The 278,707-nt window shown below is 47.2% G+C and overlaps 14 protein-coding genes and 2 long non-coding RNA genes across 36 annotated transcripts; 4 read left to right on the top strand and 12 right to left on the bottom strand.

The window, feature by feature from the left end:
- Positions 1 to 2,423: 2,423 nt before the first annotated feature.
- Positions 2,424 to 8,589, bottom strand: LOC121063687 (sialidase-like). Its single transcript, XM_040544348.1, has 5 exons — positions 6,857 to 8,589; positions 4,569 to 6,269; positions 3,201 to 3,995; positions 2,880 to 3,027; positions 2,424 to 2,748 (listed from the first exon to the last, which is right to left on the bottom strand). The coding sequence occupies exons 1-5, from the start codon at positions 7,055 to 7,057 to the stop codon at positions 2,630 to 2,632; spliced, it is 2,964 nt and encodes a 987-aa protein (XP_040400282.1). The 5' UTR covers positions 7,058 to 8,589; the 3' UTR covers positions 2,424 to 2,629.
- Positions 8,590 to 12,190: 3,601 nt separating this feature from the next.
- LOC121063686 (sialidase-like) lies at positions 12,191 to 16,901 on the bottom strand. The gene is made up of 5 exons (XM_040544347.1): positions 16,624 to 16,901; positions 14,336 to 16,036; positions 12,968 to 13,762; positions 12,647 to 12,794; positions 12,191 to 12,515 (listed from the first exon to the last, which is right to left on the bottom strand). Exons 1-5 carry the CDS (start codon positions 16,822 to 16,824, stop codon positions 12,397 to 12,399), a joined length of 2,964 nt encoding a protein of 987 aa, XP_040400281.1. The 5' UTR covers positions 16,825 to 16,901; the 3' UTR covers positions 12,191 to 12,396.
- Positions 16,902 to 21,100: 4,199 nt separating this feature from the next.
- On the bottom strand, positions 21,101 to 25,811 carry LOC121063685 (sialidase-like). The gene is made up of 5 exons (XM_040544346.1): positions 25,534 to 25,811; positions 23,246 to 24,946; positions 21,878 to 22,672; positions 21,557 to 21,704; positions 21,101 to 21,425 (listed from the first exon to the last, which is right to left on the bottom strand). The coding sequence occupies exons 1-5, from the start codon at positions 25,732 to 25,734 to the stop codon at positions 21,307 to 21,309; spliced, it is 2,964 nt and encodes a 987-aa protein (XP_040400280.1). The 5' UTR covers positions 25,735 to 25,811; the 3' UTR covers positions 21,101 to 21,306.
- A 5,055-nt stretch (positions 25,812 to 30,866) lies between these two features.
- LOC121063684 lies at positions 30,867 to 33,183 on the bottom strand. Its single transcript, XM_040544345.1, has 4 exons — positions 33,012 to 33,183; positions 31,644 to 32,438; positions 31,323 to 31,470; positions 30,867 to 31,191 (listed from the first exon to the last, which is right to left on the bottom strand). The coding sequence occupies exons 2-4, from the start codon at positions 32,043 to 32,045 to the stop codon at positions 31,073 to 31,075; spliced, it is 669 nt and encodes a 222-aa protein (XP_040400279.1). The 5' UTR covers positions 32,046 to 32,438; positions 33,012 to 33,183; the 3' UTR covers positions 30,867 to 31,072.
- On the bottom strand, positions 33,151 to 35,599 carry LOC121076471. Its single transcript, XM_040570837.1, has 2 exons — positions 35,301 to 35,599; positions 33,151 to 34,713 (listed from the first exon to the last, which is right to left on the bottom strand). The coding sequence occupies exons 1-2, from the start codon at positions 35,499 to 35,501 to the stop codon at positions 33,151 to 33,153; spliced, it is 1,764 nt and encodes a 587-aa protein (XP_040426771.1). The 5' UTR covers positions 35,502 to 35,599.
- A 4,178-nt stretch (positions 35,600 to 39,777) lies between these two features.
- Positions 39,778 to 45,188, bottom strand: LOC121063683 (sialidase-like). The gene is made up of 5 exons (XM_040544344.1): positions 44,210 to 45,188; positions 41,923 to 43,623; positions 40,555 to 41,349; positions 40,234 to 40,381; positions 39,778 to 40,102 (listed from the first exon to the last, which is right to left on the bottom strand). The coding sequence occupies exons 1-5, from the start codon at positions 44,408 to 44,410 to the stop codon at positions 39,984 to 39,986; spliced, it is 2,964 nt and encodes a 987-aa protein (XP_040400278.1). The 5' UTR covers positions 44,411 to 45,188; the 3' UTR covers positions 39,778 to 39,983.
- Positions 45,189 to 49,544: 4,356 nt separating this feature from the next.
- Positions 49,545 to 54,160, bottom strand: LOC121063682 (sialidase-like). Of its 2 annotated transcripts, XM_040544343.1 has the most exons (5): positions 53,978 to 54,156; positions 51,690 to 53,390; positions 50,322 to 51,116; positions 50,001 to 50,148; positions 49,545 to 49,869 (listed from the first exon to the last, which is right to left on the bottom strand). In XM_040544343.1, exons 1-5 carry the CDS (start codon positions 54,044 to 54,046, stop codon positions 49,751 to 49,753), a joined length of 2,832 nt encoding a protein of 943 aa, XP_040400277.1. In that variant the 5' UTR covers positions 54,047 to 54,156; the 3' UTR covers positions 49,545 to 49,750. The 2 variants fall into 2 exon arrangements, with proteins under 2 accessions (XP_040400277.1, XP_040400276.1); XM_040544342.1 differs by having other exon boundaries at positions 50,322 to 53,390; positions 53,978 to 54,160.
- Positions 54,161 to 72,418: 18,258 nt separating this feature from the next.
- Positions 72,419 to 74,088, bottom strand: FAM181B (family with sequence similarity 181 member B). The gene has a single exon (XM_040544341.1). The coding sequence runs from the start codon at positions 73,986 to 73,988 to the stop codon at positions 72,951 to 72,953; it is 1,038 nt and encodes a 345-aa protein (XP_040400275.1). The 5' UTR covers positions 73,989 to 74,088; the 3' UTR covers positions 72,419 to 72,950.
- A 27,387-nt stretch (positions 74,089 to 101,475) lies between these two features.
- Positions 101,476 to 131,607, bottom strand: LOC121063678 (prolylcarboxypeptidase). 3 transcript variants are annotated; one of them, XM_040544334.1, is made up of 9 exons: positions 131,319 to 131,607; positions 115,626 to 115,766; positions 114,454 to 114,555; positions 113,982 to 114,163; positions 113,069 to 113,226; positions 111,920 to 112,092; positions 111,331 to 111,495; positions 109,747 to 109,934; positions 101,476 to 102,497 (listed from the first exon to the last, which is right to left on the bottom strand). In XM_040544334.1, exons 1-9 carry the CDS (start codon positions 131,463 to 131,465, stop codon positions 102,293 to 102,295), a joined length of 1,461 nt encoding a protein of 486 aa, XP_040400268.1. In that variant the 5' UTR covers positions 131,466 to 131,607; the 3' UTR covers positions 101,476 to 102,292. The 3 variants fall into 3 exon arrangements, with proteins under 3 accessions (XP_040400268.1, XP_040400269.1, XP_040400270.1); XM_040544335.1 differs by lacking the exon at positions 131,319 to 131,607 and adding an exon at positions 129,895 to 130,007; XM_040544336.1 differs by lacking the exon at positions 131,319 to 131,607 and adding an exon at positions 128,883 to 128,901.
- Positions 131,608 to 132,009: 402 nt separating this feature from the next.
- Positions 132,010 to 141,673, top strand: DDIAS (DNA damage induced apoptosis suppressor). Its single transcript, XM_040544333.1, has 5 exons — positions 132,010 to 132,162; positions 133,817 to 133,945; positions 134,930 to 135,091; positions 136,929 to 137,046; positions 138,914 to 141,673. The coding sequence occupies exons 2-5, from the start codon at positions 133,833 to 133,835 to the stop codon at positions 141,446 to 141,448; spliced, it is 2,928 nt and encodes a 975-aa protein (XP_040400267.1). The 5' UTR covers positions 132,010 to 132,162; positions 133,817 to 133,832; the 3' UTR covers positions 141,449 to 141,673.
- Positions 141,674 to 150,405: 8,732 nt separating this feature from the next.
- RAB30 (RAB30, member RAS oncogene family) lies at positions 150,406 to 193,433 on the bottom strand. 4 transcript variants are annotated; one of them, XM_040544338.1, is made up of 5 exons: positions 192,998 to 193,431; positions 160,369 to 160,469; positions 158,684 to 158,767; positions 154,435 to 154,618; positions 150,406 to 152,352 (listed from the first exon to the last, which is right to left on the bottom strand). In XM_040544338.1, exons 2-5 carry the CDS (start codon positions 160,459 to 160,461, stop codon positions 152,102 to 152,104), a joined length of 612 nt encoding a protein of 203 aa, XP_040400272.1. In that variant the 5' UTR covers positions 160,462 to 160,469; positions 192,998 to 193,431; the 3' UTR covers positions 150,406 to 152,101. The 4 variants fall into 4 exon arrangements, with proteins under 4 accessions (XP_040400272.1, XP_040400273.1, XP_040400274.1 ...); XM_040544339.1 differs by lacking the exon at positions 192,998 to 193,431 and adding an exon at positions 191,822 to 191,994; XM_040544340.1 differs by lacking the exon at positions 158,684 to 158,767 and having other exon boundaries at positions 192,998 to 193,433.
- A 189-nt stretch (positions 193,434 to 193,622) lies between these two features.
- LOC121063680 lies at positions 193,623 to 210,228 on the top strand. Of its 4 annotated transcripts, none has more exons than XR_005816142.1 (3): positions 193,625 to 193,808; positions 194,303 to 208,359; positions 209,638 to 210,228. It is a non-coding gene; the product is annotated as an uncharacterized LOC121063680 (long non-coding RNA). The 4 variants fall into 4 exon arrangements; XR_005816144.1 differs by having other exon boundaries at positions 193,629 to 193,808; positions 194,303 to 201,295; positions 209,638 to 210,225; XR_005816143.1 differs by lacking the exon at positions 209,638 to 210,228 and having other exon boundaries at positions 193,630 to 193,808; positions 194,303 to 200,169; positions 201,002 to 204,656.
- A 1,895-nt stretch (positions 210,229 to 212,123) lies between these two features.
- Positions 212,124 to 217,938, bottom strand: LOC121063676. Its single transcript, XR_005816140.1, has 2 exons — positions 216,601 to 217,938; positions 212,124 to 216,069 (listed from the first exon to the last, which is right to left on the bottom strand). It is a non-coding gene; the product is annotated as an uncharacterized LOC121063676 (long non-coding RNA).
- A 76-nt stretch (positions 217,939 to 218,014) lies between these two features.
- Positions 218,015 to 241,673, top strand: PCF11 (PCF11 cleavage and polyadenylation factor subunit). 2 transcript variants are annotated; one of them, XM_040544317.1, is made up of 16 exons: positions 218,015 to 221,102; positions 226,040 to 226,165; positions 228,447 to 228,635; positions 229,042 to 229,233; positions 230,077 to 231,185; positions 231,456 to 231,645; positions 231,741 to 232,383; positions 232,474 to 233,915; positions 235,205 to 235,292; positions 235,996 to 236,115; positions 236,677 to 236,779; positions 237,392 to 237,575; positions 238,031 to 238,186; positions 239,206 to 239,298; positions 239,930 to 239,965; positions 240,572 to 241,673. In XM_040544317.1, exons 1-16 carry the CDS (start codon positions 220,914 to 220,916, stop codon positions 240,779 to 240,781), a joined length of 5,070 nt encoding a protein of 1,689 aa, XP_040400251.1. In that variant the 5' UTR covers positions 218,015 to 220,913; the 3' UTR covers positions 240,782 to 241,673. The 2 variants fall into 2 exon arrangements, with proteins under 2 accessions (XP_040400251.1, XP_040400250.1); XM_040544316.1 differs by having other exon boundaries at positions 236,674 to 236,779.
- An 80-nt stretch (positions 241,674 to 241,753) lies between these two features.
- ANKRD42 (ankyrin repeat domain 42) lies at positions 241,754 to 262,643 on the top strand. Of its 8 annotated transcripts, none has more exons than XM_040544326.1 (13): positions 241,754 to 242,996; positions 244,592 to 244,750; positions 245,793 to 245,956; positions 247,534 to 247,641; positions 247,955 to 248,074; positions 248,695 to 248,830; positions 251,868 to 252,068; positions 253,101 to 253,226; positions 255,433 to 255,538; positions 256,161 to 256,336; positions 256,731 to 256,872; positions 259,160 to 259,304; positions 261,648 to 261,937. In XM_040544326.1, the coding sequence occupies exons 2-13, from the start codon at positions 244,732 to 244,734 to the stop codon at positions 261,741 to 261,743; spliced, it is 1,539 nt and encodes a 512-aa protein (XP_040400260.1). In that variant the 5' UTR covers positions 241,754 to 242,996; positions 244,592 to 244,731; the 3' UTR covers positions 261,744 to 261,937. The 8 variants fall into 8 exon arrangements, 7 of the variants coding, with proteins under 7 accessions (XP_040400260.1, XP_040400258.1, XP_040400262.1 ...); XM_040544322.1 differs by adding an exon at positions 261,973 to 262,643 and having other exon boundaries at positions 242,947 to 242,996; positions 244,592 to 245,956; positions 261,648 to 261,782; XM_040544324.1 differs by lacking the exon at positions 244,592 to 244,750.
- A 616-nt stretch (positions 262,644 to 263,259) lies between these two features.
- Positions 263,260 to 277,967, bottom strand: CCDC90B (coiled-coil domain containing 90B). 4 transcript variants are annotated; one of them, XM_040544331.1, is made up of 9 exons: positions 277,503 to 277,967; positions 272,692 to 272,811; positions 270,183 to 270,286; positions 267,493 to 267,594; positions 266,762 to 266,803; positions 266,611 to 266,682; positions 266,476 to 266,529; positions 265,578 to 265,692; positions 263,260 to 264,478 (listed from the first exon to the last, which is right to left on the bottom strand). In XM_040544331.1, the coding sequence occupies exons 1-9, from the start codon at positions 277,633 to 277,635 to the stop codon at positions 264,423 to 264,425; spliced, it is 798 nt and encodes a 265-aa protein (XP_040400265.1). In that variant the 5' UTR covers positions 277,636 to 277,967; the 3' UTR covers positions 263,260 to 264,422. The 4 variants fall into 4 exon arrangements, with proteins under 4 accessions (XP_040400265.1, XP_040400266.1, XP_040400264.1 ...); XM_040544332.1 differs by lacking the exon at positions 277,503 to 277,967 and adding an exon at positions 274,877 to 275,195; XM_040544330.1 differs by lacking the exon at positions 277,503 to 277,967 and adding an exon at positions 271,654 to 271,806.
- Between the last annotated feature and the right edge of the window lie 740 nt (positions 277,968 to 278,707).

Below are 278,707 nucleotides of genomic sequence, written 5' to 3'. Positions count from 1 at the left end.
GTGCCACAAGCTGGCTGAGGCCTTGGGCTGTCCCCAGCACGGCTGTGGGGGATGGCGGGCGGCATCTAGACACATGAGGCCTTTCTTTTTCTTTGTGCGGAAGGAAACCTGCTGTCTGGAGAGACAGTGCCTCTTTTCTCCAAGTACCGCAGGGTTCCATTGTAAGTGACATGGCCTCTCACTTTGTGGGCCCTGTTTTTCGTCATCATTTGTGAGGGGCTTCTGCATCCCCCCCGATCACTGGCTGTGGCCAGGGCTTCCCCCCAGGATGTCTGGGCAGGCCCATGCCGGTGGGCAGGCTCTGGGTGGGCCTTGTCCCCTGCAGGGGCGGGCGTCTGCCCCTGAGCCCACATCCCACGAGCAGCTCCTGCACTCGTGGCTGCCCCTGCCCGGGGCGCTGCCGCTGCTTCTGGAACCTTCCTGCAGCCTCTGGCAGCTGGCGCCTGCTTGGCGGCGGCGCATTAGGCTTGGCAGCCTGGGATCTGCGGGCCGTGCCAGCCTGCAGCATGGCATTGGCGGCCTTGTTGCCGTCCCCAGGGCACGGCTGAAGGGGGATTTGGGGGGTTTGCTTTCCAGGGACTGGGAAAGTTGGGGATGCAATATCCCACTACATGCACAGGCAGTTCGCACTGAACAAGGTGGGCTTTGCAGCCTCGTCCTCCCCTCATACTCTGCTCCTTCCAGGAGCTGCCACCCCACAGAACGCCTCCTCAAGCAGAAGTAACACCCCAGCGGTAGCCTGCAAACTGCAGATGTGCCAGGGGCCCGTTGCTGCTCTGGCAATATGCACAAAAAAGCCCAGCTCCAGCAGAAGGACGGGATCCGTACCGCCTGGCGCTTGTGCGTTGCCTATGGCCTGATTGGGCAAGCCAGCATGTAGTCGGAGCCGGTTCTCAAGGCTGTCCCTATTAGTTGGGAACCCCGTGGAGGGATTTTCCTGAGCTGAGGGTGTTGGCTCTGCTCTTACTAGCCCAGATCTTCGTTAGAGGGCAAAAAGAAGGGAGCTGGGAAACTCCCAGACACTGAGGCCATCTCCAGGGCTCTCCAGAGTGACGCCATCTGGCACCTTCCCATGAGCAGTGGCCAAAGCACAAGGGCCCATCTTCTTTATTGGAGAAGTCCCACACGGGATTTCCAGTCCCAGAAATGCTTCAATACTGTTCCTCCTTTCTTGCTTTTCAGCGTGTCTTAGTACCTGGGCTGGGTGCCTCCTTCCTTATTAAACTGGGGCTGTCCATGGGGGGCTTTGAGCTCCTCCATGGAAAGAAGCCCACCTTTCAGCTCTCGGAGAACTTTGCCTGTCTTCACGGAGTCCCACATAAGAAAGAAACTTTTCCCGTTTCTTTCTTACGTGAATTTGGCCACATCGGCAGCAAAAGTGTCCTGACACATGTCCTACTGACTGCCTTTTCCTTGCTGGGCAGCTGGTTGGTGAGCAACAGCTGTTGCAGCGCTTCCTCCTCTTGGGTGCTTGCAGGCTGCTGACAGCACGTCAGGTTTTTGCAGTGGAGAATTCCACTAACCTTGCATTTTCAAACGTGATTGTGCAGGCATGGCAGTAGCATAGCAGGTGAAGTACGTTAAACAGATAAGGGGAATGTCCCACAGTCGCCAAATGAGGAGGATAGCTAAGAAAAACAGGACAAGCAGTGCAAAATCAGTAAAAACAAAAATCACGGGCCCTTTAGTCATGAGAGATGAAAAACAAAAGGAACAGGAGAAATTAAAGGTTGGTCAAATAAAATTGTACATATACGGAATAGCAGTAAGCGTCACGTAGTTTGTGAACCTAATTCTCCCCCTGTACTCAGCTCTGGTGAGGCCGCACTGTGAATACCATGTTCAGTTTTGGGGCCGTCACGCCAAGAAGGACGGGGAGGTCCTGGAGCGTGTCCAAAGAAGGGCAAAGAAGCAGCTGAAGGGCCTAGGGAGCAAGTCGTGTGAGGAGTGTTGAGGGAGCTGGGGTTATGTAGCCTAGAGGAAAGGAGGCTGGGGGGAGACCTTATCACTCTGTCCAAGGACCTCAGAGAAGGTTGTAGTGCGACGGGGGTCAGTCCCTTCTCCCAAGCAACGGGCGATAGCAGAAGAGGAAAAAGTGGCGCCGGGGGAGGTTTAGGTGGATACTGGGCAAAATTTCTTCAGTGAAAGGGTTGTGAAGCATTCGAACAGGCTGCCCAGGGAAGTAGTTGAGTCACTATCCCTGGAGGTATTCGAAAGCCATGTGAATCTGGTGCCTAGGGACACGGTTCAGTGGTAGACTCGGCGGTGCTAGGATAACGGTTGGAGGTGATGATCTCTGAGGTGTTTTCCAACCTAAGCGATTCTATGATTCTATAATTCTATGACTGGGACAGGCCCAGGGTGCCAGGTTGGCATGGCCTGCACCACTCTTTCTCCTGAGATCGACGACACAGAGAGGAGCATTGGGGGCAAACGTCTGCCTGAGCTTTTATTCACAGCAGAAAGCAGCCGCAGCTGAGCTGAGGCTGGGGGCAGGATGTGGTGGGGCATCTGAATTCCTGGGGCGCTGTCCTGTGCCTCCCAGTGATGCTTCTGTGGGCGCTGCAAAGCTTCCTGAGGGCCAGCTGCCACCTCCGAGCGCCGTCCTGGTGCTGGCAGCCGGGCGCTGCTACTCTCGCTGTCCTGCGATGCAGCTGCAGCAGAAAGCCCTGCGCAGAGCCCGAAGTGCCCTCCTGACGCGGGAGGGCCGTGGCTGGCGCGCTGGGGCTTGTGCGAGGTCAAGGATGCCTGGGGGGGACAGAGAGGTGTAGGTTAGGGCCTGAGCGGGTGCTGGGCAAGCCTTTCCCCCCCTCCAAGGCCTTTCCCCGGGGAGGGGTGGTCCAGGACCAGCCAGCCCCCCGGCGCGTGGTGCTGCCAACCTAGTCCTTGGTGCTGCTCGTTGCGCTGAACAGGCCCGGCCAACAGACCCTGGGACGGTGCTTGTGTCTGGGACGTTGCTGGCTCATCCGCTGGCGTATCTCTGGTGCAGGAGGAGGACTGCGCTTGGCCTCCCTGCTCGGCGGCAACCTGCATGGGGAGAGCAAGAGCACAGGCAGGTGGTGAGAGGGATGTCAGCCCTTGTGCCTGGGGCGTCTGGAAATGGAGAGCAGCAGGCAGCTCCCCAGCACGCACACCCCACGCGCTACTTCTGCCTCTGGCTGCCCTCGGTGCCTGGTGCCCACCACGCGTGCTGTGCTTACCTGGTGCCCCGGAACCATAGCCAAGGGAGTAGCTGCTGCTCCTGCTTCATCAGCTGCTGCTGGACTGAGATCTGTGATGTCCTCCCTGAGAAGATCTGCAGTCATAGGAGAAGCCACTTCTTCTTGTGGCGCCGCTGCTGCAGTGAGAGGGGCTTCCGTGGCTTCCCCTACAGCACCTCCAGCCAAGGCAGAGGCCGAGGATGTACAGTCTACAGGCTCTGCTGTGGGAGGAGGCACCCTGGGTCCTGTGGCCGAGGGAGCAGTTGGTGCCTTGCTCGTGGCTCCCTGGCTCATGGCTACAGCATGGCGTAGGACTGCAGAGACGATGATCCGGGCTGTTTCATACAGATCTTCGTCACAGGCACTGGAGGCAAGTTGGGCACGTCCCTGGCTCTCAGCCATCACCGCAGTGCTGTGCTCACTGGGGGTGGGACAGGCTGATGGCTTTGATTCTGGAGCCCCACGTATCAGGGGAGGCGCTCTCTTCCCCTCATCTTCAAAAGCAGGCGCTGATGGAGGACTTGCTGGCCTGCTCTCCGCCGGTGCTGTTGCGGTGAGAGGCGTGCCGTGCCTCTCTTCCCCTGGACCTTCTGCCAGGGGAGCAGCTGATGGTGCAGTGTCCGTGGGCTCCAGTGAGCCAAGAGAGGCGCTTGTTGGGGGTTCTGCTGCTTCTGCTGCAGCCTCCGTGTCCACGCTGCTGGATGAGCTGCCCTCTTCCTGGGGAAAGGCCTGTGGTTCCTGGAGGAGGCTGGGGAACCTGGGGTTGATCCAGGAGTTGAAGATGACAATCTCTTCCTCTTCATCCGATGCCACAGGACCGCTTTCTTCCCTGCCCCGGCCCTGGCTTGTCCCCTCGTTGCCGCTCCCCTGCGTGGGTTTGATGTTTTGCTCTCTCTGTTGCCCTTGCTCCTCACCCGTGTCTGGGCTGGCTGGTGCAGGGTCTCTGCTGGCAGCCGTTGTTCCTGCACATACCCGGGGGTCAGGCCCTGGCAGAGCAGTGGTCCCCCTGCTCTCCGCGTCTGTCTGGACCCCGGCTGATCTTGTTGCTGTCACTGTGCACCCTGTGTGTGCCAGGTCCCCCAGTGCTCCAGCTAAGGCAGATGCTGAGGATGCAGAGTCTGCAGGCTCTGCTGTGGGAGGAGGCACCCTGGGTCCTGTGGCCGAGGGAGCAGTTGGTGCCTTGCTCGTGGCTCCCTGGCTCATGGCTACAGCTTGTCTTAGGACTGCGGAAACGAGGGTCCGGGCTGCTTCATGCAGATCTTCATCACAGGCACTGGGGGCATGTTGGGCACGTCCCTGCCTCTCAGCCATCACCGCAGTGCTGTGCTCACTGGGGGTGGGACAGGCTGATGGCTTTGACTCTTGAGCCCCACGTGTCTGGGGAGGCGCTCTGTAGCGCTCATCTTCAAAAGCAGGGGCTGACGGAGGACTTGCTGGCCTGCTCTCTGCCGGTGCTGTTGCGGTGAGAGGCGTGCCGTGCCTCTCTTCCAGGCAAGCAGGCGATGTTTCAGTGTCCGGTGAGCCAAGAGAGACTCTTGTTGGGGGTTCTGCTTCTTGTGCTGCAGCCTCCCTGTCCACGCTGCTGGGTGAGCTGCACACTTTCTGGGGAAAGGCCTGTGGCTCCTGGAAGAGGCTGGGGAAGCTGGGGTTTATCCAGGAGTTGAAGATGATAATTTCTTCCTCTTCATCCCATCTCTCAGGACCTCTTTCTTTCCTGCCCCGGCCCTGGCTTGTCCCATCCTTGCCGCTCCCCTGCCTGGGTTTGATGTGTATCTGTCTCTGCTGCCCTTGCTTCTCACCCCTGTCTGGGCTTGCTGGTGCAGGGTCCCTGCCGGCAGCCGGTTTTCCTGAACGTGCCTGGTGATGGCGCCCTGGCAGAGCAGTGGTCCACCTGCTGTCCGTGTCTGTCTGGACCTCGACTGCTCTTGTTGATGTCACTGTGCACCCCGTGTGTGCCAGGTCCACCAGTTCTGCAGGCCGTTGGCCGTGTTCCCAGCTTTCAGCCATTGTCTTTGCCAGGACTTCAGACACAAGGGACTGTGCTGTGTCCCGCAGTGCTGCGAAAGAGTCTGTGGGGCAGTGTGGGGCAGCCTGCCGACTCTTCTTCCAATCCTGGGGTACTGCTGTGAGGAGAGGTGGTGTTCTGTGGCCTTTGCTCCTGGGACCTCTGCACAAGGGAGGAAGCTCTGCCTCCCTCGTGGCTCCCTCGTTGCAGGCTATAGCACTGCTAATGACACTGGAGACGAAGGCCTTTACTGGGTCTTCCATGTCCTCGGCGGAGGCTGCAGGGCTGTTTTTGGCAGGGTGCTGACTCTTCTTCCAGTTCTGGGGCACTGCTGTGAGGAGTGGTGGTGTTATGCGGCCTTTGCTCCTGGGACGTCTGCCCAAGGGAGAAAGCCTTGCCTCCCTCATGGCTCCCTGGTTCCGGGCTATGGCACTGTTAATGGCAGCGGAGACAAAGGCCTTTACTGGGTCTTCAATTTCTTCGGCAGGGGCTGCAGGGCTGCTTTTGGACGAGTGCTGACTCTTCTTCTTCCCATTTTGGGGCACTGCTGTGGTGAGAGGTGGTGTTCTGTAGCCTTTGGTCCCGGGACCTCTGCCTGAGGGAGAAAGCCTTGCTTTGCTGTTGGCTTCCTCGTTGCAGGCTAGAGCGTTTCTTATGACTGTGGAGACGAAGGACCGTACTGTGTACTCCATGTCCTCGTCAGGGGCCACAGGGCTGTGTGGGCCACGTTCCCGGCTCCCTGCCCTCACTGCCTTGTCCCTCTCACCAGAGATGCACGGAAGAGGTGGCAGAAGCTCTTGGTGGCTGTGGGCCTCTGTGCCCAACGCCTTTGCCCTTCCTGCAGCTGAAGATGCAGAGGCTGTTGCTTGTAGACGGGGCAGCTTGCAAGTGACCCTTTCAGATGACGATGTCTGTGCTGCACGCGCTTGCTTGGGTGCTGCTGCCTGAGTCGCTGCCTGCCTTGGGAAAGGCGGCATGGCTGGCAGATGGATTCTCTCTTCCTGCCGCACCCCACTGTGTGGCAGCGTCTTCATGTCTTGCAGCTTCTCCATCTGCAAGAGAAACTGAGGAGAAAGGCCGGGTTACTTTGGTCATTTCTGCCATTCCCCTCCACGTCCCCCTAATGGTGCTCCTGTGAGCTGCCCTGCAGTGGCCCCATTCATGCCCTGGCAGCTGACCACGCACAGCGGGGCTCGGCTTGCCAGGGTAATGCCCTGCCTGTCTCCTCCTGCAAGTGCTGCCTGCTCATCGGAGGCTGCCAGGGCTGCCAAAGATGTTCTTCCGAACCCTCCTGGGGCTCCCGACTCCGTGTGGCAGCTGCCAGTGTGACGCACGCTCTCTGGGCACGACCGCACCGGCAGCCTGTCCGCATGGAGGGACGATGGAGGCAGCTCCTGGTTGCGGACGGCCAGGTTGAAGTAGGCCACGCTGCTCTTTGTGCCTCTGGGCACAGAAATGCCAGGGCCACGCGGGCTTTGGCTGTCCTGGGGGGTCGGCTCTTCATGGAGAAACCCCAGGTTTGGGAATAACTGTGTCCAGGCTGGAGGTGTTCAGGGCCAGCTGGCCAGCTTGCTCCAGCACCGTTCCCACCCTGGTGCTCTCCGTGCCATCCCGTCACGCTGCTGTCCCTGTCTTGCTCCCTGAGCCTCACCTGGCGCCGCTCCTGTACCCTCTGCTGCCCTTCAGCGGGCTGGGAGTGATCCTTATTCTGCTGCTCCATGGTGTGCTCCAGGTCCTCTGACCGAGAACTCCAACGGGCACCCAGGCGAGCTGCTGCCTCCTGAGAGAGCTGCTCTCCTGAGAGTGAATGGGCAGCCCGGGGCTCGGGCCTTATAAGGGACACCGTTGCCATGGGTACCCCTCCGTGTCACAATGGCCTTTGGGTACGCCACCGCCCACGCATCACACAGCCCCAGTGGTTGACGTCCAGACACCCCAGGGACACCGTCTCACACACCCACAGCAAGGTCTGGATTGGCAGGCACCTCTGGCTCCTTCCAGCCAGTGCCCCCGGCTCAGCCCCAGGTCGGTATTTCTCAGGGGAGTCAGCTTAGCTCCCTAACTGCTCCCATCAACTGCGCGTTACCTGCTCTGCCAGGAGGTGCTCTGCTCGGTCACCTGGGTAAGCTTCCTGGCTCTTTGGCTGACTCCCCACACATCAGCAGAGACCGCGCTCGAGCTTGGACGCCCATCAGGCAGCCCTGGCAGTGCAGCTGGAGCAGGAGCAGGAGCAGGGATTCCTCCCGTGTCCGGGCAGCCAGAGGCCTGTGGCTCTAGGCACTGTGAAGGACTCCCAGAGAAGCGGGCACCAGGTAGCGGAGCCAGTGGAGCTGGCGGAGAGGTTGCTTGAGGCGGGCTCTGGCGGGGCTGCGAGAGGAAAGCCCTGGGCAGCCGCAGGAAGATTCCCTGCTCGTTGCTTTAAGAACAAGCTGTGGAGAAGCTTTCAGCGGCAGAGCCACAGCTGTGCCACGCTGGTGTTTAGCCCGCAGCTTCTCTGGCTGCTGAAGCAGGTCCTGTGCTCCAGAGTTGCGGCTGAAACAGTGTTGGTAACACAACGGTGTCTTTGCTGGAACAGGTTGCCCAGAGAGGTTGTGGAGTCTCCATCCTTGGAGATCTTCAGAAGCAGAATCCTCGGAATTGTGCGTAAAGGCAGTCCTTTGGGGAGAAAGAAAAGGAATTGGAAAAACAACCCAAAAACTAGGGAAAAAGAAAAAAAAAAAAAAAAAAAAGCAATGGTTAGATATTGTCTAATTGTCTGCCCTGAAAAGCCATTAAAAGGAACTTCACCCTTTTGTCCACAATGCTGGTCTGATGAAAATTCTGGCTTTAAGTTTATATGTAAACAGTAAGACTCCTTTTTCGGAGGAGGAATCAAGCAATGCTCCCTCTAATCCTAATATTGCACCGGAGGCAGCAGTAGCTGCACCAGCAGCGAAGTATATGTGTATGTGTTTGAGCCAAAGTATTGTTGTGAAGTGAGTGACTCCTCGAGGAACTCGGCCAGAGACGATACAAAAAAGTCTGGTTATTGTTCTAAGTGATATATCCTTGCAGTATGAATGAGAAGTTTAAGGGGCCTCTCTGCGTGATTGCGTGATTGTGCTGTGGGAGTGAGACGCAGCATCGCTGCGAAGCGAGCGCGGAGTTCCGATCCGTGGTTCTGTATTCTCCGTGAGGGGAACGGCCGGAGTCGAACGAAGCGCATGACAGCTCGAAAAGGAAGTGCTGTTTTATCCAAGTGTCGATTGGCGGTGCCCAATACATGGGCCCGGTGGCGTATCTTGTAATCCTATTTTGTTCTTAAACCTTTTGAGTGTGACAAAGAGGAAGGCAGGAGCGTTATCTAAGGAACAGTTTAGAAGTTTTTGTACCGCAGATACAACATGAGAATGGCCTGTCCCGAATGGCAAGGGGTGGTACTGGCTATGCGGCAATAAATCCAGGAAGGTGTTGCCCCTTGGCTGGAAGGGAGCTTGCACCCTGGGGGCAATAATTCCAAATGTACCTATTATGGAAGACCCACAACGCCAAAGCCCCCTTGAGACCGCACGCAGAATTAAGAGGACTCCAGATAATCCTCTCGTAAACTGAAACAGGGAATTTCACTCATTGTAGAACTAGAAAATAACACTCTGCATGCAGTCCAGGCACTACAAGAGGAGGTAACAAGCTTGCCAAAACTAGTACTCCAGAACCAAATGGTATTTGATTTATTATTAGCCTCACAGGAGAGCGTGTACTGTAATTAATGCTAGCTGCTGTACGTATGTAGATCAAAAGGGGCGAATTTGACTGATCTCAAAAATATTTGGGAAAGAAACAAATCCTACACAGAGCGGCTCAAGATGACACTTCCTGGGGATTTAGAAACATTCGGGAGAAAGTGACCTTTGTGGCTACCTGAATGGAATTGGCTCAAACAGCTATTTGTTGGTATTATAAAGATAATGGCACTGCGAATCTGTCATCCCCCGTGACATCGGAAGAAAACTATTGGGCCGTAATGTTGGAAAAAGAGAAGAGCGGGGGATGTGAAGAAGTGCAGAAACAGCAAGAGGAGTAAGAAAAGAAGAGGGGGGCACTGTGAGAAACAAAGTTGTGTTTTTGCAGCGGCAGGTGTTTTTGCAGTGGAAATTTCACAGAATCACAGAATTGTTGGGGTTGGAAGGGACCTCGAGAGATCATCGGGTCCAACGCCCCCTGCCAAAGCAGGTTCCTTAGAGCAGGCTGCCCAGGTAGGTGTCCAGACGGGCCTTGAATATCTCCAGAGAAGGACACTGCACAACCTCCCTGGGCAGCCTGTTTCAGTGCTCCGTCACCCTCACCGTGAAGAAGTCCTTTTGCATGTTGGTGCGGAACTTCCTGGGCTCCATCTTGTGGCCATTACCCCTTGTCCTGTCCCCACAAACCACTGAAAAGAGGTTGGCCAAATCCCTCTGTCTGCCACACTTCAGGTATTTATAAACACTGATAAGATCCCAACTAATTCCACTAACCTTGGGCAGCTCCCGACCCATCCTCTGACAGCCCTGGCGGCCATTTTGCAGTTCTGGTTTCCCCCTGTGCCACAAGCTGGCTGAGGCCTTGGGCTGTCCCCAGCACGGCTGTGGGGGATGGCGGGCGGCATCTAGACACATGAGGCCTTTCTTTTTCTTTGTGCGGAAGGAAACCTGCTGTCTGGAGAGACAGTGCCTCTTTTCTCCAAGTACCGCAGGGTTCCATTGTAAGTGACATGGCCTCTCACTTGGTGGGCCCTGTTTTTCGTCATCATTTGTGAGGGGCTTCTGCATCCCCCCCGATCACTGGCTGTGGCCAGGGCTTCCCCCCAGGATGTCTGGGCAGGCCCATGCCGGTGGGCAGGCTCTGGGTGGGCCTTGTCCCCTGCAGGGGCGGGCGTCTGCCCCTGAGCCCACATCCCACGAGCGGCTCCTGCACTCGTGGCTGCCCCTGCGCGGGGCGCTGCCGCTGCTTCTGGAACCTTCCTGCAGCCTCTGGCAGCTGGCGCCTGCTTGGCGGCGGCGCATTAGGCTTGGCAGCCTGGGATCTGCGGGCCGTGCCAGCCTGCAGCATGGCATTGGCGGCCTTGTTGCCGTCCCCAGGGCACGGCTGAAGGGGGATTTGGGGGGTTTGCTTTCCAGGGACTGGGAAAGTTGGGGATGCAATATCCCACTACATGCACAGGCAGTTCGCACTGAACAAGGTGGGCTTTGCAGCCTCGTCCTCCCCTCATACTCTGCTCCTTCCAGGAGCTGCCACCCCACAGAACGCCTCCTCAAGCAGAAGTAACACCCCAGCGGTAGCCTGCAAACTGCAGATGTGCCAGGGGCCCGTTGCTGCTCTGGCAATATGCACAAAAAAGCCCAGCTCCAGCAGAAGGACGGGATCCGTACCGCCTGGCGCTTGTGCGTTGCCTATGGCCTGATTGGGCAAGCCAGCATGTAGTCGGAGCCGGTTCTCAAGGCTGTCCCTATTAGTTGGGAACCCCGTGGAGGGATTTTCCTGAGCTGAGGGTGTTGGCTCTGCTCTTACTAGCCCAGATCTTCGTTAGAGGGCAAAAAGAAGGGAGCTGGGAAACTCCCAGACACTGAGGCCATCTCCAGGGCTCTCCAGAGTGACGCCATCTGGCACCTTCCCATGAGCAGTGGCCAAAGCACAAGGGCCCATCTTCTTTATTGGAGAAGTCCCACACGGGATTTCCAGTCCCAGAAATGCTTCAATACTGTTCCTCCTTTCTTGCTTTTCAGCGTGTCTTAGTACCTGGGCTGGGTGCCTCCTTCCTTATTAAACTGGGGCTGTCCATGGGGGGCTTTGAGCTCCTCCATGGAAAGAAGCCCACCTTTCAGCTCTCGGAGAACTTTGCCTGTCTTCACGGAGTCCCACATAAGAAAGAAACTTTTCCCGTTTCTTTCTTACGTGAATTTGGCCACATCGGCAGCAAAAGTGTCCTGACACATGTCCTACTGACTGCCTTTTCCTTGCTGGGCAGCTGGTTGGTGAGCAACAGCTGTTGCAGCGCTTCCTCCTCTTGGGTGCTTGCAGGCTGCTGACAGCACGTCAGGTTTTTGCAGTGGAGAATTCCACTAACCTTGCATTTTCAAACGTGATTGTGCAGGCATGGCAGTAGCATAGCAGGTGAAGTACGTTAAACAGATAAGGGGAATGTCCCACAGTCGCCAAATGAGGAGGATAGCTAAGAAAAACAGCACAAGCAGTGCAAAATCAGTAAAAACAAAAATCACGGGCCCTTTAGTCATGAGAGATGAAAAACAAAAGGAACAGGAGAAATTAAAGGTTGGTCAAATAAAATTGTACATATACGGAATAGCAGTAAGCGTCACGTAGTTTGTGAACCTAATTCTCCCCCTGTACTCAGCTCTGGTGAGGCCGCACTGTGAATACCATGTTCAGTTTTGGGGCCGTCACGCCAAGAAGGACGGGGAGGTCCTGGAGCGTGTCCAAAGAAGGGCAAAGAAGCAGCTGAAGGGCCTAGGGAGCAAGTCGTGTGAGGAGTGTTGAGGGAGCTGGGGTTATGTAGCCTAGAGGAAAGGAGGCTGGGGGGAGACCTTATCACTCTGTCCAAGGACCTCAGAGAAGGTTGTAGTGCGACGGGGGTCAGTCCCTTCTCCCAAGCAACGGGCGATAGCAGAAGAGGAAAAAGTGGCGCCGGGGGAGGTTTAGGTGGATACTGGGCAAAATTTCTTCAGTGAAAGGGTTGTGAAGCATTCGAACAGGCTGCCCAGGGAAGTAGTTGAGTCACTATCCCTGGAGGTATTCGAAAGCCATGTGAATCTGGTGCCTAGGGACACGGTTCAGTGGTAGACTCGGCGGTGCTAGGATAACGGTTGGAGGTGATGATCTCTGAGGTGTTTTCCAACCTAAGCGATTCTATGATTCTATAATTCTATGACTGGGACAGGCCCAGGGTGCCAGGTTGGCATGGCCTGCACCACTCTTTCTCCTGAGATCGACGACACAGAGAGGAGCATTGGGGGCAAACGTCTGCCTGAGCTTTTATTCACAGCAGAAAGCAGCCGCAGCTGAGCTGAGGCTGGGGGCAGGATGTGGTGGGGCATCTGAATTCCTGGGGCGCTGTCCTGTGCCTCCCAGTGATGCTTCTGTGGGCGCTGCAAAGCTTCCTGAGGGCCAGCTGCCACCTCCGAGCGCCGTCCTGGTGCTGGCAGCCGGGCGCTGCTACTCTCGCTGTCCTGCGATGCAGCTGCAGCAGAAAGCCCTGCGCAGAGCCCGAAGTGCCCTCCTGACGCGGGAGGGCCGTGGCTGGCGCGCTGGGGCTTGTGCGAGGTCAAGGATGCCTGGGGGGGACAGAGAGGTGTAGGTTAGGGCCTGAGCGGGTGCTGGGCAAGCCTTTCCCCCCCTCCAAGGCCTTTCCCCGGGGAGGGGTGGTCCAGGACCAGCCAGCCCCCCGGCGCGTGGTGCTGCCAACCTAGTCCTTGGTGCTGCTCGTTGCGCTGAACAGGCCCGGCCAACAGACCCTGGGACGGTGCTTGTGTCTGGGACGTTGCTGGCTCATCCGCTGGCGTATCTCTGGTGCAGGAGGAGGACTGCGCTTGGCCTCCCTGCTCGGCGGCAACCTGCATGGGGAGAGCAAGAGCACAGGCAGGTGGTGAGAGGGATGTCAGCCCTTGTGCCTGGGGCGTCTGGAAATGGAGAGCAGCAGGCAGCTCCCCAGCACGCACACCCCACGCGCTACTTCTGCCTCTGGCTGCCCTCGGTGCCTGGTGCCCACCACGCGTGCTGTGCTTACCTGGTGCCCCGGAACCATAGCCAAGGGAGTAGCTGCTGCTCCTGCTTCATCAGCTGCTGCTGGACTGAGATCTGTGATGTCCTCCCTGAGAAGATCTGCAGTCATAGGAGAAGCCACTTCTTCTTGTGGCGCCGCTGCTGCAGTGAGAGGGGCTTCCGTGGCTTCCCCTACAGCACCTCCAGCCAAGGCAGAGGCCGAGGATGTACAGTCTACAGGCTCTGCTGTGGGAGGAGGCACCCTGGGTCCTGTGGCCGAGGGAGCAGTTGGTGCCTTGCTCGTGGCTCCCTGGCTCATGGCTACAGCATGGCGTAGGACTGCAGAGACGATGATCCGGGCTGTTTCATACAGATCTTCGTCACAGGCACTGGAGGCAAGTTGGGCACGTCCCTGGCTCTCAGCCATCACCGCAGTGCTGTGCTCACTGGGGGTGGGACAGGCTGATGGCTTTGATTCTGGAGCCCCACGTATCAGGGGAGGCGCTCTCTTCCCCTCATCTTCAAAAGCAGGCGCTGATGGAGGACTTGCTGGCCTGCTCTCCGCCGGTGCTGTTGCGGTGAGAGGCGTGCCGTGCCTCTCTTCCCCTGGACCTTCTGCCAGGGGAGCAGCTGATGGTGCAGTGTCCGTGGGCTCCAGTGAGCCAAGAGAGGCGCTTGTTGGGGGTTCTGCTGCTTCTGCTGCAGCCTCCGTGTCCACGCTGCTGGATGAGCTGCCCTCTTCCTGGGGAAAGGCCTGTGGTTCCTGGAGGAGGCTGGGGAACCTGGGGTTGATCCAGGAGTTGAAGATGACAATCTCTTCCTCTTCATCCGATGCCACAGGACCGCTTTCTTCCCTGCCCCGGCCCTGGCTTGTCCCCTCGTTGCCGCTCCCCTGCGTGGGTTTGATGTTTTGCTCTCTCTGTTGCCCTTGCTCCTCACCCGTGTCTGGGCTGGCTGGTGCAGGGTCTCTGCTGGCAGCCGTTGTTCCTGCACATACCCGGGGGTCAGGCCCTGGCAGAGCAGTGGTCCCCCTGCTCTCCGCGTCTGTCTGGACCCCGGCTGATCTTGTTGCTGTCACTGTGCACCCTGTGTGTGCCAGGTCCCCCAGTGCTCCAGCTAAGGCAGATGCTGAGGATGCAGAGTCTGCAGGCTCTGCTGTGGGAGGAGGCACCCTGGGTCCTGTGGCCGAGGGAGCAGTTGGTGCCTTGCTCGTGGCTCCCTGGCTCATGGCTACAGCTTGTCTTAGGACTGCGGAAACGAGGGTCCGGGCTGCTTCATGCAGATCTTCATCACAGGCACTGGGGGCATGTTGGGCACGTCCCTGCCTCTCAGCCATCACCGCAGTGCTGTGCTCACTGGGGGTGGGACAGGCTGATGGCTTTGACTCTTGAGCCCCACGTGTCTGGGGAGGCGCTCTGTAGCGCTCATCTTCAAAAGCAGGGGCTGACGGAGGACTTGCTGGCCTGCTCTCTGCCGGTGCTGTTGCGGTGAGAGGCGTGCCGTGCCTCTCTTCCAGGCAAGCAGGCGATGTTTCAGTGTCCGGTGAGCCAAGAGAGACTCTTGTTGGGGGTTCTGCTTCTTGTGCTGCAGCCTCCCTGTCCACGCTGCTGGGTGAGCTGCACACTTTCTGGGGAAAGGCCTGTGGCTCCTGGAAGAGGCTGGGGAAGCTGGGGTTTATCCAGGAGTTGAAGATGATAATTTCTTCCTCTTCATCCCATCTCTCAGGACCTCTTTCTTTCCTGCCCCGGCCCTGGCTTGTCCCATCCTTGCCGCTCCCCTGCCTGGGTTTGATGTGTATCTGTCTCTGCTGCCCTTGCTTCTCACCCCTGTCTGGGCTTGCTGGTGCAGGGTCCCTGCCGGCAGCCGGTTTTCCTGAACGTGCCTGGTGATGGCGCCCTGGCAGAGCAGTGGTCCACCTGCTGTCCGTGTCTGTCTGGACCTCGACTGCTCTTGTTGATGTCACTGTGCACCCCGTGTGTGCCAGGTCCACCAGTTCTGCAGGCCGTTGGCCGTGTTCCCAGCTTTCAGCCATTGTCTTTGCCAGGACTTCAGACACAAGGGACTGTGCTGTGTCCCGCAGTGCTGCGAAAGAGTCTGTGGGGCAGTGTGGGGCAGCCTGCCGACTCTTCTTCCAATCCTGGGGTACTGCTGTGAGGAGAGGTGGTGTTCTGTGGCCTTTGCTCCTGGGACCTCTGCACAAGGGAGGAAGCTCTGCCTCCCTCGTGGCTCCCTCGTTGCAGGCTATAGCACTGCTAATGACACTGGAGACGAAGGCCTTTACTGGGTCTTCCATGTCCTCGGCGGAGGCTGCAGGGCTGTTTTTGGCAGGGTGCTGACTCTTCTTCCAGTTCTGGGGCACTGCTGTGAGGAGTGGTGGTGTTATGCGGCCTTTGCTCCTGGGACGTCTGCCCAAGGGAGAAAGCCTTGCCTCCCTCATGGCTCCCTGGTTCCGGGCTATGGCACTGTTAATGGCAGCGGAGACAAAGGCCTTTACTGGGTCTTCAATTTCTTCGGCAGGGGCTGCAGGGCTGCTTTTGGACGAGTGCTGACTCTTCTTCTTCCCATTTTGGGGCACTGCTGTGGTGAGAGGTGGTGTTCTGTAGCCTTTGGTCCCGGGACCTCTGCCTGAGGGAGAAAGCCTTGCTTTGCTGTTGGCTTCCTCGTTGCAGGCTAGAGCGTTTCTTATGACTGTGGAGACGAAGGACCGTACTGTGTACTCCATGTCCTCGTCAGGGGCCACAGGGCTGTGTGGGCCACGTTCCCGGCTCCCTGCCCTCACTGCCTTGTCCCTCTCACCAGAGATGCACGGAAGAGGTGGCAGAAGCTCTTGGTGGCTGTGGGCCTCTGTGCCCAACGCCTTTGCCCTTCCTGCAGCTGAAGATGCAGAGGCTGTTGCTTGTAGACGGGGCAGCTTGCAAGTGACCCTTTCAGATGACGATGTCTGTGCTGCACGCGCTTGCTTGGGTGCTGCTGCCTGAGTCGCTGCCTGCCTTGGGAAAGGCGGCATGGCTGGCAGATGGATTCTCTCTTCCTGCCGCACCCCACTGTGTGGCAGCGTCTTCATGTCTTGCAGCTTCTCCATCTGCAAGAGAAACTGAGGAGAAAGGCCGGGTTACTTTGGTCATTTCTGCCATTCCCCTCCACGTCCCCCTAATGGTGCTCCTGTGAGCTGCCCTGCAGTGGCCCCATTCATGCCCTGGCAGCTGACCACGCACAGCGGGGCTCGGCTTGCCAGGGTAATGCCCTGCCTGTCTCCTCCTGCAAGTGCTGCCTGCTCATCGGAGGCTGCCAGGGCTGCCAAAGATGTTCTTCCGAACCCTCCTGGGGCTCCCGACTCCGTGTGGCAGCTGCCAGTGTGACGCACGCTCTCTGGGCACGACCGCACCGGCAGCCTGTCCGCATGGAGGGACGATGGAGGCAGCTCCTGGTTGCGGACGGCCAGGTTGAAGTAGGCCACGCTGCTCTTTGTGCCTCTGGGCACAGAAATGCCAGGGCCACGCGGGCTTTGGCTGTCCTGGGGGGTCGGCTCTTCATGGAGAAACCCCAGGTTTGGGAATAACTGTGTCCAGGCTGGAGGTGTTCAGGGCCAGCTGGCCAGCTTGCTCCAGCACCGTTCCCACCCTGGTGCTCTCCGTGCCATCCCGTCACGCTGCTGTCCCTGTCTTGCTCCCTGAGCCTCACCTGGCGCCGCTCCTGTACCCTCTGCTGCCCTTCAGCGGGCTGGGAGTGATCCTTATTCTGCTGCTCCATGGTGTGCTCCAGGTCCTCTGACCGAGAACTCCAACGGGCACCCAGGCGAGCTGCTGCCTCCTGAGAGAGCTGCTCTCCTGAGAGTGAATGGGCAGCCCGGGGCTCGGGCCTTATAAGGGACACCGTTGCCATGGGTACCCCTCCGTGTCACAATGGCCTTTGGGTACGCCACCGCCCACGCATCACACAGCCCCAGTGGTTGACGTCGGACACCCCAGGGACACCGTCTCACACACCCACAGCAAGGTCCGGATTGGCAGGCACCTCTGGCTCCTTCCAGCCAGTGCCCCCGGCTCAGCCCCAGGTCGGTATTTCTCAGGGGAGTCAGCTTAGCTCCCTAACTGCTCCCATCAACTGCGCGTTACCTGCTCTGCCAGGAGGTGCTCTGCTCGGTCACCTGGGTAAGCTTCCTGGCTCTTTGGCTGACTCCCCACACATCAGCAGAGACCGCGCTCGAGCTTGGACGCCCATCAGGCAGCCCTGGCAGTGCAGCTGGAGCAGGAGCAGGAGCAGGGATTCCTCCCGTGTCCGGGCAGCCAGAGGCCTGTGGCTCTAGGCACTGTGAAGGACTCCCAGAGAAGCGGGCACCAGGTAGCGGAGCCAGTGGAGCTGGCGGAGAGGTTGCTTGAGGCGGGCTCTGGCGGGGCTGCGAGAGGAAAGCCCTGGGCAGCCGCAGGAAGATTCCCTGCTCGTTGCTTTAAGAACAAGCTGTGGAGAAGCTTTCAGCGGCAGAGCCACAGCTGTGCCACGCTGGTGTTTAGCCCGCAGCTTCTCTGGCTGCTGAAGCAGGTCCTGTGCTCCAGAGTTGCGGCTGAAACAGTGTTGGTAACACAACGGTGTCTTTGCTGGAACAGGTTGCCCAGAGAGGTTGTGGAGTCTCCATCCTTGGAGATCTTCAGAAGCAGAATCCTCGGAATTGTGCGTAAAGGCAGTCCTTTGGGGAGAAAGAAAAGGAATTGGAAAAACAACCCAAAAACTAGGGAAAAAGAAAAAAAAAAAAAAAAAAAAGCAATGGTTAGATATTGTATAATTGTCTGCCCTGAAAAGCCATTAAAAGGAACTTCACCCTTTTGTCCACAATGCTGGTCTGATGAAAATTCTGGCTTTAAGTTTATATGTAAACAGTAAGACTCCTTTTTCGGAGGAGGAATCAAGCAATGCTCCCTCTAATCCTAATATTGCACCGGAGGCAGCAGTAGCTGCACCAGCAGCGAAGTATATGTGTATGTGTTTGAGCCAAAGTATTGTTGTGAAGTGAGTGACTCCTCGAGGAACTCGGCCAGAGACGATACAAAAAAGTCTGGTTATTGTTCTAAGTGATATATCCTTGCAGTATGAATGAGAAGTTTAAGGGGCCTCTCTGCGTGATTGCGTGATTGTGCTGTGGGAGTGAGACGCAGCATCGCTGCGAAGCGAGCGCGGAGTTCCGATCCGTGGTTCTGTATTCTCCGTGAGGGGAACGGCCGGAGTCGAACGAAGCGCATGACAGATCGAAAAGGAAGTGCTGTTTTATCTAAGTGTCGATTGGCGGTGCCCAATACATGGGCCTGGTGGCGTATCTTGTAATCCTATTTTGTTCTTAAACCTTTGGAAGGGACCTCGAGAGATCATCAGGTCCAACGCCCCCTGCCAAAGCAGGTTCCTTAGAGCAGGCTGCCCAGGTAGTTCAGACGGGCCTTGAATATCTCCAGAGAAGGACACTGCACAACCTCCCTGGGCAGCCTGTTTCAGTGCTCCGTCACCCTCACCGTGAAGAAGTCCTTTTGCATGTTGGTGCGGAACTTCCTGGGCTCCATCTTGTGGCCATTACCCCTTGTCCTGTCCCCACAAACCACTGAAAAGAGGTTGGCCAAATCCCTCTGTCTGCCACACTTCAGGTATTTATAAACACTGATAAGATCCCAACTAATTCCACTAACCTTGGGCAGCTCCCGACCCATCCTCTGACAGCCCTGGCGGCCATTTTGCAGTTCTGGTTTCCCCCTGTGCCACAAGCTGGCTGAGGCCTTGGGCTGTCCCCAGCACGGCTGTGGGGGATGGCGGGCGGCATCTAGACACATGAGGCCTTTCTTTTTCTTTGTGCGGAAGGAAACCTGCTGTCTGGAGAGACAGTGCCTCTTTTCTCCAAGTACCGCAGGGTTCCATTGTAAGTGACATGGCCTCTCACTTGGTGGGCCCTGTTTTTCGTCATCATTTGTGAGGGGCTTCTGCATCCCCCCCGATCACTGGCTGTGGCCAGGGCTTCCCCCCAGGATGTCTGGGCAGGCCCATGCCGGTGGGCAGGCTCTGGGTGGGCCTTGTCCCCTGCAGGGGCGGGCGTCTGCCCCTGAGCCCACATCCCACGAGCAGCTCCTGCACTCGTGGCTGCCCCTGCCCGGGGCGCTGCCGCTGCTTCTGGAACCTTCCTGCAGCCTCTGGCAGCTGGCGCCTGCTTGGCGGCGGCGCATTAGGCTTGGCAGCCTGGGATCTGCGGGCCGTGCCAGCCTGCAGCATGGCATTGGCGGCCTTGTTGCCGTCCCCAGGGCACGGCTGAAGGGGGATTTGGGGGGTTTGCTTTCCAGGGACTGGGAAAGTTGGGGATGCAATATCCCACTACATGCACAGGCAGTTCGCGCTGAACAAGGTGGGCTTTGCAGCCTCGTCCTCCCCTCATACTCTGCTCCTTCCAGGAGCTGCCACCCCACAGAACGCCTCCTCAAGCAGAAGTAACACCCCAGCGGTAGCCTGCAAACTGCAGATGTGTCAGGGGCCCGTTGCTGCTCTGGCAATATGCACAAAAAAGCCCAGCTCCAGCAGAAGGACGGGATCCGTACCGCCTGGCGCTTGTGCGTTGCCTATGGCCTGATTGGGCAAGCCAGCATGTAGTCGGAGCCGGTTCTCAAGGCTGTCCCTATTAGTTGGGAACCCCGTGGAGGGATTTTCCTGAGCTGAGGGTGTTGGCTCTGCTCTTACTAGCCCAGATCTTCGTTAGAGGGCAAAAAGAAGGGAGCTGGGAAACTCCCAGACACTGAGGCCATCTCCAGGGCTCTCCAGAGTGACGCCATCTGGCACCTTCCCATGAGCAGTGGCCAAAGCACAAGGGCCCATCTTCTTTATTGGAGAAGTCCCACACGGGATTTCCAGTCCCAGAAATGCTTCAATACTGTTCCTCCTTTCTTGCTTTTCAGCGTGTCTTAGTACCTGGGCTGGGTGCCTCCTTCCTTATTAAACTGGGGCTGTCCATGGGGGGCTTTGAGCTCCTCCATGGAAAGAAGCCCACCTTTCAGCTCTCGGAGAACTTTGCCTGTCTTCACGGAGTCCCACATAAGAAAGAAACTTTTCCCGTTTCTTTCTTACGTGAATTTGGCCACATCGGCAGCAAAAGTGTCCTGACACATGTCCTACTGACTGCCTTTTCCTTGCTGGGCAGCTGGTTGGTGAGCAACAGCTGTTGCAGCGCTTCCTCCTCTTGGGTGCTTGCAGGCTGCTGACAGCACGTCAGGTTTTTGCAGTGGAGAATTCCACTAACCTTGCATTTTCAAACGTGATTGTGCAGGCATGGCAGTAGCATAGCAGGTGAAGTACGTTAAACAGATAAGGGGAATGTCCCACAGTCGCCAAATGAGGAGGATAGCTAAGAAAAACAGGACAAGCAGTGCAAAATCAGTAAAAACAAAAATCACGGGCCCTTTAGTCATGAGAGATGAAAAACAAAAGGAACAGGAGAAATTAAAGGTTGGTCAAATAAAATTGTACATATACGGAATAGCAGTAAGCGTCACGTAGTTTGTGAACCTAATTCTCCCCCTGTACTCAGCTCTGGTGAGGCCGCACTGTGAATACCATGTTCAGTTTTGGGGCCGTCACGCCAAGAAGGACGGGGAGGTCCTGGAGCGTGTCCAAAGAAGGGCAAAGAAGCAGCTGAAGGGCCTAGGGAGCAAGTCGTGTGAGGAGTGTTGAGGGAGCTGGGGTTATGTAGCCTAGAGGAAAGGAGGCTGGGGGGAGACCTTATCACTCTGTCCAAGGACCTCAGAGAAGGTTGTAGTGCGACGGGGGTCAGTCCCTTCTCCCAAGCAACGGGCGATAGCAGAAGAGGAAAAAGTGGCGCCGGGGGAGGTTTAGGTGGATACTAGGCAAAATTTCTTCAGTGAAAGGGTTGTGAAGCATTCGAACAGGCTGCCCAGGGAAGTAGTTGAGTCACTATCCCTGGAGGTATTCGAAAGCCATGTGAATCTGGTGCCTAGGGACACGGTTCAGTGGTAGACTCGGCGGTGCTAGGATAACGGTTGGAGGTGATGATCTCTGAGGTGTTTTCCAACCTAAGCGATTCTATGATTCTATAATTCTATGACTGGGACAGGCCCAGGGTGCCAGGTTGGCATGGCCTGCACCACTCTTTCTCCTGAGATCGACGACACAGAGAGGAGCATTGGGGGCAAACGTCTGCCTGAGCTTTTATTCACAGCAGAAAGCAGCCGCAGCTGAGCTGAGGCTGGGGGCAGGATGTGGTGGGGCATCTGAATTCCTGGGGCGCTGTCCTGTGCCTCCCAGTGATGCTTCTGTGGGCGCTGCAAAGCTTCCTGAGGGCCAGCTGCCACCTCCGAGCGCCGTCCTGGTGCTGGCAGCCGGGCGCTGCTACTCTCGCTGTCCTGCGATGCAGCTGCAGCAGAAAGCCCTGCGCAGAGCCCGAAGTGCCCTCCTGACGCGGGAGGGCCGTGGCTGGCGCGCTGGGGCTTGTGCGAGGTCAAGGATGCCTGGGGGGGACAGAGAGGTGTAGGTTAGGGCCTGAGCGGGTGCTGGGCAAGCCTTTCCCCCCCTCCAAGGCCTTTCCCCGGGGAGGGGTGGTCCAGGACCAGCCAGCCCCCCGGCGCGTGGTGCTGCCAACCTAGTCCTTGGTGCTGCTCGTTGCGCTGAACAGGCCCGGCCAACAGACCCTGGGACGGTGCTTGTGTCTGGGACGTTGCTGGCTCATCCGCTGGCGTATCTCTGGTGCAGGAGGAGGACTGCGCTTGGCCTCCCTGCTCGGCGGCAACCTGCATGGGGAGAGCAAGAGCACAGGCAGGTGGTGAGAGGGATGTCAGCCCTTGTGCCTGGGGCGTCTGGAAATGGAGAGCAGCAGGCAGCTCCCCAGCACGCACACCCCACGCGCTACTTCTGCCTCTGGCTGCCCTCGGTGCCTGGTGCCCACCACGCGTGCTGTGCTTACCTGGTGCCCCGGAACCATAGCCAAGGGAGTAGCTGCTGCTCCTGCTTCATCAGCTGCTGCTGGACTGAGATCTGTGATGTCCTCCCTGAGAAGATCTGCAGTCATAGGAGAAGCCACTTCTTCTTGTGGCGCCGCTGCTGCAGTGAGAGGGGCTTCCGTGGCTTCCCCTACAGCACCTCCAGCCAAGGCAGAGGCCGAGGATGTACAGTCTACAGGCTCTGCTGTGGGAGGAGGCACCCTGGGTCCTGTGGCCGAGGGAGCAGTTGGTGCCTTGCTCGTGGCTCCCTGGCTCATGGCTACAGCATGGCGTAGGACTGCAGAGACGATGATCCGGGCTGTTTCATACAGATCTTCGTCACAGGCACTGGAGGCAAGTTGGGCACGTCCCTGGCTCTCAGCCATCACCGCAGTGCTGTGCTCACTGGGGGTGGGACAGGCTGATGGCTTTGATTCTGGAGCCCCACGTATCAGGGGAGGCGCTCTCTTCCCCTCATCTTCAAAAGCAGGCGCTGATGGAGGACTTGCTGGCCTGCTCTCCGCCGGTGCTGTTGCGGTGAGAGGCGTGCCGTGCCTCTCTTCCCCTGGACCTTCTGCCAGGGGAGCAGCTGATGGTGCAGTGTCCGTGGGCTCCAGTGAGCCAAGAGAGGCGCTTGTTGGGGGTTCTGCTGCTTCTGCTGCAGCCTCCGTGTCCACGCTGCTGGATGAGCTGCCCTCTTCCTGGGGAAAGGCCTGTGGTTCCTGGAGGAGGCTGGGGAACCTGGGGTTGATCCAGGAGTTGAAGATGACAATCTCTTCCTCTTCATCCGATGCCACAGGACCGCTTTCTTCCCTGCCCCGGCCCTGGCTTGTCCCCTCGTTGCCGCTCCCCTGCGTGGGTTTGATGTTTTGCTCTCTCTGTTGCCCTTGCTCCTCACCCGTGTCTGGGCTGGCTGGTGCAGGGTCTCTGCTGGCAGCCGTTGTTCCTGCACATACCCGGGGGTCAGGCCCTGGCAGAGCAGTGGTCCCCCTGCTCTCCGCGTCTGTCTGGACCCCGGCTGATCTTGTTGCTGTCACTGTGCACCCTGTGTGTGCCAGGTCCCCCAGTGCTCCAGCTAAGGCAGATGCTGAGGATGCAGAGTCTGCAGGCTCTGCTGTGGGAGGAGGCACCCTGGGTCCTGTGGCCGAGGGAGCAGTTGGTGCCTTGCTCGTGGCTCCCTGGCTCATGGCTACAGCTTGTCTTAGGACTGCGGAAACGAGGGTCCGGGCTGCTTCATGCAGATCTTCATCACAGGCACTGGGGGCATGTTGGGCACGTCCCTGCCTCTCAGCCATCACCGCAGTGCTGTGCTCACTGGGGGTGGGACAGGCTGATGGCTTTGACTCTTGAGCCCCACGTGTCTGGGGAGGCGCTCTGTAGCGCTCATCTTCAAAAGCAGGGGCTGACGGAGGACTTGCTGGCCTGCTCTCTGCCGGTGCTGTTGCGGTGAGAGGCGTGCCGTGCCTCTCTTCCAGGCAAGCAGGCGATGTTTCAGTGTCCGGTGAGCCAAGAGAGACTCTTGTTGGGGGTTCTGCTTCTTGTGCTGCAGCCTCCCTGTCCACGCTGCTGGGTGAGCTGCACACTTTCTGGGGAAAGGCCTGTGGCTCCTGGAAGAGGCTGGGGAAGCTGGGGTTTATCCAGGAGTTGAAGATGATAATTTCTTCCTCTTCATCCCATCTCTCAGGACCTCTTTCTTTCCTGCCCCGGCCCTGGCTTGTCCCATCCTTGCCGCTCCCCTGCCTGGGTTTGATGTGTATCTGTCTCTGCTGCCCTTGCTTCTCACCCCTGTCTGGGCTTGCTGGTGCAGGGTCCCTGCCGGCAGCCGGTTTTCCTGAACGTGCCTGGTGATGGCGCCCTGGCAGAGCAGTGGTCCACCTGCTGTCCGTGTCTGTCTGGACCTCGACTGCTCTTGTTGATGTCACTGTGCACCCCGTGTGTGCCAGGTCCACCAGTTCTGCAGGCCGTTGGCCGTGTTCCCAGCTTTCAGCCATTGTCTTTGCCAGGACTTCAGACACAAGGGACTGTGCTGTGTCCCGCAGTGCTGCGAAAGAGTCTGTGGGGCAGTGTGGGGCAGCCTGCCGACTCTTCTTCCAATCCTGGGGTACTGCTGTGAGGAGAGGTGGTGTTCTGTGGCCTTTGCTCCTGGGACCTCTGCACAAGGGAGGAAGCTCTGCCTCCCTCGTGGCTCCCTCGTTGCAGGCTATAGCACTGCTAATGACACTGGAGACGAAGGCCTTTACTGGGTCTTCCATGTCCTCGGCGGAGGCTGCAGGGCTGTTTTTGGCAGGGTGCTGACTCTTCTTCCAGTTCTGGGGCACTGCTGTGAGGAGTGGTGGTGTTATGCGGCCTTTGCTCCTGGGACGTCTGCCCAAGGGAGAAAGCCTTGCCTCCCTCATGGCTCCCTGGTTCCGGGCTATGGCACTGTTAATGGCAGCGGAGACAAAGGCCTTTACTGGGTCTTCAATTTCTTCGGCAGGGGCTGCAGGGCTGCTTTTGGACGAGTGCTGACTCTTCTTCTTCCCATTTTGGGGCACTGCTGTGGTGAGAGGTGGTGTTCTGTAGCCTTTGGTCCCGGGACCTCTGCCTGAGGGAGAAAGCCTTGCTTTGCTGTTGGCTTCCTCGTTGCAGGCTAGAGCGTTTCTTATGACTGTGGAGACGAAGGACCGTACTGTGTACTCCATGTCCTCGTCAGGGGCCACAGGGCTGTGTGGGCCACGTTCCCGGCTCCCTGCCCTCACTGCCTTGTCCCTCTCACCAGAGATGCACGGAAGAGGTGGCAGAAGCTCTTGGTGGCTGTGGGCCTCTGTGCCCAACGCCTTTGCCCTTCCTGCAGCTGAAGATGCAGAGGCTGTTGCTTGTAGACGGGGCAGCTTGCAAGTGACCCTTTCAGATGACGATGTCTGTGCTGCACGCGCTTGCTTGGGTGCTGCTGCCTGAGTCGCTGCCTGCCTTGGGAAAGGCGGCATGGCTGGCAGATGGATTCTCTCTTCCTGCCGCACCCCACTGTGTGGCAGCGTCTTCATGTCTTGCAGCTTCTCCATCTGCAAGAGAAACTGAGGAGAAAGGCCGGGTTACTTTGGTCATTTCTGCCATTCCCCTCCACGTCCCCCTAATGGTGCTCCTGTGAGCTGCCCTGCAGTGGCCCCATTCATGCCCTGGCAGCTGACCACGCACAGCGGGGCTCGGCTTGCCAGGGTAATGCCCTGCCTGTCTCCTCCTGCAAGTGCTGCCTGCTCATCGGAGGCTGCCAGGGCTGCCAAAGATGTTCTTCCGAACCCTCCTGGGGCTCCCGACTCCGTGTGGCAGCTGCCAGTGTGACGCACGCTCTCTGGGCACGACCGCACCGGCAGCCTGTCCGCATGGAGGGACGATGGAGGCAGCTCCTGGTTGCGGACGGCCAGGTTGAAGTAGGCCACGCTGCTCTTTGTGCCTCTGGGCACAGAAATGCCAGGGCCACGCGGGCTTTGGCTGTCCTGGGGGGTCGGCTCTTCATGGAGAAACCCCAGGTTTGGGAATAACTGTGTCCAGGCTGGAGGTGTTCAGGGCCAGCTGGCCAGCTTGCTCCAGCACCGTTCCCACCCTGGTGCTCTCCGTGCCATCCCGTCACGCTGCTGTCCCTGTCTTGCTCCCTGAGCCTCACCTGGCGCCGCTCCTGTACCCTCTGCTGCCCTTCAGCGGGCTGGGAGTGATCCTTATTCTGCTGCTCCATGGTGTGCTCCAGGTCCTCTGACCGAGAACTCCAACGGGCACCCAGGCGAGCTGCTGCCTCCTGAGAGAGCTGCTCTCCTGAGAGTGAATGGGCAGCCCGGGGCTCGGGCCTTATAAGGGACACCGTTGCCATGGGTACCCCTCCGTGTCACAATGGCCTTTGGGTACGCCACCGCCCACGCATCACACAGCCCCAGTGGTTGACGTCGGACACCCCAGGGACACCGTCTCACACACCCACAGCAAGGTCCGGATTGGCAGGCACCTCTGGCTCCTTCCAGCCAGTGCCCCCGGCTCAGCCCCAGGTCGGTATTTCTCAGGGGAGTCAGCTTAGCTCCCTAACTGCTCCCATCAACTGCGCGTTACCTGCTCTGCCAGGAGGTGCTCTGCTCGGTCACCTGGGTAAGCTTCCTGGCTCTTTGGCTGACTCCCCACACATCAGCAGAGACCGCGCTCGAGCTTGGACGCCCATCAGGCAGCCCTGGCAGTGCAGCTGGAGCAGGAGCAGGAGCAGGGATTCCTCCCGTGTCCGGGCAGCCAGAGGCCTGTGGCTCTAGGCACTGTGAAGGACTCCCAGAGAAGCGGGCACCAGGTAGCGGAGCCAGTGGAGCTGGCGGAGAGGTTGCTTGAGGCGGGCTCTGGCGGGGCTGCGAGAGGAAAGCCCTGGGCAGCCGCAGGAAGATTCCCTGCTCGTTGCTTTAAGAACAAGCTGTGGAGAAGCTTTCAGCGGCAGAGCCACAGCTGTGCCACGCTGGTGTTTAGCCCGCAGCTTCTCTGGCTGCTGAAGCAGGTCCTGTGCTCCAGAGTTGCGGCTGAAACAGTGTTGGTAACACAACGGTGTCTTTGCTGGAACAGGTTGCCCAGAGAGGTTGTGGAGTCTCCATCCTTGGAGATCTTCAGAAGCAGAATCCTCGGAATTGTGCGTAAAGGCAGTCCTTTGGGGAGAAAGAAAAGGAATTGGAAAAACAACCCAAAAACTAGGGAAAAAGAAAAAAAAAAAAAAAAAAAAGCAATGGTTAGATATTGTCTAATTGTCTGCCCTGAAAAGCCATTAAAAGGAACTTCACCCTTTTGTCCACAATGCTGGTCTGATGAAAATTCTGGCTTTAAGTTTATATGTAAACAGTAAGACTCCTTTTTCGGAGGAGGAATCAAGCAATGCTCCCTCTAATCCTAATATTGCACCGGAGGCAGCAGTAGCTGCACCAGCAGCGAAGTATATGTGTATGTGTTTGAGCCAAAGTATTGTTGTGAAGTGAGTGACTCCTCGAGGAACTCGGCCAGAGACGATACAAAAAAGTCTGGTTATTGTTCTAAGTGATATATCCTTGCAGTATGAATGAGAAGTTTAAGGGGCCTCTCTGCGTGATTGCGTGATTGTGCTGTGGGAGTGAGACGCAGCATCGCTGCGAAGCGAGCGCGGAGTTCCGATCCGTGGTTCTGTATTCTCCGTGAGGGGAACGGCCGGAGTCGAACGAAGCGCATGACAGATCGAAAAGGAAGTGCTGTTTTATCTAAGTGTCGATTGGCGGTGCCCAATACATGGGCCTGGTGGCGTATCTTGTAATCCTATTTTGTTCTTAAACCTTTTGAGTGTGACAAAGAGGAAGGCAGGAGCGTTATCTAAGGAACAGTTTAGAAGTTTTTGTACCGCAGATACAACATGAGAATGGCCTGTCCCGAATGGCAAGGGGTGGTACTGGCTATGCGGCAATAAATCCAGGAAGGTGTTGCCCCTTGGCTGGAAGGGAGCTTGCACCCTGGGGGCAATAATTCCAAATGTACCTATTATGGAAGACCCACAACGCCAAAGCCCCCTTGAGACCGCACGCAGAATTAAGAGGACTCCAGATAATCCTCTCGTAAACTGAAACAGGGAATTTCACTCATTGTAGAACTAGAAAATAACACTCTGCATGCAGTCCAGGCACTACAAGAGGAGGTAACAAGCTTGCCAAAACTAGTACTCCAGAACCAAATGGTATTTGATTTATTATTAGCCTCACAGGAGAGCGTGTACTGTAATTAATGCTAGCTGCTGTACGTATGTAGATCAAAAGGGGCGAATTTGACTGATCTCAAAAATATTTGGGAAAGAAACAAATCCTACACAGAGCGGCTCAAGATGACACTTCCTGGGGATTTAGAAACATTCGGGAGAAAGTGACCTTTGTGGCTACCTGAATGGAATTGGCTCAAACAGCTATTTGTTGGTATTATAAAGATAATGGCACTGCGAATCTGTCATCCCCCGTGACATCGGAAGAAAACTATTGGGCCGTAATGTTGGAAAAAGAGAAGAGCGGGGGATGTGAAGAAGTGCAGAAACAGCAAGAGGAGTAAGAAAAGAAGAGGGGGGCACTGTGAGAAACAAAGTTGTGTTTTTGCAGCGGCAGGTGTTTTTGCAGTGGAAATTTCACAGAATCACAGAATTGTTGGGGTTGGAAGGGACCTCGAGAGATCATCGGGTCCAACGCCCCCTGCCAAAGCAGGTTCCTTAGAGCAGGCTGCCCAGGTAGGTGTCCAGACGGGCCTTGAATATCTCCAGAGAAGGACACTGCACAACCTCCCTGGGCAGCCTGTTTCAGTGCTCCGTCACCCTCACCGTGAAGAAGTCCTTTTGCATGTTGGTGCGGAACTTCCTGGGCTCCATCTTGTGGCCATTACCCCTTGTCCTGTCCCCACAAACCACTGAAAAGAGGTTGGCCAAATCCCTCTGTCTGCCACACTTCAGGTATTTATAAACACTGATAAGATCCCAACTAATTCCACTAACCTTGGGCAGCTCCCGACCCATCCTCTGACAGCCCTGGCGGCCATTTTGCAGTTCTGGTTTCCCCCTGTGCCACAAGCTGGCTGAGGCCTTGGGCTGTCCCCAGCACGGCTGTGGGGGATGGCGGGCGGCATCTAGACACATGAGGCCTTTCTTTTTCTTCGTGCGGAAGGAAACCTGCTGTCTGGAGAGACAGTGCCTCTTTTCTCCAAGTACCGCAGGGTTCCATTGTAAGTGACATGGCCTCTCACTTGGTGGGCCCTGTTTTTCGTCATCATTTGTGAGGGGCTTCTGCATCCCCCCCGATCACTGGCTGTGGCCAGGGCTTCCCCCCAGGATGTCTGGGCAGGCCCATGCCGGTGGGCAGGCTCTGGGTGGGCCTTGTCCCCTGCAGGGGCGGGCGTCTGCCCCTGAGCCCACATCCCACGAGCAGCTCCTGCACTCGTGGCTGCCCCTGCCCGGGGCGCTGCCGCTGCTTCTGGAACCTTCCTGCAGCCTCTGGCAGCTGGCGCCTGCTTGGCGGCGGCGCATTAGGCTTGGCAGCCTGGGATCTGCGGGCCGTGCCAGCCTGCAGCATGGCATTGGCGGCCTTGTTGCCGTCCCCAGGGCACGGCTGAAGGGGGATTTGGGGGGTTTGCTTTCCAGGGACTGGGAAAGTTGGGGATGCAATATCCCACTACATGCACAGGCAGTTCGCACTGAACAAGGTGGGCTTTGCAGCCTCGTCCTCCCCTCATACTCTGCTCCTTCCAGGAGCTGCCACCCCACAGAACGCCTCCTCAAGCAGAAGTAACACCCCAGCGGTAGCCTGCAAACTGCAGATGTGCCAGGGGCCCGTTGCTGCTCTGGCAATATGCACAAAAAAGCCCAGCTCCAGCAGAAGGACGGGATCCGTACCGCCTGGCGCTTGTGCGTTGCCTATGGCCTGATTGGGCAAGCCAGCATGTAGTCGGAGCCGGTTCTCAAGGCTGTCCCTATTAGTTGGGAACCCCGTGGAGGGATTTTCCTGAGCTGAGGGTGTTGGCTCTGCTCTTACTAGCCCAGATCTTCGTTAGAGGGCAAAAAGAAGGGAGCTGGGAAACTCCCAGACACTGAGGCCATCTCCAGGGCTCTCCAGAGTGACGCCATCTGGCACCTTCCCATGAGCAGTGGCCAAAGCACAAGGGCCCATCTTCTTTATTGGAGAAGTCCCACACGGGATTTCCAGTCCCAGAAATGCTTCAATACTGTTCCTCCTTTCTTGCTTTTCAGCGTGTCTTAGTACCTGGGCTGGGTGCCTCCTTCCTTATTAAACTGGGGCTGTCCATGGGGGGCTTTGAGCTCCTCCATGGAAAGAAGCCCACCTTTCAGCTCTCGGAGAACTTTGCCTGTCTTCACGGAGTCCCACATAAGAAAGAAACTTTTCCCGTTTCTTTCTTACGTGAATTTGGCCACATCGGCAGCAAAAGTGTCCTGACACATGTCCTACTGACTGCCTTTTCCTTGCTGGGCAGCTGGTTGGTGAGCAACAGCTGTTGCAGCGCTTCCTCCTCTTGGGTGCTTGCAGGCTGCTGACAGCACGTCAGGTTTTTGCAGTGGAGAATTCCACTAACCTTGCATTTTCAAACGTGATTGTGCAGGCATGGCAGTAGCATAGCAGGTGAAGTACGTTAAACAGATAAGGGGAATGTCCCACAGTCGCCAAATGAGGAGGATAGCTAAGAAAAACAGCACAAGCAGTGCAAAATCAGTAAAAACAAAAATCACGGGCCCTTTAGTCATGAGAGATGAAAAACAAAAGGAACAGGAGAAATTAAAGGTTGGTCAAATAAAATTGTACATATACGGAATAGCAGTAAGCGTCACGTAGTTTGTGAACCTAATTCTCCCCCTGTACTCAGCTCTGGTGAGGCCGCACTGTGAATACCATGTTCAGTTTTGGGGCCGTCACGCCAAGAAGGACGGGGAGGTCCTGGAGCGTGTCCAAAGAAGGGCAAAGAAGCAGCTGAAGGGCCTAGGGAGCAAGTCGTGTGAGGAGTGTTGAGGGAGCTGGGGTTATGTAGCCTAGAGGAAAGGAGGCTGGGGGGAGACCTTATCACTCTGTCCAAGGACCTCAGAGAAGGTTGTAGTGCGACGGGGGTCAGTCCCTTCTCCCAAGCAACGGGCGATAGCAGAAGAGGAAAAAGTGGCGCCGGGGGAGGTTTAGGTGGATACTGGGCAAAATTTCTTCAGTGAAAGGGTTGTGAAGCATTCGAACAGGCTGCCCAGGGAAGTAGTTGAGTCACTATCCCTGGAGGTATTCGAAAGCCATGTGAATCTGGTGCCTAGGGACACGGTTCAGTGGTAGACTCGGCGGTGCTAGGATAACGGTTGGAGGTGATGATCTCTGAGGTGTTTTCCAACCTAAGCGATTCTATGATTCTATAATTCTATGACTGGGACAGGCCCAGGGTGCCAGGTTGGCATGGCCTGCACCACTCTTTCTCCTGAGATCGACGACACAGAGAGGAGCATTGGGGGCAAACGTCTGCCTGAGCTTTTATTCACAGCAGAAAGCAGCCGCAGCTGAGCTGAGGCTGGGGGCAGGATGTGGTGGGGCATCTGAATTCCTGGGGCGCTGTCCTGTGCCTCCCAGTGATGCTTCTGTGGGCGCTGCAAAGCTTCCTGAGGGCCAGCTGCCACCTCCGAGCGCCGTCCTGGTGCTGGCAGCCGGGCGCTGCTACTCTCGCTGTCCTGCGATGCAGCTGCAGCAGAAAGCCCTGCGCAGAGCCCGAAGTGCCCTCCTGACGCGGGAGGGCCGTGGCTGGCGCGCTGGGGCTTGTGCGAGGTCAAGGATGCCTGGGGGGGACAGAGAGGTGTAGGTTAGGGCCTGAGCGGGTGCTGGGCAAGCCTTTCCCCCCCTCCAAGGCCTTTCCCCGGGGAGGGGTGGTCCAGGACCAGCCAGCCCCCCGGCGCGTGGTGCTGCCAACCTAGTCCTTGGTGCTGCTCGTTGCGCTGAACAGGCCCGGCCAACAGACCCTGGGACGGTGCTTGTGTCTGGGACGTTGCTGGCTCATCCGCTGGCGTATCTCTGGTGCAGGAGGAGGACTGCGCTTGGCCTCCCTGCTCGGCGGCAACCTGCATGGGGAGAGCAAGAGCACAGGCAGGTGGTGAGAGGGATGTCAGCCCTTGTGCCTGGGGCGTCTGGAAATGGAGAGCAGCAGGCAGCTCCCCAGCACGCACACCCCACGCGCTACTTCTGCCTCTGGCTGCCCTCGGTGCCTGGTGCCCACCACGCGTGCTGTGCTTACCTGGTGCCCCGGAACCATAGCCAAGGGAGTAGCTGCTGCTCCTGCTTCATCAGCTGCTGCTGGACTGAGATCTGTGATGTCCTCCCTGAGAAGATCTGCAGTCATAGGAGAAGCCACTTCTTCTTGTGGCGCCGCTGCTGCAGTGAGAGGGGCTTCCGTGGCTTCCCCTACAGCACCTCCAGCCAAGGCAGAGGCCGAGGATGTACAGTCTACAGGCTCTGCTGTGGGAGGAGGCACCCTGGGTCCTGTGGCCGAGGGAGCAGTTGGTGCCTTGCTCGTGGCTCCCTGGCTCATGGCTACAGCATGGCGTAGGACTGCAGAGACGATGATCCGGGCTGTTTCATACAGATCTTCGTCACAGGCACTGGAGGCAAGTTGGGCACGTCCCTGGCTCTCAGCCATCACCGCAGTGCTGTGCTCACTGGGGGTGGGACAGGCTGATGGCTTTGATTCTGGAGCCCCACGTATCAGGGGAGGCGCTCTCTTCCCCTCATCTTCAAAAGCAGGCGCTGATGGAGGACTTGCTGGCCTGCTCTCCGCCGGTGCTGTTGCGGTGAGAGGCGTGCCGTGCCTCTCTTCCCCTGGACCTTCTGCCAGGGGAGCAGCTGATGGTGCAGTGTCCGTGGGCTCCAGTGAGCCAAGAGAGGCGCTTGTTGGGGGTTCTGCTGCTTCTGCTGCAGCCTCCGTGTCCACGCTGCTGGATGAGCTGCCCTCTTCCTGGGGAAAGGCCTGTGGTTCCTGGAGGAGGCTGGGGAACCTGGGGTTGATCCAGGAGTTGAAGATGACAATCTCTTCCTCTTCATCCGATGCCACAGGACCGCTTTCTTCCCTGCCCCGGCCCTGGCTTGTCCCCTCGTTGCCGCTCCCCTGCGTGGGTTTGATGTTTTGCTCTCTCTGTTGCCCTTGCTCCTCACCCGTGTCTGGGCTGGCTGGTGCAGGGTCTCTGCTGGCAGCCGTTGTTCCTGCACATACCCGGGGGTCAGGCCCTGGCAGAGCAGTGGTCCCCCTGCTCTCCGCGTCTGTCTGGACCCCGGCTGATCTTGTTGCTGTCACTGTGCACCCTGTGTGTGCCAGGTCCCCCAGTGCTCCAGCTAAGGCAGATGCTGAGGATGCAGAGTCTGCAGGCTCTGCTGTGGGAGGAGGCACCCTGGGTCCTGTGGCCGAGGGAGCAGTTGGTGCCTTGCTCGTGGCTCCCTGGCTCATGGCTACAGCTTGTCTTAGGACTGCGGAAACGAGGGTCCGGGCTGCTTCATGCAGATCTTCATCACAGGCACTGGGGGCATGTTGGGCACGTCCCTGCCTCTCAGCCATCACCGCAGTGCTGTGCTCACTGGGGGTGGGACAGGCTGATGGCTTTGACTCTTGAGCCCCACGTGTCTGGGGAGGCGCTCTGTAGCGCTCATCTTCAAAAGCAGGGGCTGACGGAGGACTTGCTGGCCTGCTCTCTGCCGGTGCTGTTGCGGTGAGAGGCGTGCCGTGCCTCTCTTCCAGGCAAGCAGGCGATGTTTCAGTGTCCGGTGAGCCAAGAGAGACTCTTGTTGGGGGGTTCTGCTTCTTGTGCTGCAGCCTCCCTGTCCACGCTGCTGGGTGAGCTGCACACTTTCTGGGGAAAGGCCTGTGGCTCCTGGAAGAGGCTGGGGAAGCTGGGGTTTATCCAGGAGTTGAAGATGATAATTTCTTCCTCTTCATCCCATCTCTCAGGACCTCTTTCTTTCCTGCCCCGGCCCTGGCTTGTCCCATCCTTGCCGCTCCCCTGCCTGGGTTTGATGTGTATCTGTCTCTGCTGCCCTTGCTTCTCACCCCTGTCTGGGCTTGCTGGTGCAGGGTCCCTGCCGGCAGCCGGTTTTCCTGAACGTGCCTGGTGATGGCGCCCTGGCAGAGCAGTGGTCCACCTGCTGTCCGTGTCTGTCTGGACCTCGACTGCTCTTGTTGATGTCACTGTGCACCCCGTGTGTGCCAGGTCCACCAGTTCTGCAGGCCGTTGGCCGTGTTCCCAGCTTTCAGCCATTGTCTTTGCCAGGACTTCAGACACAAGGGACTGTGCTGTGTCCCGCAGTGCTGCGAAAGAGTCTGTGGGGCAGTGTGGGGCAGCCTGCCGACTCTTCTTCCAATCCTGGGGTACTGCTGTGAGGAGAGGTGGTGTTCTGTGGCCTTTGCTCCTGGGACCTCTGCACAAGGGAGGAAGCTCTGCCTCCCTCGTGGCTCCCTCGTTGCAGGCTATAGCACTGCTAATGACACTGGAGACGAAGGCCTTTACTGGGTCTTCCATGTCCTCGGCGGAGGCTGCAGGGCTGTTTTTGGCAGGGTGCTGACTCTTCTTCCAGTTCTGGGGCACTGCTGTGAGGAGTGGTGGTGTTATGCGGCCTTTGCTCCTGGGACGTCTGCCCAAGGGAGAAAGCCTTGCCTCCCTCATGGCTCCCTGGTTCCGGGCTATGGCACTGTTAATGGCAGCGGAGACAAAGGCCTTTACTGGGTCTTCAATTTCTTCGGCAGGGGCTGCAGGGCTGCTTTTGGACGAGTGCTGACTCTTCTTCTTCCCATTTTGGGGCACTGCTGTGGTGAGAGGTGGTGTTCTGTAGCCTTTGGTCCCGGGACCTCTGCCTGAGGGAGAAAGCCTTGCTTTGCTGTTGGCTTCCTCGTTGCAGGCTAGAGCGTTTCTTATGACTGTGGAGACGAAGGACCGTACTGTGTACTCCATGTCCTCGTCAGGGGCCACAGGGCTGTGTGGGCCACGTTCCCGGCTCCCTGCCCTCACTGCCTTGTCCCTCTCACCAGAGATGCACGGAAGAGGTGGCAGAAGCTCTTGGTGGCTGTGGGCCTCTGTGCCCAACGCCTTTGCCCTTCCTGCAGCTGAAGATGCAGAGGCTGTTGCTTGTAGACGGGGCAGCTTGCAAGTGACCCTTTCAGATGACGATGTCTGTGCTGCACGCGCTTGCTTGGGTGCTGCTGCCTGAGTCGCTGCCTGCCTTGGGAAAGGCGGCATGGCTGGCAGATGGATTCTCTCTTCCTGCCGCACCCCACTGTGTGGCAGCGTCTTCATGTCTTGCAGCTTCTCCATCTGCAAGAGAAACTGAGGAGAAAGGCCGGGTTACTTTGGTCATTTCTGCCATTCCCCTCCACGTCCCCCTAATGGTGCTCCTGTGAGCTGCCCTGCAGTGGCCCCATTCATGCCCTGGCAGCTGACCACGCACAGCGGGGCTCGGCTTGCCAGGGTAATGCCCTGCCTGTCTCCTCCTGCAAGTGCTGCCTGCTCATCGGAGGCTGCCAGGGCTGCCAAAGATGTTCTTCCGAACCCTCCTGGGGCTCCCGACTCCGTGTGGCAGCTGCCAGTGTGACGCACGCTCTCTGGGCACGACCGCACCGGCAGCCTGTCCGCATGGAGGGACGATGGAGGCAGCTCCTGGTTGCGGACGGCCAGGTTGAAGTAGGCCACGCTGCTCTTTGTGCCTCTGGGCACAGAAATGCCAGGGCCACGCGGGCTTTGGCTGTCCTGGGGGGTCGGCTCTTCATGGAGAAACCCCAGGTTTGGGAATAACTGTGTCCAGGCTGGAGGTGTTCAGGGCCAGCTGGCCAGCTTGCTCCAGCACCGTTCCCACCCTGGTGCTCTCCGTGCCATCCCGTCACGCTGCTGTCCCTGTCTTGCTCCCTGAGCCTCACCTGGCGCCGCTCCTGTACCCTCTGCTGCCCTTCAGCGGGCTGGGAGTGATCCTTATTCTGCTGCTCCATGGTGTGCTCCAGGTCCTCTGACCGAGAACTCCAACGGGCACCCAGGCGAGCTGCTGCCTCCTGAGAGAGCTGCTCTCCTGAGAGTGAATGGGCAGCCCGGGGCTCGGGCCTTATAAGGGACACCGTTGCCATGGGTACCCCTCCGTGTCACAATGGCCTTTGGGTACGCCACCGCCCACGCATCACACAGCCCCAGTGGTTGACGTCCAGACACCCCAGGGACACCGTCTCACACACCCACAGCAAGGTCCGGATTGGCAGGCACCTCTGGCTCCTTCCAGCCAGTGCCCCCGGCTCAGCCCCAGGTCGGTATTTCTCAGGGGAGTCAGCTTAGCTCCCTAACTGCTCCCATCAACTGCGCGTTACCTGCTCTGCCAGGAGGTGCTCTGCTCGGTCACCTGGGTAAGCTTCCTGGCTCTTTGGCTGACTCCCCACACATCAGCAGAGACCGCGCTCGAGCTTGGACGCCCATCAGGCAGCCCTGGCAGTGCAGCTGGAGCAGGAGCAGGAGCAGGGATTCCTCCCGTGTCCGGGCAGCCAGAGGCCTGTGGCTCTAGGCACTGTGAAGGACTCCCAGAGAAGCGGGCACCAGGTAGCGGAGCCAGTGGAGCTGGCGGAGAGGTTGCTTGAGGCGGGCTCTGGCGGGGCTGCGAGAGGAAAGCCCTGGGCAGCCGCAGGAAGATTCCCTGCTCGTTGCTTTAAGAACAAGCTGTGGAGAAGCTTTCAGCGGCAGAGCCACAGCTGTGCCACGCTGGTGTTTAGCCCGCAGCTTCTCTGGCTGCTGAAGCAGGTCCTGTGCTCCAGAGTTGCGGCTGAAACAGTGTTGGTAACACAACGGTGTCTTTGCTGGAACAGGTTGCCCAGAGAGGTTGTGGAGTCTCCATCCTTGGAGATCTTCAGAAGCAGAATCCTCGGAATTGTGCGTAAAGGCAGTCCTTTGGGGAGAAAGAAAAGGAATTGGAAAAAACAACCCAAAAACTAGGGAAAAAGAAAAAAAAAAAAAAAAAAAGCAATGGTTAGATATTGTCTAATTGTCTGCCCTGAAAAGCCATTAAAAGGAACTTCACCCTTTTGTCCACAATGCTGGTCTGATGAAAATTCTGGCTTTAAGTTTATATGTAAACAGTAAGACTCCTTTTTCGGAGGAGGAATCAAGCAATGCTCCCTCTAATCCTAATATTGCACCGGAGGCAGCAGTAGCTGCACCAGCAGCGAAGTATATGTGTATGTGTTTGAGCCAAAGTATTGTTGTGAAGTGAGTGACTCCTCGAGGAACTCGGCCAGAGACGATACAAAAAGTCTGGTTATTGTTCTAAGTGATATATCCTTGCAGTATGAATGAGAAGTTTAAGGGGCCTCTCTGCGTGATTGCGTGATTGTGCTGTGGGAGTGAGACGCAGCATCGCTGCGAAGCGAGCGCGGAGTTCCGATCCGTGGTTCTGTATTCTCCGTGAGGGGAACGGCCGGAGTCGAACGAAGCGCATGACAGCTCGAAAAGGAAGTGCTGTTTTATCCAAGTGTCGATTGGCGGTGCCCAATACATGGGCCTGGTGGCGTATCTTGTAATCCTATTTTGTTCTTAAACCTTTGGAAGGGACCTCGAGAGATCATCAGGTCCAACGCCCCCTGCCAAAGCAGGTTCCTTAGAGCAGGCTGCCCAGGTAGTTCAGACGGGCCTTGAATATCTCCAGAGAAGGACACTGCACAACCTCCCTGGGCAGCCTGTTTCAGTGCTCCGTCACCCTCACCGTGAAGAAGTCCTTTTGCATGTTGGTGCGGAACTTCCTGGGCTCCATCTTGTGGCCATTACCCCTTGTCCTGTCCCCACAAACCACTGAAAAGAGGTTGGCCAAATCCCTCTGTCTGCCACACTTCAGGTATTTATAAACACTGATAAGATCCCAACTAATTCCACTAACCTTGGGCAGCTCCCGACCCATCCTCTGACAGCCCTGGCGGCCATTTTGCAGTTCTGGTTTCCCCCTGTGCCACAAGCTGGCTGAGGCCTTGGGCTGTCCCCAGCACGGCTGTGGGGGATGGCGGGCGGCATCTAGACACATGAGGCCTTTCTTTTTCTTTGTGCGGAAGGAAACCTGCTGTCTGGAGAGACAGTGCCTCTTTTCTCCAAGTACCGCAGGGTTCCATTGTAAGTGACATGGCCTCTCACTTTGTGGGCCCTGTTTTTTGTCATCATTTGTGAGGGGCTTCTGCATCCCCCCCGATCACTGGCTGTGGCCAGGGCTTCCCCCCAGGATGTCTGGGCAGGCCCATGCCGGTGGGCAGGCTCTGGGTGGGCCTTGTCCCCTGCAGGGGCGGGCGTCTGCCCCTGAGCCCACATCCCACGAGCGGCTCCTGCACTCGTGGCTGCCCCTGCCCGGGGCGCTGCCGCTGCTTCTGGAACCTTCCTGCAGCCTCTGGCAGCTGGCGCCTGCTTGGCGGCGGCGCATTAGGCTTGGCAGCCTGGGATCTGCGGGCCGTGCCAGCCTGCAGCATGGCATTGGCGGCCTTGTTGCCGTCCCCAGGGCACGGCTGAAGGGGGATTTGGGGGGTTTGCTTTCCAGGGACTGGGAAAGTTGGGGATGCAATATCCCACTACATGCACAGGCAGTTCGCGCTGAACAAGGTGGGCTTTGCAGCCTCGTCCTCCCCTCATACTCTGCTCCTTCCAGGAGCTGCCACCCCACAGAACGCCTCCTCAAGCAGAAGTAACACCCCAGCGGTAGCCTGCAAACTGCAGATGTGTCAGGGGCCCGTTGCTGCTCTGGCAATATGCACAAAAAAGCCCAGCTCCAGCAGAAGGACGGGATCCGTACCGCCTGGCGCTTGTGCGTTGCCTATGGCCTGATTGGGCAAGCCAGCATGTAGTCGGAGCCGGTTCTCAAGGCTGTCCCTATTAGTTGGGAACCCCGTGGAGGGATTTTCCTGAGCTGAGGGTGTTGGCTCTGCTCTTACTAGCCCAGATCTTCGTTAGAGGGCAAAAAGAAGGGAGCTGGGAAACTCCCAGACACTGAGGCCATCTCCAGGGCTCTCCAGAGTGATGCCATCTGGCACCTTCCCATGAGCAGTGGCCAAAGCACAAGGGCCCATCTTCTTTATTGGAGAAGTCCCACACGGGATTTCCAGTCCCAGAAATGCTTCAATACTGTTCCTCCTTTCTTGCTTTTCAGCGTGTCTTAGTACCTGGGCTGGGTGCCTCCTTCCTTATTAAACTGGGGCTGTCCATGGGGGGCTTTGAGCTCCTCCATGGAAAGAAGCCCACCTTTCAGCTCTCGGAGAACTTTGCCTGTCTTCACGGAGTCCCACATAAGAAAGAAACTTTTCCCGTTTCTTTCTTACGTGAATTTGGCCACATCGGCAGCAAAAGTGTCCTGACACATGTCCTACTGACTGCCTTTTCCTTGCTGGGCAGCTGGTTGGTGAGCAACAGCTGTTGCAGCGCTTCCTCCTCTTGGGTGCTTGCAGGCTGCTGACAGCACGTCAGGTTTTTGCAGTGGAGAATTCCACTAACCTTGCATTTTCAAACGTGATTGTGCAGGCATGGCAGTAGCATAGCAGGTGAAGTACGTTAAACAGATAAGGGGAATGTCCCACAGTCGCCAAATGAGGAGGATAGCTAAGAAAAACAGGACAAGCAGTGCAAAATCAGTAAAAACAAAAATCACGGGCCCTTTAGTCATGAGAGATGAAAAACAAAAGGAACAGGAGAAATTAAAGGTTGGTCAAATAAAATTGTACATATACGGAATAGCAGTAAGCGTCACGTAGTTTGTGAACCTAATTCTCCCCCTGTACTCAGCTCTGGTGAGGCCGCACTGTGAATACCATGTTCAGTTTTGGGGCCGTCACGCCAAGAAGGACGGGGAGGTCCTGGAGCGTGTCCAAAGAAGGGCAAAGAAGCAGCTGAAGGGCCTAGGGAGCAAGTCGTGTGAGGAGTGTTGAGGGAGCTGGGGTTATGTAGCCTAGAGGAAAGGAGGCTGGGGGGAGACCTTATCACTCTGTCCAAGGACCTCAGAGAAGGTTGTAGTGCGACGGGGGTCAGTCCCTTCTCCCAAGCAACGGGCGATAGCAGAAGAGGAAAAAGTGGCGCCGGGGGAGGTTTAGGTGGATACTAGGCAAAATTTCTTCAGTGAAAGGGTTGTGAAGCATTCGAACAGGCTGCCCAGGGAAGTAGTTGAGTCACTATCCCTGGAGGTATTCGAAAGCCATGTGAATCTGGTGCCTAGGGACACGGTTCAGTGGTAGACTCGGCGGTGCTAGGATAACGGTTGGAGGTGATGATCTCTGAGGTGTTTTCCAACCTAAGCGATTCTATGATTCTATAATTCTATGACTGGGACAGGCCCAGGGTGCCAGGTTGGCATGGCCTGCACCACTCTTTCTCCTGAGATCGACGACACAGAGAGGAGCATTGGGGGCAAACGTCTGCCTGAGCTTTTATTCACAGCAGAAAGCAGCCGCAGCTGAGCTGAGGCTGGGGGCAGGATGTGGTGGGGCATCTGAATTCCTGGGGCGCTGTCCTGTGCCTCCCAGTGATGCTTCTGTGGGCGCTGCAAAGCTTCCTGAGGGCCAGCTGCCACCTCCGAGCGCCGTCCTGGTGCTGGCAGCCGGGCGCTGCTACTCTCGCTGTCCTGCGATGCAGCTGCAGCAGAAAGCCCTGCGCAGAGCCCGAAGTGCCCTCCTGACGCGGGAGGGCCGTGGCTGGCGCGCTGGGGCTTGTGCGAGGTCAAGGATGCCTGGGGGGGACAGAGAGGTGTAGGTTAGGGCCTGAGCGGGTGCTGGGCAAGCCTTTCCCCCCCTCCAAGGCCTTTCCCCGGGGAGGGGTGGTCCAGGACCAGCCAGCCCCCCGGCGCGTGGTGCTGCCAACCTAGTCCTTGGTGCTGCTCGTTGCGCTGAACAGGCCCGGCCAACAGACCCTGGGACGGTGCTTGTGTCTGGGACGTTGCTGGCTCATCCGCTGGCGTATCTCTGGTGCAGGAGGAGGACTGCGCTTGGCCTCCCTGCTCGGCGGCAACCTGCATGGGGAGAGCAAGAGCACAGGCAGGTGGTGAGAGGGATGTCAGCCCTTGTGCCTGGGGCGTCTGGAAATGGAGAGCAGCAGGCAGCTCCCCAGCACGCACACCCCACGCGCTACTTCTGCCTCTGGCTGCCCTCGGTGCCTGGTGCCCACCACGCGTGCTGTGCTTACCTGGTGCCCCGGAACCATAGCCAAGGGAGTAGCTGCTGCTCCTGCTTCATCAGCTGCTGCTGGACTGAGATCTGTGATGTCCTCCCTGAGAAGATCTGCAGTCATAGGAGAAGCCACTTCTTCTTGTGGCGCCGCTGCTGCAGTGAGAGGGGCTTCCGTGGCTTCCCCTACAGCACCTCCAGCCAAGGCAGAGGCCGAGGATGTACAGTCTACAGGCTCTGCTGTGGGAGGAGGCACCCTGGGTCCTGTGGCCGAGGGAGCAGTTGGTGCCTTGCTCGTGGCTCCCTGGCTCATGGCTACAGCATGGCGTAGGACTGCAGAGACGATGATCCGGGCTGTTTCATACAGATCTTCGTCACAGGCACTGGAGGCAAGTTGGGCACGTCCCTGGCTCTCAGCCATCACCGCAGTGCTGTGCTCACTGGGGGTGGGACAGGCTGATGGCTTTGATTCTGGAGCCCCACGTATCAGGGGAGGCGCTCTCTTCCCCTCATCTTCAAAAGCAGGCGCTGATGGAGGACTTGCTGGCCTGCTCTCCGCCGGTGCTGTTGCGGTGAGAGGCGTGCCGTGCCTCTCTTCCCCTGGACCTTCTGCCAGGGGAGCAGCTGATGGTGCAGTGTCCGTGGGCTCCAGTGAGCCAAGAGAGGCGCTTGTTGGGGGTTCTGCTGCTTCTGCTGCAGCCTCCGTGTCCACGCTGCTGGATGAGCTGCCCTCTTCCTGGGGAAAGGCCTGTGGTTCCTGGAGGAGGCTGGGGAACCTGGGGTTGATCCAGGAGTTGAAGATGACAATCTCTTCCTCTTCATCCGATGCCACAGGACCGCTTTCTTCCCTGCCCCGGCCCTGGCTTGTCCCCTCGTTGCCGCTCCCCTGCGTGGGTTTGATGTTTTGCTCTCTCTGTTGCCCTTGCTCCTCACCCGTGTCTGGGCTGGCTGGTGCAGGGTCTCTGCTGGCAGCCGTTGTTCCTGCACATACCCGGGGGTCAGGCCCTGGCAGAGCAGTGGTCCCCCTGCTCTCCGCGTCTGTCTGGACCCCGGCTGATCTTGTTGCTGTCACTGTGCACCCTGTGTGTGCCAGGTCCCCCAGTGCTCCAGCTAAGGCAGATGCTGAGGATGCAGAGTCTGCAGGCTCTGCTGTGGGAGGAGGCACCCTGGGTCCTGTGGCCGAGGGAGCAGTTGGTGCCTTGCTCGTGGCTCCCTGGCTCATGGCTACAGCTTGTCTTAGGACTGCGGAAACGAGGGTCCGGGCTGCTTCATGCAGATCTTCATCACAGGCACTGGGGGCATGTTGGGCACGTCCCTGCCTCTCAGCCGTCACCGCAGTGCTGTGCTCACTGGGGGTGGGACAGGCTGATGGCTTTGACTCTTGAGCCCCACGTGTCTGGGGAGGCGCTCTGTAGCGCTCATCTTCAAAAGCAGGGGCTGACGGAGGACTTGCTGGCCTGCTCTCTGCCGGTGCTGTTGCGGTGAGAGGCGTGCCGTGCCTCTCTTCCAGGCAAGCAGGCGATGTTTCAGTGTCCGGTGAGCCAAGAGAGACTCTTGTTGGGGGTTCTGCTTCTTGTGCTGCAGCCTCCCTGTCCACGCTGCTGGGTGAGCTGCACACTTTCTGGGGAAAGGCCTGTGGCTCCTGGAAGAGGCTGGGGAAGCTGGGGTTTATCCAGGAGTTGAAGATGATAATTTCTTCCTCTTCATCCCATCTCTCAGGACCTCTTTCTTTCCTGCCCCGGCCCTGGCTTGTCCCATCCTTGCCGCTCCCCTGCCTGGGTTTGATGTGTATCTGTCTCTGCTGCCCTTGCTTCTCACCCCTGTCTGGGCTTGCTGGTGCAGGGTCCCTGCCGGCAGCCGGTTTTCCTGAACGTGCCTGGTGATGGCGCCCTGGCAGAGCAGTGGTCCACCTGCTGTCCGTGTCTGTCTGGACCTCGACTGCTCTTGTTGATGTCACTGTGCACCCCGTGTGTGCCAGGTCCACCAGTTCTGCAGGCCGTTGGCCGTGTTCCCAGCTTTCAGCCATTGTCTTTGCCAGGACTTCAGACACAAGGGACTGTGCTGTGTCCCGCAGTGCTGCGAAAGAGTCTGTGGGGCAGTGTGGGGCAGCCTGCCGACTCTTCTTCCAATCCTGGGGTACTGCTGTGAGGAGAGGTGGTGTTCTGTGGCCTTTGCTCCTGGGACCTCTGCACAAGGGAGGAAGCTCTGCCTCCCTCGTGGCTCCCTCGTTGCAGGCTATAGCACTGCTAATGACACTGGAGACGAAGGCCTTTACTGGGTCTTCCATGTCCTCGGCGGAGGCTGCAGGGCTGTTTTTGGCAGGGTGCTGACTCTTCTTCCAGTTCTGGGGCACTGCTGTGAGGAGTGGTGGTGTTATGCGGCCTTTGCTCCTGGGACGTCTGCCCAAGGGAGAAAGCCTTGCCTCCCTCATGGCTCCCTGGTTCCGGGCTATGGCACTGTTAATGGCAGCGGAGACAAAGGCCTTTACTGGGTCTTCAATTTCTTCGGCAGGGGCTGCAGGGCTGCTTTTGGACGAGTGCTGACTCTTCTTCTTCCCATTTTGGGGCACTGCTGTGGTGAGAGGTGGTGTTCTGTAGCCTTTGGTCCCGGGACCTCTGCCTGAGGGAGAAAGCCTTGCTTTGCTGTTGGCTTCCTCGTTGCAGGCTAGAGCGTTTCTTATGACTGTGGAGACGAAGGACCGTACTGTGTACTCCATGTCCTCGTCAGGGGCCACAGGGCTGTGTGGGCCACGTTCCCGGCTCCCTGCCCTCACTGCCTTGTCCCTCTCACCAGAGATGCACGGAAGAGGTGGCAGAAGCTCTTGGTGGCTGTGGGCCTCTGTGCCCAACGCCTTTGCCCTTCCTGCAGCTGAAGATGCAGAGGCTGTTGCTTGTAGACGGGGCAGCTTGCAAGTGACCCTTTCAGATGACGATGTCTGTGCTGCACGCGCTTGCTTGGGTGCTGCTGCCTGAGTCGCTGCCTGCCTTGGGAAAGGCGGCATGGCTGGCAGATGGATTCTCTCTTCCTGCCGCACCCCACTGTGTGGCAGCGTCTTCATGTCTTGCAGCTTCTCCATCTGCAAGAGAAACTGAGGAGAAAGGCCGGGTTACTTTGGTCATTTCTGCCATTCCCCTCCACGTCCCCCTAATGGTGCTCCTGTGAGCTGCCCTGCAGTGGCCCCATTCATGCCCTGGCAGCTGACCACGCACAGCGGGGCTCGGCTTGCCAGGGTAATGCCCTGCCTGTCTCCTCCTGCAAGTGCTGCCTGCTCATCGGAGGCTGCCAGGGCTGCCAAAGATGTTCTTCCGAACCCTCCTGGGGCTCCCGACTCCGTGTGGCAGCTGCCAGTGTGACGCACGCTCTCTGGGCACGACCGCACCGGCAGCCTGTCCGCATGGAGGGACGATGGAGGCAGCTCCTGGTTGCGGACGGCCAGGTTGAAGTAGGCCACGCTGCTCTTTGTGCCTCTGGGCACAGAAATGCCAGGGCCACGCGGGCTTTGGCTGTCCTGGGGGTCGGCTCTTCATGGAGAAACCCCAGGTTTGGGAATAACTGTGTCCAGGCTGGAGGTGTTCAGGGCCAGCTGGCCAGCTTGCTCCAGCACCGTTCCCACCCTGGTGCTCTCCGTGCCATCCCGTCACGCTGCTGTCCCTGTCTTGCTCCCTGAGCCTCACCTGGCGCCGCTCCTGTACCCTCTGCTGCCCTTCAGCGGGCTGGGAGTGATCCTTATTCTGCTGCTCCATGGTGTGCTCCAGGTCCTCTGACCGAGAACTCCAACGGGCACCCAGGCGAGCTGCTGCCTCCTGAGAGAGCTGCTCTCCTGAGAGTGAATGGGCAGCCCGGGGCTCGGGCCTTATAAGGGACACCGTTGCCATGGGTACCCCTCCGTGTCACAATGGCCTTTGGGTACGCCACCGCCCACGCATCACACAGCCCCAGTGGTTGACGTCGGACACCCCAGGGACACCGTCTCACACACCCACAGCAAGGTCTGGATTGGCAGGCACCTCTGGCTCCTTCCAGCCAGTGCCCCCGGCTCAGCCCCAGGTCGGTATTTCTCAGGGGAGTCAGCTTAGCTCCCTAACTGCTCCCATCAACTGCGCGTTACCTGCTCTGCCAGGAGGTGCTCTGCTCGGTCACCTGGGTAAGCTTCCTGGCTCTTTGGCTGACTCCCCACACATCAGCAGAGACCGCGCTCGAGCTTGGACGCCCATCAGGCAGCCCTGGCAGTGCAGCTGGAGCAGGAGCAGGAGCAGGGATTCCTCCCGTGTCCGGGCAGCCAGAGGCCTGTGGCTCTAGGCACTGTGAAGGACTCCCAGAGAAGCGGGCACCAGGTAGCGGAGCCAGTGGAGCTGGCGGAGAGGTTGCTTGAGGCGGGCTCTGGCGGGGCTGCGAGAGGAAAGCCCTGGGCAGCCGCAGGAAGATTCCCTGCTCGTTGCTTTAAGAACAAGCTGTGGAGAAGCTTTCAGCGGCAGAGCCACAGCTGTGCCACGCTGGTGTTTAGCCCGCAGCTTCTCTGGCTGCTGAAGCAGGTCCTGTGCTCCAGAGTTGCGGCTGAAACAGTGTTGGTAACACAACGGTGTCTTTGCTGGAACAGGTTGCCCAGAGAGGTTGTGGAGTCTCCATCCTTGGAGATCTTCAGAAGCAGAATCCTCGGAATTGGGCGTAAAGGCAGTCCTTTGGGGAGAAAGAAAAGGAATTGGAAAAACAACCCAAAAACTAGGGAAAAAGAAAAAAAAAAAAAAAAAAAAAGCAATGGTTAGATATTGTCTAATTGTCTGCCCTGAAAAGCCATTAAAAGGAACTTCACCCTTTTGTCCACAATGCTGGTCTGATGAAAATTCTGGCTTTAAGTTTATATGTAAACAGTAAGACTCCTTTTTCGGAGGAGGAATCAAGCAATGCTCCCTCTAATCCTAATATTGCACCGGAGGCAGCAGTAGCTGCACCAGCAGCGAAGTATATGTGTATGTGTTTGAGCCAAAGTATTGTTGTGAAGTGAGTGACTCCTCGAGGAACTCGGCCAGAGACGATACAAAAAAGTCTGGTTATTGTTCTAAGTGATATATCCTTGCAGTATGAATGAGAAGTTTAAGGGGCCTCTCTGCGTGATTGCGTGATTGTGCTGTGGGAGTGAGACGCAGCATCGCTGCGAAGCGAGCGCGGAGTTCCGATCCGTGGTTCTGTATTCTCCGTGAGGGGAACGGCCGGAGTCGAACGAAGCGCATGACAGATCGAAAAGGAAGTGCTGTTTTATCTAAGTGTCGATTGGCGGTGCCCAATACATGGGCCCGGTGGCGTATCTTGTAATCCTATTTTGTTCTTAAACCTTTTGAGTGTGACAAAGAGGAAGGCAGGAGCGTTATCTAAGGAACAGTTTAGAAGTTTTTGTACCGCAGATACAACATGAGAATGGCCTGTCCCGAATGGCAAGGGGTGGTACTGGCTATGCGGCAATAAATCCAGGAAGGTGTTGCCCCTTGGCTGGAAGGGAGCTTGCACCCTGGGGGCAATAATTCCAAATGTACCTATTGTGGAAGACCCACAACGCCAAAGCCCCCTTGAGACCGCACGCAGAATTAAGAGGACTCCAGATAATCCTCTCGTAAACTGAAACAGGGAATTTCACTCATTGTAGAACTAGAAAATAACACTCTGCATGCAGTCCAGGCACTACAAGAGGAGGTAACAAGCTTGCCAAAACTAGTACTCCAGAACCAAATGGTATTTGATTTATTATTAGCCTCACAGGAGAGCGTGTACTGTAATTAATGCTAGCTGCTGTACGTATGTAGATCAAAAGGGGCGAATTTGACTGATCTCAAAAATATTTGGGAAAGAAACAAATCCTACACAGAGCGGCTCAAGATGACACTTCCTGGGGATTTAGAAACATTCGGGAGAAAGTGACCTTTGTGGCTACCTGAATGGAATTGGCTCAAACAGCTATTTGTTGGTATTATAAAGATAATGGCACTGCGAATCTGTCATCCCCCGTGACATCGGAAGAAAACTATTGGGCCGTAATGTTGGAAAAAGAGAAGAGCGGGGGATGTGAAGAAGTGCAGAAACAGCAAGAGGAGTAAGAAAAGAAGAGGGGGGCACTGTGAGAAACAAAGTTGTGTTTTTGCAGCGGCAGGTGTTTTTGCAGTGGAAATTTCACAGAATCACAGAATTGTTGGGGTTGGAAGGGACCTCGAGAGATCATCGGGTCCAACGCCCCCTGCCAAAGCAGGTTCCTTAGAGCAGGCTGCCCAGGTAGGTGTCCAGACGGGCCTTGAATATCTCCAGAGAAGGACACTGCACAACCTCCCTGGGCAGCCTGTTTCAGTGCTCCGTCACCCTCACCGTGAAGAAGTCCTTTTGCATGTTGGTGCGGAACTTCCTGGGCTCCATCTTGTGGCCATTACCCCTTGTCCTGTCCCCACAAACCACTGAAAAGAGGTTGGCCAAATCCCTCTGTCTGCCACACTTCAGGTATTTATAAACACTGATAAGATCCCAACTAATTCCACTAACCTTGGGCAGCTCCCGACCCATCCTCTGACAGCCCTGGCGGCCATTTTGCAGTTCTGGTTTCCCCCTGTGCCACAAGCTGGCTGAGGCCTTGGGCTGTCCCCAGCACGGCTGTGGGGGATGGCGGGCGGCATCTAGACACATGAGGCCTTTCTTTTTCTTTGTGCGGAAGGAAACCTGCTGTCTGGAGAGACAGTGCCTCTTTTCTCCAAGTACCGCAGGGTTCCATTGTAAGTGACATGGCCTCTCACTTTGTGGGCCCTGTTTTTTCGTCATCATTTGTGAGGGGCTTCTGCATCCCCCCCGATCACTGGCTGTGGCCAGGGCTTCCCCCCAGGATGTCTGGGCAGGCCCATGCCGGTGGGCAGGCTCTGGGTGGGCCTTGTCCCCTGCAGGGGCGGGCGTCTGCCCCTGAGCCCACATCCCACGAGCGGCTCCTGCACTCGTGGCTGCCCCTGCGCGGGGCACTGCCGCTGCTTCTGGAACCTTCCTGCAGCCTCTGGCAGCTGGCGCCTGCTTGGCGGCGGCGCATTAGGCTTGGCAGCCTGGGATCTGCGGGCCGTGCCAGCCTGCAGCATGGCATTGGCGGCCTTGTTGCCGTCCCCAGGGCACGGCTGAAGGGGGATTTGGGGGGTTTGCTTTCCAGGGACTGGGAAAGTTGGGGATGCAATATCCCACTACATGCACAGGCAGTTCGCACTGAACAAGGTGGGCTTTGCAGCCTCGTCCTCCCCTCATACTCTGCTCCTTCCAGGAGCTGCCACCCCACAGAACGCCTCCTCAAGCAGAAGTAACACCCCAGCGGTAGCCTGCAAACTGCAGATGTGCCAGGGGCCCGTTGCTGCTCTGGCAATATGCACAAAAAAGCCCAGCTCCAGCAGAAGGACGGGATCCGTACCGCCTGGCGCTTGTGCGTTGCCTATGGCCTGATTGGGCAAGCCAGCATGTAGTCGGAGCCGGTTCTCAAGGCTGTCCCTATTAGTTGGGAACCCCGTGGAGGGATTTTCCTGAGCTGAGGGTGTTGGCTCTGCTCTTACTAGCCCAGATCTTCGTTAGAGGGCAAAAAGAAGGGAGCTGGGAAACTCCCAGACACTGAGGCCATCTCCAGGGCTCTCCAGAGTGATGCCATCTGGCACCTTCCCATGAGCAGTGGCCAAAGCACAAGGGCCCATCTTCTTTATTGGAGAAGTCCCACACGGGATTTCCAGTCCCAGAAATGCTTCAATACTGTTCCTCCTTTCTTGCTTTTCAGCGTGTCTTAGTACCTGGGCTGGGTGCCTCCTTCCTTATTAAACTGGGGCTGTCCATGGGGGGCTTTGAGCTCCTCCATGGAAAGAAGCCCACCTTTCAGCTCTCGGAGAACTTTGCCTGTCTTCACGGAGTCCCACATAAGAAAGAAACTTTTCCCGTTTCTTTCTTACGTGAATTTGGCCACATCGGCAGCAAAAGTGTCCTGACACATGTCCTACTGACTGCCTTTTCCTTGCTGGGCAGCTGGTTGGTGAGCAACAGCTGTTGCAGCGCTTCCTCCTCTTGGGTGCTTGCAGGCTGCTGACAGCACGTCAGGTTTTTGCAGTGGAGAATTCCACTAACCTTGCATTTTCAAACGTGATTGTGCAGGCATGGCAGTAGCATAGCAGGTGAAGTACGTTAAACAGATAAGGGGAATGTCCCACAGTCGCCAAATGAGGAGGATAGCTAAGAAAAACAGCACAAGCAGTGCAAAATCAGTAAAAACAAAAATCACGGGCCCTTTAGTCATGAGAGATGAAAAACAAAAGGAACAGGAGAAATTAAAGGTTGGTCAAATAAAATTGTACATATACGGAATAGCAGTAAGCGTCACGTAGTTTGTGAACCTAATTCTCCCCCTGTACTCAGCTCTGGTGAGGCCGCACTGTGAATACCATGTTCAGTTTTGGGGCCGTCACGCCAAGAAGGACGGGGAGGTCCTGGAGCGTGTCCAAAGAAGGGCAAAGAAGCAGCTGAAGGGCCTAGGGAGCAAGTCGTGTGAGGAGTGTTGAGGGAGCTGGGGTTATGTAGCCTAGAGGAAAGGAGGCTGGGGGGAGACCTTATCACTCTGTCCAAGGACCTCAGAGAAGGTTGTAGTGCGACGGGGGTCAGTCCCTTCTCCCAAGCAACGGGCGATAGCAGAAGAGGAAAAAGTGGCGCCGGGGGAGGTTTAGGTGGATACTGGGCAAAATTTCTTCAGTGAAAGGGTTGTGAAGCATTCGAACAGGCTGCCCAGGGAAGTAGTTGAGTCACTATCCCTGGAGGTATTCGAAAGCCATGTGAATCTGGTGCCTAGGGACACGGTTCAGTGGTAGACTCGGCGGTGCTAGGATAACGGTTGGAGGTGATGATCTCTGAGGTGTTTTCCAACCTAAGCGATTCTATGATTCTATAATTCTATGACTGGGACAGGCCCAGGGTGCCAGGTTGGCATGGCCTGCACCACTCTTTCTCCTGAGATCGACGACACAGAGAGGAGCATTGGGGGCAAACGTCTGCCTGAGCTTTTATTCACAGCAGAAAGCAGCCGCAGCTGAGCTGAGGCTGGGGGCAGGATGTGGTGGGGCATCTGAATTCCTGGGGCGCTGTCCTGTGCCTCCCAGTGATGCTTCTGTGGGCGCTGCAAAGCTTCCTGAGGGCCAGCTGCCACCTCCGAGCGCCGTCCTGGTGCTGGCAGCCGGGCGCTGCTACTCTCGCTGTCCTGCGATGCAGCTGCAGCAGAAAGCCCTGCGCAGAGCCCGAAGTGCCCTCCTGACGCGGGAGGGCCGTGGCTGGCGCGCTGGGGCTTGTGCGAGGTCAAGGATGCCTGGGGGGGACAGAGAGGTGTAGGTTAGGGCCTGAGCGGGTGCTGGGCAAGCCTTTCCCCCCCTCCAAGGCCTTTCCCCGGGGAGGGGTGGTCCAGGACCAGCCAGCCCCCCGGCGCGTGGTGCTGCCAACCTAGTCCTTGGTGCTGCTCGTTGCGCTGAACAGGCCCGGCCAACAGACCCTGGGACGGTGCTTGTGTCTGGGACGTTGCTGGCTCATCCGCTGGCGTATCTCTGGTGCAGGAGGAGGACTGCGCTTGGCCTCCCTGCTCGGCGGCAACCTGCATGGGGAGAGCAAGAGCACAGGCAGGTGGTGAGAGGGATGTCAGCCCTTGTGCCTGGGGCGTCTGGAAATGGAGAGCAGCAGGCAGCTCCCCAGCACGCACACCCCACGCGCTACTTCTGCCTCTGGCTGCCCTCGGTGCCTGGTGCCCACCACGCGTGCTGTGCTTACCTGGTGCCCCGGAACCATAGCCAAGGGAGTAGCTGCTGCTCCTGCTTCATCAGCTGCTGCTGGACTGAGATCTGTGATGTCCTCCCTGAGAAGATCTGCAGTCATAGGAGAAGCCACTTCTTCTTGTGGCGCCGCTGCTGCAGTGAGAGGGGCTTCCGTGGCTTCCCCTACAGCACCTCCAGCCAAGGCAGAGGCCGAGGATGTACAGTCTACAGGCTCTGCTGTGGGAGGAGGCACCCTGGGTCCTGTGGCCGAGGGAGCAGTTGGTGCCTTGCTCGTGGCTCCCTGGCTCATGGCTACAGCATGGCGTAGGACTGCAGAGACGATGATCCGGGCTGTTTCATACAGATCTTCGTCACAGGCACTGGAGGCAAGTTGGGCACGTCCCTGGCTCTCAGCCATCACCGCAGTGCTGTGCTCACTGGGGGTGGGACAGGCTGATGGCTTTGATTCTGGAGCCCCACGTATCAGGGGAGGCGCTCTCTTCCCCTCATCTTCAAAAGCAGGCGCTGATGGAGGACTTGCTGGCCTGCTCTCCGCCGGTGCTGTTGCGGTGAGAGGCGTGCCGTGCCTCTCTTCCCCTGGACCTTCTGCCAGGGGAGCAGCTGATGGTGCAGTGTCCGTGGGCTCCAGTGAGCCAAGAGAGGCGCTTGTTGGGGGTTCTGCTGCTTCTGCTGCAGCCTCCGTGTCCACGCTGCTGGATGAGCTGCCCTCTTCCTGGGGAAAGGCCTGTGGTTCCTGGAGGAGGCTGGGGAACCTGGGGTTGATCCAGGAGTTGAAGATGACAATCTCTTCCTCTTCATCCGATGCCACAGGACCGCTTTCTTTCCTGCCCCGGCCCTGGCTTGTCCCCTCGTTGCCGCTCCCCTGCGTGGGTTTGATGTTTTGCTCTCTCTGTTGCCCTTGCTCCTCACCCGTGTCTGGGCTGGCTGGTGCAGGGTCTCTGCTGGCAGCCGTTGTTCCTGCACATACCCGGGGATCAGGCCCTGGCAGAGCAGTGGTCCCCCTGCTCTCCGCGTCTGTCTGGACCCCGGCTGATCTTGTTGCTGTCACTGTGCACCCTGTGTGTGCCAGGTCCCCCAGTGCTCCAGCTAAGGCAGATGCTGAGGATGCAGAGTCTGCAGGCTCTGCTGTGGGAGGAGGCACCCTGGGTCCTGTGGCCGAGGGAGCAGTTGGTGCCTTGCTCGTGGCTCCCTGGCTCATGGCTACAGCTTGTCTTAGGACTGCGGAAACGAGGGTCCGGGCTGCTTCATGCAGATCTTCATCACAGGCACTGGGGGCATGTTGGGCACGTCCCTGCCTCTCAGCCATCACCGCAGTGCTGTGCTCACTGGGGGTGGGACAGGCTGATGGCTTTGACTCTTGAGCCCCACGTGTCTGGGGAGGCGCTCTGTAGCGCTCATCTTCAAAAGCAGGGGCTGACGGAGGACTTGCTGGCCTGCTCTCTGCCGGTGCTGTTGCGGTGAGAGGCGTGCCGTGCCTCTCTTCCAGGCAAGCAGGCGATGTTTCAGTGTCCGGTGAGCCAAGAGAGACTCTTGTTGGGGGTTCTGCTTCTTGTGCTGCAGCCTCCCTGTCCACGCTGCTGGGTGAGCTGCACACTTTCTGGGGAAAGGCCTGTGGCTCCTGGAAGAGGCTGGGGAAGCTGGGGTTTATCCAGGAGTTGAAGATGATAATTTCTTCCTCTTCATCCCATCTCTCAGGACCTCTTTCTTTCCTGCCCCGGCCCTGGCTTGTCCCATCCTTGCCGCTCCCCTGCCTGGGTTTGATGTGTATCTGTCTCTGCTGCCCTTGCTTCTCACCCCTGTCTGGGCTTGCTGGTGCAGGGTCCCTGCCGGCAGCCGGTTTTCCTGAACGTGCCTGGTGATGGCGCCCTGGCAGAGCAGTGGTCCACCTGCTGTCCGTGTCTGTCTGGACCTCGACTGCTCTTGTTGATGTCACTGTGCACCCCGTGTGTGCCAGGTCCACCAGTTCTGCAGGCCGTTGGCCGTGTTCCCAGCTTTCAGCCATTGTCTTTGCCAGGACTTCAGACACAAGGGACTGTGCTGTGTCCCGCAGTGCTGCGAAAGAGTCTGTGGGGCAGTGTGGGGCAGCCTGCCGACTCTTCTTCCAATCCTGGGGTACTGCTGTGAGGAGAGGTGGTGTTCTGTGGCCTTTGCTCCTGGGACCTCTGCACAAGGGAGGAAGCTCTGCCTCCCTCGTGGCTCCCTCGTTGCAGGCTATAGCACTGCTAATGACACTGGAGACGAAGGCCTTTACTGGGTCTTCCATGTCCTCGGCGGAGGCTGCAGGGCTGTTTTTGGCAGGGTGCTGACTCTTCTTCCAGTTCTGGGGCACTGCTGTGAGGAGTGGTGGTGTTATGCGGCCTTTGCTCCTGGGACGTCTGCCCAAGGGAGAAAGCCTTGCCTCCCTCATGGCTCCCTGGTTCCGGGCTATGGCACTGTTAATGGCAGCGGAGACAAAGGCCTTTAGTGGGTCTTCAATTTCTTCGGCAGGGGCTGCAGGGCTGCTTTTGGACGAGTGCTGACTCTTCTTCTTCCCATTTTGGGGCACTGCTGTGGTGAGAGGTGGTGTTCTGTAGCCTTTGGTCCCGGGACCTCTGCCTGAGGGAGAAAGCCTTGCTTTGCTGTTGGCTTCCTCGTTGCAGGCTAGAGCGTTTCTTATGACTGTGGAGACGAAGGACCGTACTGTGTACTCCATGTCCTCGTCAGGGGCCACAGGGCTGTGTGGGCCACGTTCCCGGCTCCCTGCCCTCACTGCCTTGTCCCTCTCACCAGAGATGCACGGAAGAGGTGGCAGAAGCTCTTGGTGGCTGTGGGCCTCTGTGCCCAACGCCTTTGCCCTTCCTGCAGCTGAAGATGCAGAGGCTGTTGCTTGTAGACGGGGCAGCTTGCAAGTGACCCTTTCAGATGACGATGTCTGTGCTGCACGCGCTTGCTTGGGTGCTGCTGCCTGAGTCGCTGCCTGCCTTGGGAAAGGCGGCATGGCTGGCAGATGGATTCTCTCTTCCTGCCGCACCCCACTGTGTGGCAGCGTCTTCATGTCTTGCAGCTTCTCCATCTGCAAGAGAAACTGAGGAGAAAGGCCGGGTTACTTTGGTCATTTCTGCCATTCCCCTCCACGTCCCCCTAATGGTGCTCCTGTGAGCTGCCCTGCAGTGGCCCCATTCATGCCCTGGCAGCTGACCACGCACAGCGGGGCTCGGCTTGCCAGGGTAATGCCCTGCCTGTCTCCTCCTGCAAGTGCTGCCTGCTCATCGGAGGCTGCCAGGGCTGCCAAAGATGTTCTTCCGAACCCTCCTGGGGCTCCCGACTCCGTGTGGCAGCTGCCAGTGTGACGCACGCTCTCTGGGCACGACCGCACCGGCAGCCTGTCCGCATGGAGGGACGATGGAGGCAGCTCCTGGTTGCGGACGGCCAGGTTGAAGTAGGCCACGCTGCTCTTTGTGCCTCTGGGCACAGAAATGCCAGGGCCACGCGGGCTTTGGCTGTCCTGGGGGGTCGGCTCTTCATGGAGAAACCCCAGGTTTGGGAATAACTGTGTCCAGGCTGGAGGTGTTCAGGGCCAGCTGGCCAGCTTGCTCCAGCACCGTTCCCACCCTGGTGCTCTCCGTGCCATCCCGTCACGCTGCTGTCCCTGTCTTGCTCCCTGAGCCTCACCTGGCGCCGCTCCTGTACCCTCTGCTGCCCTTCAGCGGGCTGGGAGTGATCCTTATTCTGCTGCTCCATGGTGTGCTCCAGGTCCTCTGACCGAGAACTCCAACGGGCACCCAGGCGAGCTGCTGCCTCCTGAGAGAGCTGCTCTCCTGAGAGTGAATGGGCAGCCCGGGGCTCGGGCCTTATAAGGGACACCGTTGGCATGGGTACCCCTCCGTGTCACAATGGCCTTTGGGTACGCCACCGCCCACGCATCACACAGCCCCAGTGGTTGACGTCCAGACACCCCAGGGACACCGTCTCACACACCCACAGCAAGGTCCGGATTGGCAGGCACCTCTGGCTCCTTCCAGCCAGTGCCCCCGGCTCAGCCCCAGGTCGGTATTTCTCAGGGGAGTCAGCTTAGCTCCCTAACTGCTCCCATCAACTGCGCGTTACCTGCTCTGCCAGGAGGTGCTCTGCTCGGTCACCTGGGTAAGCTTCCTGGCTCTTTGGCTGACTCCCCACACATCAGCAGAGACCGCGCTCGAGCTTGGACGCCCATCAGGCAGCCCTGGCAGTGCAGCTGGAGCAGGAGCAGGAGCAGGGATTCCTCCCGTGTCCGGGCAGCCAGAGGCCTGTGGCTCTAGGCACTGTGAAGGACTCCCAGAGAAGCGGGCACCAGGTAGCGGAGCCAGTGGAGCTGGCGGAGAGGTTGCTTGAGGCGGGCTCTGGCGGGGCTGCGAGAGGAAAGCCCTGGGCAGCCGCAGGAAGATTCCCTGCTCGTTGCTTTAAGAACAAGCTGTGGAGAAGCTTTCAGCGGCAGAGCCACAGCTGTGCCACGCTGGTGTTTAGCCCGCAGCTTCTCTGGCTGCTGAAGCAGGTCCTGTGCTCCAGAGTTGCGGCTGAAACAGTGTTGGTAACACAACGGTGTCTTTGCTGGAACAGGTTGCCCAGAGAGGTTGTGGAGTCTCCATCCTTGGAGATCTTCAGAAGCAGAATCCTCGGAATTGTGCGTAAAGGCAGTCCTTTGGGGAGAAAGAAAAGGAATTGGAAAAACAACCCAAAAACTAGGGAAAAAGAAAAAAAAAAAAAAAAAAAAAAGCAATGGTTAGATATTGTCTAATTGTCTGCCCTGAAAAGCCATTAAAAGGAACTTCACCCTTTTGTCCACAATGCTGGTCTGATGAAAATTCTGGCTTTAAGTTTATATGTAAACAGTAAGACTCCTTTTTCGGAGGAGGAATCAAGCAATGCTCCCTCTAATCCTAATATTGCACCGGAGGCAGCAGTAGCTGCACCAGCAGCGAAGTATATGTGTATGTGTTTGAGCCAAAGTATTGTTGTGAAGTGAGTGACTCCTCGAGGAACTCGGCCAGAGACGATACAAAAAAGTCTGGTTATTGTTCTAAGTGATATATCCTTGCAGTATGAATGAGAAGTTTAAGGGGCCTCTCTGCGTGATTGCGTGATTGTGCTGTGGGAGTGAGACGCAGCATCGCTGCGAAGCGAGCGCGGAGTTCCGATCCGTGGTTCTGTATTCTCCGTGAGGGGAACGGCCGGAGTCGAACGAAGCGCATGACAGCTCGAAAAGGAAGTGCTGTTTTATCCAAGTGTCGATTGGCGGTGCCCAATACATGGGCCCGGTGGCGTATCTTGTAATCCTATTTTGTTCTTAAACCTTTTGAGTGTGACAAAGAGGAAGGCAGGAGCGTTATCTAAGGAACAGTTTAGAAGTTTTTGTACCGCAGATACAACATGAATCCTGTAACCGGATGGCCTGTCCCGAATGGCAAGGGGTGGTACTGGCTATGCGGCAATAAATCCAGGAAGGTGTTGCCCCTTGGCTGGAAGGGAGCTTGCACCCTGGGGGCAATAATTCCAAATGTACCTATTATGGAAGACCCACAACGCCAAAGCCCCCTTGAGACCGCACGCAGAATTAAGAGGACTCCAGATAATCCTCTCGTAAACTGAAACAGGGAATTTCACTCATTGTAGAACTAGAAAATAACACTCTGCATGCAGTCCAGGCACTACAAGAGGAGGTAACAAGCTTGCCAAAACTAGTACTCCAGAACCAAATGGTATTTGATTTATTATTAGCCTCACAGGAGAGCGTGTACTGTAATTAATGCTAGCTGCTGTACGTATGTAGATCAAAAGGGGCGAATTTGACTGATCTCAAAAATATTTGGGAAAGAAACAAATCCTACACAGAGCGGCTCAAGATGACACTTCCTGGGGATTTAGAAACATTCGGGAGAAAGTGACCTTTGTGGCTACCTGAATGGAATTGGCTCAAACAGCTATTTGTTGGTATTATAAAGATAATGGCACTGCGAATCTGTCATCCCCCGTGACATCGGAAGAAAACTATTGGGCCGTAATGTTGGAAAAAGAGAAGAGCGGGGGATGTGAAGAAGTGCAGAAACAGCAAGAGGAGTAAGAAAAGAAGAGGGGGGCACTGTGAGAAACAAAGTTGTGTTTTTGCAGCGGCAGGTGTTTTTGCAGTGGAAATTTCACAGAATCACAGAATTGTTGGGGTTGGAAGGGACCTCGAGAGATCATCGGGTCCAACGCCCCCTGCCAAAGCAGGTTCCTTAGAGCAGGCTGCCCAGGTAGGTGTCCAGACGGGCCTTGAATATCTCCAGAGAAGGACACTGCACAACCTCCCTGGGCAGCCTGTTTCAGTGCTCCGTCACCCTCACCGTGAAGAAGTCCTTTTGCATGTTGGTGCGGAACTTCCTGGGCTCCATCTTGTGGCCATTACCCCTTGTCCTGTCCCCACAAACCACTGAAAAGAGGTTGGCCAAATCCCTCTGTCTGCCACACTTCAGGTATTTATAAACACTGATAAGATCCCAACTAATTCCACTAACCTTGGGCAGCTCCCGACCCATCCTCTGACAGCCCTGGCGGCCATTTTGCAGTTCTGGTTTCCCCCTGTGCCACAAGCTGGCTGAGGCCTTGGGCTGTCCCCAGCACGGCTGTGGGGGATGGCGGGCGGCATCTAGACACATGAGGCCTTTCTTTTTCTTCGTGCGGAAGGAAACCTGCTGTCTGGAGAGACAGTGCCTCTTTTCTCCAAGTACCGCAGGGTTCCATTGTAAGTGACATGGCCTCTCACTTTGTGGGCCCTGTTTTTTGTCATCATTTGTGAGGGGCTTCTGCATCCCCCCCGATCACTGGCTGTGGCCAGGGCTTCCCCCCAGGATGTCTGGGCAGGCCCATGCCGGTGGGCAGGCTCTGGGTGGGCCTTGTCCCCTGCAGGGGCGGGCGTCTGCCCCTGAGCCCACATCCCACGAGCGGCTCCTGCACTCGCGGCTGCCCCTGCGCGGGGCACTGCCGCTGCTTCTGGAACCTTCCTGCAGCCTCTGGCAGCTGGCGCCTGCTTGGCGGCGGCGCATTAGGCTTGGCAGCCTGGGATCTGCGGGCCGTGCCAGCCTGCAGCATGGCATTGGCGGCCTTGTTGCCGTCCCCAGGGCACGGCTGAAGGGGGATTTGGGGGGTTTGCTTTCCAGGGACTGGGAAAGTTGGGGATGCAATATCCCACTACATGCACAGGCAGTTCGCACTGAACAAGGTGGGCTTTGCAGCCTCGTCCTCCCCTCATACTCTGCTCCTTCCAGGAGCTGCCACCCCACAGAACGCCTCCTCAAGCAGAAGTAACACCCCAGCGGTAGCCTGCAAACTGCAGATGTGCCAGGGGCCCGTTGCTGCTCTGGCAATATGCACAAAAAAGCCCAGCTCCAGCAGAAGGACGGGATCCGTACCGCCTGGCGCTTGTGCGTTGCCTATGGCCTGATTGGGCAAGCCAGCATGTAGTCGGAGCCGGTTCTCAAGGCTGTCCCTATTAGTTGGGAACCCCGTGGAGGGATTTTCCTGAGCTGAGGGTGTTGGCTCTGCTCTTACTAGCCCAGATCTTCGTTAGAGGGCAAAAAGAAGGGAGCTGGGAAACTCCCAGACACTGAGGCCATCTCCAGGGCTCTCCAGAGTGACGCCATCTGGCACCTTCCCATGAGCAGTGGCCAAAGCACAAGGGCCCATCTTCTTTATTGGAGAACTCCCACACGGGATTTCCAGTCCCAGAAATGCTTCAATACTGTTCCTCCTTTCTTGCTTTTCAGCGTGTCTTAGTACCTGGGCTGGGTGCCTCCTTCCTTATTAAACTGGGGCTGTCCATGGGGGGCTTTGAGCTCCTCCATGGAAAGAAGCCCACCTTTCAGCTCTCGGAGAACTTTGCCTGTCTTCACGGAGTCCCACATAAGAAAGAAACTTTTCCTGTTTCTTTCTGATGTGAATTCTTGCCCTTAGATTCAAAGGCGAGGGCTGGAGCCTTTAATGCTGCCTTTGTAAGAGAAAGAAGGCTGCAGGGAAACTGCCCTGAGTGTGGGAAAACCCTGCTGGGAGGCCTGCCATGCTGCCAAGTGACTGCTCCCGCTTTTGCTCTTCTATCTAAATACGATCCTTGTTTGTGCTTCCCCCCGGAGCAGAAGACGGAGATGGAAAAGCAGAGGCCACAGACAGACAGTCCTTCCTCTCTGGGGCTTGTGGATCTAAAAAGTACAGGTCTGCAGGAAGCAGCAGTGGAGGTGAAGCAGCAGCATGTCCTCATCCCTCAGCCCGCAGAGAAGGCTGAGGCCGCTTCTCTGGACAAGACATGCCCCCTGCTGACACATGCCGGCTGCTCACACACCAGAGTCTCTCTCCGGCCATACTCCAGGCCGATGGTTGAGGCAGAGCTGTTCCAGACTGCCAGGGGAAAGGAGCCTTCTCCCAAGTGAGGCTGCGGTGGAGCTGGAGGAGGCAACCTGGGCTCGTCCTCATCCCTTGCCCTTCAGTGAAGAGGCTGAGGCAGCTCCTCCAGATAAGTCAAGCTGAAGGCACAGGTGGAAAAGCAGAGGCCGCATACAGACAGTGCTTCTTCCTCCATGGCACTTGTGAAACTGAATATGAAGTCTCTGCAGATGGTACCAGTGAATACGAAGCATGTCCTCATCCCTCACCTCCCAAAGAAGGCTGAGGCAGCTCCTCCGGACGAGTCAAGTGCCAAATAAGTGTGGGCCCGCTCCCACAAAGTCCTGAAAAAGATGAGCTGCAGCAGGCCAGCCGAGGGATCCAGCATGCGGGTTGCTCAGCCGTGGGCTTTGGCTCTCCATCCCCTGGCTGCTTTGGAGAGGGAATGACCGTGGAGAGGCCCTGCCTCCAGCCGTCTCCCTGCAGACCCAAAGTCCTAAAGCTCCCCTGCAGCTGACAGTCATGTATCCACAGTGGAAGGGGGCTGTGCTCCCTGCTCCTGGGGCTGGGGCAGGCAGAGGTGGGGACGTTCAGAGCCTACATGAGAGTCTTGCTCTTTGATGCTGCAGCTGCCCTTCAGTGTGGAGTGTGTGGGTGAGGAAAGTGCTGGAGAAGATAAAGGAGGCCCTGCAGGAAGACAGGAGCTAGAACAGAGGTGTGGACATCCCTAGTAAGATTGCATGGATACCCACTGTTGTCTGCATACCCGGATATTTACAGGTATAGTGATTCTTGAAAGGTACCTTCTTATCTATTTCACCATTAAATTATTTCATGTGCACCTACATTAGGAGAATCCACTGGTTGTCACATTTTATAGTACACTGTTCACATGTACTTTTTCATGTTTAACAAGGGAGCCCTGTACCTGAGAATTGTCAGAACTACAAATATGACCATTGAGGCTTTTATGTACTAGAAAAAAGTCAATTGTGTTCTCAGCATACGATGGTCAGGTTGTTAGTGGAAATGATTTTTCACTAGCACGTACCTAAAGCAAGTCACTTAATTCATCTGAATCACTCTGTTTCCCCAACAGAAACCAGAGCCCCAGTGCAGTTTTGACCGTTTGCAGTAAATCATTGGGGGTGCAGGATTCAAAGTAAGCCACTTGAGGGCAGTAGAGGACGTTTATCAATAACGTTTGACTTGCTGTCAGTGGTAGATCACATTTTGCCAGGGTTTTAAGCAGTGGCATTGCATATTTTTTTGACTAATCTAGTAAAAGAAAAACCTTCTGTTTAGTGACACTTCACTGAAACCTGAAATTGCTGTGTAACTGCCCTACAGGACATCTTAACTAGTAGAACAGATTAGATCAGTCTGGGAAAAACACAAGTAGAATATTGTAGGAATTCGAGCTTCTGGCTGTGTGTTCTGTGTTCTAATTTAAAATAAGGATATTAATAGTAGATCATCTTGGATTTCTTTGTTTACTCCCACTTTTTCAACAGATTAAGTCCTCTATTCCTAAGTTCTTCCTTTTTCCTTCCTTTGAAAAATTAATGAAGTGTCTTGAAACCAGTAGTAAAACCAGCATAAATACAGGAAAAAGATACCAATACATGTAATCATAGAATCATAGAATCATAGAATATCCTGAGTTGGAAGAGACCCATAAGGATCATCAAGTCTAAGTCCTGGCACCGCACAGGTCTACCCAAAAGTTTAGACCATGTGACTAAGTGCACAGTCCAATCGCTTCTTAAATTCAGACAGACTTGGTGCAGTGACTACTTCACTGGGGAGCCTGTTCCAGTGTGCAACCACCCTCTTGGTGAAGAACCTCTTCCTGATGTCCAGCCTAAACTTCCCCTAATAATATGGCAGTGTTGAAATCTATTTCAAGCCCAGAAATGATCATTATGGCATCCTAACACAATGCTAAACCTAGCAATTGATTGATGTCTGAACTACCTCTGCCAGGAAAAGCCCTTCACTTCCCTTTGTTCCTTCACTCATGTCTCTCCTCCTGTTTAACAAAATTGCATCTTATTGGTAAATCCTACTGGTCTGGATTAGTCAATTAGAGTAATCCAGCTTGTCCCATAAATTAACATACTCTTCTTTCCATGGCAGGGCCCATCTATTGGCAAAGCCAGCGCATTGCTTGAAGCAGGCTGCAGCTGGTCCTCAGCATCCAAGAGCCAGCCCGTGACTTAGACAGCCAAAAGGTCTCTGTAAAATACAGTAAAAATAAATTGTATGAAGGTCAGAACCATGTTTCTTTGGTGTTCCTTTTAATTCAGCCATTGTGCCTAGTGTTTCTGTCAGAATGAAATTCAGGCTATCTTGTCATCACATTAGTGCTTAGCATAACAGGCATGTTCTTAAGCAGACATCCCAAATTAAACCTCTACCCTTCAAGTTGTTTTCTGAGGCTTCTTCGTCACAAGCCTTGGCTTCATGTGCAAATCAGATAAATTTGTTTTGCTAGAATTTCAAGGGTGTGCTGACCTTTCAGTCCTGAAAGGAAAATCTTGATAAAATCACTAATTAATGACTGACTTTGAATAACTCATCCCAGATATGTGGATAAACAAAGAAGCTGAAGGTCTGGCTATTAAACAGGAAATAAAGGTTTTTCTTTGTAGAGCAAGCTTGGCTGTTAAAATACCTAAAATTGTGGTAATTGATTTATATTCAATTATTTGAGTGCACAGAAGCAATTATAGCTAATCCTTAAAACCTAGTTCTACTGTGAAGCTTAACTACACTAAAAAAGATTCTGTATTTGTTACCCGCTGATGAAAAATGATTGTAGGAGGATGGAATTTCACTTTTATTTATAATTCACTCAATTTTGTCTATCTGATCTTTGCTATTTATATATTGAGAACAATCACAGAATCACAGAATCGTCTAGGTTGGAAGAGACCTCCAAGATCACCCAGTCCAACCTCTGTCCTAACACTAACAAGTCCTCCACTAAACCATATCACTAAGCTCAACATCTAAACATCTTTTAAAGACCTCCAGGGATGGTGACTGAGCCACTTCCCTGGGCAGCCCATTCCAATGCCTAACAACCCTTTCGGTAAAGAAGTTCTTCCTAATAGCCAACCTAAACCTCCCCTGGTGCAACTTGAGCCCATTCCCCCTCGTCCTGTCACCAGGCACGTGGGAGAATAGACCAACCCCCACCTGGCTACAGCCTCCTTTAAGGTACCTATAGAGAGCGATAAGGTCGCCCCTGAGCCTCCTCTTCTCCAGGCTGAACAACCCCAGCTCCCTCAGCCGCTCCTCGTAAGACTTGTTCTCCAGACCCCTCACCAGCTTCGCTGCCCTTCTCTGGACTCTTTTGAGCACCTCCATGTCCTTCTTGTAGTGAGAGGCCTAAAACTGAACACAGTACTCGAGGTGCGGCCTCACCAGAGCTGAGTACAGGGGCGCAATCACTTCCCTAGACCTGCTGGCCACAGTGTTTGTTATACAAGCCAGGATGCTGTTGGCCTTCTTGGCCACCTGAGCACACTGCTGGCTCATATTCAGCCGACTATCAACCAGTACTCCCAGGTCCTTCTCTGCCAGGCAGCTTTCCAACCACTCATCTCCCAGCCTGTAGCGCTGCTCGGGGTTGTTTACTCCAGACCTAATGAATTTAGCTGACAAGCCAATGACAGGGACAAGTGCTAGAACTGGAAGAAGGAGGGGATTTGTTCACAGAATTGTAATATAGACTGGCAATAATCAAATGAAATTTGTCTGAGTCCAGCTTTACTCACAGTCACCCAGGCTGAATTTGTATAGCCGCAGTCATGACAATAAACTGTATTTTCATATGTAATTCCTTCAGATTATTTTGAAAAAGCTGAGATTTCCAGAGATCACTCTAACTCATCATTAATCACATTTTTAATTTTTTGAAGAAAAGAGCATCTATCAAGCACCAAAGAAGCATTCCAGATAGCTGAACACATTTCAGATAGTTGAACACATCAGAGACCTGGGAGAAGAAGGAAATATTATTATGGATGTCATACCAAGGGAGGTTCCAGAACAACTCTCAAGGCCATCTTGAAGCATTGTTTTGGCCACGCTGGAGACCTGAACACTCAGCACAGGCTCAAGCTCTTCACCATCAAGTCTGGATGACTGCTTGCAGAAAGGGCCATTTCTGCTAAATGACAGTAATGCAGGGATCATGGAGATCAGTTCATACAAACTCATTCTTTATGTTTTAGTAACAACCCATATCACCGGTTGCAATTTAGAAAATGAGGAAGACAACAATATCTGGGTCACTGCCTCTTCTGTGCTGCTATCCCTGGTCCAGACAACTTCGGACAGGATTCTTTACCTTTGAACAACAAATTAAAAATTATTCGTGGAGTTTTCACTACTGTGCAGGCACACAGAGGTTTAAGAAATGGGCCTGTACATTTTATAAAACTAAGCAAAATTATGCTCATCTGCTACTCAAGAAACAGCAGTATTCCCTATCTACAGTTTCTGGTAAAGTATTGTTATTGTTGCCCCATATCTTAGGTTTAACTCAATACCAGCCCACAAGCTGATTTGCTTAGCTGAGCTTTGGCCGAAACAGCTGAGCTGAACAACCCCCCAGTTCACTTCACACCCTCCATAAAGATGCACTCAGGCAAAGATCACAGGCTGGAATAACAGAGGCAGAGGTGCAGTTCCCTTCAGTGCAAACTGCCAAGGGATAGCACCTACAGTCGAGGTTGGCTGCCTCGGAGCTGGTGCAGCCGCAGCCGCAGCACCCGACCACAAGTTCAGGGGGATCTCGGGCCCTTGCTTCTCCAGGGGTGGCCTGGGACAGCAGCACGACCAGGCAGCACCCGCCAGCTCTCACGAAAGAGGCTGACAGGGAGTGGGCATTGCCAGGGCAGCAGTGACTGCACCCAGGCCCTCTGCCTAGAAAAAGCCTCCGGGAGGGCGGTGATGCATCGCTGCCCACCAGGCACCGGGAAGGGTGACCAGCAGACCAGCACATGAGAACCACCCTCAGTGTGCTGCAGTGGTGGGTGTGGGAGCTCGTGCGGCAGGGCACAGGGAGTCTGTTCCTCCTCCCTTTTGAGTCCGTCCTGTCTACTGGCAGTCTCTGTGACCACAGTTTTTGCAATGGTCTCCACCTGGCAGAGAGCTTGCCCCAAAAAGACTGTGGCGACACAAACAGAGGGCCTGTCCAGAACCGTGGCTGTACAGGTCTCTGGTTGCAGGGAGTGCCAGAGCCTGCTGCTGCCAGGGGAAGGCAGCAGGTATTCCACCAGTGTGAGGTGCGAACAGGTGGAAGATGTGGTCAGCGTGGTGGCAGAGCTGAAAGAGCAGGTTGAGAGACTGAGGGCCATCAGGGACTGTGAGCAGGAGATCGACTGGTGGAGTAGCTCCCTGGCATGCCAGAGGGAAAGGCGCCAGGAAGATACCCCACAACTGGTGGTGGACCCCCTACCCTGTCCCTGTCAGGCAGAGGAGGGGGACCTGAGGGATGGGGAGGGTTGGGAAAGGGTCCCTGCTCGACATCGTGGGCAATCCCCACTCTGCTACCCTTGCGTCCCCAGGTCCCTCTAAGCAATAGGTTTGTAGCATTGGACATTGAAAGGGCGGTAAGAGGGGAGGTGCAGAAAAGTTCCCCAAAGAGGTTACCAAGGTCGAGGCAGTCGACTCCATGCATTCAGACTGCTTCTGCCAGGAAAGAAAGAAGGGTGGTTGTGTTAGGCGACTCCCTTCTCAGAGGAACGGAGGACTCCATTTGCAGACCAGACCAGAGCCGTAGGGAAGTGTGCTGCCTACCTGGGGCCCGGATCAGGGACATAACTAGAAAACTCCCGGAGCTGGTTCACCCCACTGATTACCACCCATTACTCATAGTTCAGGTGGGCAGTGATGAAATCACTCAGAGAAGCCTGCGAACTATGAAAAGGAATTTCAGGGGTTTAGGGCGAATAGTTAAAGGAGCGGGAGCACAAGTGGTGTTTTGTTCTATACCTTGTGGGGAGGTGAAGGACACAGAGCGGGCTAGGAAAACACAGGTAATGAATAATTGGGTGAGAGGCTGGTGTCAAGACAGGAACTTTGGGTTCTTTGACCATGGGGCAGTTTACTTGACCCCTGGCCTATTGCCAATGGATGAAACTCACTTGTCTCAAAGGGGAAACGAATCCTAGCTCAGAAGCTAACAGGACTCATCGAGAGAGCTTTTAACTAGCTATGACAGGGGAAGGGCATAAAACAGGGCTCACCAGAGAAGTGCCTAGGGGAACTATGCTGAAGCTGGGGGTGAGACAGATGTCTCATCTGAAGTGCATCTACACCAAAGCACGCAGCATGGGCAACAAACAGGAGGAGCTGGAAGCGATTATGTGACAGGCTAACTACGACCTAGTTGCTATAACTGAAACATGGTAGGATCACTCCCATGACTAGAGTACTGTGATGGACGGATACAAGCTCTTCAGAAGGGATAGACAAGGAAGGAAGGGTGGTGGTGTGGCTCTATATATTAAAGAGTGTTTTGATGTTGAAGAGCTTGAGGTTGGGAATGATAAATTTGAGTGTCTATGGATAAGGATCAGGGGGAAGGCCTGTAGGGGTGACATCTTGGTGGGGGTCTGTTATAAACTGCCTAATCAGGATGAAGAGATGGATGAGGCATTCTATGAGCAGCTCACAAAAGTTACACGATCACCAACACTCGTTCTCATGGGAGACTTCAACTTCCCTGATATATGCTGGAAATATAATACTGTGCAGAAGAACCAGTCCAGGAGGTTTCTAGTGTGTGGAAGATAGCTTTCTGACACAGCTGGTTCAAGAGCCTACCAGGGGAGGTGCCCCACTAGACCTGCTCTTCACTAACAGAGAAGGACCGGTGGGAGATGTGAAAGCTGGGGACTATCTTGGGCAGAGTGATCGTGAAATTGTAGAGTTTTCTATTCTTGGTGATGTCAGAAGGGTAACTAGCAAAACTGCTATCTTGAACTTACACGGGGTGGACTTTGATCTGTTCAGGACACTTCTCGCAGGGGTCCCTTGGGAGTCACTCCTGAAGGACAAAGGGATCCAGGAAGCCTAGACACTCCTCAAGACAGAAATCTTACAGGCACAGGAGCAGGCTGTTCCTGTGTCCCATAAGGCGAGCTGGAGGGGAAGAAGACTGGCATGGATGAACCAGGAAATTTTGTTGAGACTCTGGGAGAAAAAGAGAGTCTATGTCCTCTGGAAGAAAGTCACTTGGGGTGACTACAAAGAAGTTGCTAAGATATGCAGGGAGGAAGTTAGAAAGGCAAAACCCCATCTCGAACTCAGATCGGCCACTGCAGTAAAAGAGAACAAGAAATCCTTTTACAAATATATTAACAGCAAGAGAAGAACCAATGAAAAATTCCATCCTTTACTTGATGCAGCAGGGAATGAGATCACCGAGGATAAGGAAAAGGCTGAGGTTCTCAACGCCTTCTTTACATCTGTCTTTAATAGTTGGATCAGTTATCCTCAGGGTACTTTACGCCCTGACCTGGAAGTCCCCTGTGATTCAAGTAGAGAATCACCCCCTGTGATCCAGGAAGAGACAGTTAGAGTCCTGCTCCTCCATCTGGAATGTCACAAGTCCATGGGACCAGACGGGCTCCACCCTAGGGTGCTGAGGGAGCTGGCAGAGGTGATTGCCAAGATGCTTTCCATCATCTACCAGCGTTCCTGGTTATCTGGAGAGGTCCCAGAGGATTGGAGGCTTGCCAGTGTGACTCCCATCTACAAGAAGGGCCGTAAGGAGGACCCAGGTAACTACAGGCCTGTCAGCCTGACCTTGGTTCCAGGGAAAATTAAGGAGCAAATCATCTTGGGTGCGTTGCGTCCAGGGGATTAGGCCCAGCCAGCATGGGTTCATGAAAGGCAGGTTGTGTTTGTCCAACCTCATCTCCTACTATGACCAAGTGACCAGACTGGTAGATGAGGGAAAGGCTGTTGATGTAGTCTATTTAGACTTCAGCAAAGCCTTTGACACAGTCTCCCACAGTGTTCTCCTGGGGAAACTGTCTGCCCATGTCCTTGACAGGTACACTCTTCTCTGGTAAAGAACTGGCTGTAGGGTCGTGCCCAGCATGTAGTGATTAATGGAGTTAATTCCAGCTGGCATCCCGTTACAAGTGGTGTCCCCCAGGGGTCAGTACTGGGGCCTATCTTGTTTAATATCTTTATTGATGACCTAGATGAGGGGATTGAGTGTACCCTCAGTAAGTTTGCAGATGACATGAAGTTGGGAGGTAGTGTCGATCTGCCTGAGGTTAGGGTTGGCCCTTCAGAGGAATCTGGATAGTCTGGACTGCTGGGCTGAGGTGAATGGGATGACGTTCAACGAGGCCAAGTGCCGGGTCCTGCACTTTGGCCACAATAACCCCATGCAACGCTATGGGCTTGGGGCAGATTGTCTAGAAGACTATGACGAGGAAAAGGACCTGAGGGTGTTGATCGATGCTCGGCTGAACATGAGCCAGCAATGTGCCCAGGTGGCCAAGAAGGCCAATGGCATCCTGGCCTGTATTAGAAATAGCGTAGCCAGCAGGAACAGGGAGGTGATCATCCCCCGGTACTCAGCTTTGATGAGGCCACACCTTGAGTACTGTGTTCATTTCTGGGCCCCTCACTTCAAGAGAGACATCGAGGCCCTGGAGCGTGTCCAGAGAAGGACAACAAAACTGGTGAGGGGTCTGGAGCACAAGTCTTACGAAGAGCAGCTGAGGGAGCTGGGATTGTTTAGTCTGGAGAAGAGGAGGTTCAGGGGAGACATCATTGTCCTGAAGGGAGGTTGTGATGGGGAGGGGGTCGGCCTCTTCTCCCAGATAACTAAAGATAGGACTCAAGGAAATGGCCACAAGTTGCACCTGGGGAGATTTAGATTAGATATCAGGAAAAACTTTTTCTCTCAAAGATTGGTCAGGCACTGGAACAGCCCAGGGAGGTGGTGGAATCACTGTCCCTCGTGGTGTTCAAGAACGCCTGGATGAGGTGCTATGAGATATGATTTAGTAACTTAGTGGGTATTATTGGTGATAGGAGGATGGTTGGACTAGATGATCTTGTAGGTCCTTTCCAACCTTGTGTTTCTATGATTCTATGGCAAAGAGGTGGTGTAGCAAATGCTCTCAGTCATCTGCCACAGCAGCATTTGTCAGAATTTGTTCAGAGCCCACAGACTGATCAACAATTAGCTGCAAAGGCTGAAATGGCCAACAGGAGACATCCTGACACACAAAACATGCACTAACAGGAACATCAGAGCACTTCAGAACAAAGATGGAATCCTGTCCTTCTTCCCTCTCTTATTACAGTTCAATCCACATTTTCTTGTGTCCCAGGGATAGCAGGACAGGAGGAGCGCACAGGGTAAAGTATTTAGTTGTAGCTGCCTTTGAAGAGAGCACAGGGTAAATTGTGTAGTTGTAGCTACCTTTGGGGGGGGATAACAGAGATTTCATAATCAGACATGATTTCCCCCATCTCAGAGAAGGACAAGCAAAAGGTCATTTAGGAGAAATGCTGCATATTCCTTAAGTCCTGCATTTGCCAATTCAAGCAATTAAAAATGCAATTTAAAAAGCAATTGAAAATGTTCTTAGTGATGAGTCCATGATATACAGACAGCCATAAGTCTGTGGGCTACAGCCAAAACAACCAAGAAAGATAAGGCTTTTACAATACATTTCCTTTTATATGGCGGAATCTAAAAAGCATAAAAGGCTAAAAGCCTACAGTCTAGTGGAATACTTCTCTGACAATGAGGGAGGGGAGTCACCAAGGATAATCAAAGTTACAGTGAGGTATTAAAAAACATAATAAAATTGGAAATAAAAGTTCTCCCCTGATCTTTTAGTAATCATCTGCCAGTGTTTACCCACAGATTTTGGAAGGGATCACTGCTTATAACACACATCTTTTTTTTTTCTTTTTTTTTCTCTTACATAAATGCATTACAAATAACATTGGATTTTAAATAACCATTTACCAATCTTTAAAAAAAAATAGAGATGAGTTATTTGTAGAGAAGGTAGGTCGCAGTCTCTTGAGTAACCCTGAAGACATTCCAAACTCCTGTTTCAGATAGTCAGGCTTGTAGGCTTGAACAACTCATGTTGCCACCTTTGTTGCTTGCATGTCTGCAGAATTACCTTCAGTTTTTGCACTGTTGACAAAAGCAGTTTATTCACAAAGTCATAACGCAAACAAACTTTACAATAAACTTCTGTATCTTTTTTACTAACATTGTTTGAACAACTGCATAAGCTCATCGAAGATGACTTCTTATCATCGGGGTCAGACTATTAGAGCAATCCCAAGCTCAGGTCCTTAGCAAGTTAGTAAGCCAGTTTTAAAAGTCCATCCAAGAAAATGAGAGAATCTTTCAGTTTTCTTGAAGGGGTCCAAACTGTTTAAGTCACAAAATAGTGAGATGCAGCAATAGCTATTCATTGTGAACCCTTTGCTATTTGTCAGTAAAACACCATTAAAGAAAGGTGAGATTCCCTCATTTTAAAAGAGAGCAAAGTGCTATTTTTATTCCACTTTTATCATCTTGGCTGCATAGGAAGTTATTAAGATGCGTACATTTTCCCACCAAAAAAAAAAAAAAAGTCCAGTAAAAGCAGGTAATATGTGTAAAATTCACTGGCAACAAAATTGTATTTAGAATATCTGAGAAACTCAGTGAAAACTTTGTAGAATTAAATATTTTAATAGTCTGAACTTGATCTGACAAACCAGAACCCACTTCCATTCAAAGAACACGCTTCTTTTAAGACAAAAATAAATATGACAAGATTTAGTTTTTAGGGACAGACTCCTTGGAAAAGTGCACCAGATAAACCAAATTATCCTGCTCAATTACAAAAGGTTTTATTCTTACAGGTGCTTAAAAGAGACAGAAAGCTATTTCCCAAGGGCATTTACAAGTGAGACTCCCATGTGACATTTTCTGTGCCCGCACTATTCAAACTGGGGAAAAACACAACAAAAAAAAAGCTCCCACATGCACAAAAAGCTGCAGTTCCGCTAGATGGCAACCCTGGGTCTGGTAAGAGTTCCCTCGCCTCCTCAGCAGCACGGAGAGGAGCTCCAGTACTTCTCAGGAGTTGCACAGAAGTTCTTTGTTTGGCCTGTGCTGTGGGAAAAGCTGTGGGAGCAACCCAGCCATTGTGAGCTCCTTCCCAGAGCTTCCCACACCAGGTACTCCTCAAATACATCCTCTATCAGAAATGCAGCAGTACTGCAAGGTATACCGATGCTATTTTTTTATTATTATTATTTATTTATTTTATATTTTTCCAGTGTAAACACCTATAAACTGAAAACCCCGTTTAATGAACTATTACAGGATACAGGCTAAGCTGAAGCAATATCTGCAGCTGCTGCTCAGTCAGGCTGGCTCCTGGAGCTGCCCCAACTTCTGGCAAGTCCATCAACAAGAACCGCTCTGATCTGGGCAGCGGATGGAGCAGGCTGCCATACTGGTTTTACACCAGCTCAGCTCCACTGACACCCACAGAGCTGCTTCTCCCTCTCGTCTGAGACAAAACCGAACCCAAGAAGACTGATGCTGTGCTTCTGAGCATCCCAGGACACTATCTACAAGGGAGCAGAGCACCCAACAAGTGAGAAACACTGGCAGGTCAGATTTGTGGCACTTTACAGCTACCTAAAATAAAAGGGTGGGACTTGTGGGGAAACACACTATTCAGGTTTGCAGTGTCTACATAGTACATCCCGGAGTCTATTCCTGAAGACCTATTTGAGACTTTTTTTCAAGCAAGGTCCCACTGAAGTCTGTGAAACAGCTGACAGACTTAGATGACTGTAAGGTCTTCAGGATTAGGTCCCTGATTGATACCTATTTGCACGCTGAGCTTGTGAAATGAATACATTGCTTGGTGAAACCCTAAATGAAAAAAGATATTCTTTTTCCTTTGACAGAACATTGCATTATAAACTTCCCCTTCATCTGCTTGGCCTGCTGCAAGCACAGATTTGAGGTGCACAGCTCAGGTGAGAAAGCTGGGTAGTAAGGTCTGTTAGCAAACACCATCAAGCTGCAATACTCCCAACAGCTGCTGCTAATATGTGCTACAAATTCTCACTCACAGCAGTGAAAAAAAAAAAAAAAAAAGAAAAAAACAACAACAAAAAAAAACCCTCTCCAACCAAAATACCCCCCCAGTAAGTCTTTCTAGACAATCCAAGATGTAGTTATACATAAGCTATGTTTGGACCTGGCAGCATGCTGATCACAAATGCAAACTCACACTCTCTTCCCTGGGAGATCTGCCAAGGATGGAAGACAGCGGGATGGAATCCATGGGGTAGGACATTGTCCAGTCAACCAAACCAGCAGCGGGGCAGGATTAACCTAATTTGTAGCTACCTTGGCTGGACTGGCTGCCCATTGTTCCTCATACATGCTCTCATGAAGCTTAGTTAAATAAACTAATGCAGAATTATACTTGAAAAGTGTGTTTCCTTAACAGCACACAGCTGGGCTCAGTCCAGCTAATGGATGCTGGAGTATTGTGGCTGTTCATCCATCATGGTTCCTTTCCATAAAGCTTGTACAGATCTTGGGCAACTTTTGGGGAGGAAAGAAGTGGTGTAAGTTATACGTACATTACAGTTCTTGCTATTTAAAAGTAAAATTAAGGCAATTTCAGATACAAATTATCTCAAGGTTTACTTCCAGATCTTGTTTCACTTCTCTGTATATCTCAACTTCTTGACCCTAAGTCTCTTAAAAGTTAAATCTGGCTTGATGAAAGAATAAAAAATAATTAAAAAATAATAATAATTTTAAAAAAAAAGCTTTACCTTTCACATCTTGTAAAGATAGAAGGCACATGGATTTATCACCACCAAGGGTAAAACTCAGGCTTATCCGTATGTGAATCCCGTTTCAAAAACAAACAGTCAGCTTGGGACTGGCAGGGAGCCAAGCTGCAGGATTGCCTTTTAAGACTCGCATCTCAATAGGAAACCTCCAAGTATTTTGATCTGTTTTCATAACTGTAACAATTTTCATCCCCTGGCTTTAGTAAGGTATTATCAGTCCCTTCTTTCTAGTAAACTAAAGAAACAGTCACTACAAATGAAGGCAAAACAAGCACGGGTCGCTGTGGATAAAATACAGCATTTCAAAAGATTTAGGAAAGACAATAACCACTGCCTGTCTTAACTGCTGCCAAGAAACACTTAGAGAGGATGGAGACGCGGTGAAAAAACACTGGAACACTGCATTTCAACAGCAGTAAGAACCACAGGTCTTAGATCTACTGCGTAGCTTTATTTTTATAGGACCTATCATAGACTCTTTTACATAACTTAAATGATTATCAAATAATCTCCTGTACACAATGAGACTGAGCCACATTGCTTTCCGAGCTTTGACACATTCCTGAAAGAAATCCAATGGTCTGTAGGAATCACATAGCTGGAGCAGCTACAGTACATTTTTGTCCAGAACTTACGCTGTCAGTTAACTTAAATTGCTGTTTGCAAGATCCTGCAAGACATTGTTAAATTTCAGGACACCTAAGATTTGGTAGCAGCATTTGTTTTCAAATTTTGCTTCACTGAATTGTTTTTACTCGCCTTTTGTGTCCTCAGCTGAAAATCCGCCAGCACTTGGGATGCACGCACGGCTGCGAAAGACGTTAAACACACCGCAAGAGTTGACTGAGTTTTACTTCCAAACTGAAATCATTTACAAGTGGTCACGGCTGCCTTCAAGGAGAGCAGCCCCCGTTGCAATGTCACACCGGACACGTAAATCAAGTCTGCCTACAATAACACAAAACCTGACCCCTAATGAACGCTAACGCACCGTAGTCACTGTGCACTATAAAAACACCTGAAGGAATCGAGTATTTCACGTTTTTATTGGCACACCGCAGCATCTCCCAGGCTGCAAGAGGAGGAGGCGACTTGCCGGGCACTGGGACATCCCAGATCCCAGTGCTCTTCCAACGGGAGCTGTAGCTGGCTTTCGGGGGGCTGGCAGGGCAAGCGCAGCCCCCAGCCCCTCCAAGGTGGCCGAACCCAGCTCTTCCCTCACCACCGTGAGCATCCACTGGGTCCCATCCTGAGCCCTCATCCAGGACTTGGCCACCCCACAGGAGGTGGGCTCGCCCGCTCCCTCCTTCCCCCCACGTTATGGTCCGTGTTCGAGGCCCAGGGGGCCAAGCCCACCAGCCTTGCCCTACAGGCCGGAGTAGGTGGCCCGGTGGTAGCCGGTGCTGTAGTCGTAGGGCACCTGTGGCGGGGCCAAGGGGCACTCAGGGAAGAAGGAGCCGAAGGCCTCGCTGCCGGATTCCGCTCCGCCAGAGTAGAGCGGGCGTAGCGCCTCGGGAGGTGACTTTTTTGGGGGGCTGCAGGGCCCGGCCGGGCTCCAGGGCGGCTCGGGGTACAGCAGCCCACCCAACAGCGGGTGGTGGGCGGCGGGCAGCGGAGGCAGCGGAGCCTCGTAGAGGCCGTGCTCGAGCCCCAGGTCGGCGGGCAGGCGGGCGGCGGGGAAGGCATCCTGCGGGGCAGCGTGCTCAGGCAGCAGCGCTCCGTAGTCGGAGCCCAGCAGCTCGAAAAACTCGGCTGCCTCCGCCCCACCGCCTTTCTCCGTCTCCTTGGAGGCCGGCGGAGGCCCGCGGGGCGGCAGAGCCGGCTCGGTGAAGAAGGAGGGCGGCAGGTTGCGGGCCCGCAGAGGCACCTTCCGAGGGCCACCCGCAGCCGCTGACCCTCCGCTGCTTCCTCCACCGCCTCCTCCCGCCGCCCCGCAGCCGCTCGCCGAGCCCCTTCCCGGCTGCAGGGAGCCGAAAAGGGCCGCCAGGCTCTTGCTCTGCAGGCTGCTGGCCGCCGTCGAGGCTTCCCGGCGAGGTGGCGGGGGCTGCTTGGCCGGGCAGGCGGCGGCGGCCGGGGAGGAGGAGGAGGGCGGCGGGGCGGCGGCGGCGATGATGCCGGTGCAACGCTTGATCTGCTTCTGCAGGTATTTCCTGTGGTTCACCTTCCTCTTCGACTTCACCGGCTTGTCCAGCGCCAGCTTGATGTTGCTGGAGGCCGAGTCGATGAAGCTCAGCAGGTCCCTGGTGGCTTCCTTAAAGTCCCCCGCCTCGCCTCCGCCGCCTCCTCCTCCTCCTCCGCCCTCGTAGCCCTTCTCCAGGTCGGCATAGCCCAGCAGGCCGCCGGCGGGGAAGCAGAAGGAGAGGAGGTGGTGGTGGGGGCTGAGCAAGGCGGCTGGCACGGCCATGGCCGGCGGCGGGGCGCCGCCGCGCCGAGCTCCGCAGGGCAGCGCCGGGCTGCAGGCGGCGGCGGCGGGGAAAAGGCGGCGGCCGGGGGAGGAGGAGGAGGAGGAGGAGGAGGAGGAGAAGGAGGAGGAGGAGGAGGAGGAGGAGGAGGAGGAGGAGGAGGAGGAGGGCTCAGGCGCGGGGCTGGCCCCGGACCCTCCCCGCCTCCCCACCGTGAGCACGGGGGCCGGACCGGGCTGCGCGCCCCCGGCCGGGGACAGCGGCGGCGGGGTTGGGGCACGGGCGTCAGTTCTTGGACAGGTGCATCGCTGACCCCCCCCCGGGTACACAAATCACAAACACCCACCCCGAGGTAGGTACAAAGCACCCCCAGATCACATACACCCCCCCAAGGCAAGTACACAGCACCCCCAGGTCACACAGCAGCCCCCAGGCCACCCCCTCCGGGCCAACTCTGTGGGATGCCCATCACTAGCATGTCACCACCCCAAGCACCGTCCCCACTCCTGCAGCCACGGCCCCGCTGGCGCAAAATGTGGGATCGAGCCTGGCACTGCCTGTCAGGGACTGGAGATGCACTCCTGCTGTGGCACCAGGCAGGACGAGGGCATGGCACCAGCCTAAATTAGTTTGCAGTGAGTTTTCTTCCAAGCGTAGTTATGTACATGGCTTGGGAAAGTCCGGCGCTGTGATTCAGGAGAGATTTTAACAACTACTTACTTATGTATGCTTCAAGAAGCGTTTGGGCAATGCTCTCAGACGTATGCTTTGATCCTTAGGTAGTCCTGTGTGGAGCCAGGAGGTGGAGTCGATGACCCTTGTGGGTCCCTGACAACTCAGGAAATTCTGTCATTCTATGTGCTTAGTGAGGCAGCCCTATAAATCTTTCATATTCCAGGTATGTGAAAAAAAAAAAAAAAAAAAAAAAACAGCTCCTAAAGGAACTATACTGCCTTTTCAGGGGGGGTACGAAGACACTTTTACCTTTAGAAAATTGTACGTGCATTTTTAATGATGCAGAATAGCACTTTTCTCAACCCTGTGAGGTACAGATTTATCTTTAGCGATTTTGTATGTCCAAATATGAACGAAGACACATATCTGATTTTGACTGAAATGAAGTGAGTTTTCTTGGGATGCACCAATTCATTAGAAACACAGCAGGAAGGACAAACCAGAAAGCAAAACTCTGTGGAAGAAAAGGGAAGCAGGCTGCTTCCTCAGAATGTACTTAGTGGTGAGAAGGAAAAATCAGCCAAATTCACCCCACTGTGATTTCAAACACTGATTGAACGCAAAACAAACAAGCATTGGATTGAGAAAAGAGGGGAAAGCACATATTTCATGTGAGAAAAAAGGCTCAATATCCTCTACAAAACAAAAATGCCGATTTTCTCAGTCTCTCACGCAGCGCCTCGCAGCAGCAGACCTTGCTCACAGCGAGTTTCAGAGCTGACTGAAAACACTCAGATTATTTCCAAGGGTCCGTTCCTAGCTTGGTGGTAATGTTTGGCTGCAACCGAAATCTTCTAATGGGAAGGATCCATCTCTGCTTCAGGGGAGGAGCAGCCCAGCATCAGCAGCAGCTCTTTCCCAAAGCATGGGCTCATACTTAGTTTCTGTCCATGCAAACACACCTGGGAGCTCTGTGTTGGGCATTGGCCAGGTCTCAGCAGCAGCACATCTGGGCCAGGTCTCACAAAGCCGGCTCCATGTTCTGTGGGAGCCTCCTCTTTTTGAGGGGAGTTGCCCTGAGTGCAACTGTGTAATTGAAGCAAAAAAAATATCAGATAGAGAGCTATGGGAAATCTATATATCTCGCCATATAAGAATGTCTATATAAGGGGTGGATTTAAACTGCCTAGCTGGAGTACAGCCGACACGGATTAGCTGCCCTCGGGTCCTGTCAAGCCCTGTCAAGCTTTGCAGCCTGCTCTGAGCTCCCTTATTGATGGGGAAATGTAAGGAACAACATATACATCCCCTGCGTTCTCCACTGCATAGTTTTACATCCACTTTGAGGCTGCTTCAAATTGCACAAGGGCATGGAAAACAGGCATCGCTATCTGCCCAGTTTGGGGCCATTTCTGGCCAACGTGAGCCAACACAATAACAGTGGCAGTGGGGTTGTCCTCAAGTTTTTAGCTGCTTCGGCATTACAGCAGTGATATTTCATAGCAGCTCTAAAGGGGTTTGCTAATGAGGCTGGGTGGTATTATATGCAGAGTGGCTAAATATCCGGTGGCTTAGAGAAAGAAGCTGAAAGCCCTGGCTTGTCTTCTGTAAGGCTGAATTCATTCAATTAAACAGCTTTGAGAGCTCAGATACGGTTTAGTGGGAGACTTTATTACCTCCTAAAAATTGGAGAGTATTAAAACAATTGTCAGGCATGCAAAGCAAACTGCATTCATCCGTGCTAAGCAGACAAATTTACATATTCTAGACCAGATCTGGAGATTTAGAAAGCTTTCATAATTGCATTAAACATGCTTATTCTCTGTGTTCTCTCAAGCAGAGCTGATTACCCCAAGTTGGGCAATGCCTGGAGGGAAATTTGCTAAGCCACATGATGTCAACAACTTGCAAAGAAGCCTCGTTTTTTCCAAGGAAATAGCGGTTTGGTTATTCCTGCAAAACGTCTCTCTTGCCCTTCAGCCGTATGAGCCAATGCTTGTCTTCTGCCTGCGCTTGCTCAGGATTGTGCTGCTCAGCCTGAGCATGGTGGCAAGCACTGAACCTTCCTCTGTGGGCTGGGATCAGACATGGAAATGCTTGGACCAGATGTCCAGGTCCCTCCACTCACTCCTGGGGGAGTGAACTGGCAGCAGTCCCCCAGCCCACACCTCCATCCTACTGGGAAGCATTCAGTGCTCAGTAAGGGGCTCCAGGGGCTCCACTGCTATTTTCTTGCCCCCTTTCACTTAGGAGATGTATCTGTCTTGCTCTGATTTCTTTCTCATCCTCACATAGGTAGCAGCAGCATCTTGAGAGGCTCTGAGAATTAAACCAAGGCTTTGCAGGCAGCAGACCTGGCTCCCATAGTGGCACATTCGCAGCCTGAACTGAAGGGAGTAGGGTCACACAATGCTCACTGGCTCAGGCTTTGCACAGCCCACAAATCCAACTCTTAGCCACAAAATCAAGCCCTTAGTGAGGAGAACAATTTGTTATCCCTACGGGCTGAGTGGGCCAGAAAAGAGAGGTTGTCTTAGGCAGCAGAGGCGTTAGCAAGCAAGCAAGCTTTGCCCAGCGTTACAGTGTCAGCTCCGCACTGGAGGCACTTGCAGAAGCAGAATCTGCCCTCCCGATGCTCATGACATCACCTCGGGGTCCAAACCCAGAGTAAATCCACCACAACACAGGGATGGGTGTGAGATCCAGCCTGAAGGAAACATCTCATGCCAAGAACATGGGCAAGGAACATCCCCTGCTTCACCCCGTCACCAGCCAAACCCTCCCTGGGGGAAGGCAAACCAAGCCCCTGATCGCCCGTGCTCCTTTTCCCTTCACTGCAACATTGGTAAGGCAGCACGAAAGCAGGAGCACCTCTGCGGCAGGGGAAGGAGGACTTTTTTTTCCTGCTTGTTTGTACAGGCCCGTATGGTTATGAAGTTATGGGAAAGTCTCACTTCCCAAACAGGTGTCACTGTCCGAAACCTACAGTCTCATTTCCTGATTGTGTCTTAATCTGCGAGTTGGTTGTGCAAGTTGATTTCTTGCACATTCTTATATCAGTGGGAATTTCTGCCCTTCCCTGACAAGTATTATAGGCAGCCTTTGACATACAGCCCTACAGGACCTAAATAGGCTGCTATTCTTTCCCTACACTGAAAGGGAGCTTTGTGCCAGGGATTCATTAAACTGCACTGCACAGCCCTTCATAAATGGGCTCAATAATGAACAGTCGATTTAACTGGAAAAGCTGCTGGAGCTGTTAAATTAAAGGGAAATAAAGTGCACTTCAGGCTCAGTCTGCCAGAAGAAAATGTTGACCTAAAAAAATCTTCATTTTACTGAATCTCTGCAAACAGGCTAAAATCCTCAGGAAGTTAATACTGACAACACTTAGAGAAATTTTAAAACATACCAGTTTGCTTCCCTGCTAATAAATAAAGAAAAACTAACAATAAAATATTCAGTAAAATCAGAAGTGGGAATGAAGGGGCACATTCCACATACACTAGGAAGAATGAATATATGTTCCTAAATTTAGTATATGTGCATAGATATTAAGTGGTGTGGCTCACCCAGTCCTTACATGCCTTAAATAACTACAGACTGTAGAAAGTCTCAGCTTCGTAAGATGCTATTTTATTCAAATTAGTTTATTAGCAGACACAGGAACACAGACTTGGCACCCTGCAAATGAAGCCCTTTTTACCTCTTGAGGCCTCTGGACGCCCCTCTCTCAGTTTCACCTTCTCTCTCTTCACTTCGTTGTGCATTTCATGCTCTCCTGGAATACATGCCTCCACAAAGAAAGGACAAGGAAGTTTCTGGTGGCTCTTCTGGCACTGGTGAGCAGGTACCATGAGTTTCTGTCACACTGGGAAGAGCTGTGCAAGGACAAAGGCCAAAACAGTGCTGTCCTTGTTGAGGGGATTGGCCCTCCATGGGCCCTCACCCATGGAGGCCCTCCATGGGCTCTCACCCAGGCCATGCTAACTTCTGAGATGCCACTGGAGACTTCAGGATCTCAGCAAAGTGCTTGCTGAGATAGATAAGGGTGTCTGAGTTGGGATGAGAGTATTTATATGCTTATCTTAAGCAAACAGAGGAGAAAAAAAAAGAAAAAGGAAAAAAAAGAACACCTACATGTAAGGATGAGAGCTGGTAAAGAAATAGTTGATCACTTAGGCCCTCACCGAATTGACTTTGTATATCCAAGGTTTCCACTGGAACCAAGTGTATAAATTCATCAGTGAGAGATTTATTTCCTGTTTGCCAATATTTTCTGAAATCTTTGGGATTTCTGAAATGTTTGGGTCCAGTCCCGCAGCAACCAGTTCTGGGATCAAGTTGTGTGCCAAACAGATTGGTAGTTTGCCCACGTGAGGAGTGAAGGACTCAGCTGAAACATGGGCCATGCACTGGGGGACTGCATTTAATCTCCTAGATGATTAGAAAAGCCCATCACTCAGCTCAACCTGACTCACCTCCTGGTTTTATGAATGGAAGTCTTTATTTCAGTGAGATAACTCTCGCGTAAAACTGGGGTGGCTTAGTGGTCCATCAGCTCTTCCATGGGAGCCATCTTGTCCTTCTTCACCTGAACAGTCCTAAATATGTTTCCGCAGCTGTGTTACACACTTTATATACAATTTCACTTGAAGGAAATGTGTCTATGAGAACATAGTCTGGAAGCTTAAGGACAAGAAGATGAGACGAAGCACACGATGGGGAAGAGAGCATGTCCAAATCCACTTTTTGGGGCACCTCCTCTGAAAACAAAAACAAAAACAAAAACAAAAACAAAAAAAACTCAGCACCAGATTCAAAAGTTTTGTCAGTTTTGTCTTGCTTTGACTGGTTCAGGTTATAGCTGTTTTTCCATTCTTTAAGGTTTCCTTTTAGAGAAAAGTTATGGTTATATTCTTCATAGTGTGGTGACTTTTCTCCAAATCTGCATAATTTTAGAGGTGATGGCAGCAGGCTTTCAGTTCACCTCTGCAGTTGCCTTTAGTGGGTTGAATATTTTTCTTCATATTTTCTGAAAACATGAGCATTCAGGAAGAGTATTTGCTGTCATGTCTTCCACCTACATTTTGCATAATTATTCATGGGTTGATTACAAATGCCCTGGTATAGGTTAAAATCCCATAAAAGTTGTAAAGCCATGAACTTTATTATCTGCTGCAAAATATTACATTTGGTAACTTTTGTGGGCTTATTTCTTGAATGCAGAACTTGAATGCATTGCCAGCAGCTTTATGCCACCTCTACAAGAGCTACACAAAAAAACTTTGCCTTTTTAGAAAAACATTTTAAGGGTTAAAATTGTAATTTCATTTCATTATCTCCTACTCACAGTTCTGCTTTTAGCTACAGGTAGAAATATGCATTAAGAAAACACAGGTATTAAAAAAAATAAGGAAATAACTTTCATATTATTGAGAAATATTTTTTTTCATATTATTTTTCTTCGCTGGCTCCTATGTTGCAGTGTTTTATCTCCACTCAGAAACATTTCTGCAAGTAAATGTGTGGGTTTTGTGACCAAATTCATTCCTTCATTTTTTATTGTTCATGCATGTTGCTGCTTGGAAATCCTTTGTTGTGTGGAAATAAGGTGTCAAATGCAAACAAACAACAACTAAGGTCCAGCACCATCTTATTTGCTGCACACTGTCCTTCCACTAAGCTCTGTTTGCTTGAGAGTAACCAGCTGAGGTGACTTCATGGCTCCCCGACAGTTTTATCTAGGAGATGCTACATGGTTTTGGGGAGGAGAGGAGCTCCTTGAATCTTACTAATGCAAACAGTGTGTATTTAGGAAATATTGCAAAAATAGTCTTTGTTTGGGTGCTGCTTGGTTGCCTGTACACAGCCTAGCACCAGTGTCTTCTCATTCATTATTTACACCCTGAAATAAGGGCCTGGTCCAACTCCCAGTGAAGCCATTCCCATTGAATTTCGCTGAGTGAGTCACTGAGAGTCCCAGTCTCTCTGCCTGCCATTTGGGAATAACCACTTTTCTTGAGCCTGGAAACCCCACGCCAAAATCTTCGTATGATGTATGGCATCTTCCCCATGTGTAGCTACGAGCTAAGCACAGCTTCTTCTCCCAGCTCTCCTATGGCCTGTGCTCAGCCCTTTCTGCAGGTCCAGCTGTCTTTCAGATGATGCTTCAACCATGCCAGAGAGCCCCTGACTTGGAGGTGACTTCAGGTACCTGAGGCCACGGTAATGCTACTGTAAGCCTTCTTTGTGTCTCTGATGCACACCAGGTGCAGTATCAGCTCATCCAATGCACCTGCCAAAATATGACCTCTGCCTCTGGAGCTGCTCTGTCACTGCCATGTATACTGGGGCTCAGGGCTCAGGTACTGAAATGGTGGGAGCCATATGACCCAATGGCATAAAAAACAGAGCCCAATTATTCACTATATCTTAGTATTCACTAAAGAAAACCTTTATTTTCTGGTGTGTTATACTTGTTATGAGATATTTGCATTGCAGGATCATCTTTAGATGTTGGTCAGCACTGTGTCCCAGTGTTTAAATGGTTAAATTCTGTTTCTTTCCAAGATTGTTTTTTATTTTTTATTTTTTAAGAAAAAGACATTGTGGAATTTTTGATTGCCTTATTTTTAATTGAACACACTATCAAAACTGTTTCCAGTTATGCCTATTGAAAACTGCCCCTTAGAAAGGTCATTTCCCTTAGCAAATGCCTTCATTTAAGACTTTTTTTACTTGCTTAACTAAATAGACTAATATGATTTCCTATTCACAGTCTCACCTGCCATCCACTGCAGGACTGGTCTACTCCAAAGAGGCCTGGAGCTGGCCCAGGATGATATGAAGATCTGTCAGCAGATGTGTCCCTTGGGAACAGGACAGACAACACAAGACTGCTGCGGATAAATCCAGGTCTCATTAATCCCCTCCTGCACCCTCTCCCCCAGTATCTTCTCTGAGAGACAAACCCAGGTCTTATCTCAAATGAATTGCCTGATTTCCTGATACGAACACCGATTTTGTTAACTCCCTTTATTTTTTTCACCATTTATTTTCTACCCCGCTGAGGTATGTCTGCAGTTAGTTTAATCATTTCAGGAGCAGGAACTGGGCCCAAGATTCCCTTTTTTTCAGCAAAAATAACCTTCCCATTGACACAGCGCAGTCTGCAGACATGGGGCACATTGCATCTCCAGCAAGTACGAGCTGAGATGGGTACCAGTCTGCAGCACTTACGGACAACAGCAGTCTCTGCTCCCAAACAGGGTTTATTTGACTGACCCTGCACCCAAATATGATCTTGCTCAGAAAGTCCTACACCCTAAATCAGCAGAATGCAAGCCAGCATATAACGTCATCCACCCAGCTTAACCTCAATGGGATTACTCACAGGGCGAGATTTGGGCACATCTTTCTTGCTGGACGGAAGTCTTCGTACACAGCAGGAAGGGTTCAAAGTCATTTGGTGGCACAGAGAAGCCTTTTAAATGTTCATTAGGAGTTTAAGACAGAAATTCTAATAACTCACCTTGAATTTATCTAGATAAATGCATAATAAATCATTATATACACAATAAATCATTATATACACATATATACCCAGCGTGGGAGCATTCTGCTATGTTTACATATAGCAAATACACACAGGCTGAAAATACTGTAAAAAAAGAATTTGTTTGGAAAGCCATAGCTGGTAATGTTCCATTTTGGTTACCAGAAATACTTTCTTAACCAGATGTTTTCAGTCTTTTCTTAGCAGAGCCACTCACAGATTGCCCCCTGAATTATTTCATGTTTAGAAATGGTGCCTTGTTAAAAGGGAGAGGGGGACGGAGAGAGAGTAGCACAAACTGCCATTATCATGCAAATAGCCCCAAAGGAAAAAGGACAGTGAAAATGATAGCACTGATCTAATTATCTGCAGGCCAATATAGCTAAGTCACTGAAAGAGGCCCACAGAAAAGGCTGCCACAGAAACACAAAAAACAGCCAGAAAACAATAAGGAACTTAGCAACAGTATAAAAACGGACTTCTTTCTGTGCACAAAGAGTAGTTTTATGAGCATTTTTCTTGCTTTCAGTTTGCAGAAAAGGTTAGAGCACATTTTAAATTCTGCGCCAGGGTTTTTTTCCCCCCCAGCCCCTGCAGACCCTCTGGCATGCTGTCACATCCCCAAGCACCCGGCAGTGGGAACGCGGCCGCTCCTGCTTAGCATGTCCAAACTGCCACACATGTCGGGGCTGCCGGCACTGCCAGCCTCATGGGGTGCCCACAAGGCACCGGGTAGATTTTGGCAGTGCCCTTCCTGGGGCTTGGGTTTCCATAAAGATTTACAAAGCTTTTCCCTTTTTGCTCTTCTTCTTGGTGCTCCCGAGGCGGTCCCGGCTGGAGGACGGGCTCCTCATCTTGTTGCTGGAGAGGAACTGGCAGTTCCAGTCCGTCTTTTCTGTCCCAATTTAGTGATCTGCTTTAGAGCTGAATCCTGCCTTGTGATTGCTTGTTTTCCCACTGATCAAAAGGAGAATCCCCATGGTCAACCTAATTCAACTAAACCCACCCAGATACATAAAGTCAGGGCATCTGCCAACCCTGCTCACCTTCCTTTGGAGCTACAGACATCAAAATAGTGCAAGACAGTTGCCCAAAATGTCCTGAAAATGTTTCTTTGCTACTTGGAGATCACCACTCTCCTTTCTGAGCGGGCAAACTCCCAGCTGGTAACTGTCTCTGTTCATTGCATGTTTAGGCTGGGCTGGGACCAAAACTTGAAAGAGAAAATGCAGGGCATCACACTATAGATTCTCCATCTTGTCTAATCTCTCCCACTCCCATTTTTAAGCTTAACAAGCTTAAATAAGCTTAATAAGATCTCAAAATACCCATGATTAGCCTCATGCCAAGAACATGCAGGCACTACAGCAACTATTTGCCTTGGAAAGCTGCAGATCTGGTAAGCCCCCTGTGTATGGCTGGACGCTCTAGAAAAATTAAGGGCAATATATTATTCTCTTGGGAAGAAATTTAGTTATTTCCTCTGGGCCCGTGAAAGGGAATTTTCATAGGGATTTGAATGGGAACACTGAGAACTCATTCAGCTTGGGTGAGAAGGTTCATCGATATGGGCGAAATTCGGTCTTGAGGTGGCAGCACATGGGGGAAAAAGAGAAACAACTGAGAAATCCTGAGGGATGAAGAGACACGGGCTACAAAAGTGCCCTCAGATAGGAGCAGGATGGTCACTTTTGCCAATGACTTGAACCAGTTCTGAGCCTGGCACCCTTTACAAACAAAGTATGGAAATACCAGCGTTGTGCACTCAGGTTTGCCCTGAGGCAGTTTATTTAGTCCTGCTTGGAGGGCGGTGGTTATTCCCACAAGGGACCATCTTTAAGCCAACACTCCGCAGTTCTGGGCCTTCAGCTCTGCTCTTCACATGAGAACCACTAGATCTGGACCACTGCAGAGTGAACACAGAGCTCAGACTCACTATTTTCCTTAGAAGAGGATTTCCATAGTGGATTTTCCTTAGAAGCGTGGTGTGAGGTCATGGGATGGTACGGGCTTCATGTAGGAAACATCAGAAGGAGAACGAGGGCAGAAGGATCCAAAGAAAAACAAAAAAAACAGGCTTTTGGAAGGAATGGACATATCCACCAGATTAATTCAGTTCTTGAGAAAGACATGCTAACTCTTGAGTGCTTAAATAAATCACTGGATTAAAGGTTCCCGTATCGAGCCAGTGAGTGCTCCTTGCCCTCCTGCCCCGTCTATCCCACAAGAGCATGACTTGAATGGACTTCTGTGGAAGCACAGGTCAGTAAATGGTATTGATCTGGGCAGCATAGTCCTTTTAGATTAGATATTTGGTAATGAAGGGTCTAGGAGCCCAGGGCAAACCCATGTGCAACTGTCCCAGTCTTTCTTCCTTCCCTGGTCTCAGTCCCAGATCTCATCACCTTGCCTGGGGCCAGGATCATGTGTGGCCCCATGGCGAACAGCCCCAGGAGGTGCTCAAAGATAAAACTCTCCTTTTTTGATCTTGCCAGGTTCATTTGAATGCAGATCAGTTCCCTGGTACCTTCACCGTATTGCCAAACAAACTCTTGCACCATCTTTTCCTAGCTTACAGACTTCTCAAATCATGTTAGAAAACAGCAGAGAAAGAAAGAGCAGGAGTCAAATCAGCACGAAGAGCATGGCAGGATACTCTTACTCCAGCTTGGCCATCCAATTGCACAAACTCTTCTGTATGTGAAGACATAACACACAATGGCAAAAAGAGACAAATCGGATAAAGGAAACCACCGCAAATAATACGATGGAGAAATAAAAGGTACTCAGCCCCTCCATCCAGCTCTCTGGAGCACTCTCCGCATTTTAGTTTGAATTTATAAAGTGTCCCCCAAACCCATCTTTTTCCTAGGAAGGTTTGAGGACTTTGTTAGCATTATATCGTGTGTTGGGAGGGGCACTGTCATTTCTGTGAATAGTCAGTTAAGGTCAGAAAACAGATTTTGGTAGCAAAATTGGCTGTGTCAGATAACTGTTAGTCATGGTGATTATCTGCCAGGGAATGCAAACAGGCAAAGCAATAAGAGGAGCTGCTGGCACCAAGGGATCCCATTCAAATTTTTTTTTGGTGTACACGGAATTTAATTTATGCAGGCTTTGCAAACAACATCTGATCGCTGTGTCAGATGGTCCAGCACCAGATCAGTAGCTGCCAAACTTGAACCCAGACAGACTGACCTCCTCCTTTGCTGCACTGGGGAGAGACAGAAGGGATCTGAGCCTTCTTCCTCACAACTGTGCATTTTTTAGGTCTTCCACGTAGAAAGTTTCTTCCCATCTGATCTCTTTTGTGACATTATCTACCCTATGCACAACATTCTTCCCTTCCTGTCTTTTATATTTGCTGCTTCCCAGGCTACTCTGTTGAGGTAAATGATGTCATCAGAGAAATATCTGGCATTTTAACTGATCTAAATACAAAATACACTGAGTATTGAATAACATGGCACAGAGCACAAAGACAACTGACAGACACAGGCCATAGTGGATACCTTGGGGAGGAACTAGACTGAGCACTACTTTGGTTAGCAATGACCATGAAAATAAAATTTAACTGTAGATATCTAAAACACACCCTTATTTCAATATGTAATATATGTTTAATTCCTTTCTGCACTTCCCAGCTGTAGAAGATGTGCTAACGAACTGCTGTGATGGAGGCATGGATACGAGCCTTGCATTCTGCTGTCCACAGTCCATGATTTGCACCATGACATGAAGGGCCATGTCCAAAGGGTCAGCAATAACCCTGAGGGTAACGCTTCCTGAGGCCACTACATGATGGGGAGGAGGGAGCTGAGACAAGAGGTGAATTTGTGAGGACACCCTGGGCCAGGCACCATCAGCATGTCAGGGCTGTCTGTTGAAGCACCCAACTCTTTCCATCACACAATTAAAATATGACTTTTTTAAAGTGCATGGGCTGCACAGATACTGAGGATGTGGAGGCTACTATGCAAATCAGGATGCCACCAAAAAATAATATAACAGCAGAATCTGTGGTCACTGTCAAAATTGTTTTGACAAATATTGTCTTAGATCATTCTTGTGTTACAGTCCTACCATTCATACAGGACCAGTAGACACTATCGGGGACATGGAGCCCAGACAGCTTCACAGTCAGAGGTCCCCAAGGCATGGATTGGAGGAGGATGTGGACATTTTGGGGGCGAATGTTGCCCTGTGCTTGTCCCATTCTTCTAGTGTGTCCTCTGGCCTCTGCCAAGGAGAGAACATGAAGCTGCTATAGCAGAGATGTAGTTCAGAAGGGTCTCTAGAGCACCAGTTTCAACATGCCATTATGCACCATAGGCAATAAACTCCAGCAACAGACTGAATCAACAACAGCCACATGCCTCAGAAAGAGAGGAGGGGAGACCTGCAGTGCCAGTGTCTGGGCTTCTGCAATAGCAGGGAATTCATGAAGTAAAATCTCAGCTGATGCTATGAAGTGCCCCACCTCCACTGTCCAGCAGAAGGTAAATAAAATACTAATTTAAGAACGTGGTGCAGAAGAAGTTGACTTGCATCCCCACACTGATGTCTGATAATTCAGGATCCACTGGGACAGTGGTGTTCCTGCAGCCTCATGCCAAAGGCACCCATGTGGGAATGGTTCAGGTATCTGCTCCTGCACTGGTTTGGTATTTTACACAAAGGGCCACACTGCTGCCACCTCTCCCTTCTGTCCTCCCCTTGTCCTCCTCCATCAACAATGACTGATGGATGTCCCTGATGTCCTCTTCAGCTCTGGCTGACACAGTGACAGCAGCATTCTACCTTGAGGATGAGCCCCAAAGAGAAGGATATTTTATCCATTTGTTGTTTCATGCTGGGCCAAACCTTGAGGCTCACCCCCATGAAGGTGCTGATTAGCCTACCAGTTTCTGATGTAACTAAGGGAATATTGCCTAAATTCAGGTGCGAGCCATGATGGTAATGGTATTCAGGGCTGTGATACTCAAAGGAGAACATGGCACACTTATTCGGGTACAATCCCTTCCAACTAAAGCAAATCAAAATGAAAAAATATAAATATATATATATACATTTAATGACACATCAAAATCCCCAAATACTTAAGGAACTTTTTACAATTTTATCCACATTTTCCAGTTTTCCATCCACCACACACATTACTATACTTTTGCTTTTAAAAAAGACAGAGAGAGTAAGTGAGAGTAAGTAAAACGAACAAGTGGGAAATGGTGAAACAATTTCCTATCTTGTCAAGAAAATATCCCCCAGTTCCATTCTGAAATCTCCTTCACCCCCACCACACAGCTCCACAAAACATCTCTGCGAGCTTAACAGGGGCAGCTCACTTGTCCCACTGCCACCTCCCTGCCCTGGCTTCCCCTGTGGCCATCCAGTGTCACCCCTGGCTGTGCACGAATCCACGTGCCGACAGGGCAGCTGCATCTTGGCTTTCTCATCAGCGTGGTGGACCTCGACACCTGCAGCCTTCACTGTCCTCCGTTCTTCAATGCAATAACTTGCCCAACAGCCATGGTGTAAAGGTGTAATTAGCTTTAAAAAGGTAATTACTTGTCACTGGAATAACCTGTGAGGAGAAAGGCTAGAGGGTTGGGTAAGGTGGCATCCTTATTCCCGTTGAGGACATTACAATTCTGCCTATTTCATTGGCCCAAAACTGCTGGCACATTTTTGGGAGCTCATGGCTACATGCTACATGCACCATGCTACATGCACCATGCACAATGCATGTAGCAGCAGCCCCCCCAGGACACTGCCAATGTTCCCCCGCCAAGCTCGCGGGGCTGCTCCTCCAGCCACCACTTATTGTTATCTTTATTATCGCCTCGACCCAAAACAACAACATCAGGCAGCATCCCTCTTCCCAGCTCGGTCCCCCCAGAGCAGGGAAAAGCACCGAATAATCCCTCTGCATTTGGTGTGTGGTCTGGTTTTCCGTGTCCTCCTGCAGACAGTACAGAGACGGGGGTCGCGCAGGTCATCAGAATGCTAATAAGAAATCTGATTGATGAGCCGGTGCCTTGGGGATGAATGGGATACTTAATTAATGACTTCTGCTCTGCTTAAGGAAAAAAAAGTTTCCCTCAACTCCCATCCCTCTTTTTCTTAAAAAAAAAAAAAAAAAGAAAAAAAAAAAGAAACCTCTATAATCCTAAGTTTTCCAAACAGCATAAAGGGAACTTCAAAGACAGACATGGCCAGTTTTTATGTGTCGGGTTGGTTCACTGATTCTTTCCTCTTTCCTTTCTTTGTTTACAAGGGCAGCCAGGCTTGATTCCAAGGCTGAAAAATAAAAGGCCACATTGTTCAACCAGATTCTGGATTTTTACAAGAAATTTCCTCTTCCCCAGTAGGGCAATTAACTGCTTCATCTCTGGGTCCATGAACACCAAACCTCGCCACTGGCCCTGTGAAAAGCTGCAGTGGTCGGTTCCTGCCAAAACGCAGCTCTGCTTCGGAAACGAGACGTACTGTGGAGATGCTATTGTCTCACTAAAAGCTAACCGGGAGCCAGGATTGTGTTTTGCAGGGAAATAAAAGCCTGCGAGGGAAAATACCTGGTAGGCACTTAGCTTAGGAACATCAGGCTGTGCATTCAGAGTGATTCCAATGGGACTTCAGACCAGCAATTAGCAATGGGAAAACAGCAACAGTTTCAAACGATCTCTTCCGGATTGATTTGGAGGGTTATTTCATGCTAACTGAATAGCAGCAGGAAAGAAGATGAAAAGAAAAGGGAAAAGAAAAAAAAGAAAAAAGGAAACCCACACAAATGAATTTTTTAACTCTGAGGTCTTTTTTTAGGACACGGCTCAGCTGCGGCATTCAGCGCAGAGCAGGCTGCTCGGCATCAGCATCGGGCTACTGGAGAAGGGGACGAAGGGTGACACATCAGGTCCGGGTGGCTCCTAAGGTCCATCCTTCACCACGGCCAGCTCGGGCCACCCCCAAGCCCCAAGCACAGAATGTCCCCAACAAGCTTGGCAGAGCCGAGCAGGGAAGGAAGCAGCTTCCCCGTGCAGTGGGATGAGGCAGGCACTTCCCAGCCCTTCGCCAGGGTTTCACCCCACAATTGGCCTGATCCCGTTTGGGGAACATTTTGGTAAACAGGAGCTGGCCACGTGCTTGCAGTTATGTGCCTTTATAAGAGCTCTGTTGGTGTGAAAGCTGTGGGAGGACGCGATGACACCGAGCTGGTGGCCGCGCATGATGGTGATGCTCGGCACGGGCAGGCAGGATCTGCTGGGCTGCTGGAGTGGAGTTTGGATGCTGCAGCATCCAGTCTTGCGGTTGGTATCACCTGTAGGTCCCCTCAGCTACAGCTTTAGATACAATTCAAAATCATCTATTAATAAAAAAAAAAAAAAAAGAGAAGCCAAGCAGCATTAAGAATCTGTCCGAAATTTGGGCAGGTAAGAAAATTTGCCAACTCCAGAAGAAATGGCAGGCAGGGTTTTAACCCGGCAGCCTAATTTACACACTGCTTGCACTTTTCAAGGAATAGTGCACAAATTTTCAAGGTGACCAGACATCAGATTTGGCTGCAGGGCTTGGAGCACCCGCTACTCTCTCTGGTCAGTGTTTAAAACCCCACTCAGGGGGCATTTAGGAGTCCCTCCTTTAGCTATTTTATTACCTGAGTAGCACTGCCCTACTTAAAGCCACAGACAAATTCAGAGCCACCTTCCTCCATCCAGACTTGGCTTGCAGCCCGCTGTCATCACCTCCTATTTGATTTTGTCCAGGAGACGAACACTGCAGGGCAGAGAGGCAGCAAAGCAACAACATAAATGCCCAAATATTCTCAGCTGGGATTGGTGTGGCCCACTTGACCATTATTTTAGGAAATTCGAGTGAGTGCTGGTTTACTTTTAGCCCGTCAGCACTCTCTGCTGAAGGAGAAAACCTTGTAAAGGGTTAATAAGCAAAGGGGCTTTAACCAAACTGCAGCAGCGGGAGGAGGAGGAGGCAGAGGTGTGGGAATGGAGCAGGTCTCTGACCCTCCTGCAGACACGAGGGTGAAGGGACCGGGAGGAAAACAAGTGAGCAAAGCCCCACCAGCCGATGGGCAGCAAGGAAAAAAACAAACCAACATTTACACCCGGAGCTGATTTGCATTTGTATTGGGCACTTGGGGAATAAGGATAAAACATGCTTTATTTTTCAGTGGGATCCAGGGAATATCAGCAGCAACATCTGTGCATAAGCACAGAAGGCAAAATCAAGGTATTTTGGTGATCTTGTTCTTAGGCTGTGATGGTGCAATCAGCAGGAAAACACGTGGCTTGCCCCTTCTTCCTGGGTGCCACCAGCAAGAAAAGCAGCCCAGGCACAGAACCACAGCAACTTCTGGAGGTGGTGCGTGCCTGGGATGTGAGGATACACGGGGGATGGATGTCACCAGCAATGTATTGCTAAACTGTGAATAAGACGAAGGGCCTGGAGTGTGAGAGGAACATCGGAGTCCTCTGAACTGCCTCACTGCCTACTAGGCACTGGCAGGGTAAAAGCAAAGCCAAAAACCATCCTTGAAATAGAGCCCTGGCCAAATGTTGAAAAAGGCCACGAAAAGATGAGCCATTTGTGTCCACTGAAACATTTTGTATGGCCAAGCCTCTTCTCAGGCTGTGGCTGCTCTCCGTGGGTGTAAGACACTGTCTGATCCTTGATAACCCCAACTCCCAGACGGAGATCCCACCCACATGTGTTTTGGGACAGCCTATCCCTGTATGCCCAAATTACGTCCAGTGCCTTCCTTCTGGACTTCTGGGGCTCTCTGGTCTAGTGCCTTTGTGGCTTCTCCCCCTGGAGGATGAGTGGGCCCACCGGTGTGCCAGTCTGGGGCACTGCCTACTGGGCAGCTCCACATGGGCGGCTTCTTTCTGTTATGCTGCTATGTTGAGATTTCACAGAATGACAGAAAGAATGAGGTGGGAAGGCACCTCTGGGTCCATCGGGTCCAGCCCCTGCTCAAGCAGGGCCACCCAGAGCAGGCTGCCCAGGACCATGCAGCTGGCTCTATCACTGTGCCATGGAACAGTGTTGAGGCAAAATCTACAATTTTAGATGGCCCATCTAATTAGCCCATCTACAAGAAGGGCTGGAGGGTAGACCCAGGGAACTATAGGCCTGTTAGTTTGACCTCAGTGCCAGGGAAGCTCATGGAGCAGATTATCTTGAGTGTCATCACGCGGCACCTACAGGGCAACCAGGCGATCAGGCCCAGTCAGCATGGGTTTATGAAAGGCAGGTCCTGCTTGACGAACCTGATCTCCTTCTATGACAAAGTGACACGCTTAGTGGATGAGGGAAAGGCTGTGGATGTGGTCTACCTTGACTTCAGTAAGGCTTTTGATACCGTTTCCCACAACATTCTCCTCAAGAAACTGGCTGCTCATGACTTGGACTGGCGTACGCTTCGTTGGGTTAAAAACTGGCTGGATGGCCGGGCCCAAAGAGTTGTGGTGAATGGAGTCAAATCCAGTTGGAGGCCGGTTACTAGTGGCATCCCCCAGGGCTCAGTACTGGGGCCAGCCCTCTTAAATATCTTTATCGATGATCTGGATGAGAGGATCGAGTGCACCCTCAGTAAGTTTGCAGATGACACCAAGTTAGGTGCGTGTGTCGATCTGCTCGAGGGCAGGAAGGCTCTGCAGGAGGATCTGGATAGGCTGGACCGATGGGCTGAGGCCAACTGTTTGAAGTTCAACAAGGCCAAGTGCCCGGTCCTGCACCTGGGGCGCAACAACCCCAAGCAGAGCTACAGGCTGGGAGATGAGTGGCTGGAAAGCTGCCTGGCAGAGAAGGACCTGGGAGTATTGGTTGATAGTCGGCTGAGTATGAGCCAGCAGTGTGCTCAGGTGGCCAAGAAGGCCAACAGCATCCTGGCTTGTGAAAGAAGCAGTGTGGCCAGCAGGTCTAGGGAAGTGATTGTCCCCCTGTACTCAGCTCTGGTGAGGCCGCACCTCGAGTACTGTGTTCAGTTTTAGGCCTCTCACTACAAGAAGGACATGGAGGTGCTCAAAAGAGTCCAGAGAAGGGCAATGAAGCTGGTGAGGGGTCTGGAGAACAAGTCTTACGAGGAGCGGCTGAGGGAGCTGGGATTGTTCAGCCTGGAGAAGAGGAGGCTCAGGGGCGACCTTATTGCTCTCTATAGGTACCTTAAAGGAGGCTGTAGCGAGGTGGGGGTTGGTCTATTCTCCCACGTGCCTGGTGACAGGACGAGGGGCAATGGGCTAAAGTTGCTCCAGGGGAGGTTTAGGTTGGCTATTAGGAAGAACTTCTTTATCGAAAGGGTTGTTAGGCATTGGAATGGGCTGCCCAGGGAAGTGGCTCAGTCACCATCCCTGGAGGTCTTTAAAAGATGTTTAGATGTTGAGCTTAGTGATATGGTTTAGTGGAGGACTTGTTAGTGTTAGGACAGAGGTTGGACTGGGTGATCTTGGAGGTCTCTTCCAACCTAGACGATCCTGTGATTCTGTGAAAATCTCCTCTGTCCCTGAGATAACAGCCAGGAGACTTTTGCTGATCTCCGATCCTTCAGATGCCCTCAGGAAACCTCATTATTTGCCCCCATGTTTAAACAAACTACGTGCTCCTCCGCATGAAGAAGAGTCGCCCAGGACTCTTGCTTCCATTCACAAAGACAAGTTCCCAAAGGGAATTTCTTGCTGTTTTGAGATGTTTTGAAGAACAGGGCAGGACGAGAAGGGAGGGATGGAGATACAGCGGTTGAGCCCCTGACTTACTGCGCCAATCAGGTCTCAGGTTGGGGCAGTACCTTCCTTTTCGGCTGACCCAGTTTGAGCGTTGTGATCACTTATTCCCACGCCACGTCAAAGAGAAGGTTGACATTGTTCACTAGATATTAATTTAAATTATTCTGGGGCGCTTGGAAACCACCTGCCCCCTCTGTCAGTCTCCATGGGGACTATCGCAGAGGCTGGGAGGTAGAAATGGAGGCGACTGACACACTGATCTTCCTCCCTTCTGCTGCAAACTGCTGGGAGCAATTTTCACTGTCAGAAGGGGAAACGCTTGGATTTAGTTGAACGACTTGCTAGGACAAGACAGATAGATAGACGGATAGATTTTTCACTCGTTAGGGAGCGGTACAATATCCTATTGATACCAGTTTCCATTTGTTCCTTCGGTTCACGCGCTTGTGTTGTGTTTCTTTTCTTTGCACCAACATCCTGCTGCTTGTTGATGGTATTAATAATACAGCCAGCGGGAGGCTGTGCCCCCTGGGCTCCAGGCTGCCTGAATAATTAGTGAATGACACTCGAGTTGTTCTGTAAATTACTTTGTGACCTAGGAATTCAGCAGGTTACTGCTATAACTCAGGCTCTTGCACTTGATTGCACTCACCTCCCGCTGCCCCGACATTTATTAGTCTAGTTTGCGTAGCAAGTACTGACTTCATCTGCTGGGAGGAAAGGTGGGAACCTCTGCTATCCTCCCGCCTGACCCAGGAGGGCCTGGCTTCTGTTAGTGGCCCTGTTCATGGTAAATGAGAACAGGGCACTGGTCTTTGCAAGGAAATAGCATCCTTCACTTCCTTCCCCCCTCCCTCCCCTCCTCCCCCCCCCCCCAGGGCACACGGTGAAACGCTGAGGGGCAGCCAAAGAGCCCGGTCTGCAAGGCTGGACACATCAGCAGGCTGCTAGGAAAAAGGAGATACCTCCTCTCTTTTTGTAGGAGGTATCCTATTTTCTCGCATGCATGCTTGCACATACATACACATTCCACGGAGCTGGGGACCACCATTCTCCAGCTCTTCTTCCCCATCCCATTTTTTTCTGGGATGGTGCTTCACTGTCAAAGGGTCCACAGACCCTTGCAGAAATGACTGAGTTTGTTTTCATCACAGCACTGAGACTGTGCTGACTGAATGACGCTTCTAAAATCCATCACCATGACCTCTGAAAGCCCTGCTGCACTCAGGGCTCTGAGAGCAGAGTGGTGCGGGGCTTCCCCTTGTCCTGCCAGCTGGTCAGAGCTCTGCTGCGGAGCCTACAGCAGGACTGATGTAGGGATGCAGGCAGCAAGAAGCTGGTCAGAAAAGACGTCACTCTGCATCCTTTCAATGTTGCAAATACTGCAGAGAACAAGAGCTTTTAGGAATTGTCCAAGCATACCCTCTATAACAGAGAGAGAAGGAAGAAAAAAAAAATTGTTTTCGGGTTTAAAGTTCTTCAGCATTTCTTAGTCTTGCAGATGACACCAAGTTGGAGGGAACAGTCAAAACGCTCAAAGAAGGGCTGCCACTCAGACAGTCTGAAGGAAGGAGACAAGAAGAAGCTCATGATGTTCAAGCAGAATAAGCACAAAGTCCTGCCCCTGGGAAGGAAGAGCTCCTTGCAGAGGTGCAGGTGGGCTAAGGCGCAGCTCTGCAGAAGAGGCCTTAGGCCTTCTGGTGGAGAACCAGCTGTGCATGGGCCAACTGTGTGTCCTGGCAGGAAATACAGCTCCTGGGCTGAACAAACAGGAGCAGAGCCAGGAGATCAAGGGAGGTATTACCCCCCTCTAGTAGGCTCTTGGTGACCACAAATCAAGTACTGCATCTGCTTTGGGATCTCCCACTAGAAGAAAGGTGTTGATGAATTGGAGTGAGTTCAGGTGAGGCCACCAGGATGGTCAGGGCTGGAGCACTTGTCCTGTGAGAGGATGGGGGAGCTGGGCTTGCTCAGCCTGCAGAAGAGACAGCTCTGGGGGCACATAACAGCAGCCCCCAGTGCCTACAGGGGTCATCAAGGAGACAGAGCCAGGCTCTGGTGCATGGCAGGGGGATAGAACACAAGACACATAAACTGAAACAAGAAATTCAGACTAGATGAAAAACTTTTCCACCACGTGGGCAGTGCAGGAGGTTGCCCGTAGGGGCTGCACAAGCTCCTTCCTTGGAGGCTTCCAGAAGCCAGCTGGAGACATCCCTGAGCAGCCTGGTCTGACCCCACAGCTGACCCTGCTGCGAGCAGGACATTGGGCCAGAGACCTCCCAAGGTCCCTCCAACCTGAACCTTCCTGCAACTGCTGACCGCGCAGCAGCCTGCTGGGGAGATGCCAAGGCCTCTGCTCTTCCCTCCTTGAGAAAATTCCCAGTATGATACAAGCTGGGACTGGTTTGTAGAGCCTGCACTGAGCTCTTGCATGCCGTCTCTCTCCACAGCAGAGAACCCAGCACCACTCCACAGCCCAGAGTAGCCAGACAAGCATGTAGGGTTAGCTTGGTGCCCATCTCCACAAAGAGGCTACACTAATTTTGAGGTGCCTCTTCTCTCTGTATTTCACTTAATCATAGAATCACAAAGTGGTTTGGGTTGGAAGGGACCTTAAAGCCAACCCAGTTCCAGCCCCCTGCCATGGGCAGGGACACCTCCCACCAGCCCAGGTTGCCCAAAGCCCCATCCAGCCTGGCCTTGAACACCTCCAGGGATGGGGCATCCACAGCTTCTCTGGGCAGCCTGTGCCAGGGCCTCACCACTCTCTGTGTGAAGAATTTCTTCCAAATATCTAACCTAAACCTACCCTCTTGTAGTTTAAAGAACTGTTTCTGCAGTGGGTGGCCAAAGGAGGCAGCTTGTTTCACTCCAGCAGAAAAGGGCAGCAGCTCAACATGCTTTTCCTCCTTATGTGCTGTTTTGAGGGTGTTTGGGTAACTAGTTACAAAACACAACCTGTTTGCCCCTGTTGTATGGCCAAATCCATGTACTGTAGAGCCCCAGAACCACCACTTGCTTTGGTAAATACTTCAGCAAGGTGAGGGGGTTCTGTGTATCTTGCTAACCATTGCAGACAATTGGATTTCCTAACGTTTCACAGATCTGGGCACACAGATGGATGCAGGGAGATCACAGATCCACCCGCACAGCCCTACGGACGGCAGGGCAGCTGAGTGATGCCAGGCTGGTGCCAGCTGAGAGCCTCCTGCATCCCGCAGCATCTCTCCTTGTGCGGGTACTAACTTTCCAAAGGGTTGATGTAGAGAATGTGCCCCTTGGAGAATTCCCCAAAAGCCAACTGGTCTGCATGGGAAGTGCTGCGTCGCTGGCACACAGAGCCAGGCAGATTGCTGCAGTCTTAGCAGCCGCCCTCAGCTTCCCCAAGTGCTCTGTACAGAAAAGGGACGGTGCTTCTGCGTGTCGCATTGCAGGGATGTGGTTTTGCAGGACAGAAAAAGGAGACCCCCCCCCCCCCCCCCATTCACATCGCAGTCAAAGGGAGTGGAGGGTGCTCAGCAGCCTGCAGGATGGGCCCAGGGCCGGTTACACCCCCAGCTATTTGAGGAAAATCTTGGCCTCTCAAAGCTCCCTGCCCCTCTCCTGTGCCTTTGTGTTCTCTAGAAGGTGAAGCGTAAGGGTATAAAAAGCTGCAAACAGTTCCTACCTCTGGAGACCAGGCATTTACTCAAGAAAGAAAGACCAATTGCTTCCCAGAGCATTGTCCACCCACATTAGAGAAAGGATTAAGCAGATACATTCAGCTATTCTAACAGATTTTCTTTAAACCTTGAATACGCCTCTCACACTCGGTAAGATAATCACATTAGTTTTGTCATTAAAAGATCCCTTTTATAGAAAGTACCTAAACCGCTTAAACCACCCAGAGAGGTCGCATACATTAGAAAACAACAAGACAAACGGAAGGGATTTGCTATCCCCCCTCTTAGTGTTTTGCTGCCCCTGCTTTCTAAACCGAAGGATTGAGCTAAAAGATTGTGCAGATCGTCAGCGGAGGGCCAGCCCCGTGCTCCCCGAGGAGCACTTGCTCCCCGCCGAGGGAACACCCCAGTACCACACGGAGAGCCACGGCAAGCACGTTTCCCACTGCGGGGATGCCCACACCTCATGACCTGAGCACCCCAACAGCCTGCTGATTTTCCTGGGCGCCCAAAAAAAGATGTGACTGCCTTGGGGAGCACAAATAAGGACCAGGTTCCTGCTGTTCACTGTTGCGGGCATTTGTAGTCCCTGCATCACGCCCTGGGACAAGTGGGGGTACCCAGCACACGGCTGCAGAGGGGACAGAGGAGGTCCCCACTTGGCCAGGCAAATTTGGGGAATTTGGGCTCCCTCAGACGAGCCCTACAGTCAGCTGATGGCAACAGAACTCATGTTAAAACCAGCATATTCTTCACTAAGCTCATCCTACTGAAAGGAACGGCTCTGAAGCACAATGAGCAAACGATTTCAGATTTGACATTGAAAATGAATTGGGCTGGGGAAAAAGGAAAGGCTGACTCGGGGCGTCTAGGCTCCTGTCTCAGCACCTAGAAGCAGTGAAATCAAGGAACCAGAATGACGCAGGAGCACAGGTCACTCGTTTCGGTGGAAGCTGCAAGCAGATCCTCAGCATCTTTAAAATGATAAAATAGTTGTCATTTTTTAAACAATAGAATGGAAATTTTGAAAAACACTTAAGTACTATAAATTTATCCCAGATATCATCCTCAGTTCTGTCCTTTTGCTGTTGTGTCACTGCTCAGGTAACACAAGGTAACACAATTTCTGTGAACCTGCATTGCCAAAACAGGTTATTTTATTTCTTTAACATTGACAATCTCAAAGAAGCTGGATTTGTGAGCAGTTATTTTTGTAAAACCAAGGTTGTGATTTAAAAACACACAAGGAAAGAGGCTAGATTTTAAGAAATGTTAACACAAATAGTAACACACTAAACAGATGACAGTTGCAGCAAATGACAGAGATGGAAGTGCAATGGGATTCAAACAAATTCCTCCAATGACCATTTATAAATTGTTCGTAGGCAGTAAAAATCACATACACAGTTTCAGCTCCAGAAAGATTTATATTTTAAGGAGCAGCCGTTCAGCAGTGCATTTTAAGGAATATGATAAATGCATTGCTCGCTCAGCTCTGCAAGCACCTATTTTATTGTTCCAGCAGCAAAGATCTGCCCCCACTGCGGTCTTTTAGTACGGTTAATTCCTTCGGCTGGTCAAGACTGAGTGCAAATACCATCAGTCTGAGCAGTTTCAGACGGTATTTTTTTAAAATATTTTTTACGTATTTTTCATGGTAGTTGGAGTTTTCTCCTACATGCATGGTGTCACAAACATGTGCCACCTGTTACAGTGGCTGAGGACAGCACTGCAGTGATGCTCTCCTGGCTTAACAGGGAAGAGAAAAAACTGGCACCCATTGCCTATCAAGAACAGCTAAGGCACCTTAGTGGGTCCTTCCTTGAGGTAGGCTCGGAGTACGTGGTTCCTCATGCTCTCTCCCAACCCCATGTTCATGGGATTGATGCCACCCTCCTCACTGTCAGACAGACAAGGATCCCACCACTAGTCCTGGAAGGTGCTAACGTATCTGTCAGCATGCAAGTCTGTGATGTACAGAAAGCTCTCTAGGTCATCGACAATTCCTTTTGATTCATTTAGACGTTAGGTTCAAACCACCGAATAGTCTTTTTAAAAGCAGAAGTAGAAAAAAATCCATTTAAGTAAAGCACATGGACATTCGTCTGTAACGTAGCTGATGCACAGCTAGCCTGGGAAGCAAAACTTGCCCTGCATTCCCACTTTGCGTACACTTCTCCTCCGATATAGAAATCGCGATCCAGATTCCTGAAGGGGCTTTCCTTTCTATAGCTTCCTTTGACGACACAATATTTGTCTTCAAAGCTGAAATTACCTACAAACACAACATGTAGTGGCCAAAAGGCACTTAGCTCCTCCCAAGACACTGCAGCCTCAGCCTCCCCGATGAACTCCGTGGACTGTGCAGCCCCGTCCAGCCCGACAAGTGCTTCAGCCCCGCTGCCGGTCTGCACGACACTCATCATTGCTGGCACGTGGGAAGCACTTGCTTGGTTGGGGCTGAAATAAGCTTCCAAAACCGAAACGGTTTCTTCTCTTTCACAACCAACATCATGACTACTGTGTGTGTAGCTTGGTGATTTCCTTAACTACTGCTTTCCTCCTGCCCCATCCCAGTCGAGCACAAACACGAACATGTAATTGCAGAGCTCCAAATCTGCCACAGGACAGAAGTTTATGTCCTTGCAAAATAAAAGCCAGTTCCAGAAACTCACATTTATTTTAATGTATTTTTATTGATACAAACTACAGCTTTACCAGCAAGATTCACGCTTTGGATAAATCATTCATTCTTTTGCCTTTTTTATTTTCCTTAATCAGTAGGAAACATAAATTTTAAATTCAAAATGTTCAAAGCCAAGGGCCTGAAATGAAGTATACCAATAAGCCTGAGATGAAGTATGGCCCATCACCACATGCCTTGAAAAAGAAATCAGCAATTTCCCAAGGCCCATTTTGTTCTCACCTGCATTGCACAAGCAGGAAAGCTAACATTTAGATGAGGTAGTTAAACATATACAGTCCCTCGCTAGCATACATAGAGGTATGCGTCGTTCTTCAGATGAGGTCTGAATGCTTGTGATAAATAACACCTTTAAGGTTTCAACTACTCAAGGAAAAAAAAAAAAAGTAAAAATGAAGAATGATTAATAAAAGCAGAAAGCCAGTCACCTAACTCATAAGCTGGTCCAAGCAGTAAAAACCTGATCCAAAGTGCACTGGAATCAGACAGTCTCAGACCACAGCTGAGTGGATAGTAAGATCTAGGGGACAAAAAATGGACAAAACTAAACAATTTTTGGTTTCAAATGTAACTTCTCACAATTCAAAATGGCAGTGCTTTTTTTGATTTTTTTTTGAGAGAAGTTTCCCCGAAGGCACATTTTTCTGCTTATGAAAGGAGGAATGAAAGCTTAAATTACTTATTCTGATTGAAACTACGAAGTGTTTTCCAAACAACAAACAATAAATTGTTTCCTGAGACAATAAGTTGCTAGCAGGGCAAAGAGAGGAGGAGGAGACACAAGCTGATTAAGACAGACAGGGGCTGTTAATTTGGCTGTTCACAGCCCACTGCATGAATATCCCCACGTCCTCCTCCACTCAACATAGAAGAGTTTATCCCAGAACTGGCACTCGGAGCAGTCAGTGGGAGCAGTTGGACCAGGCTCTTGCTTGCCCAGTTCCAAACCATTTGTAATTCCCAAATTTATGTCTCCTCTTGTAAATTCCATTCCTTGCCTTTCAGTTAACTATTACTATGCATTAATTAACACATACAGGTACAATTGTGTTTCTAAAAACTCAACTGTAACTCAGTTTATGAAAAAACATTTGTCAAAATTAAATTGACAAAAAATTCAAGGCCACCATGTCATTACAAAGTACACAAGAGACTGGCATACATTTACATCACAGTACCAAAAAAATGGACTTATTAGAACAGAGATTACCAAATGCTTTCAAGCCAACGGGTTGCAGGCAAGTTCTTACATAGCTCTTCCTCTTCCCCCTGTTGTCCTTCTCTCATCTTGCTCTCTACATTCTCTAAAGTAATTACCTTGCTCAAGACAGTGTGAAAAGTTCAGATTCAGCAAATCTGAACATAAACACTGCTTTTAACACATTAGAGCAAGATGAGGGAATGCCAGGAACTCTGTTGGGAAGAGAAGATGGACAGGAGCGTATGCAAATATAAAATTTTGGTGTTGGGTTTGGTTTGTTCCCAGAGGTTGGGAGGAGACTGGAAACAGAAAAGGCCACCTGGTGTCTTCGGAAAATACTCAACCATCAGGCGTATCATCAAAGCTGAGAAAACTTTTCAACAGAGTTGGAATTTTAAGAGCCTGGGGACAACAAGCCTTGCCTGAGTCTTTCTGAAATGGAGTTGTCCTTTAAACTGCAAAGAAGCCTTTCTGAAGAAGGGCTCCAGTGTGAATGAAGCCAAAGCTGGAAAACGAGGGGACTGCCCCAGCCATTTATTAATGTCAAATATGCTGTCTCATGAATCAGGGCAGTTTGTCTGTTTTGGAAGCCTTACAGAAAGCCCAGTGCACCTGGCTTGTTGAGCTCAGCATCATGCTTTAGGCTGCTCCAAGAGGATAGCTGCATTCTGTGTTTTGAATAGTTTGTCCCGCAAACTTTTTTTTTTTTTTTTTTTAAACAAGGCTTTTATTGAAGAGCCATCAGCAAACAGATCATGCAGAATTTGAACAATACATAGAATGGGGGGGAGGGGGGAACCCACACAAGGCACAGCCCCAATTATTTGTCACTTCATAAGATCTGGCCAGCACAAGTGTCACATTTGCTCTTCAAGAGAATAGCTTCAAAAGCTTCCTGATTTGAAAAAAGCTAAATGTTTGTGGGGGACACACACATACACACACACACACAAAATACACAGAGTTTATTCTTTGGCAACCGTCGTCGCAGTGGCAGATATTCCAGGATTAGGACGAACAGCAAAGGAAGAAATAAAACCCTGATACAGACTGTGCAGGCTCAGCCAGTTAGCAGCAGAGGGGGGAGTCCGGGCCCAGCCCTGACCATTAAGCACAGCACAGAATGGAAAAACCACCAAAGGCAGCTTTGATTAGTAAGCTGCCAGAAAATTAAAATATTTCTTTTCCAACACTGATTCCAAAGGGTAGGGGCTGTTCAGTTTCCTTACAAACTGCACAGCCAGTTTTCGCCCATGCCTTCCCTACCTCTCCAGCAAACATCACAGCAAGATGTGACTTCTGTTCCCCCGTTTTCTCTGTGCCCCTGCCATGACAATTTACACCAGCAGAGGATGTCCAAAATTCAATACCACTGAATGCAGCGGGAGTTTGATCATCAACGTAAACAGCACTGCCATTTAATCCATTCTATATACCAGCAGTCAGGACAGTAACCTAGCGAGCAAGGAAGGCATCAAGCCTAAAAGAGGCACTCACCCTAAGGTACAGCATTTGGGAAAAGCGGAAGAGGAAAGCAAGGCACAGCAGGCAGCTCAATCCATGCGCTTTATCCACTAAAGGTTGTTCTCTGATAACACCCTCCCATCCGTCTACTGCCTGCTTCTCCCATGGGCACAAGCAATGGCCAGCGCTGCAGCACGGATGAGGAAGCGGGAGTGAAATGTTCAGAGCGTCTGCGATAAGGCCTGGCCCTGCTCCCAGCAAAGCCAGCAGAGGTATAAAGGCCACAGTTGTCACAGTACCACTTCAGTGCTCGCGCCTGGCCTTTTCAATCCACTGCTTCATGTAGTGGACTTCCAAGACCCGAGCTTGCTGCACAGATTTGGGGTCACGAGGGTTGCGGCTGCGCAGGTCCAGGTGATGAGCTCCATCTGGGATCATGATGGCCACGAGGGAATCGCTGATGTTCTGGGTCACCCCACCTGCAGACCACGGATCCAGGCCACCATTGCTGTAAGGAAACAATGCTTCATTAGGCTGACTTTCAGCCATACATACTAACAGAAACAGACCTCAGCCTTGCCTCCAAGCCCCGTGCCCACCTCTCTTCAGAGGGGCCCTCTTGCCAGTTACGCAGCTATGAGTAGCTTGAACAAGGCTATGCTGCCATCACCAGTCAGCTGCTGATTCCAGTAATAACCTCTAATAGCGTCACAGCCTCTGGAGATAGATCTACAGCCACCCATCTTTGTCATAAAAAGGTCGAGGTCCCCTGTAGCAAGACATGCTCAGTTCCCAAATCAAAGCTTTTTGCTTTCCTTCTTCACAATCTGCTGTAAGCTAATAACCAAGCCTTCAGAGCAGAATTTTCAGGAAGTTCTACCTTTTGTTCTCAGCTAGGTACCAAACTCTTTTTGTAGAGAAATGCTTGGACCTTCCGTTACTTTATTGCTAATAACCAAATTACTATAAAACATTTATCCCACAAAATTCTGTCTCCAACAACTTTCTCTGTGACAGGAAGAATCTGATGCAATTTACTCCTCATCCCCAGGTCGATGAAAGCATTTCTTGCAGTGAAGATCTGGTTCCAGATAGTGCCTGGTCCATGGAGCAAGCCAATGGCTGAACTGGGAATAGATTTGCATCTTTTTTTCCTACCTTTGGACTTAGGAGGTGGTAGGGATTACTGGGTTATTTTCCTTTATTTAATTTTCTTCCTCATGTGCAGTCCATCTTTCTGCACAAAGAAAGCAACTTCTGTATACTTACTACAGAAAAACTACACAAACCTAGATCAGTTCTTCGCATAACACACTGACCTGCTCACAAAAGGAAACATTAAATATATGCCAGTTTCTAGAAGGATCTAAGAAACCAAAACACCCTGGGACACAGAGATACACAGCTAGAAAAACACTACAACGGTAGCACTGCAAATCACAGACAAAACAAGTGAAAAAGTGCTTGTAGAAATACTAAGTAAAAATCTGATTGAGTCTAATAGTTCATTTGTTTCTCCACTGAAGAAAACAAGGAGCTTGAATCTTCAGAGTTCTTATTTTTCAATTGTTTTAAATATGGCTGCAAGTAAGAGAAACATTTTGTAACTGCAAAACAAAAAGCATACACAGCTGCCCAATAACTATAAAGCATTTGATTTAAAAGGTCATCTGAATCAGCAGAGCACCTTGGCAACAGGGGGATGAGTTGCTGAGAGACCCAAGATGTGCATGGACTTGGATCTTTTGGTCCCAGTCATGTGGAAACTAAGCATGCTGCAAGAAAACAATCTCTGGCTTTTTTAGGAGCTGCTGGCTGCATCCTCTGTGGCTCCTGCCAAACGATGGCAACAGAGGCACTGACGCACTTTGAGAAGTAATACTTGCTGAGGGGAAGGGGAACACAGGGCTCACCCCAAAATCATCCTGAGGCTTAAAGTCTTACAGGACAAGGTAATTCAGTACCAACTGAAATGGATTATTTATATGTTAAAGCTAAGCATGCAAACGAGTAATCAGTTGCCCATCTCGCAGGACAGAAGCTTCCTGATGTATTCAGAAATAGAAAAAGAATGCGGCATTTCCTTTCTAGCAGTGGTCAGGCAAGAATGGCTTCAGAACGATACATTTCAATGCAAAATATCAGCACACTGGTCCTGTTTTCCATTCATCATACTTTCCAGAGAGCATAAACAGGGTCCCACCTATCCCCCATCAAGAAGTTTCCTTTCTGATCATCTCTTTAGAGCCTTCCTCAGCCCTCCAGCTCTACCCACCACAAGAGAGGTTTTGCACAATCTTACCAGCATTGTTTGTGCATTTTTTTTTTAATATTTACATCCTCCACGGTTCTGTTTTCTGAACTTTTCTCACCTTTGTCTTCAGCCAAACATTGTTTTACCTTTTCTTTCTTCTGATTCTTTTCCCCTCAAAAAGGTGCTTCTTGTGCAAATAGCTCTAGCATCTCTCAAAACAGAGACCCCACTTTCTGCCTCTCCCTCTCCAGTACAGAACTGGATAGGTGGGTACCTCAATTTCAAAGCCTACAAGCCTAAGTACGATCCTCACAGATTGAAAAAATGAATTTTTGGACTGTAGACAACACAGTTTGTGCTGTCTGATAAAAGCTGGGGTGTTTCTGAATGCAAGGTACAAGAAACGCAAGCCCCGTTCATCTAAATACACTCAACCTGTCACCCTCCAAGGCTACAGCAAGGAAAACTTTCCTAAACCTCCCTAAATGAAAGTCTGTTTCTACTAGAGTTTGTAATCTCCAATCAAATTCCCGTTCACACCTGGGCCAATTTTGACTACCGCTGGATATTGACGAGACGCTACCAACTGCTCCAAGCTCTCTGCCACTACAAGCATAGAGGGCCTTAAAGCGTCACTTCCCCAGCTCTGCAGCATTTCCACACCAAGCACCAAGCACGTGCCCGTAAGAGCATCAGGAGTGGAAGCTGCTGGAGGAGAAACGGCAGTTCTGAAAACCCCCATCTCCTCAAAGCAGTGTTTTAATAAAAATGCTCTGCCCATGATAGGCAAGCAGTATCTGTCTACAGCTTAAGTAAGCACTCACATGCTAAGAAAAGCTCAATCAGGTGTCTCCAAGAAGGTACTGAAGAGGTGCGATGCGTACACCTCAGCGTGGGTCTGCAGAGAGATGCACTGCTCCTGGAGGGAGGAACAGCAACAAGGGCTGGAGTATCCTAGGCAAATCCCAGATAAACCCACCCTAGAGTGGTTCTGTTGAGATGCAGTATTCTTCCCTTCCCGTGTTAAACCACCGTGCAAGTTCCTCAACATTAATGCAGTGCTTTTTACCCCACAGGGAGGCGCGTCCTCTGGTAGACATAGGGGTAGTTTTTGTAAAGCACTCTGTGGTGTTTTGGGATAAAAGACTCTTACGTAAAATGTACAGTGTTGACAATGTGTTTGTCTGAAGAGAAACAACCCAGCTTGAGGGCCAAAGCTGTGTGTGTACAGCACTACTTTTTCATTCAGTTGGTTGCTTTCAAGCTTCTCTCATTTCAACCGCCTTTGGCTAGCATAAATTCTTAACCACTAGAGTTGTTTGCTTGTCTATCGCTTACAAAGCCAATTTCTGCTGCTCAGATTTGTGAAGCCTTGGAAATAAACACTGCAATAATTTAGTTTTTTTTATTTATTTATTTTTAACTAAAGAGAAATTCTACCCTTTTTGGATTTTTTTTTCCCCCTCACTCTAGAGCATATATCCTGCTGGTACAGAAACAGCAAGAGACAAATGAGAGGAAAGCAACAGGCTTTTGGAGCCAAACAGACCAATGTTAACAGATCCAGAGAATAATGCCTAATTCCACTGAGGACTTTTACTTAAAAATACACAGCTGTGTACCAAGCCCAACAGACTAATTCTGATTTTTATGTGTTTTTCTCTGAAAAGGCCTTGCACAATGTGAGGCAGAGCACAGATGAATATATCCAGGAGCTGCCTGCCATGGGCAATCAGTACAGAGTCAGAACTCCTGAGGGCACAGGCTTTCACCGCATTTATTAAAAGTCTCTCTACCACATAACAGTGTCACAAACAGCCAGTATTAAGCTGTTCAAAATAAGCATCACCTCACAGCAGAAGTATATCTGTATAAACCTTCCTTTATAGAAAGCTGAGCAGAGTTTAACTTTAAAAATAAGAAAAGTAACGGTTTTGAGTAGACAGCAAACAGCATCCACTAGTTTTTGTATTAGACAAACATTTATTTTACATTTTGTCCATATAAAAACATTTTCAGACTTTCAGACAAACTTGAAATCAAAGGGAAAGGGGAACATCACGCCAGCCTTCCACAAGGCTATCACCCACAGCAACAATTTCAGTGACCAATATCCTGTGTTATAGCTAGAGCTTGTTTAGACTTTCCTTTTATGTGGAAGAGACAGTGCTTGGCTTCTTAAAAGCTAGACAGATTTACCAGCATGGGAAACCTGGACTTTGGCCACAAGATAAGAAGAAATCCACAGGGGAAGAAAATTACATTTGGCAGAATCCCAGCCCAGACTCTTCTTTTAGAGTTCCCCAGGCAGTGACAGAACAGTTGGCTTCTTTGGCCACTGTAGATTGACCATTTTACTCTCAAGAGCAACACAAAGCACTCCCATCATTTATTCAGCTGGGAGGCTGGAGACAGATCCTTTTGCTACTCAGTAAGTGGGGGGAGGAATGGGTTAAAAGTACCCAAACTTGGCAAATGCCAGAATAGCAGAAATGAAGCTTTGGCAGGTCCCCCAGAATTGCCACCACTGTACCCTCCTAAGGTGAGGGGGACTGACACCCCTACATTCCTTTAACTATAAAGCAGCAGTCTGGAGGGATTTTGTGTGCATTAGCCCTGGTGGATAGTGGAGCTGAAGTTCCTGTAGTACACAGTAATATGAGTTGTAAAGAAACCACGTCACAGATCTGTGGATTGGAAGAAATCCCACCCCCATCATCACAGCTAAGGTTAGTTTAACAAGAGGAAATACCACCCTATTTGCCACAACAGTGTTAACAGATATATTTGGGGTATTCATGTGTTGGCAGGACAAACAGTTGAAACACTAAATGGTCATTTCTGCTTTGGGACATTGCAAGTGGGATTTATTATTTCATCTATAATGGCTTTGCAGGGATTCCCAAAATGGGATCTTGTTGTGCTGCCCGTGCCTGCCAAGGTGGTGACTGTAAAACAGTATCACGTTGGGGGTGGGGGGGGGGAAGGAAATTACTCAAACTATTCAGGCACAACAAGTGGGAATTGTTAAAGAAACCATGATTGCTTCTAATAATCCTATTTGGCCTGTTCAAAGATCAGCACTTGGGGGATGACTGTAGACTACAGAGAACTGAATAAAGTCACCCCCACCACTTGCAGTTACAGTCCCTAGACATGGTTACTGTCATAGACAAAATTAGTGAAAATTTACAGCCCTGGAAGGTGGTGATAGACCTTGCTAATGCTTACTTTTCAATAGCCATTGCTTCACAAAGTCAAGACCAGTTTACCCTTACCTGGTAACAAAAGCAATGTACTTTTCAAATATTGCCTCAGGGATATAAACACAGTCCCTCTACTTGCCACCAAATGACAGCAGCTGAAGTAGAGCTATGGTAAGGTACCATTTTACTTACCATTTTGTTCACCATCTATTGACTATTGCAGTGTAACTACAAGGAATTGAAGTCCTGCTGGCCACACTTTCTGGTACAAACCAGGATGCTGTTGCACCTGAGCACACTGCTGGCTCCTGTTCAGCCAGCCATCAGGCACTACCCCCAGGCCCTTTCCTGACAGGCAGCTTTCCAGCCACTCTTCCCCCAGCCTGTGGTGCTGCATGGGGTTGTTGTGCCCCAGGTGCAGGACCCGGCACTTGGCCTTCTTGAACCTCATACAGTTGGCCTCAGCCCATCGATCCAGCCTATCCAGATCCCTCTGCAGAGCCCTCCTACCCTCAAGTAGATCAACACTTGCACTTCTTCTGCTCCCTGTCAGTATCTATCAGCTCAGAGGGCTGAGTACCCAGAGAACAACTGGTCTTGCTGCTAAAGACTGAGGCAAAGAAGGCATTAAGTACCTCAGCTTTTTCCTCATCTCTTGTCACTATATTTTCCCCTCACATCCAATAAAGGATGCAGATTCTCCGTAGTCAGACATCTGGTAAGTTGACGTCCTCCATGAGAATAAGGGCTAGCTATTGTGAGACTTCTCCCAGCTGCTTGTAGAATGTTTTGTCTGCCTCTTCGGCCTGGTTAGGTGGTCTATAACAGACACCCACCAGGATATCTGCCTGCCTCACTGGCCTTCCCCCGATTCTCACCCATAAACATTCAACATTCATATTACTCTCAAGACAATCCAAACACTCCCTAACATCCAGTGCTACTGCACCAGGTAGAACAACGGCGTACAGTTCCTTCTGTTTGTTGCCCATGCTGCATGCATTGGTGTAGATGCACTTCAGCTGGTCTTACAACCCCCATCACCTCTTGGATGGGGGGTGTGTGGAAGCCCGAATTCCTATAGAATCGTTCTCAGGCACTTCAGTGATTTCTAACCCATCAATATTCCTTGTCTTTGCTGTGACATAGCTCTCCATCTCCTACTTCCACTGGGAAAGGGGACCAAAGGACTTTGCTAGCACACTGTCCCACAAACACTGGTGTGTCACCCGCAGGTTTGTTTCTAGCAAGTCTGGTTTTATCCCATTTTCCCCTTTCAAATCTTGTTTAAAACTCTTCCAATGAGCTCTGCTAACTTTTGTGCAAAAATCCTTTTCCCCTTTTTGAGACAGGTCTATCCCGTCTGCTGTCAGCAGGCCTGGTGTCGTGTAGAATGACCCATGATCAAAAAACCCAAGTCCTGACCAGGCCTGGAACCAGGTATTGGTCTGCTGGCTCTTCCTGTTTCTCCTCATCACTCCCTACAACTGGAGGAATGGAGGAGAACACTACTTGTGCTCCTGTTCCCTTAAACAAGTTGTCTGAGGGCAAGAGGGCCTTGGGACTTCCTGTTGGAACTTCATTGCTGCCTACCTGAAAGTCAATAACAGGTGGGGCTGCACCAGGGTAGGAAGCTCTCTCTTCACACCTCTAACCCCAGGGAGGCAGCATAATTCCCTATGAAGTGGGTTCAACCTGCATATTGGGCCTTCTGTTCCCTTCAGAAGGGACTCTCCTATGACAACGACCTGTCCTTTTTAATTTGCTGAAGCTGTTTAACCTCAATGAGGCCTCCAAGCCCCGATGAACCGTCATCATCAATATTGTTTAGCTCCACTTGCAGAGTCTCATACCTATTGCACAAAGGCACCTGGGAAGGCAGGATAAGTCACTGAGGAGACGTGCATGCTGCCCTGGGCAGGAACTTGTCACCATTGCCCCTTACCCTTTAGGTCACTGTGGTCAGCCATCTATTTTCTTCAAGGTTTCCTTTTTTTTTTCCCAGCTTTGGGACTACACTGTCTGTCTTCTGGGCCTGCCTCAGGGAGTGAAGGAAGTGATTCTAGTAGTCTCTCCCTCTCATGCTCCCTGATACTCCTCATCTTACCTCCTCCCAGAGCTGTCACTAAGCAGAGGAGTTTCTCAGTGCACCTTCCACGTTCGGAAAGGTAACAAAAATAAATTTACTCCTCACTTTTTTTTTTCCCTGTGGATGTTCCTGCTGCCTGCCTGTGCCAACCCACACAGTAGTACTGACAGCCCAAACTGGCGGAAGACAACTCTGAAACAAGGCTCACCTGAAAATGATGTTGCTGTGTGAGCTGATGTTCTTCCCTCCGTACATAGAAAGAACCCAAGAGGGGCGAGGTCTCACTCCCCATAACCTGAAGCATTCTTCTGAAAGTGCATCAAAGTCCCATTTCTGAGGTTCAAACATATCATTGACACCATCTGTACACATGGGCATCACCATCTCAGTGCAAACCTGGAAGAGAGCAAGGCAACAAGATGCGTTCATGAGACTGTCCCATAACTATGTGTGTAGCACTTAAAAAGCACAAACAAAACACGATTGGTAATTACCATCAAACTATCGCAACATGGGTATCAAGCAAAAGCTTTATCTTCCATGCGTTCTTGCGTTCATTTCCTGACCTTAGTGATACTAGAGAGGAAGAACAAAAAGTTATAGCCTGGAAGCCACATAGATTAATTGCCATGCTGGGGGCTAACTCAGTCTATTCCTACTTGTGTCCTTTCCCCCAAGCCTTCAGAAGCAGGCAATCTGCAACAAGCTGCAGATGGGACGCATTTTTATGAGTCCAGCTGCCATATTCTTTGTTACCCACATGGTGTCCCCCCTGCCTGTCTCAGAGAGTAACTTAAAAGCCTGCACATCTCCTGGTGCTGTCAGGAGCACAGCAGAAATAGGAGAGAATGGCCAAGAGCAGATGGTGACAGTCTGAACACTGATTTTTATACCTTGCTTCTGGCATCACTGGCTCTTCTCTTCAGCGGAGAGGCTGAACACTAAGTGCTGCGTGTGCTCGCTTAGTAAATGAGACAGAAAGAGCAGAATGCCCTGGACACCTTTACAAAATTACAGATCCCTGTGGTATGTGAAGGGGAAGGTCGCGTCTCAGTGAGCTACAGGATGAATAGCCTTAGTTGAAAGAAATCAGTATCAACATATCCTGACATATTTGTACAGACTGTGGGCTTGAGGGGTGCAGTTCGAGGGGAACAGAAGACCAAGATGCTGCTTCTGTACCTCCCTTTATAGTCAACATGAAGAGCTGAAACTCAGCAATCAAAGACAACCTAAACCTCCTGGGAAAGTAGCTTCTCTTTCATGCCTTGCCCTCCTCACTACAATCATACTTGTCTCAAGCTCTCTGTCATCAGGAAATAAGTTGCTTTACTATAGGAGTACTTATTTCCCTCCTCCCGCCCCCATGTTTTCTACAGAGCAAACATTAGTAGCAATATTTCAACCGGTTATCCTATTTTCCCCAGTGATTGCTGGTTTATAAGACTAATGATAAAAGTCATGCATAAGAAAGAGTTCAAGTTCTAAGACAGACAGAAAAAGAAATACAGCTTGTGATTTTGTTTAGAGAACATCTGAAAACATGACTTGTCCTTGATACTGTCTATGAAGTGTTATTGTAATCCCATTAATTTTCAGTTCTAAATCCAACTTTTTTTATTTTCGAAGACCTGAGTTCTGTTTAAAGCAGTGTATAAACAGGCAGAGTCCTTACTGATGCTTGTGCAGCCCCATCAATTTGTATCTGGTCCAACGTATTGACATGGCAATTCCCATCACCTCTAGTCCAAAAATACTCACTGAGTTACAAATGAAAGGATAGAGTGCATACCTGATAGTACCAACCCAACTGACCAAGATTCTTTGTTGCAGTCTCAGACATGTCAAAGCATGAGGCTTCTCCTGAATAATTGTAGTAGACGTTCACTGCCTGGTAAACATTCTGCAGCAACAGTTTGTCAGAAAGACTGGGATCCTTCAAGAACTTGCAAACTTCCTACAATGAAGAGGAGAGATGGGGTCTCAGTCTGCAAGAAATACAGGTAAATACACAACACCTGACAGGACATCCATTTCATCTTCAAAGTATATCCAAACCACCACCAGAAAGCATCTATGTGATGACATACCCTGAACATTATCTTTAAGCCATACTCCATTTGTGCAGTACATGTAATGCAAGCAACCAGAGATTTTACATTTCCTGATTAAAATTCTTGGCTCTTGATACAACCTGTAGCAGTCAACAAACCAGCTGATGCACAAGAAGGGACTTGGCCCTGTTCCCCTTTTTTCAGCCATGTTGGCTATACAGATCCAAAAACACAGGAAACGATACAGGCAAGGAGAGAATTAAACTAAGTGGAAGAGACTTCAGCAGCCCAAGCTTTAATCAATCCTCCAAGACAGTCCTCAATTACCTGTACAGGCCAAGCTGGCAGAGGCTGTAAGAAGTCAGCTTTATAGGGATAGTCCACCATAGCCAAGTCTACCCATGTTTCACTCAGCCAACTTTTCAACATAGCAGCATCCTGAAGATTTTTTAATGGGCTGCACAAATGAAATGTGCTGGAAAGCCATTGTAAACCTGCATCTTTAATATAAAAATATAAAAAAAATTTACAGTTAATGTATTAACATAGGTCAGTTGTGCTACTATTAAGTATTTTCACTCAGCATAACTGATCTGGTGAAGTTACCCCACATGCATACAAGCAGAACAGATCAAAATTTAATCAGCATCTTTAAGCAAAGGGAAACACCTGAATGGATATGTTAGGATAACGTTATCTAAAAGAAGGGATGTACAAGTCATTTGGCATCTTTTTGACAGGAAACATCAAGGCTCTCTTCTTCCAAGAAAAGAAAAGCTTCAAACAAGCTAGCTCAAAAAAAAATGCAATCTCAGATCTCTCAGGACTCTCCTTGCCTTTGCTTTCGTTATATTATCTGGTCTAGAACTCCTCCAATTCAGCTTCTCTGCCTTGAATTGGTTAACTCATCATACCAGAATCTCTTTAGGATGCTTAAGTGGCAAGATTTTTATTTAGTTTTTTTTTTTTTAAACTTTTTAATTCACAAGCCATGCAGAGACCTCATCTGATATATTCACCTTAGCACTAAAGCTAGTGCTATAAAGACTGTAGCAATTTCCTATACTTGATTGCCTCAGTTGGTAGTTAAGGTGTTTTTTGGTTTGTTTGTTCTTGTTTGTTTTGGTTTTTTTGTTTGTTTGTTTTTAGAAACAAAACATCTGTCCTACTTTGTCATAAGGGAATACAAACATTGAGGTTCTAGTCTGGGAGTCAGCTCGTCTGATTTCAGGAATGTTTGGCCCTAGATTCCAAATCCTGCCACGTGTGAATACATGATCCAGCAAAACAGACATTCATTAAATAACACTGAACACAACTGACGAGTTTTTTAAACCGTATTCTCAGTAGTAAAACCTATCACCACCACAAATACATCCACACACTAAAGTTATGATGCAAGTTTACTGATTTTATGAAGTCGTAACATAATCCTGAACATTCTGACCCTTTAAATGCATATTGGTGAGGTCTTACCTGTTGAGGAAAGGTGGTTAATGGCACTCCAGGAATTCCGGATACTTTCTGAGCAGCCAGTCCCACTCTTTTTGAAATCATTAGTTACTATAGTGAAGTAAGCACCACAGGGAACCAAATCACCAAACTGCCAGATTGGGGCAGAGGCTGCCAGAGCTCTACAAATGGATATAAAACATTTTTTTTTTTTTTTTTTGAGAAACACATGCATCCTGAACCCCTGCAAAGTGAATTTCTATCCTCTGGGCAACACTTGCCACTATTTAAGTAGCATTTATAATTCCATAAGGTGCTCACCCCCTTCCTGAACTAATCACAATGTTGCAAAATTCTTCTGTAGGCCTGTATGCAAAGCCTGCTGAAGGTTACAAGTTTTGGACAGTAGCACAAAGAGGTCAGTAAATACATGAAGTATAAGTTCAGACAGACATAATTGCTACATGAGAAGGACAAATAATAAAGTAAGCTTTCTCACTAGGCGCTGTACTAACTCAACTGAAAACAGAGCCCTTGCCCACAAGAAACTGCTCTCTAGCAGGCAAAGGTGAGAAAATTACTATTTGTGTTTGCTAGAGAATAACTAAGGCACTCAAGAGATTACACACCTGCCTCAAGTCACCAGGAATTCTGGTGACCCTAGAGAAATTAGGGGAAGAGTTAGTGTTCAGAATTATCACTCTAAAATCTTAATACACATCTCTGAAAGTACACACCATCCAGTACCTGCTGGCCTACAGCTGTCTTTTTTTGGTAGACAATACCTCTTCCCAAATTCAGAATGACTTACCTTGTCCTCCGAATAGTGAAAAATTCAAGCTGGCTTGAATTACAGTACTTATCCCACTACCGTAACATTTATAGCACTGAAGTAACAAATGCCTGCTCTGTGTTTGAGCAGAACAAGTACACTCACCCAACCACCACGTGGGGGTATTTCATCCGAAACCAGGCTGCGAGCATCCCTCCATAAGATCCTCCAATAGCTATGACAGGACTGTAACGGGCTCCTGCAATGGTCTCCTTTAAGTATTCAATTAGTACTGCAAAGTCTGCCAGAGCTTGTTCTGATGTCAGGTAGTTCAGATGCTTGGAATCCTGAGACAAAGAACACAGGTTATATACAGCATTGGAGTGATACTCAGCAGCAGTCTTTCTCCCCCTGAGTAGATGTTGAGTTGTAAAGCTGCCTGATAAACTAAACATTTGTTACAGGTGTCCTTTGAAGTGCTAGAAAATTCTAGCTTGTTGTTTGTTAATTTAGAATTAGTAGTTATAAAAATAGGATAGTTGTATGCTTCTAGCACATCTTACTCAGGCAAGCAGTATTTGCACTGACAAGTATAACAGTTATTTTTGTATAGAACACATGTAAAGAAGACACTTACACTGAAAGATTCATTTCCAAATGGCAATGATTCTCCATAATATCTATGTTCAGCAAATACTAACATGGCATTAAGTTCTTCAGCCACATCCCACATAAAACCCTGGTGGGGGAAAAACACACATTTAAACACATTGAGTTAATCACTTGCAAAGTCTTTACTTTCAATCTATTGTACCTCAAATCTTATTCTTTGGTTAGCAAAATATCACTATCAAAATACAACCAGAAAGGCAGACTGCAATTTGGTTTTAAAGCATCTTTGCCGAAAGAAAATATAGAAGGCAGACCCAGAGATAAGGCAAGTGTACCAAAAAATGCTGCAAAGTATTAAGCAACATTGTTTTGTGAGTATACTTGGGCAATCCTGCCAGAGCTCCTACTGCAGGACTAACAAGCTTAATCCACAGGACATCAAAAAACACAACAGGAAAAAAGCATGCATTTGAGTTAGGACTGTATTACAGAAAGAAGTGTTTGACAATAAACAATCTAGAGCACTGAAACGCTTATTTTCAACTAATAAATAATTAGGACAACTTGTTATAACTTGTTGACAGCAGCATGTTACCACCCACCAGCTATCACCTGCTGACAGAGCAGTGTGTAAGCAGCCCTCACTTTCTTCAGGCCCAGGACACCACCTTTGTTGTGGCAGTGGACTTTGCATCGAAGTGGCTAAAAAATGCATCATGCATTTGTCAGGAAAGCAAAAAATTTCTATGGGTCTTGTGAGGGAACAGGCATCATCTATTCTTGATGTCTGGCCAGCTGAATCTCACTTCACATTTTTCTCAGATAAAAACAAAACAATCATCAAAACCTCTCATTTCACTCAGAAGCATTCTCAAGTAATGGGTTTGATGCGATGGGTCCAAACTTTCATATTCTTAGCTTGAGGCACCACAGAGCGTTTCCCCTAGAAGTTTTCTTCACAGCTCAAGGAAGTGCTCCCCTTTGATTTCTGTGGACTTCAAATAGGACCCCCAAATCCCCTAAAACTTCTCCTATACTTTTTTCAGCTTACTCTCTCCTGTAGCTGTCATAAAGCCATTGCAAACTTCTCTTTAAATAACGTTCTGATATTGTCTTCCTCCTCCTTCCTTATTTTTCCACTAGGCCACTGCTGGAAAGGACTATAATTGAAAAATCAAGGATCTGTTTCATACGTACTGTGTTGTTGCAGAACCATGTGATGTCTCCTTCATTGCCTGTATAGAACAGTATTGGTCCATTGTCTTTCTTCCAGTGCTGATCTGCTATCAGATACCGCTGCTGGAATGTAAGGTTTTCATCAAAGCCAAAGTGATCGATCTGTCAAAAACAAGGAATAACATCACACTCAGAAAGCTAAAACAGATAAGAACATTTTTATAGTATCATTCTTAACATGACATCTAAATACATTCAGGAGAACAAACAAATCATAACAGATCAAAGTCTGATTTAATAAAAGTTAACAAGCAAAAACAGTCATTGTCCTGCAGTGTTGAATGTCTTAGGAAAATTCGTTACTAACCTTACCATTTATTTAAAAAAACTCCCCCTTTCGGCATAAGATTGAATTTAAAAAATATTCCTGTTAGAATGTCCTTTTTATTCTTAGAATAACTAATCCTCTGCAGATCTTGTGTAATTGACAGATTTTTCAGATAGTTTTATCAAGTTCTTCTCCTCCTCTCCTTGCAATTTTTAGTAAATCACGGCTTCCACAACTCTCCTTCTTTCTACTGCCCTAGAAATATTGTAAGAATATACATATACACAACTTGAGACAATAAAACTAACACTGTTTTGACTGAGAAATTTATTCTCAACTCATAAAGTCAGTTTTTCAGTTTTATTCGCATTGCTTCGTATGCACTGTCCCCCTTGACCCATCCCCAGACGTTCATCTGTACTGGAAAGGTTATCGAAATTGCTTCTACAAGTTAGCTCCCTGCACTAGCAGGATCTTATTCTGCAACCAAAATATCCACACAAGCTTTTAATAAACAGACTAGCCCCCAAGAGCTATGTTGCCTAATTTCCATGTATTCACAAGTCACCGCTATTTTTACCCGTCAGCTAAAGATGACCTGTACTTCCCCAACTTTGACTTCCATCAGCACAAAGCAGCATCTTTTCCTTTCGTGCTGCTTCCTGCAGATGGCAACAGCCTGCCATCTGCTGGCTTGAGCATCTCTGCTCACCCAACTGCTTTTACACCGACAACTCTGCCAAACCTTTCAGACGATCGATGAACCAGCCTGTCACATTCTGTTTTGAAAATACCTTCAAGTTAACATTAAGAAGCAGACTAGGAGCAAATCCAAGCACTTGCTGCTAACACAGTGAACTAACTGCTGGGCAGATTTCTCCTGGCAACTCAGGAAAGGCAGCCCAACTCCTGACCTGCAGGATCGAGATACTCCATACCACGTATGTATGCGTCCTTTGCAACAGAGAGTGCAGAAACTTAGGATACACACTGCTGCAAAGTCTTACCAAGCTCTCTCAAAGCTCACTCATTCTTGGGCCTAAGGATCAGACTTGATGCTGAAGTGAGAGGGCAGTTGTGCTGTAGCTCACTGAACAGCTGGAGGTCTGTGCATTGTAATCCTGACATGAGATGGGGTCTTCATGCTGAATAAGCACACTCCAGTGTCTGGTGCCAGACCTAAATAAAGCTAACTTAGGTTCTACAGTTTTGCTTTGTGGGACAGCTCACTACTTAAGCACGTGGTGGTAGCACCATCCACGTATTTAGTGGTTATTTCCCTGAATTCAAGTAATGACAACATACGCCAGGCTTATTTCACACAAATAACTCACCTGCTGCTTCTACGTTTGCACATGACTGTTTATTTTAAGTTCACTTTCTATATCAAGAGTGATTTGTAGCAAGGCAGAACAAATGAAAGTCCTTGATCATAAGACCTTGGTACAATTAAAGAGAGATTAGATAAGGCTGAGCTAAAAAAATTACTGCAGTTATTAAACTCCAATACTATTAGAAAGTACAATTCAAGCATCTTTTGTTCCAGGTCTGTCTGCAAGAGGGGAAAGCATCTTTTCTTATTTAAAATTTCTGGTTAGTCTGCTGGTCAGAAATATTTAAGAAAAACAACAACAGACAGGCTTACGTGCCCCATCTGTCTTTTATGGAAAAAAATAAACATCTAACCTTAAAATTTGATTCCATTCCTGCATGAAACCAGAGTGCCAACTACAAGACTGCACAAAGCATTCAATTTTCCTGACCTACGAAGTTACGTACCAAAATCTTCTCAGTGCGGACAGCTTAGTGCACCACAGACAGAAAAACAGTGGGGGGAAAAAAATCACAATAGGTGAAACGCATCGGTAACCTTTGGTGAGGCAGGTTGAGACTATCCAGTGGGATATTGTGCAGAACTAATTCAAAAGCCCTTCTCATCACTCCCATTCCACAGAAACTGGAAGATCTGGATAGTAATACTCAGATATGAATGTTTTCCTGAATGATGGATAATATTCTCTGTACATACAGGATTTACAACAGTTTACTTCTGATGCGATCCGTTGGTCTGCTCCCACAAAACTGAAAAAAAAAATCCCAGTGCTCTAGTAAGTCTACCTCAGTAATGAGAGAGAAGTACAGGAACTAAAGCTTCCCTTTGCCAGTTTTAGTGACCCCGGTGACAGCAGTACCACGATTCTCCACCATGATTCTGAACTATGCTGCAGACTAACTCATTGCCAGTCACTTTTTCTCCTTCTTCCCTCCACCTGTCAAATTCGGATAGCCTCAGCAGCTAAACTGTCTTACGTTCATGAGAAATCAAACCACAGAAATATGCCAAACCCCAGACAGCACAGACAAGTCCAGACTTCTTCGCAAAAATCACAAGTACCTATTACTCAACTGAACAGCAAACTCCTACTGCTAGATGATGGGGCTTCTTACCTTGTAAGAACTTGTCTTTGCAAGAGTAAGACACAACATGAATAGCAAAGAAAACCTCATGTTTGTGAAGCAAACGGAAGTCACAGCTACCAGTTATTGCCAAGAAATTTAAAGAACTCAGAAGAATCCAGAACTGCAAATGCAACTCCAGAACATCCCAAGCAGCGCCTCCTCCCAAGAGTAAGGGCTGTCTGAAGATGTATGAAGTTGGAGAGAAGAAGCACAAGAACCACTATGAAATTGTGAAATGGGAAGTTCAGGCACAAAGGGAAAGTTGCAGCCCAGAAACAGCAGATGGAGCTGTTGTGTAGCCAAAGCGTGCTGCAGGATCGCACATGGGAGCTGCCTGGTCTCATTCAGCAGGTGGCTTCTTCCCCCTGCCTTATTTAAAGGCAAGCATATAAAAAAAGAAAACTCCGTGTAAAGTGCACCTCAACACACAGTAACTCTGATTGCCCTTTCAGATTTTATTAAAATGTTGAACCAGAAAAATTCTTTTCTACTCCTGAGCCCAAAAGGAACGGGTACGACAAAAGCAATTTGACTTTCACAATCACACTCAATTCGATACAACAGACCATACCAACAAAAGAAGAGTTTAATACATGAGTACAATACCTTAATTGCTGGTTAACAGTAACACTAGTTAGGGTACATTATCATATATGAGTTTCTTTATAATTAGTTTTCATCATTACGATTGCTGCCAGCAGGTCAGCAGTAACTACAAGGCCCAGAGCAGCCAAATTGGCCCTGATTTGAGCAGGAGGCAGGGCCGGGCCAGGCCGCGTTCAGAGCTCCCTTCCAAACTACTCCAGGATTTATCCAAAGCAGTTACACAGCCTAAAATTTTAAGCTTCTGTAAATGCTACCTGGCAGATTTGGTTAGAATTAAGAAAATGGCCTTCAGCAACAACACAACAGCTGCCTCTTACAAATGAAGCTACGATGTACATGCAACACCATCTCTGGCACAGAATCAGATGTTGTGTTAAAAGACTAAAATAGAAAAAGGAGGAGGAGTGGAAGCAAGAAGTTATAAGTTTAAGGCAAGGTTTTGTCACCTGAGCTAGGCAGGATGCAAAAACTTTGGAGAGCTACATCTCAGAGGCAAAGAAAGCAACAGCAACATTTCAGTTCCACATACAAAAACCCTTGTCAACCTTGTTTGAGTAAGGAGTGGAATCTCCCTGTATTTCCCCCCCGCTTTGTCCTAGAGGCTGGTGAGAGCTTTAGACTGAAGCCTTGAGCCAGCAGCTTTCAACCTTCAGCACACAGACTTTCTACAGCGCAGCTCAGGATGAAGAGCTCTCTCCGCACTGGTGTCTGCCTCTCTGCCTTCCGCTCCAAATACGTGGCACAGTTTTGACCTTACCTTGTACACGCACGTGTCACGTGCTTATGTTGACCTCCCAAAGATGACTTATCTCCTTTATGTGATTTTTTTTTGTCGTTTTATTTTAAATGTACTTCCCAAAACAAGCTGCCCTGCTATACGCATCTCCCTCAGGGAGGAGACAAAAAAGGCACAGCAGATGTTTGTCAGTTATTGTACAGCTGTTTGTCTGCTTAATGCTCTCCTGGAAATATTCTGAACCCATGGTACCAAGTGAAGTACAAAGACAAAAACAAAACAGGACACGTGGAATAAAACCCACTTCCTTCTCAGCAGCACCTTAAGGTCATTAAGAACTACAGGGACAGGACAGCAACACAAAGCCTTTTCCGAAAGGGACTAATTCATAGGGTAGCATCTAACAAAACGCATTTAATGTCATCTAGGGTGGTAAATCTCACTGATGGCTTTATGTTTTTGAGATTCTGGAAAGACTGAAAGCATCAAAGCCTTCATAGAGTCACAGAATGTTTTGGGTTGGAAGGGACCTTAAAGCCCATCTAGTTCCAACCCCCTGCCATGTGCAGGGACACCTCCCACCACACCAGGTTGCCCAAAGCCCCATCCAGCCTGGCCTTGAGCACCTCCAGGGATGGGGCATCCACAGCTTCCCTGGGCAGCCTCTGACAGTGCCTCAGCACCCTCTGAGGGAAGAATTTCTTCCTTGTATCTAATCTAAACCTACCCTCTTGTAATTTAAAGCCACTCCCCCTTGTCCTATCACCACACCCCCTGACAAAGAGTCCCTCCCCAGCCTTCCTGTAGCCCCCTTTAGGTACTGGCAGGCCGCTGTAGGGTCTCCCTGGGGCCTTCTCTCCAGGCTGAACAACCCCAACTCCCTCAGCCTGTCTTCACAGGAGAGGTGCTCCAGCCCTCTGATCATCTTTGTGGCCCTCCTCTGGACCCACTCTAATAGCCCCACATCCTTCTTGTGCTGGGGGTCCCAGACCTGGACACAGCACTCCAAGTGGGGCCTCACAAGGGCAGAGCAGAAGGGGACAATCACCTCCCTCCACCGGCTGGCCACCCCTCTGTTGATGCAGCCGGCCTTCTGGGCTGCAGGCACGCACTGCTGGCTCGTGTCGAGCTTTTTGTCCACCAGAACCCCCAAGTCCTCTGCAGGGCTGCTCTCAATGAGTTCTTCTCCCAGTCTGTGCTTGTGTCTGGGACTGCCGAACCCAGGTGCAGCACCCTGCGCTTAGACTTGTTGAACCTCATTAGATTCACATGGGCCCTGTCCAGGTCTCTCTGGATGGCATCCCTTCCTTCTGGGGAAACAACTGCACCGCTCAACTTGGTGTCACACCTCATTTTAACATTGTGTCATAGCTTTCTTTTCCCAAGCTTGGTTATCCCATTTGAGATTGAGTCAGTTGTTTTACTGGTGAAAAGCCAGAGGATTAAGAGGCACGCTCCACCCTCCAAGAGTTCATGGAGTTGTTTTGAGTGCTCATCCTGTCTGAATTGTTTCCTGAGGACAGGAAGATGCAGGATGGTCTGAGGATATCCTCCTGCGTGAACGGCAGTATGGGCACCAGGCTCCCTGGGATTTCACTGGTGTGTTTCTATTCACGGCTTTACTCCTGGCAGGCTGTGGGGCTCCTCTCCAGTTCGCTGGCCCTATTAGCTTTGTTTCCTCTTCTAATCCTTGCTTCCTCCATCTAAGTTGGATGTTCACAAGGGCAGACTGCCTTGCCATCTTTGTAGAGCATCAGATTGAAAGAGGCCCCAAATTTTCTTACAAGTGCTGTTACATATACATAGTCAAGCTCAAAAACCATGGCAGCACGTGAGTACCACCAGAAATACGTACTCACACACTACTTACCTCTCCGTAGCAGCGGTGACACGGGAGCAGAACTAGAATCTAAATAAAACATGAGTTAAGAAGTACGTCTCCCCAACATTATTCCTATTGCTTTGCTTCCTCCTGTTGCGTATTTTCTGTATTACGGCCTTTGAGGCTTCATCTCATTCACTGCTGGGGAGATTCTCTTCTTAACTCCCAACATGCTTATTGACTTAAACACTACGAGCTTTATTTTCTTATCTTTTTCACCTTAAATGCATGGAATGAGGTGTTCTGCAAAGTATTCAACAACTGAGTTTTTGCATTCCTTGCTCAGCAGACTGATACTTGTGCAATGGACAGCTGAGACCAAAGACTAACACCAGTCCATCAAAATACTTAGTTGTTTGATGCTTGGTGGAAGAGCACGCAGATGTGAACTGCATCTTCTTGCATCAGGCTACACTGACCCTCTAACTTGAAAGTCCTACAAATAAACTAACAAAATTGGAATTCAGAGACAGAATCTTGATGCCGTTGTAATCCTTCATATTCCCCATAATTCAGAAGTTTCATAGCAATTCAGAGGTTTTGGTCAATGGCTTTAATTTTATTTCAATCATTTGTCACATTTAACATGACAGACATAACAATATGCAAGCTTCCTGCCTACTAGTTCCTACTTCCATTTTACTAGTGAAGGTCTAGAAAACCACTTTGTCATTTTTCCATTGCTAGAGTTAGCTCTCAGTCCAAGAAACTCCTCAAAAGCAAATCCAGACTTAAGATCCTTGTAATGGAAGGGTCTCCATTGTGATTATGTCCTTGTGAACAAATTACCCTTTGACTGTAATCATGATTTGTGTATTTTGCTGAAGCTTCTTTTACACTGCAGGAACTGTGTCATCTGCTCTAGGGAGGCTGCAACTGTTTAAGGAAGTCTGCTTTTGGCACTCATTTATCACTTCGGTGATTAAAAAAGAAGTGACAAGCAGAGTCTCAGACAGGAACTGTACCCCCTGCCCTGTGTCACACAGCTTGGACGAAGTGCTTAGATGAAACAGACCAAAGAACATTTAAACAGCTACAGGATATGCTGTAGGGAAGCACCAGGCTACTCAGGTCAGCCCTCGTTAGAAATAACCAGTTCCCAAACGCTACATGATGAAGGGTTATTTTTATGTTAGAAACCAGAGCAACCGAAGAGAACACAAACAAATTGGTTTTGACTTCCACAAACCATTCGTAGCATCATACCACAACCCAAACTCCAGATCCCCCTTAACCACGTAAAGAAGAACTCCACAGTCATGCTTAGGCTTGGACTGCTCGGGTGAGAAATCCTCCAGCAGTCAGTCAGGACATACTTTGTTCCCTTTTCTGAGAGGTCCCAGGCCCCCCACAATTTTCTGCCCCAGACTCCAGGGTGGCAAAGCTCCAGCAGAAAGGAGAGGATGTGATGAGAACAGCTTGGATCAGCTTTCCTGCTGAAGTCTTAACCGTGCTCTCAATAGCACCCACACCCCATTCTTCTCAAAGCAGTGGGGACTTGTGCTGCTGAGAATCAGTCAGCTACGTGAATTTAAACTAACTGGCAGTGACACACTGATGCTTCCAGTTAAGGCACCAATATCCTGGAGAAGTTCTTCCACGGGACAAGGGATGGGGCAAGAAGTAGGGAGCAACCAGGTCAGGGCTGTATTACCCAAAGCACGTGATTTCATACAGCACTAAGATGCACAACACCAGCACAAATGAAGTTACTCCGGTGAAAGGTCTCTCAGACCCGTAACAGGCAAAGGTCTGTCTTTTTTCCATCTGCCCGCCAGACGATTACAAATCCATCACAGCCGGAGGACTGACTTCAGAGGGAAATAAAAAGTTGCACGCAACCTCTCAATATGGCCCTGATTAAGCAGTACAAGACACTGGATATCCAGTTTTGCTGAGAGCACCCGACAGCTTTGAATACTGCTAATCATTTAAACAAAACCTTCCAAAAATAAATTCAAGACTATTTTGATGTGGTCAAACTAAAACACCTCTACACCTCCCCCAAGAGGGCTAGTATTTTCTAAATTGCCGAATATTTTTTTAAAGTTCAACTCAAGTTGCAACTGTTTTACCTCCCAGACTTCCAGGGCAGCAAAGTGCCGCTCAGTCACCGCTGTCTGTATCTTGAACAGGGGAGGAAGAAGCATTTTGGAAAACAAAGCACGAAAGCCACAGTTAGTCATACAGCCCTTGTGCAATAGCAAAAATGCCACAAGCAATTGCTCCTCCGGCAAGCTTGCAACACATCTGGACAGAAGAACTGTCTACCTGCTGGGCTCCGACACACTGGTAGAGGGGCCAATGGGGAGATCAGCTGCAGTCAGGGAATTCACACCCTTGGCTCTCTGCAGGTCAACAGGTTTCCTCCAAATTGCTCTACTTCCAAGCACAAACACGTGGGTCTCTTGTTCCAGCTGTTACAGAAGTGCTCCAGTGGCTGAGCAGCTCTACCAAACAGATGGACACTCACCAAGTCTCCACACCAGTACAATTAACTCCCACAACTGACCTGGGCTGATAATGCTTTTCTCGTGGCAAGGCCATGTTTTTCCCTTCTAAACAGAGGCCCTCAGATTTTAGCTGAAAAATATTTTTCTATTTCAATTTTTATTTCTCAAAAAGAGGCAAGAACATCTTTTTATGAACTACCCCATTCAGAACAGGCCCTGAAACAGAGACACTTGCAAAAAGCAATTTGCCGTCAGCTTGTAGGACGGAAGCCTCTGCTTATGAGTTGAAGAAACTCTGCATTTTACCCCAGTAACTGTGACTTGAGGGATTCAAAACCATACACTTGTAGGGGAAAGGGATAAAGTTGCGCCAGGGGAGGTTTAGGTTGGCTATCAGGAAGAACTTCTTTACTGAAAGGGTTGTTAGGCATTGGAATGGGCTGCCCAGGGAAGTGGCTCAGTCACCATCCCTGGAGGTCTTTAAAAGATGTTTAGATGTTGAGCTTAGTGATATGGTTTAGTGGAGGACTTGTTAGTGTTAGGACAGAGGTTGGACTGGGTGATCTTGGAGGTCTCTTCCAACCTAGACGATTCTGTGATTCCAGGTGGTCAGCCACTTATCACCGTGCAGGGAAGAGTGGAGAAAAGCCAGCATCTCCAGAGCAGCACGTGGTTTTGAACAGCTTTTGTGGAAGACTCCACTTTCAGGGAGTCAGGCAGTAAGGAAAAGCAAGCTGCTGGTTTGAGGCATAAATCAAACGTTTTGTTAATGCTAGTTTTGCTTTCACCCACTTCCTTTAATTCGGCCTGGCCTCAGTCCAAGTCCAGCTGAAGTCAAAGAGTTCAATACCCACCACTTTCTGTTCCTGTTGTCTTGACGGGAAGTTCCTGCATGGAAACTACCATCTCAGCCTACCTCCTACATTCTCAGTTCCTTTGTCCATGCTTTTAGAAAGTTTTTGTTGTTTGTGTTTTTTTGCTTCAAAATGCAAGACAAATTTACTCCCTTTAGAAGGGGAATAAATTAACCAGAAATGAAAGGAGATGCACCAAGCGAGTCCAGATCAGCAGCCAGAGGTAGAAGCCATGGCAGGGTATCACAGCTCCCTGCGAACTTGCATCCCACGCAGGCTGGCCCTTCGCTGGCCACCCTCCTCTCCTCTGAAGGGATCTCCTGGATCTTGCTCCACCATCATCTTCTCTAGATGAGGTGATCTTCACCTAACCATCGTCAGCAAGGCTGACGCAAGGGCGAGCTTGTATGTAAGGTTTACACTGTGACCAAGTAACTGAATAAAGGAAACATCTGTTAAGTCACTCTGACAATACAAACAACAGCCCGAAAGTGTGCAAGGTTTTTTGCTCACAGTATGCAGTTAGAGAGCTACCACCACAGTGCAGCACCACTTACAGTACCAATGCCACGTGGCAGTAGCACTGTAACAGCACCGAGTACCAGCTTTGCCACGTCCTTTAGGGCTGAACCAAGCCTAGGGGTCAGTGCTGAAAAATTTAAATTAGCGAAAGAAAATTAAGTCCTTACTCCACAGGCAAGGAAGATTGTCTACAAACTGTTCTGAAAAGAAATACCATTCCCATTCTTCCATCCATGCTTAATTCTGACTTCAAGGGCCTACAAAACAAAAAAAAATAATCATTTTGCAAGTGTATTGGAAGATCACTGACTGCAGCCTGGTTTTCCCATTAATTTTTCACCAACTTTCACTGCCTTAGCTATAAAACCCTATGTATTCCGGAACATATGAAGTAAAGAAAATTAAGGTATTTCTTCAGTTTTTGAAGACTTAAAGAAATAATCTAATCTAGCGCAGCCTCCAGTCTCTCACCAGTTTGGCATGTTACAAATTATCTGTACTGTCTCTGACTACGCCTTTGGCTGTTTGATGGTCCTGATCTCTTCAAAGCACCCATGCAGAACACATGAGCAGTAAATTTTGCTTTGAACTTCATTTCCATCTCCCTCTCTCCCAAAAGCAAGAAACACAGCTGGCAGCTCAGGCAATGGGTGCAAGTTAAATAACTTCAACAGGATTTCTCTCAGCTGCTTACTACTTCAGCCACGTGCAGTTTTGTTTAGTCTTTAGTTCTTTAGATTTTCTTTAATAAAAAGCTTTACAGAAGCATTTCAGCCTTTCTTATTGCAGCTTTTTAATGGTTAAAGCTAGAGATAAAAGTGCTTATTTTCAGAGAGAGCAGTGATTATTGATGCTTTTTGTAGCCTTCAGTATTAACTGCTCACTCAAAGGAAGAGACTGCAAGTTGTGAGGAAATTAAGTGTTTCCTGCTTAATTTGAGAAGCTGATGCCTGCATTGTGACCCACAGATAAGTAGTGCATAAAAATAAAAATGCACTGACGAGCTTTAACAAGTACTTCCCTGCTTTCCTGTCCACTGAATAAGAGCTATTGTTTTGCTTATAGAGCTGGTTTATAGCTTACAGCTCCTCTTTTAAATCACACTATGATATCACAGAGTAAGAGCTGCCAAGTGCCCTTGTACTCCTTGATGAGTAAAACATATACGCCAAGTAATTCACCTCAAAGACAAACATCAGCATCACTTCTCTGACCACTGACACAGCTTCTAATGGGTACCAAGGGGCTATGTAAAAAGCACTTTGTTTTTTCCTTCACCAGAAGTTGAAGACGCTCTTGCATTGTGTTGCCAGACTGGAAAAAACAAACCCTTCTTAACCATTCCTGCCATGTGTTACTATTCTGAGACACCACCCTGAGTCACCATAAGCTGCCGAAAAATTTACTAACCACAATTAAAGCTGCTGATTTCAATCCGCTTTAATAGCTTTATAAGGAAATTTGAGGCCTAGAGTTAAGAATTACTCCATCAGCATTACATACACCGGTGCTGTACAAGTTGTTGTGTGTATGCATGCACTTTGTGCCACTCATTTGCACACAACAGTGGAAAAAACTTTAAAGACTGCATTAAACCGGATTAAAAGATACCTTGTTCCTTAACTGTAAGCTTCCTTCCTGCGGGTACAGCAGATGCAACATTCAATGCAAAACTGTACCTTTGGTTTGGATTAAGTCAAGGTGGCACTGTCAGAGAGGTGATCCAATCTCTTGACTTCACTTCCCTTACACTGCTCATTCATACAGTTACCTGAAGTCTTTTTTTTTTGTTTGCTGTAGCATTGATATTCAGTTAGAGCAGGAAAATTCTAGGATTCACAGGTTTCCTCTAAATTGGCCCTTCCCATATAACAGAAAGAACCGCGTCTGGTCTTCTTCCTTCTCTGACAGGTGTTCTTTAGTCTGTTGCAGTCCTTCTCAGCTTTTATTTTCTTGCTTGAAATTTGCATTCAAGTTTTCACACACTTTCTAAATTTGCTTTCTGATTTTTTGCACCTTCAACCAGAGCTTTCATTTTCTATGCCTCAAAACTTCAGTCTGTAACACAAAATAGGGCATTAAAGAAACATGATAGAGACAGAAGAGCTCAAATTGCATTACTTCGGAAGCTTTAGGAGCTTCCTTTTACATACACACAACGTGAAGCATAGATAAGTTTTAGAGCACAGAGACTTGCATACGAGTTTGCTAAGCTATGAAATAGTGACATGTGTATGACATCTAGAAAGCGATTAAAAGCAACCAGAACCCACCTGGAAATGGCCACATCACTGACATGTGTTAGATCTAAAGATGACCGAAGGACCAGTCTCAGGAACTCGCTCAACAGAAGTTTATTTGTACGTGGTACGCTGGTTCTTAGACCAATTCACAACTGCTTACAGAGTGAGTGATGTGCGCACAAAGTGGGATTGTGCAGAAGAGCCCCCCGCCACGTTAAGTCTTGCACAACCACCAATTATCACATGGAGTGAAGAGACATCACTCTGTTTTCTGAGAAGGCAGGCTACCACCAAGAAGCCTTTAAATATCAGGACATTTAGAGCACCATCCCCTGCAGTTCTGCATTTAGAGCAACACAAACTCTCAGTTTTGTTGTTGCCGTTTTGTTTTTTCCCCCAACACTAGTGACTGAAGACAGGAATGACGCAGATGCAAGACAAGGCTCCCTGAAGGTCAGAAAAAGCTGCCTGACTCCAGACACTCCCCACTGTGGGATTATTTCTACTTGGGTAAAGAGGAGACAGCCCTCAGGTGCCTCAAAGCCCTTTCTGTCAATTTTTCATTGTGGTCACTGACACAGCTGCTTGCAAAGAGGCCATTCAGAGCAGTCTCGTGCTTGCAGCTCCGTACATCCTACACATCTCCCTGTAAAGGTCAGTTTTACGTGGGTTGACTTGGCACACAAGCCCCAAGTCTGAGCCAGACACGAAAGCAGAAGCAAGCACAGTCTTGCCTACAGAAGTCCCACCAGTCTATCACGAGAGCTAAAAAGGAGACTAACTCCCCCGCGACAGGTATGGTTTGCTGGTGTAAAGATGTGGGTGATGGCAGTTTCTCCTATAAGGGCCGTGTACCATCCCATGGCAGCATCAGGTACCTTCAGATCAGGGTAACGTCAGTCATGCATTGGAGACAGAGAGCTTAAAGGCAGTATTTACTTACTGAGGGAAAAAAAGTCACACCCCCAAGCCAAAACAATACAGAACGCTGAGGACAAACAGTTCAGTGCATCTGACGTGCAAGCTGAGGTCCCGGTCGCACTGACACAGGCATCGTGTGACTTATTTCTCCAGTTCTAGACTTTAGCCCTGCTGGCAGGGGTGTCAGACACTTAAAATGGTAAACAGGAGGAAGTTCAACGTAACTACTCTCAACCCTGTTTCTCCCCCGTTTTTCTGGAAGCAGACACGTACCTGGCTCACCACAGACTCAGATGTCAGTAAATGCTGACGCTGAACCCTCGAGCAACGTTCTAGGTCTCCAGGCCTCCATGCCAAGCAGCTCTGCTTAGAGATTGTAACTCCACAAGGGAATTTTCAGCTTCTGCAATTCTGTTCTTTAGCGTCCAACGTTAATGCACTGCTCACAGTGCTCAAGAGGTAACTTCCTAGGCAACGGGATTCATGCAAGCTATTTAGATTTCTCAAAGTTGTCTTTCATGGAAGTATTGAATATTTGAAGACTATTTAAATAGTTTTGCTTTTTTAACAGAAGTGTAAACGTTTCCTTTGTGACAGCATAATAGTTCGCCATATTGTAAAAACATTTTTATATTGCGATTTTATATAAACCGATAACAGAAAAACTACAGTCAAAACAGCAACTTTAGCTATGGAAGAAGAGCAGCTGACGATTCAAGCCCTAAGCAACTTTTACGTAAACAAACACCATCAACCCTCAGAGGTGGCAAAGTATCACCACCCCTATTTAATATGGTAATCACAGTATTTAAGTTCCACTACAGAATCATAATGTAATTACAAATTCCCAGACAGCTGCGCTCAGCGCACATTTCATACAGGCTGGAGAGCTGCCTGTTAGCTCTGCATGCCATGCTACTGATAAAAAAAAAGTTTTACGCCTCCATGTGATTAGACCTTTCATGCTAGCCCTACATCTTTCAGGTGACAGGCAACAGCATCCAAATCTGATGACAGGAATACACCCAAAAACCCAAAACGTGAATAGGCACACATCTCCCACCATGTGCTGTGATATTTGTAAGCCTTTGGGCAGCAAAGGTGAGGATTTCTGAGCCTGTCAGCAGGATCCAGTTGCCACAGCAGGTACTCACAGCCAACATGAATTTACTTGAGGCAAGGGAGGAAGAAAAGAAGGGTGAGGTCGAAGGGAGGGAGATCTGGCATCACCTTTCACAACAGTGTCACTAGGATTTTTCCTTCCCTCCTCTCAAGATCTACCTACCTCCCAAAATCCACAGATCTCAGGCACATGGCAGCTCCAAAAGGAGACAACTCCAAAAGGGGATGAGGACGGAGGTGTGAACGTGATGACAGAGGGCGGTTCAGACCACGGGATGACTACCACTGATACGATGGCAGCAATGTGTAACAGCCGGCGTGCTACAACTGGGTGTCACACAGCGAGATACCCCACAGGGCTGATATCCTGGCCAACACCGGCCACGCACTGCCGAAGGCATCTGCAGTATGAGCTTAAGGGCTAACGAAGAGCTAATGGAGGGACCCAAGCCTCCAATCGCTTCCTGAGTGACTTGAAAGCATTCATTGGGTGGAGATGCTCTCAACACTCCGGAATTCCACAGGTTTTGCAGGCAAACCCCTAGAAGACGACCACTCACAAGCAGAAACAGACCACAGCAGTATAATCTCGGTGCATGGATTTCCCTTAACGGCTCTGCACCGGCCCCTCAACTCTAACAAAGAGGACTTTGACTCTAAAATTATCTTGTAGCTAATTTAGGATAATCTTACACAGCTTGCCTGTTTTTTTCACCTCTGTTCTCTCTGAAAGCATACCCCTCCCTTTTTTTATCTTCCCATCCTGAGTTCACCTTCTTCAACACTGAGGTGTTCAATCCACACGCCACCACCCAAGATGCCTGTACATTAAACAGCTCCCTCCCACAGCTCTTCTGCTTAGAGCGGGGCATGAGGTTCAGAGCCAGGCTACACGCTGCCTCCAACCAGAGCCAGACAGTGCCAGAAGTGTCCTCTCCTCTCACTACACCTCCAAGCAAGAGGAACCGTTACCTCCCCTCCAAAGTCAGGGATATCAAAGGTCGAGATGCAAACCTTCCCTGACACATCAGGAGAAAGCGGTGACTGCTTTCGGAAAACTTAGAAGAAAAAAAAAAAGGCAGGATTTTGAGGCTTCTGCAAGGGGACTGCACCAGCGCTTGTAGTCAAAATCATCGTCTGCGCACATGCTATGGATTTCACCAACACATTGAGAACTGTTAGAACCACCAGCAAAATAAAGCTGGGGTTAGTAACAAGAATCTGATTCCCATTTAAGAGAAATTGGAATCATCCAGGGGGTGCACGCAGATATCGTTGGGGGTGCAGCTGACCAAGCCATAGCAGAGCAGGCGCCTTGTGGCTGCAGCCAGCTGCTTCACCTACAGCAGGAACACGCAACAAAAACTTTACCTGAAGAATTCAGCACCGCAGCACCCAGAAAGCTACAAAAACACGCTAATTAGCTAAGTTAGGCACCGAAAAGCAGCAAACACCCCTCAATCCCCACAGAAGCGACCCGCCTGAGGACCCAGCTCTCCACTGAGCCCTGCCAAGCTTCCCCTCAGCCAGCCCAGCATCCAGACACGGAGGGAAGGGATGTTTTATTGCAAAACCCACAGCTCCTACCTGCTGCGAGAGGTAACGTGTCAGGTAAGGGGCGGGAGGTGGCGGCGGCGGGGCTCCCCGGCGGCGGCGGGGCGCCAGTAAGGCACCGACCTCGCCGAGAAGGAGAAGCAGCAGCAGGAGGAGGAGGAGAAGGAGGAGCCGCGGCATGGCAAGGCCTTAGGGCGCTGCCCGCCGCCCGGCCGCTTTATGGCGGCCCCACCGCCCCCTCCCCGGCCGGTGCCGGCAGGAGCCGGCGAAGGGGCGTGGCCGCACCTACGCCCCCCGCGGGGCGCTCTGAGGGACGGTACCGGAAGGGGAGGGGTTTTCGCTTGGGTGGGCGGGCGCTGAGGGTTTAGAGGGTTGCGATTGGTTGCGCCGAGAGGGGACGACGCGCGCGCCCTCTCGCGGTTGGCCGGCCGAGGTGGCGGGCGTGAAGTGGGAGGGGCTCGCGGGCAAAGGGGGCAGGCACCCTCGCATCTCATTGGGTGGAGCTGGGGGAGGCCCTACCGCCGCGCTGCGTCGCCATTGGCTGAGCGCCTCCTCGTCCCCGCCCTTAGCAACGGCCCCTGGCAACCACCCGTACTTCCGCCTTCTCCTCGGGGGCCGCGCCGTCATGGCGCCGCGCCAGGCGCTGAGGAGGCCGGGACGGGGACGGGGACGGGGACGGGGACGGGGACGGGGACGGGGACGGGGACGGGGACGGGGACGGGGACGGGGCCCCCGCGGCGGGGCGTGGGGAGCCCCGCGGCTCCCTCTGGCCCTCGGCGTCCTCGGGGAGCGGGAGGCGGCGGCCGCGCTGGGGTAAAAGCCGCGGCGCGAGCCCTGGGAGCCGCCAGAGGGCGGCGGGCGCCCGTGGAAAGCGTCGGTGAGGAGCGGCAGGGGAAGGGGCTGGGGGTCCGGGCGGTGCCTCGGGGCTCAGCGCCTTCGTTGGGGTCGCTGGGTTCGGTTTCGTGAGAAACTAAGTTGTGTTTTTGCGGTAGAGAACTCACCTTCCGTATTCCAAGGTAGCTGTGTAGTCGTAATAAGGAGAAATGCTAAGTAGATAAGTGGACAGTAGAAGGCCTCGCTGTTCCAAAATAAGGTAGAAGCTTGACGAAAACAGGATGGGCAGTGTGAGAACGGTAAAACAAAGATCACAAGTTCTCAAAACACAGGGAAAAAAAAAAAAGGAAAAAGGAGAAATTAAAGGGTTGATCAAAAAATTGTGCATATATGGTATAGCGGAGCGTCGAGTAGCTTGTGAACCCGTAGTAGTCAGCCAATGAGGAAATAGGGGAGGTGATCAGGTGTTGGGTAATAGGGAATAAAAGGCTACGATTTGTTTACTAAAATGCACTCCTAATTGACAGGACGCCCGCCATTGCAATCGTGAATAAAATAGCTTCACAGAAGGTCCTGTCTGGAGAAAATTATTGAGATTTTTCTCACAGTTTGAAAGCCAGCAGATCTTCTGCGTTTGGGCTGTGTTTGCTTCTGACCAGCTGGCAGATGTTATTTCTGCCATAGAAGGCGTTACTGGGATTGAGCCCCTTGCTCTAAAAGGGTCTCTTAACATAACCTGTGGAAAAATGCAAATTCTTCTATGCTTTAACTCCCAGTTTTCAATAGAATACTTAAAAATATTTGCCATGTTTTCAGGGATGTCTTCATTAAAAAGTTCAGATAGGTGACAGTATGCTTTGTTTAGATAGTTGTGAGTTGAAAAGCAAGTGGAACGTGGAGCACCTGCTGATTGCTCTAAGCCCATCTTTGGGGGCACTTTTATGAGTTCTTTTTTATACATTGCTGTGTTTTATTCATACTGCGTGGTGGTGTCTTGTACTGCAAGTAAAACAAAAGAGTTCTAGTTTAGCACAAATTGAAGGTGGGCACCACTTAATGTCAAATGAATCCCTGCTCATGTATGTTCTGAAGAGAAATTTTTCATTTTGGTTGGCCGTCCAGTAAAGCTTTTGCCTTTTATTGTCTCTCTCTCTTTTTTTTTTTTTTTTCCAGGCCTTTTTGCCGTAGGGAATATTTGTTTATCTGATTTTGGTTTTCCTCTGAACTACTCAGAGTAGTGACTTCAGTCACTCACGTTTTTCTAGTACGCGTGTTACAGTTCTCGTTTTTACCAGAATGCTGATAACAGTGCCCCTAAGGGCCAAGGGTTTGGCCGAGACTCGAACTGTTTTGTAGCAAAGTATGAACAAAATGTCAGCGTTGATTATAAAACAGCTTTTAACATATAAAAGCCATATCCAAGTCTCCTTTATCTCCTTAGCCGTCTACTTCCCTGAGGGAGTTATGGGGTGAAGAAGTGGAATTCACTTCCTATTCTGGGTTTGTTCTGCAGTATACGTTGAAAGGAGATTTATAATTAACTATTACTGTAATAAATGTGCTTTTTCAAAGAAGGATTTATAAAGCCTTGTTTACATCAGCTGTAGAGAACGTTTTGGTAGCTAACGTTGGAACTCTCTCTGATTAACATTTCATAAAACCAAAATTCATTAAACATTTTGACTTTCCTGTTTCAGGTGATTCTGTGAGTACATGAACAAAACGAGAGGACTCTTGGCTGCCTCTGTAGTTTCTGTCCAGAACTCCTGCTTCATTTATCCTGCTTGTCAGAGCTGCTTTTCTAGGCTGGTGCTGAACCCCAAGAGGTACGTGCTGTAAGCTGTTCCATCCCGCTGGCTGTTCACTGTCAGAGGCCTTGCAGGTATCTGAGAGCTGAGCACGAAGTTACCGCTGACTAATCGGAGAAAGAAATGATAACTTACATAAATATCTGAAATTAGGGCCATTTGGATTTCTTTAAAGTTCTGTAGCAGTTTGAAGATCACTAAGAATCAAGAGTTATATTGTGCCACGTGAAGTCAAAGGATAGTTCAGGAGAATGCAGATGTGTGTTAATATCTTCCAACTGCATCCCTTGCACTTCAATTCTTTGGTGCTGTTCTGAAGTTAGAAAGCGTTAGTTAAAAGCCCCTGCAAATCAAACCATTTATTTTCTTTATTTCTTCTTATTCTGTGTGTTCAATGCACGATGTAATCCATTATGATTCTTCCACTTGCTGTGTGTCCAGGTAGAGATGAGCTTTCCTTTTTTTCTTCCCACTGTTAACGTCCAACTTGTGACACATAAAAGAACAACAAATCAATGAGTATCAGCACAAAATGGAAGGAGCTGGCTTTGCAAAGGAAGGATATCTGTTGTTTCGCATGCTGAAGTCAAAGATGTAACAGCGCTATTTCCTGATGGTTTTTTTAAATCTAGGTTTTATACTAAAGTTCCAGAAAGAAATATCCCAGTAGACAGCAAAACACAAACAGACAGAGGTGCCAAGGAATTCAGAATCCCCCAAAGGTCATTCAAAGCCCACTGTATCTCTGCAGCTTGACAACAGACTAGCATTTAATCGATCTACCAAAGAAGCCAGAGGGATTCAGTAGTGATACAGGCCCCTTGCTGAGCTTACGTTAATATTAATGCCTCTAGGGCTAAAGACTAAGAAACAATCTTATAATTTGCAATGGAATATTTGATGCATTATTCTAGTGGCATTTAAACTGCAGATCAGATCTTAGCTCGGCAGTGAAGTTCATGTGTTCAACTTGTTTTTTATTCTTTTACTGTCCCTTCTCAGATTTAACTGTCTGAAGTGTGGCTGCACAGGTGAAGCCAAAGACGTAGGGTACAGATACAGATTGTCCCTGAAGATTGCTGACACAAATGATTTGTTTGACATTAGTGTGTTTGGAAGTTGCTTAGATCCATTCTTCGGTGTCACTGCAGGAAATCTGCAAAGGTAAGGAACGGATTGCGTCTGCCTGTATAACTGCTGCTTTTTCTTCAACCTCAAAAGAAAGAAAAAATGAGATGGGCTTGGATGGTGGGGAGACAAATGGGAAAAAAGCTGTTAAAATGTTCCCTTCCAGCATTTCCCTAGTACCCGTCACCTTGAGAAAATGGTCAAGTTTGTTTTCTTCCTGAAATCTTGAAATTTTGATATGTATTACTCTTATGTAAGAGATCCTCCGCTTTTCCGTTGAAGATGTATTAGAGCGAGTCCAGAGGAAGCCACAAGGATGATCAGAGGGCTGGAGCACCTCTCCTGTGAAGACAGGCTGAGGGAGTTGGGGTTGTTCAGCCTGGAGAGGAGAAGGCCCCAGGGAGACCTCACAGCAGCCTGCCAGTACCTAAAGGGGGCTACAGGAAGGCTGGGGAGGGACTCTTTGTCAGGGGGTGTGGTGATAGGACAAGGGGGAGTGGCTTTAAATTACAAGAGGGTAGGTTTAGATTAGATACAAGGAGGAAATTCTTCCCTCAGAGGGTGGTGAGGCACTGTCAGAGGCTGCCCAGAGAAGCTGTGGATGCCCCATCCCTGGAGGTGCTCAGGGCCAGGCTGGATGGGGCTTTGGGCAACCTGGTGTGGTGGGAGGTGTCCCTGCCCATGGCAGGGGGCTGGGACTGGATGATCTTCAAGGTCCCTTCCAGCCCAAGCCATTCTGTGATTTCTGTGATTTCCGTTCTAAGACGAGTACCAGCTGCTAAGTGAGTTTCACTGTTTAGTTGGGCCCTTGGGTGGATCCTTCCACCTAAATTTGAGATGATGTGATTTTCTTCATCTAATGGCAAATTATGAAGTAAGTTGACTTTTCCAAAGATGTAAACATAATTTTCCCTCAAGATTTGAGAATAAGTCTTAAGGTAAAAAGAGCCTGTCAGGTTTGTGGTGTTTTTTTTGGTTGGTTGGTTGGTTTTGGTGTTTGGGTTGGGTTTTTTTGGTTGGTTGGGTTGGGTTTTTTTGTCATATTTTTAATTTGGCTGGGTTGTTTGGTTTGGGGGGCGGGGGGATTTTTAGTTGTTTTTCTGTTGTTGTCGTTTGGTTGTTCTTACAGTTAGGATTAAGAAAAAAGCGTGCGTCTTACAGCTTTTTTTTAATGGGACCAGGTTTTCCTTTAGCATTGAGGGATTTCTAAGAAAGGCTGTTAGTCCTTAGAGCCTGACCACCCACATAAAAAGCTTCAGACTTTCTGATATGTCAAACTGCTATGATAAGATATTCAGATATGTTCCCTTTTTCTTTCTCTCTGTTTTTATTTTCCACTGATTCGTGTTATCATCGGGTCAAAGACAACTCTTTTTAAATCCCATATTAACAGCATTAAAAATGCTCTTATGGGAGTCATTCTACACTAGAGCACTGTACTACTGTGAACTGTGAAAAGCAAAACTATTTGCATGGCTTAATATGGATGCTGCCGTCGCTGTAAAGATGCAGGCAGAAAGGATGTGTAACTAACAGCAGCGTATATGGCAGCATTATAACATGTAAATCATTGTGCTGATCCAAAAATTGGAGCCGCGCAAGGAACACCCAAATGTTGGGTGTATATTAAACCTATACAAAGTATTGTTTGCTCTTATTTCACTGTAACAAATTGAGTGAACGAAACAATTCAGTTTATAGGTTCACAGTTTCCTGTGTTCATTCTGTTTAGTTTAAGCTACCACAGTATCTTCTCTTAATTCTTCATTCTGTTTAATTTAAGCTGCCACAGTATCATCTACCTACACTACAGCTGAACTGCTATGTAAATCTTCCTGCGTCGATGCATTATTTCTGTATGTTTTTACTCAAGGTGTATTGAAGACTTTAATCAGCTGTCAGGAGAAACAAACAGAGATGCATCTCCGGGAGTGTTAGTTGAAGCAGTTGAAACCTGTTTCATTGGAAAAAGATTTATATTTGGAGTGAAGGTAATTTTTAATCCATATTACACTCTTATAATGAGTTTTTTCATTAGCTTGTAGCCAGCTGGGGGCATAGACTTATCAAGACATTTTTTCAGAATGTCAGTATCCTGAGGATAAAATTTAGGGCTAGAATATGGGAATGATTCTGCTCCTCTTCCTCAGACTTCTGTGTTATTTTAAATGAGTCACATTCAAAAGCCATCTTGAATGGCACTAGTCAGCTTGACAGCTTGTCAGGGCTGCTTTTCAGAGAGGCTGAGCAATGCCAGCTCCTGTGGATGTCAGTAACAGCTTGGAATCTGTATTAAAAAAAAAAAAAAAGCCTATACAGTTCAAGCATGAAACAGACTGCCTTTGCAAGCCTTGCCTTACCTTTCCCATGCTGCATAGTCTTCTGGTTTCTGAAATGTAGGGAGATGCACACATCCCCTTGCAGCATTTTGACATTTCTGGATTTAAGAGTGTTTAAAAATGGTGATAAAGTACAGCTGTTCAACATATGCATCTGTGGTTTGCCTGTGTGCTTAACAGGCTCTGAAATATTAGCTGTTTGTAATATTTCCACGGGAACTGTCTTTTAAGTTCTCTTAAAATGGTGCTTTTGAGGGTCTTTCATATTTTAAAGTCTGTGGACTAAATCTTACCTGGCTCAGGTGTTTTTCCTCACCCACAGGTACCACAGAACTTGTATCTGAGCTGAGATTTTCCTTGTGTTGTGTCGTAAGCAATGGAAATTGGAGAACCTTGTGGATTGACTTTATTTAGCTAGAACCATTCACCAGCTCTCTAGGTTTAATACCTTTACAAATATGAGTAATCCTTCTGTATATCAACAGCCTTGTTGCTGCTTATGCACACACAATGCCTGAACACGTATGCAAAGACCGTTTGCTCAGCCTGTGGCTCCAGACGTTTCTATATCATTTTGTTCAGCTATGCATACAGTTGCACTCTCCCAGATAAAATTTAGAATCAACACAACGTACTTTTTTAAAAAAAATACAGAGAGAGATGTATAAACATACATATATATTTTAAAATTTACCTAGAAAGGCATTGTCCTTGGCTAACAGTCTTCAATTTCAATCTTTGCACCCTGCATGGACTCAGGGAATAGAAGGGTGGATGAATTTGAAGACAGCTATATATGCTTTTGTCTTCTCTGGCGCTGTCAGACCTTCAGGGGGAGATAAAAGAAGGTTTATCCGCTTCTCAAAACATTAGATCCTCCCTCTGCTTTTAATATCACTTTATACCTGCTGTTTCTTTGGAGAGTGGAGCAGGTGTTACAAGGAATTGCAGCTGAAACTCCTTTGAAATACTACTCTCTAAATATATCTGAGAAGATAAAGGTTGTAAATTATTTCCATTTCATGGAGGTATCGCATAGAAAATAACATGCTGGCTTTGGTAGCTCAGCTGCCAACTCAGGTATCTGGTACCAGAGTGCTTCGCTTCAAGTACTGCCCAGTGCCTCCTAGACAAAAGAAAAGCACTGCCATTAGGCAGCTCGCCAGTTGCACGGAACTGTACTGGAGGAAGCCGTGGAGCACCCAGTGCCCTAATGGGAGGAAGAAAATTTCTGTGAAGTTCTTTCTTAGAATTCTTGGTTGTTTTTCCAGCTCCAAAACTCTGCATAATTGCAGCAAGCCAAGTGCCTCTCGCTGTGATGCCCTTTATAGCCCTTGCCAGTTCTTATTTCCCAGGGAGTGCTGCTTTGTGTGACAGCCTGCTTTGTCCTCTCTTTGCTGCAGGTTCTGACCTAAAAGAGATACCTAAATTTAAGCCTGACTTAAAAGGCGTGCCTTAATTGTTTTTTTTTTCTGTCTTAAACCAAAGCATTATACTAATTTTTCCTTTCCCCCCTCAGGGTTGTGCAAGTGAGGATGGAGGGTGTTCTTTTGCCAGCAGCATCTTGCAAAACTGTTCCAGAATTAACAGAGGTACAAAAACCCTTACAGCTTGCCAGATCTTCCTGCCAAATGCTGCTGTTACTGGCTTTACTGTTATCAGCTACTTTCACCGGCTCCTGCAGTCCAGGAAATTCGGGAACCATAATAACAGCTCCCACTTACCTGATTCATTGTCACCTCCAATAGGTGAACCTGTCAGCGAGCTCAGCAGCTTGTCTAGCTGGAACAGAAGCTCCTGTTTTGTTCAGTCTAGTGGCAGAGAAAGTTTTTTAGGGTGCTGGCAGCAGTCCTTCAGCCTGACTTCATCTGTTGCTTGGGTAACAGCGGAAGACTTTCCCACTCTGGAAGTGGGAAAGCTGGTGAGTGAACAGCATGAAGAAGAGGGGAGGCCTGTCTCTGCGGAATCGTGCAGTGTAAGCCTTAACAATCAAACTCTTTGGGAGTCACAGTTTTGCAGCTCTTCAGTGAGGGAAGAGAATAAAGAGGAGGAGGATGAATTAAATTCACAGCCTAGTCAGACTGACAGAATCTCTGCGACTGATAAATTAGAGAGAATTTGCTCTTCAGAGACGAAGTGTTCACTTCCAGACAGTTCCAGGTTGTTAAAAAATCCCTCAGAGTTTGGGGTAAAAAGCGTTCACCCAAAGACTAATATTGGAAACGATTCTTACAAAGAAAAATCCCCAAGCTCCCTTTTTTACGACAGACGTACCTCAACTTCTAATCATGTAACTGGAGTGTCTCAGACAGACTCCATGCTTTGGGAGGAGCTCCCGTTCTCAGAAAGCCTAAAGGAATTTTTAGCCAGAATAGAAAGCGAGAGTTTTGTAACGTCACCCCGTCTTGATGCAGGCCAACATACCGCCCTTGAAAGCAGCAAGTTGAGTGTAGATCTTAACAAATCGTATCCCAGGCAAGCCCCAGGAGGTGGTGGTTTACCTGAAGAGAGCATATCGGGGAGGTTCTTGCAACCAGCAGGGAAAGATAGTTGGGAGAGCATATCATTTGCTTGGCATCAATCAAATTCAAATCCTGTGAGTGATGAGGTGTCACAACATGAGTCCTTCTGTAGCATTTTATCTTCAGCTGACAAGGAACGTGGAGCATCTTGCGTTATACCGAACCCTCATCTACTTACTCCATCACAGTCCTTACCAGTTACATCAGAGTATTCTGCTTCCAAAAGAAACAGACAGCCCAAAGAAGCAAATACTGAAGTTTCAAAGTCAGCTTGTCCTTTTATCAATCCGCAGCGTGCTGCTGAACGTGAAACCTTCTGTTTACAAAGGAGCAAGAGAGCTACCTGTGTGCAGTCTGCGCGTGATAGCTGTTTAGCTGGTAGTGGAAATAAAGAAAATTCTTATGTAGCAAACCAAAAAAAAGATTTTATATTCACAGGGACGTGGGGCTCTGATCCAGCAATTCCCAACAACACAGGGAGGATGTATGAAAGAGAATTAAAAACATTGACAGAACTGCAAGAAAATACTTTCAAAAGCATAAATAAGAGAGAGATGATATGGAACAGTAGCTGCTCTGAAGGCAGCTACAATGCTTCTGCTGATCTCTTTGATACAAGTGAGGTAGCAAAAACTGTAGAGTTCTTAAATAAGTCATGTAACTCTCTGATACAGGAAGATACTTTGACAGGAAAGGTCACAACTCCTGAACTGGGGCTTTTTCCTGTGGATGTTCCCTGTAACAGTTTAAAACAGACCCCTTCCTTACATAGGTCCCCTCTTGCTTTTCGTAAACACAGTACACCAGTAGCTTACCCCTTTTATGATTCAGAATGCAATTCAGTTAGTGCTCAAGGCTTTGTTCCTTATTCAGAGTCAACTCCTGTGGCAAAACCTATCCAAAAACTGTGGCCTTTGGGGGAACAAAGCTCTTTTGTCACTATATTCACCCCTAAAAATCCTGCTAAAATCTGTTCCAAATGCAAGCGATCTAGGGCTTCCTTTCAAAACACTCAGTTACAGCAGCTTACTGGCAGGTTAGTGAAACGTGAAAAGCTGAGTAACAGGGAAGAGAAAGAAAGTAATAGCTCAGTTTCACAGCTGTTCCAGAACAACCAGTTGCCTGCTGACTTTGAGGAGTGGATCCCTCCATCCGCAATCAAAAGACAGAAACTTACTGCATCTTTAGGCTTAAAAATGGCTAGCTGGGCTACTGACTCGCAAGTGACCTCTGAGCACGTGGACAGGAACACGATTTCTGGAAGCAAAGAGAACAGTGAAAAAGATGCATGCTTCAGAAGTGAGGGGTTAAACTCTGGGAACACAGCTGGGATTCTAGCAACTCCTGTGTCTGCAGGTATCACCAAGGCCTTGTTTTTAAATGATTCAGTCCTGGAAACTTGTTCCTCTTCAGAAGGAAAGAATCACCTCTCACATGCAAATTATTCAGGGGTTATATTGGAAGGGGCAACAGGCTGGTCTCCTGAGTTGTTCTTCCAAGCACAGAGCCCCTTTTTCCATAAGCCAGAATAGTAAAAAATGATTATTTTATGCTGTGTTATTTTAAATTATTTTTAAGACTTTTTTTTAGAATGACTCGTGAAGAAAAGAGCTGTTTAAAAACAATTTTTATATACTTTTTGGCGTATGTCTTCCTAAGATTATCTGCTTGTTTGCAGAGCTTTGTACAATAGAGATGGGGAAGAGAGAATTCTGCTGTTACTTTATCTTACTGTAAATTAAAACATGCAATAAACACGTAAGTGTGTGAGCGTTTAATAATCTCACTTTTTCAAGTACAAATAGGTGAAGTATTTTATGGTTCACTATTGTCTCTTCCTCACAAGAAGAGCCCCTGGAGTCTGTGTCCCTTCCAGGTTCTTACTGGATGACTCTGGGGATCGATCTGAGATCGAACACGCTGCTTCTGCAGTCGAGCAGGATATCGGTGAGCTGTGCCCCAAGAGCACAGGTGTGCTGAGACTGCAGCATTTCTGCAGGCTGTGAGAAGAGAACAGTTTCTCATGACTACGCAGCGAGTCTATAGGTAAATAGACTACAAAAAAGTTCTTCCATAGCTGGTGGTGGTGGTTTTCTTTCTGTTGTTGTTGTCCCTGTCCCTCCGTGTCCTTTCCCGCCTCCTTACAGTTCAGGAAATTGAGGCACAGGTTCAGATTCGTCCAATAGTAAGAGAGCCTGAAGCCTAGTTCTGGATATAACTGAAAGACCCTAGGCAGCAAACCATTTTTTCTCCTTGCTGTCCAAGATATTCGAGCACAGCCCAGAATTTCTTCCTGCTGTTTGAGGCTGCTGCAACAGTAGGTGGCAGTGCAAGAGGCTGGGCTGGGTAGGGTCTTAAATGCCGAAGCCCAGATCTCTGTAGTCCCTGGGTCCTAAACGTAAATGGAAGAAAATAAACATCCAGTTATTGATGGGGAAAAAAAAAAAAGGGGGCAGAATTAAAGGTAATTAGATGAGATGACTGAAGGCATGACGAACATCGTACCTGTGAGTGGGGTCGCTTGTTAAGTGCTGTGCCAGTGACGCCAGCCTAAACCACGAGGACAGAGTGCAGCAGTGATGTGCTCTGACACACAGACCCCTGCGCAGGACTGCGTGACACAGCTGAAGGGGCACGCCAGTACCAGAAGAGGCTGTGTAGCTGTTATGTGCTGTTCGTGAGTTGCCCGGCTGAGCTGCAGGCCTGCAGCAAGTCAGAGCCTGTACACCCTCCGGCTGTAGGGTGAGCCTATGCGAGCCAGTCTGCATTTGTGTGTGTGCCTGCATTTACTGATGTTACACCTGTTCAAATAAAATCCTACTCGATGAGTCTGTTAAGGGGAAGCGGAAAGGGAGTAAGAAATGTAGCCTATCTGGAAATGGTGAATCTGAATTTATATCTTATGTAGAAGAAATAAAGGGAAAGACAGCGTTACCCACATCGACATCACTGAGCACAGGGAAGGAGCTGTTGAAAGGTTGTTAAGGGATTGGTGCCCTATCCAATAAAGCACATGCTCAAAACCAGTCTCCCACATAAGATGAGACTGGTGCCACTGGCTCTTAAAGCACTCCCTTGTGATGAGCTGGACAAACACCCAGCCGGACAAAAACCCTGTCATGGGGGTTTGATCTGATCTGAGTGATAGGCCAGACCTGATGCATCTAGCACTAAAACACTGCCAGAACTTCTACATTGTATACCTGACCGTGCCTTGACATGAAACGTTTCATCCAAAGTAAGTGCTTTTATTCAGTGGCAAATTTATCCCTGTACTACACTTAGAAGTAGTTTCGTACAAGCTGATATGATGCAATTGGGGGGGGGGGGGGGGGATAAAAAAAAAAAACTAAAACACAGCATGTTTAACACTGAAGGTAATTAATAGAACACCTGAAAAAACACCAAGTTTGTGGTTGATTCCTTAACCTTAGAAAGACATAAATTGAGATTAGATTTTAAATTAGATGGGACCGTCTGTACGATAGCATTGACGTTCATGCAGGGCAGCCAGAGCCCTCTGTTTTATGCAAGAGGACTGCACCAATAATACCGAAAAGTACTGTTGTGTGACAGATGCCAGTCAGTGAACTGGCATCTGGGCAGAGTGCCCCAGGTGCTCTAGAGGAAGGATTTGTATACGAGAGAGGATGGAGGCAGGCAGCTGTGGTGTTCTCACTCTTGCAGCCTGTGGGGCTTGCATTTCTCCCCCTGTGCAGGTTGTTCCCTTTTTGTTGGAAGCCTTTGTGCTCCTACAGTGTTTCCAGCCCCATCTACACGTAGCAAAGCCTGGCACAAGCGTCCTTCTGTAAAATGACCTTGCTTCTGCACCTTTCAATCTAATCTTTTCTATTCTTTTCTCTTCTGTTCTACTGAACAAGAAGAAGGTTGCACATCCCAGAGGTTACGTGGTTCTTGCAAGGAAGAGCAGCCCCTCCAGCCCAGGGAGCAGCGCCTACGTCCCTGCAGTGCCGGGCTGGGCCAGCTGCACATCCTGCACAGGCAGCCTTGCTCCACACCCCAGCTCGTCTCTTACTCTCCCCAGGCGGAAGCTGGCTGGGCTTCTCCAGCCATCACCCCCACAGGGAGCACACTCCAGCCCTCACCTCGTTCAGCAAACGCTCAGTTCCCAAACTGAGCTTCAAGGATGTTTTCTTCCCCTCCCTTTGCCCAGTTCCTGCTTAGAAGCACGCAGGGACCTTTCCCTCCGCAAATACCTTTTCCTGTTTTAGTGCTGACTCAGACTGCCAGCTTCCTGGGGAAACGCAGAACAGATGGTCCAGCCCTCATGGCAGACATTTACCGAGGAAAGACTTTCAAGGTCGGTGGAAGAGGCAATAAAAGACACATGGTGTCTTCAAGCTTCACAGCTCATTTCTCACTGTAAGTGTTAGCAGAAGGGAGGAAATCTGATCTCCAGGATGTCAGAGCGCAAACTTTATATATGGACCAAAAGGCTTAAATCAGGAGAAAAAAATCTCCTTTTTGGATCTCAACCCCACAGAAAGGCAGATCACTGGGGAAGTCCAGCAGAAGAAGCTGTCTTCTGTGGGCATGAAGAGCATGTTGAAGGCTGAAGAGAACTAGAATTAAAAAAAAAAAAAAAGGCAGTGGGACAAAGAATATGAACCAACTCAAGCATCCAAACATCACCTTCATCCACACAACTCAAGCATCCAAACATCACCTTCATCCACACAACTCAAGCATCCAAACATCACCTTCATCCACACAACCCCAGCATCCTGCTAGGACAAGAGTTTAACCAGCTACAGGTTTCAATACCCTGGAGTGAGGATGCTCCCTCTGTCAAATACCACCCTCTGGTGACTGCAGTTCGCATTTCTTTGGCATTTCCAACATGGCTATGAAGTCTCTGGTTGCCAATATTATTTTTTTTTCTTTTGCTCTAGTGCAAAGGGACAGTGCTCCCATGGACAACAGCTCTGCCTCTGCTCTTGCTACGCTGAACCCAAGCAGAAAGTCCTCAGCAGCCATTCAGCTGTAGGTCCGAATTAAATCACATCCTCCTAAAGGAATCAGTTTGTCTCATGTTAAAGGCAACTTTGCTTTGCAGATCAAATGGAAACAAAACTCAAACATCACAATCAAGCAAATCAGACACTTTAAACGCCAGCTGGAAAGGATTAAACATTTATTTACATACAGATACATATGTAAGCAATTTCTAAGTATAAAAAGGACATTTAAATAAACATGAAGCATCATACATTCATCATCCTGGTCATCCAAAACACATTCCTTTCTCAACCCCACTGTACTACACTTGAAAACAGGAACTTAGGGAAAAAAAAAAAAAAAAACACAAACAGACAGGTCCAATGGTTCTGACAGTCTATGGTTCACAGTTTGGCGATTTGCTAACACCTAAACCCTTTCCAAAGACAGCCCTATCCCAGCAACTCGAGATAAATGGTCTGACCAAATGCAGGGCATTTTCTCCACTGAAACGGTTGTGCTTGATCATCATGAAACGTGTCCACTCCTCATCCTTTTGGCCATGTGTTTAGGACATTTAAGCAACCGGGGTTCTTGCTAGAATTCTGTACATTGTGCTAAATTCACAGTTGTTGGGGAAAATACAGCAGGTCTTTGCAAAACAGCTGAATGTGTGGGAAAAGCTCCAGTCCAGGAAATTCCTTTAATGCTGTGACTTCACTGGCATGGAAGTTGCAAACAAAATGCTGCTTTTAGTGCCTAAGCAGGCTTCTAAACTACAATTAAAGCTACAGATCATGGTATGAAATGTACTTTGTTCGTGGTGTAAAAAGAATTACGTGCTTCAGTATCGATTTGTTAGTAATCAAAGCTGAGAGTAATTCAGTTTCTCTTCTGTGGAGATGAAAACACCTTTATAACTTCTCTAAAAATTGTCATAGCTTTTCAGGAAAGAGGAAACATTTTAGATGAAAAAAACCTAAACGTAAGGCAGAGTACGGAGAACTTGTCAGTTAGATAACATTACAAAGGGAAACAAGCCAGTAAACATAAAATTAAAATGCCTACTCAATGTATTAATGAATTCAAATGGGATCTGGGTGAGTCTTTCTGTATAGATCAAAGGCAGTTGGGCAAAAAGACCTCATAATCTGAAAATTCACAGAAGAGCCAAATATGTGCAGCAGAACAGAGTGAAGTGGAAATAAAAGAGGAGTAGAAAGAGGCTTGTCCCATATTGACAGCTGAGTGACTGCAGCTGCTCCAGTCCCAGGGGGTTTATTTATTTATTTTTCTTTTGTAAACAGCTGTGGGGAGTGAAATGGCTGTGACATATCTGCAGTGCATCTTGTCTTGCTAAAAAACATGGCACGTTTTAAACTATTCCTCTAAAATCCAGTGAGAGACTTGTCGCTCAAAGCCAGCATAGCACCAAGCAGTGGGTTTCCCCGCTCCCCTCATTAGATGGCCTTTTCTCCCCCAAAACATTGGCTTAAGAAGTTGTTGTTGTTTTTTTTTTTTTCCTTCAGCGCTATGTGGAGGCCCATGCTAAGGCTTTCTTCCAAACAGCTTGCAAGAGCAGAGGCAACAGCAGTGCCTGAAATCACCGCCGCCCTCCCCGTCATAAACCAAACATTTCATCCTCACTCCATTAAAACATCAAAATAATGTTCCCCGCTCCTTCACTCCCCTCTCCATAAAGGCTCGGCTGCTGGGGATGCTGTGGCCGCTGCATTTACTACAGCTCATGCCCGCAGTGTAACCCAGCGCCTGAGTGATAGCAGAGTGCTCCCCAAGCGGAGCATCCCAATCCCAGAGCACCTCCCCAGGCGGAGAGCAGCGTCCGCATGTGTGTTCGCGATGTACTCGCCTGCACCATCCGCCACTGTTTCTTCGCTCCTGTTGGTCCCACAAAAAGGGAAACTCCTAACAGGCTGCCCTGGCTGAGAATAGGCTTGTTGAATTAGTTAGGTTTATGCTTTGCCAGTAAGAAAGTCAGGGTGGCCCAGAAGACAAGCCATGGATGCTGACGTGAACTGCATCTTCTTAGAATCATGGGATCACAGAATATCCCAAGCTGGAAGGGACCCTCAAGGATCATCGAGTCCGACCCCTGGCTCCACACAGCGCCACCGAAAAATCAGACCCTATGTCTGAGAGCATCGTCCAAATGCTTCTTGAACTCGGGCAGGCTTGGTGCCGTGACTGGGGAGCCTGTCCCAGTGCCCAACCACCCTAACCCTACTTCTAACAACCCATCTTCCCTGGAGAACCATTTAGCACAGCTAAAAGTGTGACTCACACAGGCCATGTCATGTCCCTAGGCACCAAGGCTGGGCTCCAGAAGATGCTCAGCAGGGACAACTCCGTGGTGCCCTCACAAGCATGCATGTCCTTGGGAGCGGTGTCCCAAGATAAGCAGTGGAAAAAGCATTGGCAAAGGTGGCATCTGCTGCTTCAGCTTGAGACTCGGTTATTTAATTATAGCACTAACCAGAGCTAAAATTATCTTCTGAACTTGCTGGAAAAGGAGAACGGCTTCAAAGAATGTGATCACATCCAGGAAGTGCTAATAGCTAGATATTAATGTGAAAATAGCATCAGAGAACAGCACGGCCAGCTCCTGTTTATCCACAGCCGGGAGAACTGAGCTCTTAACCCTGGCTATACTCTTAAAACCAGAACAGCCTTTCCCTAACAGCATTTACTCATTGTTGTCTCGGTTTCAGCTATATGTGTGTTTTCTTTCCCCAGTTACCCAGTTGACTGTGCTCGGAGGAGCATGTAACGGAGATGACATTCCCTCTGGATCTGTGGCTCCCAACTCGTAGGGGGAAAAAAGAAAAAAAAAAAAACACAACTGCACCCTTAACTCCCATAGCATAGTTTTCACTTCTGCCTTAAGATACAGCTCATTCACATGAGGGGAAAGGGTGCGATTGCATCCACGGGCGATGACAGCCGGCCACCCATCTGGGCTAGATATAGCGCAAAGGCGGCTTTGGGTCAGTTGAGCTCGGCGGTGAGCGAGGTGAGTCAGAGCAAGGCAGCAGGCTGATGTGGGAGTCTGGCATCTCAGTCAGCGCGATTACCCTGTCGGCTGTTTTGCTAGCCAAGATAAATCCTAAACAGAGGCAGATGGGAGATCTGTAACCTTTATGGGACATTTAGGTACAATTCAAGGGGGTGATCGCATTTCAAAGACACAACGGGTTCCAGTTTGGGCTGCTTTCCTTAGGATGCACTCGCCACTTGTGGGAAATCAAGTAAGTGGCTCCTCACCACTCACTGTCACCAGAAAACAGGACTGTCCTTCAAAATGATGATCCTTTGTGAACAGTAACTAGAGCAATCACTACCCACAGCAGCAAGAGGACAGACTCAGTTGATACGAGCAAAGAGAAGGTGGCTTCAAGAGCCACGTTCATTCAAACAAATAAAGCTGATAAAAGATCTGAGGAAGAAAACATTTTGATATAACAGCTTTCATTGGGCTGTCACTACTAGAAGTGACCAGAGCATTTCCTTTAGCTCCAATGGGTTTTCTTGTGAGCCCTAACGTACATCAGTATTTGGGAGAGTTCCCATGCTTGCTCACCGGGAATACAAAGTGTCCTCTAGAAACACATTTTCTAACTGAATAAACTCAAAAAGGTCTTCTTGGTTGATGCTGGTAGGAGCAGCACGTGTAAGGGAATGGGGTACTTTGATACTGCCAGTGACAATACAGGAGAGTCTCAGGTAAGACCCAAATTCACAATTATTAAAATCCAGAGCAATCAAAAGCTAAGTCATAGATGCATTTTGTAAGAGGATAGGATTGAGGAAATCCCGAGAGAACATAACCATCTCTTTATGTTGCATCTTCAGCTCCACACAGCCATCTTTCCCCTGGCGCAAAGGGCTGCACACGGTACACACTGCTGGGAGAGGCTTTCTGGGACTGCGTCTCCAGTCCCATCTGACCACGATGGCACCACAGGCCCGCAAAGGGCAGCACATCCCATAGGTTTGCTTGGCATATTTTAATTGGTGGAGAATTTCACCTGTTTTCCAAGTGAATTCAGTCTCTGATTACAGAAATTATGTAAGCTCGACATCTCAGCATGATTTACGGACAGTTCTTCACGCTGGAAAGGGAGGACAAGCAGAAAAGCAGCTGATACAAAACCCCGTGGGTTTGACCATAAGTAATTGCATCTCTTGTCAGCAAAAGCTCGGGCAAGCCTGTTGTCCCACGTGTGTGCACTCACAATGCTTCTGCATCACGAATTCCAACTTTCCCTCTTTTCAAATCACTGTCTGCTGCGTCAATCTCAGTCTGCTGCTATTATCACTGATGCTGAAGGAATTCAATAGCCATTAACCGCTAAATGTAGACTAGCAGGAGCCCACTGTTACCGATACAGCTATTTCCAAAAAGACAAACAGCACCAGCAGGCTCACAGATTGTAACGGCTGTTTCACACGTTCTACAGCAAAGAACAAAGTGTCTTGTCTGACAATTCATGACATGTGGTTTTCATTAAATAATGATCACAAAGCCACTTAGCATTCAGCTCAAACACGTATCCAACTGCATACTCCAACGACTTACCTGTCGATCGAATTGAGATTTCAGTATTAGAGGTAGGAAGAGGCATCCAGTGTCCCCTTCTTCTACAGAGTTCATAATTTCACATTTTCCATCATAACTCTCTCTCTTGAAGAAAAGTTTGGACTTTTTTTTTTTTTTTTCCCAGCGCTTGCTCTCTGATGGGGAACTCAAATAAGAACAGAAGGGAGTCACAGCTTGTGCCAGCAGACTTGCGTTGCAAACATCTAACACAAAATACTCGTGAAAGTACCTCACAAATAGTGAGCAGAAGCACAGAACATTTAGTGTTTTACCCAAGATCATCTCAATCTGGAGAGTAGGAGCTTTGACAAATTAAATATGAGTAATATTGATTTTTAACTCAAGTGTTACCCTATGTGCAACGCCCCAAATCTTGCTCTAAACAACCTCAAAGCTGTGCAGAACCAGCTGTGTCAGGGTCTCGTGGTCTTCACAAGCTCACATCAGGCTGCATTTGGCAATTTGGGGAATGCTCAAGGAAGACAACAACGCTCTCCAGCACAGGCTGTACCACACAATCCAGAACAGCAGAAGCCACCAAATCCCACACCTTTCTAAACCCTCTAGGTTACATCATGAGCAGAGACCAAAAAGGACCAGGACAGGCCAGTGCATCAGATGACATTTCCCCAACATCTAACGCTTACAGCAGCACTTTGCAAAGTGTTACCTAAATGATAAGCAAGATTTGTACCACAATTTCTACATCTTCATTTTTAGCACTAGTCACAAAAGAAGTGACCTAAAAATAGCAAGAAAATATTAAAAAATGACATATGATACACCAGTCCCTCCTCTCTCAAAGACATGTAGAGTCAGCTCACCATTACAGATCAAAGGCACACCATGATACAGCCCAAGGAAGTCTTTTCAGGAAAATGTGAAAAAGCATTTTAAAATGCTACTTTTTTATTATTATTATTGTTTTCAGGATGAACTTACTGGCAACTTTTATGTCAATACAAAAGTTCTATTATAATCTTCAGTAAATACCAAATGATATTAAGGTGATTAACTTTAAATTACATCATACCACAGCCACGTAACTGCCAGGAGAGATTTATCCAGATCAGCTAAACTGAACTCAAACTTCTAAAAATCATTTTCCATGAATGCATTCACTATCTTTCAATTTTGCTTTAATGTCAGTGTGTAAATTTACAATGCATTGTTCGCATATGGCACTAGAGGTGTAATAATAAATTCCATAATGCTTCCACTTCAGGGGTTTTGTAGAAAGACATTGCCTATCAGTTACACATACACTGGAGTCTGAGATTAAGAGTACAAAGCATCAAGTAAATTAAATGACTCTACAGCCCTGAATGTGAAAGCTACTCGAGCAGAGAGGAGAGAGGCCAAGAAGATACCTTCAAGAGCTCCTCAGAGAACAGTTCCATAAGGTGATCGCTGGATGGGTCATACACAAAATGATGCCACCTGCAACCTGCTGCTATTTCCACTTCACGTTAGAAAAAAGAAAAAAAAAAAAGAAAAACCTCTACAAAATTGTATGCCTGCCTTTCAACAGGAACTGTATCTACAAGCTTTATTTTTATCCCAGACATATTGCAGGCTCCCACTTAAAACTGTGCTCTCTTTGAACCCTTATGCACAATCAGTGCACACAAAAGATTTTGGTCGTGCCTGGTGCATTTTTTCAATTCCACCAATAACATTTCCCAAGGCTAATTTTTCACTTTAGGACAATACTAATTAGAGGAGGGACAGTTCATTTTCTTATTTATTTATTTATTTTATTTCTGGGAAGTCCTTTCATCCTGTGCTGGATATCGAAGAAGCACAGTCCTTTCTCACTATGTTCAAGCCTAGAAAAAGAGGTAATGGGATTTTAATGAACAGTGCTCATTAGCGTTCTTTTCCTAATCAGTCTAAGTTACACATTCAGAGGACAGCAATGTAGTAAGACTACGCTTGGTCTATGGAATATTTGCTGAACTGCTAGCACCAAAGGAAGCAACGGAGCTGTAGCCATGTCTTCTCAAATCCTTGTCTGAAAATGTTGAGATATAACTTCTCTTTTTTTTTTTTTTTTAATTTCATGTTCATGAAAGTGCCTATAGATGAGAGACGTAACATTATTTTAAACACCAGTCCTCCATGAAGACACGTGGGCAGACACTATGTACACATCCTAAGAATTCACTTGGCTGGCAGTCTAGATGATTGCCAGTGTAGTCCAAGTTCAGTACTTTTGTGCTGTGTTGGTTTTTTTCTTTTACAAAGGACCAAACACATTGTTCTGTAAGAGAGATCTTGAACTCTTCAGTGTCTTCTCCAAGAGAGGTGGATCTCATCACCTGCAGAAGGAAACGCTCATGTTCTGCATTACACGAACCACTTGTCCAACTCTCCTTTTTCCTTTCCCGCTCCAGAAACTGCAAGAAAAAATTAAATTTAAACCATGTTATATTCTGCTACGTTGCCATGCAGCTGGAGCTGTCAGCCTGCCATGCTTCTTCTAGGTCTGCAACCTGACTCAGGGGAAGTCAGATGGGTCAAAGTGGCAGGAATTCCCTCCGAGGAGATAAATCCCGGCAAAAAATCCTGTGGGCCCATGGCGGATGGAGAATCACATGCCAGCTCTTTAATTAAAATTACAGCAAGTCAAATAGCTGATACTTTTCCCCTCTCCTGGTAAGGGGGATGAGACATTGTTCACAAGGGTGTTCTGCCGTGCTTCACTGATCAGCCGGCAGGCTAAGTCCAGGAAGAGTTTTTCCACATTATCCGATTCTTTCGCTGAGGTTTCCAGATAGTACATGTCCTGTGCTTCGGAGAACTCTGCGGCTCTTTGCTGGGAGACTTCCCTCTTATCGGCTAAATCAATCTTATTACCTGCATTGAGGGAAGATTGTAGAGAGGGAATTAATTTGACTTTCAAAACAAAAGAAACAGAAGTTGATATGGGATGAAGAAGAGTTTGGTGCTGTACGTATGCATAGATAGGGCTTTCGACATGAAACTCAGTGCTTGCTCTCCCCTCCAAATAATGGATTCCCTGATACACAGGCCGGGTTCATTTAATATCAGCTCACTTAATGGAACACGCCCTGTGAACATCCAAGTCCATCAGCTTTAATTTAGTACTAGTGCATCTGTTTGCTGCTATCAACTGACATTAAAGAATTTCCATTTTAATATCTATTGAAAATTCTCCTGCTCTGGCTCTGAGGAGCACTTAAAATGTCAATTATAGCACGTGAGACACTAAGTGTGATATTTCTCATGTCGTTACAAGCTTTAAAGGCAGTCTGGTGCAGAAGGCTGCTTTCCTATCTTAATTAAATATCCCTGCGACTGATTTGGCTGCTGAGGCTGGAGCACAGACAGGCTCGGGAGCACTCACAGAGCGAGGTGGGGCAAGGAACCGGCCCCCTCCTTCAGAGAGCTCATTTTAGCAGGGAGTTGATTAATGCCTCCAGCAACCATCTGATACGATTACAGCCTATTACAGACCACTTCACTTCAAACATGATGTCTTTGCCATAAATTAATCTTACAAAGAAGGTAACAGAGCAGGGCCTGTGATAACAAGGGGCTGTGTCCAGGGACTCGCCAGGTTCGGGAGGAAACCTCCCCTGGCCTTGTGTCTGGAGCTGGTGTGAGAACCAGCAGGAGAAGACTGCGCTAGCAAGCCATCTCCCATTGCCCTTCTTTCATCCAATATTCCCCTTCTTTCTTGATGAAGCAATTTCTTGGACAGACTGTATACACTGCAGTTACTCTTTCTAAACAAATTCTCGCTCAACGTAAGCACTTTATGGGTGTTACCATGTTTAAAGTGTGTGCTGTGGAAGTTATTTACATTTTATGCTGTAGATGCTGATAATTAACTTAATGTTCCCTAAAAAATCATATGTACATTTGTTAGTCATTTATTATTTCTGAGCCATTTGTACATGTGCCATACTCTTCTTCTGGAGTGTAGTGAGTTTCTTGTATGGCAGCTCCTTAAATCCCAAGACTCACTTGCAATACCATTGGGGCATGTAAAGCTCAAAAGACCTTTAAAGACACCTTAAACATATTTTATCATCCTCTAGATTTTTCTTTTAAACAGCAAACTATTAAAGGAAATGATGACACTGCAATATGAAACTTTCCAGCTTTCCCCAAGTTATTCTTCTGTTATTCTTTGTATATTCTTGGGCCTTTAAAAGCCAAGTCCTGACTATCAGATACTGAAAGCAGAGTACACAGAAGCATGGGTAAGCGAAATAACCTTCACCTTCCAAATAGCAGACAGATGGCCTGGGGTCTGTTTTAGCTTGAGTTGAAGCTGCTAGATTAACGTGGCATTCAGTATTTATTTTTAGGTTTCCTAAAATCCAGGCAAAAATAACCAGTTTTCCAGCTCTGTCTTACCCATGAATGCTAAGATCCACAGAGCCATTGCATCCTGGTCTGGTTCCCACATCTCGTCCCACTTAAGCCAAGACTCCATCTGTCCTCAGCTATGGGGTGCATCAACACACAAGCATCACCAGCTTGAGCAGATCCTCATATATTTGTGGAGATCTGAGCTGGGAGTCACAAGGGATAAGCCTGCATTCTTAGCTCTGCCACAATCAGTGCTTCAGACCCCTATGGGACCAACCCGAGGGAAGTATCCACCTCCACACGCAACAGCCTTAAGGCTTGAGACGGGACCAGACTTTGAGAAGCAGCTAGGGTGTCCTGAACATCTCCACCAGCATGTTGGGGAAGTCTGCAGGAGGAATGGTCCAAGTAGGTGGGTTTAAGGCACCAGCTGCACCCTGCACCCACACACGGTTACAGCTGTTTTATTTGCACCAATTTGAGCCTCCTGCACCTCCACGTCACGCAGATAGCGCTTCTTCCTCCCTCCAACACCTCCATCTGCCACCAAGTGCCCACCATTGCAGCACCACCCCGCTAGGGAGGCCCCTGACTTACCCACTAACACGGTGATGACCTTATTGCTGGCGTACTGCTCAATTTCTCGCAGCCACTCGGGGAGGCATCGGAAGGACTCTTCGCAGGTGATGTCGTAGGTGAGTATCAAGGCGTTGGCACTGCGGTAGTAACTCTGCGTTATGGACCGGAACCGCTCCTGTCCTGCCGTGTCCCAGATCTGCAGCTTTTGGCACAACAAGGGGAGCAGGGAGAGGAGAAAAAAATAATCATTTTTAGTTTTTTTTACTTGGTAGAAGCACTGTTTTGACCTAAATGCCTCCAGGGTACAACCACTGCTGTGAAAGCACTTAGCTCTTCTCCCCTTTGGCTTTCCATCCCCCAAGCTTTTTTGCTTGTTTGTTTCCATTTCTGCCTTTGCAGATTGAAATGCAAGGCACAAAGTCAGCTGGCATTGCTGCTGACTTCCCCGGCAAGCTGCAGGTCCGTCAGTGTTCATGGGCCTTGCAGCATCTCCCTCGGCCGGAGCTGCTGGCCTGGAATTACAGCGCAGGCACCGGAGGCAGAAGGTCTCTCTCCTCCTTGCCCTGCAGTCCAACCCACAGCAAGGTCTGTCCCAGAAGGCTCCAAAAAAAGCCTTTGTAGCTCCCAAAGTTAGTTATTTATCCCGAGATGGTGCACTGAAGGGTGGAAACCACGGGAGTGGACAAAGCTTGGGTTTGCAGCTGAAGGCTCATCCAAGGACTCCGACACGTTTCCTCTACAAAACTTCAGACATCCCGCCCAGCTGCTCGCCGCCTTCCTTCCTGATGTGTAGAAGTGACTGGCATGTCCCTAACTATAGTTAAGAGGTCATGAGCTTAACCGCTGTTTGGCAAACTCCCTGGGTCCAGAAAAAACAACATTCATTTCCCAATATGAAAAAAACCCGTACCGTTTTTGTAACAACCATCTGACAGCTTTTGGTGGCTCATCAAAACCACAACTTTTCAAAAAGCAGGCAAAGAAAAGCATCCAAAATGAAAACATTTCAGCATAAAAGAGCATTTCTCTGCTTCAGATTTTATTTTTTAAGCACCCCTCCCTGGAACTTAGTATGCGAAAGGCTGATTTCTAGCCAGAATCCTGTGTACTTTGGGAAGAAAAAGTTAAAAGTATTTGAGATTTTTTCCGTACATACAGCAGCCCATAATAGAGCAAGCCTTGTACTTGCCCAGTTCCAATGTCAAACTATGTCAGCTACTCATCGTAAATATGTGAGCTTGAAACAGGAGCCCCCCGTTAGCAGCCTTCGGATGTGGGATATGATTCTGAAAAGGTACATTTTTGCAGAGAAGGGAATTTGCTGCTGGCTCACAGCTCCTGGCACCTTTGAGTTTAATCTCTCAGCATAGCTGTGTTTAAATAGCTGAATACGGCACCTGCAGTTAGGGGCCACACAAAACCAGGGGTGACATTACTGGCACTCAAAATTCAGATAACAAACGAGTTCTGTTTAAAACAAACCAGCCTACAAGCTCCAGCAGACAGAAAAAACACAGATAATTTTGTTGCTGTTGTTGTGCAGCTATTTCCCAGGAAAAATATCTACCGGTTGGTCTGGTGGTTAACTCTAGTTAATAAATGCATTGCATTTATTGAAAAGATCTCTGACAGATTAAGACTTGATGTGACCATGCTTTTCCACCGCTTTAATGTAATGGACTTTAAAATCAAAAGGGGGAGAGGGTTTGTAGCTGGCCAGGCCTGTGACTCTCCCTGCAAAAAACAGTCACCTGGATGTTAATTTTCTGGGAGCCATGCTTTCCTCTCCCCCGACACCTGCATGCACGTTTAGCTCTGAGCACATGGACACTTCCACCGAGTGCAGTAAGATCACAGGTGCATGCAGCAGAGCCTTGTGTTTGTAGCACTGAAGATGCTTATCTTTGACTGGCACTATAATTACTATCAAATTTGTGTAGCCTCTCAGTACACACATTGCACATATTTTTGGTTTTGCTAGAAATGATCAGACATATTTAAAAAAATGCAAAAGGCTGTCTCAGTTTATCTGTCAGCGAGCCTTAGTAGCCACTCACATCTGAAATGGCTTGCACACAACTCTCATGCTAGCAAGGCTCTCTCCTCTGACTTTCAAATGCAATTCTAAAGCTGGAAAGTATTTTTCCCAGAAATTCACACACACACACACGCACATATATATATATATATATATTTTTAAGTCTTAAAACCTTCTTGGTGAATGGCTCTGCTCTGACCCTGGATCCCAATGCCATGCAGGAGATGCTGCCCGGCACTGGAGCAGTCACAGCTTGGCTCTGCTCCATGAGCTGGTGCCTCGTTTGACTGAGATGTCATTTTTTCCCCTCTCAGCTCTGAGTCATCCCTGCTTTTCCCGCTTATTAAATGTTTACTCTCACTGGCGCTGCTTGCTCAGAAAGTTTCAGCTACAAGCTCAGTCCCCGCCTGCACTGATGCAAGAGGCAGAAAGGAATCATTTTGCCTTTCAGACTCTGTACGACGTGTCCAAACACCAAAATGTGTCCTACTAAGCTTCTTCCCACACTGCTGTCATTGTGGCTGAGCTCTGGTGACTCCAACTTACTCCTCTGGTGGGTGGTGGGAGTGGGCTTTGAACACCCCAAATGGTGCTCACAACCTTCTCTTAAGGAGTCTGCATCCTCAGTCCAAGCTGGTGATAAACAGGATCGAGTCATGGGAGCAAGGAAAGGACAGGTGTCTGAAGAGGATGGGAAAACCTTCCTCCAAGATCGCCTTTTTCCCTCTAAGAGAGTCTCAATACAGTGGGATTACACCAGGTATGTAACAGAAAAATGATCTCCACCTTCAGTGGAGTTCCACCAAACTATGCACTGACAGCACGGGAGCTATGTGTGATGCTCAGCACTTTCCTGCCTGCTGCTCTGTCCCACAGCAGCATGTCAAAGGTTAACTCAGTCTGTATCTGATGAAGGTATCTACATCTCCTGTCCTCCACCTGCTCAGGCTGCAAGGCCTTTTGGTCAAGGACCATCACTTGCCATAGCAAATGTACAGCTCCTCGTGCAGCAGGGTGACAGCCTCTTGATACGCTTTTAAAGTCTGATTTCCATCCAATTTTCTACTCAAAAAGCCTCTGCACTGAAACATGGGTGGAAAAAAATACAGGGCTGAAAATCTGCACAAGTCCACTGTTTCCATCCCGTCACTTGCACGTGCTTAAAAATGAGTCTCAATCCACCCAGCCATCGTCACACTGCTGCCACTCTCCCACCTGCTCATCACTAGATAAGATAAAGGCATCAAGGAAAAAAATGTTGTTTTTCACTTCAACACCCACGGGCTTAATGCAGGAAAAGTAATTCCAGGCATCCCGGACCCTGGACACCTTGACGTCGGAGGTTCATTCTCTTCTCCCAACTTTCAAATGCCACAATAGCTCTGGTGAAAGCTCTGCTAATGACTTAAGTGGTGCCAGCCAACGTCTCTGAGCACTGGAACTGAACCATGGATCCCATTAAGGCATTAACCTGGGCCCTGGTGTGTTTTGGCCCAGACAAACTAGCTCCCTGCCAAGCAATACCCAAGCCAGGTTCAGGAGGTAGCAAGGGACAAGGAGTTTCCCGGTGATGATTTGGTTGCAATCACCCTATCTTGGAAGCTGGAAGAGTCAATAGTGAGACACTGCCCTTCTTAGTTCAACCTTTTGACCAAAGCACTAGTATCGTAAACATCTCCACTTCTCTCAGGTCTGTAACTCAACAGAAGTGGGAAACAAGCCTTCGTTCTTCAGAACCGCACCAGCCCAGGAGCCAGCCATCTCAGGAGCTCACAGGAGAAAACCTTTATCAGGCACATCCGAGGGGGAACTCAACAGATTTCATCTTACCAGCAGAGCAGTAAATGGAAGCTGCATTGAAATGCTTCTTTGTGCCTCCTCAGCCCCTGCCAGGCACCATCTCAGTGCCCTCTAAGGAAGAACAGAGCTTTGCAAGATCTCAGAATCATAGAATGGTTTGGGTTGGAAGGGACTTTAAAGATCACCTAATTCCAACGCCCTGCCATGGGCAGGGACACCTCCCACCACAGCAGGTTGCCCAAAGCCACATCCAACCCGGCCTTGAACACCTCCAGGCATGGGGCATCTCCCCTTTCCATGCTGCTGATGGTGCATTTTCGAAGACATGACAGGCAGCTCTGGATCTTCCAGCAGCAGGCACGCTGCAGCAAGAAACCCAAACTACGGTGCCACCATACGAGTTTATATTGAAAACCATCAGGTTCCTACCTTTACTTTTTCACCGTTTATCTCCACGGTTTTAATCATAAAGTCAACTCCAATCGTGGCACCTTGGCCTGGTGGGAAAAGCCCCTGAAAGAAAACACAGTTTTGTTGAACAAGTTGTGTAGCGAGGCAAACTTCCTTCTGAGTGCCCATCCTTACTCTTTCCCATCCCTACTCCGCCCTTGCTCAATTCTCTGGACACTTAGATAGAAGAACACTGAAAGGAATTACACTGAAAGATGTGCCTGCTTCCTCCACCACTCAAAGCAGGGGGGACAGAGTCCAGGGCAGGCTCTGCACACTGACCCATCTCCACAGCATCCATCAGAAGAAGGCACAAAATCCACTGCCACCTCCTTGTTATGGGGAGCTAACCAAAAGACCGCATTTCTCCAGTGCAAAGGTAACTGTAATTCAACCGCTAATGCCGTTGCAAGCAGCTGACTTGAAAGGTGGGAAAACAAACAGGAGGAGAAAAGGAGGATGTATAAAGGGAAAAAGGAGAGGGGAAAAACTCTCCTGCTTCTGTGCACTCAGAAAAGGCAGGGGAAGGGCAGGCTGGGTCCCTCTGACCCAATTCTCCATCGCCTTTAAAGAGATGAGGAAAGGTCCTGCCACAGTGAGGAAAGGGATTCCCAGGGCACCCCCGGCAGCACCTGAGTGGCCAGATCCTGCTCCCAGAGCACAGCCCGTGACTGGCAGTGCTCGATTTCGAGAAAGGAGCAACAGCCAACTGAACGAAAACAAGCAGAGCTTTCTGATTTCTGGTGTCCCAGCCTGCAAAGCCGTGTTGTTTTTGGGGCACATCCATCCCCTATAGCAGCAGCAGCGCTGCCAAAGTGCAGGCAGCAGTGGCGGCTGCAGACATCGTGGTTAACCCTTTGGGACTAACCAGCTTCATTGCCAGCAGCTGGTACAGGCAGAGAGCATGTTTAACATCGCTACAGTTTTAAAACTTGAACTGATGATTCCCAGTAGGGACTGCAACAACAGCAACAAAAGAAACATAACTTGCATTTCAGAGTACACCATGCAAACTCTTCTCTGAGCCCAAATCACAGATGCCTAGTCTTCTTCCTGCTGTTCTGTTACACAGAAGAAGGGAAAACAGTCCTTAAACCTTTGCATTTGATTCATTTTCCCTAATCAGGCAGACAGGGGCTCAGCTGGCCCCCACTGTTACTGCAAGCTTTTCAGGAGCCGGTGTACGTAAAGCCACAAATGCAGGGAGCACTGATTTTTCCCAGGCAATGCAACATCTCATTTTGCTGCCAGAATCACACTCCAGTGCTTCAAACCATTATTAAACGCCCCTGGTAACTCTTCAGGTGCAATCCCTGGTCTGATGTTTAACAGAAGACCCTGGGCTGACAGCCCAGGACCCAGATTATTTAATCATCTACTAATGGACAACATGAGAGAGAGCTTAGTACGGCAGCAGGCTGGTCCACCCTGGAGGGATGGGATGAGACGGTCCATAGGAAATGCAACAGGAGGTCCTTATAAACCAGAACCCCAGCAAAGGCACACACAGCACTAGTTACTGATGCAGTGCTCACGCTGGTACATCACCACGGGTGATATGGACGCTGCAAGCATGGATAATAAAAGCCTGTGGAGTCGGGGTGCTGGTGGAGAGCTCCATGCTCCCACGCGATGCCCCACATCTGGCAGGTGCCCGACCTTACCTGCGTGAAGCGTCGGACCAAGCAGGTCTTCCCCACACCGGCGTTGCCGATTAAAACAATTTTGAAGAGGAAATCATAATCTTCCATACTCATTTACGCAGCTGCAAGAGAGAGAGGACGTGAGACAGTGTGAACCAAGGCGGTGGCCAAAGCTGCGTCCCCCACGCTGAACGTCCAACTCTGCCGCAGGTCGGCTCTGATTTTTGACTCCCTCCCGCTAGGGAAATGCCCTTTCATTCCCATTGAACTTTATTCCTCCAACTATCAGCACAAAGGTCTCCCTAGCATGCGTGTGGCTCCCCAGATAAGGGACAAGAGCCCTTCCCACCCCGCCCCAGTGGCAACACGCAGGCAGAGTCCACCTGGGCCAGCAACGTCAGCCGCTGCACGGCCGCGGCCAGTTTTTGGCTTTCGTGCCGTCCCGCGAGTCATCGATGCTGCTTTTCAGCAGAGCAGGGACTGGGGAGGGCACAGGGGCAGAACAAACAGGGCAATTGGTTAAAAATAAAAGCAGCGGTGTTGGCTGTAAAGAAAAGTTCATTTGCTACAATATTAGTAGGGAGCGGGGGGTAACAGTTTGGCTGAAGTATATTAACACAGGACTTAAAAAAGAAGAAGAAATAATACATACTACTAATAATATTGCAATTATGATGATAATTTTTTTTTTATATTTTGTGAGGACAGCTTGGTGCAAAAATATCAAACGGGAAGAGAAAACAGAGGAGGCTCAGGGGAACCCAGCACACACACATCCCTGTGCAACCCCCTTGCCAGGATGCACAGACTGGCTTTTTGGCAATGTGTCAGGACACAGGCAGCATTGCCTATATGGAGGAAGACCCACCAGGCTTCCTTCAGTCCATAAAGCACGGGAAGGACCAAGCAGACCCATGCAACTTGCTGCAGCTGGGCAAGGAGCGAGGGATGCACCTCCGTCTCCAGAGCACCCAAGGGTGCTGCAGGCACTGTGGCCAGAGGAGGGGTTGTAACCATCGAGACAGGCGGAAGAGATTCAGTCAGAGATTTGGGGCAGCCAGAAAAGCCCATGGTACTAAGGGATGTATGCGGTTTTGTGATGGGACTCGGTAGGTCAGGTGGACGGCTGGACTTGATGATCTTGAAGGTCGTTTGCAACTGAGATGATTCCATGATTCTGATTCTATGACAGGGGAGCAGAAGGGCAGTGTCCCAGCTGTGTCAAAATAAATACAGATATTATAGCTGGTGTCAAAGACCTGTCCTCAGGACTGGTCTGGAGTAATGGCATAGGAGAGTAAAGAGACAGATCCACAAGCCATCAGTTGGGATACCTGAGTACGGTACCTAACCTACCTGCACATACAGATTATGGATGAGGAGACAGAGCCAAAGCTGGGAAGCACAGAAGATGGAGGGTGGTAAGGAAAAAGCAAAAACAGGGGGAAAAAAAGTATTAGGGAACTGCCATCCTCAGCCAAGCCCCAGATTGCTCACAGTGTTGGGTCAACCCAACAGAGCACACCGAAACAGCTCTCCAAGCACCGCCTGATGGACCTGAAGGCAACAGAGGCGTAACACTGATGCAGCTGCTTGGTGTCTATGTGACCCCTGACCTCTCCAGGAGCCTTAAAAAAGGCTAACCTCACCAATCAGTGACTAATGACCTGCACCACGTTAGCAGGAGGTCAGGAGGGACGCAGCTGAGTCACTACAGGGATGCCTCACCGCTGAGCTGGAGCTACGGTCACCTGCACGCTGCCACCACACAGCAGCAGCTGGAGCAGCCCTGAGGATGCTCCAACCTCGCAGGACCTTAAAAGAGCAGGCTTTAAAAATGCTCTGGTCTGTTTTCTGGGACTGTTATGCTGTGTAATAGCTTTGGACTTCCGTGCCTGGCTTTCCCTGGATGATAAAGACAGTCTTAAGAACATGCTGATGATACTCATAATCAAGGATAAATGTTAATGCACGGCTTCAAGCTTTCAGACAAGCTAACATGAAGAAAAATGTGATCATCTACTAAAAGCTATTTCAAGACTAACGAGACTTGCTCAGCACTAGATAATTATCCCTGGGATTCTTCAAATCCCGGAGGGCATTGCTTCCCTGGAGCAATTTCATTTATATTACTTGTACCCTAAACAATCCAACATTCAAATTTATCTTCTCGGGAAGCTTAAAAATAAACTTCCTCTGCAGATCTTTGAGCTCAGAAACACTAAATGGCTCAGACATACCCTAGAGTTATGTCTGATCCCCTTCATTAGGCTCCAAGACTAATCATATGTGATAATGACCCCAAACTGGCACTGAAAGAGAAGCCAGGGACATAAAGCAAACGGTGCAATGATGAGATTAAATGCCAGAGCTAAAGCGACATAAAAAGGGTACAGTGGAAGTGGGGGCACGGGAGGGGATGGGGGAAAGTAAAGGAGGGGTAATTTGGAGGGGGAGCGGGCAGCTGAAGCTGACCATCGCTGCCCTATCACCCCCATCCACAAAAACTCCTGTTCCTCCCTCGTGTGTGCCCACACCCGCAGCCACCAGGCAGGCAGCGCCGAACAGAAAGGCATTGCATCAGTTACCGTTACGAAATCGCCTCCTTCGCAACTCAGCCTTTCGGCCAAGTGACCTTTCCTGCTGACTCAGCCTCCCGCAGCCCTCCCGCTCCCCGGGGAAGATGTGTCTCAACCTCTGCCCGCTCTCCGCTCTCCTGCCGGGAACGCGGGTCTCGGCAATACATCATACATCACTTCTTTTTTTTTAAAGGATATTCTTTTCTTCCTTTTCTTTTATTTTTTCTCCCTTTTTTCTTCTCCGTTTTTTTGTGCTTCTAGGCACAGGGCTCTGCCTTGCATCAGGACATTACTTTAGGGCGCTGGGGCCGCAGCTGCCTGTCCCACCCTTTGGCACAGACAAAACCCTGCAGCAAGGGCAGGGAACAGGATGCCCACCCATGCCTCAGCAACCCTTCACCACCAAAACATTTGTTTAAACCACCACTCTCATCAGAAACTGGGCCAGCTATGGCACAGAGACATGCCCTAGCTTGCAGCAGGACAGAAAACCAAGTTTCACGGCTGTTTTTCCCGGGGGCAGTTTGTACATTTCGCACCCCAGCCAAGCCCCAGCTGCTCGTGCCTGCCATGTGCTGCTCCCACCACTCGCAGGTCAGGCACAGATCTCAAAACGAAGGAGTTTTGCAGGGTTTTGTTTAACCGGGGTCACTGCTCTGCTCCGTTTCAGCACTCGGCCCCTCACGTGGATTTTGTGGGGCAGGAACAAGTGGCCAAGATGGGTGACTCGAAGCCGGGTGACCACCAGGCGAGGTGGTCCGCCCACGGCTCTGCAGCCTAGGAACGGCAGGACACTTTCCAGGCTCAGCTGATTGTACTGGGCAAGACGATGCTCCTGGTAAATATTTTTCAATATTTAATCCTAATTCAACCAGAAGGCTGTTGAGATCTATCCGTAACGAAAGCACACAGAAGGGATGGGTGCTTTCACCCCTTCTTCCCCCTCTGCAAGCTCCCACAAGCAAGCTCACAGGGAGACACACAGAAAAGGACGTGCAGAAGCCATGGGCTGCCTACCCTGTGCAGTGAGCACCGGTGCGATCCAGCAGTCCTTCCCCCTTCACCCAGAGCCTCAGTTATAGAAACTCTCCTGTAAGTGTGGTCAGCAGGACCTGGCCCTCTGCTTTACCTTGCTATGGGCTCTTCACTGCCTCTAAATGTGAAAGCACAGCTGATGGAGGAGGGAGATACACCCCCGTCTGCTTCTGATCACCACGTGCCACAAGGCAAGGAGCTTATCTGCAGTGAAGACATGCTTTACAGAATACGATTTTCAGGCATGGTTTAGTTTATTCCCCAACATGATGTCCTCTCCCTGCATCTGTTCTATTCACCTATTAGTTCTCCCTGATCCACTTCAGTTTACTTCACAGTGTTCACCATTGCCCTCTCTACCATCTGAACTATTTATCTTCTTTTCGCAATGATTTTTCACCCATTACCTTGGACGGGCACAGGGGGTTCCTCATCTCTGACTGACTTTGACCGTGCCATGCTCAATCTCTCTGAGGAACAAATAAGCAGCAAAAATATGAGGCAGAGGTTTAAAAACCATCTGGGAGATGCTAATGGCTTTAGAGTGATCGAGTTCTCCTTCAAATGCACGAAAATCCTACCCTGCCTGTCCCTCACCAGCTTTTTACTGGCGAGTCTTTGTAGTCCCTGCACAAAACACAAGTATGAACGAGGTTTTCAGTTAGTGAAGAAATCCCTGGCACTTTTCTCTCAACTCCTTTGCTTGAGGAAGAATTTCCACCTCCAGGCTTGACAAAAGCAGGCTCTAGGACGATGGTTTTGCCTCAGCTGTTTTGGCTCGTGGAGCCAAAAGTGAAGTGGGAGACTTCAAAAGAGCAAGCCTGTCTTGGTCAGCCACAAGGTGTGCCAACCCCTGCCTGCAACCTCTCCCTGAAGATCACCAGATAATGCGCCCTCAGGAAACACGAACAGCCTTCATCTGAAGTCAAAAATCTTTTATGTCTTAGAGAATGTTTCAACACCTTTGTTTTAGAAAAGCAAAACAGAAATAACTTCTTGTTTCTTTATCCCCACAACATTTCAGTCCCTTCTGAGTTGCACAGGCTGGTGAGTCCGCAGAGCCGCGGTTCCAGCTCTGTGGGGCCAGGTGACAACCAGAGCAGGGAGCACATTGCAGAGCATGGCATCGTCATCTCTCCCTACCAGTTCCACTCATGGATTTTCAGTTCCTGCAGCCTCAAGGAGTGTCAGAGACATGGGTATGTTCAGCAGTGGTCAGGGGACCCCTGTCTCCAAATCCGAGCAGGCTTAGTGCAGCCAGCTGATGCAGATCCACGCACGGTGTTTGGTCATGCACGGCTATCCACAGCCTAGGGTTCAATCCACACTGCAAGGGCTTCTCCCCGTTTAGGGATAAAGAGTGAAACTGAGGCACTAAATTAAGCCAGGCACTGCACTAATATGCACCCCAGCCTTATCCCACCTCACATCCTCACAACACACATTTACCAGCTACTTCGATTAGACGCAGAGGAGAATCTGCAGCCTCTTCCACCTGCTGTATCTATCTGGTAGGTCAGGGTGGGTTTTGATGTATTTACACAACTCAAAGAAGAAAGATTTTCTGCTCTTCATTATCCAACAGCTATAAACAAAAATAAATTTACCTAAACAACTGAAGTTCAAACAGTAGCTGTTTTGTATACAGATATTACGTTGAAGGCACATGCCGTATGACCCAGAAAATTCATCACTAAGGCTAAGATTTCAAGCAGAAAATTATTCCTTGCAGGCCAGAAAATTGCAGGGGACTCAGCTCTGGACATGCTACTGCATTACGTAAGGCAGGATAAAGTATTTTCATTTCCAGAGCACCTGCCAACCCAAGCAGCATGTGCCTGCCAAGCATGAGCCCAGCTCATGCCCCTCTGAGAAGCAGCAGCCTGGATTTCCTCCCACCCCCCCTGCCCAACTTCCTCACTCCTTCTTTCCACAAGGTTTAATTTTTTTCCACCCAAACAGGAAGAATTAAGAGAGACTTCATCCCCATTAAAACCTGGACCAGCACAGCCCTACTCTGTGCTCTCTCTGTAGAGGCAAAGCCACTTGCAGGTGGGATCCATGCTCTCATTTAGGTAGGATATTAAAACTCCAGGGCTGTTTTTCCAAATCCTACAGAAAAAGATTTATCGCTTACACATAGGGCTGCACGGTCTGGCATTTCTAATCTCCTCCCATCACACTTTCTGTTCCAGGGGAGCAGGGGAGCAGCATGCAGCTGCCTGCACGCTGGCAACCCTAAAGGTGTCTCCTCATCGAGGCTAGTCCCTCGCAGGAAGGGAGGAGGTTTCAAATGCAGAAATGCTGTACTTTTAAGTGCGATTTCCCATGCAGAAACACAGATGAATTTAGTCCATGAGCCACCTACTACACCCAACACCTCCAGGGTGCGTGGGGCTTACAGTGCGCTCACACCACCACTGACAAATTCAGGGTCAGTAAGTCCATCTCGCCCTTACAGGAGGCACTGAGCTACCATAAAAGCAGCGCAGGGACATGGGGGGGCTGCCCCACATGCTGCACCCTCATCAGCATTGGCTGACATCTGCTAGTCATCCAGAAGTCTAGACAAATATTGGGAAAAAAAAAATCGGCAAATTGCATCCAAGGTTTCCAGCTGGAAAAAGCAGTGCATTGTGAAAACCTCAGCCCTACCCAAAAAAATTATTTGGAGAGATTCCTGCCCTTAAGCCTTTGCTCAGGATATTTCTTTTGCAGAAACAAAGTGAGATAAGTGGCTAGTTCTTGTATCTCACAGAGATGTTTCTATACATAATAGAAAAGCTAAAGCTGAGGGGCTTGCATCAATGACTGCACAGAGCACACAGGCTTTCCCCTTACCTCTTTTGCCACCAGGTAAAACTCGCAGCTCACTGAACTACTTCAATCAGGTCATGGCTTATATGTTCCTTTTCCATAAGCTTCTCCATTTACCAGCAGGTAAATCCAGCACCAATATCATTCATTCCCACAAACCCATTTCTAACGCTCTTCAGCACTGGGAATGGCCATGGAGGTGCAAGATACCACACACTAAGTTACATTCCATCAAATATATTTGAGGACTGAACTGTTAATCAATGATGATGTTACTCACATAGATAGATGAACTACCTAATTTCTGCATTACTTAGGAAAAATCTCACAAGCACATTACCTGAAAAATAACAAACAGAAAATCCATTTCTTTAGGACTGAAAAAAAAGATGCTGACGTGCACATCCACCATTCCAAATACCGAGCTGTACACTGCACAGCAACACATTTTTGCATGGAAGAGGTTAAAGAATCAACCAGCACAGCAGACAGGCTGACTTCCAAGTGTGGAAAACTGCACTGCCAGAAATACAGCCAAAAATGCTGCTTTATCCACTCAAAAACAACAGCCTTTTCCCAAAGGAAAAAAAAATACAAAATGATTTTTTTTTTTAAACTACAGCCAAGCATTAACTGGAATGTGCCTTGCATGGAAAAGCCAGAAAAGTTTTGTATGTCCAGCTCGCTGCAACTGGGAGCTGTATTTTAAGCAGATGCCCCTCACCACAGGTGAACCAAAGGGAGAAGCAGCAACACCAGCTACATGTGGCAATGCCAAAGGAGGAATGATTCATCTTTGATGCAGAAGAAAAGTTTGTGTGTGTCAACTGGGTAAAATGCAAAGAAGTCTCATGATGTGTTAGTTTGTGGGGTTGGCATGGTTTCAGTGGTGTCGCGGTTGTACGTGGAGATATCTTGGCGCTGGGTGACAGGGTTCTGATAAACATTTGCTAGATTAGACTGCTTGACACCACCATTTTTGATAAGATAAGGGAAAAGCTATCATAAATATAGGATTTGGATATTTACCAGAACATCACGACTCAAATGAGGTTACAAATGCGGAAGTAGCATAACCGTATGTCATTAACCAATGACATAAGTCTCATAAATGTACCGTGAAATATGAATGTGTACAATAGATGTTTTGTGTTATAAAGGCTTGTCCAAGAAAACTTTCTTGAGTTTTAGCTATAATGATGTATCTTACTGCTGTTGATCACTGGGTTTTGTTTGTGTCAGAGACCATGGTATGATTTTTATTTTTCCAAAAAAATGCTAATAAGGTTTTGTTTTGTAAGAATGTTTTTTAGTTAAAAAAAGGGGAGTTATTTCCACCTCTTGCTTTCTGCTCAAGTCAACTTGTGATTTACTGGCATTTACATCACTTCATCAAACCTAGCAGAAGTAACAAGGAATTAAGCCTCATCTAATCTTGCTTTCATGTGGCTGAGATCAGTGTCCGCATGGCTGCGCACCCTGTGGCACCCAGGCACCCTGTGGCCTGGGCTGTGGAGTCCACGTGGCACTGAGCTCCTGTGCAGTGCTGTTCCATGCTGTGCTATGTCATGCCATGTTACTGGTGAGGACACGCTGGGCCAGCACAATGGCATCCCACAGTTTCAGGTCTTCCATAGACCTACTGCCTAATGCAGCCCATTTCCCCAGCCTGTCAAGGTCCCTCTGGGAGGTAGCACGACCCTCTGTCAGCCACTCATCCCAGTTTTGTGTCATTTGCAAACTTTTTGAGGGCACACTTTGCCCCATCATCCAGATCATTAATGAGGATGTTGAACAGAACTAGATCCAGTACCGACCCCTTAGATACTCCACTTGTCACAGGCCTCAAACTAGACTTTGCCCCACTGATGCTACCCTCTAGGCTTGGCCATCCAGCCAGTTTTCAATCCCCCAAGCTGTCTGCCCATCCAGCCCGTACATCAACAGCTTGTCTATGAGGATCTTATGGGGCACAATTTCAAAGACCCTACTGAAGTCTATGCAGACAATATCCACTGCTCCCCCATCACCTACCAGGCCAGTTATTTCATCACAGAAACTTATCAAGTTGATCAAGCATGACTTCCATCTGGTGAATCCATGTTGACTACTACTGATAATTTTCTTGTCCTACATGTGCCACATGTGCTTGGAAATGGTTTCTAGCATTAGTGCTCCATCACTTTCCCAAGGATCAAGGTGAGGCTGACCAGCCTGTAGTTTCTTGGCTCCTCATTTTTGCCTTTCCTGAAGGTAGAAATGATGTTTGTATTTCTCCTGTCCTCAGGCACTTCTCCAAGTCACCACAATCAACCAAAGATTATTGAGTAGCCTTGCAATGACATCTGCCAGCTCCCTGAGCACTCTTGGGTGCATCCCATCAGGATCCATGGACTTCTGTATGTCCACTTTGCTTACTATATTCCCTGCCTTGATCCTCTTCCACTAAGGGTACATAGTCCTTACTCCAGACTTTCTCCTGGTCTGCCTGAAGGTGGTCCTGCTAGTAAAAACTGAGGCAAAAACAGAAAAAAGGCATTCAGAAGCTCAACTCACATTTGGTTTTGTCATTAGTAGAAAAAAAAAAAAAAAAGGCTTTGTATACAGAGGAGGTGAAACTACTTTGGAAATAAGTACTGAACATAGAATCACAGAATCATAGAATATCCTGAGTTGGAAGGGACCCACAAGGATCATCGAGTCCAACCCCTGGCTCCACTGGATCACTCAAAAATAAAGCCATATGTCTCAGAGCCATGACCACTGCCTTGGGGAGCCTGTCCCAGTGCCCGACCACCCTCTCGGTGCAGAACCTTTCCCTAACGCCCAGCCTGACCCTCCCCTGTTCCAGCTCCATGTCGTTCCCTCGGGTCCTGTCGCTGTCTCCAGAGAGCAAAGCTCAGCGCCTGTCCCTCTGCTCCCCTCGTGAGGGAGCTGCAGGCCGCCATGAGGCCTCCCCTCAGTCTGCTCTGCTCTGGGCTGAGCAAACCAAGGGACCTCAGCCGCTCCTCATAAGTCTTCCCCTCTAGACCCTTCCCCATCTTTGTAGCCCTCCTTTGGACACTCTCTAACAGTTTTATGTCCTTTTTATACTGTGGCACTGAAAACTGCACACAGTACTCAAGGTGAAGACACAGCAGCACAGCCTCAAGGACAATCCCTCCCTTGACCACCTAGCAATGCTGTGCCTGAGGCACCCCACGGTACAGCTGGCCCTTTTGGCTGTCAGGGCACACTGCTGGCTCAGGTTCAACTTGCTGGCAACCAGAACCCACAGCTCCCTTTCTATGGGGCTGCTCTCCAGCCTCTCATACACTACTCTGTACGTACAGTCAGTATTGCCCCTTCCCAGGTGCAGAATCCAGCACTTGCTCTTGTTAAACTTCATGCAGCTAGTGATTGCCCAGCCCTCTAGACTGTCAAGATCTGTCTGCAAGGACTCTCCACCCATGTTTGAGGGCTTCACAACTTGAGCCCAAGTAACGGCACAGACAGCAAATCACGTACTTATGGCAAACAAGGGTCTTCCAACAGTACAAGCACCTATGGTGAGAAACGGAGATGACAGGGTGGTCAGACATAGGGGCTGCAGGCCCAGGATGATGTTGTGAGAACACTCCTCACCTGCTTCAGCACCAAGTCACTGCTCACACAAAATAATCGCTGAGCAATGAGGAACACAAGGTGCTGCAAAACTTTCAGGCATGTCACCACAACCAAAAATGGGTAGAAATAAAGTATTTACACTGCTTACACAGTGACTAGGCCCAAGGCGATGTGTCTGTGGACCAGACTGACAACTACGTGCCACAGAGATGTCCACCTCAGGGTGGCAACAGGACCTTTATCTCTACTCAGAGTGAGCTCCACCAAACCTCTGCTAATGGGAATGAAGCAACAGTTCAGCAACACTCACAGCAAGATCATAGAATCACAGAATGGTTTGGGTTGGAAGGGACCTTAAAGCCCATCCAGTTCTAACCTCCTGCTATGGGCAGGGACACCTCCCACTAGACCAGGCTGCTCAAAGCCCCATCCAGCCTGGCCTTGAACACCTCCAGGGATGGAGCATCCACAGCTTCTCTGGGTGCCTCACCACCCATTTTGGTGATGTGGCATCACTAAAAGGCTTTGGTAACAAAAAGAGAAATTCAGACTTATGATGAGGCAATAATTAATGTGGGTGAATGGTAAAGGATCTTTGCCTATTTGAAGCAACCAAAAAGCTAACTGATATATTAAGATGAAAGTTTGCTGCTTGTTCAAAATGGACAACAGTATCCACAAATATATATATATATAGGCTTCTGGATTGGTGGCTTGGGGTAGATATATCAGACTTACAAGCAACATTTCCAAAATATAACAATAAATCAGCAATACCAGCAGTAAAGGGAAGAATTGATAAGCAAGATGAAAATCATTCTTGACATCATACTTCCTCCATTAAGTTGATCTTATTAATATTCAATCAGATACACCTCCTGAGGAACAGACACAGTACCTGTTAACCATCTCTGCCAGGTTCAGTCTGCCTCCTGTTTCACCAAATTTCCAAAGAGAAGATGCATGCCCTTCCACTACAGTTTACATGCACTTGTGCTAGTTCTCTTAAAACAGTAAGAATCAAAGCCAAGACTGCAAAAAACAAGACACTGCAGATGTAAGGTGCATGTACTGTAGAAACTGATGGATGGATGGATGGATGGATGGATGGAAGGAAGGAAGGAAGGAAGGAATCACATCCTTCTTAAGGAAGGAATCACATCCTTCTTATTTGGACAGATAACGTTTCAATGAGGATCTCAACCCCTAAATAGCACCTCTCATATGTTTTAAATCACAGTCTGAAACACAGTAACAAAGTCTTCCCAAGACAATTGAAGAAGTTTTTTTCCAGGAAGAAACACAAAATTATTAGGGCAATTATTAGCAGCGTGCAGGTAAGTTGCTTTAAGTGGGTCATCTGCATATGGATGTTATGAGGCAGCATCTCCTTGAGAACAAAGGGAGAGGCCAGCATCCCCAGGGCTATGTGCTGCTCTGCTGCTGCCTTGGCACATGGCCTCAGGCAGGCCATTTATCTGCCCAGCACTTCCATGTACCCAGAGGTAGGAGAGAACAAGGCAATTACAAAAGGGATTTCAGAAAGCAGTAGCATTTGCCACTTTGCAGTGCTTTACCTTGAAGATGCAAGAGTCTCAGATGAGGTGTAAGAGCAGACGAGTCAAAAGGCACTTAAAAATAAACCGGCTGTGTTCGTTTCTGTCTCATTTGTCCCAGCCCTCAGCATCTGTACAGTGCTAAGAGAAACCTCCTGAGTGCCATTGCCCAGCAAAGAGCAATTCGAGAGTACAGCCTATTACTGCATAGCAGGGTTGTTAAAGAAGTTTTATTTTGTTTTGTGTTTAACAAACACTTGCATGAGGATACGAAGCAGTGATGTTGTTTCAAGCAGAGGCTTCTTTCTCAGCCACACACTCGTCACAAGCCAGCCACTCTGTGCATTACACATCTGTGTAACCATAATGGGAAAGGTGGCAACTTGCAGCAGTGAGTTTGTCTTTAAGGAATTCTGCCTCTGTTATGCATTTTAAAGGAAGAATTCTCTTCCAGAAATTAATACTTTTTGAAAATGAAGTGATGAAGGAGTACCATAAAACAGAGTTAAGAGCTACAGACCCCTGTGAAGATGGCAGAGGAAATGCCATAGCATCAGCTAACAGAGACAATTCATCAAATCCTATTATTTCCATACAGAAAGTACCTTTTACCTGTAGCATCATATATGCTTATGCGTTGGAAGACGCAGAAGGGCACACACATACATTTCTGCCTCATAACAAAACCACGCCACCAGTACAAGTGTTTTCCCCTCTAAAAAATGTTGTCATTTGACAGCAAACCTTCAGTTGAGCTGACAGGGAATATGCAGGCAGCTGCACTTCTGCAAGGAAAGGCTCCAGAACATTTTTAACTGCAGGAATCTGCCAGAGCAGCAGATGTTTCATGAAAACAAATTGTTCAGAGGGGGAAGAAAGGGGAAATAACAGAGAGACTTGGGTGTAGCTTCATGACTGGTTTAAGTTGATCTAAGCCCTGCTGCCTCCAAGGGAAGGTCCCCAGCTACTCCCAGCCCTGCCAGCTGGGACCCACTCCAGATGGGAAAGAATTTGGGGATGGGAGAGCAGAATTAGATTTTAGTTGGCTCAGACCTCGGATGTAGATGACTGCAGGGCCCCAGATGCAGGGGAGGCAGCAGGAGCCTGGGACAAAGGACAGGCAGCAGTTCCTGCTAGCCCACATAGCCTGAAGCAAAGTGCAAAACTGCACCTTTTGTGAAAACCCAAAAAGCTCGGCTAGAAGAAGTGCAATCCTGCATGTGTATGCATGGCAATGCAGGTAAAACATGCTTCCCACATGGGAAGTCATAGAATCAGAGTCATTTAGGTTGGAAAAAACCTTCAGGATCATCAAGTCCAACCATCAACCTGCCATACTGAGTCCCATCACTAAACTATGTCCCTTAGCACCATGTCCACACGTCTTCTTAAATACCTCCAGAGATGGGGACTCCACCACTTCTCTGGGCAGCCTGTTCCGATGCCTGAAGTAATGGCAGGTTATGAACTATTGCATCTATTCATCATTTCATGGTTTGTTGCAGATTAACAACAAAGCCTGCCCCAAATTTACTTGCAGGAATACAGTTTTGTTTTTAGTGGAGCAGCTCCCTGCTGAAACAGGGGGAACAAAACAGGACTGATGCCACAAAACCATCCCAACTCTGCACGTGCTGACCATACAGGCACCTCCCAGAATTTCATTTCTATAGAAAAGTATTTTTATCATCACTAATATGTCTGTAATGGCAATTTCTCACCATGATGGCTCCTGGGTAAGGCCTTTATTAGGATACCATAGGTCTCTCCACAGAGTAAGGCATGGACTTTATCATGTTGAAGGTCTTTTCCAGCCTAGACTACAATTCTGTACTCATGTTCTGGCAAAATTTTAGCTCACATGCTAACACGTGGCCAACTTTCAATTCCCCTTATAGTTGGTTAAAGTACTTTTCACATGTCCTAAACCACTGCCAAAGTACAGTTTTCCATCTAGGGTGGTTGGCTACAATTCAGGAGTCTGTGTGGGTTAAAATTGACACTAAAAGAAATCCCCAAAAGCAAAAAAACAGCTCTTGGTGGAAGCTTTCTGCTCAAGGTCTCCTACCTCTGCAGAGACGTTACTCAAATAGCTTACCTAAAGGCCTGAAATCTGTGGGCGGATGACAGGGGGGAGTGTTCCAGAGGCACAGTCCTTTAGATTTATTATTTAGAGCTGGTGCAGCAAGTGGTACCTTGAGGCCCACAAAAAAAAAGCTTCGCATATGCACGATGTGCATGCACACATTAAACTACAGCGCTGGTCACAGCGGTCTCTAGCCCGCATAAATCACATCTTCACCTCTGCTCACCTCTGCTCCCAGCCCAGCTTCTCCATGTCTCCAGCCACCCAGGTTAATAAATTACTGCACAGATTTGCTGATAGAGATTTGCATTTGTAGAGAACAAGAAGGAGCAACTGCAGCTTCTGCAGCACCGATATTCACCCTTCTGATGCTGTCCACATACAACAGCCCTATGACACAGCCCAAGATCTTCCAAAGGATGGCACACGCACACCCTTTGCTCAGAAATATATTCCTATCACACACATAATCTCTCAGGGCTTTTCCAATATAGACATTGCTGGGCTACACATAAAAATTCAGAACTTGTCCTTTACTAATCCTGATCTGGCAGCGGCTGACTTTTGACCTCTTCAGGGCTACTATTAGGAAGCAGGAAATTATTTCCTTTTGTTTACCTAGAGCAAACAGTAGCCAGCCCTCCTTAGACACCGATGCCCACACAACGCGTGCAGCCTGGGAAGTGCTTGCTGTCACCCAGCTACAGAAGTCGCACGCACACAGGTTCATGGTCGTGGAGAAGCTGGATGGCATGTCAGCTCTGTATTTGTGACCACTTATTTTTATTCCTTAGCAACAGAGCTGCTCTCAGTTTTCTTTTCTCTTTTTTTTTTTTTAGTGTTGAATCTATATTTGGCACCCTGGGGAAAGTTCTGAGCAGAAGATAGCAATTTTTAAAAGAGAGGATAAATGCTGGCACTCGAGCCTGCTGGCAGTAACAGCAGCCCTAGGCTTTAGGTTCACGTGAAGTGCTCAGAACTGGAGCCAGTGGATCCCAGGTCCAAACCTTGCATGGATTTCAGTGGCAGCAGGACTAGGCACCGAATGCTGTGCGTGTCCATTCACTTTTTATATTTTCAAAAACCTTTCCCTGGCATAAGAATGGGAAGAGATTTATTGGGTCATGAATTCTCTCTCCGATCTGTTTGTAACACACATAAACCAGCATCCCCGAGGCTTAGGTCTCTGAACCTCACCATTGTTCACCAGCATTCTTAGGTCCCATGGTGGTTTTTGTCCTGCAGCAGCCAGGACACTGTTAAGAATACCAGAGTGTCAGGAAAGAGCAAAAAAAATGATGCTTCAGTACAAAATGGTAGTTCTGAACTAAGACACTGTTCTTAACATGAATCATGGAAATATCAATATCCCCTGGCTCACTCAGGCTCCCAAGCAAACGTGCAAATTAAATCCTGCCTAATCTACATGAGAAAAACAAATAACACCTGATGTTTCCCAACCCTGCTGGCAACATGGCCCTTAAAAAAAAAAAAAAAAAGATTTAATCATAGGAAGGATAGAGAAATCACATGGCTCTGCAGTTTCATTGGTTGTCATGGCAAAAGAAAATCCCCGACTCTCCAACTTGTGTGTTTTGGGGGAGAGGAGACAACAGAAATGCCTTTTTTCATGGCTTGAAGGGAATGTTTTCCTAATAATTGCTCGCGAACTCGAGACATTCAGCGAACCCTCCACCACCAGCAATGCACACATTTCATCAGAGCAGATTTGCTGAATAGAGGCAGGAGCTAATTTGGCTGTAACTTCAGGAGCAGGCCCCCAGAGAGCCGGCTCCTACCAGCCGTGCTCGCTGCCTTTTGTTCTTGGGCTGCACGCTACAAGCCTGGGAAGCGCAGGATGCCCACACAGGAGCTTTACGTCACCGATTTCACCACCACGGCTTCTTCTGCTGGTTTTATTTGCAGCCCTTCCCCTCCTGCAAGCCTTCCTCTGCACTCCCAGGCTCTGGCTCTTTTGTCTGGAAGGAATAACAGGACCCTAAGGAATCATGTTTGTTATAAGCTGCTGGAAGCGATGCTCCTCTGTGGGTTAGGCTTTTTTCTGCCACATTTCCCACCCCCATCCGCCAGGATTGCAAAAGTTGCAAAACTGCGCACTGGAAAGCAGTTCCTTCTCTAATGAAAACCTCAATCGCCTGCGCTTAAACTCTCCGAAAAGCAGCTGGGGTACAAAACTGCAGCATCGCACTCAAACTCACTGCGTACATACACTGAAGGCCACATCCAAGCAAAGCGATGGGCATCGGGGGGTTGTTTGCCCTGCGGATCTTTCGCCGCTACAACAAACCACACCAGGTTGTGCTTCAGCTCAAAGCTGAGCTGTGATCAGGGGTGCCCTAGCAAATTAGCTCAAGGCAATGGGGTCTAGAAGGGTAACTAGTTTGGATCCTTCATCTTTTATATATGTGGCAAAAGGAAGGAGTTTCCTCATTTTCCTTCTCCCTGACCAAAGACAGGCTGTGCTTGCAGGGCTGCAGATCAAACCCTGCAGCATGAACGTACAAAAAAAAAAGCTCACTTTGCATCCAGGATGGGAGAAACAGATTTCCACAATAACTTTTCAGCTCAGAAACACTGAATTGTGTCACAAAAGACTCACACATTAACCCTTACCCACACCACAGTGCTGCAATTTTGAGGTTGCTGGAGTTATTGGAATTACAGCCACAACACACAACAAGGAGACTCAGCTCTTTCAGCCAGAAAATAAGCCAAAAGCACAGACAACAGGGCTTTCCAGGCCAGGGAGCTGCAGCCCATGGAGAGGAGCCCACGCAGGGGCAGGGGGTCTGGGGGGAGCTGCCGCCCGTGGGGGACCCGTGCTGGAGCAGTTCGCTCCTGGGGGATGGACCCCGTGGTACGGAGCCATGTGGGAGCAGTTCTTGAAGAGCTGCAGCCTGTGGACAGCCCCCGCAGGCTCAGTTCGGGAAGGACGGCATCCCGTGGGAGGGACCCCACGTGGAGCAGGGGCAGAGGGTGACCGTGAAGGAGCGGTGGAGATGAAGCGTCAGGGACTGACCGCAGCCCCCATTCCCTGTTCCCCTGCACCACTCAGGGGGAGGAGGTGGAAGAGGGTGGATGGGAGGAAGGTGTTCGTAGTTTGCTTTTAGTTCTCACTGCCCTAGTCTGTTAGTAATAGGCACTAAATTTTATTAATCTACCTTATGCTGAGTTTGTTTTGCCTGTGACAGTAACTGGTGAGCAATCTCCCTGTCCTCATCTCAGCCATGGAGCCCTTTTCTATTGTATTTTCTCCCCCTCTTCCTTTGGGGATGTGGAGTGGGAGAGCGGTGTGCTGGTGCTCAGCTGCCCTGTGGTGTGAAACCACCACAGAGGGCTGCTGCCCTCCGGCCATTTGGGGTGCAGAGCTTTCCTGAACTGCTGTGTGAGGGGGTGGATGCTGGGAGGGACTGGCAAAGAACAAAACACAGGCCAAAGGGGAATTAAAGGTAGGCTGAGAAGAAAAAAGGAAAACAAAGAAAACCAAAAGCAAGTGAAAAGAGTTGTCTGTAAGTTGCTGCGTTGGCGGGAGCTGACACTGGGACATCACACAATTTTAGTCCTTTAACGATGTTGCAGAGCAAATGTTTTTAATCCTGGCTAGGAGACTTTGTCCTGAGGCTGATGCCAACTAGTTACACTCAGGAGCTCAAGGTCTTGACATGCAATCCTGAAAGAAAAGCGTGTTTAAGTAAGTCACAGAAAAAAGGCTGCCATTATCAGCTACTTAAATACATATATACTTTGACGTTTTTCTTTAGGATATGGCTTGTCAGAGGAAATGGCATGAGACAGACAGACTGTGCTTGTGCCTTTGTATGGGTATGTAACATCTCACATTGATTCCTTCTTTGCAGTTCCCTAACTTGATACGGAATTATTTGGACTGCCACCATTTGTTCCTTAACAGAACGGGCTGTCTACTCAATAACAATATTTGTAACTCAAAGCTGAACATAAGGCATTTTCATTTAACAAAACAGTTTTCCCTCTTAACGTTTCAATTTGCCATTTAATTCCGCGAAACAGAAGGGCAGCCTTGCTGTCCCCAGCCCGCTCCCACGCAGTGTCAGGCCATGCACACGTGCCAGCTCGTGCTGCAGAACAAGCTGCCATGGGCTGTGGACAGCTTTCACGTCTGATATAGCACCCCTGAAGCAAGAGAAAGAACTGCTCTGGAAGCATTGCCCTGAAGTGGCACTGTAAGACCAAATTCACCTGCTCCACAAAGCTCTGTTTAAGGGACTTTTCCAGAAGTATCACCTTAAAACTTAACTTTGAAAGCAGATTTACAAAGTCAGTGTTATTTTCCCCAACTTCTCTCTCTCGGTTATCAGACAGTTTGCAAAGATTGCACAAATTTATTGTGGTGAGACAATTCTAGAAAAACAAGCAAATTCCAGCTTTGAAACACCTTTTCAAACTCCTCTGCTTTTCCTTTTTCTAGCTTCTCTCCAAGGGATGACCCTAAATGCCAACTATTTTAATGACTGACGTCTTTACCACTAATGTGCACTGTAGCTCCCTTTTCGCACAAACACTTCAGAGTCTCTGCAACAGTCACCTGCAGAACAACTGAAATGTAGTCAGCTTGAAGAACCGGATACAGGCATGATAAAAAGCAAAAGTAAGCAGTAACAGAGCTTGAAAATTGTGTTCATCAAGTCTGGGGTATTTGCTTAGCTGGCAGTACCCAGAATTGCTAGAGATTATGGTTAAAAGAAACATGTTTTAACTCTAAGTTTACAAGGGGAAAAAAAAAAGTGGTGGAAAGAAACTGTAAGGCAGTTTTGGTTAGAGTTATAAAAAAAAAAAAGTTTCAGGGTGTAAAGACAGGATCTTGGATAAAGATGCCTCACAGAGGCTGTTGGAGCACCGCAAGCTTGGCTGGCACCTCTATGGAGAGGTGCATCAGCACCTGGTGCAGCATGGCCAAAGCAGGAGAAATGCAGCCAGGAGGGGACAGTGGCAAGGATAAAGTAGCAAAACGTGTCCCTAATCCCCAACAGACACAACCAGATACCTGCAGAGACAAGGTCAAGAGCCTTAGGGTCACCTCTGCCAAAAGTCAGAAAACACTCCATTTTTAAAATTACAAAGGCCATGTGTATTCTGGTGAAACTGTGCATCAGATCCAGGAATCTGAATTCAACTGAGCATAAAACGGGTTAGAGTAGAAATCTCGATGCCAATCCGAACAGGAGTCGCCACTTCCCACAGCTGAGCCGTGCATCTGTAATAAACCACGCTCTTGTAAATTCCAAATAGGCTTTCGGTTTGCTGTCAAAAGCACAAAACAGCCCAAGGCAATCGTGGAAATTTAGGCATTAAGTGTCAAGTATCCCGTTTGTGGCGCAACACAAGCAGACAGGTTTAAGCACCATTTTGTCATCAAGATGTAGGCTGGCTTGTGGCAAAAACAAATGCTCCACATCAAAGAGAAAAAAAAGAAAAAAAAAGTCTTTTTGTAGCCTTTGGAGTGAAGAACTTCATCTCCAGTGAAGAAATCTGGGTTTTCACTGCGTGCTCACTAATCCACTGCCTTGGTTGCTGGCTCTGTTTCTGCTGCTCTGCAGTGGTCTCACACCCTGCATGGGGTGAAGGCTGGCAGCTCCAGGTTCTCACTTAAATTGGTTCAAGTTTCTTCTCTTGGCAACTAACAGCTTCTCTTCCCCCTCCATGAAATTGGGTAAGCACAGAGGGAGGCTTCCCAGGTAGGACTGCAGGAGTTGCAGATAATGAAGATCACAGAAAGCACTGTTTGTATATTTATTAAACAGTCAGTGAAGACAGCTCATGCTCTTTGGAGTAGGTCTGTGTCGTCTTGTGTTTGCCCCAAAGGCAGCAAAATAAAGCCCAAGCACAGCTATGAACATCTTCTTCACTCTTACCATAAATGCATTTTTAGGACAATCCAGATCTGCCCTAAATGAGTGTTGTATGCTGTAATGAATGTGTATGAAGCCACGATTAAAAATATAATATTGCACTGAGGTTAAATTATTCATTCATCGTGTATTTCAACAACCAGCAAGTCAAACATGAAAGTCACTCAAACATCAGCTTCGCTGTTTAAGAAAACGAGAGCAGTGCTACAGATCCCACATGTGTGGCTTCCCTACCTCACGCACTCAGCTTCTCCTTCTTGCTCCTGGTGTTTGCTGCTTGGCTCTATTTTGGTGTGCATGATACGAGCTTTATATATACCAGGCTCTACAGAAGGTTGTACAGATTCCAACAACATAAAAATGAGTTCTGCTTTGAAATAATATATTATAATTTGGTGGGGGCTACCATGTTGAAAGAGGGAAGTCTGGAAAGTCTGAGTTACGACTCAAAAAATTCACTCAACATTTAACTCCTGTGAGGAGCGTACAAGCACGCTTTCCACCACGCATATGTGCCCACGCGTACATCCTTTAGACTTCAAAGAAAGAACAAGTTGTGCACAAACAGTATGTGCATTTTTCCCATTTCTTCATCCTTAAGAGTAACTTCTAAACTGTGTGGGGATAACACTCAAGCCAGGCTGATGACCTCACTGTACTCCATACTAGACAAAAATCCCTCGGTAAGCATTATTTTCCACCTCAGGGCTATCCCTACACACAGGCAAGATGAGAAAAAAGTAACAGATGAAGTGACGTCAGGAGAGCAGGGAGTTAGGAGGGATTTGAAGAAGCATCATAACATGCATTTTTGATATTTACAGGGATTTCTGTAACTGTTCGGAGCGAGTCCTTCCCACGTGAAAGCAGGAGAGTGGTGGGTAGTACCGTGGCTTTGCCAGCTATGGTCAAAACGACCATTAGGAGTTTGTCCCTTTTAAAAAGAAAAATGACCCCAGCCACACACTGAGGTATGCAACACTGGGAACCATTTCAAGCTTAGGATAAAATACAAGATGTTCCTTTTTAAAATCATAAGTTTGAGGGTAAAACGTCTTAGACAAAGCCCTCAAAGCCAAACTAACTTCACAAGATAGCCTGTACATTGGCACTTCACTGCTGTTACTGAGAATAACCAACATTTCCAGCAACATGCATATCTTACACATGAGAAATCCAGCTAGTGTATAACATTTGTATAGTGTATAACATTTTCCAATACGTCCCTCTGTGGCACATCACATATTAAGACCCAATTAATACATCCTCACTTTTCAAAGGGCATGCAAATTACAAGCTCTTCCTTCCTAGGAGGAGATAGATGCTGATTATGGGAAGGTGTTCTCCGTAATAATTCTCTTCCTAAATCATGCCAATTGCCTTGTCTATTATGAAGGTGCATTTGAAATATCAAAAGAAAAAGGCCCTAATTATTAGCAATATCTGAACTACTAGCCATCAAAGTTGATTCCATACTGGACACGTTATCTTTTTCTGCACAGCACTGCTTGAATCCCCATAACACCTTTCCAGACAAAGTGCCATTAACATGCAAATGAAAAGTTCATGCTCCTCCTTCATTCCTAGCACAAACAGCAGGTCCTACTCAAGATGATACACGATTAAACTCATAAGCAGAGGTAATGAAAGGATCAAAATAAGACAGGTTGGTTATACATGTCACAGTAATGCTTGCAAATCAGCCTCTCCTCTAATTACCACAGTATTTCTAGGAGGGATCAATTGCAGCAATATGGATGAATGAGATCCTAAAGCTGAAAAATGTACTGGATTAAACATTAATGCAGTCATTGACTGCCATCACTACATATATTCAATGGGGTGTGGGGTTTAGCAAAATATAGAATTTATCGGGTTTTAAATATCTAGAAAGACCAGAATCCATGACTCAGAGGCTTTCAGAGTCCCAGCAACACAATATACCAAAAATATAAACTCAGCCAACAGGCTATAATTATTGTGTTTTGTTTTTATTGTAAAGATCAGTGTAAGCATATAACTGGCAGGCACAGGCAGGAAGCCAAGCCTCAAGCTCTGCTCTATCGACTAATGTGGTCTCCATTAGCCCAGGGGTAATGGTACTCCAAACAGAAATACTGTTTTGCCCGGACCAAGCCTAAAGATACAATGCAAGCTCTTCTCCATAACAAGGTGAGTTTTGGATGAACATTGCCAAACAAGCACCTGAATTCAACAAGTTCCCCTTTCCTTAGAAGTGTTATGCACATTTAACTCCATGTTGTAAGGAAAGCAGGCTTTAGCAATCACTTAGCCTGGCTGGCCAGCAGGCTCAGAATTCTCTGAAGGAAAGACTGTTTCAGCAAAAATTATAAAAAGAATCCAATTTCCTTACGTTTTTTGACCAACAGGCAGCTAGGATGAGGCCAAACTAGCGTCTGCACTGTAGCAAAGGTGCACAGTCCCTTACCCTTGCCATTTCTGTTTGGCTGCAGCTGCCTGGTTGCTCAGGACACTCATCCCTGTCCAACAAGAGCACACACAGCAGCCACACATTTCTTCCCCACGTATTCCCGTCGTAGCTTCTTCCAGACATCACTACTGATTTGCATCAGCTACTTTCTGAACCTCTCTGACTTGGTTTTCAGTGGTTCTGAGCCCTTGAAGCTTCAGCACTTTGTGAAGTGCTCAAAACCTCTCTGAAAAGTGTTCTCACACAGCATCCACAAAAGCTGATGAATCTCTTGTTAATAAATCATTTGACAGCTTGAACCTTGTGTCAAGTCTTTAAAAGCAGTAACATGTGATACCAGCCTGGAAGATTACACTGTGGCACTGTTTCTTCTTACCTACCTTTGAGGAGCTTACTGAAATATCCACATTAGTCTTACAAAAGGTCTGGACTCCTTATCTAATCTGTGAATAAGACAAGCATCTCAGAGCACTTCCAAATATCTTTCCAGTGACAGTGTTTGGCACCTACAACAACAACATTTAACTTCAGACAACCCATCCTAGGTGTCTCCAACTCAGGGGAGAAGGCAAAGCTCCGTCGTTCAGGGAACAGACCCAACTGAACTTAACATGCCCTTAGCCAACATCTTTGCAAAGGGACTCACACTTTGTAAAAGGATTTAGGGTTAATGGGAACTTCAGTTGGAGTGTAAATTGCTTGGGTTTGGCTTTCAACTCGTTTAGATGAACAAACAGCAACAGCGACTATGCCTTCTGCCTCCATAAGAGGACATGATATGTGCAGTCATCCAGGCTGAGGAATCCCTGAAATCACACTGTTGTACCGCAGTATTTGAATGAAGATCTCCAGAAAAGCACGTGCTCTGCAAGAAGGAGCCCCCTGAGAGCAAACAGTGCTCCTTCTGCTTGAATGGGATTGAACCCAAATCACAGCACAGTGGGACTGCAACAAAAATGCCTCGTTTTGCATGACAGTCACTTGAACTCTAGGAATCACGGATCACTTCAAAGCTACAATTCACAATTCGGGTAGTACTAGTTTGTCTCCTTATTTGCCTGCCTGTGCCACCCCCCCTGCATGCAGCATTATTCCTCTTTTGCTCTCCTCTCACACATGGCTTCCAACTGCATTACAATACCCATCACGCAGCACCTCGCCGAGAGCTGGTGGCTGCAAAGGCAATAGTTACACCATGGCTTGCATGACAGCTTATAAAATTCTTTGGAGTTCTTCCAAAGGAAAAGCCTTGCATAAATCGGAGTTATTATTGTCATCTACAGACTGAGTCCAGTTAAGAATTTGCTAGTGCTCAGTGTGGAGACTGCAGATGTCTGAAATACTGATCAATGCGCAGCAGAGAGGCTGAGCTATAAACTTCATTAACGTTGCCTGTAACACTTTTCATCGGCAGCAAACAATAAATCACTGATGAATATTCAAGGCATCCCTCTGAGGTTATCTCCATTTTACAGATGGAGGCAACCAAGAGACAAAGTTTGGGAGTGCCTTGCCTCTAACCGTAAAGCAGTTAGATGCAGAATGCAACCATCTTGCCTTCAAACTCCCTCTAGAGAAACATGCAAATTATATACAGTTCTCCTCGCAGTGAAACTAAAGAGACTGCGTTCCCTAAATCACTAATGCTATTCCCCATGCACACCCAGGTGCAGCACTGGTTACCTTTACTACTGTAGCACCCACAAGACGCAGGTAATTCCATGTTCTCACAGTATGAAATGGGGACTAACAGGAAAAAAAAAAAAGCCCTATTTCAAAGACTTTACCACTGGTAATAAAATCTGAGCAATAAATAAAACACAGGAACCGCCAAAAAGAAATGAATGACTCAAACCCTGCATCAGAGGCAGAACCAGGCATGGACAATCCCTCCAGACTACCAGACACAGACATAAGTACACTCATTAACGAAGCATCACCCAGCATTGCACAGGAGGTATTTACAGCATTCTGGCATCTCCCAGAACTGATGTCATCAAGCAAAAATAAGGAATATTGTGAAAGATGTGTTAACGCGATGGAAAGAATTTTGTATGCAGTTTTTCACACATTTTTCTGCAAGGCGTTTGACATTGAAGCGGGATGCCCTGGTTACTGACGGCTACTCTACGAACTGATGCAGCACGCTCACCGCCGCGATGACTGACAGCTGAAGTAAACAAACAATAATTCACGCCAGGTTTTTCCTCCCCGTAGCGACAGCTTTTGTAAAGCTGCACAACTTAATGAGACACGTTATTTAATATTTATTTCACAATCAGCCTCCTTTACCCTAACAGAATTAGCCTCAGCCCACAGTGAATGTATTCCTTGGTTGTTTACTTGAACAAGTCAATACTCAATTAATTTTGAATTTCTTCAGTTCTGAGTTTCTAACTAGAGGGGATTTGTTTTAAATTTTTTTTTTTTAATTTTCTTTTTTCTTTTCTTTTTGAAATTAAATACCAGCTAAGCATCTGTATGGCTGCAAAGTGAATCAGTTTGGGGGCACTGTCCCAAGAAAATTAACCTGGAAAAAGAAAATCACAGAATCATAGGGGTTGGAAGGGATCTCGAGAGATCATCGAGTCCAATCCCAAATCATAATATTAACATTAAGATTAGCTTTAAGCAGGTAGTTTCTTGATCTAGAGGCACAACAGGTTAGAGACAACGCTGATATAAATGGCATGGCCACTGACAAAAGACTGTAGGTTTATGATGCATATGGCAAAACGATTAATGGTGGAAGCACAAATGTCTCTGGCAGCGCAGCAACTCAGTGAGGAGCTTTAAAAACTCCCCAGGCTTTATTCATGGCTGCAGCAGAAAGTTCAGGCATGGCTACGATGCAATAGGGCAGGGGGAAGAACATCCCAGCAGACACTTGTCAGAGGCTGTGCATTCAAAGACACTTTTGTCACTGCTTTCTGGCGCCACGTGGGGACTGACTACCTGTGCAGCCAAGTGCCAATGCACCAAGACACCGTTTTTCTGCAGGACTGTGATAACAGAATTGCTACTTAAAATATATATATATGTATATACATATACACACATAAAGAGAAGAAATAAGAAACATAAAATGAGAAGAAAAAGATTTCCTAATATAGGACAACTCTATACATTAACAAAATTAGTCTTTGAGGTTTACAAACCTAATGGAAACATCAAGAATTACCTAAAGATCACCGTATTGATATACCTGCATTTGTTTTCCAGTTTTGGGGGGAAATAGAAGAGACCAGACGTGGGGTTACTGACTGTAAAAAGGCACAGCTTGATCCTGCACCAGATACATGCTATATCCATACAAGGGATGGTCAGCACATGGCAGCACCCAAGAGCACAAGAAGAAACCTCATTCCTACAGATACCACGGAGCAGTTTCCAACCAAGCCACGCACTCACGGTTCTCCCTTGTAAGTAGGTCGAGCACAAATCCGTTAGCCTGAATATTAAGACCTCAATTCCAGAGTTCCCATTCGGCTGCTGAAATTAAAGAGTTAACAGAAATCTGGCTTTATTTGGGGGTTTCAACGTGTGCGCACACACATGTCCATCTCTCTGAGTAAAATGCTACTACCGTATTTTTGAAACGCGAGTACTGTTGGCTGGAAGAAAATGGGCACAGTTCCCTTTTTAGAAGGAACAAATTGTTCAGAACAAGGACAAATGCAATAGAGAAATCAGGCATCAGCTTCACTTCTGATGTTTCAGGCTTCTGGTACATGCAACACGGATACAGCCTCTGCAGGATTTATCCCATATATACCCAATGTTGTGCAAGAATTGCCCCATAACTACATAATGTTCTCAAGAGCGAGTATTTCCAGTGGGGTTTGTGTATTATCAGATGCATATGTAAGAAATTAGAGGATGCCATGATCTTGTTGGCTACAGTACGGGGAGAATCTGGAGGCTGCTGCTGCTGCCGCAGGGCTGGTGGAACTGAGGATGGTACAGACATTGGCTTCACTCGAGCAGATTTTAGATAGAGGACATGGAATTAGCTACAAGCTGTGTTAAAATGACCCCTTTCTAGTGAAATCTCTTTTCTGTAGTCACGCCACAGAACCAGAGGGATTTCAGGGAAGAGGAATGGAGCCCAAAGCCATCATCACACAGGTTGAACTTTCAGCCTACAAAACTCAGCAGTACCATGGGCTGACCAGTCCTACGTGAAACCAAACGCTGGGAACAGCCTTCCCCCAGCGTCCTTGGGAGCCCAGAGATGTTTGTAAATCCCAGGCCTGCCCCTGCTCCCTTGCGAAAGCTACAGATCACTTCAGTCTTTGCTGGGGTTTTAATTAAACTCATTACCTCAGGTTTATCGAAGCTAATACCTTTTCTCCGCAGGACATGATGCACCACGGACGTCAGGGAAGATGCAAGAATAAAATGCCTGTTGTTTCTCTTAATCTCCTTCTCGATGCACAAAAATTACCCAATATCCCCACAGCAATTTCAGGATGAAGGACAGAGGCTACCTGCTTCTCACATCCAAATATTTTATTCATCTCCGAATGGAATAATCTGATTTCTCTCGAGATTCTAAATAAGCCAGGAAAGCTTTTTCAACCCTCCATTTATTTTTCAGGTATTTGAATTAATAGCTACAGAGCAAGAACAAACAAAAGGATTATTTTCTTCAAGTGGTAGTCTCTTCTTCTCTCTGTCAATCAGGTTTAGCAGCCATTGTAATAAATCCTGAAGCTCCTGAGTTGGAGAAGGTAAAGACTCCCTTTGTCATCAGAAAGCAACAGGAAAATAAGCAAAGAGCTCTGCAGCGTGGAGACCCCTTACTGGATATCTTGAGGCTACTAACAGGAAATCAGGTTGTCCAAGAAATAAGTTTATATACAAGTTTGTCTTACTGTGTTTTTAAGAAAGGATGTTATTTGAAATAAATATCCTCAGTGCTGCATCCACAAGTGTCACGAGTACACCACGCATTAGACCCTGGAAGCACAGAAGATGGCCCCACAGAGAACTTCTCACTAATTAGAAATGAAGCTGGCTCCCTTTATAAACTTGTTAGATAAAAAGCTTTGACTGATCTATTTTCCATTACTCTGAGTTCAGGCAATGAAATTTAAATCACAGAGAAGTGCTAATGATTATTTTTCATGTCAGCTTTTTATTACTGAAAGCATTCTCTGCAACACAGCAAAACCAAGATCTGGGTGTCTAGAACCACGACTTCTTTTCTGATCTCAGCAAACCCTTTCACTTGCTCTTTGACTGTAAATCTGAACGCCAGCATTCACCTCCAAAATGAAGGCATTGGCCTAAATCCTTAACACGGATGGATCTCAGCTTCTACCGCAGTTCCCATCACTTTTGTATATACGGGTGAATAGTTATTTGGAGCAGAAGAGCGATTGCTAGAAAGACAGGAGGGCTCGAAAAGTTCCTGTGCCTTGCAATTCACCCACCACAGGGCAGAGCGTAGGGGGACCGGTTTGCTAATCAGACACACATCCTTCTTTCCACCCAACATCTTTAGCAACCCGTTCCCTATTGGCGTCACGTCTTCTGCAGCTGAGAGTTTCTGTTTCTGCCCATTCACAGCATTCCCCAGGTTCATTTGTAGTCGGGGAGTATCCAAGCTCCTCAGGGCTATTGCTGAGCATCACTACGTAGAAATGCAGCAGGAGGGTGGCTGCACTGGAGCGGGTGGCAAGGGGAGGCTCAGGCAGAGGAAAATCCTCCACTGCAAAGCAGATGGGCACAAGCATGTCAACAGTCCCCTTTGAGCCAGTGCTATCTCAGTAGGGCCTGCCCATTGGAGGCAGCGCTTACAACCAGCTGGCTGCTCCGGGAAGGGGCTGTGTCCTTCCACAGCCAGACAGGGGGGCAATCCCACCTACTCCTTCCATGGGTGCACGGGGATCAGCCAAAAATACCCAAAAGCACACGGACCGATCACGTACAGGCTCTCACATCCCAACAAACGAGTGCCAAAGCTCAGCACCATCCCGCAGGACCGGGGTCAATGATGATTCTCTTGTGAGAATAACAGGATGGATTTGTATCAGGAAATATTCCCACTTTAAATGCACACACGCTGCCCTTCGAGTAACTGACTTTTCGCTGAATGCACAATCAAAAAGCACAATTTCGGTTTCTGTGACTTCGTTGCAGATGAGGAGCAGCCCAGGGCAGTCGTGGGTCAGGCTGCTGGGGCCCTGCATCGTGTTCCTCTCTTCGTGGAAAGCATCTCTAGCAGGCCTGAGTTACCCAGGCACTGTTTGGCTTCTGTACACTTTGGCATCTCTAACATCTTTTTTTTTCCTTCCTTTTCTAAACTCACCCTGCAGGATACAGTCTTTTGGGAAACCATGTGCAAGCTCATCTTTTTTCATGCCAGCACAGCTTTCTCTCTCCTTCCTCTTCTCTCTTTTCAAGGTCTAAAAGTAAACACCATTCAGATACTTAAAGGTTACAGTTAACTTTTACTTCAGCAGTGCCTTAAAAAGGAAGTATTTCTTCTAAAGGGAAAGAAAGTAAGTAGGATATTCACAGATCTTGAATTGGACAGTAGCAAATTTCAGTGAAATTCCATACAGCTTGAGCAATATAAAAATCTTACTGAAGGTTTCTTCCTCTGTTTGTACACCTATTCCCTAATTATCTCTGGAAAGTAATAGCTAGGTTAGTTTAAACAGGTGGTTTAAATTTTGCCTGAAGTACATCAGGGAACGGTGCACCTCTGCACAGAGAGAAGTGGGAGAGCAGTAACTCCGGGCGAGGCAGGATGACAAACAGCAATTAACTCTCAAGCTGTTTGCAGCCTCTGTATCTATCTAGAGCTCAATGCAACAAAGCTCTCCAATGATTTTTGTCTATGCAGGGTGAAGTCAGATAACACTACAACACACATCTCACTAATACCTTGCTTTTGCCCTATATTCAGGACCAACATTAAATAGCACAGATGAGTTATGAAACTACTATAACAGTGACATACTTTCACGGGGTCTTCGTTCTGTTTAAATATTGACAAGGGACATGTTCATCCCTGTTCTGCCCTAATTAATTCAACATATTAGCACCTGAGAAATGTTTGACCCAACTCCCTCAATTGAAATTCGTGATTTAAGCAGAAGCTGACCAAAAGGTATCAGGATTGCATCGCAAACAGGACAGGACAGTTGTCTCACGCTGTAAGAGAGCCATTAAAAATAAAATGAGGATTTAGTCAGTTATTGACAGAATCAATGGGGGGGCAGGAAGCTAAATGACTTGCTGCAAAATGAAATCACAGGAACTGAAGAGTAAATCAAAGCACTGCCTGAGGTCACGTAATCCGTCCTCCAGCCAGAGCTGGGCTGGTGCTGAGCATCTCTGCCCCAAGCTCTGTCCAAACGGGCGGATGTTTTCAGCATTGGAAACCCACCTGTAATACAAAAGATGATTTTATTGCCTACTAAGTCTCCTGCCCTGAAGTTCTGCAAGCATCCATGCAAGCCTTCTGGTTTAAACAGCCTCGTCACTGCTAGGTACGCCCACCCGGTGTGCTTCTGCCATGCTGGTCCCACTATTATGATGAAATCTCAAACTTTCCTATTGCCTGGGCGGTTGTTTGGCAAAATGCACGAACTAGCCCCTACCACACATTTTCTCACTCCTGTCTTTGTACTTGCTGACAGCAAGGCTTGCACTCACACTGTTGGTCCTGCCCTAAAAAAAAAAAAAAGACTTTTTTTTTTTTAATTAGAAAATGAATTTATCTAATTCCCAGCTATAACAATTTCTTGCTCGGCTATATTTTGTGTAGAAATAAGAAAAGGAGGAAAAAAAAAGTTGCTGGTGAAGCAACTGCTCAGCCCCTGCACAGGGCCCTCCTCACCCATCCGCTGCTTCTCCAGGAACTCCAACTTCCTCACCAGGCCCTGACTCCGGGCTAGAAAATCCACAGCCTCCCATTGTTCTGTAGCAAAGACTTAAAAAAAGACTTAAAAGACAGCAAATCTGCTGCAGCTCTGGGTCTTCCCAAGTTCCTCGCTTCTCCCCAGCCTTTGACTCCTCCATACATAAGGCTGGGAGACACCACAGCTTCCAGGGAGGCTTGCACCTCTTTCTGTAGCAGCTCTGGGCTGTGGATGATGTTAATGATAAAGCCAATTCTGCCTTTTACCAACACACCAGCCAATGACACCAAATGCAGTTTGATCCAGAAATGAACTAAAACCGAACAAATAAAAGCTGCATAGTGTATGGCCAAGAGAACATCTAACCCTGAACCCCTTTTCAGATGCTGGACACAAATAAGAAATTAAGGGGGGAAAAAGAAAACAGAGGAAATTTTTAGCGCTGCCTTGCTGGGAGAGTCCCTCTGCTTCCAGCAATTGGCATCTTGGGGGCTTCTTTAATCACAGTGAATGCAAACATTGCATTTAGCTCCTTGCAGGATCAGGACACAAATTACTCAGGAGGAAGGGCCACTTCGCTCGTCTTTGTGCTGTCACTGGAATCACTCATCTCCTGAGCGATTTGCAGCTTTGGTCCATTTTTTTTTCCCCTCAATTTCTGTTGCTGCAAAGCAAATTTTCATCTTATTAATAGTGTAGATTTCTGGAGTACATCTTTAATCCACTTATTGCTGTAGTATCATATAGCTTGAAAATGCTAGCACACAAAACAACGCTGCTAGAAGTCGTTCTAAATTCAAGAGACCTAATAACTGGAGTAGTGATGAGACAAGCATAGATAGCAATACACACATGTAATAACACACAGGTATACAAAGATGAAAGCAGAATGAAATGGCGACATCACAAAAATGTCATTGCTTTTAAACTACAAAAACCCCTGGCCACAGACATCCTGTTCCTTCTCCACACCGTCTGCATCACTATTTCCCAGCACAATTCCCAGGCAAATTATCACTTCATTTCCAGTGCCTTCACTTCACAGCTACCAAAAATCGCTGCTATAAAACTTCTCCTTTTACAGCCAGGAAGGGAAACCCTGGATTAGATTGCCGGTTCCCTCCCTTACAAAATAAAGGGGAAAATGCTATTCCAGGAAATAAATAATTTTTTTTTTTTAAAAAAAATGGCTAAACAAAGGCACCGCCTGCATGCACTGGTGTTCTTCCCCTTTGAGTCGGTACCAGAGAGGAAGGAAAATAAAGCGATGAAAGGGATGCCAGGAGGAGGTGGGGATGCTGCGTGCGTCCCTCGGGAGCTCACTGCAAGAAGGGAGGCTACGAAGCGGTGCACATGGGCACCCCAAGCCCAGAGTGTTTACAAGCGGGTGCTGGACCCAAACAGGGAGGCTCATTGTCCCCGCTGCACTCTTGTCACCGGTCCCCAGCGCTGCGATTCGGGGACAGTCTGCCAGAGGACGCCCAGTGCCAGCTACACGAGGGAAGGGCAGAAGCAAATACGCAGGAGAAAGAAGGAAAAAAATAAAATATTAAATACCCGCTCAGCTGTACGCTCTCTTCCTGCCCTCGGGACAGGCTTCAAGGAGGGCTTTGGGGAGGATTAAAAGGGCGTGCAAAGATGCTGAGGGATCTGCGAGGAGCAGCACCCTTCTGCCCTCGCCCCTTTTCCAGCCACCAGCACGAAGGCAGAGGTCTGTGCTCCGCAAGGGGCTGCAGAAATACGAGAGGGGAAAGCACCCTGATGTCATGCTAGGGAAAATGCCTCGGATCTTGCACCAATATCACAGCAGCGGTCACGCAAAGATCCCGCAGAGAGCAAGGAGCGAGTAAAGTCGCACCACGACAGAGATCTGCTGGGGCACAAAGTTTTTCAGAAGTTTAAAACGTCTGCCCTTATCGCGTTTCTAAACGGAGGGGGGGAAAAAAATCCCTCATTCGACAGTTTGGGAGTTGAAATAAAACATCAGGCTGTCCAGCTGACAGCTTTGAAAATCCGCACTCCCGACACGGCTCGGAGAAAAAAAAACCAAAAAGCTGCTCGCAGACGGGTGCACGGCTCGACCAGAGCCCCCCTCACGGGCAAGGACTTGGGAATGAGGGGGGCAAACAGGAGAAACCCCAAGGCACCGCACACCAGCGGCCACAAACCCCATCCTTAATAATAATAATAATTAATAATAAACCTTATGCGACTTTTTGAAGGGCTTTTATTTTTTCCCCGTCTCAGCAGCACGGAAGGACAGCGAAGAAAAGCCCACCCTATCTATTTTTCGCCGCTGCACCGCACGGGATGCAAACAGGGCAGGGTCCCCCCAGCACCCCGGTACCGGGCACGCACCATCCCGCATCGCCCCCAAAGGGCCGGGGAGAGGCCCGCTAATCAGTGCTCTAATTAGGCTTATTTCCCCCCCCCCCCCCCCCAAAAAAAAATCGGATTTTTTCTAATAGCAGTAACCCGGGAGAGCCCGCACAGCACAGCCCCACGTTGGGAAACGCGCCGTGCGGGTAAATGTATTGGGGTGGGAATAAAAAAGGGCAAATGAAATAAAATAGAAGAGAATAATTGAAATGGAGTCATTAAAATGGAAGAGAATAATTAAAATAAAATAGAAGAGAATAAAACAGAATAGAAGAGAATAAAATAGAAGAGAAGAGAAGGGAATAAAACAGAATAGAAGAGAATAAAACAGAATAAAACAAGCGCAGAACTCACCTGGTTCGGGATTTTTCCTCCCCCTCCACGACCACAAAACCAGGCGGGAGCCGGGCGCTGCTCCCCGGCGGTGGGTTTTGGGGAGGGGGGGGACGAGGTGCAGCCCCCCGGGGGTCGGTGCCGGGCACCCCCCGGCGCTGTGCTCCCCCCCCGGGGCTGGGGGCCGGGCTGCGAGCACCCCACAGGGCGCTGAGCCCCCCCGGGACCCCCCCTCCGGTGCCCCGCGGCTCCCTGGGCTGGGCACGCAGCCACCCCCGGGGCAGACCCCCCCCTTTTTTTTCTTTTTTTTTTTTTTTTTTTTTTTCCTCCCCGTTATGCACGCAGCGAGGCAATCCCCCCCTCAAGGGCTCGGTGCGGGAGGACCCCTCCGAGGGGCTCGGAGCGAGGCCGCCCCCGGTGCCGGGGCTGCAGGAGCGGGACCCCCCCCCCTCAGGCCCCCCCCTCCCCTCCCGGCAGGGGGAGGCGGTGCCAGCGGAGCACAATGCCCGGGCGATGACATCACCCATCTCCCCCATTGGCCGACGCCAGCCCGCAGCGGAGTCTTCTGGGAGTTGTAGTCACCCTCGCCGTCCGCGCCTATAGGGAGAGGGGGAGAGCGGGACTCGCTTTCCCGGCAGGCCCCGCGCCGCGCAGCCGCATGGAGGAGGAGGAGGGGGGCGGTGGCGGGCGCCATGTTGGTGGCGTGGGGTGATGGCGGTGCGGGAGGGGAGCAGGACTAAGATGTCGGAAAGGGGGCGTTTGGTGCCTCCTGAGCAGGGGGAGGCTCCGCGAGCCCTCGGCGGCGGGGCCCTGAGGAGCGACGCCCGCTGAGGTGGGTGTGAGGGGGGAGCCTCGGAGCTGGAGGTAGCTTGGTGAGGTGAGGTGGGGGGGGGGGGGGGTTGGGGAGCGTTTGGGGGCGGGCGGCCGCCTGGGGTTGTGCAGGAAGGCGGTGTGGCTCTGGGATAAGGGCTCTGTGCTGGGCACAAAGTCACGGCACCTGGCTTGGGGCGAAGCGCACGGGCTGGTTTTAAAAGCGTGCAGGGGAGGGAGCAGGGGACGTGGCCTTGTCACACAGCTGCTGATGGCCTGTGCTGCTGCCGCCGTTGGGCTCTTCCAGGGCTCGTGCTGGTGGTAGCCGTGCTGATGGTTTGGGTGGCGTAGATATGTGGCGGAGTGTGCCCAGCAGGAGGAGCTGTGCTGCTGCCGGAGGGCAGCTGTCCTCACTGCCTATAGAGCCACGCACACGGAATGGGTAAGACGCTGTTAAGACCTCTCAGCGTAGTCTGGAAGTAGCCAAACTAATTTGTTTCCTTGTCTTCTTATCAGGGCCTAACCAGCTGACCAGTTCCGGGTGTTGTCTTGGGTTCGGCATACCCGCTGCCTGGCTTGGAGGAGGTCAGCTAGATTTTGAGAAATGGCTGTAGAATTCCGCTTGTGTTGTTCTGTGTCAGGGAATGGGAAATCAACCATTTGTCAAATGAGAGGTTCATCGCTGGTAAGGGGACTGGAGTTCTCTTGTTATTGCTGAAATAATTTTTTCTCAAAACTGGGAGGAAAGGCAATGATGTATTGCATGGTTTGTGAAATAATATGGTTTTTAATTACAGCTGATTCCTGTGAAATAAAGTACTTTATTACTTCAAGAGGACACTCTGTTGAAAGGAGTTGAAGAATTTTGTAGGCTCCCTGCAAGTGTCGGCCTAAGTCCAATAATGGTGTAGGTCAGGAAAAAGGATTTACAAGGTTTTATTTCTAAAATACTTTGGCTCCTCCTGGAGGTAAGTACAATGCATTTGCTCAGGGTAATACCTCACAGTAACTACACAGGTATGGAAGTTGTTTGCCCTAGGGTACATCCAGATGGTGGAGGAAGGGTGTCATGTGATGTTAATTCCTAACCACATCATTAAACCTAGAAGTTGGAGTCTTTCAAGATTTGTTGATACTACGGCAATGCGTGCTGTTCTTCCATCTCTTTAAATCCATGTCCATCTAGTTAAAGAATCTGAACTAATTCCTGGCTTTTCCCATCCTCCTGTGAAAGACCAGGTGTCTTTGGAGGTTTGCCTTACATAGGTTCTCCCTACGCCAGCTTACCCATTTTGCTGTCTTCATCACTGAAGGAAAGGAGAATATAATGCTGTTGGCGCTATAACTTTCAGTAATAGTTGTATACATCTGAAGAATCCTGAATTACAAGCATACCCCCCCCCTTTCTCTTCCTTCTGTGTGCAGATATGGCAGTTGTGCCATGGGAAAAAAAAAAAACAGGCAGTGGCATGATGACATGTCACAACAGTTGCTCTCTTTAAACTTTAAGCCTATGCTTTTATCTGTGCAGCTGATACCAAGTAATGATGGTAAGTATTGCGATGGGATAACTGTCTTCTCTATAACTGGCAGAAAACATGGATGTGAAATCCTCATCCAAGGTTCAAATATATACTTTTAAACTGGTTTAGAAACAATACCACTGGCAATGATGCTTCTCTTTCTGTCCTTCCCCTTTGATGCAATGCTGCTGCTCAGGGTAGAAGGCGAGGATGCATCCTGCTTTACAAATAAAATTACTTCACTGCTTTACTGTGCTCCCATATCTGAAGGTGCTGCAGATGTCTCAGCTAAGAGTTGCTTTAGCAGATTGAAATGTAGAAATAAAGAATTAATGTAAGAAAGTATCCAAATGAATACCTAATGCAGCAGACAAGTAAAATACTGCCCTGTGTTGTATGGTTCATTTTCATGACTGGGATTGTCTGATACTTGTCACTGGATTTTACTGATCGCAACTTGCAAGAGTTTTTAATTGTAAAACCTTTGTTGTCTCAAACTTACTCTTTTTACAGTGTTTGCTTGAAAATGCTAATGTCGGCTTACTCAACAATTCTTCTGACTCAACAGGTCCTAATTGCAAGATCTGCAACAAGCTTATAGCCCTTATAGCCATGTTGTGGAAATAAGTGTTGTCTCTGTTATCTTAGTGTTTTGTATGAGAAGAGTTAAGGTGACAATAGAATCGAAGGCTGGCCTTTGCCTTTCCTTAAATACATGGGTATACTCTGGTTTAATAGTTTATGAAAGCTTGTTCAAGTCTCTGCAAGGTGCTGAGCCTGCTAAGCTGCCATGATTGTTTATACTTCAGCTGTTGCGTCAAAATCCTACACGGTAGGAACTACAACTCCCTTGTTACAAAAATGCTTTTGGTCACAGTGAACTCAGGTAAGCAACTACTCAGTGCCCTGAAAATATGGAAAAGCAGTTGGAAGTTCTGGAGGAGGGGTAGAGAAGACAAGGATAAGTAGGAATGTGAGATGCCTGTTTGCTGTTTTGCTTAAAGAAGAAATTAATGCATTTTCGTACATAGAAACTTCATATCTCAGCTTTCATTCTGAAAAGTTCTTTCTCTTTATTAAAACCTAATGGATTTGCATTCTATAAATGCAACTTTCCCTGGATGATATGCAAAAAAAAAAAAAGTCTACAGTCTTATGAGAAACACATTTACAAGATGAAGTGTGAAAATGTTGCAGGATAACTTTCAAGGTGTCAACATCCAGGTCAGCACAGCAGGGAGAAATGTTAAGAAGTGGGGCTTTTCTCAGTTCTTGTGTTGGTCCTATATAACTTCCAGCCATCAATCCTGCTGGGTGGAAACATTTTCAAGTGCACTCAAACAGGAAATGGAGGATGGTTTCTAAAGGTAACTGATAAAATCTGTACTAGTCTTGGCACATAAATTAGTGTGTTTTTTTTTTTTAAATCCATTTTCTTACTATTCCAGCTACAAAACGTAGTTGTCCACAGTCCCCCTGGGGGAAGGGGATAAGCTGAAGAGTCACAGCCAGACTAGCTTTAGAGCTTATGAAGGAAGGGGGTAAAGACTTTCACATTAAAATTACTGCTCTGATTTTGGGGTTTAAGAAGTTGCTGTGAGTTTTCTTGTTTGTAATGGTCTCCAACAGAGCTGCTGCCTGAAGAGTTAACAGCTGCAGGATGAGAGAGTGAATTGAGCTGGGCATAGCAGGTAAAAACTGCTATATGGTGTTACTGTTTTCAAGAATCTTAATGGTAATTCAGCAAAATGATCTTAAATACATTATTTATTCTACTTTGTTCTTAAACAGAACTTGGAAAGGCACGGGTAGGAGCAGAAGGGTTGTGTACCTTAAGTGTTCATAAATTATGGGGACACAGTTAAATGTCTGGGACACCCTAGAATTCCTGTATTAACTTTTTTATTTTTCAGTGCAAGAAGAGTGCTTTGAGAGCAGTTGAGAACCTCTTCAGGTATCGTGAACATGTTCTCCAACTGAAACGTGGCAGCAGTTCAATGGCAGTTACACAACAGGAGGGGGTTTGCAGAGTACTGCAAGTCCTGGGATTCATAGGAACTCGTTTTAATAGAGAGAAGACCTCGGGTTCCTCCAGAACTTTTAACTCCCATGAATGTAAATGAGGTCTCATCTGCTGTACTGAAGGGGAAATTTTCTCCTGTTGACACTGGACAGGAGGATTAGAATAGGGGACTTCATAGGTGCTAGGCAGAGCACTGCCTTTGAAAAACTGCAGGCAGTCCAAGTACAGGAGATTCCAGTTGTGGGAAAATCCCCTTTGGGAAGGCACACTAACAACGGGGAGAACTTGGTAAACAAAGGAAACACAAGTTGAGTGTGCTGCTTCTCAGCTGCGTGCAGGCATTTCTCTTCAGGTGGAATGGCTTAAGGTGTCGTTTGAAGACCACAGAATTATTGCCAGACCACATTCCTATTTCTCTTGAGATCATAAATGCACTTGTATGGTCCAGAGTCACCCACGTAGCTTTAGTCTCGGTCAAGTGAGAGAATATTTATTGATTTAAAAATAAGAGTACTTCTTGGTCCCCTTAAGTCCTGCAGAGCTATTGGAGCAGTGCACTGAAGGTAAGCTTTCCCCACCCACGTGCTGCAAGAGACTGGCACACCGAGCTCGCTCAGGTGGGGTCCTGGGCTGAACATAAAGCCTTTGGTCGGCTGTGATCTAGCCGTCACGTACCCAACAAGCACACCTCAGCAGTTCCACGTGGAACAAGAAAGTTAACGCTGGGGCTGCACTGGTTCAGATGTGTTCTGTGTGTGCACCGTGCTCGTTGGCACAACGCTTGATTACACACTGTGTTTCATAAAGCACACAGGGTATCATGCCGAGGTTACACTGAGTACAGACTCTGCTCTCTTGCCAGTAATCCTGGGAAGGTCTATTTTTGTCGTGTAGTGGTAAACCTGGGTTTGTAAATGATACTGGCTCACTCAGGAGCTGACAAATCCTTAAGCATGGTACTCGTTTTCAGTCATAAAAAAAAAAATGAAAGGTAGGTATGAGTGGGGTAGGCAGGGATTTTTTTTCTGATGGGTGACAAATTACCAAATTTAAAAGCTGACTAAAAATATCTCTTTGGGAAAATATGAATGCTATGATTAAGGCAATGTGACCCATCAGTTATGGTCATTTTCCAGCACAGTTCCTCGTCCTTGGTTGTGTGTAGTTTTTTCTTTTGTGGTTTGCAGGAAAAAGCACGTTGGACATAGGGAGACTGTGAAAGCTATAACCGTAGGTAAAAATGTCACAGCTGCTTTTTTGTTAAATCATGCACCATTTATTTCCTAAGAAAGTCCTGCAACTAAATTGACAATGCTGGAGTCCCAGGTTATGTGTGTGTTCCCACTTCTTTGGCTACTTAGATGCAGCGGCACAAAATTACACCATGCTTTCTACATGATTCAGTTTAAAATACAAGCTTTTGCAGTGTGAGTACATATGCAGCAGTACCGTTGGAGCATTTCTTAACATGCACAAGCTGTTTCCATGTCGGTAAGTAACACTGCACTCTGAAAAAGCACCCAGCTGCAGGGAGGGTGCCATTTGATAGTGTCTCCTGTGCTGGAATTCCCTGGTTTTACTCCCCTTGCCTTGGACTCTGGTGTTTTCCTGAACTTTTTCTGTACGTTCACGCTCTATCATGTACCTGATTATTTTTTGTTTGTTTTTGCCATTTCTCTGCATATACCTCTTCCTGGAAAACGGGGAACAACAGTACATACCTCAGGTTCCTGGCCAAGTTTCCATTTGCATGGTTTCACTTGCTCCATTCTGTCAAGTTATGTGTCCTAAGGATATAATTTAGTGGACTGCTGGTAAGAAGCTAACCTTTACATCTTGGCCCCAGCCCACGTAGGTCAGGTTTATACAAGCCTGCTTCCTTACGATGAATCCGGTGGATACTCTTTTACAGCCTTTGGTTTCCTGTTGCACTGCTTTATGGCAAAATAACGTTATGCTGCTCTTGCAGACCCCTAAAAAGGGGTAATGCTAGGGGTGATTGCTTTATACCTGCAGAGTTGCACAGCCCAGAATCTTCTGAACCTTGCTCTTCTATTTACACAAGACCTGAGGCTCTCAAGTGTCATAACTGGTCAGATTCTGGGTCCGTCTGTACCAGGGTGGTTTTGTATCCGGCAAATCCTTTTGGGGCATGCATTCCCAGCAGGTGCATAATCCGAGCTTTGCATTCTCAGAAAATGTAGATGTGTGATGTGGGCTTGGTGGCACGGCTCATTTAAGGAGCTTGCTGTTATCTTTCGCCCCTTGCACTCCTGTGCCACGGTACACAGTTCCCTGGCATGCCAACGCTGCCATCTGCAGTGGCACAGAGATTAGTCAGGGTGTTATGTGCCCTGCCCTGTGTGCTTCTCTTTGGCCCGGGGTGGAAGCAGGAGGGGTTTGTAGTTGTGTGGCTTTTTTTTTTTTAAAACCTGGATCAGGTCAGTGAGGTGGTTGAGAACACTTGAAACAGGGCAGTAAAAATCAGCAATCAGGTGCACAGAAGAAGTCGGCCTTTGGCTGGTTGCTGAAGCTTCTGTCTCATTAAACCATGCACCGAAGGATGCAGTTTGTTTTGTAGGGGAGGAGCAGCAGCATGTCCCTTGTGTATGATTGCTATTGTTAACTGTGTTTTTTCTGCTTTAGGTCCCTGATACAGGACGCAGCCAAATGCTTTGCTGCATGTAGCCTTCTGACTAGGGAGTGGCAGCTTGAGAAACCCCGATGCCTGTAGGCAGTAAAATCATAGGGGAAAAGATTTAGAGTTGTGGAGGAGTTTTCCTAAAGCGTTGTCTTTTATAACTGCTCTGGAGAGTACTAACTCGTTACCTTATAATGTAAGTAATCTCTCACAGTTAAGGAGTTCTGTCACCCCTGCACACCTGTCCAAATACACCTTTTATATTTAATGACAGAGTAGAGCTACACAAAGAATTAAGTACTGAAATGATTCACATGATAGATGTTTTTCATGTCAATATTTTCCAGTGGTCCTGATAAAAGGGAATCAGTTTCATTGCGGTGGACTTCCTTACTATGTAAATATGGTTTACTGCCTCTGCTTTGGTAATGGTGAATCTTGTCCTCTGGTGAGCTTGTCTCTCAAAGAATGAGCCTGGTGAGGATGATGCAGTGGCAGCCATTTCAGAATGAAATGTGCAGTGATTTCACTGTTACGGTTCTGCTTTAGTCAATGTCAGCTAAAATAGTAATTGCATCCCCAAAGAGATTATTGCTGCTGTTAAACTTTCTGGAAAAACAAATAGGTAGAGGCAGATGCAGTCCTCATGTGAATTGGCAGGAGGGTGTTGCACAGCCAAGTGGGTACTGCATCTCACGTGAGATGAAGGACAGCATGTGCTTTATGAGTCCATGGCAGTGAAGTCCATTGACCTTCCTGCAAATTCCTGCCTGCTGAAAAGCCCCTCTTGCCTCTTGGGTTTGTGAGTGAACCAACTACTGGCCTAATGCTACCTGCTGGAAACAAGTGGGTGAGGAAAGGGAGTTGATTTAGTAGGTACTCTGGTCCAATGAAAATAAATTTTGTTTACTCAGTTTATAAATATTACTTATTTATAAAATCAATACATCATATTGTAAATATTCATAAATGTGGACATATAATATATGTGTATGTATTTGTATAATATATATCACCCATATTTATAGGTATATAAGATTGCAGTTTATATGTATATAAATCGATAAGCCAGGGGAATCAAGGAAAAATAGAGAAGCGTGTTGCTGATGGGATCCTGGGATGGAGCAGCTGTTCCTTGTTGAGAACAAGTCAAAGGTGACAGTCTGGTCCCAGATAAGTATGGTTTGTGCATATTATCTTGTTTTGTTAAATTTTCTAATTATTTCTGTCTTTCCAGCTCTCATCCTTGAGCAGGTTCTTTGGCTGTGGGTTAGCCTTGTCAGGAATATCAAGGCATGTGACACGCTTGGCCACAGAAGTCGGTGCGTGTGGGGTCTCTCACAAGTTCCTGTCAACACTTCAGCATTGCAGCTCTCCAGAATGGATAACGTTGCTGCCATTCATTCTGAGTGGCATCGTGGCCTCATTTACATAGGTTTTACGCTATCTCAGTTATCTCAACCTTTTGCTACAGTCAGTTCTTCATTATCTGAAGGTAAATTTAGGTACAAGTCATGACAGGCAAGGTCCTTGGCTTGGAATATGCCTGCCTTCCTGTAGCACTCAGTCACGCTCTGGTATGGGTGGATTTTCCTCTTAGGTACAGTCAATTTGCCAGTCTTATTCCTCCCAAAGCCATTGTGCAGTTGAATTTTCCATCTTTTCCAGTTCTTTACCTGCACAACCTCCAGGTAGTGTGTACCGCTGGGGCACGATGGGATGGCTACCCCAGGCTTCCCCATTACTGCTCAAAAGTCAGGCAGTGATATAAATACACGGTGTTATTTTGCTCGTGCCCACCAACCATGAATGGCTTTTTCATTTGTCACCACTTTCTTTCTAAATAACACCCAGGTTATCCAAACTGTGTTCTCCCTGCCATACGCAGCACCACACACTGTATTTGCTCTGTAGGTTATGCCCTGGTGGGCCTGAGAAGCCACCACATAATTTCACATTTGTTCAGCCATGTGGAGCTGGTAACGCTGGTGGCTACAGAATTTCAGCTATTGCATCCCATCATTAGAAGAAAGGAGGGGAAAAAAAAATGAAGAAATGACCCCTCCTCTTCCTCTTGTCTCTTGGGATGCCCTGAACGGCTCCAGAGCTGGTGCAGGAGGTTGTGAGCAGCTGCTGCCCTCTGTCCTGTTGTCCCCTGCCCTGGGTGATGGGACAGCAGCACCCTATGGTGAGGGGGCACCACTCTCACAAGCTGCTGCCTTCTCTGTTTGAGCAGGCATGGTGCTTCTGTCCCTTTCTGTTCCTAGGTCTTCTGTGTCCCCCTTCCTGAAGCTCATTTCCTTTTTTGTTTGAAAACAGCTCTTCTAAGGAATATGACCCTTCTTAGCACAAGCTGTCCTTAGGTACAGGAGGGCCTGGATGTGTCTTGGCACGCCACCAGATGACTTTACTCATGGCTGACTGAAGAAATCTGCTCTTCCATATATAGTTTGTAACAGAGGGGACACGAATGTGGACAAAATCTATGAAAAACCTTTGTAGAGACTGATTAGCTTGCAAGATGAAGATGGGCCTACCCTTTTTCAAAGGGTGCTTGAGAGAAAGTGTTAGGTGGGGGGGGAGAAACTTTTGACCTATTTATACTTTCTAGTAAATGTTTGAGCTAAATAACAGCTAGAGCAGCCCTGCATATTGTGTGCAGTAATCAATTACAGCAAGGGGTGGATGCAGCTGCAATGGGAGGGAATCAGAGGTGTTTTGAAGTTGAAGAGGCTGCTCTAGCAGCTGGGCTGTTGTACTTGTGGGCCTCCAGCAGAGGGGGGCTCTAATAGTGCTTAGGCATTGCTTTGGTGTTTGCTTTTACAGAATCACAGAATGGCTTGGGCTGGAAGGGACATAAAGGATCATCTTGTTCCAATCCCCCTGCTATAGGCAGGGACGCCACCCACTAGATCAGGTTGCCCCAGGCCATGTCCAACCTGGCCTTGAACACCTCCAGGGATGGGGCATCCACAACCTCTCTGGGCAACCTGTGCCAGTGCCTCACCACCCTATGAGTGTTTCCTCATTGTCTACTTCGCTTTTCCATTGTTATCATAGAATCATCTAAGTTGGAAAAGATCTTCAAGATCACCAAGTCCAACCATCAGCCTGACCTACTGAGTCCCATCACTAAACCACATCCCTTAGTGCCACATCCACACGTTTCTTAAATACCTACAGGCATGGGGATTCTACCACTTCCCTGGGAGTTCCAATGCTCAACCACCCTCTCTGTGAAGAAATCTTCCCTAATGTCCAATCTAAGCCTCACCTTGAAACCTTTTAATTGCATCCTATCACTTGACACCTAAGGAAAGAGACCAACACCCTCTCTGCAGCCACCTTTCAAGTAGTTGTATAGAGTGATGAGGTCTCCCCTCAGCATCTTCTCCAGATTAAACAGCCGCAGTTTCCCCAGCTGCTCCTCATAACTCTTATTTTCCAGTCCCTTCACCAGTTTCATTGCTCTCTCTGCACATGCTTAAGCCTCTGCACATGCTTAAGCCGCTCCACATCCTTGTAGTGCAGGCCCAAATCTGAGCACAAAATTCAAGGTGCAGTCTCATCAGGGCAGCATGCAAGGGGATGATCACTTCCCTAGTCCTACTGACCACACTAGTTCTAATCCAGGCCAGAATGCTATTGGCCTTCTTGGTTACCTGGGCATGCTGCTGGCTCATGTTCATAGATGTTCTTCCAGACAAGAATAGCCAAATGTCATAATTTAGGAAGAGAGATTTGAGATGTTGTTGTCATTGATTAGTAATTTTCAGTTCAGGGCCAAAATACATGAAGGAAATAACTGTGAATAAGTTGTCAGTGTTCTAACATTTATTACGGATTGAAACTAAGACTGTTACTAGGTTTTGTGTGTAGAGTGAATAGGATTCATCTCACCAGAATTCAGGCATGCAACAGATGCATAGCCCTTGCCTAGCCTTTGCGTACAATCCATGGAGGGGACTGCATACATCCCAAGGGTTATCCATCCAATCCCTCTTATCCTGATTTGGGAAGCTAAGTTTGCAGAACACAGGCTAGCTAGAGCCTGATCCCAAACATTATTTGTGCATATATAATTATTCTCATGTGTAGTTCCCCTATTTTTGACAGTTAATGACTAGACAGTTAATTATGTGAGTAACTATTATGCAGGAATGGGCTCAATTCTCATTGTTTGTGTTACAGGGAGACTAATTTGTCTCTTGAGATGTCTGTTCCTCCTACAGAGAAACTACAGCGGGAGCAGAGGCTAGAACAGCTCATAGGTAGACTTCTAACCTACACACACAGCTTAGGTAAATCTCACCCATCATATCTACCGCTAATGTTACTAATATTGGGTAATACCTGCTTTATCTCTAAAGGTCTGTAGGTACTTATCAGATTTTATGGAATCTGATTTCACAGCTGATGGCATAAGGTGTAACAGTTACTTATGTAATTAGTAGATAGTCATTAGCTTTTTTGAAATCAGTGGAATTCCACATGGGAGCAATTGCACGTGTGTAGGTAGGTTAGGCTGTTGTTGACTGGAGATCTGTTAGGAAGCACTACATAACAAACAGTCACAGTAAGCGATGATGGAAAATTTATCATGTTCTAATATATAGTGATTCTTATTCTGCATTAGATGTTCTGTTGGGAACTCTCCTACATAATAATTGTTTTTAACAAAAACTGAAAAAAGTGTTTAAACAAAAAAATCAAAAATTCCTGTCCTTGATTTCAGGACAGTCATTTACTACTCAAGACCTTCATTTTCAAAACTGAATTCCCATCTAAAGTGCTTCAACTCAAAAAAGCTGAATGCCAGCAGTCTGCATTTTGAACAGTTTCAGAAGTATAGCACAGATGAAGCCTTAGCGTTTACTACAGTAGATAACACTCCTATCAGTTTGCAGAAACAGAGCAAACTAGTGACCAACTCAAGCCAAAGATTGAAGATTTCCATGAAATCTACCATAAATGGCTACAAAGAGCAGATAATTTCTGTCTCTCCTTTCCACAAAACCCAGGCAATACCAAATACACAAGTAGGATTTACATCCTCCTCTTCTGCAGGAATAAACCCTTCTGAACCAGTTTCCAAAACTGTGTCCACAGTGCAAGAAGAGTGTTTGATTTATTTGAAGGCAGAGAAACACCACAAGAATGACTAAAGGATTAGAGGAACAGGGTTGGGAAGTTAAGACAAGGTTATTACAGACATGGGGATATATTCATGACATCAGCATATGCTGCGGCTCTTCCAGAACAGTTTCCAGTCTACACAAGACTGTATAGAGCTATCTGCATGGTTTTAAGTGTGATCAGCACTTGAGCTCTGTTTTGAGTTAATAATATGGAAAACCTGCTGTGTGATTCCTTGCTGTAATGACCTGTTAGTATACACATGGGCTTTCAGGCTATGAAAATGACCCATGATTTATAAAATATCCTCTTCCTGTTTGCAATGATGCAGAGAAATACTGTCATCTCTAACCCTTCAGCTTTCCCTGCACAGGGTCCTTGTTTGCTATGTCTCCTACTGTTTGGATTGATGATAATGCACAGCAGTTTTCACTTGAACTAGTTCCAGTTGTATCACTTCTGGATGAATTATTACCCTTTCTTAGGGAAAATTTTTGAGTTACATCACTGTTGATTTGAATTACAATAAAATACAAAACAATGAGCAGTCTGTGTAATTTTGATGAAATTATTGAACTTTGATTTGGGGGATTAATTACCTGCATTCACGGCAAGCTCTATTTTTTGATTCCCTAAAGCGAGGTTAAATTATGTCAGTATTATAGTCCTAATCTTTTCCACAGAGGAGGCGAACTCTGATTTGCTTTTGTTTTTCCCTATGATGACCAATCCAGGTATACAGATAGATAAGTACAGGAAGGTCAAGGTCTAGTCTCATCTTGGTGAGAATGTTCCTTGTTTTGTTTAAACAAAGCCAAGCTGTAAAGAAAGTATGCCCTAGATCTCTATTTCAGATCTATTGTTATCAAGACTCATATCAAGAATTCATTCCATTCTGAAATTATATCCCTTGATCTTACAATCTAGTTCAACTACTAGCATGGTTTGGGTTCTATCTACTAAAATAGTGGGGGGTTTTTGTTGTTTTTGTTTGTTTGTTCTTTTTGTCTAGTAACAAAGCCCTGTCATCCAAAATTGTATTTGTCTATGAATTTGTCTATCACCTCACAGATCATGGTCCCTTATGAAGATCTTTTCAGCCATCTACACAAACGCCTCTGATTTTCTAGGACTTGCAGTGATTTGTTTGTATGTCCTAACTCTATGCCTTAAGCATGTCTTGGCAGCAACCACTCTTGTCCTTTTCCAGCGTAATATGGACAACTTCCCATTTTGCATATCGACTTGAAGTGGTTTCTTGCCCAATAGATTGCTTTGTGTGGCATGCCAAGGCACCTAATTCTCTTCCTACAGTGTAATGAGCCCAGGGGCCCAAGTTCAGGCTTTAGCTAGAAGGTAGCTATGCAAGGCTCCACCAGACTGTATTTCTCTGACGTTTGGAGTGAGCCCCTAATGCCACTGAAATCTCAGCAGTATGCCATCTGACCCTTCAAGGGAGTAGGTGTGTGAAAACAGAACATAAATCCTTTCATCAGGCTTGCAGAGTTGGGAATTGTATCCCTTGTCTACAGGTTATAGCACAAGTTTAAGTAGAGCATGATGGTAGCTCCCATTTCTCATTCAGAGCTTAGTTTAGTTTAGCTTTGTCTGAAAACATTTGCAGTGGCTGTGCTGTCTGATGAGCGTGCTGACAAAAAGCCGGAGACCGCAGAGGTACGTTGTCGTTGATTCCTTTCTGCCACTGAGACATTCCTGCTCATCTCTTGCCCGGTGTCACAAGTGACTTATTGGTCTTGCCTATCACTGGATTCAGCTGCTTCAGAACGAATTCACGTATGAGCTGTGCCACTGTAAAGTCATCACGCCTTCCTAAAACCAAGTCTTTTTCAGATATTTTCCCCCAGAGAAAGAGGAAAGAAGATGGAACAACCGAAATGACATTCGTGAGGTAAAAGAGCCAGCAGTTTTCCAGATTTGAAAGGCAGTGCCTCTGGATCCCGATAATTTGCAATTGCTTTGTCAAGACACAGAATTTTTCAAAATCTTTGGCAGGGAAAACATGCATGTGACATGTTGTTTCTCCTTGTGGAACATTTTAATGGCTATGTTCAGCTCTCCCAGTGGGATCTTACTTTCTTAGAGCAGGAATTTGTCACCACTTACTTGATTTGGATGAACTTTCTGCCAAAATCAACAAGGAAGGAATTGGCGGGACGGACGTTAGCAATAGGGAAATTGTGACATGTTTGAAGAGAACGCATGCTCGGAGGAGGAGCTACTTCTGTTTCAAAATGCAACTTCTTATCTGCAAAACAAGCTTTACTCTTTCCTGCAGATGTCTCGCCTCTGCCCTGCAGCAATGCTAAGATGTTTCATCTTGTGAGAAGCCAAGGGAAAGAGATCTTACTACAGTGAAAATACCTATTCACATGCTATTTAAACACCAGTCATTCTATTCAGCTGTACTAAAACAAGCGTTACAACCAGGTGGGACTGTAATGATTAGAAGTCTCAGCAGTTATTACAGGGTTTGTTTTTCTACTGAATCAACACATGCTGCAGACTCTAAGCTGAAGGGAGGAAGGACATACTTGTACAACAGCAGACAAAAATATCACTCATTACCCTTCTGCTTAGTGGCCAGGAGTGACTTGGGACAGACAAGTCTGTCTTCCAGGAGAAATCAGCAGTGCAAAACCTGAGTGGATGAAAAATCCCAGTTTTTAGCACACAAAGATCAAACTTAAAGCAGTAGAGATGCTAAGCAGTATGCAGAGCACTTGTATTTCTCAGAAATTTAACTGAAGACAAGTGCCCAAGAGCCCAAGAACTGACTTCAGGTGGTGGTGAAGCTGGAGGGCAAGCAATCTTCTTCTCCTCAGCTGTCCCTGAAACAACCCAACCAAAATTAATAGTGTTCCACGTCTTTCCAAGGCTGAATAGTCACTCACACACAAAGAGGAATATGTAGGGGGCTTTTAAAAAAGCTGATAACTAGGACAAGAAAACTTGAATTGTTGAGCTATGAGTGGAATGTCCTCTTCTAAAATGCCAAACAGCCGTGTGTTTTTTAGGTCAAAAGCTAACCAGACGAGCTATGAGCTCTTGTTACTTCTTCTGTTCCTTCACAGTAAAAATCCAGAGTGCTTTTAAAATGCTGAGAACACAGCAGTAATTGAAAAGAATGGATGCGAGGAAAGACTGTACTGAGTAAATGTTAAATATTTTTATAAAGCAAAATGGGTGCTGATGGTGGTCTTGCATTTGCAGTCTCAGCCAGAAGCCAGTGGTAAGTTTTCTCAACCAAGACCTTTATACACTCTGCCTTTCAGACTGGTGGAAGAACACCTGGCCTGGTAAAATCCAAGAGTGGCTTTAAGGAGAGAGAGAGGAATAAATTAAACAGCTGTTTAAATGTCTTATTTTCAGCTTTGTTGCAGTGAAAGCACGTCTTACTGCCAGTGTGTGTGCAGTGCATGTGTACATGTGAGGCTGTTCCCACCATCGCTGTTACTGGATCTGTGCACTAGGGGATCACCAGGCACACGGGTTTTGTTCCAGCTAGGTGTGGGCACACGACTGCATTTCCCCTGAATTACTCTACATCTCTGGTTTGGAGTTCACAGGAGTTTTGCCACAGCTGGTAGCTAGTACCTGATCTGACATAAAGTGACAGTGGCATGGAGAGTTGCTGTAATTTTATTAAGTGTGTCAGTACAAAATTAAATGTAAAAACTTTTGAAATTTTAACTGCATGAATAAGGGCTGGGTCTGCACCTTGGGTGGCGGAGTTATGTGGTGTGGATTGTAGCATATCTGGTCTGGTAGAAGGGACCCCCAATGTCACGCTTATTGTGTCACCTAGCCACAGGCAGAGAGGAGGAGCGCGAGCCTTGTCTTTTATAGCTGCTGAGAATGGAAAGCCATCCCTGGTAGTGAAAAAGCCAGCGCTATTTGAAAACTGCTGTTGGAGATGATTCAACCATCATTTGCATGTTAAATCTCTGTAAAGATCCTGCATTATTGCATAAAGTAATGACAAAGAGCAACATCAAACTGCTACCATGTATTAACAGTGAGATTTAAACAAGATGTGGCACAGGCATTTGTATAACTGTACACTGCTGAGCTGAGCCAGGGTACAGCTATTGTCTGCTCGGATCTTTTAACTGGCCTGAGACCAAAATATACACTTAATACCCAACAGCCCCGATGCCCAGTAATGACAGGGTCCTCCAGTGAAATGTTAACCATGTCAGTAAACGATTAGCTAAATAGGTGCTGGGTTCTTCTGGTTAAAAGAAAACTAGACCGTCATTAAATTCTAAGATAAGGGTAGAAAAATAATTCTTTCTTTATGTAATCTGGTTATCTGCTGTATTAACTTGTGGACAGGACAACTTGGACCTGTTAATTTATTGACATAACTGAAATTGCAGTCTATATTATATAAAATACAGGTCATTGCTCTGTTTTTGTTTTGATCAGTTTGGTGAAATTAAAAGTAAATTGGGTAAGCAATGCACTTTGTGAGATCTCTGTTTGTGCACTCTCCCTTTGCGTGCAGTCCAAACAAGGAACACAAGATCTGTTTTACCTCACCATGTCGCAACCTCGGTCATGGACTCGGAAAGCAGACAGCAGCTCCGGTGTGAAATCATGAGCCTCTTCTTGCGTCTGCCTCCAGAGCGACTACCTACGTCCCTCACACTGCACAGGCTGCAACATCCCCGAAAACAAAGACCAGCAGAGTTATCCATCTTGCAGTACTCAGAATGTAGCTCGTTATCAATTATAAATATGCATATGTGGATGTGCTTGAACACCTTTATTCACCTGCATAAATCAACACAAGACACACAATTGCCAAATGTATTCACCTATAATGAACACCTACCTGGATACACGGCTGGTTTGAAACAAGACCAAGCAGGCGATTATGTAGAGCAATAACCAGCCTGTGCAAAGCAGAACAGCCACAACCATTTGGCCTACTTTTTCAGCCTGCAGAGGTGGTACCTGTTCTGTTCATGTCTATACGTTTCCTCTCTATATTTCTCTTCATTGCTATGTATTGTGTTCCTTTGAAGATTTAATTAGAAACTTTGTGTTTCTGTTCTACCTCACTGGAAGGATTCTCTATTTAAAATAAGTATTTTTATGTTCTAATAAAAATCTACTTTCTGGAGTTAAGAGCTTTGTGCTCTTGGACATTTGTTTCAAGGGGAAACTGGAGGTAGGTCCACCTCAGATATCTGCTGATTCTACCGTGGTGCTAATATCATTATATATGTTTATTACCTCCAAAATAAACTTGCCTGCCTTTAGATGTCTTGCAGCATTATAACGTGAATTCATTACTTAAAAGCTGGAAACAGTGTTGTGCTGCCCAGTACTTAGTGTATTGATTTGCACATTTATAAAGCAAGAGTAAATTGCACAACGTAGTGATTTGAATTTAAACCCATTGCTAAACTTTGGCCTGAAAGCATCAAATTGCACTTATGATCATTCATATTTACACAAGCTGAGTGCAGAGGTAAAGAGTACTATAAGGGCAAGGCAGAGGAGAAAGATTCAAAAAGCACTTCCCTAGTGCTGAGTTGAATTGGTTTGTATTAATCAGGCTGATTTTTGCACTTGTAAACACTTGGGTTTTTGCAAAGTTTGTACCATGGGGCCCTTTACAACAGGTGCAAGGGTTGACCACAGCATATTTGCTCCCCCTATATCTATTAATGTGCTACTGTGTAATTTTTGCAGTGTTTCACATAGCATGGGTTAAACAAATAGGAACACATGCTTCCCTATTCCTTCTGCAGAAGCAGCAAGGGGGGAGAAAGGGCAAAAGGAGAAGCGAGTATTTCTGCTGGCAGAAATTAAAAACAGCTACAGAACATCCAAGAGCTTGTCTTTGAACAACATATTGATGTGTCTGTTTACTGCTGAGTCCCGCTGCACTATAGCAACTCATGTATGTATACACAAAATTACACACATACATTTATATGGAATATCTAGGCTAGGTTTTCTTATGAAGATAGTTTCTGTCTCCTTACACAGCACTGAAATAGTTAATGACAGAATATATGACTTTCACCCTTTGTCTACATGTATATACACAGCTATGCCAAACTCCCCAAACACTATAAACCTTACTCAAGGCATGAACTGACTGCGACCGGGTGAGGAACCCGGCCTGATTCTTGCCTCCCTGGGCACACCTCCACCCAGTGATCCTCATGGTATATCCCAACTTACCAGATGCTCCCAATGCAAAGAGAACACCTCCTTAATTTGTTACGGATTGTTTATGATTGGCGAGTTGAATAACACTTACTGGAAGCATTTTATTGAACAAGCACAGTGCTGCAGACAGACAGGGATATTAGGCAGCTCTATGTTCCTTTCCTTCTATAGCATGTAGATAAACTGTTGTCGGAATTTTTTCCTTGCTAGCAACTCAGTCAAATGGATTGTAAAAGCACTTGGGAATTAGCCCAGGATTTTTATGATGATCTTGAAGAAGAACACTGAGTACTTCTTTAAACATCCCAGCTCAGATCGGTGAGTGAATTGCTTTTCTTAGTGCCTATGGAGTCCTTAAAAAGATCACACTTCAGTTTGACATTACTGGGGACTGGCTGGAGAGGCGCAGGCTTTAGGCACCACTGGCGTGTGAAGAAGACACTGTGCCTTTATTTGCCTTGTGGCCTTGGGGAGCAGGCTGTCAGGCACAGATCTGCTGCAAGGCCCCTCTTTCAGGGCCGTGTGCCCTGTCCTCTCCATGTCCCACACCGATGTGCCACTACGGCACTGGTGTGGTGCATGGGGTCAGCAGTGAAGGTGCTGGTTCACCTCCCTGTGCAGGAGCCCTCAGGCAGGTAAGCTGGGCCTTGCCTTCACCTGCCCCATCCCTCCCACCCCCCAGGCACTTTGCACCTCCTCAAAGCCTTTGCAGCACAGCCAGGGTGGCTCCTCTTCCTATATTGCAATAACTACTCTCTCTATGACAGCCAAACCAGGATTTTCATTTTTTCTTTTTTTTTTCCCCCCCAAGAACTGTGGATGGTGGCACGAGAATGCAACCACAAAGCTTCAGAGATCCTCTGAAGGTGGATGCGGACAGGGCATTGCACCTTGGAAGTCCTCACGAGCAGCATAACAGGTGTGTAAGGATGTCCTCCTGCTTATTCTGGCCTTTTGTAAGATGAAGCTGTGTGTCATACGCTTAATATTAAATGGACTAAACAGGTCACTTTGTTCCTCTTTAATTCTTTTAATCTTCTTATGAGATACAAAATAGGATTAGGTCAGAAACTGTTTTTTAATTTAAAGGGTTGGCAGGGGGTTGCTTGCTTTACCGTTTTGGGATGACGAAAGCAGTCCCTTAGGAAGACTATTCTCCCTAGCAGGTTTATGCATCCTTACTCAATATCCGTGAAGATTCCCGGGAGTCAATTACAATCATAGCAGCAGGAAGAGTCAGACTGCAGTTAAACCTTCCAGCCCCCACACAGTAACAAGAAAATCCTGTTTGAAGAATAAGGGAAGAGCCTATTCCAGACCACAAGAGATAATGTGCTGATAAAGCTGCCATCCCTCCACCCTCGATATGGCTACCAGGCTGTAAATGACCGCAGAGTCCGACCCAATGGGTGTTTTTACATTTTTTTTATATTCTTTTATAAGGAGGGCTGCCCAAGGTGGGATTAGGAGAGATGGGCTTGTTGGAAGCTTTTATCCATTTGAGCTAGCAATAGTTTTGCTTAACGACCATACAAGCTCAAGTCACTGCAAAAATAATTGTTTTATAGCCCATGCTTATTTAATTTTTTGTCCAGACTGAAAACCAGGGAGGGACAAGACTGTTGGTAGGGAGATGAACAGCAGCACAAGCCACCTAGCATGGGAGTGGGAAAAGAGAGGGTGTCTGTTATGGCTCTACTCAGGGTCCCATGAGTATTGACGCTGCTGGCACATAGCTGTGTTGAGTAAGTAAATCTACCACATCCTGAGGGCAGATTTTCCCAGGAGAGGTGCTGGAAACTTTTGCAACACAGTGAGTGGTCTCGAGTTGCACCAGGGGAGGTTTAGACTGGATATCAGGAAGAATTTCTTCACAGAGAGGGTGGTCAAGCGTTGGGCTGCCCAGGGAAGCTGTGGAGTTTCCATCCCTGGAGGTATTTTAAGAGACGTGTAGACATGGCACTGAGGGACACAGCTTAGGGATGGGACTTGGTAGGTCAGGTTGACAGTTGGACTTGGTGATCTTGAAGGTCTTTTCCAACCTGAATGTTTCTGTGGTTCCATACACCCACAAAGATTTTTGAGCACAATATAAAGCTAATGTTGGTCTAGCAGCGTAAGAAGGACCCCCAAAATTGACACTTCCCAGCATATAGGCAAAGGAGAAGGGATTTTTAGCCAAGAATCACAACTTTTCTTCCCAGAAAAACACCCTGAGGTGCAACACCAAATTCACAGAGCTTCCTTCTAATCTAACTGAGGAGCCAGAAAGAACAAACACCACCCATCTTATCTGCTGACTTCAGGGAAAACTGCTTTGCATCTCACTGCCAAACCATGCATTTTCTGGTAGATAGTGTTCTTCTGTTAAATTAAAGGGAATCTTAAACTTTGTTTTTACTTAAGAAAAACACACATACATACACATTTAAATACTTTCCAAATCTTTGCGGACATTTCAATTTCTTTATCTTTTTTTTTTTTTTTCCCTACAGTAGCGTCAAAGTGATTAGCAATTGGCAACAAAAATTTATCTGAAAAAAAAAATCTTATCAAAACAATCAAAAGCTTTGTTTGGGTAAGAAGATACTTGGAGAGGAAAAAAAGCACTAAAGAAAGCACCAATTCAGTAGGGCTTTTCTCTCACACAACATTCCCATAAGCAAAGCAGTTGAAAATTCTGTAAGGTTGGTGCTAGACTGTTGTATAACTGTACTCAGAAAATATTTATCAGTGATTCACTGGCAGACCAGAGTTATCTACCTGCAGGGGGTCTTTCTCGGGTCTGCTTCTACCTTCTATACACACATAAAGGAACTGCTCTTTGTTTTCAGGTCTTTTTTTTTTTTTCTTCTTTTTTTTTTTTTTCTTTTCCCTCCAATGGATTTTGAAGCGTTAGGCAAAGATCAGATGCTTCTCTGCTAGTCAGATGCTCCTTCACGGAGAGCACGTACTTGTGCTGGCTGTATGTTCATTACGTAAATCACTTCCAGTTTTTCTACTGGGTTAACGTAAGGCAAGTGTCTTTAATACCATCAGTGAGGAGTGGGATCTGATGGATTTGGTCCTGGCAAGTAACAAATTAAAGGCCAGTCATCTTTAGTTCAGAGTGTATAAAAAGTTATTTTTGAGCATTTGGAAAATAACAAGAAGAGGAATAGCAGCTACCATGTATTCATTGGGATGAAATTGTATCAGCTAAAAATAACAATCAAAATTCTTTCTATGAATGGCTTAGAAGATTCATAAATAAGCAAAAAGTAGTAGACACCAGATATCTGGACTTGAGTAAAATTTTTGTCTCATGATGCATTCTCATAAACAATCTAGCTGAAATTCCTACAGGGTCAGTACAATGTGGCTTCATTCCTTGTCAAGACAGAAAGGTGGCTACAGGGGTCTACCCTACCTATGGGTTTGTTTAAAGTTTTCACTAAAAGTATGGATGATGGAATAGAAAATGCATGTATGAAAATTGCTGATAGTGCAAAACTGCAAAGACTGCGAGTATCGTGGAAGATGGTTTGAATTCACTATACTCTCAACACTTGGAGCAATGCTTTGAGCAATGAAACTCAGTAGGAACCAGTTCAAAGTCGGACACTCAGGCATGAATGATCAGTGGCACTACTAAGGGATAAGAAGGAGATGGGTAGGCAGTTGTTTTTTTCCCAAAGGATCCAGAAAATAAAATGGATCACAGCAAGCATCCATCATTCCTCATACCCTGCTTCTACCCTACTACTGCTTTTGGTACCAGAAATAGCACACGCATTGATCCCAGTGGCTGGAACAGGTCTTTCCACTGAGGTGGATCCATAGGCTGCTGATGTTTGGAGGGGAGACCAGACAGAGAATTCCAGAGCATTTCAAGCTCTGTATAGTTTGCTTCGCAGAGTTGGCAGGTTAAAAATATTTTGCAAAGGGGACCTAGGAAAGGCAGATACACTCCCCCCAAAACAAACAAACAACAACAACAAAAAAACTTCACAACATTTAGAAAGCTGATGCAATGCACAGAAATGCCAAAAAAAAAAATCCCACAGCCAGATGCAGGTGTGATTAGGAAGGGGAAGGCAGGAGGGGCTGCACATTTGGGTGGCAGCCCCCAGAACCCACAACCTCCAACAGATGCAGCTGACTACAAAAGATGACAAATGATATCTAACAGCTAACGGACTTTTTTTTATTATTATTTTTATAAAGATTACATATTACATACCATAGAGTGTGATTATTATCAGACTGCACTGAAACATAACAGAAAGGTTGGTCCATGATTTTAGCAGAGGCCAAGCTAGCCGCAGTCACATTAAACACAAATACAACCTAAATACTATTTCACTACATGAATTTTACTCACAAGGTTCTCTGGTGATTGAATTGCAAAAGGTGGATGAGAACTTGGATTGCCCAAACACCACTGCAGACTCTCCCATGCTCATTGGCATCTATCCCAAATTCATTGAAACCAGCTGTAAAAGTGGAGGTTGTTGCTGCAGGAGGAAGAGCTGAACTCCCAGATCAGAAGAGCAGAAGCTGAGCTGGGAGGGGGATGGATGAAATACTGGCCTGATCGTCTGCACGTGACTGTGCTTTATCAGTAAGGAAGCCAGCTGCCTCCTTGGCTGTGGTACTGCAGCAAAGGGTAACTGGAAGCATGTGATGCGATGCGATAGGGACAGTTCTGGTTAAAAGAAGAGCTTCTCCTGTTATCTTCAGAAAAACTGTTGATTATCTTGCTCCTCTCCTAAAAAAAAAAAAAAAAAGGCTCTGAGTCAAAATGTTTTGAAAATACATTTTAGTAAATACACCTTTAATTCCGAGCTCTGTGTTCCAGCTAATCAGAGCTGCTTTCCTTGGAGCCATTAGTCTGCGTGCAGGGAAGGCAAGGAGAGCAGGCCAGCAAAAATGTGAATTATTTATGTTCCTGCTGAAAGCACGAGTCTTGTCACTAGAGCCTTGCTTGATTGAATGGATCTGTAGAGACAGTTTCTGTAGCAACCCAGAACCTCACCCAGCAAAATGTCACCCGGGCAGTCACAGGTAGTGCAGAACAGTAATAAAAACGTGCCTGGGTAGCTGCAGATGACACAAGTGCCAAAGTAAAATATATCTGGGTTTTGAGTCCTTCATTCTCCCAAGACCCAAGAAGATGCCGTTTCAGACTAACTCGGGTACTGGTAACAACCCAGCTGTGACAACACAGGGTTTTGAAAGGTTACACAAACCTTTGTGGGAACTCAGAAAGTCTTTAGCATCTGCTCAAGAGGTTGCTTACCATGCAAGCTGCTGTGGTCAGACTCTTACAGGTAGCCCAGCTAGCTGGAGTTGGCAGAAAGAAATACGTGGTTATCCACCACAATGCCAGGTGTTATGCATGCATACCAGGCACTGGGTTTGATAATATTGTCCAAAATGTTTCAGAGGTTGGGTTTTTATGCCACTTCATTTAGTGTAGATCGACAAAGGCAGGGATATGTAGATTCAACAGTTTTTCCCCTATGGTTAGCTTTGATCTTGTCTTGTTGCTGTTTGCAGCCTGCCTGTCCTCCTATAAAGTCAAACCCATCACAATTAAAAAGTTACAAATTACAAGCTGACTATCTTGCAAAGCTTGGCTACAGGTTAGAATAGACATACAGGTCTAGACATACTAAACATATTTTCAGTCAGTATTTGAATTTTTCCTAATTATCAACATATCAAATTGTCTGTTACTGAATATATTCATGTTGTCTTCATTTTTGAGGCTGTGAGATACAAACCGCGGTAGAAAAATTCCAATACACAGAATTTCATGTGTACTGAAATGTTAGCAGATGGTTCCTTCACCATGCATCTCCAGTCAAGTCCTGTCCACCACCAGACACTATAAGAGCAAGCCAAAAATTTGTTGTGCTTTACAGAGTCTGCATTTCCAGCATTTTTTACCGTTTGACCTTACAAACAAAACTAGACTCTCTGCATCCAGACCAACCGGAACGCTTAGCTCTAAAGAGGAGATAATCCAGTTATAAAAAGATCATGGTTAGTTGGTCAGAGGTCACCAAGGTACAACTCTAAACGTGAATAAAAGTGTGAGAAGCTGCATAAGTCCTGCATAACCTGGACAAGGAGTGATCTGACTGGCAGGGGCTAGAGGCATGGTTTATATTTAAAGGTTTTGCTGACTTGGCAACACCAGGATTATAACAACATTCAACAATCAATACGTTTGCTGGCAAAAATCTGTAGATGTAGTTTCAAGAAAAAAAAATCCATTGCTGTTTTGATATAAGCAATATATAGCAATATATCATAGTGATCTAAATTTGATCCTGTCTAGGAGGCTTTACGAGCTCTTCCACTGTAGCTGTGCTGGCAAACTTTCCAGCCGACTGCTGTGCGAATGAAGCACTGAAGAGCGTGATGCTCATGACAGCAAAGCTGCTTCTGAGGCTTGAGGAGAGACTAAAGCTTTTCACCCTTCGGGAGGAACCACAAAGAAACACTGTCTGCTTCCTTAAGTGAATCTCGGCTGGAGAACAAAGGGCTTCAGCTGTGTACAGTGAGGTAATTTACATCTCATTAAAACGATCTTTAAAAATCTACACTGTGTTTGTTTCTTTTGTATCCGTGTTTTCCTTTCCTAAACATGTGAAAAACGTTGCTTTTTTTTTTTTTTTTTTTTTTTTTTTTTTTTTTTTACTAGAATAAAAGCAGGAAGAACATTTCTAGGTGCCTAGAGATTTTTTTTTCTATACTTGCCTAGCTCTAAAACAGTTCAAAGGAATTTTATTAAACTTCCCAGGAAAATTCAGCTCAAGCATAACCACAAGGAGAAGCATTTTCAAGCACAACTATAGATGTTTGGGAATGTAATAAATTCTGGAAGGCTACTTACGCTGATATGTTTTTTGATGTAGTACTATACCATCACAACTATCCTGCAAGATTAATTATCAGTTGCTGGTGATTCTCAAGTCAGGTGTGCTACAACTAGGTTTATTCTAAATGCTTTTTGGTGAGTGTATACCAGCAAAAAACTCTTGCTGCATCTGTACAGAAAGACTTTATCCAACATCTATGCCTACTGGGATAGGAAGAGGTGGAACGTATTTGTCCTAGAAGCATTTTTGAATGATTTCAGTAAAGCTATGCTGCGATGGGATATGCTTTTAGAAGGTGGTTTCAAAAACGCAGGTAATGAAGCACGCTTTTGCAGCCAAGGATAAATCCACGCTCTGGCCTTACTGTTGGCATGGCAATTTCTGTAGCGATAAACAACTTTTCATTAGGCAGTCCAACGACAGACTCAACATGGGTTTCTGTGCCACTCCTAATGAGCTGTTCCACGGATCTCTTGCAGGATGGAGTGTTCCCACAACTCATTAGCATGGGGGCCTCACGGGCTAACAGCCGGCAGACCTTGCGGAGGTACTACTGGCTGCGTACTACGACCAGTAAAGACAAACTAATAACACGCTGAAATACTGGATGCGCTCAGGCATGCAGGGTGTGCATGGATTCAGGGATCCTGGGGGTGTGCTCCGGAGGGCTGACAACTGCTTCGCCTCACACCAGCCTCAGTTGGTTGCTGACTTATTAACAGCAAATCTACTTTTGAGGGTGGCCTTGGTCTACATGACATCCTCATCAAAGCAGTTTTGCTTGTTTTATCGGTTTTACTCCAGTAATTATTATTATTCTAACTTACAAATATAGTACTTTTGGGAGGAGCTCAATTTCCCCACCCCCACATTTTTCCCCTAGGAGTTGAACACTATATACTATTTTTGCCAAATAAACTGAGTTTACATTATGGCTTGACTCCTGGTACATGATTAATATTTGTCACAGGCAGCGTGTCTTCAAATAGCTGGCTAACATTTACACCGAGAAAAAACCTTGAAGCCCTAGCTTCAGTTGGACGGAAACAAAAACTTGAGTTTCATTTTCTGATCTTATGATGGCACGCTGTAAAGGAGAAGTGGTGTGTGCAACGCACAGCATTTCGAGGTGTACCGGAACAAACACGAACGTCCAATTAAACAGGCAGATTAAAGACGCCGGTGCATTTCCGGCCCCCTCTTCCCCATTTTGAAGGTCTCGTTTTTCAGAAAAGGATGCAAATGCTGAGATAGAAACTAAAATACGTTTTTTATGAGATAAAAGGGCAAACAGCTGTTTTTACCACAGATCTGCCAAATCTCAATTTTTGCTATCTTTCTGCTGCACACGCAGATATCCTTTAAAAATGATTTTGTGACAGGAGTGTTTTGCAAGTGTACTTTAATTTGCAAGTGTATTTTAACGAAGCATTTACCCAACGGCCTCCTTTGCCCTGCTGAGTTAATAAGTAACATGTGAAGAGGGGCAAGGAAGAGCTGGACCTTAAACGTGTTAAGAACCGAGCGTTATCAACTTTGGGCAAGTATCATGACAAAAGAGCAGGTTTTGCTACCTCCAAACCTTGGGGTTTGCAAACCCCAAACGCTGCTCATCGACCCCTTGAGTGGGACAACTGAACTAAGAAGTGTCTCCTAATTTCTGACCTAAACGCTGTCTGGTTTTTAGGTGTGATTGTCACAAGGACCTAAACCCCTGTTTTTTTGGGGTGACTGGCACAAGGACCTAAACCCCTGTTTTTTAGGGGTAAAAAGGCGCAGGGCAGACTGGGAGCAGAGCAGGGGGCGCTGCCTCCCTCCCGATGAGGGAATTCTGTGGTTGCACAAATCCGCCGGGCTCCATCGCCACAAGCTCCCCGTTAGGGGACAAGGCGGGTGCTGAGCGGGGCCCTGAGGGGCCACCAGGCCGCGGCCTCGCCCCCGGGCCTAGGCCGCAGGGGCGGCAGCGGGTAGGCCGCGTTGCTATGGCAACCATGAGCCAATAGTGAGCGCGGCGCGGGTGGGGCCTCGCCGGGGGCGCAAATCAGCACCGAGGGTCGGGAGGAAAAGGCGGGACTGAGCGCGGGGCCCCAATCGGAGCTCGGGGGCGGAAAGGGAAGGCGGGAGGACAAGGCCCAGCGAGTGAGGAGCGAAGGGCGGTAGGGAAGCGCGGCCAATCGCGAGCCGCCCTTCAGGGGCGAGCGCGGGCCTTGAGCGCAGCAACCAATCAGCGGGGAGAAGGGGCGTTCCCAACCGCCCGAAGGCGGGCGCGCTGCCGGGCGGGCCAATCGACGCTCGAGCAGGGGATCCGCCAGCCAATCGGGAGGCGGCGAGGGAACAAAAGGGGCTTTCCAAGCCGCCGGCCCCTTTCCCCTCAGCGCAATTTCACATGACGCAACGGTTGGAGGCAGAGGTCCGCGGGCCGTAGCCGCCGCCGCCATTTTGTGAGCGCCCAGACTGAGCCGGCGGCCGGCCGACCGACCGGAGGCGCGGCGGCACCCGCGGCACCAGCACCTCAAGCAGCGCCGGCGGCGGGAGGGAGCCGCGGCCCGAAGGATGCGGTAGAGGAAGCCCAGCGGCAGCGGCGGGGGGGGCGGCATCGCTCGGCGGCGGAGGCGGCGGCAGCATAAAAAAAAAAAAAAAAAAAAAAGGAAAAAAAAAGGGGGGAGATCGCGGGGAGGGGGCTGTCGGTCGGTGGGGGTCGGGGCGCCCCGGTCGGAGGAACATGTCGGCCCCGGAGGGCAGCGCTGGTAGCAGCGAGGCCCGGGAGGACGCGTGTCGCGATTACCAGTCGTCGCTGGAGGACCTGACGTTCAACAGCAAGCCGCACATCAACATGCTGACCATCCTGGCTGAGGAGAACGTGCCCTTCGCCAAGGACATCGTCTCCCTGATCGAGGCGCAAATCGCCAAGGTTTTTATATTCCACCGACTCCTACTCCTACCTATACTGCTGGGGGGATAAGCCGGCCCGGGGCTGCGGGTTAGGGGCGGCCTCGGGGAGGGGGGAGGGGGGGAAAGGAGGAAAAGGGCGTGGGGGAGACGGCCCGAGGAGGGGTGGAGGGGTGAAGCTGACCCAGAGGAGGCGAAAAGGGGGGGAGATGAGGGCCTGAAGGAGGGGAATTAGGGCAGGAGGGGGGGGGGGGGGGGCGGAGGAGGGGCTGAGGAAGGCTGGTGGTGGGGTGGGGGCGGTTGGGCTGGGGGCTCGCAGGCAAACAGGGAGAGGGGGTGGGCTAGCCAGGGGTGAGCAGAGAGGGCACGGCTTTCCCGGAAAACAGGAAGCCCAGAGGTTTTCATTTATTTATTTATTATTGGGGAGAGGGTCAGGAGTTTGGGGTCGCTGCGGGGGGAGCAGGGGGCGGAGGGGAGCGGGGCTCAGGCGGGGTCAGGGAGCACGGGAGCTCGTCCTAAACACCGCGGGGCTTCAATAAGGCTGCTGCTTTCCCCCCCCAACCCCCCCCCCACCCCCCCCCGCAAAGAAAAACCATAGGGAGCAGGGGACTCGAGGGAGGGGAAGGGTCCCCCCAGTACCCAGCCGCAGAGGAGGGGTGTCGGTAGCAGGGGGGAGGGTGTGGGACTCGCCCCCACCAAAAGGCGCTGGGGGGGGGGGAGTGGAGAGAAAAAAAAAAAAAAAGGGGCAGAGCGTGGCTGGCGAGTGGAGGAGCCCCGTGGAAATAAATAGCAGGCAGCACAACATGGCGGCCCGGCAGTGACTGGGCAGCAGCACCTCGCCCTCCTCGCTGGGTTTTCCCCCTTCCCCGGAGCCAGTGTTGAGTGTCTCGAAGCTGGTGTTGTAGTCCCCAAGCGTTGCATTTAAGCGATTTTCTACCCTTAGATGAGTACCGCGATCAGTAGGGAGGGCCTGGCCGGGGGATATTGTGGAGTTGTTTTTTTTTATTTTCTGGGTAGTTCGAAGGAACGGAAATAAGATGGAGTTTAAGCACGGGAGTTGTCCGCTTTAGAAGGACTAAATTTAACGATTAAGTATTACTTTAAGCATCATTTTAAGTATAAAATACATTTAAGTATATTATAGTTCAGAAGATAAGGTTATTTTCCCAGCGTGGTCCCTATGGGATATTAATTGGGGGGGGGGGAGGGGGGCGAGACATGACACTAATCTGTCAGAAAAGTTTGTGGGTGAAAGGTGATCATCTGCTCTGGGTAGAGAAGTCTGCGTGTGGTGGTGATGGGGGTGGTTTTGCTCTGCCTGCTTAGAGAAAATTACGTGGGCTTGGGATAACCTGTTTGGATTTCAGGTGATCTGTGCCTTGAGTAAAAGCTAGTGTTGTGTGTGGATCTAATTCATCATGGCTAGAGAAGTTTATCGGTCGAGGATGGGGAAGAAGTAATTCTCCCTGACTGTAGAAACTGCAGCAGCCTGTAGGATCCTAACATGGCGTCTGAAAGGCACATGATATAAAAAGAAGGGAAAGAGGAGGCTCCCTCTGAGCCCAACCCAGGCAGTTGCTGACATCAGTCAGCCACAGCACATGGATGGGGGTTTGCCGCACCTTTTTACCAGGACCTTTTTATAAGAAAAGCGTTCTTCTTTCAGTCTGTCCCGATTCCTGCCAGTCACCCCTCCCCCGTTGTTTCCCTTGCTCCCTCTGATATCAGGTGTTTGTAGGCTTTTTTTCCTTTTGGCTTTAAATCATGGTTTATAATGGTGAGAATTGTACTATCTAATGATGGGGAGGGAAGGATCTCTTAAGTTATTTAATCTATCTTTCTATCAATGCAGGATGGCTCTTTAGTGTTCCACAGACCTCTTCCAGTCTAGTTTTAAATGCTGCCAGTGGCCAAGTTTTGCCATTCCTTGGGGAGGTGACCTCAATCTAATAGATCTCACCATTATATCTCCTAAAGGGCAGTGGATGTATATAACGTAACTTGTGATAATATCAATGCTGTCAAATTTCTTCATTTCTGGGTGATTTAGAGTCTGCCCTGAAGTGTGTTTTTTAAAGATGTCTTAAATCCTGTATCAATGGTTAGTTTTGCCTAGTTACTGTTTGTGACTGTGGTTTATTCAAGGCAAGTTCTTAGTTGTTTTTGGGAAAGCGATCTCCTTTACTAAGCCACTTTTAAAAAGTGTTGCCTGGAGACAGTTTGTTTAGTGTAAAACTTGAGTGGTCTGCTTTACAATTTAATAAATGGTTCTGAAATGTGTGACTGGTATTATAAAATTTGTAAATAAAAAGTGTGAAATATGTATTTGTCTTTTTATTTACCATTGTATAGTGCAGAATTTGTTTCCAAGACCCATTTTGTATACAAGGTTATTTTTTAAACAATTTTTTTTCACAAGTTTGTGACTCGGGGTTCAATTACCAGATAATGATTTTTTTTAAGGTTGAAACTTTTGAGGAAACTAATAAAAAAAAAGCCACACATTTCCAACAATAGCTTTCATACATTTTTTGAAAGAACAGTGGGAATTATGTGATGAAGTTTTTAATATTAAGCTGAGAAACACAGTTAGCATTCTTCTGTGTTCTGGTGGTTATGTGGAGCCTCCCTGCCTTTTGGTTAGCGTCATGTGGGTCTCTTTCTTGCTAGGGGATGCTGTGTAGATCGCCTGAAAACAAAATACATTCAAATCTGGGACTCCCTTGTGTGGTTATTGGAATGTGTGCTAGATAGCTTGACATAATAAACATTTCCAGAAGTGAAGGCTTAAGTATTCCAAGCATATTTAAGTCCTGGTTCTTAAAATGTAACACCCGAATAGCTTACTTATCTTTGAAGCAGGATACGCTGCTGAACTTGTGATTCTGTGTCATATTTTGAAGTAGGTGTCCTTACTAGATTACAGTCTTTCCCTGTATGATTGCTTTTCAACAGTCTGACGCGTAATGAAGGTGACAGTTAAACTTGCCACAGTGCCTTTGCTACTAAATGGATGCCCCAGCGTCTCAAACTTTAAACTTAGTGGAGGGTAGTGAGCTACTTCCAAATGCTGGTGAAATGGAAGAATATGGTGTACTATGCCAGTAGCTCTTGGGCATTGGTGCTGCTGAGACAGCTCTTTGTTTCCCTAAAAGCTGACTTTGAAAGTCAGAAACTGCGCACTGTCATTTTTTTTAATAAAGGAAGGCATTCAGAACTTAGTGTTTTTAATGTGCCATTGTGTAGGCTGCATTAAAGAAGAAACCCGTATTTCCCGGACATTTAATATTAAGTAGTTTTACATCCAGGGTTGGAGCGTTGAGGCTAGAGAGATGCCCCTATTCTAACCGCTTGCATATTAGCTTGTTTACAGCTCAGTATTAAGTCAGTGTGCTCAGCTCTCAGGTAATACAAGTGCTGTAAAATATTTTAATGTACCACAATTAGTTTTAGGTAGCTTAACTGCACTTTTCTTTCTTTCCATATCCAAAAAATATCAGCTGCCTATTACGGTTTTCAGTATGCTCAGAGGCAGTGATCCCCTCCCCCCCAGTTAACAGGAAACTGACCTTTCCGATGTAAGTTTCAGGCCATGGTAAATTAATACACACTTAAGGGTGAGGAAACAGTGTGATTTACCCATATAAAAGTACTGTTGCCCTTCTGTGAACCACCTTAATGGGGAAGGAAGAATTGTAAAGCAAGAGCACTTCCACACGCTTGTCTGGACAATGGGGCTGTGAAGTAAGGCGTTAACAGGGTAGCCTGTCCTGTTTAAAATGAGCGGTGAAGTTATTCTGGTTTTATCCTGAGTTTACCGGATGGTGAATGGGACTTAAAAGTTATTATGAGTGGATGCTCCTCTAAGGGGATCGCGGTCAACACGCAGCTTGTGGTGGTGTCTTTCACATTGTCCTCTTCAACAAGTCTGTGTACTTGCTGGTGCTTTCTGGAACTTTGCTGTGCCTTCTGCTTGCGAAAGCCCATGGTGGGCATTAAAAACACCTTGATTTGGGCCGGTGGTGCTTGGTGTACATTAGAAGTTGCTGTAGCAGTCCAGCGTCACCACACTTCTAACGCACAAACTTGCTACAAGTTTTGAATGTGGATTTAAAAACAAACAAAAAACAAAACAAAAAAAAAAACAAACAAAAAAAAACCAAGCTGCCTCTTGTAGCAAAGATGTGTCCAGAATATGAAGACTCCCATCTGTGAAAATTGTGGTTGCAGTTCCTGAGCTTCTCTGTGTCTTTGCCGGGTCGACTTGATGATTGAGTTTTGTCTGGATTTAGAACTTTGTTCTAACTGCACATCTAACTGAAAACCTGACTGTCACTATCTACAAGTGCCAAGAGAAAATGGGACTCCTTGCTCCGTTCGTTTGGATTACAATGCAGTAGTTGCGACCTATTCTGCGTGTAGTATATAAAAAGACTGTGATACTCTACATATAATCTACGGCTGCAGAAGTTCACTAATTTGGGCTGTTTGCCAGAAGTCTGATTTGTGTTCTGTGAAATCCCGAAAAACAAGCATTCAGGAGGTCTGAATTATAAACGATTTTTAGAAGTTCCTTGAAGTGCTAACGATGGTTTCCTGCTAACTTACTTTCTCAAGTGGTTTTTGAAAGGTTACGCTCGGTACGCTAGCATTAATACTGTCTTGTGGGCTTCTTTTTTCTTTTTTCTTTTTTTTCCCCAAAGCTTTGAGACACAAACAGAATAACCTAAGGTGTTCCTTTTTTTCTGTGATAGACCCACTGCATTGTACTATGAACTGAGTATTGATTTTCCAAATTAAGTTTTTGTATAAACAAAAAATCCCAAGCAAATCCCTTGGTGTTTATAGTGGCAACCAAAATGAGAGGTCTGTATTTCTGGGATTGGTAATCCCTTTATTTAAATAGCTTAAAGTATGTTTTGTTGTACTAAACTTCTCAGTTTCTTCTTATTACTCCAGGCTCCTGCATCAGAGAAGCTCCCTGTTATGTACCTTATGGATTCCATTGTCAAGAATGTGGGAAGAGAGTATCTTACTGCATTTACTAAAAACCTAGTTGCAACATTTATTTGTGTATTTGAAAAGGTATATACACTTTCAGAAAAGTTCTGTATTCTAAGCAAAATTGTTCCTGGTAAAATAAACACATGCTTTCAGTTTTGGGTTTTCTTGGGTGGTAAACCGTAAGAATTAATCGGTTTTTATAAATCTCAGTATGTATCTATAATGTGGACGGGTATTCCTGTTGTTGTCAAGTCCGTAAGTTAAGTTAGCCAAAAATATAAAGTCTTACTTAATTTGGTTCCTAAACTTCTGTAATTTTTCTATCCAGGCAAGATATTACTATTTTTTTCTTGGTTACTGTTACCTGGATGGACTTTTTGTAATATACAGACCAATTAATTACGAATTGTTGATTTTTTTTTAAGATAGTAAATAGCCTTTATGTCAGGAGTATACTGAGAATCAGTTTTGTAGAGATTTCTCAGAGCTTTCTTCCCTCTCCTGTAGTTTAGATTTGTCTGATGCACATAATTTTTGATGTACAAAACGAGTGCTTAAACTATGAAGAATATCACTAACACCTGATACTCTCTTGGTGGTCTGTGATTTAAATATTAAATATATATATATGTGGGGGAGAAGGTCATAAGAGTGTATTGCTGTTACATTACAAATATGTTTTAATTTCATTCAACTGCCACATTTTTTTCTCTCAGTTTTTAACCACAAAAAAGTAAATTGTGCTTATTCTTCAGTGAGAAAGGCAAATCCAAGTCCATTTTTTGAAAGATTGGACTTGAACGGCTTTATGTTGGATCTGAAATGAAGGGTTAACTTCTGTGGTATCCTGTATGCTCTGAGAAAGTAGCGTCTCATATGAATGAGATGAGTGGAGCTTTGCATATTTATCTTTACATACCAGTGAGGATCTGTGATCCTAGAATGTTTTCTATATGGTTTTCACATGTATAATGCATGGCTAAATAAGGAACAGATTGTAATAATGACCACAGAAAATTTGAACTCCTGTGTGTAGAGTAGATAGGTAGACATTCACTTGTTTTTCTGGTATTAGATTGTGTTCTTCACTGAGTTGCATTTAAACTTCTGGCAGCTGAAGCTCTGGATAATAACTGATAATAACTGATTTTCCAGAGTTTGGTAGCCTAACTGTCTACTAAGCTAACTAGAACTATTGAATTTGTATTAATTGTGTAAAGTGGCAGTCACTTCAGATAACTTAATTGATGGTATTGCAAGATGGAATTCTAGTCACTGACATTGTTAAAAGCATTTGTTTACCAGTAAATGGTCGCTAAGGTATCTTTAAACACGTAACAAAGTCAGAAACTTGCTCAGTCACTACAGCACCTTTCATGGTCAGCTTCGTACCCACTCATTGAAAATTGCATAGATGCACCATCCCACTCCCCAGTAGCTAAGTATGAATTATTTTTGTTGGAGTTCCTGCCACCCTCCCTCTTCAACAAACCTCTGAACTTTCTGAACTTCTGGACAGTATGTCTTGCTGTAACATCTTAACATAAAACTGTAGCAAAAAAGGGTCTCCAGGGTCAATGCTTCATGATTGAATTAGAATATTCACAGTAGGACAGCTTTTGTCCTCAAATGTTTTAAATTGATTTAAAATTAACTACTTGAGTTATGAGATGAACAGAATTTTGCTTTAATGTGAATTTCTGACTTACCTGTCATGAGATGATTCAATCTAATTGTAAAGAGAGGAAAAATGGGAGGCACTACTGCAAATATGCTTGATTTGTGGCTCACAGATAGTTCAACTGCAAAATTAGACCTGAAATATGGTTGAATTCATTTTAGCTAACATACATTTTGTTGGATTTGTTAGGAAAAAAAAAACCTTCAGTGATTAAACAGCTGAACAAAACACCTTTTCTGTTCAGAAAATTCATTGTTCTCTGACTTGTTTGCCATTGCTCTATGCCATTCAGCACAAACACTTGAATAATGTATTGTCTCAGAGGCTGCTGCCTTTCGATATTTTTGTTACTGTATTTTCTTTTTCACAGAAATTGGCCAAGTAAAGTGAGAATTTTGGTAATGGAAAAGTTGAAAGAAAATTCTCAGAGAATGGTAATACGCAATAAAACCTTCGAATGGCCTTGAAATGACAATTCCACATCTGAATTTCTGTTACTGATTCTGTTGGTGTAGATGTAAAAGTCTGCTTTACTTATAAGTTCTGTATAGCCAGTTCATGGTGTTAAAATGATAAAATTGATAAGAATATTAAACAAATGAAGCCTTAAGTTCTACAGAAAAGTTTTAGAAGTTGTTTTATATTAACTTAACAAGCCATAGAATTGTTTTATTGTTTTAGGTGGATGAAAATACTAGGAAAAGTTTATTTAAATTACGCTCCACATGGGATGATATTTTTCCTTTGAAGAAACTATATGCCCTTGATGTCAGAGTCAACTCATTAGATCCTGCTTGGCCAATTAAACCTCTGCCCCCAAATGTGAATACTTCTAGCATCCATGTGAATCCTAAGTTTTTAAATAAATCGGTAAGTTTTTATTCCTACTGTATGAACAGATGGTAATATATGTAGTTTTCATTGTTCGTGTGCTGTTTTTTGACAATTTAGTATATTAAGAATGAAGCATCTGATCTTTGTAGACAGGTAAGAGCAATTTCCTAACTAAGAATATCTGATGGGTTTGTTTTTTGTATTTCAAAACTGGATCCTAGATTTGTGAACATTGATATATTAAATAGCATATTTAAACCTGTCACAGTGGGCAAATTCTAGTGGAGCAAAAGTTTTAAAATGTTTTATATTTTGCATTAGAAATGCAATTTGTAACTGTTACACGAAGTCCCAGTGTTGGGTCACCATAACAGTTAGAGGAGATAGTTAGCTGATTCCATTAAGATTTTATGTGTAACTTTTTTCTTATGTTTGTTTTTAGCCAGAGGAATCTACTGCACCTACCTCTGCTGTCACTTCTGGTGCCTCTACTCCTCCAGCTGTTCCTGAAATACAAAAGAATTTGACACAGGAGCAACTGATAAGGCAGCAATTGCTTGCAAAGCAAAAACAGTTGTTAGAACTTCAGCAAAAAAAATTAGAGCTGGAGCTGGAACAGACTAAAGCACAGTTGGTGAGTAGGGTAGTTGATGAAATGTCCATAGTTGGGTCTCACTTTTGGATAGTACCTTAGCTATACAGGTAACTGCAGTAAATTATGTTAGAGAAGTGTAGCTCTTTTAGGACTAGAGCAGTGCAACTTGTTCTGGTGTTCTAGACCAATATTTGTTACCTACAAATTGTAAGAATTGCACTCAAAACAGGTTTAGAAGAAGCTTTTGTGTTTTGTTACTAACTTCTCTCCAAAATAATGTGTGTCTATGATCCTAGTTTTGCACCCCTTCCTGTGGTTCACCACAAGACAGGCTTTTTCAAATATATTTGATTTGAAAAAGAGTAGCATTTCTTTATAGAACAAGGAATCCTGATCGTTAGCAATACAAAGGCAGTTTCCTCACAGGGTCAGTTTGGTTTAATGCCAACATCTGAAGGTGGCGGTTAAGTTGTATTGTTTTACATTCATAATAGAAAGTCTTCCAGTTTTAACTGTTGATGGTAGAAAATAAACATCTTAGAAGTGTAGGGGATAAAAATCACATATTTGTTAATTTAATTGTCATGAATATGTCAAATATATAGAAAAAATAATGCTGTAATGAGAACATGTTTAGGTTTATGTATTTTGCAGCATTGATGTTGCATTGATTTTGCGTTACAACTTGATCTTTTGTGAAGGTACTGCATTATTTTAATGCCTGTGATTAGCAATTAATTGGTCATTTTCAGTTAAATGGCTGAACCTTATATAACTACAAGTGTTTTCTATTTATAGTTTTGTTTTCAAGTCAAAACATGAGTATCTCTGGGTAGGAGTTTTATCATGCAGGTTAATGCTGTTTTTTTCCCCCTATTTCAGGCTGTTTCTCTTAGTGTTCAGCAAGGATCATCTACTATAGCTTCAGTTCCAGCACCTTCCAAGCCACATGTGTCTCAGACACCTCATATGACAGTTAAACCACCTCATCAGACTTCTGTGCAATCTGAAAAAATTAAACCATCCCCAAGTCCTCCACTTCATGATATCAAAATAGTAAATAGGGATCCTCGACTTAATAGGATGGCTCAACATTCTTCTCATGCTAAAGATCAATCTCATAGGAAAGAATTTCCACCAAATACAACCAGTCAGTCTGATACCAAGGCAAGCAAAACATCCCAGGCTGAAAAACAAAACTCCACAAAGCAAGAGAAATTGAAAGCAGGTGAAAAAATACAGAAGAAAGAGCTTGATCAGTCAGAAGCAAAATCTAAATCACCATCTCCTTTGAAAAACAAGTTACCCAATACTAAAGATACTAAAAACCAGGAAAGTGAAAGCACAAAAGTATCTGAAATCAGTAAACGGGATCCAAGACTGAAAAGACATCTTCAAGAAAAGCCAGAGGGCAAGGAGGATGAGGTGAAAGAGAAGAGGAGAAATGTAGAGAAAAAAGAAAAAGAGGAACATAAGATGTGTGAACATAGACCAGTAGGCAGCAGAAATAAAGTAATTAATGGTGTTGTTCAGAAACAAGACACACCTACAGAAGAATCAGAAAAACAGGGTGGAAAACAAGGGAGATCAAGTAACAGAAAACGGTCACGATCACGCTCTCCTAAGTCACGGTCACCATCTACACATTCTCCAAAAAGAAGAGAGAGGAGGTCACCCAAAAGAAGACTCAGAAGCTTATCTCCCACTTCGTCAACTCCTAAAATTGGAAAGATACGTCAGATAGGTCCTAAGCAGTCTCACGTTGAAGAAGCCACACAGGCAGCAAGAGATGAAAGAAATTCTAATAAGCGGAATGTGAAACAAGAGGTGCGAGATCCACGGAGAGTTAAAAAAGCCCAAGAAGACAGGCCTCAAGAAACAGCAAGTCAGCATTCTGCAAAAGCTTCTCCCGATCCAAAGGAGAATGCAGAAAACTGGCAGGGATCCAAAGCAGGCAAGAGGTGGAAATCTGGTTGGGAAGAAAATAAAAAGTAAGTTACCATCTTTTAAACAGGTTATGTCTGAAGTCAGTGGAAATTCTACTGCTGACTTCAGTGTAGTCAGATTCTGAGAGGAAATGTTCAGATTGTCAAAAATTGTTGATGAAGTTTCTTACCTTATTTGTAGTTAAATAGAGAAATTATGCCTACTTAGATTCTAAGATGATTGTGATGTTTTGCCATGATCAGTTCTAATAAGGATGTAACAGATATGTCCTGAATAAAGAAATAATTTATATTTTAAATACGTTCTGTTTTCAGCTCGCAGCAGAGTGAAGAACACCAAGCACTTGGTAAATCTCCTCACCAAAGACACCGGGAAAACTGGACCGCTGCTAAAGGAATTTTATCACCCCGAGCACCAAAGCAGCAGCACAGGTTAAGTGTGGATGCCAATTTACAAATTCCCAAAGAATTGACATCTGCAAGCAAGAGAGAATTACTTAAAAAGGTAATACTGATTAGCTTGTCTTCATAGTAATGTCCTGGATGTAGGTGTGCTTTTCTTTTCTTTTTAGAAATCTAAACTTCAACTTTATGTTCCAGGCCAATGATCGCTTAGCATCTGGTGAAATAACTCAAGATGAATTCCTCATGGTAGCTCATCAGATTCGACAGCTGTTCCAGTACCAGGAAGGGAAGCACAGATGTAATGTGTGGGATAGCCCTACAGAGGAGAAATGCGTTTTGAAAAAGAAACCTCTTCTATCTGATGCAGAATTAACATACTACGAACACAAAGCTAAATTAAAAAGAACCCAAGTTCAGCATTCATTATCAAGGCTTGATCTGTTGGATCCCGATGATATTTTGGAGTATCATCTACCCGATGCATTGCTTTCTGGAATAGAATGTGAGCAAGCAAAAGCGAAACGTGGAGTACAATTTGACAGAAAAGAGCCATTTGGAGAAAGATCTAGGAGGCATTCTCCTGTAAGTGGCACTAACAGACCTTTTCCTGATAACCTTTCACCGCTTGAGAGTCGACGAAGACTTGAGGAACAAAATGCTACCAAAGGAGCAAGAGGTTCTAAAACCTTCGATCCTTACGACAGCTGGGGAGAATCAGAGGAATTTAGAGATGCTCTCAGACAACAGGGAAAAGGCACACCGGAGTTCCAGAAAATAGATGGTGACGCAATCTGCAGATTCGATAATCGTGAAGAAAGACAGCTTCTCGGGCAAGCTGGTACATTTTTTTGCTTTATTTTACAGATGTTAAATAATTGCAGCGTTTTGGTGGGTGGTTATATGTTGCTTTTATTTTTTTTTTTTTCAGGTGTTCGAGAGGAACCAAGATCGCCATTCAGTGAGCGTTTCAAAAGAGCTAGGTATGAGGATCCGGAGAAAACACCATTTCCAGAAAGTCCAGGATCAAGATTTGGAGGCATTGAAGCCAAGCAGAGAATAAGTGCACTAATGGAAGACAGACCTCTATTTGATGGCTCACCTAGACCACCTGCTGCAAGGGTTGGGGTAGATGGACCAGGAAGTCCTTTTGTTGATGGTCCTGCTGCTGGTTCAAATTCTCGAATTGATGGGCCACCTGGACAGGCTGCTCTGAGATTTGAGGGGCCGTTGGTCGGAGCAGGTGCATCACAGTTTGATGGACCACTGGCGGGGGCAGGGGGAGCAGGAGCCTTAAGATTTGAAGGGCCGCCAGGGCAGCTGGCAGGGGCTCTCAGATTTGAAGGACCCCCAGGACAGGTTGGAGGAGGAGGTCCACTGAGGTTTGAGGGACCTCTTGGGCCTTTGCGCTTTGAGGGGCCTGCAGGCCAGCCTGTAGGTGGTCCTAGATTTGAAGGACCCGGAGTTGGTCTCAGGTTTGACGGACCTCGTGGTCAGCCTTCAGGTGGTCTCAGGTTTGAGGGGCCTCATGGTCAACCTCTGGGGCCTCGAGGTCAACCAGGGGGTGGTCTCAGGTTTGAGGGACCCCATGGTCAGCCCTTGGGGCCTCATGGTCAACCAGGGGGTGGTCTCAGGTTTGAGGGGCCACATTTACAGCCATTGGGGCCCCATGGTCAACCTGGAGGTGGCCTCAGATTTGAGGGGCCGCATGGGCAGCCTATGGGGCCACATGGGCCATCAGGGGGCGGGCTCAGATTTGAGGGACCACATGGACCACCAGGTGTGGGTCCTAGGTTGATTGACGGACCAGTACACCAGGGAGCTGGTGGACTTAGATTTGATGGTCCTCTGGGACGGACGGGTCCAAGATTCGATGGCTGTCATGCTGGATTTGATGGTCAGCCTGGACAGCTATCTCTTTTGCAAAGATTTGATGGAATTCACGGACAGCCTGGCCCAAGATTTGAAAGGGCACCTGGCCAGCAGGGACAGCCACGATTTGATACAGCCATACCTCAAAGATTTGATGGTCCTCACCAGCCAGCCTCAAGGTTTGACCTGCCCCTTGGCCTTCAAGGTGCAAGGTTCGAAAATGTAGCTAACCATCCTGCCTCAAGATTAGAAATGTCGCCATACGGACAAGGTGGTCCGTTTGTTGATCATCCCAGCCAGGGCTACAGTGGGCCATCTCATGGGATGCAGTTCCAGAGGCCTGACATATTTGATGGTTCGCCAGGACCAAATTTCAATGGGCCAGCTGGCCCAGGAGCACAGAATTTTTCATTGAGAGCATCTGGACATTATTTTGATGAAAAAAATCTTCAGGGTCCTCAATATGGAAACTTCAATAGTATGGCAGTGGGAAGTAATCAGGTAAGAATTACTGTTGTAAATAGTTTGCTTGCAGAAGTATTTTTGTGTAGACAATTAGCAGTTTTACTTTCTCTAAAAACGTAATTTTTTTGAAGAGCTGGTGCACTGGGAGACGGTTTCAGACTTAAAACGTCATCACGTAGTATCTGGATGATTCAAGAAGGGCATGCACTGTTATTTTAAGATTTTTTTAAAAAGAAATTAACAGATCTAATCATTTTGTAGGTGAGAGTATAACTGAAATTAGCATTTTTAGTTTGAAAACAAATAAGGTAATTGGAAGCCTGGCATTTTCATTAAACTTGAACAGGGCCAGCTCTATAAATCATGACTGATGATACAAGTGCATATAAATGATTAATTTTTCTAAAGAGGTGTAGAATTAGGATGGACCAGAAATAATCCTATTGTCTTTCTGGAGATTTTAGTACAGGCGACAAGCCAGTAGTAACAGACATCCATAATTTGGGGGAACTGAGAAAGATGCAGACATTGTTAAATACCGTTTTTGGAAAATGATCTTGGCATCAGCATGCTTTGAGTTTAGTTGTCTTTGCTATTGCCAGTCGGTAATGCTTTCTTCAAAAGGAGAAAATAACTATACATCAATCAGAATGATAACATTTCTTCCAGTAGATTGCAGATTTTAGAGGGCATTTTTCATTTGGGGTATAACTGAACATGAAGAGTTAACTGATTGAGCAAAAGCAGGTAATGTGTCCTGCTAACCTCAAACAGGATCAAAATTTAATCAATGTAAACCTTTTTTAGTAAATCCAGAAAGCAATTCGAGAAAAAAAAAATTACAATCTCACTCTAAAAATATTTTTTGGTATGTAGTTTGCTGCAGCTGGGTTGCTGCAACCTTCAGAATGCATTTCATACAGTGGATACTATTTAAATTATAGAAAAAATAATAGTGACCTTTATTGATAATGTTTACCAGTTTAACTTTTCTGATGAGCTCTGTTTTGGTGAAAAGGATCAACTTGAATTACTGGGCTTGGAAAACATGTTTAAAAGCTGGATGAGCAGAAAGAAGAAAAGGTGTTTTTTTCTTTCATTTAAATATTAGGAAAAGTGAATATATTTTGATTTTTTTTTCTGATGGGACATGAAAACAATGGAAAGGTTACTTAGCCATTTGTGGACCCTTCAATACCGAATTAACATAGTTCACTAGTGGGAGGATTTTAATATTTATAACATAATCGAGAAATTTGTAGAAATGATCATTAAAAGAAAAATAAATTACAATGCAAAGAATGCTTAAATGTTTACTTTTACAGGTTTCGCTCATGTCTGCTCAGCCAGGACCTTATGGCCAAGGTCAACAGTATTTGCCAAATCCTGGAAGCTTTGTTCAGAACCCTGCAGGTACCAAACAGTTAACTTCCTTTTGTTTCTTTCGGACTGTTCTCTTTGCTAGTGGACACACAAAATTAGCTTTCTGTATTGTGGTGGTGTACTAGGTCTGTGTGGACTGAAGGAAACCCCAGTGAGGTGGCAGATGATGTTGTTTTTGGAGTACTTTAATCTCGTTAGGGGTTTCCCTCAAACATTGAAGGCTTTCATTAGTTTTTCATTAACCACATGGCTTTGGTATGTAGTTGTGCTAAAACAGAGCAAAACAAAATTTTGGTCTGCTTTTTTGATGGCAGAAAGGTACCAGTTTGTAGGTCTGGCTTGCATTTGCCAGGCTGTATAAACATTCTGAGTGTATGAATTGGTTAGTAAAAATCTTGCAACAAGTCATAAATAATTGAAGTACATTGGTCCTGGTGAAATACTTAAGGATAAAATGAGAAAATACTGTGTTTCAACAAGCACTATCCAGTAGAAGTCTCTTTACAAGGCTGAGAGCGTAGAGAGCACTTCAAAAAACTTACGTTACAAAGGAAGTTGTTGAAAGGGAAGAAGTAAGTCAAAAAACTAGATATAAAGCAAACGGTGGATAAATAGTTTGAAATAAAAAAATGGAAGTAACAGGAGACAGAGGGAAAAGTGTGCTGTCAAATGTGCTGATAGAAGTTGAAGTAAATTCTTGATGTTATCATTGAATGGTGATGTTTTTCTCTAGGAGGCCTTCCACATTCATATCCTGATAACCACCTTGGCCAGCTTGATGTCAATGAATTGTTTGCTAAGCTGTTGTCAACAGGAATTCTCAAACTGTCAAAAACGGATTCCACTTCAGCACGTATGTAGATCCATTATGTTCTGACTACTTGGGTTATACATAGCTGAATTGTAAAGCTAAGTGTGAGAACTTCCTGTGAGTTCTTGCATCCTCTTTTTTTTTTTTTTTTTGAACTGAGCTTTGCGGGAAAGGATTTGGTGCATGCGAAAGTGAATTACTAACTTTCTAAAATGTATATTACTTGATGTGTATGCTTAAGCTATTTAGAGCAGCCAGTTGTGGTTTTGGTGCCCTGCCTCAGTAACTTGTTCTTGATTATAATCAGATTCTTGTCAGTTTCTGAAATACGTTCATCTGAATATTGAAATTTAATGTTGAAAGCTTAGCTGAAATACTGTTTTCCTAAATTGGAATGAGTAGTAGTGTACTGTGTTCTGTGTGCTTTTTTAATGATGTTACAATATGAGACTGACTCAGCTATTATTATGCACTTCCAACTTAGCATACTCAGATCGTATTTATTAATATTCGGATAAAACAAAAATAAGGTTCATCAGCACCTTACTTCTTTCTTAAAATGTACTGAAATTTTGATGAACTTGTCTTTATTCTTTCTAGAAGTGAACGAAACATCAGCCCAGCCAGCTGCTGAAGAGGAAGATGATGACCAGAGTGATCAAGATGTCCCAGACCTCACGAACTTTACGGTTGAAGAACTCAGACAGTGCGTATAGTAGCATGAGCTTACGCTGCAGTAAGAATAATGGCATGGAAGTATATAAATAGTGGAATCCAAGACAGTTGAGAGCTTTTAAAAGATGTTATGCCACTTTTTGACTAAGAGGACCTGCAATTTTTGATTGTTACTTCATGACTAAGGATGTGCAGTTCTTGATTGTTGTTAGTCTTGGAGAACTTCAGGAAGGAAAAAGAGGGAAAATGAATGACAGAAAACTTCCCTTTATCCAAATTGGGATGTTGTCATTTAGGCAGCAAGGCTGTGATACAAAATGAAGTACTAAGTTTGCTACCTTTGTGGTAGTTTGCAAAGCTGAGCCAAGTGCTAGTGTTACCATGTTACGTGCTATTAGGTGATGAAGTTAGTAGGCATGACACTACTAACAGTACCGAGTTTCTTATGGATAGTTCATATGAGCCTATTCAGATGTTTTCAAATGACTGTTATGAAAATCAGGAATAATTAACTGTGTTGCATGCCTTAACCTTATAGTAGATTCATGCTTTTCTTCTGCTTCTGCAGTTCTACAAATCAACTTCCTGATAAACTTCCTCTTTCTTTTCATAAAGATGTTAACTTTTTTTCCCCTTTTTGTAGGCGTTATGATAGTGTTATTAATCGACTGTACACTGGAATTCAGTGTTACTCGTGTGGAATGAGATTTACTACTTCACAGACAGATGTTTATGCCGATCATTTAGATTGGCATTATCGCCAGAACCGCACAGAAAAAGACGTTAGCAGAAAAATTACGCACAGAAGGTGGTACTACAGTTTAACAGTAAGTAATGCAGCATGTGTCTTAATACGTTAAAGGCTGGATTCAGTGTTATACTTTATGTATGTACATTAGGATTGCAGTTGAAATCACATTCTCACAGGATTTTTCCTATGGTAAACAATGTTGTATTTGGTATTTCAAGCAGTTTTTATAAATGCCTGTCAGAACACAAAAGGCAATTATATGATGAACAATAAGCACTTGGAAGCTGTTGGTACTGCTTTGGTTGCACTGAGAATGGAATAGAAATAGAAGGAAAAGGTTTTCTGAGTAGGGTAGCATTGTTGGAAAACATGCACTCTGCTGCACGCGAGAAACATTTCAGTTTCAATGAAGTAATATGTTCTAAATAAGGTGCTTCTGGGATGTCATTTTTCTTTTCTTTCCCTTAATTCTGTTTTAAATATTTCTGACTATTTTTAAGTGTCTGAGTGTGAATGAAAACTTTTCCTTAGGATTGGATTGAATTTGAAGAAATAGCTGATCTAGAGGAACGTGCAAAAAGCCAATTTTTTGAAAAAGCCCACGAAGAAGTTGTGCTCAAGACACAAGAAGCTGCAAAAGAGAAAGAGTTTCAGAGTGTCCCTGCTGGACCAGCTGGAGCAGTTGAAGTAAGTTTCAGCTTGTCTGTATTACCCTATGGGCAATAAAGTAGACTGAAGTCTTGGTCTTGGATCAGTGTGCAGTCACTTCATAGGTGTTGCATTTGTGTGTGTGGCAGATAACATTAATAACCAGTAGTACAAAAACTTACATGCCTATTGGCATGCAGTCTTTTTAGTGAAATTGAAATGGGGAAAGCGTGTCAATTTACTGAATGTTCCCATAGGGGGGAGTAATTTGAGTGAGTTGGAAACGATCCCTTGTGATTCAAACAATGATTTTTACTGGATTTTTGCTATATTTACACATTTTTTTCATTAGAAGGTAGGCATTAGGACATTAGGTGTTAGGACAAAGAACTATCTGAATCTTCTGACTTAAATAACCAGCAGGTTTGTATTTAGGTAGACAACATAGTTAAGTAATTAAATGTTTTTATATGGTAAACCTATAAGAAACTAGCTAGTGAGTCATATAGGCCTTTGCTTTAATTTTTAAAAGGCCTTTGTTTTAAAAGGTACTTGTGCTTGTTCTCAGAGTTGACTTATGTATTTTACACAGAAGTATTAAAGGTGTTAATACTTCATGTAGGAGTTCTCCCTGTTAACTTGAAACTCAAAAGTTGAGTTATGGGGAAAAGTGAAGATGATGCCATAAAAAAATAAATCTCCATACTGGATTGTTTTACCTAAATCCCTGTCCTGGATTGTATTATCTGGGAGTAAAACAGCATTAGATTGTTAAAGTGTTTTGTAGAGAGTTTCTAGTTGAATGGGCAAAGCTTGCCTTTCTCAAATGACAACAACATTCAAGGTCAGATGATTGTTGCTAAATTTACAAACTGTACTCAATTTTTATTGATATTTTCTAAACTTACTTTTAAAACGTAGAGGAAAAACCATCTTTTAGTCTACTATAGTTATCTTAATTTAAAAGAGCATTATTTAGCTGTTACTTGTGAAGTTCCTGAAGTTCATGTGTTTTATTTCAATAACGTCATATATCTGTTACTTCAAAAACTTTTCAGAGCTGTGAAATTTGCCAAGAGCAATTTGAACAATATTGGGACGAAGAAGAGGAAGAGTGGCACCTAAAGAATGCTATACGAGTAGATGAAAAGGTAATCTGATTTTATTACATGTGATACTTGTTGATATTTTAAACAAAAACCAACCTGTGCCCCCCACATCCTAGTTAAAAACAACAACAAAACTCAGCTGAAGATTTATAGCTAGAAGGTGAGACAGCATTGTGATCTGCCTCTCCTGAAGGATTCCCCTGATAGTTTTCCTGACTTTCAAGTACATAAATACCTCAACCTTTGGAAATGCTTGAAGTCCTGGTACTGTTAGCATAGGCTCGCTATGCTTCCTTCATATACTGCTCTGCTAAAAGAAAAATGAAGGTGATCCTTCCCCTCTGCCAGAGGGGTTGGACCAGATGGACCCAGAGGTCCCTTCCAACCTCAACCATTCTGTGATTGTGCAAATGTTTATATATATGGTGTAGATATTGGTTCAGTTCTTTCTATATACAGCTATCCATGTATGATTTCCTATACTTACCAGGCTTTTTGTCTGATAACTTTTCCTAAAGATCTTTGCCTAGTTACATTTGACACCATACTTTGCCTACTTTGTAACATTGTTGTTCTAGAAGAATTGTGTGATACATAATTGACACTGTTCTGTTCATGACCTGCGCAGCTACTATATTCTTTTGTATTTAAGCGTATAACTTTTCTTTTCCAGATTTACCATCCATCTTGTTATGAAGACTACCAAAACGTAAGTGAATCCTTCTTATTTTTGAAGCATTTTGCTTTCAGTTTGTTCACTGACTTTACAGGGAGCAGATGTCTTCAAAATCCATCTTTCTGTTGCATTTGACCAGACAAAGAATCAAAGGCCCTGGGCATGGCAAGTTTATAATACAGAAGTTGTTAAGATACATTTTTCATAGTAATGTATCATAACAGGTTGTGTGTCGTACATGACTGAAGCAAAAACATTATTTGAAAACACATCATGAGTTTATTGAGTAACATGCATAGTCTTAGGAATTTGCAAAAAAAGGAGTAAGTGGGTGTTATAGTGTGTGTTAAATTTTTAATGATTTGGGAGTACAGTTCATTTGTGGAGAGATGGGAATATTTTATGGTAATGTGTTAAGCATTTCACTGTTATGTGGATGACACATTTTCAAAGTAATTGTGAAAAATTAATGCTATTAAATGGTAAACTTCCTTATATGAATCTTGATAAAGTAGAATTTTGGATTTTGCGTGCTTTACTGTCAACATGTTTGCATTTTAGGAAAGACTAAAAGGGAAAAGGATTTAAAAGTGGCTATTTTAATGATGTGGTAATGCTATGTTAACGTTTGTTTTGCAGACATCATCATTTGATTGCACACCATCTCCCAGCAAGACTCCTGTAGAAAATCCTCTAAATATTATGTTGGACATTGTTAAACAAGAAACACAAGAGTCCTGTGACTCGCCTAAAGTCAAAGAAGAACCTGATGACACCCCTACTGCCTGTGCAGAAGAGAGCACACCTGCATCTACAGATATTAAAACAGAACCTGATGAGTCTATTTAAATAAAATGAGGTATGTTTTTTTTACAGAAAAGCTGCTGTGTTATCTCTGGAAGGCAAATACTTTTTATATGAAATAAAAACATTCAGCTGAGGCAGGGCCTTAGCTACTGTTTGGTTAATAAATACATTTTTGTATTTGAATTTCTTACTGCCTGCACAGTTTCAGGTGTCATTGTGTGAAAGTTCTGTAGATGCGTGAAAATTTAATGGAATGAAATTGTATATGTAAAAATGTACAATTTTCACTTGTGGAAATGTAAATTATAAATAAAAGATATTTTTGCTATATATGGAGTGTAATGTTTATGCACACCATCAAATGAAGACAGTGTTTCTGTACTTTTTTCAGTTTAAATGGAATTAAAAAGACCTTTGTTTTAGACCTCTTGCTGAATAAGATTCAGAAAAATGAAAGCAAGTAACTTCCTTCAATTATCTCATAGGTGGGTTATCAAGGGAAGCGATGCAGGAACTTCTCAAGACACAACCCTATATTTTTCTTTTTAAACTTATCTGAACAAACTTACATATCCAGATATTAAAAATAAAATTAAAAAATAACCAAAAAGACAGTTCTGGGTAGAAGGGGAAAATTTAACAAAGGAACCAGAGTGCTTGATTGTGAACACAAGTGCCAACAAACAATTAACAAACCAGGATGCCTGGTAGCTGAGACATTTTAATGATTTTTTTTTTCCGTTAGTCACACATAAGAATTTAATACAGCTGAACAAACTTTTCTTTACATTACAGGGGGAAACGAATGTAAGAATGCTCATTTGAAAAATGGTTAACATATTTTTTTTTTGTTGCTTATGACTGGACTTAGATGGTAAACCAGATATCCTGAGATGTTAATGTTTCTTAAATGTAATAAATAAAATTAAGCATATATTTGTGTAAATCTCTTCCTTTCAGTAATGGGTTTGTGTGGCTGGCATGGTTGTGGGATTGCAAATAAAGATTCATACAGTGTTTGTCTTGGGATAGCATGTTATCTGCATTTAAGGTTTTATTCACTCTGTTGTGTGTGGAGTGCATATTTTTAAAGCTGCTGGGAGCAAGACACACAGTCAAAGAGTAGTTCTAGTGTATTGCTCTTGTGGTATGGATACTCAGAAGATCAAAAGTCAGCCTTGGTCTGTGATATAAGTAGAAATAATCAGCTGTGATTGTGCTGGTGGTTGGAATGTTCCCAATCTTCTCACTCAGGTTTCAAGGGGTAGGCTGAGACATCCTTGCGTAGGTGCAGCAAGAGGATTTACAGCAACTTTCTAACAAGGATAATTAAGTTCGAAATGGATTTTATTTGGATGTAATCATCAGTGCACACCTGTAAATCTGATTTGGGAATGGGCCTTGAAATGCAGAGTGCTTTTTTGGCCCCATCAAAGGAACCCAGTTTCCCTCCAGGGTATCGGATTCTTCTGGCTAATGGGGCTGAAGAGCAGGACTTCTGAACTGCAGGAAAAAAACTTATACCCTGAGACATGTCAGTACAGGGAGGTTACAAGCACAAGAATTGTGGTTAGTCAGATTATCCCACAGATAGAGCACAAGCAGGTTAAATAGTTCTTGGTTGATACATGGCTGTCAGCTTGAGAGATGATAGTGATTGGTATGATTGATGTATGATTGGTTTGTGCCTCTCCCTGGGGAATGCCACAAAGGTAGTAAGCCAGAGCACTGGAAACAAAACTAGCTTGTGATACCCTTTTCCTGCTAACCTACTGCCCAGGGATTCCCAGGCAGCTTTATCCCAGCTTTCACAGAGGAACCATCCTTTACAGACAGAACATACACCTACAGCCCAGCGTCATTTACTCCACGCAGCTGCCTCCTCTGGCACCTCAGGCAGTCCCACACCTCCCCCTTCAGCTGCAGTCCCATCACAGCGCCCCAGCCCCGAGGCTTCGTCCCACGGTGCCCAAAACTCCTCGGGGCCGCCGCCCTCCCCTGGGCCGCTGAGGTGCCATGGCCGCCGCTCCTGGCCCGCCATTTTCCTGCGGCCCGTCGGGAAGGCGAGTCCTGTGCCCATGGCAACACCGCTGCGGCGGCGGGCAGGAGGGGGAGGAAGAAGAGAAGGAGAAAAAGGAGGAGGAGGAGGAAGAGGAGAAGGAGGAGGGTGCGACGAGTGAGGCAGGTTTCCGGCTGCTTGTGCTGTGAGGGGCTGCTATGCCAACAGCAGCTGGTGCGCTGCCTCCTACTCCAAATGGTGAGGTTGCTTTGCCCGCAGCTTCCCTTCCCTTCCCTTCCCTTCCCTTCCCTTCCCTTCCCTTCCCTTCCCTTCCCTTCCCTTCCCTTCCCTTCCCTTCCCTTCCCTTCCCTTCCCTTCCCTTCCCTTCCCTTCCCTTCCCTTCCCTTCCCTTCCCTTCCCTTCCCTTCCCTTCCCTTCCCTCAGTTATTTTGCTCTAGGTTCCCCATCTGTTAACATATCCATTTCATGTGAGGCTCATATAAAATATCAGGGTTGATCAATATTTGCCAAACATTTGGTAAAAGGTGGCACAACCCTGGGGTCACCCCCAAGCTGGTATTTTTAACTCCCCAGTCCAGTAACTTTGCCTTTGCGTACTGGGGGGCTTGGTTCCTTGTTGCCTTGAGCTACTGCTAAAGAAGTGTAGCACTGGATTCTTTTTGTGTTAGAGAAATATAGGAAAACCTAAAACTGACCCTTTCCCCCATGCTGAGTAAATGCTTTAATGAATTTTGGTCAGGTACTGTTGCCACAATGTTTACCTAATTCTTTCTACAGGGGAATTTTGTCTTAGTGAATGAGCAATTGATAACAGTTTCAATTTAAAAAAATGCACTAAAATTATGAAAGATGTCATCCAGTGTCTAAACAAATATATTTTGTACAAAATTCTTGTTAACAGCTGTTTACTAAACTTCAGTCCCAGGCTCCGGCTTGCTCTTTGTGGCCTGAGGCAAGAAGCTGTGCAGCAGCATTTGGCATCAATCTCCGTGGAGCTGTAGGTCATTGTTCCTTCCAGAGGGAGAAAGGAGGCAAAATTCCCTCTGCTGGGGGCTGGGAGTGTGTGTTGCTATTTGTATTTCTTCTGGGTTAAAAAAAAAAAAAAATAGCTTGAACTTGTTGCACTGGAACATTGTGTTAAACACATTAGTGCTTTGGCAAGTAGTGTAATTGGCCAGATCTTCCTTTGATGTAAGGCTGCCTAATTGTGCTGAAGTCTGTAACCCTCACTTGACATAATGAGAAATGACTCCCTTGTGGGAAAATTATGTCCTGGTGATATTCTCTGTTTAAAAACAAACAAACAAACAAGCAAACAACAACAAAACAAACAACCCCAAATGCAAAATGTAATTAAGTATTATTTAAAAGCATGAACTAGATGACTTTCTGAGGTCCCTTCCAACTTGAATTATTCTCTGTTTCTGTGCTGCTGCTGTTTGTTCATACAGTATTTTGCATAATAACAGTCCCAGTTCCTAAGTGAAGCTGCTTTGTGCAGGGCAATGATACAGCCTGTCTCTGGGGGAGGTGGGAGTGATGATACACAGCCACAAGATCAAAAGGTGTGTGTTAATCTCAGTCTGGATTACAGAAAGTCTAACCCCTCTTTTCTTCTCTGTGGCAACCCCAAATCTACCAGAGCACTATAATCCTGCTACAGATTACATGAAATTAGGCACCGGTAAACAGTAAAGGCTGCTTTTCATTATATTAGTTCTTTTTTTTACATGTGTCAGGAGCCTTTTCACAGAGCATCTCATTGATATCTAATATTTTTGATCTGAAAATGCTTAACAATTTGAACTATTACCACCATTTCTTCTCCACAGGCAGGGAAACTGAGGCGCTAATACCTTAAGACCAACCTTTTCCTACGTGCTTGACTTGCCGAACAGTAGCCCACTTCTTCGAGACTTCTCCTTAGAGTGTGAAATCTAATCTAAGAGTGTTAGTGCATTTTGCTGCTGGAATGATGACTACTCTAGAAGGTGATTAATAATTGTTTTGAGTTACTCATACGCTTAGCTATCTGTTGTTCAGCCATTAGATCTACTTACATCACTTATTTCTGTTGACAAATTTAGGCAAAGTGCCAAGATGTTGCAAGGGAGTTCAGATATCTGACTCCCAGTGCTCCAATTATGCTGTTAATCAGTGAAAAGGCCTGAAGGAGAATACAGTTTATCCGCATGATAGATATTTTTGTACCACACTGCCTCTACCTAAGTTTAGAGTTTGATTCTGTGCTACTGAAATCAATGAAAATGCTACTGACTTTGGTGGGGGCGAAAATTTAGGCTAACAAGGTAACCTGTGCCAGAGCAATGCTATACTTACACAGGGAACAACACAGGATGACTAACACATTGTATAAAGAACTGGTTTTGTTGTTGTAGCAGCTTTAATTTTGACATGAGCTCGTCATGAAGCTGACTTGTGCAGCTCAGTCAAGAGCAATTACACACCATGCTTAATTGGTGAAGGCTCTGGTGCCCTCACCACGGTATGCCACGGTAAGCCGAGTCCTCAGGCAGCAGTGGGAGCATGGCCATGTGGAGCAGCTGGAAAGTGATGGCTGACAGCTTGTTCGCCCAAGTGAGAAGCCCCCCTGGTGATGCGCTTGAAGATGTGATAGATGAAAGAGTTTGTGATGCCCACAGTTTTGGAAGAGAGCCAGTGCTGGGGTGGAACTGCTCCAGCATTTGCATATGTAGATGGAGTAGCTCTGCTTTCCTGCTCTTGCCATGCTTCTTGACATCTTTCTTCTGGGTCTTATTCATGGCTTCTTTTGGTCCATTTTCTGAGGCTGGAGGGGACACGGCTGTTTCACGTTTTTGAGTATTTCTTTGTTTCTGACAAACAGAGGCTAAGGATTCCTGCTGATACAAGGCTCGCTCTCAGAAGTTACTCTGAACACGTTGGGTTGGTTCCTATAAAGCTGTCACCCTGATGATTCTTTGACTCATCACTTATTTACTCTCTCTGAAATGTTACTGAACTGGCTAATGCCCTTTTATTATTCCTCACTAGCTGTCAAGAAGCAGCAAAATTACACTAGTGTACATGAGGCAGTGAAAGCTGGTGATGTAGAACAACTTGCGTCAATGATAAAAAGCGGAGCTGGTATTAACGAGGTGGATTTAGTCCACAAGTTCACACCTTTGCACTGTGCTGCACACTCTGGAAGTCTGGAGGTAAAATATGATGTTGGTGTTCAGACACAGCAATGTTTTTGTGGGTTAATGTTTTCCTTCTTTGGTAGAGGCTGGGCACAAAATCATTGGCTTTGATCAAGCTAAATTAATAATCTCTGTCTGATTTTCTCAGTGAATATATTCACCAAGAAGAGAAGTACATTTTTTTTAGTATCTCATTTTGCCTTTCTGAAGTCCCATCCACAGTTTACGTAGTTAACATGGACATATTTTACAAAATCAGTGATTTTCTTACTCCAAGAAAAGTGTGACTTATGGTCTCCCTTCCAGATTTATGACTTTCGTTTGTTTCTGTTGCATTTTTCTTTCTTTCAGGACGCCTAGAAAATCCGCTAGGATGTGTACACATCCTCTAGGATGTATTCAGTCATGAAGGTGATTGAACCAAGTGAGAAGTGACATGAGAGCATGTTCATTCTGTTTACCAGTGTTCTGTCCCATGCCTCATTCTCTAGAAATAGTGCTAGTACATTGTATTTTAATAAATAAAAACATTGAATATTGATGCAGAAATCAGCAGGTACTTGGTACATGAACATTTTGAATTTCCAGGAGGACTGAGCTGCTGTATTCAGCACAACATTTACCTCCTTGTTATAGCCTTCTTGCACAATATTTCAGCAATCTAACTTTGAAACAGCAAGGGCATGTATAACCATATAAAGAATAATGTCTCAAAGGAAAAAAATGTAAAATTCTTGCTAAACTTGAGAAATAATACGTGCAGTGCTGTTACTGGAATGTACAGAAACTGTCAAAAAATGCTGATGATCATGCTATCAACCCTAAAAATAGATTGCTTGCCCACCCTTTTCTACATGTATAAAATCTGCCACTTTTCATTTGAGTCTCCTACTTTGCAGTCAATGTATAAGACTTTATTGGATTATCCATCGTCTAGTTGTTACTAAGCTCCTCGGTGGAAACAATGAAGGAACCAGGGGTGGAGCCTGGCCTAAAAGAAGATAGTAAATAATGATAATATATAACAAAAAGTTTTAACTAGTTCTCGTACCTTTTTTTTTGGTAGTCCTTAAAGCTTTCCATGGAAAGCAATAACTTGTGGTGGAAAAAGGTGAATAAAGCTAAGCTAAGCTGTGAAAGGATGAGAAGAGAGGTGGGATTACATGCACCCCAAGGAGCCTAATAACTGAAATGAGGCATTACATTTGGTTCATGGTGTTTTTCCTGCTGGTAATTTTAGCTGGAATTCAAGGGAGCATGTTTGCACCATTTTTCCAATGCTTTTACCTCATGCCATATATATGTTCTCACAGATTACATTTTAAATCTGGAAGAGTAAAATTAAGAAGCCATTCTGTAAAATCAGTGCTAGGGTCTGAGTTAGTTGTTATTTGTGCTTTTGTACCCTCGGATGAGGCTTTGAAACTGTCTAACTCACCTGCTAGTGCATGCTCTGAGGTGTCATGTTTCCATAAAGAAGTATTCTGATGCAGTTTTGACATATAACGTCTACTGTTAACTTACAGCTAAAATGTGCCTCAGACACGTGGTAAGAATAGTTAAATAACAAGAGTTTGTTTTTGGTTGAGCAGTGTCTTCACTGGTTGCTCTGGCACGGAGCTGACATAACCCAGGTAACTGTCAGAGGCTGGACTGCAGCACACCTTGCGGCTATCCGAGGACAGGATGCTTGCATGCAGGTATGTGTAAATATTTACTCTCAAGCAAAAGTAAGGCAGGCTTCAGTTTGGACACAGTCATTATGAAGATCAGCTGAGAGGGCTCTTAATGGAGCTGTGAGTATCTCATCTTCACGACATTACAGCTGGAACCGAGTTGCTGTTAAAACCAGTGCACTCATTTGTTCCATCTGCGCAAAGAGATTTATTTTGTGTAGTGACAGTGCCTTGAAGTTACTCCAGAGTTACCCAGCTGATCATTTCAAGTCATCCTGCTAGGCTACGTTTGCTTTTTCAGCTTGCTTTCTGAACTTAGGCTTTGTGTTTCTTTTAGGCTTTGTTAATAAATGGAGCAAACCTAGAAGCTCGAGACGACCGCGGGTGCACTCCGTCACACTTAGCTGCAGCCCATGGGCAGTCGTACACTTTACAAACCATGCTGCAAAGTGGAGCGGTGAGACTTTTACCTGCAGATCCCTAGTGCAGAGCCAAAGTCTGCTATCCTTTTCCAACACAACTCTCATTAGTTTAACTGAGATTTGGGACTGTAGGTTAATCTTTGTTGGTATGTTCTTGTTGGCAAGTGTGGGAATTTATTTTTTGGGTAAGTTTCAATTTTTTTTTTTGATTGTAAGACATGTTAGAGAAATGTTCCAAAAATCTAAAGAGAATCGATAATGTGGAACCCCATTTGACAGGGGATGTCACCAAATGAAGATCAGGCACTGAGGTTGTTGTGATTTTTTGGACAAATCCTATTTAGGACAAATCCTATACAGTAAAAGACATAGACTGAAAAAAATCCAGATGTATATTTAAGAATAATCATCAACACGTCGTTAGAACTATGTCTGAAAATATACCTTTTCTGCGTATATTATTTCAGTACAACCAAGAAACAGTGAAAAATACCCATCTTGGAATGGGAACTATTTATATGACATGAACTTTGAAAAACATTATTTGATTTGACGGAAATAATTTAACACAATGAACAGCTGGTTCCTATTTGTAAAATTTGTTTTGTGTCAAAGATTTGTAAATGAATGAATTAACCTGCTGTTCTCATTTCAGAATGCAAATGTTTCAGACAGGAACGACTGGAAGCCTGTTCATTATGCTGCTTTTCATGGTCGCTTGGGGTGTTTGCAGCTTCTTGTTAGATGGGGAGCATGTATAGATGATGTGGATAACAATGGAAACCTTCCAGGTATGTCAGGATAAATCATATGCTTTTTAATCTTTGGATTACAGTTGTTGTGGTATGTGATAATCTTAGCACACCTTAAGTAAAGCACACCTGTCAGCATTGGTTGGACAAGAGATACTGGTTTGATAGGACAAGGTGTAACAGTTTTAAACTAAAAGAGAGTAGGTTCAGATTAGATATAAGGAAGAAATTCTTCCCTCAGAGGGTGGTGAGGCCCTGGCCCAGGCTGCCCAGAGAAGCTGTGGATGCCCCATCCCTGGAGGTGCTCAAGGCCAGGCTGGATGGGGCTTTGGGCAACCTGGTGTGGTGGGAGGTGTCCCTGCCCATGGCAGGGGGTTGGGACTGGATGGGCTTTAAGGTCCCTTCCAACCCAAACCATTCTGGGATTCTATGATTTGCTAGTTGGTTCCATGCAATAAACATAGTCGCTCTGTTTTTATAATTATGAGGGAGTTCATAAAATCCCAAGTAGCTGTCAGTTGGCATCAGCATCCTATTCAGCTCCTGCTGCTCCTGGCAAGGCTCAGAGTTCATGGGCGCTGGAATAGCTCACGTTGGGAGCAGGCCCGTTCTGAGAGGGCAGCGTCCCCTTGGCACGTGGTGGAGCACGTGTGCCGATGGAGGTCACAGGAGGGGAAGGGTAGGTGGGGCAGCAGGCAGGTCCAGCTGCTACCTGCTCTTTTTTGAATGTGTGCCAGGCTTGAATGGCTGTGCCAGTGTGAGCAGATTCTGGCATGTTCATATGCAGGTTTTGGTATCCAAACGTTTCTTAACTGGGTTGGTAAAACCGTTGTTCTCACTTACCTCTGATTTCCTCACCTTGATTTCTGGAATACCAGAATTTCTATATTATCTGCAGTCTGTACTCTTTTCATAATCATGTGCACAGTCACCTTAGCACAAAAAAAATGGGCACTCTCTTCATGGTCTGTCTCTCCACCATCCCTCTGCCTAGCACACCACTGCCTCAGTCCTCTGTAAGTTGAATGTTGTTGCTCATACCCTTTGTTCTTGTTGCATCCTTTCCCTTTTAACATGTCTCCTTACGGTCAGTCATATTATTTGTTCCAAATAGCATATTTTTTCCCCCCAATAACTCGTTTAGAGGTTTAGAGTTATCCTTTTAAATCCATTTTCAAAATCTTTTATCCTCTGTTAAGCACTATTTATCCAGTAAACCGATATCTATGTTTTGTTTTTCAAACCTGGGTTTTGTTAAAGGATGTGAGGCTCTTACATCCCGGTAGGACATCTGGTGTATTGGCTCAAGCGATAAAGGTTCATGATGTTAGGAACCCTGGTGGCAGCATAGAAGGTAGTTTTGTTTGCGTTTGGGAACACTTCCCTGACATCACAACCTATTATGGAGATACGGTGAATACCAGCACAGTTCCACTTAAATGCTCTGTATATATGTGTTAGCAGAACATTGCTTTTCTTACTCTTCTGACATCTACAGAAGCTGGTTTGTCCAGCCTTTGTTCTGTTTCATTTGATCCTCTTACCATCCAGAGGAAAGAAAATGCTTTGTAACACTCCTAATAAATGATTAATAGAAGTGTTATGTTATACAGATTAGAGTATTTTCCTCAGCTTCTGAAACAGTAAAGTAAATTTAAATCATTTCTACATAATTCAGCTTCAGGATTAGCTGGCCAGTGCTGTAATTTTACCTGAGTATACTGAAAGGAGTTTACTGAGGTTGCAATGCCATACTCCTAAAACTTAAGAAATGTAAGATTGCGTCTTTTCATAGAATCATAGAATCATGTTTCTGTTATGGCAGAGGTTTTAATTATCTAAAAAACTATTTTTTTTTTGAAGAACACTGGGTCATTCAGTGCCCTGAATAGTCTGCATTCATTAATTCAACATTTTGTTTTCTATCTGTATTCAGGTTTTGGCCACGCTTCACTTATTTCTTACCAGTTAAGCCTGTTCTAAATGTAATATTAATTGAATCGTAGTGTGACACCTGAATTTTTCACAGACATGGTTCTTTCACTCACTGCTTGGAGAAGAGTGAATAGTGTTAGCCTGATTTTATAACAGCTGAGATGAAACAGTGAGAAGTTGGGATCCCAACACCAGTTACCCACTGCCTATTTGTGATGCCTGAGACAAAGTTTCTCAAAGTTCTCAGCACTAAGCAGCATATTTTATGTTAACATCACAAAACACTTTGGCTTTGGTCTTAAGTGCAAGTTACACGTTGGGCACTAACTACTAAGCAACACACAGGTTAAAAGCTGTCCATGAAAAATTCCTTTATGTGTCTTCCATAGCATCCCACTGGAACTTTGCACAAAGACATGGACAGAATACAACTCTTTAATGTATTTTTCCTCTTCTGTTTTTGCAGAAAGCCTCGAGCTTTTTTGACTGCTTTCTGCATAGGGCAGACATTTAATACAGTTTCATTCCAAAAGGTGAAGTTTCATCCCTGAGATTCTTGCATATCTGAAAGAGGATTTGTAAGAGTTGAGTCAGTTTTGCACCAGCTGACTAGTAACCAGAAGTTAACTTTAAGAAGTTACCTTTTCTTTTCACTTTGTCCTAACTAACTCACTGAAAAAAATTAAGATAATGTGAAAAACTGTCCTGATTTCACTGAAGCTCGGATTTTGGGTCCTCTGTAATGAGTCCACCTAGGAGAATGAAGTCAGATCAGAGCTGCTGAGCAGTGAGATTTCATTTCATGGGGAACAGGAGACCCCAGCAGCGCGCTCTCCTAGCTAGAGCTCAAAGGTTTCTCGGCAGTGTTGTGTTGTCTCCCGCCATCAGCTCTGCCAGGGAATTTTCTTTGCAGATCCCACCCTTGACAGCTTTCTTCTACCTCCTTTGCATACAGCTGGACTCTGTCTTGGATAGGAGCTGAGCATCCCCTGCCCAACTGAAGCTGCACCCTTTTGTTGTGCAGTGTTGGATGGCTCAGGTGCTGGTGGAGGAGCTAGATCTAACTGGTAGTGAGAGCACTGCTTTCTTGGTGGTCAGCAGTGCTTTGCTCTAACCTACTTTGTTTTACCTTGGGCTACAGCACATCTGGCAGCAATGGAAGGACACCTGCATTGCTTTAAGTTCTTGGTCAGTAAAATGGCCAGTGTCGTGCACACGCTGAAAGCCAGGAATGACCATGGAGAGACTCCAAGGGACTTGGCTGAGCGCTTCTATAAGGATAATATTCTGCAATATATTAATGGTGTGGAAAAAGAGGGGGAGCATTCAGAGACACAGGAAGGTGAGCGTGGATCAAACACTAAGATTTTATTAAAATTTATACTGTTAAAATAGGTGTAGTTTTGTAAAACACTTGATTCTGAAAACTTATATGAGAATTACAACCTTCGTATCACCAACGTAAGGAACAGCTACTGCTTTCAATAGTTATTGCACTTACTGATAGCTAAAGTCTGGGATACTCAATGTGATTTTATAAATATCTTTGATTTATAATAATTGAAATATAACTTGTCACACTGTTGCACTATGAATACCAAGTTATGCATGTTCTTCTTAGACTCCAGCAGAAATCCAGAATAGCTGTATAATTTTCATGAGTTTTCAGATTTGCCTGCTCAGAATTCTTTACTTACACTGAATAACAATTCAGCCTGGAAATGTTTTACTAAAATTAAGGTTACTTGTTAACCAGCAATACTACTGCGGTCAGAACAGCCAAAAGATGCAAGTGTGGCAAGCTTCCTAAAGACAACATTCCACAGAGCAAAGATATAAGAATTACTCCTTCACCTTTCTACTTTTTCCAGGCATTTACTTTCCTTATCTGCTAGTCTTTTGTCATTATACTTATATGTATATATGTCAATACTCTCTCTCTCTCTCTCTCTCTCTATATATATATAAATATAACTGGAAAAATCAAATTTTCCCTATGAGTAGTTTTTTACCAAGAAGTAGACTAGTTTATATATTTGGTTAGGCTGTGGAATTCAAAATAGGCAAATGACTCTAGTTACCACCAGTAATAGAACATTAACTACGAAACAAAGGTATTCCAGATCTTTGAAATTCATCTCCAAGCTGTATAAGATGCCTTTAGCCATAACTGAGACATGTTTAGTCAAGTCTGTGATGAACAGTGCTAGTTATGCAGCTGTGTTTTAGCTGATTAAAGATGCATTAACCTGGCTAGCTACAGCTATGAAATTTCCATGAATAAGTTAAGAGAGAAGCAAGCTGTATGAGACAAATATGAACATGTTTAGAGGAATTACTGGTATCTGTTTGGAAATGTGTGTTTCGTTTTCAGTTTTAGCTTTCCCAGCCCATAGCGCTGCTTTCAAAGGGGACTTGTTGGTACTTAGAAAATTAGTGAAAAGTGGAGTAATCAATATTAATGAGCGGGATGATAAGGGATCCACTCTCATGCACAAAGGTCAGTAATTATGATTTGTGTTTCAGCTTGTTACCATTTGTTGCTGGCTTGTTTACTTAGTTTTTCAAGTGTTTCAAGTGGCTGCTCATCAGATAAACTTAATGAAAAACAGTGTCTCATTTCCTGAGGGCTTGAAAGGGCAACCCTGAAAAACATATTTTGTGATGTGTGTGTGTCTAGGTGTCACTTTAAAAACAAAATAACTAAGCTGAAGTAAATACAGAAAGTTTATATGAAAAAGAAAACAACATCTAAACTGAAATTTATTATTTTTTTAATCAGGTGAGATGTCAGTTTTAGAAACATGGGTTAGTTAGTCATAACAGTGATCTGTGTTATGGTCTGGGCCTTTATTTACCGAACATATTGCTACCGTGGAGATGTGTTATAAAAACCACAACAAGGTAATTTGTTATATGCTGTGGAGGAAGCTTAACTTCTTGTATCTAACACCTTGATTTGCAGTGGAGTGCTAGCATTACAGAAGAATGGTCCTCTTGTGGCTGGGGTTTTCTTATTAATGTCTGAAAGATGAATCACAGAATTGAAGGGGTTAGAAGGGACCTCAAGAGATCATCGGGTCCAACCCCCCTGCCAAAGCAGGTTCCTTAGAGCAGGCTGCCCAGGTAGGTGTCCAGACGGGCCTTGAATATCTCCAGAGAAGGACACTGCACAACCTCCCTGGGCAGCCTGTTTCAGTGCTCCGTCACCCTCACCGTGAAGAAGTCCTTTTGCATGTTGGTGCGGAACTTCCTGGGCTCCATCTTGTGGCCATTACCCCTTGTCCTGTCCCCACAAACCACTGAAAAGAGGTTGGCCAAATCCCTCTGTCTGCCACACTTAAGATATTTATAAACACTGATAAGATCCCCTCTCAGTCTTCTTTTCTCAAGGCTGAACAGACCCAGGTCTCTCAGCCTTTCCTCATAGGAAGCTCCAGGCCCCGTATCATCTTTGTGGCCCTCCACTGGACTCTTTCCAGGAGATCCCTGTCTTTTTTGTACTGGGGAGCCCAGAACTGGACACAGTACTCCAGGTGAGGCCTGACCAGGGCAGAGTAGAAGGGGGAGGATCACCTCCCTTGACCTGCTGGCCACGCTCCTTTTAATGCACGCCAGGATCCCATTGGCCTTATTGGCCACCAGGGCACACTGCTGGCTCATGGTCAGCCTGTCCCGTGAAATGGGAGAGAAAAGAGATAAAGTATTCTTGTAATATGCTTTTAACACTATTTCCTACAATTCTTTTTGATTAGATAAAAATAGAATTTTTAAAAAGATAACTGAAGTTCTTATTAAAAAAAAAAAAATATGAAGGGATTTTAAAAGTGTTTTCTACATTCCTTCCTACCCCCTTTTCTTAGAATGTTGCTACTTGTTTCATCCCCAATCTTTACGTGCGGTGTTGATGAAATGTTGAGGGAAATTGTATGGTTGATTGTCTTTGCATTTCCTAATTTTTTGTATATGAAAACAAACATGACACATATCCAAATGGGTTTCTGTGAGAGACAGAATTTTTCTTCCGTGAGAAAAGGGGCTGGCTGTTTTCAGCCAGACACGCCAAGTACCATCCTCCATATGTGAGACATCGTTCCTGGGGACCACGAGGCACGGGCAGTAGCCACGCTAGATCACACGATTAGGCAAAGCTGTTGCGTTGGGCTGCAGATGAGAAGCATTGCCTTGAGGGTGTGGCCCAAGAAGTGATGTACCTGTAGCTCCAGCACAAAGCTCCCGCTTCTCTCCTTCTCTGTGAGCCAGCGCTGTATGCCCTGGATTGGTCCAACCAACCCCGTGTGAGGTGTGGGAGCCCAGAGCCAGGGAAAGGTGACAGTACTTTGCTGCAAGTGGGTGACGTGTAGACCTCAAAGCAAGAGCGTGCGAGGCAGCAGGTATTTGTGTGCCTTGTGCTCAGTGCTTGAGACTGAGCAAGTTTAGTTTAGCTCCTCTCCAGCAAGAGTTGCAAGTAAATTTCCAGGACTAGAAAGAGGCACAAAAACACATTGCAGGATCTTCCCTAAAAATGGGCATGCCCATACGGCTTAAGCATCTTGAAACGCAGGCTTCTCTGAAATAGCATCTCACCTGTGGGGTCTTAATGAACCCACCCTCTGGCACATTGAACTGTGTCAAGAGGGGGACGTATGAGGTTTGAAACACTTCAGTTGAATACATCTGACTTGCATGCACCTTCCTTTCCCCAGCTGCCGCACAGGGGCACGTCCATTGCTTACAGTGGTTGCTTGAAATAGGAGCTGACTGTGACATTACAGATGATGCTGGAGAGACTCCAAAGGATGTAGCCAAGAGGTAACAACACATATCATGTAGCTCAGTCGTTTATTTGCTTACTATTTATATATCAATATCAAGTCAGCTTTCTTGTAATTACTTCTGATTTTCAGTGATGGAGGGAGGAAAAGGTCAAGTCCATGAATTCCAGTTCTGAGTAACAAGCAAAGCAGTACTGTAGCTGTAAAAGGTTTTATGTTTACCTTGTTTTTTTTTTGAACATGGTGAGACATAAAAGGTGAAAAGTAACTGATCTGCAAAAGGAAGGTCGTAAGCCTATATGCTCCAACTGCACAAAGTAAATGAGAACTAAAGAAAGCCGACTGATTTTTGCCTTAATAAAAATAATGCAGTTGCTGATGAGATTCAGTTAAGAAATCCTGCAAAGGAGAAGATCTCTCTGATGTGGGAGTCATCACCATAAGATTTCAATGAGGCAGAGCTCATGCTGGGAGAATACTGCAGAAAGTAGATCAGCTGCTCATAGTTTGTGTACCAATGCTTCCTTCAACCCTGAAACCCCCTCCTATAAATGGGGACATGAAGAGTTTCAGGAAGTTTCTGTCACATGCGGGCAGCATGGCAATGCTTTCGCAGATTACGGGGATATATCAGTGTAGGTTAACTGTTCTCTCGGCAGATTTGCCCAACTGGCAGCTGTGGAACTTTTGACACAAAGAACTGGAGACAGTAACTCCAGTGATGAAGAACTAGATGCAAACAATGCACAATTTTTTGAAAGACATGGTGTGGAAGGGAGTACGGATAGCAAAGAAGATTTAATCCTGGATAAAGCAGAGAAAAGGAACGCACGCAGTAAGCATTTTCATCACTCCTTATTTGAAAAGATAGTCTCGAGACATTCTGTTCCTACTTGCACATTTTCTGCTAACTGCTGCGATTTTTTTTTTGTTGTAGGATGAGTTTGTTGACAGGGTATCTGTACTGATGAGTATTCAAACAAATTGTAGAAAATTAGGAAGCATAGTGCAGGACAGTCAGAACATACCTGTTACACTGTCTTAATCTGTGTCGGTGAAACCACATTGGATTGCTCCTTGTTTCTGAGAGCTGTCTGTTGTGTGGGTGTCAGATACATCTCAGTATCTGCTGAGCAGTGTGATTTCTGTGTTTGTGAGACTCTTTTCCAGGCTGTTGGATTTCAGCACGACTGTCTTCAGTTCTCTCTGTGCATTTTCCCTACCTGGAGATCCCTGTTTTACAGTAAGGGCCTATCGCAAGATTCAAGAACTTCAGCATCTTCTAGAAATTGCCTACAGCAACTACAGACAACTGGGAGGAATAACGGAGGAGGAGAAGAAGATGAAAAAAGAACAAAGGGAGGTTGAGAAGTAAGGTTAACTTGCTCTGGTGATGTTTAACTCAGTGAGGCCCATTTTAAAGCCTTCTTTAAGGCTACCTTACACTCAAATGGTTTTGGCCATTCTGTCTTTTCCACTTAACAACTTTAGCCAGGCCAAAAAGAAAAGGACTTCAGTGATTTGCCTGGCCATTTCTAGACTTCTACGACCAGGATTAGCCTTACAGCACAACACAGATTTTTGATGGGCCTGTACTTCTTGTGCTTGTGCAGGACTACCTCTTCTGCCTTCAGGTTTTCCTGCAGTGTATGTGCAGTAGGCTGCACATAAGTCCTGACTATGCTTTTTTTTTTTTTTTCATCAAGGATGCTGAATATATGTATGCACTTTAATAAGTCTGAATAGAAGCATTAGTCTTAGCATGGCTTGCATGGAAGTGCATATACAGGCAGAATTATTTAATGACCTGTTATATTTCTTTGTCAAGGGCAGTATATTTCTGTGCTCATGAAGACATTAGATCATATCCAGATCACAAAAATAGAAATCTCAGCGAACCTCCCCTTGCATGTGAAGCATTTTCCATAGTTTCTGCCTAATTCTCAGGGTCTCTGTTAAATAAAAGGTTTCTGTTAGATGGGTTAGGTGTTTAGATGGGCAGACTGTCTAAGTTTTAAAGAAATGCCTCTATTTCTCTTAAAGATTTAGACCATAAACATTAAAGCAACATCCTGTCCCTACCTCTATCTGTCAAACATTTGGCTACATATTGTTCTTAATTCTTGTAGATAAGCACGTCCATGTCCATTATGTGTTTGGGCCACTGCAAACCACACGTTACTAGAGTAATATGTTTGCAGCACTGGAAAAGTCACTGTTGACTAATGACAGAAATTAGAGCTCGTTTTGGATACAGCAGCTATTGAAAAGCTGCCAGTGCCTGTTAGAGAGCTCTGGTAAGGCTCATTAAGAGATTTTGCTTTCTGTGGCGTGTGGGGTGAAACTAGTAAAACAGTAATTGTGAGGGTCTCTGAGGGATGTCATCTGCAGAGGCCAGAGAGCATCCCTAGATCCAGTCTGGCCTTTTGAAACTGAAATACTGCTCCTCAGGACACTGAGAGAGAACTATGTATAAACCCCAAGATACTTGTATCGTATTCTAGAAAACCTCCTTATTTAAAAATACTTATCAACAGCAACATTTTACTAGATGAAAAGCAGGAATTGCCACTTGGGAAGGTTACTCTAGCAGATTTTGAAAATGTCTGCTCTAGTTCAGATTTTCTGGCTGTAAGAGGCCTGGTGGGAGCTGCTGCGCAGGGCCAGGCTGCATGGCATGGAAACAAATGCCACCGCGTGTGTGCCACACACTGCTGGAGCTGTGCCTCACGAATCCAGAGTGTGCAAGAAGTCATCCTGTTCCCCCAGGCGCTGAGTTACCTGCAAAAGCACAGGTCGTTCTTACAGTGTCAGTAAGACTGATAGAGCCTGGTCGCTTTGGACAGTGAGTCAGGAATCTTTTGGTCTGGGAAACGCAGTAGCTCGTCTGTCAGCTTTTTTTTCCTGCCACGCTATTTGAATCCACAGGGCAGACGTCTCCCTTTTCCTTTTACCAGTATTCCGTCTTTGTAGCTGGGCTAACTCGTTGTGCTACAGAGGAGCGCCAGCTCAACTCCAGATGACTCAGCTGTTGAGGTCAATTGTTGTTATAAGAATATATTGGAATTATGTCTCAGCTAACCAGTTCCAGGAATCTCAGTTAATTTAGTAGCCACTGTGGGGATGACTGATGAGAACTTGTGCAACTGTTTATCAGCCAGTGCTTCTGCTTTCCTTCAGCCGGTGCCATGCAGGCTGTCATTTGATCATTCCTCATCTGTGGTTAACCCAATCACTTTAGGAAGGATGTGGAGGAACCAGCCATAAATGAAGAAACTGCCCCTGGCTTGTCTAGAATACCAGTTTTATGCCTATTCCCTGTTTCCTGCCAACTCTTCTACCTCTTGGGCACTTCTCCCTGTTCTGCAGCTGGAGATGGACCTGGGTTACAGCCTTCTCAAAACCCTGGGGCTGGCTCAATGTGTGGGAAGATGTCGCCATCTCGTGGTAGAGATGGTCGTGCGCTGAGCACAGGTGACTGCGGGGAGGGACAAACAGCAGATGCTGAAGCTTTTGCAAATGGTCTTGAGCCAGGAGCAGCCTGTAACTGCAGTTTTCTGCTGTGACTAACCTGCTCCTGAAAAGAAACAACACGTGGAGTGGCCGGGACATGCTTGGATGTGCTTTATGCTCTGGTTGTCTCCTTTGCTTTTGGCAGGGCTGTGCAGGAGCTGGAGGCTCAGCTGGAATACGAGCGAGTCAGGCGGGAGAAGCTGGAGAGCCAGCTGGATGACTACCGTGCTGAGATAGGCCACCTGAGAGAGAGCCTGGAGAAAACCCACACCCCGCCTGCTCTCCCCCTGGTGCGTGCCACCCGAACGCCCCCTTTCCTGGAGCGTGGGACAGAGGCTTGTCCCACTGCTTGTGCACATTCATTCCTGCTAAGATTCCCCAGCATGGTGCTAGGAAACACCGGAGTAAACGTGTCAGCAGCTTTCAGCTTGGGACACTGAAGCGAGCAGCAGCCTTTGCTGCACCCTGACAGCGTCTCTGCTCTGAAAAGATAGCAGTTTCTCCTTGTGCCCTGGCAGAGAAGCGTCTGTATTCTTGCAGGATAGCTCTTCTCCTTGTCATTAGGTTTGTTTTCCTCCCTTTTACTCCAGACTGGGAAGTGAATGGGTGGAGTGCTGTACTGCTGTGTGCAATGACTGATTTCAGTGAGTGGTCTCGTGTCATCATAATTATCAAGTCCACTGACAGCAAAGCAGTTACTGGTATGAACGCTTGGTTGACTTAGCAGGCAAAGATAGAAAACTTAGAGACATTTTTAATCAAATCTGATAACAGATCAGAAGTTCACTTGCTAAGTTTGGGGACAGGAGAGCTGGCTTTTCAGGTCTTCCCCTGCCACATATAATCTCCCACAAGGCAATGTGAAAAGTCAATGTCCCATTTCTCAGATCTTTGCCATCCAGTCCAGCCTTTGGTGAGGCTCCTGGGTTCCTCCTGCTATGGCTGGTGGGAAGCGGTGCGCAGTGACACTGCTGGGTCATCCAAAGATAGAGCCAGTGTGAAAGGCGCGTGGCCCGGCCGTTCCTGGCTGTTCCCTGCTGTTCTTGGACCTTTGGTGACCGGCTGTTTTGGCCATTACGCTGCCTTGGCTCTGCGACTGGTTGTAGGTCCTGCTACAACCAGTCTAAAAGTCAGCTGAGGAGTCACTGACGATGTGGGGCACTTGGATTTAGAGCCTTCCTCTGCCAAAGAGGGGCCTGAAGACGCGTCCTCAGGGGATGCTTTGGCCAGCACAGTGTCAGCTCAGCTGAGATGGTGCCATATTCACTCCCCTGCTTATGGTTGGGTGACCACCGTAACTCCGTATTCACAGATCCAGAGGGAGTGAGGGAGGGAAAACGGCTGCACAGGCTCTTAGGGCAGTCATATGGGATGGGGATGCTGGTCTGTGCTTCACATGGAACATTTACTTATTTCCTGGAGGAGAAATTGGGTTGCTGGATAAGGGATAACGGTACTGCCTCCTCAGCCAGGTTTGAATGACACCCCGGTATTTGGAGCATCCCTACTGGACAAGGGTCCTTTTCCAAGCGTGATGGGAAAAAATGCTTAGTGAGTGCTCTGGGCAGGAAACAAGCAGCTAGAGCTCAGTTTTGCTACTGTTTAAGCCATGTGTGGATTTAGCCTTCGCTCGAGTAGTTAAATGTGGACTGCGGGGCCCTTTGGCTGTACCAAGTCCCCTACTGGATAGCCAGTACGAATGGTACTTTTGCAGACAGATACCATCTTTCCAGCACGTCCTACTTATCACCTGCCAAGTCAAATGGCTTTAAAGGCCACTGAAACATTTCTAAGAAATTTATGAAGAGCTCCCAAAAATACCGGCTTTTGCTTAGGGGGCTTCTGAGCCACAGAGCAGTCAGGGAATTGCTGTTGTTTTCTTGCAGCTTTCCCTTGGTAGCCCTAAAGGGAACTTGCATTACACAGCTCGTTCCATCTCTATCTACCCCCTCCCCTGGTTTCTTCCTCCTGCCCTCCCTTACAGGACTGTTTCTGCACCCCTCCTGCGTACAGTTTCCCCTTTCTGTTACCTGTCCCTGCTTTCCTTGCCACCACATACACGCCGTGAAGCTCCTACAGCTGTTTGCTTCCCGTTATGTCCTCAGAGCTGAGCTCTTCCATGCTGCTGCCGCCCTCTGGCTGGCCAAGTGCTTTCTCCTTTTGAAAAAAAAGCCACTTTCTGCTTCCACAGCACACTTTTAAGACATTACCCGTTCTACCCACCTGGCAGGTTTAAAAATCTGGCACACCTACGACATAGTGCCCCCATTCCTACGGTGGAGGAGTGGCTGTAGGTGGTTTGCTACCAGTAGCAGTCTGGGAAAGCCCCCCTGGCCACTAGGTTAATGGTGATCAATCACATTGACACATGATTACATGTCGACAGCTGAGACAGGAGGCAACTTCTGATTGAGGCAGATTTTCAAAAACTGCTGTGACTGCTGTAACCAAGGGACCTTCGCATTTTACCCTGCTGCGACTGCCATCTCATGCCCTGCCACTATGTTCTACCCCAGCTTCAGCACAAACACAATATTCTGTGGTTATTAAAGCCATGGATTTCTAAAACCTGTCCTGGGAGGTAGCAGGTTTAAGCGATGGCTGTTTAACGGCTGTAACATCCTTTGTTTCAGGAAGCTGGAACTATCTCCAGTTCTGGCAAAGAGAAAAAGAAAGTAAAGAAGAAACCAGCCTGCAACTCTGGCGGAGTGTTTGTGAGACTGCGCTGAGGACTGAACCTCAGACGAGGGGCTGGCAGACTTGAGGAGGTAGAGTGGCAATATTCTACGCAGTGCAAAGTGTTTGCATAGCCCAGTTCCACAGATGAGCTGTGGTTCACTGAATTTCATTGAACTATTCTCCTAGTTCTCTGGCCTAGAATATACTTTTAAATCACTGCAACAGCATAAAAACAAAAACAACAGAAAACCCCACTGTTGGACTTCTCTTCCTGTCCAGGTAGTAGTTAACAGCTTTACAAACCGTAGCATTTGAGAGACAACTGCAGCAACATCATGGGACCTAGGGTTTGAGGAAAGTATCCTCATCTACTAGTCTTTGTACTACTACCTTAAAGAAATAAAAGAAAATAAGGCACCTTACCTCAGACAGAACCAGCAACATGGACCTGAAGCAGTGTCTGGAACAAGTACTTGCTGAACTGCACGAACAGGTGCCAGACCCCTCACTTTCCACCTTCAAGCCATTCCTAAATAAGCCCTGAAGCTACTCCTTCCTGAGGTGCCAGATGAACTGCAGCCGTGGGCCCCCGAGTCTAAACCAAGGCTGAGGATGTCACTAGGTTACAGGGCACATTGTGGTTAGAAACAGCAATCCTGACATCCCTGCCTAAAAAAACATTTCATGGCTTTACATATAATAAAAATTGTTCTCTTATCTGCACGCTATTATGAAGTTATTTTGCTCTGGAAAATCATGCATTAATATTTTGGCTGTCTTGCTTCCAATAAATTTTTATAGATGGTAATTTGCTAGTGCTTCAATCCTCATCTATCTTCTCCTTAGCTACCTAAGGAAACAATCTCTGTAAGTTTCAAAATTACTGAAAAAAATCAAATTGTATTTGTGTGCATACACAAGAGACTGGGGGAGAGGCTTGCTACAGAACAGCATAAGCCTCGTTACAGAGACAAAGAGGAGAAATCCAGTCTCTGGAGCTCTCCTCAAGGTGTAGGGGGGTGATGGTAAGAAGCTGTATGTAGTACATAAAATTTCATACATCATTGCTGGAGCTATTCTCATGTAGGAACAGTTCAAAAGATGAACACAGGTCTTTCAGAGAACTTCAGAAATGGTTATAACTCGTAATAGGATGGATTTGAATATGCTACAGTTACATGAGACGAGTCACTGCCTGAAGTCCTTGCTGCTGGTACCTGTGCCTATGTCACTAACACACACAACAGAAAAAGCAGCCTCATTTCTCAACACAACAGCACTGTGCTCATTATAGACCCCATTTGCATTTTTACAGTCTGGTAATCTGTATTCAAGTCTCTCAGATAGCAAATATAAGAAATTAATTTTATTTTCATAAATGTAGATGTTAAATACATAATGTCATGCACAGAATACAAGAATTTGCAGGATACCACCAAGTTCAACTGCAAACAGAACCGCAATACAAAAGTTGCCACTATACAGTACTATAAACTCTATACCCCATAAAGGGCTTATTCTGATAAAGTTTAGTCCCGGAAGGGCTTTTTTGGCTTTTTTTTTTAATTATTATTAAAAGAAATCTCCCCAAGCATAGGCATTTGTACTCACGACGTGACTGCTTCAGTTTGGGAAGGCATCCAACCTTTACATCCCACCTCTGCAACTAGAGCTGCGAAGGCCTTGCAGAAAGCAGAGGAGGGATCATCACCACCTGAAGGTCGAGCCTGCCTCACAGCGTTACGGTCCACTCCGGAGCAGCATGGAGATGGGAGCAGGACAACAAGAGCCACAACAACACTATCTGAGGTGTTGAGTTTCTGTGTTACAAGCCAGGTCTTATACCCAGAAAACACACAAAGGTTTATTGGAAATACTCAGTACTCCTTGAATGGAGGAGTTAAGAGCACTTGTCGGTCCCAGGGCTGTATGCAGTTGGTGAGAATAGAGGCATTTCCCCTCAGAAAGAGGAAGACAAATTTTCCCATTGGAGAGCTGGCCTCTAGGGTTACAGAAATTGGAAGATATTAAAAATAACTAGATCTGTAGAGACATTTTGGTTTCACATGAGATTTTAACTGTATGTAAACCATTCTTCAAGAAGAACAAGGATTCTTTAGTAAAGGCCTTGGAGTGCGTTTTTTATATATATATATATATATATATGTATATGTATATATATTCCTATTTATTTATGAAAATATAAAACCAAAGGACCAAGCTTCAACCCATCAGAAAAGAGAGGAACAGACTACAGGCAAACATCCAGCTCCGACATTTCAGATTACTTTGCTTGGTCAGCGTAGATCTGCTGGAATTCCCCCGTGTTGGTAATACTAATTCGGAAACAGTAGTCCCATATTTTCATGGGCATGTCAGGTGTTTAGTATCTCCAGTTTGAGTGGAGCTGAGAGCACTGGAAGTGTTCTAAAAGACAACAGACTTGATTCTAAAACCCATTAGGGAACACTTTCTGATTTTATATAGAAGTATTTTGAAATAAATACATTATTCAATAGGGGACAATGAAATATTACTATTATTTGCCTACTCCCCACTCAATTATTTTGATCTTTAGTGTTACAAAGTCAGAAAACACTTTAGTGCACAGTAAGAATATCAAAACAAAAAGGTACCAAAGTTATCTAAGCTCAAACGTGATTGTCTAGTTGATGTTGCTTGGGTGGCCTTTTCTCCATCTGTATTTGATGCTCTCGTTCCATTTAGATCTACTTCCAGAACCTGTAAAATCCCAGTGCTATTGCTAAGCAAGTGAATACTGAAGCTGTTAAAAAAAAAAGTAGTAATTAGATGAATGCTAAATTGTATCACCTTGTAAATACAGGAAATTAATTGCAAACATATGGAAGGATAACTCTAGAGTACTGCTTCCTAAACTTCGATTGTTTACAGCTGTGAAAATTCTGGAAAACAATGACTTGTCTTAGGTGCAATATCCTGCATGGTAGCACTGCCTAGACAGTGAGACGAGATCAAACTCAGCAGCCTGCAGAACCATTTTTTCAGGAACACATCTGAGTCACAGTGGATAACAGAGCACAACAGACTACAGCGATTTTTACTATCGTTGCCCATCTATCAGGAACTGTATTACAGGATAGATGGCTGTATCAGGTCTTTCATTGAACATAATTAAAAAGATTTTCCACTGAGCAAAATGACAGTACACATTTGACATGACACTAGGATATCATCTCTGAAGTTTGATGAGTTGTCTTCCAGATTTGTTGAACCAGTGTTTCAGTTAGTGTTAGAATAAAGTTAATTACATTTCCCTCTGAACTTGTTCTTATTTCCAAATATGTGTAACTGTCTTCTTATCCAGCTCCAATGAAATACAGATTTCATTGGTTATATATTGAAAACTCCATCTCAAATCAGACTTAAATTTGTTCTGCTCTGTAGAGGAAAGTACCCGTACTGCCACAGCGAAACTGTTTCTGTGGAAGTCAGAATGGGAGACAGAACTGGTCACTCTCAGGCTAATCCTCAAAGCTTGCTAGCATTCCTAAGCAACCTCTGGAAAACTTTTGTAGCAACCCTGCCACATGAACTGTCAGACTAGACAGGGTATTTTGATTTCTCCTCCCCCCCCCCCTTTTTTTGTTTGTTCATGTTCCTCCTAATCCCAGTTTGGGGCACAATCATACTCCAGCTGCAGTGTTTGTTGTGTTCTCACCTCTTCCATGCTCTGTGTTCCATTTCTTTCAGTCACTGGGGGGGGGGAGCCCCCACCCAATTCCAGTTATCAGCTGCTGCGCAACTGACTTACTGACTTCACTTCTCATGTCATCTTGAGCAAGTCTTGAATAAAATTTTACACATATACTCTACTGGCACTCACCTCCTCGTCTATCACATACCTGCCAAGTAACGTATCGTATCAAGTTTATTCGATTCCATCAGTGTTTTTAAGGAAGCTATTTCAGTGTCAATTTTATTGCTGATTTCTGAAATAACGCTGTTGGTACTTGAATCCTGAAACATTAAAAGAGGGCATATATCTGATGACGATCTCAGGCCCTGTCAGCTTTGCAAAAACAAACAGGAATACCATGCTACCAACAACAAGAAAGAAAAATTTCCAACCTATCAGTGAAGTAAAATATTTAATTGCTAAGTGATCTTCGAAAACACAGAACAGCATTTAATACAATACAGGAAAGATATTAAGGATGGAGATAGAAAAAGAGAAACAAATCCGTATGGTCTGAGTTTTATCTCTGATTTGCCAAGTGCCTCCTAAAGAAGGCTTTCTACAATGTGCAGATAGTACCCCTGAATTTTTGCTGAACAAAGTTTTAAGAATTCACAAGCCGTATCTGGGAAATGGATGAGATGCTGAAGATGGGAAACATCCATCATCAGCCTCTTAGACTTCAGTGCCTTCAAAGAGGCTTTACCAGCTCTTGAAACCTGCTTGGCTGTAGGTATCTGAACCATCCCACTGGCAGGGCTGACCAGCTCATCCCTTAGCACTGGGGAAGGCAGCGTGCTGGTGCACGCCCACCTGAAACAGCCTACAGAAAGGCACTCTGGAAGCGAGGGACAAGTCTTGCACGCCTTCTGCTTGGGTGATGTTCAGCACAAATCCCCCACGCTGAAGCAATAAACACGTACAACATGCGTATGTGATACGTGCTGACATTTTGTTTTACTACATTCAAGTATCTATTAAGCTTCACAAAAGTTGTGTGTTCACGCAACATGCAAAGTGTAACTACCCTGCTCAATATAAAATGGCCTTTATTCACTCCTTACTTTTTTATGAAACTCTGTAGATGCTTCCATCAATTTCCTCTCTTGATCTGTAAACTGTGGATAAAAGATAAATTACAATTGTAGCAAGAGAAAATGACATAAAACTGGGCAGAGTATCTTCATAGACCAGCTTACCATATCTGTCACTCTGCTCCTCTCCAGGTTTATATCTAGCTTACTGTCAGCTCGGATTTTACCGGTTTCATTCTGTAAAACAAAAAAAGATCATGAAAATAACTATTTACTTCCCCCAGCATGAGTGTATAGCTACTTGCTCTTTACTCACCATTAACTGCTGTTTAACTTGATCTAATTCAATTTTCATTTTCTAGATGAAGAGGAAAAAAAGTTTTTAATAAAGTCAGGAAAATGCTGGCCAAGCCAATCAGTTCTGCATTACTGCTGCACATAAGTGATTACCCCTCCACGATCTTTCTCGCAACAGAGCAATTTGTTCCTAGTTACAGTAGTTAGGCTATTTAATCTACATCCTATAGATTATCTATATTCTATGTAGTGTATCTATACAGCCAGATATAATCTGCTGGAAATTTTTCCCGAAACGAAGGAATCATTTTGTGAAAACATACAATGAAGATCTTGTGATTCTCAGACTAAAGAGAGCAGAAAAACACTAAAATGCTGTCAGGCAAAACTAAAACATGTCTAAATCACCAGTTTAATTAAATTGTTGCAAGGAAATGGCTGACTGCTCTCCCTGGATTGTACTGTTAATGGTGACAAGGCTACTAGAATCACCCAATACAAAAGATGATTCTAAGATGTGAACATTTTTTTTTTCTTTCCAGAGGAATTAAGCAAGTTGTATGAAGTGAAATATACATTTATATGATCCCAGAAGTTGCAACATACAAACATTTCAACTCTGGTAAAAAGCATCCATAATTAATTCTATGTAAATATTTTGCAAACAGAAATATAAAACAGATATAATCCAATTTAATTACACTAAATGAACTACAATTTAACTGCTTAATTAAAAATATTTATTAGTACCTCATTCTCAGCTCTCAAGTTTGCAAATTCACTTTTTTCCAGAATAACCATATCTTTTCGAATGGAGTCCAAATGTGCCATTATCTGCTGTAAAGTTATTTCCTTAGAAACAAAAAAAAAAAAAATATGTCAATGATTAAGTTTCACACTTTCCAATAAGAAAAGATTTTTATGTTTAAACTTATGAAATTAGCTACAGCAAAGCACAGAAATGTGAATGGTCTCCAACAGGAAAGTGACAGAATAATAGAATTTCATAGCTGTAACTGTTTTTTTTGACAGACTCAAGAAAAGCAGTTGGTGTTTTTTCCAGTTGCTTTTATGTTAACTGAATTTAAGCAAAAAACCAGGGGTATCTAGTCTAAGTGTTTACGAAGTGAAACAAAAAAATTCAGATTTGTCCTTCCATCTTCAATGAACGTTCAGTAGCCTATAAAACAAGTTGGCAGTTTGAATCCAGTTCCTAAGCACTTAGGGGCATCCACAGCTTCTCTGTCTGGACAGCCTGTTCCACTGCCTTGCCACCCTCTGAGTGAAGAATTTCCTCCTCATACCTAATGTAAACCTACCCTCTTGTAGTTTAAAGCCATTCCCCCTTGTCCTATCACTGCACCCCCTGACAAAGAGTCCCTCCCCAGCTTTTCTGTAGCCCGCTTCAGGTACTGGCAGGCCGCTGTGAGGTCTCCCTGGGGCCTTCTCTTCTCCAGGCTGAACAACCCCAACTCCCTCAGCCTGTCTTCACAGGAGAGGTGCTCCAGCCCTCTGGTCATCCTCATGGCCCTCCTCTGGACTCGTTCTAATACTGCCTTGTCCTTCTTGGGCCCCAGAGCTGAACGCAGGGCTCCAGGTGAGGTCTCACGAGAGCAGAGCACAGGGGGACAATCCCTTCCCCTACCCTGCTGACCACATTGCTTTAGATGCAGCCCAGGATACAGCCGGCTTTCTGGGCTGCAAGCACACACGGCCAGCTCATGTCGAGCTTCTCATCCACCAACACCCCCAGGTCCTTCTCCTCAGGGCTGCTCTCAATCCATTCTCTGCCCTGCCTGTATTTGTGCTTGGGATTGCCCTGGCCCAGGTGCAGGACCTTGCACTTGGCCTTGTTGAACCTCTTGAGGTTCACATAGCCCAACCTCTCAGGCCTGTCCAGGTCCCTCTGGATGGCATCCCTTCCCTCCGGTGTTTCGACTGCACCACACAGCTTGGTGTCATCGGCAAACCTGCTGAGGGTGTACTCCATCCCACTGCCCGTGTCACCAACAAAGATTAAACAGTGCCAGTCTCCTCATCTCATGTTAAAACACTCAACCTGGACACTGTCCACACTTTAAAAAACTGTTTCTACCTACACAATTCCATAGAAGTTGTATTTGTGATACTGACTTTTTTAAAAACGTATATTAGGAACTCCAAACAGAAACGTTTCCCTTTTGACAGAAAAACAGAGACAAGTTCTTGTCTTATCTTTGAGACTTATAGGGAAAAGTTAAGTAACTGTTGTTAAGCACAAATGCCAGCAAGATAAAAATCTGTGGAAGTAAGGCTCAGCAGTTTAAATGAAATAGCAATGTATGCTTAATTGCATTAACTCATTGAAGAAGAATGGCACATAATTTTAGCTTGCACAGCCTTCCTGACTAATTATTAAAAACATTACTGTGCATCAGATCTTTATTATACTGGCCCAGATGTTTAGCCTACAGGAAAAAGCTAAAGTTCTTTTTATTTTGGCAATTTGTTAAAATGAAACTTGTCACCACCTCTATTATCAACAGAAGGAACAGTCGTGTTACTTAACTGATTTGCTGCCTCGAGACACGTTCATAAACGTGAGCCTGAATGTCTGAGCAAAGGAGATAACTCGTCGCCGTGCTCAAATACAGGCTGAGGTGTTGGCTGGCCCAGCACAAACAGCTAGGTATATGCAAAAAACTAAGTCAGTCAGAGCCTACTTGCTGTCCCTGAGGGCAACTGACATGCCACAGATAACATTTCGATGGCTAAAATCTCTTCCTTCTAAAACGTGGTGCCTCTGCCAACCCTACCCTCTGGGAACAGTTGCTGACCCTATACTTTCTGTTACGGTGTGCCCAGGTCAGGAGACTGATAGCTGCCAAGGGGCTGCAGTAAGTGTTTACGTCTCTGGATAACCATGTGGTGGTGTCTGGGAACCACGTCCCAGCCATGTTCTGTGTTTACAGCAGATGTAGCCTAGAGACTGAAATGCAGGAGTAAAATTACACTTTTAATAATAGTTTTCATTTGATGAACAAGAAAACAGGAAAATACAGGATATCTGCGAACAGAATCAGCATCTTTACTAATGTTCAGTAAAAACACTGACCATTTTCTGCTATTTTAGGTGGTTTTGTTATCTCTCAAGAACTCCCTGCGTTCCTCTTCTGCCCTGACCTGTTGCAAAGTAGTTAAGATCTTGGATTTACCTCAGAGCTTCTCGGCAGCTAAAGCAGCAAGCTTTGTATTAAACCTATACATTGTGGCTGCACTTGGAAAGCACTTCTGTGAGATGAAAGGTGTAAGGTATTAAAATTCTTAGCGTCACCTTGAAACCTAGCTCAGTAAGGTATTTATAGTACTATAGAGTTGCTCACTTGTCCTTTAAATATGGACACGCGCCATTATACTTACACAGTGTTGAATATTTATACACACCATAAATAAGTTCTTACCTGCTGAGCCTGGGTAACCATATCCTTATAGACCGTGTCTAAACTGACATTCGACAGGGTGATTAGCGCCGATACAATGGTCTCTGCTTGTTCTTTTGCAAAGCCTGAAAAACAGTTGAAGGATGACAAATTAAGGTAACATCAGAAAGCTGGATGATGAGTAGAGCAAGAGGTACACAATAAATTGGGACACTCAAGGGCTGTACGTAACTACAGTGGCAGATGGGAAATCACACAATTACTGAAAACTGATGGTGGAACTTGGTCACTGTGACATCTCACTACATAAAATAAACAGACAACGCTGCAAAAACCTGAAGAACATTAACTTTTAACACGCTGAAACAGTCTTTGCAAGCAGCTGATGGGACTACCGAATTTCTGTACTGTGTTTAACTGCTCATGCATTATAAAAATAATTGAGCAAAATTTTACTTTATTATAAACTTTTGCAAAAAAAAAAAAAAAAAAAGCTGCCACGTTAGTCAAATCTGATTCAGTACTGAGGGCTTTGACCCTAACAATCTATTTCCAGCAATCTCTCTGATGTGTTGTATTTCAGTTGCTCCATTTCCCAGCTTGGGATCAATTAACTTTTCATTGAAATATGCTTTCAAGGCAAATTATTGAGAAAAACGTCACCGAACTCTTCTAAGTACTGGAATCAAACTGCACCACTGGTTTGTATTACTAAAAAAGCTATCATGCTTTATGACATTTTCCTTCCACTAAGAGGTGTGGTTGCATCGCTTCAGTTTCTCTGAATTTTCAGGGTTGCCTAGGTTCTTGCTAATTCATTATTTTGTTTTTCCTCTCTTCTTCCTTGCTGCTTGGAAGTTTAGAAAATGTGAAGAAATTCATACATGCAAGAGTTAAGACACTGGAGCCTGAAAACTGCCTGCAGCAAGTCTGACAAACATTAAAAGCATCTCTTAGCTCTGGGATTTCTTCAACTTTTACCTTTACAGCCCTGTCACTGTGATACTGAAGGGTTGTAGTAGTTATGGAACAAATTAATAAACTGATTAACAACAGCGGAGCAGCATCAGACAGACTTCACCTTATGTTCTAAAGGAACTAGACAAGAAATAGTTGAATTAGTACTCAGGACAAGTAACATCTAACAAGCTATCCTGACTCCTCAAGTACTGGAAAGCGACAAATACAACATCAGTTCTAACAGTAATTCCAGAAGAGATGTAACGAACTAGGGGCTGACAAGTCTGACACACATGCAACAAACAAACAAAAACAACAAAAAATATTAGTGTACTCTTAAGAGTCTTCTAAGTACTAAGACACATTATTAGTAGACCTTAACAGTGGAAAAAATCCTAACTCAATTGGATAAAGTTGCAGCTGTCACTTAGGAGAAAGATCTAGGAATCATAACAGAGAATTGATAGCCTGACAAAGACATCAGCTCAATGCTTAGAAGGATCAACAGAGCAAACCAAACTTTAGGAATTACTTAGAAAAAAAAAAAAAAGAGTAGAGAACGAAATAAATGAAATGTCAGTTTTCAAATCCATGGGACATCCAGTTGTCAGGTAATGCCAGCAGCTCTGTTCCTTCCCCTGTGAGGCAGCTACTGCTTGGGAAAATCCAATGAACTAAGAATCTTCTGTTTGGGAAAAAAAAAAAAAAAAAAAGATGGAGGAACATGACATACGTTTACATAATCTTAAGTGACATGAGAGATCAAATGTTTGTTCCTTCTTCCTTCAAAAGGACTGAGGGGCATCAGATTAACACAGTGGAAGCCAGGTTCTACATAAACAAAAGGAAGTATTTTTCCACACAATGAGCGGACTTCTGAAACCGCATGAGAAAGGACGTTGTGGGTACTAACCAACCCATAGTAGTTCAGGGGCTTAATAAACTTATGAAAGGAATTCCCTTGGAGGTCACCAAAACTCATACCCAGCACAAAATACCTCCAAGGCGAGAGCAGCTGGAGGCCTAGAGGGTACAAGGGGACGCGCCACTCATCTGCAGACAAAGACTTGCAGTCCTGCTAAGGGACAGAACCCTGGGCTAGACAGACCTTTCAGCTGACAAAAGACAGCCACATTCACTAAATAAAAGAACAGGTGTTAAGGATGTATTACAGCACAATGCTGCTGGAAATATTTACAATTAGGAAAAAAAAGTTACTATTAGCAGCCAGTAGAAAGTTCTTCAAATAAAGCTGCATTTTTAACCAGAAAACAGTTCTTCAACCACCACCACTGCTCTCCATTTGTCAAATATATTATGCTCCTCAGCTGGAAGATGCTATGTAAACTTACCTATAGCTACAAAAAAGGTAAATTTAATGTAAGAGTTTATTTGTATAGTTACAGAAGCATTAAAGAGTATCAGATGCCTCTCCTGCACCAGACTCAGCTAGAGGCTTCCAAAACTTTTAAACATAAAGTACCCGTAATTTGGGAAAACCGATAGCACTCAAAGTCATAGTACTTAAATTCAAAGACTTTCTGTGAATTATTTAACAGACATCACTTACCATGGGCTTCTAGATCCTGCACTAAGGCATGAGTATCAAAAGTCACTCTCCTCTGCTCCAGTGGAGTGATTTCAACTCTTCTAACATCGTATGAATTCCTAAGGAGTGTGGCAGCAAAACCTGGAAGTGACAAACATGTATTTTAAACTTCACCCAATTAGTTTATCATGCAATATGGTAATTTTCTTTCATCGTAGCAAAGCCACGTGGAAGTTGCAACAAAAAGCTGGGTCCTTTTGATTCCCTGGTTATAGCACGTATCAGAAGCCACCAGTCCCTTTTCCTTCGGAAATTTATACCACACAGGACTTGCACATCAATTTTAAGTGCATTAATTTTAATTTTAACTAGAGAGCCATGCAGGACAAGCATCCTGATACACAAGAAATAAAACTACCACAAGTAACAACAATAGTAGAAACCTGATTGAAGTGATGTTTCTCATCTTTTAAAACATTAGCTTTCCAATACACTGGCAGTTTCTGCTGGTTATGGTTAACATTCGTTTGGTTCTTCACAGAATTCCTCACCTATATTCTCTTTACACATTCTTCTACTGCTACCCAGCAGAGAGTGCCACGCGTACAGATACAGGTACACACACATTACACAGATCTAACATTCAGAATTAATTTGTTGCTTCACCAGTAACTGGGTGAAAAAGCGATGCTTGTACCTAACACATCCTAGATCTCCTTAGCTCAAGACCCACCCTGCTTATTATGTAAGCACCTTCCCACAGGATGCTTTTAGCTTCTCCGCCTTTATTTCAAGGATACTTTTCAGTTCATCTCATCATCATGACATCATCTCATCATACATGTCGCTGATTTCATTCTGACAGAATCTTTGCTATCTAAAAAGCTCTGTTACTTCTAAATGCACGCTTACTTGAAACCTCACTGGCTCTCTCCCTTAATGGAACTGTTTTCTCTCTTATTTAGATATTTACTTGAATGCTTTTTATCATTTAAACAAAAAGGAAGTTATGCTGTGTCACTGTTAGATAAATTAAGGTATGTGCTGCCTTTTATCTACTCTAAAGAAGTGACTTAAACTAAGACAGCTGTAATATCCAAATCAAAGTCCATGTTAGATTTAAAATGAGAGAAAGGCAAAAAAGCGTGTTTACATACATGAACTACATTCAATTCATTACAAGTAACTCTAAAACTTAACACACCCCCCACTGAGTCATAACAGCTTTCAATTATGGAGCTCTTTGTCTGCTAAACATGTCAATTGATATTTTCACTGGCTTTACCAGGGCCTGCAGCAACAGGACAAGGGGCAATGGTTTTACTGAAAGAGAGTACGTTTTGATTGGATGTAAGATAGATTTTTTTTTTTTTTTTAAACAGTGAGGGTGGTGAAGCACTGGCACAGGTTGCCCAGAGAAGCTGTGAATGCCCCATCCCTGGAGGTGTTCAAGGCCAGGCTGGATGGGGCTTTGAGCAACCTGGGCTGGTGGGAGGTGTAGGGAGGCTTGGAACTTGAAGGTCTTTAAAGGTCCCTTCCAACCCAAACTGTGATTCTGTGTTATACGTCTGACACAGTCTCTCTCAAAAAAAGCTAATATTACAGCATAAATCTTCTGACAGCCTAAGCCAGCTGTTTTTTCCCCTTTGGCTCCACTCCTGTATTCTTGCCTTGTGGCACAGCTCTCAACCCAAGGCTATCTTCAGGAGCCCGCGATGTTTCCACACACCATTATCTGCAGCACCTCCACATCACACTGCTAGCTCCCTTTTCCCAAGCCGTCACCATGAGCTTTTCGACAACAGCCTCAAGCGGCACTGACACCTTTCTCCTTGCTTGCAGCCTCTCCAAGCCACACAGCTGGCACAACCTGCCAGCGCTCTGAACACACCTTTCCGTGCCCCTCTGCTGACTTCTACTGCTCCTTCTGCATCAGAGAGCTGCCACCAGCCCCCCCCCCAGCTCCTGAGGGCACCTCCTCCCCCGGCAGCCATTTTGTGCTCCCCCCAGAGATGCCCCCACGACCCCCTCCAGGTGAGGTGGCCCCCGCTGAGGGCCCAGCTCCCACCCCCCCCAAACCCCCAGCCCGAGGCTCCCTCCTGCCGCCTCAGCCCCGTGTCACCAGGCGGCTCCGGGGGCTCGGCCGTCGGGTCGGCAGCTCCCAGCGGGCCGCGACCCAAACCAGGGCCCCTCGGCCGCCTCTCACCTCTCCGCGGAACCGGAGGGAGCGCGGCCCGAAGCGGCTGAGGGGGGAGCGGAGCCGGCCGGGAGGCAGCCCCTGAGGCGAGGAAGGCAACGCGGCGCCCGCTGCCCCTCATCGCCGCAGCGCCGCACCAGGCACCGCCCGCCGCACCGCCCTCCTCCGGTGGGGCCCGCGGGCAGCGCTGGGAAGTGTAGTCCTCGGAGGGACGGCGATCAGGGGAGGAGTCATAGCGCACAGAGCGGGAAGGACTCCGGCCGCCATTTTGGCCTGGCAGCCGGCTCCCGGCAGGTGCCGTGTTGCGGTCGTCTCCGTTCAGCAGCTCTGGTTATCGCCAGCAACTTTGGTTATATGCAGTAAAGAGTTACATATGCATGAAGTTTCCCAATACGCCTATACATATGCATAACCTATCCCCGCTTTGGGATTAAGCAAACCCCCATTCTTCTATCCCTGGCTTCAGTCCCCCATTTTCTAGAAGATTAGTATATTCTTTTACTCACGGCAAAGATTCCCAACTTCTTCGGTACTGATCACTCAGTGCCATACCATGGATGCGTGACAAAGAAGTCAGCGTGGCTATCCAGTATAACATTCTGCGGTTCCAGATTAGTATACAATACAAGACTTACACCAACTAAGATCAATATGACTCTGATTGGGTGACACAATGTATTGAGAATGCCATTTGCTGTTGGTGACCACCCGAAAAGTGTATCCCACCAGTGATGACTAGCGTCTTGTTTCACGCTTTGTAGAACCTTACTTATTTCCTTGGTGTCGTGATGGACAGTAATTAACGTCTTTTCTCCATTTTCCTGAATGCCTATTAAAATGTTGATCAGGTCTTGCTGTTTAACTAATTGCCTCACTAACGTGAGGTTCATCCCAATAGGTGTAGGTAGTAACTTGTGATACATTGTGTTGTTAGACTTGATCAACTGGTGGGATACCACTGGTGCCAAATATAAATATCACACCCGACAGTTCCAACAAAGTTACAAATACAAAAGTTAGAATGATTTTTGCTAGGGAGAGTTATATTCTCCTTATCTACTTCTACAAAAGCACAAGCAGTTCTTAAACACACACAGCCTTGACCAATATATAAGCACAGTCTTTTGACTAGTATTTGGATGAATTTCAAAGTGGCAAACACCTTGCTCAGTGTCAAGACATACGTCCTGAGCGTCAATTGTGTTGCTTTCACAGATAAATCCTTGTTGTTCCCGGGTAACACATGATTCCAGATCTACAGTGTGCCTTTTCTCACTCCCCATCTGTGGCCATATTCTATGCTCCGAAGGATAGAGCACTGTCTCCTCATGGTTTAATCCTAGTGCAATGATGGGGTGGATAACATAAACTGTGGCATTACGTATAGTAAGCACAAAGGCAGTAGCCATGTTAACAATGGGATCATAGGTAAAATTTACCAGAGTCCACCAAGATTGGAACTTCCTCTCAAAATCACTGGCATTGTCCCAAACAGCCTTTCAGACTTCAACAGGGAAAACACCTTTAATTCCTTCCCTAATGATCTTAATTGCGGTAAAGGTAGTAAGGAGCACCTGGTATGGTCCTTCCTACTGTGGTTTCAAAGTTTTCTCTGCAAGAGACTTGACATATACATAATCTCCAGGCTGTATGTCAGGCACCGGTCCATCCAGCTCTCTACTCTGAGTTCCAGCTGCATGTTTTTCTGTTTCTCTAAATTGCTTACTCAAAGCCACCATATAGGTAGTCAGCATCTCTTCCCCAACCTGGGTAGATATTCCCTTCTGGACCCCGTATGGTTTCCCATAAAGCATTTCAAAAGGACTTATTTTTTCTTTAGTTCAGGGCTTAGTCCAAATCCGCAGCAATGCTAGCAGGAGAGGTTGGGGCTAGGGCAAGTTAGCTTCTTGCCCTAATCTTACAATCTGTTGTTTGATCAAATGGTTCATTTTCTCCACTTGACCACTCGATTGAGGGTGGTATGGAATGTGGAGTTCCCAATCTATGCCCAAATGCCAACTAATTTGCTGTACTATTTTTGAGGTAAAATGAGGCCCCCTGTCTGAGGACATGGTGGCTGGAACTCTGAAGCATGGTATTATTTCTTGTAACAATACCTTGGTTATCTCTCAGGCTTTGGCAGTTCTAGTGGGTACTGCCTCTGGCCAACCTAAAAAAGTATCCGTAAATATCAACAAATATCAATACCCCCCTTTTCTTGGAAGTTCAGAAAAGTCAATCTGCCATTGTTGTCCAGGCCCATGGCCTTTCCCGATTTGGCCCAATTTTGGTTTGGGGATGTTTTTGGAGTTGGTCTGGAGGCAGAGGTCACATTGTCGGGTTACTTGTGTGACAGTAGCATACAAATTCCTAGCCGTAATTTTCCCAATCAGATAGTTATATAGGGAATCTATTCCCCAATGATTTTTCCGGTGTTCTTCCCTTACTAGTGACCATAGCAAATTAGAGGGGATGACTAATTTCCCTTTCCCTTCTTCGGTAATAGCCCATCCCTCTTGGTTATACTCTCCCTTTTGACTTTTGATTAATTTTCTGTCCTTTTTGTTATATACTGGCTTACCTTCAAGGGGGATCTGCCCATCTGGGATTAGGGCTCCTTCAGTTGCTATCTCACCTTTTGCTGCTTCTTTTGCCTCTCTGTCCGCCAGATCATTTCCTTCCTCCAATTCTGAGCTCACCTTCTGGTGTGCCTTAATACGCATGACTGCTACCTTTTCAGGTAGCTGGACCGCTTCCAGTAAGTGCATTATCTCTTTCTCATGTTTGATATTTTTTCCTTGCAAATTTAACAGTCGTCTTTCTTTCCAGATGGCTCCGTGTGCGTGCACGACTCCAAATGCATACCTTGAATCTGTATAGATGTTTATTTTCTTTCCTCTTGCTATTTCTAAGGCACGGGTCAGAGCAATTATCTTGGCCTTTTGTGCAGAGGTATCTGTCAGCAAAGGTCCAGATTCTACTACCTTTTTGCAAGTGGTAACTGCATACCCAGCATGTCGTTTTCCACTGATGACGTAGCTGCTCCCATCAGTGAAGCTGATGGGAGGATCATCCACATCATCAAAAGGAGTTTTTGGCTGGAGTAGGTAGCTTCGATGGTCTCCAGGCAGTCATGGTGTACTGGCTCCCCTTGGTTTAACCTTTGTGGGGAAAGCCAGTGACCGCCCTTCACTTCCAGCACTAAGGACACTGTGTGAGACACTAGCACAGTTATTTTCTGGCCCAAGGTGAACTTGCGTGCTTCCTGGATATTTAGCACCACTGCTGCAATGGCTCTGAGGCATCCCCACCATCCCTTGGCGGCATCATCCAGCTGCTTAGAAAAATAAGCAACTGCCCTTCAATATGGGCCCAGGTCCTGTGCTAGTATTCCCAGGGCAATCCCCTGTTTCTCATGGGAGAAGAGGAAGAATGGTTTATTCACATCTGGAAGTCCCAGAGCTGGAGCTGACATGAGAGCCTTCTTTAGCTGGTCAGAGGCTCGCGTGGCCTCCTTTGTCCATTGGAGGTTTCTGTTCCCATTTGCAGTGAGCGCATACAGGGGTTTTACAAGCAATCCATAATTATAGATCCACAATCTGCACCACCCCGTCATTCCCAAAAAGGTTTGCAGTTCCTTTATTGTCTCAGGTTTTGGGGTTTGACATATCGCTTCTTTGCGGTCCTGCCCCAAGGCCTGTTGTCTGGCACTAACCTCATAACCCAGGTAAATCACCTTCTGCTTTACCACCTGAGCCTTCTTCAATACCTGGTACCCCTGGAGTCCCAGAAAGTTTAAAAGGCTTACCATCCAGGCCACACAGGCTTCTTTTGTCTCGG

Source organism: Cygnus olor, chromosome 1 (assembly GCF_009769625.2).
Source record: "Cygnus olor isolate bCygOlo1 chromosome 1, bCygOlo1.pri.v2, whole genome shotgun sequence".
In the NCBI taxonomy this organism is placed as follows: domain Eukaryota; kingdom Metazoa; phylum Chordata; class Aves; order Anseriformes; family Anatidae; genus Cygnus; species Cygnus olor.
Note: the sequence above shows the minus strand (reverse complement) of the source record. Positions and strands in the feature narration are given on the sequence as shown.

Excerpts from the sequence above, each read along its gene's own strand:
- LOC121063687 (XM_040544348.1), bottom strand. The coding sequence starts at position 7,057 with ATGGCAACGGTGTCCCTTATAAGGCCCGAGCCCCGGGCTGCCCATTCA. Across the intron at positions 6,270-6,856 it reads GGGTACAGGAGCGGCGCCAG|TTTCTCTTGCAGATGGAGAA; the intron begins GTGAGGCTCAGG and ends CTTTCTCCTCAG. Across the intron at positions 3,028-3,200 it reads CTATGGTTCCGGGGCACCAG|GTTGCCGCCGAGCAGGGAGG; the intron begins GTAAGCACAGCA and ends CTCCCCATGCAG.
- LOC121063686 (XM_040544347.1), bottom strand. The coding sequence starts at position 16,824 with ATGGCAACGGTGTCCCTTATAAGGCCCGAGCCCCGGGCTGCCCATTCA. Across the intron at positions 16,037-16,623 it reads GGGTACAGGAGCGGCGCCAG|TTTCTCTTGCAGATGGAGAA; the intron begins GTGAGGCTCAGG and ends CTTTCTCCTCAG. Across the intron at positions 13,763-14,335 it reads CGCCTCCCCAGACACGTGGG|GAAGAGATTGTCATCTTCAA; the intron begins GCTCAAGAGTCA and ends TCGGATGAAGAG.
- LOC121063685 (XM_040544346.1), bottom strand. The coding sequence starts at position 25,734 with ATGGCAACGGTGTCCCTTATAAGGCCCGAGCCCCGGGCTGCCCATTCA. Across the intron at positions 24,947-25,533 it reads GGGTACAGGAGCGGCGCCAG|TTTCTCTTGCAGATGGAGAA; the intron begins GTGAGGCTCAGG and ends CTTTCTCCTCAG. Across the intron at positions 22,673-23,245 it reads CGCCTCCCCAGACACGTGGG|GAAGAGATTGTCATCTTCAA; the intron begins GCTCAAGAGTCA and ends TCGGATGAAGAG.
- LOC121063684 (XM_040544345.1), bottom strand. The coding sequence starts at position 32,045 with ATGGCTGAGAGCCAGGGACGTGCCCAACTTGCCTCCAGTGCCTGTGAC. Across the intron at positions 31,471-31,643 it reads CTATGGTTCCGGGGCACCAG|GTTGCCGCCGAGCAGGGAGG; the intron begins GTAAGCACAGCA and ends CTCCCCATGCAG. Across the intron at positions 31,192-31,322 it reads CGAGCAGCACCAAGGACTAG|GCATCCTTGACCTCGCACAA; the intron begins GTTGGCAGCACC and ends TGTCCCCCCCAG.
- LOC121076471 (XM_040570837.1), bottom strand. The coding sequence starts at position 35,501 with ATGGCAACGGTGTCCCTTATAAGGCCCGAGCCCCGGGCTGCCCATTCA. Across the intron at positions 34,714-35,300 it reads GGGTACAGGAGCGGCGCCAG|TTTCTCTTGCAGATGGAGAA; the intron begins GTGAGGCTCAGG and ends CTTTCTCCTCAG.
- LOC121063683 (XM_040544344.1), bottom strand. The coding sequence starts at position 44,410 with ATGGCAACGGTGTCCCTTATAAGGCCCGAGCCCCGGGCTGCCCATTCA. Across the intron at positions 43,624-44,209 it reads GGGTACAGGAGCGGCGCCAG|TTTCTCTTGCAGATGGAGAA; the intron begins GTGAGGCTCAGG and ends CTTTCTCCTCAG. Across the intron at positions 40,103-40,233 it reads CGAGCAGCACCAAGGACTAG|GCATCCTTGACCTCGCACAA; the intron begins GTTGGCAGCACC and ends TGTCCCCCCCAG.
- LOC121063682 (XM_040544342.1), bottom strand. The coding sequence starts at position 54,046 with ATGGAGCAGCAGAATAAGGATCACTCCCAGCCCGCTGAAGGGCAGCAG. Across the intron at positions 50,149-50,321 it reads CTATGGTTCCGGGGCACCAG|GTTGCCGCCGAGCAGGGAGG; the intron begins GTAAGCACAGCA and ends CTCCCCATGCAG. Across the intron at positions 49,870-50,000 it reads CGAGCAGCACCAAGGACTAG|GCATCCTTGACCTCGCACAA; the intron begins GTTGGCAGCACC and ends TGTCCCCCCCAG.
- FAM181B (XM_040544341.1), bottom strand. The coding sequence starts at position 73,988 with ATGGCCGTGCCAGCCGCCTTGCTCAGCCCCCACCACCACCTCCTCTCC.
- LOC121063678 (XM_040544334.1), bottom strand. The coding sequence starts at position 131,465 with ATGCCGCGGCTCCTCCTTCTCCTCCTCCTCCTGCTGCTGCTTCTCCTT. Across the intron at positions 115,767-131,318 it reads CACGTTACCTCTCGCAGCAG|ATCGATCACTTTGGCTTTGA; the intron begins GTAGGAGCTGTG and ends TGTTTTTGACAG. Across the intron at positions 109,935-111,330 it reads AGTTGGGTTGGTACTATCAG|GTTTGCACTGAGATGGTGAT; the intron begins GTATGCACTCTA and ends GCTCTCTTCCAG.
- DDIAS (XM_040544333.1), top strand. The coding sequence starts at position 133,833 with ATGAACAAAACGAGAGGACTCTTGGCTGCCTCTGTAGTTTCTGTCCAG. Across the intron at positions 135,092-136,928 it reads ACTGCAGGAAATCTGCAAAG|GTGTATTGAAGACTTTAATC; the intron begins GTAAGGAACGGA and ends TTTTTACTCAAG. Across the intron at positions 137,047-138,913 it reads GATTTATATTTGGAGTGAAG|GGTTGTGCAAGTGAGGATGG; the intron begins GTAATTTTTAAT and ends TTCCCCCCTCAG.
- RAB30 (XM_040544337.1), bottom strand. The coding sequence starts at position 154,891 with ATGAACACTGACGGACCTGCAGCTTGCCGGGGAAGTCAGCAGCAATGC. Across the intron at positions 154,619-154,711 it reads GCAGTGGTTGTACCCTGGAG|CTGCAGATCTGGGACACGGC; the intron begins GCATTTAGGTCA and ends TTGTGCCAAAAG. Across the intron at positions 152,353-154,434 it reads GGTCATCACCGTGTTAGTGG|GTAATAAGATTGATTTAGCC; the intron begins GTAAGTCAGGGG and ends CCCTCAATGCAG.
- PCF11 (XM_040544316.1), top strand. The coding sequence starts at position 220,914 with ATGTCGGCCCCGGAGGGCAGCGCTGGTAGCAGCGAGGCCCGGGAGGAC. Across the intron at positions 236,780-237,391 it reads ACGGTTGAAGAACTCAGACA|GCGTTATGATAGTGTTATTA; the intron begins GTGCGTATAGTA and ends CCCTTTTTGTAG. Across the intron at positions 239,966-240,571 it reads GTTATGAAGACTACCAAAAC|ACATCATCATTTGATTGCAC; the intron begins GTAAGTGAATCC and ends TTTGTTTTGCAG.
- ANKRD42 (XM_040544322.1), top strand. The coding sequence starts at position 245,750 with ATGTTACTGAACTGGCTAATGCCCTTTTATTATTCCTCACTAGCTGTC. Across the intron at positions 247,642-247,954 it reads GACAGGATGCTTGCATGCAG|GCTTTGTTAATAAATGGAGC; the intron begins GTATGTGTAAAT and ends TGTTTCTTTTAG. Across the intron at positions 252,069-253,100 it reads GCATTCAGAGACACAGGAAG|TTTTAGCTTTCCCAGCCCAT; the intron begins GTGAGCGTGGAT and ends TTTCGTTTTCAG.
- CCDC90B (XM_040544331.1), bottom strand. The coding sequence starts at position 277,635 with ATGCACTTACTGGAAGCGGTCCAGCTACCTGAAAAGGTAGCAGTCATG. Across the intron at positions 266,683-266,761 it reads AAGTTAAACAGCAGTTAATG|AATGAAACCGGTAAAATCCG; the intron begins GTGAGTAAAGAG and ends TTTGTTTTACAG. Across the intron at positions 266,530-266,610 it reads GGAGCAGAGTGACAGATATG|TTTACAGATCAAGAGAGGAA; the intron begins GTAAGCTGGTCT and ends TTTTATCCACAG.